General features: G+C 31.8%; 7 protein-coding genes and 1 long non-coding RNA gene across 11 annotated transcripts; 6 read left to right on the top strand and 2 right to left on the bottom strand.

The window, feature by feature from the left end:
* Window positions 1–3,445: 3,445 nt before the first annotated feature.
* LOC130453205 (U5 small nuclear ribonucleoprotein 200 kDa helicase) lies at window positions 3,446–45,355 on the top strand. Its single transcript, XM_056792828.1, has 18 exons — window positions 3,446–3,645; window positions 3,789–3,952; window positions 4,013–4,287; window positions 5,980–6,227; window positions 10,126–10,372; window positions 10,447–10,779; window positions 16,041–17,140; window positions 19,665–20,698; window positions 25,885–26,431; window positions 26,533–26,799; window positions 29,631–29,785; window positions 32,040–32,436; window positions 34,301–34,654; window positions 35,712–36,024; window positions 37,084–37,298; window positions 41,570–41,812; window positions 43,591–43,833; window positions 45,065–45,355. Exons 1-18 carry the CDS (start codon window positions 3,601–3,603, stop codon window positions 45,302–45,304), a joined length of 6,420 nt encoding a protein of 2,139 aa, XP_056648806.1. The 5' UTR covers window positions 3,446–3,600; the 3' UTR covers window positions 45,305–45,355.
* Window positions 45,356–53,910: 8,555 nt separating this feature from the next.
* On the bottom strand, window positions 53,911–55,337 carry LOC130453378 (diphthine methyl ester synthase). The gene has a single exon (XM_056793087.1). The coding sequence runs from the start codon at window positions 55,193–55,195 to the stop codon at window positions 54,353–54,355; it is 843 nt and encodes a 280-aa protein (XP_056649065.1). The 5' UTR covers window positions 55,196–55,337; the 3' UTR covers window positions 53,911–54,352.
* Window positions 55,338–56,253: 916 nt separating this feature from the next.
* LOC130453393 (TBC1 domain family member 31) lies at window positions 56,254–116,210 on the top strand. Of its 4 annotated transcripts, none has more exons than XR_008911047.1 (10): window positions 56,254–56,696; window positions 56,753–57,176; window positions 57,668–57,816; window positions 65,722–65,900; window positions 75,949–76,208; window positions 81,293–81,647; window positions 84,918–85,550; window positions 92,315–92,466; window positions 100,458–100,552; window positions 100,645–100,697. XR_008911047.1 is itself a non-coding variant. In XM_056793104.1 (10 exons), the coding sequence occupies exons 1-10, from the start codon at window positions 56,626–56,628 to the stop codon at window positions 116,038–116,040; spliced, it is 2,493 nt and encodes an 830-aa protein (XP_056649082.1). In that variant the 5' UTR covers window positions 56,254–56,625; the 3' UTR covers window positions 116,041–116,210. The 4 variants fall into 4 exon arrangements, 3 of the variants coding, with proteins under 3 accessions (XP_056649082.1, XP_056649084.1, XP_056649083.1); XM_056793104.1 differs by lacking the exons at window positions 100,458–100,552; window positions 100,645–100,697 and adding exons at window positions 112,567–112,689; window positions 115,894–116,210; XM_056793106.1 differs by lacking the exon at window positions 100,458–100,552 and having other exon boundaries at window positions 100,645–100,767.
* Window positions 116,211–122,023: 5,813 nt separating this feature from the next.
* LOC130453470 (adenine phosphoribosyltransferase) lies at window positions 122,024–148,213 on the bottom strand. The gene is made up of 3 exons (XM_056793248.1): window positions 147,849–148,213; window positions 133,308–133,545; window positions 122,024–122,329 (listed from the first exon to the last, which is right to left on the bottom strand). Exons 1-3 carry the CDS (start codon window positions 147,944–147,946, stop codon window positions 122,114–122,116), a joined length of 552 nt encoding a protein of 183 aa, XP_056649226.1. The 5' UTR covers window positions 147,947–148,213; the 3' UTR covers window positions 122,024–122,113.
* Window positions 148,094–152,685, top strand: LOC130453471 (uncharacterized). The gene is made up of 3 exons (XR_008911054.1): window positions 148,094–148,261; window positions 148,335–148,546; window positions 151,684–152,685. It is a non-coding gene; the product is annotated as an uncharacterized LOC130453471 (long non-coding RNA).
* Window positions 152,686–154,841: 2,156 nt separating this feature from the next.
* LOC130453295 (hematopoietic prostaglandin D synthase-like) lies at window positions 154,842–165,448 on the top strand. The gene is made up of 5 exons (XM_056792951.1): window positions 154,842–154,935; window positions 155,158–155,298; window positions 157,971–158,138; window positions 161,996–162,138; window positions 165,066–165,448. The coding sequence occupies exons 2-5, from the start codon at window positions 155,163–155,165 to the stop codon at window positions 165,273–165,275; spliced, it is 657 nt and encodes a 218-aa protein (XP_056648929.1). The 5' UTR covers window positions 154,842–154,935; window positions 155,158–155,162; the 3' UTR covers window positions 165,276–165,448.
* Window positions 165,449–175,675: 10,227 nt separating this feature from the next.
* Window positions 175,676–188,013, top strand: LOC130452878 (glutathione S-transferase-like). Its single transcript, XM_056792367.1, has 4 exons — window positions 175,676–175,943; window positions 183,348–183,515; window positions 183,769–183,908; window positions 187,480–188,013. Exons 1-4 carry the CDS (start codon window positions 175,805–175,807, stop codon window positions 187,672–187,674), a joined length of 642 nt encoding a protein of 213 aa, XP_056648345.1. The 5' UTR covers window positions 175,676–175,804; the 3' UTR covers window positions 187,675–188,013.
* Window positions 188,014–205,589: 17,576 nt separating this feature from the next.
* Window positions 205,590–223,878, top strand: LOC130440500 (hydroxylysine kinase). The gene is made up of 4 exons (XM_056773689.1): window positions 205,590–205,869; window positions 211,979–212,178; window positions 220,245–220,661; window positions 222,688–223,878. The coding sequence occupies exons 1-4, from the start codon at window positions 205,617–205,619 to the stop codon at window positions 222,874–222,876; spliced, it is 1,059 nt and encodes a 352-aa protein (XP_056629667.1). The 5' UTR covers window positions 205,590–205,616; the 3' UTR covers window positions 222,877–223,878.
* Window positions 223,879–228,727: the final 4,849 nt, after the last annotated feature.

Below are 228,727 nucleotides of genomic sequence, written 5' to 3'. Positions count from 1 at the left end.
CAACCCTTTTGAATAGCTTCCAAAGAATGAAGTATAGCTGATGGCTATTTGAGGCATCATTTAATTTATCCATTATTTCTATAAAATCAACTGTATCCACAGTAGACTTCTTAATCTCTTTATGTTTTACCGCTGCTTTAATAACTGCTGACATGATGTTACTTAAAAGTGTAGCCAATTTACAATTTAGTTTTCAATGTATTTTATTTTAGGTTAATATCGAGCAGTAATGATATATCTACTTCAACTATTTCTTTAATAATATTTTGAATACAAGCTACTCTATTCCGAAATAAAAAAATTCTTTTCAATAAATTATTCCTCGCTTATTAATAAAGACGAGGTATATAAAACAAGCTATAATATTTTTTGTTATTCAATTAAAAATTAGAATTTATTATTGAAATATTTGATAATATATATTTTCTTTTTTGTTGTGGATCGATATCAAACCAGAGCATTGGATTGTATCATATTTTCTGTAATTTTTTTGGTGCCATTAATATTATATTTTTTATATATTATCACTGATGGGATTTTTAAAAAACGTCATATGCGATTGGTAATTTCCAAAGAGTAGTTTTGAGTTTTTCAATTACTTCAGAAAGATATTCAGACTAGTGTTTTTGGATGGTGTGAATTATAATTTAGCTATCGTCCATACCATGTTTCTTTTGTAAATAATTTAGATTCAAATTTATTATCCTTAGTTTTAATGAGTGTCATATCTAGAAAATTTATATAGTTATTGTTTTCTATTTCTATTGTGAATTGGATTTTAGGGTTTCCACTTTTGTCCACAAGTAATTTTATATAGATGATGGATCTGCAGATGGCTTGTCTGCATATATAGTTTGTCCACGTAAGTTGGTGGCATATGGCGGCATACTTTTTTATTATTAATTTTACGAAAAAAAGTTATTCTTTATAAAAAGTTTTGCATGGTCCGAAACCTAAAATTCAATCATCAGATGTTAAATTTTTTCAGTCGTATACGAGGTTTGTCAAAAAATGTGATTTTTGCTCTAGAGTAAAGTACCTATCTTTTTGACAATATCGAAAATTGTTATAAAGAAAAGATGTTTAGAATTAAAAATAGCTTACAAATATTCAACATTGTTTATTTACATTGAAAAAATATTTTTTCTACATTTTCTCTGCGATTACGTTGGAAATTTAAGTTTGCACATTAATGCATTGCATTTATCAATTATAAATTTGATTAAACAATTCTAAATAAACTTTTAAAAACAATTATCTCTTAATTTTTATCGCACACTGATAACCTTTAAGTTGCTTAATCCCTAGTTTGTAACGTTCTAACGATGCAATTTAAATGAAGTTTGTATGCATAATTTACTTTATTACAATAAATACTAATGAATAATCACTATCTTGTGCCTCCACATATCCTCCATTTCTGTTTATACATGTACCAGTTCTATTACAAAATTCTCTTAAACATTGCTAACCATATGGGGAGTTATATTACGAACCGCTTCTGCAATTATTTTCTCTAAATGGTAAACATCTTGAAATGGCTTTTGAAGGTAAACTTTTTGCTTTAAGTAGCCCCCACATGAAAAAATCGAGTGGGGTTAAATCTGGAGAGGTCAAGGAATTTCCGAAAAACAATGAAAAAACCTTCCATTGAAAATATTTTCAATGTATCGTCGTACATCTAATCTGCTGTGACATGTGACACCCTCCTGCTGGAACCATATCTGCTGACGTTCAAGTAAGGGAAGGTTGTCAAAAAAAGCATTTATTTTATTGTTTAAAAAGCACAAATAAAGATCAGCATTCAAGGTTTCTCAGATAAAAAAAGGTCCAATAATTTGATTTTTATACATTCCGCACCACACGTTTGTTTTGAACGAATATTGGTCCCGAGATTTCAACGTAAAATGTGGATTTGTATCAATTCACCAACGACAGTTTTGGCTACAAGTTGTCCCGTTTGATGAGAATGCTTCTTTATCCGTAAAAATAATACACCTTGACATAAATGGTTATCTACTAAGATTCCCTGTATGTCACAACAGAATTCAAATCGTCTATCATTATCTCCTGATCTTAAAGTATGAATTTTTTGAGGTTTGTAAGGGTGATATTTGTATTTATTTAGAATCTTTGAAACTGTTTTTTTTTAAAATCCATTGGCAATGAAGATGCCCCTTTTTGCAAAGGATATTTAGGATACTCAACTGCAGAGAGCATTACTTGCAACGCAACGTAATTATTGTCTACCATGCTTTGAGGTTTTTTGCTAAATATATTATGTACATCTCCATAAGTCTTAAATTTATTAAATATTTTTCTAACAGTTTTATTGTGAATACTTTTATCTGGATGTCGGAAATTAAAAATGTTTGCCGCTTCTCTAAATGTTTTATATATAGAGGGTAAGAAGCATGCAGTGTTAAAAAATTTTATATTTCAATTGACTGAGTCGTTAATTAAATATTGGTATAGAAAAATTATTCACGTAGTACAAAATAATTTTGTAAATATAACCTAGAAAAGCTGCTTTGAAATAATGCTGAATGTTAATTATTTATTGTGAATTTCTAGAAAGAAAGTGTCAATTATCACTTCTTTCTTTCTCTGTCCTTATTCTTAAATTTCTAGTGGTTTATTTAAAATTTACACTCATGCGATAGTAGCGCCTCCCTAACGTAAAGAATTTGATGGACACTTTCTGTAGCACAGAGATGGCTCTCCTTACCTCTACCCCCCTCTATAGTTTTATATTTATCACCCACCATTAGCACAATCTCAATTTTCTCTTCCAGACTTAATGTTGGTGGCATGTCTAACTTTTCATAAACAAACACGTCTGTCAAACATAAAACTGTACAATACGGATCTTTAAAAACTATGAAAAACACTGTTAGACTGCCTAAAAAAGTGTTTATACCGTGGCACTTTTTGAAATAGGATTGTTGACATTTTTTGGAATGTTCGATTAATCGCAGAGAAAATGTGGAAAAAAATATTTTTTTAATGTAAATAAACAGTGTTGAATATTTGAAAGCTATTTTTAATTCTAAATATCTTTTCTAAATACAATACATGTTGTAAACCATATATGTTATACTACTAAATGAACAGTTGGTATGGGAAAAAACGTCCCTACGTTACGGCGCCGACAATATTCATTTTCTCTCTCGTTCGAGACACTGCGTATGCTTGAGAATGCGTAGAACCGAGCTGGATCCTCGGAGGATAGAGAAATCGTTGCCATTATGTCCTCCTTAGTTGGGACTGCTTGCACTTATATAAACTGTCCATATAGAAGTATTACATATATGCTTGGCTGTTGTTTCATTAGCTCACGGAAGCTATCTAGCCCATAGATGAACCATAACTAATGTAGTCTTCGTGCATGAACTGATAGGAAGTGAATACCATACCTCAATCGAATAATTATATGTTTATCTATGAACATAAATGACGTTTGACATCGCAACTGTCTAAGAGCATTTCTTTTAGTCAGGAAAGATAAATAATGTGTATTGTGAATGTGAACACAATTCAAAATTTATGATTATTACATTGTTTTAATTTGATAATTTTATGGTAATATAAAAATCAGTCATGGCAGATGCTGCGGCCAGACAGCTTCAGTATGAATATAAAGCCGTAAGTAAATTTGTTGTACCGATTACAATTAATATAGGTATTGATAAACGTTACTTAACGTTGGAATATAATTTAAGATGTGGAACGTCTTGAGCTCTTTTAATGCACTTATAGACAAATTTTAACTAATGAAATTGTTCTAGAATTCAAACCTCGTGCTTCAAGCCGATGTTAGACTCATCGAACGTCGTAGTAGAGATGAAGCCACTGGAGAAGTTATGTCCCTTGTTGGAAAACTTATAGGAACAAAAATGGGAGATAGAGCACAAAGAACCCGTCCAGGAAAAGCTGAAGAACGTAAAGCTAAGTAAGTGTATTCATTACAAAGTGAACAAATGATAATTTTCAACTGAATATCTCTGAATAGGCGCCAAAAACGAGATGAAGCACAGTATGATTTTGCTAGAATGAAAGGTGCCACACTTCTTTCAGAAGGTGTAGATGAAATGGTAGGAATAATATATAGACCCAAAACACAAGAAACACGACAAACATACGAAGTTCTATTGAGTTTCTTACAAGAAGCTCTTGGTGATCAACCCAGAGATATTTTATGCGGTGCAGCTGATGAAGTATTGCAGGTTTTGAAAAATGATAAACTCAAAGAAAGAGAGAAAAAGAAAGAAACTGAAGCTTTACTAGGCAAGTGAACATCTCATTTTTTAAGACATTTTAGAAATGCATATTTCCTTACATTATTTAGCTATAATCATATTTCAAATGCTGAAATAAATTAAATGGCACTGGAATAAAGAAGTATATAAATTTTATACTTGTGGTAATGTGGCAATAAAACACTAAAGTATACTCTTTTTAAATATATTAATTAAAAATTATAGTGTATTGAAATTTTGTATAAGTAATTAAATTTATGAGACTTAAATACAACACAATGATACTTGAAATAAGTATGGAGTTTGTTAATTCTTGTTGTTATTACATTGTTTTTTGAAATTGAAATGTGTCAAATTTTGATATTGAATTTGTATAGGTTTGATGAATGGCATTGAAATTTTATATATTATATTATGAATGATATTAAATTTTTATAGGTTATATTAGGTTTGTTATGAATTAAGTTGAATTTTCACAAATTAGGTAAGGTTAGTTGGTTACTGAAGTCATTGAATTTTTTATTTAAATTGCTTATGTGAATTTGTTTTTTCAAAATCTAGAAGGTGTGTATATATTATACTAAGAGTAATACACTACAAAGGAATAGCAATATTTAGATTTATAAAGATAACTAATTGATAAAGAATCTAAAGAGAAATTAACAAACTATAATGGCATTTCTGCTAAATTCTATAGTTAACCAAAAATTCATAAACCTACATTATCAGCAAGACCAATTGTAGCATCAATAAATGCTCCAACTGCACCTCCTACTCTTTGGTTAACTCAAATTTTGACAAAATATTGTAACTATAACAATTATTATTTATTATTTTACTTCAATTGTTTCAATCCTCATATATACTTACCATTAAAAGAGATAATGCTGACTATTCATCACTTTTTCTTATTATGAAATTCATTAGAAATGAAGACAATAAGATTTTAATCAACTGGTATAGAAAATCTATAAGTTCTGGAAGATATATTAATTATTATCATCATTAATTAATTACATTTATTTTTAAAAATACATATGCTTCATATATTATTAATAAAAATTAACAACAAATCTTTGAAATACAATGAAAACTTCATATCTCCATTTGTTTTGATTGACAATCATTGACATCAGACGATGCTCACTGTCTAATACTAATTCTAATAATACTATCTTACTTATTCATACATCTTTACCATTTATAAAATCAGTTGCTTCTAAATTTTCCACAATCTTTAAACAATATAATATAAAAGTATTGCTTTTCATATTCCTTTCTGGTCTAATGTCGAAGTCAAGTATTACATAAAATTTGTTACAAAAGATATGAAGAATATGAGTTTTCATAAAAAAGTTTGTGAAGTATTTTATGTACTTTTCATGAAATATTGCATTAGAAATTTTAAGGACTCTATTTTTCACCTGTTTGATTAAATTGTTCTTAGTGTTAATGGAGTGATATAATTGATATATTACCCAGATCTTATTGGTTTCCTATACTAGTTGATTATAATTTTATCGTCTTCATTTCTAATACATTTAGTGTCAAGAAAAGGTAAGGATTGTTCAGCTTTCTCTCTATATTAACTTATACCTATATGCAGAATGCAAATACAGTGTCCAAAGTCCAAAATATAATCCATTACATACTTTGTTAATATAGGGAATATTGAAGATGATTTTTTATACTCACTGATTTGTTATAAATTTTACTTTAGGTCCAATAGCAGATGAGAGATTTGCACTTTTAGTGAATTTGGGGAAAAAAATCACAGACTTTGGAAATGAAGATCCTAAAGGAATTACAGGTGAAGATAATATTGATGAAACTTATGGAATCAATGTACAATTCCAAGAAGAATCAGAGGAAGAAGATGGAGAAGATCCTCACGGAGAAGTTCGTGAAGAAATTGATGAAGAAGAAGGAGAAGAAGCGAAAGAAGATAGTGCTATTCATGCTGAAAATGTAATATTTATTTTTCTATAATTGTATATGTATAATATTCACAAAGCTGTCAAAGTAAACGTATTCGAACAAATAATCGCCTAAGTGGAAGTGGCATCATCAAAATTTGTTCAAAGGAGAATGAGAGGTCAAATGAAACATGTTAAAAAAAACTAGATTCCCTAGAAATTGCTTTTTTATGTTCCAAATTATGTCTACTCATTGCGAATATAAGTATTATTTTATAGAGTATAATTCAGCATAAACTACCCAGGAATTGATATTCCACAATACACACGAAATATGCGTGACAAGTAGCCTCCTCAGCACCCGATTTACGTCACTTAATTGTTTCAAAAGGATACATATAAAGCAAAATTTATAATACTCAACTTGATCTCTGGGAGACTTATAAGAAAGAAGTAACACATGAAGTAATGTAGTATGTAATAATAATATAATGATAATTAATGATTTTTATGGAGAATTATGACCCCACATTTACAGTGAATTTTTAAGTGATTCCAATAGCTTTTGCATTTTGAAATTCCAAAGCTTTGTATCAAGTAGATGAAATTCTAAAAAGAAAAAAGCAATGTATAGGGGATTGAAAATCTTATAAATAGTATCAGTTGACTCCAATTAAACCACCAAGTATTGTGGTATTTAGACTTGGACCTTAGATTTAGGTCTCCTTTTGAAAGATTAACTTTTGACGTTTTGATGTATTTATCATCATCACCAAATTAACTAAGGGGCCGTTCATAAAATATGTCACGCTAAAATCAGTTTCTGACCCCCTCCTCCCCCATTGTCACGCTTTCTGTGACCCAACCTATAAATATCGTCACAAACTAACTAACCCTCCCTCCCCCCCTGTAAATTTCAATTTATTTCAAAACTACCCTCCACTTTATCGTCATCTATCCATTCTGCATTTTCCGTGCCATATTTTTCATCTCCTAATACGCATAATAGTTCTCGAGCTCGTCGAGCTGTGATGCGAGTTGGTTGCATGCGTCGAACTACTTCATCTTTTCTTTTTCGTTTTGGATGTAAATTTTTGAAATGCTGTAGTAGGGTTTTATTAGATGTGTGATATAGACTACATTCTTTGCATGTTCTGCTTGCTAATTTATCGTGAATTGACGGACAAAACCAATCGTAAGGAATTTGTTGAAAATCTTCAGTTTCAGGCTGAAGTTTCACTGCAAGTCGAGCAAATAAATTAAGATATTCAGAATTCACTTGCGATACCTTTAATCCGTTTTGAGTTTGTTGCAATTTAATTGGTGGAGGCAAAAATCCGGTTGGAAGTAAACTTCTCAAACTACCTCTAGTTTGGCCACAGCACTATTTGTCTGAGCATTTCAAAATTTGTAATAAGTATTGTGATTCACGAACATGTTTACAGTACCAATCATTAATTAATATTTGTGAATCATCACTATTATCTTCTTTTGGTGCAATGTACTCTGCATCTACATCATAACCATCGACTTTTAATGACTTCCAAACACTAGCTAAAGTTGTCCCATCATATTCAAAGTTTTTTTCTCCAAATCTTTATCTACAGTTTTACCGTAAGAATCTAAATGCGACCCATAAGGCAAAATCAAGCCAGCAAACTCATGACTTAATGGAGCCATTTTCCTTTCCACACGATTGTAATCGGACCCCCATCAGCAGAAATGATTACTACAGGTTTTGGCGATCCAATGTTGTTTTAGGCCAAACTTTTAAATGACTCCAGTTCAAAAAGTTTTTTGAAATCATCAGCATGTGTCTTGGCTGTCGAACTAGAATGTTTGCCATTTCGAATAGCTTTTGAAGGATTTCCAAAACCATTCGGTTCAATAACAATACCCACGTATACAGATGGTATCAATTTATGTATATTGCATATGCATCAATAATGGTGCTTGTTTTGAAGCTGCTGTAAGTCCGATCGGAACTCGGGCTTTATCATCCCGAGAAAAAAAAAATACTTCATTAGGTCCAAGAAAAGAAGCAAGACTCTCTAAATATCTAATTGAAGCTGTGGAATACTCGGTATCAATATGTTTTTCTTCAAGTCATTTTGAGCACGAATTAATTTCACTGGAACCGTAGAGACATGTCTCTTTCCTTCACGAGAAATTGAATTTCATGGTAAAAGTCATAAGTATGTAGCATTACTCAGTTGAAAACCTAAAGTTTCTAATTGCTCGTGTAACTGATCTAAATTTTTACAGCTTCTTACTGTCTCAGTTCTACGTCTTTCGTCAGCAGATGGCAATTTTTATGATCGTTTGCAATAAAGCTGGTTGATCCTTTTCTAACCTCGGCCGCATGCAATAAAGCTGGTTGATCCTCTTCTAACCTCGACCGAACTGGATTGCTTCTTATTTTTAATTTTTCTGCTACACTGAATTTTTTTGATCTCATCATGAGCGGATGTAGCTGTTTTTGAACTGCACATTTGTACTTGACAAGGCAAGATATTTTCAGTAGAGACTGTTTTTTGTGATGGAAGATCTTCTTCACTCGTTGACGCTTGAGGCCCATCTTTGACTGTATTTTGTGGCTAAAGAAACAAAAAATTGATTATAAATATGGATTGATAAAATTGATTCAATAAAATAGAGGTTTATACAGGCTAGTTTACACTATAAATCTACATATATAGAAATTATTCATGATAATGAAATAATATATACCGCGAATAATATTGATATAACCCCGATAATAGTAAATATATAAATTAGGTACAAAAAAAAGTTTTTGACTTGTGAAAAACGTTAAATTTCTTGCTTTGTTTAGAGTTATCTTTTGATTTAAAGATTCAATGATATTTTGAATATTCACTTCAAATTGCTTGCCATCACTTTTGTATTCTTGTTTCAGATCATTCCAAATCTTGTTAACATTTTCTTGAACGATCATTGATTTTTTATCCGGATAACACTTTTTATAAGTGTTAAATAATTTTTGATAAAGTTCACCTCTTATTGATGTCATTTTTTTTCTAATATATATATATATATATATATATATATATATATATATATATATATATATATATATATATATATATATATATATATACGTATATATAAATATTTCGACTATTGAATTCAAGAGTTATAAATTTTGGTGAAGTAGTTCACGTAATGAAAAGTATTAAATTAAGAAATATGAAAAAAGCGTCCGAATTAGTTCACCACTAAATGACGAATGAAGAAATTATATAATAATAAAACCATGAGAAACAGTACTTTCATATGTTACTACGGTGAGAGCGCAGAGTGCGTGGAAACGTTACTCTTACAAGTATCGGAAAAACAAAGAAACCAATTGTGACCGATCGCAATGCCGCTAGAGCCAAGCCAGCGCTCATGTCGAAAAATAAACAAAAATAAATATATTGAGTTGCAATTTTTAGTAACAAAACTGGATACGTTTGAAAGTCGATATATTTACTATAAAATAGAAAATAAATGACTTTTTGTCATGATGAAAATTTAAAAATAAAAACAGTCAAAAAAAATACTTTAATGAACAGCAAACGTCACATTGTCATACACCCCCCGTCCCTTTATCACACTCAGCAAGAGCCCTCCCTCCCTTAAGTGCGAACGTATTTTATGAACGGCTCCCTAACCAAGAATCGTGGTATTACAAATTTTCTATGAAATATTTAATTGATCTGATTCAAAAAACAACCTACAAAATGACAATGCTATATTTGAAGTTCAAATGATAAATCAACATTTTTCAGTATATTCACTATATGCTTATATCGACCAAAAAGTCGATGGACGTCACGTTCTTTGAACGATATGTAATTCAATATTCGTCGCAATATAATTATGTTTCATGTCATCTGGAGTTGTTTTTTGAGTATATGAATTTAATATTTCACTTAAAATTTTTGTAGTTGGGAGGCGTTGAAGAATCCAAAAAGGAAAAATCTTTACATCCTCTAGATATTGACGCTTATTGGCTGCAAAGAAAATTGTCAAAGATATATGATGATGCAATGATATCTCAAGCTAAAGCTGGAGAAGTTTTGAATGTTCTTAGAGATGCTGGCGACGAAAGAGAATGTGAAAATCAATTGGTATTATTATTAGGTTATGATTGCTTCGATTTTATTAAACAACTCAAAAAGCACAGACAAATGAGTAAGTAAAAGTATTCCATTTTTCACTATTTTCTTTGACTATCATTATTTAATAATAAACTTATTTGATTGTAGTTTTGTATTGTACATTATTGGCAAAATCTCAAAGCGAGTCTGAACGACAAAGGATTAAAGATAGAATGTCAGATGATCAATCCTTAAAACGCGTATTAAAACTTCTCGAAACGGGACGAGGGGATGATGATGACGACGACGAAAATAGCGAATCTATTTCCCATAATCGCAGAAGTAAAAATGAGATGGATGATACAGATTTGGGTACTACTCAAATAGCGGGTTCAAGACATGTAGTTGATTTTGAGGACTTGGTTTTTTCACAGGGCTCGCACTTCATGGCCAACAAGAGATGTCAGTTACCAGATGGTTCATTCAGAAAACAACGCAAAGGTAATTAATTCTATGAAATAGAAATGAAACTGCTACCAATGTCACACTCACAATTACATTGTCTGATGTGGGTTTTGATAACCAAGTTATCGTCTTCAGAGACTTAAGGTAAACTAAATCCTAATGAGTTGATTTACCTGTTTTATACTAATATCATCTGCTCCCGCATTTCGCAATAATTTGATGGCATATTTACTGGAAAATGCCTTCTACTCTGTAAACGATTTCTATTCTAATAATAATATTTAATTCCGGACATGCTGCATACTGGTTTAATTTTTGCTATGAACTTATATACTAATTATTACCTATTACTATTACCTATAATTTTATTACTCATTGTGATTTTATTTTATTATTTATTCCTTGACCATTAAGCTATTGAATGGCCCTCTATCTCTATTTAAGCTACGCTTATATTTAGCAATTTCAATGCTTTCAAAACCATCCAACAATTTATTATTGGATACATTTTTTAACAATGTTACATCATTAATCTTTTAGTTTGCCCAATATACTTACCGTACAACCACCACAGCTAACTGGACGTTTTTCCACTGGATTTAATTTTCGCGGGAGAAGGTTTATTGGTGGGAAAATTTAGTATAAAACAGCTAAGTCATGTCAATACACTTTAGTTTACCTTCAGTCTCTGAAGACGATAACTTGATTATCGAAACGTGCGTCAGTCAGTGTAATTGTGAGTGTTGGTGTAGTGGTGGTGCAAACGGTTGAATGAATATCGCCAACGGTTCCAGAAATTCCAATTTAGACGCTACCAATCTCTTTTTTATATTAATTCTCCCCCTCACCTTTATTTAACAACTTTTAAAAATGCCTTCTTCAATATTCCACAGATTTTCCTCATTTACTTTCTCAATTACCAATTAGTTGACATATGTTTTCTACTCCTCTTCTTTTTTCTATTTATTTCTTGACACTTATGCCATTGTCCTTTTACCACTATCAATTTAGAATTTCTTTATCCAAAGGCTATGTTCTAACATATAGAAATCAACAAAATTCATTTTATCTATAAAAGGTTAGTACATAAACTTTCTAATGCAACTGTAAAAAACAATAATCTAAGTTGAAAACAATCTTGAAATTTAAAAACAAAATAATCGATACAAATAATGAATTTACTCAATAAATTATTCCATCAAATTAAAAACAAACAAAATCATAAACTTAATAATTTTATTAATCAAAAATAACACATTTCTTGAAGCCTAAAATATTTCAAAGTGTTTCGTATAATTTTTGGCCATCGGACAACGATGCATTAGTGTCAACCGTCAAGAAGTAAAGAGTACACTTTGCAACAAGGTTCTTTTTATTATCCCGCGAGAAAACTATATAACGATAACACAATAACATAAAATGGTCCTTGGAAACGGATTTAGTAGAAAATAAAGTAAATAAAGTGCAATTACTATTTAATTATGATAGACTATTGAACAAGTGCAAATATCCATTGAAAATTCGAGCCAGTGGCAATACAGTAGCCCAAACCAATCATCGTCGATACTTCATGAAATTATTCAAGAATCAAGAACACATCTTGATAGGCAAACTATTCAAAGCACCTAAGAATCAAGAACAAATTGAATAAGGATGTTGTGTGATACAATATATACATTCGAAAAACTGTGTACTGTTTTGACGGAAATTGAGAGCATTTTAAATTCACGCCTCTTTCCTCCTCACCCTATTGGACGATCACTTACTTCACTACCCGATCCAGACATGACGAAATCACAGCAGAATTTGTTATCCAGATTTCAATATGTCCAACGACTGCAGAAGTCATTTTGGGCTCAATGGTCTAAGGCGGGGGTGCTCAAACTTGAACTGCTGGCGATCTACCTCAATATTTTTAGAATACTTACGATCGACTCTGAGAGGCTGTAAGTATGTGTGATGCAAGGTTGTCGTACCTAGGTAGGGTGTACCGTAGCATATATAGATATTAGCTTTCTGCACAATATAGGTACATTATTTTAGTCAAGGTTTGGGTTAGGTTTAGTTAGGTTCTTCTCTACAATATCAATGAAAAAACTCATAGTTATTCAAAATTGCGAGTTTATTGGTTGTAACAAAACAAAAGAGTTACATATGGTGTTAAACCTAACTAAAGAGTGGCTTTGGATGTTGAAGCGTGGCACTGCATGTCCTCAGCATACTTTTCATAAGATGGTACGTAACCACTGAGTGCTAATCACAAGCATGATGACATATGATCGTCAGTTAGTCGATGTCAGTCAAAAATGCCAAATCAGTCAGCCATTTTTCGTTTTTCAAAATCTGAGTGTCATCACCTCTTTCGTCTAGAAAAGCTGTTATTTCGGGCAATAATTCTTGAAACCTTTGTAGGAACTTTTTCGCGACTCAACCACCTGACGTCTGTGTGAAGAACTAAATCAGTGTGTTCAGCTGACTCCCTATCTTCCAACTGCAACTGAAAGAGCCGCCGTTGCAAGCTATGTGCACGGATGGAATTCACAATTTTTGTTGCAATGCCCATAATTTCCTCCGTGTTTAAAACTTTGGAACACAAAACTTATTGATGTATAATGCAATGGAATGAAAAAAATGAAGGGAATTCTTCATTAGCTCGACACAATGCCACAAAACCGTTTTTGTTTCCAGTCATTGCTGATGCTCCATCGGTTGTAATACACACTAATTTATATATTGGTAGCTCGTAGTTTTTTACAAAATTAAAGAAAACTTCATATATATCTTCGCCTCGGGTCTTCCCCTTCAGAGGAATGATTGTCAAAAATTCTTCCTTAGCCGACACGTCATTGAATACCATCCGAATAAAAATACACAGCTGGGCAGTGTCTGTCATATCGGTGGATTCGTCGAACTGTAAAGAAAAGTATGTACATTCCATGATATCATGTTTTAGTTTATCTGCGATGTCCTGACTCATGACTTCAATACGCCTTGTGACAGTCGGACGAGATAACTGAAGTTCTCTAATAGCAGACATGATTTCTGTTTTATTTTTAAAATCTCCAAATAAAGTCTCACCCGCTCCAATAAATGCTTCCTTCACCACCGATCCATCTTCGAATGGTTTCTTGTGTTTCGCCAATATATGAGATATTTTAAATGACGCGATCGTAGCAGCTTTTGATTGTTTGGCTGGTCTTGTGAACATGGTTTGTTCTTTTTTCAAACAAGATATAAAATCACTTACTTTTCGTTTTCTTAATTCACTCTGTGGCGGAAAATCCTTTTGAAAGTTTTCATGAACCGTTTTATGATGCCTCTCTAAGTTTTCACGCTTAGGTATTGCAACTGACGCACGACAAATAACACATATGCACTTATCCTTCACCATACAAAAGAAAAATTCTTCCTCCCAATCCTTATTAAAATGATACGTTTTAGATTTCTTCACTGCACTCATTTTCCACTATTTAATAATAAACTTTGTAGAATGACTCCAATTCATGCGGGCGCAACATTTATATCGGCGTGAAAGAAAGTCTCGAATGTTCCCGTCAAACGCGCCGCCTGAAACTAGACAGTACAGTCTAGTCTAGAAACAACGCTGCTTTTCTTTGACAAGTGCCGCGCGTTCCTTTGATAAAGTCGCCTTTTGTCGCAAGCAGTGTTATTTTATTACGTAATACATTTTTGTAGTTTAGTTTTCTACCTACTTATTAAAAATTTTTTTCTTCTCGAGATCTACTCAAAAAGCACTCGCGATCAACTGGTCGATCGCGATCGACCGTTTGAGCACCCCTGATGTAGACTCTCTCAACTGTTTTGTTTTTAGTCGTTTCCTTCACTCGGAACTAGATTTAAATGGAATTTCTGGGCGACCTTTTTTTCTCTTTAGGAGTCTCCACATATTCTCTTATTGTAAATAAACTCGATGTATCAAGCCACTCAGCATTATTCGACCGTTTGAGCACCACTGGTCTAAGGGATACATTTCGGAACTGCTATCACGTACAAAGTGGGTATCCAACCAAGGCTCCTTGACTAATTCACTAGCACTTTTGAAAGACGAAATAAATAAAATAGGGCGCCGTTCTTTTGCAAGACTATGCAAACTTCCAATAGAAGAGGAACCTAGTGGTTATGAAAGTGACAATACCTTTATCTGCAGAATTTGTTGATTTGTTTTATCATACTATTTAAGATATATTAATTTTAATTGAAAACTGAATCTTTCAAACAGAATAGTTGATGTAAATAACGGATTTATTAAGTAAATTATTTCATCAAATTGAAAACAAGCAAAATAATAAACATAATAACTTTATTAACTAAAAAATAAAACAGTTCTTGACACCCAAAACAATTGGATTTAAAATATTTCAAATACCTAAGTGCGGCAATGCTGCATAATTTTTTAAAGGTTCTCTTTATTATTTTAACCGGTGGGAAAAGTATATACCGATTACATAATAACACAAAGGGTTGATTAAATATTTTTTTTTGCGAAATGAACAAGAAAGAAGTATTATTATAGCTAAACCAACTAACATTCACCCTAGTTGAAGTGTGTTATACTTCCACTTTATTTTTTAATGACAGCAGTAGTCTTACTCAAAATTCCTTTATTATCCAACAGTAGATATGATAGATATGAAAATTATCAAAATCAAAGGATAATATAAAACTACTGATGCTTTTTTATATAATCAATAAAAACCAAAACGATTAAAAAAACACAATCACAATCTATGGAGGTTAAAAATTATTTGGAAAATAACGTTTTTATTGCGTTACTATATAAGTAATCATTGTTATTACTCATTTATTTACAACTTATGACCAGTACCAATAATAGTCAAAATTACAGATTGCAAATTAATTAATGTGCGTTTTTTTTTAGTTTCCATACAACGAAAAATATATTGATCACTAATGTAACCATTTCACATTACTAATTCTAATATTACAACTGTTCTTTAAAACAATTATTTCTTCGATCAACTGGGTTCCCAGATCACCTAATGTATGGTTGAATAATTTTTTTCTTTTCATTTCAATAGAATATCAGTTGAATATTCTCATTTTTTGGACTCTTCTTACAATTCTCCGCTATTTTTTGAACCTGATGAATTTTGATTTTACAAAAAACTGTGGTACTCAAAAAGGGAATCCAGTGTAGCGATTTTAGATTGATATTCATAAGTTTCTCAAAAGATTTTCTAATATCGTAGAGTATCTTGAAATATAAATGTAGCTACCCTAAGATGAAATAATTTCATTTCATTTATTATTTTCAGGTTATGAAGAAGTTCATGTCCCTGCACTGAAACCCAAACCATTTAGTGAAAATGAAAAATTGGTTACAATAGATCAACTACCCAAATACGTTCAGCCGGTTTTTGATGGCTTTAAATCCCTAAATAGAATACAAAGTAGGTTATGCAAGTCTGCTTTGGAATCTGACGAAAACTTACTACTGTGTGCGCCTACGGGGGCAGGTAAAACTAATGTGGCTCTACTTTGTATGATGCGAGAGATTGGTAAACATATAAATACTGATGGTACGATTAATGTAGATGATTTTAAAATTATTTACGTAGCTCCGATGAGATCTTTAGTACAAGAAATGGTTGGTAGCTTTGGAAAGAGATTGAGTAGTTACAATATAACAGTTTCTGAATTAACTGGAGATCATCAGTTGACTAGAGAACAGATTCAAGGTACTCAAATTATAGTATGTACCCCAGAAAAATGGGATATTATTACTAGAAAAGGAGGTGAAAAAACGTTTACATCTCTGGTTAGACTAATTATCATTGATGAAATTCATTTGCTTCATGATGAAAGAGGACCAGTACTGGAAGCTTTAGTAGCCAGAACAATTCGTATGATTGAATCAACACAAGAAGATGTTAGGCTAGTAGGCTTGTCAGCTACCCTTCCGAATTACCAAGATGTAGCTGCTTTTTTAAGAGTAAAACATGATACTGGTTTATTCCACTTTGATAACAGCTACAGACCGGTAGCTTTAGAACAACAATACATTGGTGTTACAGAAAAAAAAGCTCTCAAAAGATTCCAGGTTATGAATGAAATTGTGTATGAGAAAACAATGGAGCATGCTGGTAGAAATCAAGTGTTAATATTTGTTCATTCGAGAAAAGAAACTGGGAAAACTGCCAGAGCAATACGGGATATGTGCTTGGAAAAAGATACTTTGGGTCAGTTTTTACGAGAAGGATCTGCTTCTATGGAAGTTTTGAGAACCGAAGCTGAACAAGTGAAGAATCAAGAATTGAAGGATTTATTGCCATACGGTTTTGCTATACATCATGCTGGTATGACTAGAGTGGATAGGACTTTAGTTGAAGATTTATTTGCAGATAGGCACATACAAGTAAGTTTGTAATCAATCGCTTTAATTTTTGTTTATAAATATTTATAAATGTTGTACAACATATCTTGAAATGAAAAAAATATTATAATCAAAACTCTTGACGGTTGCATATACTCCAATTATTGTCAGTACTTAATCATATTTGATATTGTATATTGTTTTTGCAATGTGTTTATGCTGAGGTATTGAAAAATATTTTCATCAGATATGATGATGTTGAATTGACCTATTTTGTAGATAGATGTTACACGCAGATGACATTAGGTGAAGTAATTCTTTTCTGTTTAGGTGGTTATCAACATAAAAGGAATTAATGTTATCAAAAGTTATATTCGACAAATTTTATTCTCAATTTGAATTTTAATATTTTATTTATATATTTAGGTTATGATTATTCATACAATATGTTTGTCACACTAAACTTTTCACTATATGAATATATGTAAACTTTCTGATCTAGTATCAAGGAGAGATGTATAGTTCTTCTCTTAAAAACATTTTATGTAGTTTATTTTCTCTTCCTTGAACAAAATACAGAAAAATTGCAATTGTGGAAAAATAGCCAATGTTGAATACCAATTTATCAGCAATTTACAAAACAAGAGTGTTTGTCAGTTGATGAGAAACTCATACAGAGGGAAAACTAAATTCACTCAGTGTATACAATCGTTAACAAAGTAGGTAATTAAATTGTACTGGATATCCAACGTAGAAAATTCACATCCATTGAATTGTCAAATTTACATTGTCAAATCGACAAATAGCCGAGAATAAAGAGTAGTAAAAGATTGAGCCGCATAATATAAAGGAATATTTTTTTAGTTATTCTACCTTTATAATTAGGTAGCCAAAAAAATTGAATATAAATTTACTCAAGAAACAATTGGATTATGAAGATTAAATGTCAAAAAAAGAAAAACGTTGTAATGTATGTCCTTTCACTGGTGACGGTATACATATTTTTGAAAAAGTATAAAATACAGTCACCTCCCCATAGGTTTCTTACAATATTTACATGGTGAGGTAGAGTGGAGACGTTTCATCTTTGTGTCCTTATAATGACACCATAAACTGAAAATAATGTGGAGTAGTATAACTGTTGGACACAAATGTCAATTAATTGGCTCAATACGATATATTTATTCATATATTTTTATACAGATGAAATACTATATTGAATTAAAAAAAAGTCTAATGAGAAGAGAATGATATTTTAAAATATTTTTCCAGTATGCATCTTCTATATAAAGCTCAGTTCGTTTTGATCACTTTCATCAACGTCTTGAGTATATGCAACAAATAAATGATATATATGATGCTTAAACATCTTTTGTTTTAATTTTACCTGAATGTAGACTATCCCCTAGAATATCAAGTGACATAACATCCTTATAGAATACTCATAGTTGATTGAGTCGTTTCCAGACTCGTTTGTCCAACCAAAATGCACTGAAGTCAATTAACAATTTTTTAAACCCCAATAAGCAATAATGACGTATATGCGTGTGTTGTTGAGATCTACACAATTTCCTCAAAAATTTATAATGATTAACCGCGGTCGAGAATATCCAGATAACGTTGTTTGACAACTTTGTGACTGTCCTATTTCCTTATGTCGAGGTCAAATTGTCAGATTATTTTAATTTATACCTTTATGCTTGAAATTTACTTACTTTGCCATAGTCCCACGCTTTTGTTTAATAATATTCGACTACCCAAGATGTCTGTAAAGTGCTCCGATATCGTGAGACGGATCCAACGTTACCTCCCTTATGTTATTCTGCCGCTAGAGTAAATCCCAAAATCCCCTACTATTATCAAAGCATTCACTGTCGTGCAACCTTACTTTAAAAAATAAAATAATATGTTCCAGTAAACATCCTAGCATCTGAATATCTTGAAGAAGTGTTCTATTTAAAAACAACAAAAAATTGTTCTGATCATAACAACAACAAAAATTGGAGATACAATGAATCAGATTCGTATTTTTTTCTAATATTATGGATGTCGTTAGTATTGCAAGCTACATTAGCATGAAAATAGCAAAATGGCAAAAAAGCAAACAAGCGACAATTAAGTGAATTATACAAGCCATTTATTGAATCAGTGTCTAAAAGTAATATTTAAATTATGAGAAATTTTTCCACTATGCGATTACAATCGGAAGCATCTAAGGAAAATCGTTAAATTCTACAAGCAGAACAACAACGTCATGACAGGCATTTTATTCAAGAATAATCTTCCTCACCCGGGTATCGACAGAAATTAAATACTGGTCTTCAGAATTTTGCTCCTCTACATCAAAACCGATTCTAGTTAAGTTAGAACGTGGCTTCATCATTGAAATGGGAATATTTTGTGATCAATTTTCATTAGGTCATAATATACATTTAAAATAATGTTTAATTTATAGTGATGCGATAGTTGCTTAGCTTTGAAAAAATGTTTGAAAAAGTCACTTTACTGTAAAAAACAACTAACAGTAATTAGGGGGCGGCACATTTTATTTAATATTTTTTTACAGGTGTTAGTTTCAACAGCAACTTTGGCCTGGGGTGTCAATTTACCAGCTCACACTGTAATAATAAAAGGTACTCAAATTTATAATCCAGAAAAAGGTAGATGGGTGGAACTTGGTGCTCTAGATGTTCTTCAGATGTTGGGTAGAGCTGGTCGTCCACAGTATGACACAAAAGGTGAAGGCATTCTAATAACTAACCACAGTGAACTTCAATATTACCTGTCTCTATTGAACCAACAACTACCGATAGAATCGCAAATGATTTCAAAATTACCGGATATGCTCAATGCGGAAATAGTTTTAGGCACAATACAAAATATGAGGGATGCAGTTACATGGTTAGGTTACACTTATCTTTACATTAGGATGTTGAGACAACCAACACTTTATGGAATATCTCATGATCATCTTAAACACGATCAACTTTTAGAACAACACAGAGCCGATCTTATTCACACTGCAGCAATGCTTTTAGATAAAAGTAATCTTATCAAATATGATAGGAAAACTGGACAATTTCAAGTCACAGAAATTGGAAGAATAGCTTCGCATTATTATTGTACTCATGATACTATGCAAACTTACAATCAACTATTAAAACCTATGCTTAGTGAAATAGAACTGTTTAGAGTATTCTCTCTCTCTGGGGAATTTAAAAATTTGACAGTAAGAGAAGAAGAAAAACTCGAATTGCAAAAACTGATGGAACGAGTGCCAATTCCAATAAAAGAAGGCATAGAAGAACCTAGTGCAAAGGTAAACATTCTACTTCAAGCTTACATCTCTCAACTAAAACTAGAAGGTTTCGCTTTAATGTCGGATATGGTTTATGTAACTCAATCTGCTTCAAGATTAATGAGAGCAATATTCGAGATAGTATTACATAGAGGATGGGCTCAATTGGCCGATAAGTCTTTAGCGTTATGCAAAATGGTCGATAAAAGGATGTGGCAGTCGATGTCACCGTTAAGACAGTTTAGAAAGATGCCAGAAGAGATTGTCAAAAAAATTGAGAAGAAAAATTTTCCGTGGGAAAGGTAAGTTTTCAACTTTTAATATTTGAAATATGAGTATTTGATGAATTGATAGTCTAATATTCTGCCATATCTCACTAAACGGTATATATTTTTCACATTATCCAATAAATATTTCTCCTTCATTTTAGTACACATAATGATTATTTGTTCCACTTCACATTCTTCGAGCAATCATATTTCAATTGCCAGTATTGAATGTACTACGCATTTAATTCATTATATGAACTTCATAATTTCAACTTTTATTCTATGCTTTTACATTTATATCTCTTAATAATACCCCATCACCTTTCCCATTTTCGTTTGTTGTATTTCGTTCATCAAATACTATTAATTATACTATTAAGATGGAATTTAGGGAACTATTGGTGTTATTTATTATTCATTCTGAATACACTATTCAAGTTATAGAAGATTCAAAAGTAAACCAAAAAGTTCACATTTAGTTTCTGAAGATGATAAATCTGTAAATTGGCTTAGGATGATGAATTTGTTATAAAAACACGCATCAGACAGTGTAATTGTGAGTTTTGATATAGTGGTAGTAAATAGTGTGTGTCCGTACTTAGTGATTTGCCCTCGTAGTTTATACAAATACAGTCCACTCTTGGTTGCTTAATAGTAGGCGACGTATGATTTCAATGCCACTGAAAAATCTCTGTAGACACTCGTGAGATGGTAGAAGAAAAAAATGCGTCGAGAACGAACACGCGTGGGAAGAGACATTATGTTCTTTTTCTTTCATACATAACCGTATTTCATACCGTATTGTTTAGTTACATATAAATCAACGTTAAGTTGGATAAAGTATTTTGTTTTCTCAAACGGCGAATCACTGCAATCACACACCGTATTTTACAGTGTGTTTATCATAAAATGTAAATTTTATTACTGTGGTGTTTCTATATTTCATTATTTATTCAATCACTACTATTTTTTTCTATTCTTCGAGTTTCTCATTTTGGTCACATTATTAATTGAGATTTTCATTTGATTTGTATATTCTTTCTTTTCCCTTATGTTATTTTAATTTTTTTTTGCTTCATTCTGATGTCATATATTTGTTTTATTTTTGTGCTAGTGTGTGACAATAACCTTATAATATCCGCATTGGCTCCTCTACATAACCTTATTCTATTTTTTACTTTAATGTTTATAAATCATAATAAGTTGTCATATTTTTTTCACCGTTTATTCAGTTAAATTAGTTAAATAATTACCACAATTATTTTACTATAAACAAATTTTATTTTTATATTGTATAGGTAAAAAATATCCATTCATGTGTATTTTTACTGTAAATGCAACATTTTCACTCATTTTCACACTCTATAAGTGAATACAATTTATCACAGTGTTCCCAACTCTCAAAGATTCATCTCCCTCAAACCTCAATCAAAAACCCAAAATTACTAGAAATTCCCCCAAAAATATTTAATTATTAATAAAGTAATTGATAAAATAAATTATTTATAAAAAAATATTCAATTATTTATAAAATAAATAATTAAATATTTTTTAATAAATAACATTAAAAATAATAAAATATCATTAAACAAATAAAAAATTTCAAACAAACACTAAATAATTTCATAATTTTTTTAAATTCTAAAGTAATAAATAATTTTCCTGGGATTCTGAGTTTTTAAAATCATACATATTGACATTAAATAATTTTTGTGGATGGTTGAAATCATATTTCAATCAATATTATTTTATTCAACTTATTCTTTACAAAATTCCTGAAAATATAATACCTTTAAAAACATCCCATCCCACATCTTTTCCTCCTAAATTTGGGGGGAAAACCCCTAAGTTGGGAAACTTGATTCATCAACTACCTTCCTAGTAAAGCAGTATATTATTCACGAGTGTATAATGAAGGTTATTAATGAATCTTGTTATTTAAAATGGATCAACCCTGTATATTTTTCGTTTTCCGAAATCCTTAAGAAATACTGATTATTTTTCATGTAATATTCTCTATACCTAAATGTCATAATTTCGGAGTTATAGCTACATTTACAGTATCTCCATCAAAGTTACAATAAATATTATACATTTAGATGGCTACGATTGAATAAACTCGTTTAATTTCAATATTCTTTAATAATTTATGTGCTAATACAAATTTCGTAACAAGATCTAATGTCAGTGAGTTAGTAAAAAGTATAACGAAGCTGGTGCAGTAAAATATTTGTCCAAATCATGGCGCAGAAAACCTATAACAACTAAAGATAAATATCTAAATGATTGTGTCATATTAGAAGTGGATCCACATTTGCGAAGTAGAAAAATTACGAATTTTAGAAAACATACAGTAAAGGCGAAGATGCTCAAAATGTTGTCCTTTTGCAATACATTTTCAAATTCATCGACTGCTCAATTCTTCTTATCTCAGTGGTAATCCTATCTTTTAATTCCTGAATATTAGCAGGTTTTGTTTTATAAACGATGTTTTTTAAGTGGCCCCACAGGAAATAGTCTAAAGGTTTCATATCGGGTGGTCGCGGGGGCCATTCGATAAAACCACGTCTTCCAATCCCTCTTCTCAGAAACGCATTATTTAGGTATTGCTTCAACAACATACTCATAGGGAGGTGGGGCACCATCTTGTTGTAGCAAAATATTGTCGTTTGAGATATAGTTATTGTCAGAAAATTTCTAATAATGAAATTTTTTTAATGTAATTGAAAATACTTACTTGTTTTTGGAAATACGAGGCCAACTCAACTATAACACTATTTTCCGAGAAATGTAAATACGCTGGACCATTTAAGTTACCCTCAATGTAAAAGGGACCAATTATTTTGTCGCCTATCATTCCAGCCCATACAGTCAGGTTTTCGGGATATTTGGTATGGGATTCACGCATTCAAAGAGGATTGTTACGTGACCAGCATCAACAATTATGACGATTTACGTTCCCATTACTACAAAAACGATCCATTGTGACTTTCAATAAATTTCAACAATAATAATTTATTGAAACGTAAAATTTGTTATTGTAGTATCACCATAATACCGGCCGGCCGTATCACAAGACCCTTGCGTACAAAAATTTATAAAAATTATACAAGCCGTTTCCGGGATAATTGATGCGTTCCTTACATAAAAGCGAAGTCATATCCCAAATTATAAAGAGAGTTCAATCATACAAGTAATGTACTCAATATAAAAATTAAAGAGGCAAGATAATAGCTACTCCCAATCCTCAACAAACTTTAATCGGTAAGATTACACCATCTAGAAACCAATCAAATACTCAAGAAAGCCAATAAACTAACACCTCTAAAAATGGCCAAACAAACACTTGAGCTAGAAGCAGTAAAGAAAAAGCCGACCTGTTTGTTCAACATTTAAAAAAAGTTTTCACTCCAAACAATGACTTCCTTATACATAACAATCTATTTAATACTCCACTCAACAATCCAGATGAGAGCCAAACATCAATAAAATTCACAAACCCGAAAGAAATAAAAGAAAAAATTAAATCCTTAAAAAATAAAAGGACATCAGACATATATGATAACTCCGATAATGCTAAAGGAACTACCCACTAAAGCTTTAGTAATGTTAACATATTTATTTATTGCCATATTCAGATTACACTACTAGCCCAAGGAACTAAAAAAATCTGAAATTATCCTCATTCCAAAACCAGGGAAGCAGCCACAGGACGTCACATCATACAGACCAATCAGCATGCTATCAACATTATCTGAGGTCTTAGAAATGTTGGTATTACAGCGTTAAGACCCTATCCCAAATGTGATTTCAGATCACCAATTTGGATTCCACCACAAACATTCTACAGTTCAACAGTGTCATTGAATAGTGCATGCCATCAATACAGGTATAGACGAAAAAAAAAAAATACTGTTCCGCAGCCTTCCTGGATTTTAGCCAGGCTTTCGATTAAGACTGGCATGTAGGTCTGTTAAATAAAATCAAACTCTGTCTACCCGATTCATATTTCACTCTGCTTCAGTCATATCTATCAAACAGAACCTTCGGAACAAAAGTTAGTGATGAGACCTCGGAATTTCAACCTATTAAAGCTGGAGTTCCACAAGGTAGCGTCCTGGTGTCAGTACTGTACCTGATATATACTTCTGACATTACAACCTCAAACTAACAGGCACATTTGCTGATGACACAGGATACTGGCTATACATGAGGATCCGATATAGCTTCTGCCAATCTCCTACACCACTTATTCCAGATCGAATAATGGCTCGAAAGATGGAGACTAAAAATGAACGAAAACAAATTCCAGCACATAACATTTACATTACACTTTGACTCTAAACTCAATTGGAGGGAACTAGCTAAGAAACGAAATCAAATCAACCTAAAGTTTCGAGAACCATATTGGCTACTCGGAAGAAGAAGATCGTCAGTCTCATTACAAAATAAAATCTTATTATATAAGGCAGCCATCATACCCATCTGGTCCTACGCAATGTGCCAGCAAATCGTATTGTTCTCAGAACAATGTAAAATCCTTCGATCACTTGTCAATGCACTATAGTACGTCAATACAAGAGACAGTACAAGAAAGAAACCGTAACCACTAAGCTGGACAATAAAGTGCAAGAGACCTTCTCACTGGAGAAGTCTCATCAGGTCATTTCCACGACCAACCTATTGATCCATAGTCACTAGAATTTATAGCTCATAGAAAATATATTTCTGATTGCTGTTAATAGTACAAAAAAAAACGTTGTCCTTACAGAACTAAAAAACGTGAATATTTTAACGGTCGTAGAAAAATACTGTTTAATGAATATAAAAAAGATTGAATTGTAAAAATCATTTTTTAATAATTGATATATAATTAAAATAATTGTTTTAAAATAAAGAAGTTAAATGTGTAACGCATATTACTAAAAAAATTTTGATTACCGTACTGAGAAGACATTGAAATTTCAATTTATTTATATAAAAGTTAATAAAAAATAAACAAACGAAATTTGCAAAAAAAATTTATGTGAAAATATAGTTTCTATACCAACGAAGGTCTATCTGAATTTTTTTTCAATATTGAATCTCGGTTTTTCGTCTCTCTTCTTTTCGTATCGGAGTGCAACAAAACATCGAGCTAAAATCGAATACTTGTAATAAATAACCTTTACTTGAAATATCTTCTATAACTATTTAGTAAAAACAGTAATTTTTTTTAGGTTATATGATTTGGGGCCTAATGAAATTGGTGAATTAGTTCGTGCACCTAAGCTGGGGAAAACCATACATAAATATGTACATCAATTTCCAAAACTTGAGCTCTCCACCCATATTCAACCAATAACAAGATCTATGCTGAAAGTTGAACTCACTATTACCCCAGATTTTCAATGGGAAGAAAAATTACATGGAGCTTCTGAGGCTTTTTGGATATTGGTGGAAGACGTTGACTCGGAAGTCATATTACATCACGAATATTTTTTACTGAAATCTAAATATTCTCAAGATGAACATTCTGTGAAGTTCTTTGTTCCCATTTTTGAACCACTACCTCCTCAATATTTCCTTAGGATCGTCTCTGATCGATGGATCGGCGCAGAGACTCAATTGCCAGTATCTTTCAGACATTTAATTCTACCTGAAAAGAATTTTCCGCCTACAGAATTGTTAGATTTGCAACCTCTGCCGATTACTGCTCTCAGAAATGAACAATATGAATCGCTATATTCGGAAAAGTTTCCACAATTTAATCCAGTACAAACACAGGTAAATTTTTTGGGAAGCTTTCTTATTTACATTTATCAATATTGTAGTGTAAATTAAAAAATAATCTCTATTATTTATTTCAAGAATCATTTCTTCTTCAGGTGTTTAATTCAGTTTACAATGGAGATGACAATATATTTATTGGATCGCCAACAGGATCTGGAAAGACAACAATAGCAGAATTCGCCATACTTAGACTTTTCGATAGAAGTCCTGAAGGGAGATGCGTTTATCTTGTCCCCAAAGACGCACTAGCAGAACTAATTTTTGCCGACTGGCATAACAAGTTTGGGCAGAGCTTAGGAAAAAAAGTCGTACTGCTTACTGGGGAAACTGGTACTGATTTGAAGCTTCTAGCAAAAGGACAGGTACTTTTGTCTAGTTATATTATATATTAGAGCCTAGGGTCTTTTGGAAAATATTTAATCAATTCAACGAGAAAGTTATGAATAAATTTTTTCATTAATATAGCTGTGAGACTAAAACTAAATTTTGACCATAATAAATCAATCCTGCATATTATATAGGTAATTCTTATGAAATCTTGAAACTTCCGACCTAGCATTTTTTAGAATAAACCTAACCGATTTAGGATATTTTTTTTTGAAAGAACATTAAGGCTTAAAATGTTGGTAATAACTTTGATATCGTACAGGCATTTGTAAGGAATAAAAAAATATGTAGTACTCTGAAAATCATTCCCTCACTATGTCCCAATATCTGGATTCGAACATTGTCTAAAGTTTTTATTAAGAATTTTTTAAAAAATCGGTTTGGAACTGTGGTTTGTCTATTATAAATACAACAAACTTTCAAAATTTCTCAGAATTTAGGATCATAAGTCATTAAATACTTGTCTAATCTAACTCAATATTTGTCCCACAAAAAATAATCATTTCCTTACAGCATTACCAACGTCGTTAAATAGGTGTATTTTTGAGGACTTTGATAATACTCGCATTAGTTTTTGACAGTTGGTAGTACGGTTACTTGTTCGGAATGGCCAATTGACTAATTGTAACTAAGTTGGCATTTGAGGAACTGTTGGTGATATTCATACTGAATACACTTTCTACACAAATACTCACGATTGCACTGTCTGAGGCGCGTTTCGATAACCAAGTTATCGTCTTCAGAGACTGAAGGTAATTGTGAGTTTTGGTGTGGTGCTGGTGAACAATTATTCAGTAAGAGTAATTGTTGAAACAAGATTTCGTGGTAATTTTTTGAAGATGGCATTTTATTCAATAATTCCATCAGAATGAAGAATAAAAAAGGTAATTATAATATATATTTCAATTTGTTTTGTTATTCCCTCATCGCCATTTCCGTCATTTTGAATAAAAGTGAGAGGATGATGATTTATGGGATAATAATTCGACTACGAGTCTTAAGAGCTATTATATACTATAGGTTATAATTTTCTGAGCTTTGTTCAAGAATCTCACTGAGAGGAAGTGAAATATTTTTTGTAAATTCATATTGAAAGTATCGATATAAGTATTCTTTCACTCAAATTGCAATATAAGTTTTACTTCATAATTTGTAAGTTGATATAACCTAGTCGAATTTTGAATATATTTAAAAAATAACAATACGATAAAAAATAAATATAATCATCATTCCCTAGGATTTAAATCGTCAAAACTCATTTATTCTCGGGACCACAATATTTTTCACTTCTAGTAAGATGAATAGTACAAATTTAAGAGCAAATTAAGATGAATTAATTTAAATATTATTCATTAATTTGTTGATAGGAAATTTAGAGATTTCATGAGAACTACTCATATGTGAAATAACTAATAATGTAAAAAATTCAGGAACACCTGAAATTTATGTTACCTTTAAAGATAGAACACTAACCAATAAATTGACTAATATATTAGCTGAAATTCCTTATTTGAATTGTGAGAAAAATATATTAGTCAATCTAAGAGCCCACCATTCAATCGGATTACCTATAACAAACGTGGCAGCCTGACAGATGCCCGATTGGTGACTGCCCTCTTAGATTGATCAATTTTTTTTACAATTTGAATGAAACTGCCAAATTTCTAACAATTGAATATAACTACAAAAATCGCCTGATTCTAGAATAAAAAAACATCGGTGTATTAATAAAAACACTGGCTTAAATAACCTCAGAATAAAGTATACATATCTTTTAGATTTGATATAACAAATTTTATAAAAACTTCAATCAGTAACATTTGTGCATAACATGAAAATTCAATATCCTTTATAATCTAACCTATAACAATTCAATTTTATTCATAACAACTTAACCTGTCCTTACATATGATGTATTTCTATTTCAAAAACGAATAGTCTGCAAATTCAGAAACTCAATATTTATATCTACTACTGTCATTTTGATTGTTTTATTTTGCATCAATGAATTTATTACTGTATTCAAAATTAATATAACACAATTCTCGATCCATTAATATAATAATTTTAAATATGTATTCCTATATTTGTATACAATGTACATATAGTCCCCGATGATGAATATACACGTATTAGAGAGCTGGGAATATATAGAGTGTACTTTGCTTTATGTATTTATCATCTGGGATTGAAAATATGGTTAAAGTATAATGTAAATATAAAAAATATATTAATTAAACGAAAATTGTGATATCTTAACTTTGTTATAAAATATATTCATATGATTAAAAAAAAACTGTCAACAGTAGATATGAATTTTTATATCTCCCGCTATTTTGAATGAAAGTTTGACAGGTAAAAATAAATAATAATGGCATACCCCCTAAAATACAAAAACTACCAATAATACTTTCACCTAACATATATTTTTGGACATAATCTGGTATCTAATTAATTTTTCTATCGCTGTTTATTATTGGTATTTGTTTTTTATAGAAACTATTTTATTTCGAAGCCATTTTGTCCAAAATACCCAATAATTTTGTTAAATCGATGTCATCTATTAGTGAGTTATTCAAAGAGTTCAGTTGTAATACAGTGGAACATTTTTTTCATTTATCGCGGCGTTCTAGTGGAATTTATATTGGTAGATTGGAAATAATCGTTGGTTTAGATAATCTTATCTTCCACAAAATACTTCATATAAATAACCAATTTTTTATAAATAATGTATGTGTAGTCACCTTGTTGAAATGTATTTATTTATGATTTATTCAATAAAAATATTAACATTCAAATTTTATAGGTGATAATAACTACTGCTGAAAAATGGGATGTCCTCTCTAGACGCTGGAAACAAAGAAAAAATGTACAAAATATCAATTTATTTATAGTCGATGAATTGCATCTTATTGGGGGAGAAGATGGTCCTGTTATAGAAATTGTATGCTCCAGAATGAGGTATGTTTTTAATATTCTTTCATCACCCAATTAGGGTATTTTCCAGTTTTATAATCTGATCATGAAAATAAATAAACAATTTTTTCTAACCTAACTTAACTAACGTGGCAATTCTTAAATGCTAAGGTTATGTTTATTAGTATAACTTAGTGTCTAATTATTTTAGAAATGCCATAGTTTATGTGATATTCGCACAATACTCTGATTTAAATAACAGCGTCATTTAAACTAGTTCACCAACTCCAATGGCTTGCTTCTATTGATGGAATTGTCGACAAGTTGGATAACCTCAATGTTCCCATATTGCATGTATCCGTTGTTCATAGCTACTGACGAATTTAGTCTTGTCAAAATTGAGATCTTTTCGTCTTACCAACATGTTCTTTGATACTCTAGTGGAAACGGTGAATCACTTGAATGTTACTGTTACTAGCTCATCCTCAAAGCTGTTTATAGAGAAGCGGTTTGTTGTGCATGGAGGATTTAAAGTTCCTTCTTACGACCCAGTACAACTGTTTATTTTTTATACCAAACTTTTTGCGTTTCTTTACAACATTTGGTCTCCAACGAAGTATAATGTCTAATGTCATTCCCAAATATTTTGCATTGATAGTATAAGGAATTTAAGTATTGTTTGTATTAACTTAAGTGTTTTGTTTGTTGTTTGTAATTTTATATTAACTTCTTGTTGGTCTTTTCTAACGGTTAAAATGGCGGTATTATCAGCAATTGTTGCAATTGTATTGTGGTCAAGATTTGGTATATTGCACGTATACAATAAGTACAAATCTAATACATTACCATGAGTATGCTTCATCCAGTTTTACTCTATAATAGTGGTAGAAAAATAGTTAACTTGTAATTAAGACCCTTATGCCAAACTTTATCAAAAGTTTGGTACATCTTGTTACATCTTTTGATACATCTTATTTTCGATAAGAATTCATGACGTTCTTTTCATCTATTATATGTTTTAGTCTTTTGAAAACCAATTTTTCGAACAATTTCGAAATAACAGGCTACAAAGAGGTAGGCTAGTAGGATGTAACTTTCTGGAGAAGTTTACCTGGCTCACATATAATTAATAATTATAACCTCTGCTACTTTCCTTAGCTTTCAAAGAGATACATATCTCATTTTGAATGACACATTAAATAAGGTTAGGTTAGGTCATTTTCGTAGAAACTTTTTTTGGAGAAGTAGATCTAACAACTGAATTCTCTTGTTCTGGATCATTTCAGTCTTGTGTTTCTTCACCTTTCTCTGGTTTGCAATAATTTTTTTTTCCAAATGCTTTGGCATATTATCTTGGTATAACTTCCATATTCTTTTCTAATTGGATGATTATATAGAATGGACCTTGTTCTTTTGTATTAAAATTGTTTTTGGAAGAACATTTGCTTTGATTCTATTGCTTCATTCTACTACTTTTTAAAATGTTACAAAATAATTAAATGTAATAACCAATATTGTACTAGCCTGGTACAATTTTATACCACTAATTGCTTTTTTATCAAAGCCTGGTTTTTACTGTTACCAGACAGAGAGATGATACATGTTCACTGTTCAGATTTCAATTTAACAATTGCTATAAAAGAGTAAATTATATAGTAATTAGATTTTTCTAGATCATAATATAACAAAATAAAATTAATATTAATTTCAACTTGGACTGGTATATTGCAGTTGTTCTTTACAGGTGTCTTCTTTTCTTCTTCAGTCGTTTCATGTTGTGAAAATCTTACTTACTTGATCCTTATGACTATATGTATTTTATTCGGTCTTTTGTTTGTGGTAGCATCTGATGTAGTATTTTTGCTCTTTCCTTATTCCATTTCCAATAGGTTTGTTACATTTATATATTTCATATATAAGTCCTATTTTTACTATGTTATCTCATATTTCTTTCCTCTTTTGCTCTCTCTCTCCAGTTAGTTTCTGTATTTCTGAGATAGTTTTGTTTCCTAATTGATTTTAGATAAAATCAATCTCAAATATTTAAGAATATATTAGTTGTTCCACTGGTCAGGATATTCTTTTTTCTTCTCTAATTTGACCCATGTCTATGTAATTACGTAGTTATCCAATATTCCTGAGGATTCTTAAGAAAACTGTCATTGTTCAATAATACCTCAATATTTTGACTACAAAATTAATTTATGTTTAAATAAATAATTGACTTGGTACATAGCAGTACTAACATCATAAGATCTTTTTGGAGTAAATATTTTAACACAATTTATATTATTTTAAGGTACATATCATCTCAAATAGAAAGACCAATTCGCATTGTAGCTCTCAGCGCTTCTCTTGCCGATTATAAAGACATAGCTCAATGGTTGGGTTGCAATGCAAATGCTACTTTCAATTTTCATCCAAGCGTACGGCCAGTAACACTCGAACTTCACGTTCAAGGTATAAATATCACTCACAATGCATCCAGACTAATAGCCATGGCTAAACCAGTGTATAACTCTATTCTAAGACACAGTCCACATAAACCGGCAATTGTTTTTGTACCAACAAGGAAGCAAGCGAGATTAACTGCTATTGATTTATTAACGTATGCTGCCGCTGAAGGGCATCCTGACAAATTCTTCCATGCAGAAGAGGAAGATATTAAACCATTTTTGGACAGAATGTCTGATAAAGTGAGTATGCTACCCACAGAGGTGTGCCTTGGTTTGTAGATATATGATTGTTATAATTATATATGTGCGATTAGTTGAGTCGACATATGTATCCCATTGAAAAATTTTTCAATTGTCTACAACTTATTGAAACATTTTTTGCAAACAATAACATAAATTTGCCTCAATAATGCCTAAAGCTTTATTGTTCTTTGTGAATATACCATAACCAAATAATGTAATCACATATTCAGTTATGTCATTTCTTCAACTACATAAAGATATTTTATATCATGTATATTTTTAATAAGGAATTATTACAAAATATAATATTTCAATAATTACAGATATAGGAATTTCGGAAACAACAAGAAACGAATGCTGAAGTGTGGATAAACAATATTTCGTTTGATCATTTATAGATAATTTTAAATGTTTGCTAAAAGAATGTGAAACTTTCCATCTCTGATATCCCTATGACGTGGATACTTATACAAATGTAAAACACAGGCATTTTGTTGAACAAATTGAAAATATACCTGTCTTAGATAATGTTTCACTCTTTACATACTTCAAAGTGTATTCTGAAAATTACTTCAAGAAGATACAGAAAAAGATTTATGAATACTTGTAATGATATTCAGACGATTCAATAAAGTACCATCTTGATTCATGCTCAGCTGTGTAGTATTCAAGAGAGGGTAATGTCAACAAAGGAATGATTTTCACGATTTCATTTTTTTATTGAGATCGATAAAGCAAAATATATGAAAAATAGTATATTTAACCCCAATACTCATACCGAACTAATACTTATCCGCAGGTATTGTGAACAAAACAGTTTTAAGTTCACTATAATTTATATATTATGTAATAAAATAAATTTTATTACATAACAATCCAGATTAAAAACGAATACAAACAAAACTGAATATTAATAATTTGAGGTAGCAACTTTTTGATATAATTTAAAAAAAAAATCCTTTTTTTGGTTTTTCATAAACTGCATAATTGAACGATCTCCCGTACATAAGTAACTTAGCACTTTTGCAATATAATAGTAATAATAATAATAGCTTAACACCCCTAATGAGTTTGTGTCACCAACATGCTCTCATCTCACCGGGATCCTATTGGATCATATTGAATGGTATAGATTTTCTTCCTTTTCTCCATACATGCCCTAACCATTTTTTTTACAATATCTTCGCCTCTGAATTTCTCAAACTGCCAATAACCAAATTAAGTCTTTCATAAATTATTAAATCGACTTTTTTGTTGACACTTGAGCGTTTGCTTCATGTTAATTCTTCCCAAAAAGTCTACAAAAAATGATTTTTTTTAAAATAGCCTCACATGATGTATCTAATAAAATTATGTTCTAATTTATCATAGGTTTATAAAAGATTCCATAAAAAGCAGGTTGTTTCATAAAAAAAGTTATCCATTTGTGGTATAATTGTAAGTCGTAGGCAACTGACAATATTTTAAATTGAACGAACTCCTGAGAAAACTTTCGTATACAAATTTTCAGTACAATATTCGTAATTTCTTATACACATATCATCTCAATCCATTGTGATGTACATAAATACATACATATAAGAAAAAAATCTTGTCCTGAAACTCAACACAACTTATCAAACAAACGTTTTCCCTTATATAAGGACTCATTTTGCTTCACAAAACTCAGATCACCACTTCACATTATCCATTTTCAGTGATAACCGAGAGAGACTTTGAAACGAAAATTTATTTAACAATGTTTGAATATGAGGATTAATTTAATGTGTATATTATTGAATTTGATTGAATAATGCATATTTATTATTAATATAGATCACCACAAAACTTAATAAAGTATAATTAATTAATTTTTTTCTAGACATTAAAAGAAACATTATCTCAAGGAGTTGCCTACATGCACGAAGGTTTGACGGCCAGTGATCTTCGCTTAGTAGAACAACTTTTTGACTCTGGAGCAGTTCAAGTTGCTGTTGTTACTAGAGATCTCTGTTGGGCAGTTAATATATTCAGTCACTTGGTTGTTATTATGGATACGCAATATTACAATGGTAAAATACATGCCTATGAAGATTATCCGATTACTGACGTTCTACAAATGGTTGGAAGAGCCAACAGGCCTTTGGAAGACGATGATGCAAAATGTGTGTTGATGTGCCAGAGTTCCAAAAAAGACTTTTTCAAGAAGTTTTTGAGCGATCCTTTACCTGTTGAGGTAAGTTCTTTCTATTTTTTATAAATCATAATAACATATTTTAAATAAAAATCTAGACTTCCTCCTCTGACTATACTTCTGTTGAAATTAACATCAATATCTCTCATTTAATTATACAATTCTCACTTGTAACATCTGTGAATAACTTTTTCGTTAGTAATGATTGAGATCTAACCAGAGAGTGATTCTTGCCTTTGTGCATTTTTTATTATATTCTTAACACGATTCCAATTAATGCTGAATTACATACATTGATTAAATGAGATTAGATTGAAAATCTACATGCACTGCGACCTGAAAATATCTTTTGTGTCTCTTTTTGTTAGAATTGGGCATGTACACCACAAAACAGTTCTGGTCCCGGTTTTAAAATCCTTTTCTTCAAATTATCGACTTTCTATTTTTCTTTTCTAACCTTGTGTTGCTAACACCAACATTGGGTAAACTTTGTTGTAGTTTTAAAACCATCACTTGTATGGCTTTTGGTGAATGTAAACTAGTAAATAAACAATTGAGATATAGACAGATATTGTTGGGCGCATCGAAATAATAATAAGAAATATTCATCTCCAGGTCAGAGTAATGGATTAAGTGAATCCAGTTACCAGTTATATTTGCAGTTAAGACATGTGACAGTTATGTTTTTTAAAATCCATATCCGAATAATAGCTTATTGGGGGGTATAATTACCACTATTATAATCCTGAAAAGACTCTAGGTCTGTCTACTTCCATTTTTTGAACATTTTTTCTTTAAATTCCAAGTATAACCACTATATTTTCAGGATCTGTACATATTATAGGATATAACATTTTTAGACTGCTCATTTGGATTGATTATTTTTTTTCTGATAAAATTTGATGTCTGTGTTAATCATAACAACTAACTACAACATGGATGTAATTCAAGAGGAAATAGGTTATTGTCAGGTTTGAATTCAATTTAGGTTTCACTACATTTGAATTAATTCATTCCCTGAAGTTGTTCTAAAAGTTGCTGAGAAAATTTACAGAGTGAGATGCAAATAATTATTAATATGTTCTACTTTTATGTTCAGAGCCATTTGGACCACAGATTGCATGATCATTTTAATGCAGAAATAGTAACGAAAACCATTGAAAATAAACAAGATGCAGTGGATTATTTAACATGGACTTTCGTTTACCGTCGTTTGACCCAAAATCCCAATTACTACAATTTACAAGGTGTTACCCACAGACATTTATCAGATCATCTGTCAGAATTAGTAGAAAATACACTTTCTGATTTGGAACAATCCAAATGCATCAGTATAGAAGACGAAATTGATTGTGTACCTTTAAACTTGGGAATGATTGCTGCATACTATTACATCAATTACACCACTATAGGTAAGAAATTTTTTATATCGTTAAAAATTTTAATAAATCATGTTTATAGATTTAAACTACGTTTTTTTGAAATGTTTTGGTGTTTTATGAATTATAGAGTGATTGTCCTCAGAAATTCTTTCTAATTTATATTACTGCCAACTGACGAAGAAAAGTTTCCTTACAATTTGTAGACTTTGTTAAATTATCAGCTCCATATCTTCTAATTGCACTATTACCCAAACAAAGTTGAAAGTACTTTATTGCGGCATAGATTGTTGTTATTTAGTTATTAATTTAGCATATAATAAGTCAGGTTTTATAAAATTTTTCTTTATTATGAATTATTGTTTTATCTCAAGTCTTCTTCTTATGATCGCTTTATTTATTGAATAATCACAGAGATAGCTAATAAATCGTTTGTATATTATTATTATGTTGCATTTTTTTACATTTGATCTTTCTACTAATTTGTCGATCCTGTATTTATTCAGTTTATTGTGACAACTTTCTTATGTCTATTTCTATTTTCATTCTTTCATCGTCGATATTCCATTTATGTAACAAGTATTCGTCTTTTCCATACTAACAAAATGTACACTACGACTACACCAACATTCACAATTACACAGTTTACCTTCAGTTGATGGAAATAGTGTGAACAGTGTGTCAGTATGAATATCACCAACAGTTCCAGAAATTTCAATTTAATTCTTCTTTTTAATTTAGTAAACAGTACTTTACCAAACTCTGCAATACCAACGGAAAAATAAATTATTGTTTTATTTTTGGATTATTTTGGGTTGATTTTTGTCTGAAACTGTTTTCCAAACGATCACTTTTGTTGGTTCTGTGTTTGTTTAATTTTAGTTGTTGAAATTTTCGAAATTAATGAAAAAAAGCTTGATATTTATTTGATTTTAGTCTCTCTCAAAATGATAACTGTCTTACACACAATCATGAACAAGGGCGTCACACATTTTCGCTCAGGGTCGCAATTAAATTGATTAACATAATATGTTGACAAAAATAATATTCTGATCAAACAATTATAATTAATTAATATTTTACCCTTTCTAGAATTATTCAGCTTATCACTAAATAGCAAAACTAAGATAAGAGGACTATTAGAAATCATCTCGTCAGCTGCTGAATATGAAGAAGTTCCAGTTAGACATCGTGAAGACAATATTTTAAGGCAATTGGCACAAAAACTGCCAAACAAACTCACTTCACCATCTGGTGGACAACCGAAGTTCAATGATCCACATGTAAAAACAAATCTTCTTTTACAGGCAAGTACCATATGAGGTAAAAAAATTAGATTTATTAGTTGACGTTAATTTACAAAATATTACTATACCCCACACAGTAAATAATGTTCAATAAAGATCGCCTACAAAAGAACTTATAATCAGGAAATTTCTTTCATTATATAAGTAAAACAATTTATATTTATATCAGTCTGTGTTATTGATTCATCTTCATATCAGCCATTGTTTACAAAATTTGTATTTACGTTTTGTAAAAGTCAATATTTAAATATCTCTTGGAACAGATATGAGAATTTCCACGTTACTTATCACTGAATATATTTAAAGATATTTAAATTATAAGCAGTATATTTTGATTTTTCCAAAATATTATTTGGAGCGATACCACTAAGGAAACTTTAAAAATTATTGAGTGGTAGACTGTTACTCACGGTACCAAACCAGCACCATTTCTAACTATCAGATACTTGAGTCAAGTGAATTAACTTAAGAGAATCTATAAAACTCCTTTATGTTTCTAAGGGTTCAACAATAATATTACATTAGTGGCATTATGGGTGAAGCAAATTCTCAAGAAAAAGCAATTAGAATGTTTGTTGAGGTTGAAAGGTATTATATTACCTAAATTGTAATCAAATGGTATATCTATTTTAAAATCAGGGTTGTTGGGAAAATTAGAAAGTGAGACTGATGCTCATTATTGGAATGTTATCAATAAAGTGTTAGGGGTATTACATGTTGGTCATCTGAAGATGTATTAGAAATTTGGTTTTATCTAGGATCTCACAGATTGATTTTGTCTGGTCCAGTAGTAGCGGCTGCTAAGATTCTTATGAGAGGTGTAAAATTAGATAAATATAAAGAACTTACTATTATATATTAAAAAGACGTTAAGATTTTGAGAAGAATGGTGTACATTGTGTCCCTAAAGCACTGTTCTTAAGATTGGGCGCAAACTTTTTTAATAGAACACCCTGTATTATTTTTTTTTTCTCAATACGTCACAACCTAATCTTCAATAAATTTCAGCTTCAACAATCAGAAAAATCTATATTTATATGTTTATTCAATAGTAGGCCATGAATAATGCATAAAAGTTGAACATGCGTTAAAAAATGTTAGCTGAGGGTGAAAACAGAGCATTTCAAAATTTTTAAAAGTATGTTATTATAAAATATTTAAACCTAACGAAATAGTCGAGAAAGCGCTGCAATTATATTTAAATAGGTAAAGAATCAGCTTATTTTATTTTGTTACATAATTAAAAAATAAGAAAGATCTTATTAGGTTTCCAGAAAGACATCAGCCATCTCGGGCTACAGTATTCCGGTTAAAATCCAATCTTTCAAATTATGGCTGCTATTCAAAACCTGGGCAACCTCATGTTGAAAGAAATGGAACTGACGAAATTAATGTTTTAGCGTGTGTGGAAGTATGATCCCAAATAATCCTGGAGAAAAATAGAAGAGGTAGGAGTTTCAAAATCAAAAGTGCAAAAAATTTAAAAAAAGCATAAATTTAAACTGTATAAGGTAAATATTGATTAGATTTTTCAAAATGGTTTTGAACCAATACTAATGAAGATACGGATTTTGCAAAACATATAATATGGTCTGACGAATCCCATACAAGCAGGAACGGCATATTTAATAGGCAAAATACAAGACATTGGTATAAAGAAAGCCAACATTTACTTTTGAACGACAGCATCAAAGCCGATTTGGTTTTAGTGTGTCATGTTTTGTATGGGGCAGTAACTGCCCATCGATACCTTAATATATTACAAAATAATATGCCAGAGTTGCTGAAGGACATACCTTTGGCACAGCGACATCAGATTATTTCCATCAAGATGAAGCGCCCGCTCGTAATTCAAGGGTAGTTAGAGAATATTTAAGTGCTGATTTTGGTAGACGCTAAGCAAATTGGCATAATAATACATATGAACTCCGAGCCTCAACCGAAGAAGCATTCAGAAACTTACAAAGGCAACCTTGTATGATTTTAAATGCCTTAAGGAGAATTGAAACTGTATGTGGTTTATGTAGACAAAATCGACGACAATTAGAACAAGTTTATTTGATTTATATGTTTTTTTAGTTTTGTAACTCATTTTCTAATTTGATTTTTGTAATAACAGTTTTTAATGTTGAATCTGTACTGATATATATATTTTTTTTGTTTTCAACATTTTTAAGTTTATGTTAAAGAATGATATTTTGAGTGTCTGTTTAGAATATAATTAAATAAATAGGTTTAAATCACATAACGTTTTAAGAAAGTAATAATTAAATGCATTTGTGAAAGAATTCATGGCGTACTATTAAATGAACAAACCTAAATATGGGTTTTGCTGATTTTTAAAGCTGGAATTTATTGAAGATTAGGTTGTGATACATCAATGTATTTAGAAAAAAATTGCAAAAATTTTACGTTGAAATATACGGGGTATTCCATTTAAAAAATGCCAAGTTTGTGCCCGATCCTAAAAACAGTGCTCTAAAAAATTTTTAAATACGCCACTGAATTTTATGTAAAAATATCAGGAACAAAAGTAGTTGGAATATTTCTGTTCATGGCTTTAAAAGTTGTACAAAAAAGTGATACATGGTCGCGAAAACCGTATCACTGTATTTTTAATAATACAATACAGTCTCAACCAAAACGGAACACAGTGTACATTGACAGCGTGCAACTGATTTTGTCCTCTTTTCAATGATAAATGTTTGTTGCTCGAGTTTTGTTACAGAATGGAATTGATTTTGGTGGTCCCTTCCCTTCTCAATTAGACAATCTACACTTATGATCATCCACTCGTAAAGCTCACATTGATTGTTTGTTTGTGAAATCATGCTATTCGCCTAGAACTGGTTAGTAGTTTGAGTACAGAGATACATTCGTACTTACACTAGCCACGACTTAATAAAAAATAGCATCATTATTTTGAAAAAATAGAATATTACGGTTTTAATAATATTTTTAGCTCGCATTATGAGTATCATGTATAAATGAAAACTAGTATTTACTTGCGCAAATAGTTGAAGCTTTCTTTAGAAGGAGGAGAATATTACATTCTCTAATGTTGAATAAGAAAGCGTATATAATCGCTTTTATTTTAACTGTGATCCGTACGCGATTGTTTAGTCATTATAACATGAAACTATGGTCGTACCTTCCCTTAATTTCTTAAGTATCGCAAAAAACTGTTAGTTCTTTGAAAAAAGTTTTGTTTTATAGCAAAACAATATTATAATTAGTATTACATTATTTAGTATAGCGAAATACGCTGTTTGGTTTTGTAAATTCATCAATTTTTTTATTTTCTTGATATTAAATACCACATTAATAAATATTTTAGAAAGTTATAAATTGGTATTTGGAAACTATTTGGAAATATAAGAACCATTCGAACTATTATCAAATAATAATTTTGTCCATAAATTTAAAGTAAACTTGACATTCTTCCTTCATATCACTATATAACAGGTAAAAATTGACTACTAAATACATTCTACATGAAAACTTGAATCACAATTATTGTGACTATTATAAAAACAAAAAATAAAAATGTGGTTCTAGAGGAAAGGAATCATACTTATTTGGTGTTTATATTTTTCTTCTAAAATTTCAAGCAATGAAGTTTTATGTGCTCATTTTTTCGATGAGAGAAATAAGAGAAAAAAGTCGTGAAAGCTTTTCAACATTTTTAGGAATAAATTCGAAATGTTGACAAAAAAATTATCAATCAAAGTATCAATTCTTTTGTTTTGAGATGTTTAGTGTTATTTGAATCATGTGGTATATAAAAGGATTTTATATAGAGTGACAAACTAGGCTTTTGTAGACAATAATACAAACCATTATTTATATTCCTAATTCTGAAATCTTATCTGACAGTTTGACACTTTTGAAGAAAAACTAAGCATTTCTCTGTATTTTCCAAAATTAATAGCAACATTCATGCCAACTAATAAAAACCCAGTAACTACATCAGAATATCTTAAAAAGTCTTTTAACCCTGGCTTTAGTTAAACTCCAAAGTAATACCAAAAAATCAGGTGAAATATATGAAAATTGAAAACAAGTACACAAAAAGTTGCAAGTAATATAAAAATATTAATTAATTGAACTATTCTATAATTAATTTGTGTGTTGATATCAGAGCCAACCTTAAATTAAATTAATTTAATTTTTAGTCAAGTTATTTTTGGTCGAACTGTTGAATATCTATATTTTATGAATTATTCTCCCCACTGATTCTTTCTTATAGCTTACTCTACATATTTTTGCAGGCACATTTATGTCGATTACAACTTGGAGCAGAACTTCAAGGTGATACAGAAATGGTACTTTCTAAAGCTATAAGATTGATTCAAGCTTGTGTAGACGTACTCAGTTCAAATGGTTGGCTTTCTCCTGCTGTAGCTGCTATGGAATTGGCACAGATGGTGACACAAGCTATGTGGAGTAAAGACTCTTATCTTAAACAATTACCACACTTTAATCTTGACGTTATCAAGCGATGTACTGAAAAGGTGAGATCAAAATAGTCTTTGTAATTGAAATTCAAATTCTTTTCACATGTTAAAAAAAGGGGTCGGCATTGGATCTTGCATTCAATTGAAATAAGGCAGTTGTTAGTTATAAAAAATATATTAGTATGTATGTAAGTTTAATGTATGTAACTGTTACATACACACTTTGGTCTTCCAGCTGGATATGATCAGTGAAGGTTTGAAGTATTAACCAGTGTAATTATGAGTGTGGGTATAGTGTCAGTAAGCATTGTTATGTCATTCAATCAAAACAAATAATTTGAGTAATGTAATGTAAAACTTACTACCCAGATCTCTCATTTTAAAGGCGGTTCACGCAAATGATTCAAAATAAAGAGTAAATAGTCAGTCTAAAAGGTGTTATTACTATATAAACTGTGTTCTTAACATGTGTCAATTCCTTGTCGCAACTCTGATCTAACTCTCGCACTTTTCACTTTCTGAAGCGAGGGATAGGTATATCTCATTCCTGCTATACTCCCCCACAAGTGTTAACGATACAGAGAAGATACACTGATAACAATACGTTTTTCATGCATCCACCTCGATTTCGAATACGCAATCGGATATGCGTCAAGCTGCCTTGTGTAGACAGTGTAGGAGTTAGGACATTCCAACTCCTTTTTGCAGATGTTATGCAAAAATACATGTGTACAATCATGTAATTCTTTTTTCTGTTTTTCTAGACCATGACAACTGGTCGAAAGTGATACATGTTTTCCTGAATTCTTCAATAAGAAAAGTTGGCTTGCGTGTAATGTCTTCTGAGAGAAAAAATTCATCAGGAAGCCGTAATGTAGTTCCGAACAAGAATTATGACGAGAAAGTCCCAGTGTCGTAACGATTGGACTATTAGACCAAGTAATACTGTGGATAAAGTGCATACTCACTTTTTTCCTGTGATTCATTATAGCTGCCTTAAAAACACTATTCCAACGCTCGATTAAACCATTTAACGGGGAATGATACAGCGAATTCGATGCGTGCCGATTAGTTTTAAAATACCTGAAACAATCACGAATTGTGTGCCTGTGATCTGGTAAAGTCCTCACATGTTTAATTATCTTGATGCATGACAAATTAGTTTTTTTAAGTCAACGGACATCTATACTCGAAAATGTGTCAGCTACAATATTATGTAACCTGGTCAAAAGCGCAAATTTCGTGGTGAATTCAGCAATAAATGATAACTGATGAAGTTTGTCACTACGCTGTTTGAGCGCGAATATACTATATTTAATGTGTACAGGCGAGAATTTTTGAAAAAAGCTAGTGATTTCCAGTGACTAAGTTAGGATTGTTTCAACGCGGCTCCCTTACAGAGGTCTGATTGGATATTGGAGTCCATACGAGGGTGCACCAGCAAGGTCGTTTCTGCCAAATCGCGTTTTATTTTTTAGGAAGCTTGTATGTCCTTGGCTGTCCAGTTTAACATTTTTAGCATCGGTGGTAAAAGTTTAATACAACTGTTTTTGGTCTTTTGATTTTACGTATTACTTCTTTTCAAATGTGTGGCAAAAAACCTAGGTATCCCAAAAACACTAATTCCGGTACACCAAAGATCTAAAACTTGTTAAGTCTTTAGAATACTATTTTTAAATGATTCGAATGTTCTTTGGATAATGGTTCATTAATACAAAATAAATATGCAACTTTGATACATATTCCATACAAAAAATATGAATTTGAAAATTTATGATTCGTTATGAGGCAGTAATGTTGATTCAACTATTAAATAATTATTCAATTATTTTAAGGGAGTCGAAACTGTGTTTGATATTATGGAACTGGAAGACGAAGATAGAAGTAAACTTCTTCAAATGACTGAAAATCAAATGGCAGATGTAGCGAAGTTTTGTAACAGATATCCTAATATCGAGTTGACTTATGAAGTTATAGACAAAGATCAAATCCATTCAGGTTCCTCAGTACATGTAGCTGTACAATTAGAAAGAGAAGATGAAGTTAGTGGACCAGTTATAGCTCCATTCTTTCCACAGGTAATTTAATAAAATTGCTTTCTTCTTCATGAATAATTCTTGAAGTTGCTTTCAGAAAATGTTAATTATTATCAAATTACATGTGATTGTAACCAATTCAGTTTCATCTTAATATGTAAAAATATATTTCCTCAAGAAGATAGAAAAATATATTTTTGGGAACTTTTCAATTTTGGTTATACAAAATGGAAATGGACAGAAAAAGCACTGCTTTTCATTATAATATTGTAACACTGGGCTATGAAAACTTTCATTGTTACTGATAAAACTAACCATTTTACTAATCACTGTCATTTCTCTTCTATTGTGCGCTGTTTTTATAGACAATTAGATTCTTTTTTGATATTCTCGTAGGCTTTTTGAACACATTTAGAATAGTCTAGAACACTCCAGGTATTTGATAACTGTATAATCAAATAGGCAAAGGAAATAATCTGATATCCTACACTCCCTAGAGAGCTTTTGCTCAGTCTATCTAATATATTATAATGCCAAATTCTACTAGTTTTATGGGAATCGTTTGTCTCAAATTTATTTACAGAATTATGTAAATAACAAATTTTTTTTCTGATTTTGTCACATTAACGCATTCTTCTGTATGTGTGTATAATTTAGTAGAACAGCTCATAAATTTTGATTTTCTCATTGGACTAGGTCCCTCAAGTTTCCAACAAAAAGAATAATGAAAAATGTGTCAAACGAATTAATTAGGTTAATGCTAATAAGATGTAATTATTATGATGATAATTAATATAACAAATACCACGTCTGTTGAAACAGTTTCGAATGTTACAACACCTGAATGCATAGTTTGCAAACATAGGCTGACATAAATATGTAATGCTGAATCAATAATATTAGAATATCAAAATTAGAGAAAAACAATCTCCATAAAAATAATAGACTTCTTCAAAAATGTATAATTATATGTGGCATTATAATAAATTAGATCGACATAAAAAAACTATCTAGGGTGCTTTTAATTTGATATAACTGCAACAACTTGAGAATCATGAAGATAAATGGGTTCCTCAGGTTTGCGCAACTGATCTCCAGCTTTTAATATTTATCACTACTTTCTTATCTGTCTATAATTACTATATTGCTATTATACTATTCCTTAGTAGTTTTTGTATATTGTGATGACATAAAAAAAATAATTTTTTATTGTGTGCACTGCTAACTACTTATATATAACTTATTAACAGTTTTAATTTGGATTTTTTTATAGAAACGTGAAGAAGGTTGGTGGGTAGTAATTGGAGAACCCAAATCAAATTCTCTACTTTCAATCAAAAGATTGACACTCCAACAAAAAGCGAGAGTGAAATTGGACTTTGTGGCACCTAGTCCTGGTCATCATAACTACACACTCTATTTCATGAGCGATGCTTACTTAGGTTGTGATCAAGAATATAAGTTTTCTATTGAAGTGGGCGATTTTGAATCTAGTGCTAGTGACTCTGAGTAGTTTTATACAATTCAACTAAATTAAAATATAAATATATTTACTTTTAAGTAATTATGTTTTTCAATTCAATTCTAAACAGCATTCCAAAATCATGAGTTAGTATGGTAGTTCTAATATCAATTGCAGAAAGTTTTTGTAAAGGGAAATCAAAAACTCACTTTGTTGACAAAATCATCTAAGCAGTTATTTTATAAGGCGTAAATAGTTTTTATGACAAGTTTGAATTTCTGGAACCGTTGGTGGTACTCAACTAAAAGCACTTTACTAAGTAAACAACGAGTTTTTATCGTTAACAACATGGTCTCTCCCCAGACAGTAGTGTGTGTGTCCGAAAAGAAATACTACATATTGTTTAGTTATGTTGTGTTTTGTTGAAAACTATGATTTTTTAACCATGGAAAATTTATTACAAAAAGTAGTAATGAAATTGCACAGGTAACTAATAATTTAACTAGATAGATTTTGACATGTAGTAAGAAATTGTTTAACTTATATTTGATTATCTTAAAAAGAAAATAGTGCATAATATTATACTGCAATCAAGGGATTCCAGAATTAACAGAAATTAATCCCCTTTATTAAATAGAAAAATACAAAAGGAAAGAAAAAACTGACGAAAGTACGCCGTAAGTTTTATACAAACTATTTAATATTTTTATAAGAATGGGTTTGAGATACTGACAGATATAAAGCAAAAAATGACAGATTATTTACATTTATAACAGCGCTACGTGGAGATACTGAGTCGAATTATGAAAAGTTACCACATAATAGCGAGGATAGTATGATGGGTGCAATATTATTTGTTTAAGATAAAATACTTCAAACATTATTATCTTAACTAATAATTCGACAGTCGTAATGTGGACAATAGTAAAAATTGCCCTAAAAGGGAAATGTATTATTCTTCTCACTGGAAACAAAGACTGTTTTGTACCTAAAAATTTATTATAATCTTCTAAAAAATTTGAAGACTATGCAGCTAGTTATCATGAAAATATAAGAAATTTATTTGAAAATTGGTAGAAAACTTCTACTTATTATTCTACTACAGTTATTAATCGTTATGGACAATGTATTGTATCACTCGCGGTATCTCCTTAATTACAAATATTAATTGAAAAAATTGAAGAGAGTACAACATATGATCAATTCACGCCTAGTAGGGGAAGAAGGGGAGCATTCGGCCTCAAAGCATATTATACCTACATACAGAAATTTTCTTCTCTTTAACGAGCTTTTTTAAAAATTACTTAAATATTGATATTTTTCAGGATTTATTAACGAAAAACTACCATTTTTTTAACTTATTTTGTTAATAATAATTGCAATTTTTTACCTGCACGAAAATCCTTCAAAAACATTTTTCTAGAGGTGATTCCGAGTCGAATAAGCTATCGCTCATATTTTTAGGACCTTTATCTATATTTTTCACGTTTTTAAACTTATTGATTATAGTAACAGGTCTATTCTTGATTGTAAGGTGAGGAAAAAGCTTTTTGAATCTGTGTTACTATCTATTTTTACTCACTGTAATGTTGTAAACTATCCTCATTTTAACTTTGCATCGAAAAAACGTGTCCATATGTATACAATGTATGTTGTAGATTTGTTTTCTTAAGTATTGAAAAATACGACACCTTTTATTTGAGAGAAAAATTGTCTTTCGTGAAATAATACGTAATGTACATGTGAGACATAAAAATCTGCCTCAGCATTAATATGAATTTTTCCAAATAAATTTCACGTATGTAGCTGTTAGTGGTTAAATACTCTCCACAAAGACCTTAAATTGTGTAGTAGGTATAAATTCTATTAAATCTAAGTTCAGAACACTATTAGTCAATATCTAAACCGACTTTTTGAGTTTCTATACTCAATTTTGTGAATTTAAAGATAAGGGTATATAGTTCTCTTACATTGTAAAGCAGTTTGTGGTTTGGTGGAAGAATAACAAATACGTATGTTAAATCTCGCCGTTCCCGTTGTATGATGTGTGTATATTGTATACTTTGCAAACTGTATTTAGTACAAACATCAGACCAATTAAGAAGTTTTTTGAACCAATAAAGACGATTTATTATTATTATCTTATGTCGAACCTTCTCCCATATATGATCAAATGAGGACAAATCCGGTAATCTCGCGGGCCATGGAAGGATATGAAAGTGTCCTGACTCTAAAGGTGACTTTTAGTCAGGACAATGCTATCCCAATCCTATCTCTTCACCTTCTCACCATTATTATCATTCATGACTAAACAAATTCACTGAAGATGATAGTTTTCCACTCCTTATTCAAGGGTAGTTCTTTGACACTACCAAAGTCCATTTCTTCTAATTTCCATATCAGTCTATAAATACCTCGCACTCCAAAAATCCTTCTATGTTATGAAAACCCCTGAGAAGGGAAGAATGTTCTATTGCCTTATCTATGAGAAACAGTCTATTACATTAAGCAATGTCCTTAGCCGTCTGTTAACGTGCTATTTAGTACTGTGTACATTACTTGATAAGATCTGTTTACAGTATTCCATTTACCAACAATTCCTAGAAACAACAGCCCAGCTTTCTAAATATCGACAATTTGTGACTTTTGTTAACTCAGTTGCATACTGATAATTTGCATCTCTTCACATTTACATAATGAATAAGCCAGGATTCAATATTTTGACAATCTTATATGTGTTTAATGTTTTAAGTTGTCAATAATGGTATTCAAGAAACTGTGATACTGTCTTCCTTAATTATAGACGAACACTATTTTTTTTCTTCAATCACTATACTTAATTTTGTAAAATGGTGTTATACTGTGAATGAATAATGTTAAGAACTCGTTCACGACATGGACCGTGTAGTCGGCCGTGTTTGATTATAATAGAAGTCTGCAAGTTTTGCAAATGTGGCGTATTTGATATTGTTTTGTTTACATGTTTTTATCAAAGCGGAGATTTGTTTATATTTTTTTAACCAATTTCTAGGAAGTCCTTTTTATATATTTGTTTGTTAGTTTACTTTCTAGAGTCCTAGAAATTTCTTTCTTGTATAAATTCGTGCTTAGCAGCGAGTCAGTATATAATTCAAACTCATAGTAAACGGAACGAAATAGTAACTGGTGAATTTAAATAAATAATAAAAGTAGAGAATATTTAATTATATAAGTAATGATAAGTTAATTACAATAGTGAATAGTAGTGTAAATGTGTAGTTAAATTACGTGAGATACAGTATGTATAAATTCATCCCACCGCTAGGAAAAGTTTAAATAAATGAGAAAAACGTTACAATGAATAAAAATGTAAAATATAAAAGATTAAATATTAGTATCAACATAAAACACATGTAATGATACCAAAATAGTGCCTGTATTTATTAAATCCTGGTTTTATTTTAATAACTCCCTATTTATGATACAATGCAGGAGATAAACATAATCTTGACTTTTTCGTAGAAGGTAGTTGAGGCTGACCAGGTTCTCCAAATTTTGAAAGTGAGTAGAAGCCTCGCTTGTTAAATCGAAAGGAACCAAACTAGACAAAGTAACAAAAATAAAACATTCTATATGTTATAATTTTTGTGAATTCAAGAATTCAGTCCCGAGAAGAAGGACCACATTGCCCAGATCCATTCTATTCAAAGTAAAATTGATAAGGATTTAGCACTAAAAACTTTTATTAAAGAAATTCAACAGATAATTTAGAAGTAGCTATGCCTTTGGTTAGAATAGGAGAATTTTTTGTATAGCCATAATAGAAATACTCTAACTAAAAAATCTTATAAAACCAATTCTGAAATTGACTCTTTGACAACTTTTCCAAAATATCAAAAATTTTATTTGAATTCTTAAACTTCTATTTAATTATTTGTAATAATAGAAAGTTGCATAATCAATAACCAATCGCAGCAATACTTCTTAACAATCTCATGATGCCCAAAATCATAAATATTTCAATTCACATGAATCCGATCAAATATTCCACAATACAGTAACTCCAATCAATACAAACTCAATTTTCCTTTTCATGAGTTTCACGATCAAAATGAAAATTTCCAACATCCAGCCTCACACAACAATCTCACCTAATAAGATTAAATATATCTAGAGGAAATTTGTTGAAGCTAATGAGCCACCCCTATCCTTAAGACGACAATCTCTTCTCCTGTCATATGCTGCTAAAGTATCTTCCAATCCTTCTAATCCTGTCTATTCGCTACTTACCACCACTTCCGTACCTATCAACTCACGAACAACTGTAAATTCAATCCCTCAATTGCTTTCACCTCTACTCCTTTCCACTTTCTTTGCCTTCTTCTCCCCCTTGGATAAAAAATATTCCCATAGTAGATACCTCACTAACCATCTACAATAAACACGAATCCCCTACCGTTTTTGTAGAGAAAGCATTCTTGGAAATTCTGCACAAAAAATCCTTCGACCTAATTCTCTATACGGATGCCTCCAAAGCTGAATCCGGTGTGGGTTGCGCATTCACTACAAACCACGAACTCATAAGTTATTTCCTCTTACCCTCGACGTATAGTGTTTACACTGGTGAACTATACAGTATCCTTCAAGCTTTCAAATATATTTCTTCTCCCCATAAACATATCGCCATATGTACTGACTCTCTTTCATCCATACAGTCAAACACAACCATATTCACCGACCATCCAATAGTCCAAAACATGCATGACACCTACCAAACTCTCATTGCTTTTGATATAACAGTCTCTCTCATCTGGCTTCCATCGCACACTGGAATTGCTGGAAACGAATGTGCCGATCGCCATGCCAAAGAAGCCACAAAGAATCATCTTGAAATCCCAGTTCAGCTGGCCAATGATCTGAAGATTAATCTCAAACACCTCATTAAAAAATCTTGGCACGATACATGGAGCAAGAGTACTACAGCACTACATCAAATCCACCCAACTACTTCTCATATTTCCCTAAACTTTTTGAATAGGACAGAAGCTGTAACAATAAGAAGACTTCGCATCAACCACACGAAACTTACTCACGGCTATTTGATGTCGTCAGAAAGTCGTCCTGTCTGCGGAAGTTGTCAAGTTCCTGTGACTGTTAAGCACATCCTCACCGACTGCAGAAAATATTCTACCGTATATCAACAGTTTGATATGAAAACCCACCTAAAGGAGACACTTAACTGCCCGACGGAAATAAGGAAAATCGTAAAGTTTCTTAAAGCGGCCAAGCTGTATAAGAAAATATAATTCAATTTATGCATTGTAATAGATTTTGTAACACTCCTGTATTTAACTTGTGATTGTTTTTGTGTGCCAATGACCAGCGCTGTCGAGGCACGTTAAACTGAAATAAAAAAAATTACCATACATTTACTTCCCAGAACTAATGGCTAATTTTTTAATCAATACTCGTACTTTAATTGAACCTGATAAATAAATTTTCAAATACAAAGTGCTCAAAACGAAGTGATAAATATACATACCAATTTTAAAAATTTTTGAGGTTTCAGAATAGCACAAGTGAAAATTGATTGTTGCTCTCTTTGTTGAAATTCCAATAATTTACAAAATTGAAAATTAAATTTCAAATAATAATCACAATTCCGTATTTTCAAAGCAAAATGGACACTAGTAGTTTGAATGTATACCAATGGGATTACATTCATCCCCTTCTACAATACAAAGAGTCATGGATAACATATTACATTTATTAAATAACAAAATATGCTTAGTCTACTTAGACATTGCAATTTACTAGACGTTCTTATAAAAGCATGTAGAAACAATTAAATTGGTTTTTGACCGCTTACTACAATAAAAATTTCAAAATTCAACTTAACAAATCCGAAACTTGAAGAAAGTCTCTTAGGATACATTATTATACTAGACAGAATAAAGCCAAATCTTGCCAAGAGCAATAAAAGTTTTTAATACCTGTAAAAATATAATAATTAATTCACCTATACTTCAATATCCAGACTTTTCTAAACCGATTGTACTAACTACAGATTGTGTGGGCTTATAAGTCCTTAAGTACTTTAGACCTTATTTCTATGGTAAACGATTTAAAATTTAATGTAATCATCGTCCTTTAATTTGGCAATTCAACATAAGAGAGTCCATTTCAAAATTAATATGTTGGAAATTATGGTTAGAAGATTAATATTAAAGAATGGTACTTTAAATTCGAATTGTGTTGTACTATCAAGAGACTGACCTCAGTACGAACGAGCAAACTTCGGTGGATGAGATGTTATGTGTATGGAAGCATAAGATCCAATTCAGAGTAATCTACTTTCGGCTGGGACTAATTCCCGTCGACTGCGAAACACCGCAGTGGTTACGGCAAAAGGTTTCATAACTCGCGGACTGGACCGGACGAAAGTCTCTTTAGGGTAGGTATAGACGAACAATCCTACCTGACCATCAAGGCCAATGGTTACACCATTTATTATAGATTTAGGAAAATATCAGTTCAAGGCTTAAAGAAAAAGGAGGAAAACAAAAACACTTCCAGCACTTCTCAAGAAACGCTCTGAAGACGCAGGGAATATGTGGAGTGGACATATCACCTTCACATTGAACGTATGGACCAAAGAGAATTAACCTCCGAGGTCCTAACGGAAATAGAATGCGCAAGCAGCGAGACTGGCGCGGAAGAACACCAAGAGGAGCACACCCTCAGTGAGCTGGATGAACCTAAGGTTTGATGGCAAGCATCAAAATAGCCTAAGTGAATGCTCACCACGCAAAAGGGACATCAGTAGTCAGCTCCGAGCGTTCACTAAATAAAACCTTAGAGTAGTCCCAATCCAGGAACGATATAAATCACCTTTGTCTTCCAAAATTTCTGACCAGAGACCTCTTACCAATTCGAGCACACCTCGAATACGGGAAAAACGTCAAGAAATCGTCATAGTTTCCTGCTACTTCGATGGGAACGAGCCTGCACAACGACCAAAGCTGCAAAGACTAGTGAAGTACAGCGAGAAGAAACTTCTAATATTCCTAGTATGCGATGCAAATATAAACAACACTGTTTAAGGGAGCATTGACACCAACAGCAGAGGTGAGCAACAACAAGAGTAAAGTAAAAACATTAAGTATATCGAAACTAAAAGAACAGGTGAAAAAACTGGAGGGTATTAAATGAGCCCTCTCTCTTTGATCACAGAATAATCATGTTTAGACCGATTGGGAAACATACAATGCCAATCTACATTGTAACTTGATACGCATCTAGACCAAAAAGGCTAGGCACCAACTGAATCTAGAGAAAGATCTCAACGAAGTAAATCAAGTTGCCCCATACAAAAAAGGTAGAGATTCTCCCTAGTGGAATGATCATTTGTCCAAGTTAACCGAAACACAGCACCTCTTTAATAGAGCAAAGTGTTCCGTGCATTAGCTACACCAGAAAACTCACTGCCTACAATAACGAAATTAGAAAATCAAAGCGACAAAGCTTCAGAATATTTTGCAAGGATATATATGCGGCTACACCTGCGACTTCAAAAGGTCTTGGCGAAGGGCAAAGGCAATATAACTATGGCACTGACGAAATCGGATAGCAGCTTCACAGAGGACAAAGCACAGCTCTAATTTAAGACTCGTTTTCCGGGAAAAACAGAAAAGAAGGATACCACACATCCTAAATTGTTCAGACCAATCAGCCTCACCTCATTTCTAATTAAAACGATGAAAAAGTTGTTGACAACTACATAAGAACAGATTCTGAAGTGAAAACCTCTATATCTGTGTCAATTCGCATACCAAACAGGCAATCTATGGACACTGTAGTGGTACAATTAGAAACTGGAATTCAGCGCATCCCTCCCATTGAAACAAAAAATTATGGACTTTGTTAATTTCTGTGTAATCTTTTTAAGTTGACACTTCATTTATGTTTTAGATGATTTTAGAAAATTAGTTCTGTTTTCCTAATGTTTATTTCAAGTTTAATTTTTGTCAGTAAATCCTGTATTATTACAACTCTTCTAAATTGTTAAAGTTAAATGTTACTTCTTGGCCTCTGTAAGAACAAGGTAAACTTTGTCAGCAGCTGACCAATCTGTGAGAAATGTTAGAAATCTTGAATTGTGTTGTTATAGAAGTAGCAACAATCTTTTTTAATATGTTTGCTATGTAATAATATATTAACAATTAACTATGAGAGAAAATAAAAATATAATGTAATGCAGTGCAAAATGGGTAAATTATAAAAGGTTCGCCGCCATACCATGTTTGTACTGAAAGGGAGCCATGGATTAAGAAAGTTTGGGAACCTCTGGATTAGATAATCAATAATCCCGAGGAAATAACTTATCGCCAAGAATTATGCCAATTTTTGATTGACCTTATAGATTAAAAAATGGATGACAACAGTGATCAAGGCAAAATTAAAATTATTTCTGTCATAAAAACTATTCCCTCTAACACCAATAACAACAATTTGCAAACCCTTAACACAATTAACAATTCAAATACACAACAAATCACTTTTAATGAAACAACAAATGATGGTACAAAAATTTGCAACAAAGTAATAAAATCATCCATATTCCAAATTACTGGCTGAGCAACAAACCTACGAGAATTATAAAATAATAAATGTTAAAGTTCAAAGGCAAAATAATAAAAAGTTTTATTCTGAAATTTTTTTAGTCTATACAAGTACAAAACGTAACTGTACATATTTTCACAATGATTTTAATAAATTCATCTGGAATACTTGTTGGAAAAAGGTCCAAAATATATTTAATTATTATTGACACATTTACAAAATTCACATAAGTAAATCATTTTTAAAATAGTTTTGTTCTTTTGGTACAGGTACTATAAAAAATAATCCTTCATCATGGTTCTGAAGTTGATAAAGATGCAGTGAAATAAAGTTTAAATCTACACAAAAGAAAAATATATTTTGGAATGGTAGGACATTTTGAATTTAATAGTATAGCTAGAGTGGTCTCATTTTTTAATTGTAAATAAAATTTATTTTTAAGCCGTAGTTTCAATAGAATATAAAGTTAATAAAAAATGTGTAAAAATAACCGATTTATTATGACAAAAATGATCCAGAATTATTTAATGAAAATTGTGATAAGTATTCCATTTCAATTGGATGTATAACAGGTCCTATAATTATCAAAGAATGTAAAGGTGCACCTAAATCAACTGCAGACATCATTTCTAAATTGCATACAACAATTTTCTGAGTATCTGATCCAATCCTAGCTAATCCTACACATAACACTTCCTCTGCTACTATAGGCTTCTCTCCAGCTTCTCTTTTTCTTTTAATAATCTGTTTTAATTGTTGAGAAGCTTCACTAACTGTCATGAATTTTGGAGGCAAATACACTTTTCTTTTCATAGTTAAACTTTCTAAGGTTGGCTCTTTCACTTTTATATCCAATAAACATAATGTATGCAATTTATTTTTAAAATTATTCACTATTTTGTCATAAAAACTATCTGGTTGCCAGGTATCTGTCCAAAGTGGAATGGAAACAGTCTCCCCAAAACTATATAGTTGCAAACCACAACAACCTACAGCATTTAATACAGAAGCATTATGAACCACTTGAACTGGTATATTTTTTTCTTTGGCTCGTAGGATGATATCAGTATGTGTTGTAGCACCAAAAGGATCACCTACTACTAACAATGCCACATTTTCCTCTCTCGCTCCTTGTAGAATAACATTAGCTTCTAGCTCCACTAAGTCTCTGTCTGCAACAATTAAAGGTCTTCCGTAGAATTTCTGTAATTCCTCTGTTCCACAGGTTAATATAGATGTATAAGATTCTAAATATACTCTATCACATTTTCTCACAATTTCTAGACCTTTAACAGTAATATCTTGAGGATCTCCCAAACCTAATCCAATTATATAAAACATGTTTTATTATAAATAAATAACCTCACATTATATATAAACTGTCAATTTTGACTTTATGTAGAGGATATGAGATATTGGTGCGTTCTACCAAGCGTTCACAGCGCCTGAAATACTCTTTTCAGTGTTCCACATAGCGATTACGATCGTTATGGTCGCGGCGGAAGCGTCACGACAAACGTTCACTACGACCCTTGTCAAGAGGTGGATGGAAATGAGCGTTGAAAGAATTGGCCGAATTTCTAAAATTCAAGAAACGCAGATTGCAAATATGACAATATTTCTTATTATTTGATATGGTATGAGATGTTATAAATACTTTTGAAACATTCTTGTGACACACACATTTTAATATATCCGCAGAATATTTCGATTTTACTTTATTATAAATCAGTTAAACACTCCACTAAAAAATTCAATAGCTTGCAAATATAACATAACCTCTTAAGGATTTCGCTTTATATCTCAACGCTAAAACGCCTCGAAAGCCATTCTTCTTAAGCGATCGTGGTCGAGAACGTGATTATCATGAGTGCTTAGTGGAATACACAAATGTTATATGTGTACAAATCTACAAGTCTAGGATGCAGGATCTCCTCCGGTACCATGATTATATTCATATATTTCAGCCGATTTGGTTTTAGTCTTAGACTTCCAGTCTGCAAGTTTTTCAAGTGTCACCTTGGCTCAAATTATTCAATTTTGTGGTCAATCTAGCGAAACTACTCATCAGAATAGCAAATCTCGACTCATTTTGATTCTACTACACGTTTCTATTTATGAGAGCTCCAGCTCTGACGACAATTGATATTTTAATATAATTAGCAATCATTATTCAATACACAATTATTACACGGAACATCAAAATACAAACTGAACGATTATACGTTTGGCACTTTCATGACGCTTACATTCTGGCCTCACGCAAAGGATGCGGAATTCAATAATGCACGTGTCAAGGTGCTGATTGGCTCACTCTGTTCCGTAGTAATCGTGAAAACTCTTGCTCCCATTTTTCAAACTATACGATAAATATAAAGCGAAATCCAGATTGGCCAAGTACTATTAAAGTAAAGGCGAAAAAAAAAACTAAAAAAGAAGAATGTAAGCAGTGAAGTGTGATTTTTTGATAAAAAATTGTTTGAAATTGAATACAGTTTTGATAATGACCGATCAGCAATCAGTAAATCCTACGTGAGAGTTTCATCATGATTTGAGAACTTTTTTGAGGCATAATTTTCAATCTGGAAAGAGAAAATTGAGTTATGTGATAGGAGACAGGAATAATTTCATTATTCATTATAGTTGCATCCATAACTTTATATATGATTGTCATATCCGTTGTCATGAGTAACGTGAATCGAATGCAAACACAAAAATTATTCTATCTGAATAGATACTGACAAAAATTGAAATTAAATAAGTTAAATAATATGGAACTATGGCTAGAAATTCCCGAAATTAACAAAAAGATATTTAAGTCAAAACCAATGAAATCAAATGGGTAATTAAATTTTATGTGATACAAAGAAGTAGTAATGTGAAATTTTGAATTTTTAGCTTATTATTGCAAGTACAACATACTTTATACAATAAAAGAACTAGATTTACACATAGCTGCTTCAACCAGTTTCATAATATTCTGGGACTTGCTAATAATCAGGGCAATATTTATATCATTGATTATTCCATTAATAAATACTGGGGAATACAACAATCGCGCCCATGTACATTCATTGAATTTTCTCCTTTAAATGACTTTCATATACTGACAGGCATTCATATTGGTGATATAATAATTTACAATATACATTCTGGGCAGATTTGTGGAAAGTTGACAGGTCATAAATATAATGTTCAAAATGTTTCTTTCTCTAAAAATTATATGCTAACTGCCTCTACATATGAAGCAATTATTTGGAATTTGGAGTCCTTTACCAAAATGCAAGTTTTGAATTTGGAACAAGAGTGTACCTTAAAGTATGTATGTACATTTCATTAGTAGTAATATCTATCTTTCTCCTTTGAAAAAAAGTAACAATAAATTAAAAATATAAGTAATTTTGATGGTTTCAATATCATTTGTCAAGGAAGTGTTACATGAAGACCTAATAAGATGTAAACAGTGAATAAAAGTTCTACAATGAACTTTGACCTCACTATTGATGTATGGAATATCCTTTTTAAAAAATACCTTTCAGTTAACAACAGTTGAAAACATATTAAAATATTTAAACTTCTTACATACTTTTTGCCATTCTCTTAATTCTATAAAGATGATGCTAAAGCTTATGAAGATGGAATTTAATAATAAGTAATGTTGAGAACCTCTCATCTGTTACTGCTTGATATACCAGTGGACAATAAAAATTTTAATTTTTTATATAAATCTTTTATTATTTTTAATTCAATGATTATTTTAAATTTGATCTTTAAATATATGAATTTATATAATAACTTTGTGACTGTTTTCAGGTAGCATTCATACCTGTTTCTGGAAATGTTCTGGCATGTTATCAAGATGATTTGATACAAATTTGGTCTCATGATATATATAAAAATTTGAAACAATTCTCACCAACTAATTGGAAAAACTGCTCCATAAAATCCATCAGTTTTACAAAGTTAGTATGAAATTGTGATAATTTCAACATATAATATATATCATAAAAACTCACACTTTGGCTCCCACTTTGAAATAATTGATAATTGATGAAAATTATGCCATCAAATAAAAAATTAGCAAAAGAATAAACTTGACAATCTTATTAATAAAAAAAATTATTCAGTTCCCAAAACCAAAGATAATTGGATGAAAATATTTCAAGTATAGAGATACTTAAGGATATTTTACAATTTCAATCACTTGGCCCTAAATTTTGTATTAATTTTACTAAAATATAATTTGACATTGAAAATTTGCACCTGGTTTAACCACACCAAATTATTTTTAGTTGTCATATCATAATAAGTAGCAACCCTCAATTAAATTAACAACCCATGAAATGCCAAAAAAAAACACACATTTAATTATTATAACAATTCAATATTTCTTGAAAACGTCAAATGAAAGAAAAAATTAAGTTATCAATAATAAAGAAGAAAAATTCATAATTATTGAAGGTTACTACTTATTTTTAATATGACAGCTAATGGTAAGGTGATCTATTAATGAATATAATAATAGGCTTGTCACCAATAATAACGAATTTATGGGGATGTAGGTAAGAAAAAGTTTATTCCTCATAAAAATTAATGATTATCAATATTTTTAAATTTCGATAAAAATAGGCATTAAGTTTGTAGTACTTACATCGAAATGATCTTCACAAAAATACATTCTTCTATTTTTTGACATTGATAAATAATGAGTGTTAACCACTTTTCCCATGTGGGTTGATTGTTTGGAACAGAGTGAGTTTCATGTATGGAACGCCTCAATTATCTTGGAAACGGTTTGTATGATTTTTAAAAATTTTTGTGTATAAGGGTCTTGTGATAAGACTGGTATTATGGTCGTATCTACATTGTGGTTAGGTCTTTCCTTTTTCCGGGAAAATAATGAACTGTGTTATTTCAAATAGATCACCCTATATATTTTGTGTTTTTAGAAATCCTTAAGAAATACTGATCATTTTTCACATAATATTCTCTATACCTAGATGCAATCATTTCAGAGTTATAGCTACATTTACAGTATTTCCACCAAAGTTACAATAAATATTGTACATTTAGATGGCTACAATTGAATAAACTCGTTTAATCGAATATTCTTCAATAATTTATGTGCTAATACAAATCTCGTAACAAGGTCTAGTGTCAGTAGGTTAGTAAAAAGTTTAACACAAAACTGGTGAAGAAAAATATTTGTCCAAATCATGGCGCAGAAAACCTACAACAACTGAAGACAAATATTTAAATGTTAGTGTCATGTTAGAAGTAGATCCGCATTTGTGAAGTAGAAAAATTACAAATTTTAGAAAACATACAGTAAAGGCGAATACAGCAGATGCTCAAAATGTCCATTTATACTTATAATACAACAAGCCATGCGATTTTTAAAACTTTGCAATACATTTTGTAACATCCCTGACTGTTCAATTCTTCTTACCTATGTGGTAATCCTATCTTTTAATTCCTGAATATTGGTTGGTTTTGTTTTATAAATGATTTTTTATGTACCCCACAGTAACCAAGTAACCCTTCCAATCCACCTTCTGAGAAACACATTATTTAGGTATTGCTTAAACAACACACGCATAGTGAGGTGGGGCACTATCTTGTAGCCAAATATTGTCGTTTGGGATATAGTTATTGTCTGAAAATTTCTAATAATGAAGTTTTTTTAAGTAAAATACTTACTTGGATTTAGAAATATCCGAGCTCAGGTATAATACTATATTCCCATAAATCTAAATACGCCGGACCATTTAAGTTACCCTCAATGAAAAAGGGAGCAATTATTTTGTCGCCCATTATTCCAGCCCATACATTCAGTCTTTCGGGATATCGGTGTAAAGTTCACGCATACAAGAGGATTGTTACGTGAACAGTATCTACAGTTATGCTGATTTTCGTTTCCATTAATATGGAAAGTGGCTTTATCGCAAAACATAACATTAAAATTAACTTAAAAAATTTGGATCATATTGATTGTAACATTTTTCCATAATTCTTCACTTCACTTTTCATTTCTATCAACATCGTCATCCGACAACTCTTGAACCAACGTTACTTTGTGTGGATGGAATTTATTATCACGTAAAATTTTCATTACAGATGTTTGCAAAATATCAAATTCCCTGGAAATTTGTCTAGTACTCAAGTGTGGATCGCCTTCTAACAGGACACTAACATCTAAAGATTTGTTTTCAGTTGATGCAGTTTTTTTGCGCCCTTATTTAGATAAATTTTTTTTCTAAACCAGCTTCGTTAAACTTTTTTGCTAATTTACTGACAGTAGACATTTTTAGGGGATTTCGGTTAGGATATAAATTAATGAAGATATTACACGTTTCTCGTTGTCTTCTACGCCTACCACCACATCCCAATATCATTAAAATATCAATTCGTTCTTTTTGAGATAAACTATCCATTGTGACTTTCAATAAACTTCAATAATAATAATTTATCGAAACGTCATATTTGTTATTTTAGCAGTCATAGTGTATTATTTTAACTTCGGCGGAGATAACGCAATGTAGCTATAACTCAAAAATTTTGTCGATTAGGTTTAGGAAACATTAGATGAAAAATAAAAAGTATTTCTTAAGAATTTCGAAAAACACAAAATATATAGGATGATCCATTTGAAATAACAAAGATCTGACAACGATGTAAATACCATTTCCGAGATAATTACACCGAGGCACTAAACAGTGCTTGTAAAACGAAGAAAATAGTTGACACTTGACACAGATGTAGAAAGTGTTGTTTTGCATGCCGTGACGTCATTCAAGACGCCATGACAGCGTTTTCAAAGGAAATCTAAATTATTATTTCTAAATGAAAAAATATGTGAAGTAAATATTGCTTTTTCTTCAAAATATAGTTTTTATGGGATGAAATAGATATTAAAGAATATAATTAACCAAGTTTTCAAATTTAGTCAACAAGCCTATCATACAAATGGACAATGTGAAATTATAAAGATCGAAATAGGGCGAAAACATCAAAATTTTCATCTGTTTAAAAACCCATTTTCAATTCAAAGAGATGTATCACTTTCTTCTTCTTCTCTTTACGCCTTTTTGATCACAGAGTATTAATGTTTAGCTATCACTCTCCTTTAATCCATTTTTTCTATTCTTTCCGATTCTTTGTTACTTCATTAATTTGTCATATTGTTTTTCTTTCCAGTGCTACTTGTGCTAGCCATGTTTTTCTGTATCTTCTTTCCTTCATTTCTTATATCTTTCTGTTTCTGTCACTTTTCTTATTAGGCTTTTCACGTGTCCGTACCAGTATAAACATCTTTTTACTCTTGGTTGTTGTTTGAGCCGTTGTATGATTACCTCATTCCTTATCTTTCTCACCTTCGTTTTTCCTACTTTTTTACTTTTTTCATCTCTATTATTTTACTTTGTCTTTTTGTTCATTATCATCTAGGTTCCACTACCATATATTAAGCTAGGTACGTTTAACAAGTTGTATACTTTTATCTTCATGTCATTGCCTAGTTCTTTTTTCCGAAATAACGTTTGGTGTGGTATCCTAGGTGACCCCATTGTCGGACCTTTCTTCATCAACGGAAATTTAAATGGTGAATCATATCTTGAGTTACTCAGGGAAGGGGTTGACCCACGTATTACAACAATAATAGAAAATGATGATAACCTTTCCGAAGATTTACTGGTATTTCAACAAGACGGAGCTCCCCCACACTATGCTATGCCTGTCCGACAATTTTTAAACGAAACATTCCCCGCTCGTTGGATAGGTAGAAGGGGGCAGATGATGGAGTGGCCACCTAGGTCACCGGATTTAACACCCCTAGACTTCTTTTTATGGGGGTATTTAAAAACAAAAGTTTATGCTACCCAACCAGAATCTCTGGATGATTTACGAGAGAGGATAGAAAATGAATGTCGACAATTAAATCCAGCCGTATTAAGCAATGTCAGAGAGGCATTTCAAAATAGATTATACCATTGTATGGAAGTGAATGGTACTCATTTTGAATACTTATTGTAACTTCATAATAAATAGCACAGTTAAAAAGATTAAAGAGTTTGAACTGTTGTACAACCCATTTTAGTACAGGCAAATAAGGTGAAAGTAAATAATAAGTAAAATTTGTGCTCTTAAAAGAAAAATTGTTTATCTTATAAACTAACCACGTTAACCTACAAGTATTATACATTTTTGAAATCAGCTCAAAGAGGAGTATCCAAATTTTACATAAAAAATATGACAAGTAATTTAAAAAAATAATTGGGATGCTGCTAGGGGTGGCTTTTCCACTAAGTTTAAATAAGCCATAATGCTTGCCCCTTCCAACATAAATTGACGTGTTTTTGGATTTTTTCTAAATACCAGTATTACAAAAGTTATTAAAGGTGGATACTTTTATCTGAAAAGCACTGTATACATATTTTCTTCCTGAGGGCTAAATTGTCTAAATCGAAAATGTATTATTTAATTCTCCAATCTAATCTCTATTTTTTCGTATTAAGATCCTTAATATGTATATGTTTTCCTGTTCTATTTGCACTTTGTTCCTCCTCCATTCCCTTATTAATATATTTTCTCATCTCTGTCTCTATGATTCGCGTATATATTCTTAAACTAACCGAGGAAGAATATATTGTTCTGTAATTTTCACACAATACGTCATCTCCTTTTTTATGTAGGGTATCAATTGATTTTCTTCAAAATCTCCAAGTATTTTGTGTCCCATGCTAAATGAAATATCCTTAAAAGTCATCCCTTTTCTGTTTGTCCGTAATATTATATTATTTCCGCTTCTATGTTGTCACCTCTACAAGATTTTTCTATTTCGATTATCCTTATTTCTTCTTCCACTTCTTCTCTTTCCTTCTATCGTCGTATAAATCCACTTCGTCCTACCAGTCTTTCTTTCGTATCAAAATGTGGGAGCGATTTTCATAGTCAAATAAAAATTATATGAATTACTGGATATGTTTTTGAAGTTGTTTTCAGTTCTTCTGCTTCTGTTTTCAGGTTTAAATTTTCAATTATGGCTCTTAATTCTTTTTTTTTTAAATAATTTCTAAATTAGTTATTAATGAATAATCTGCAATATGATTTGCAAAAGATATGAATTTATCCACATTCATTAAAACGTTGTTTTGGATTCTAATTTACTATTAATGATTTCTAAATCCTTTTAGTCGAAGTTTCCAATTTCAAATCTTATTACTGATCTGCAGCGTATCTGCTTCTAGATTTAAATTTCTAAAGTTCGTTCTCGATTTCAAGGCAATTATCAATAAGAGAATTTTTTTTGTTATTGAAGCACGTCAGTATTAATCCATAAGTATGCGTCTACAAGTTGCGTCCTCTTGTGTGCAACTAGTAAACGAGACCGTAATTCTTTATTATAAGCATGAATATTACACTGTGGATCTATATGGGAACTTTACAAGAACTTGTTTAAGTTTGCTTTTTTACCAAATACCAATTCGTAAGGTGTAGAGTTATATGAGCTTGGTGTATTGTTATAACAATATAAGTTAAACAATAATCAATATACATTTCGAAGTACTCATTTAGAATCTGCGATTGCGTTCTCAACCCCTATAGTTTGGCCATGTAACACGGTAGAAACTTTATATTGAGTTTTCGGAATGTCCATTAAATTTTCAAAACTTCATTGTTATGTTCTGTACTCATGTCTACACCTCTTTAGTATACCATGATAAAGTTTTTAACAAATTTGATGCAATTGCTGAAGTTTCTTTATTGGAAATTGGAAGATTTCTATTGAGCTGTTAAATTTGCCAATAGTTGTCATTTCATATAATGTCAAATTGCTGTTGAGGAGTTTGCGTGACAACATGTTGTTTAATTTTGATCTTGTTTATTTGACATTTGTGACATTGTTTCACGAAATTTGGAACGTTATGATGTTTCAAGTTTTTTCAGTAACTAATCTTTTTTGTCCACAGTGACCACCCAACAGAGTCGTTATGGAAGTTGTCAATCAAGTCCAGCTGTTTAAATTTGTTTATAATTAGTTTGCGAAACAAATAACTATAGTGAGTTTATAAAAGATGTTTAGGTCTATTCCATTTTTCATGCATATCTGGAAAATATTATGGCATATCCTCAACTTTTCTATTTTTCTATCATCATCCAATTTTTCTAATTCAGATAACATCGGCCTTAAGGCAACGTTTCCATTGGTGAATGAAATTTTTTTTAACTAACACCTGTCTTTTATACCTAATGTTCATCTTAAAGAGATGTAGGTTAAATATGAAATTGCAAAGATGTTAACTTAGCACTTCAGAGTTGTCTGAAGTTTCGTAGACTTTAGGGCATGTTACTCCTCTGTGACATTAATAATTATTTATTAAGGTTAGAGGTAGCAATACTAATGACAAAAATTAACAGTTTGTCATAGCAACAGAATAAATAGTTCCTAGTTACGAGTGCAATTACGCACGAGAAATTTTTTCTTCCCGCTGTTATGGAGGACGTGCGTGTACTTTCTACAGGGAGTTAATGTTGAACTTTCGTCCCTGCTACTAGGGACGAAAGAACGAACTTTCGACCGAGGTATGAAGAAAAATCAGTTTCATTATTGTTAGAAGTCACTTCATCAGATTTCAATCCAAAAATATCAGAAAACTGCTCACACAATTCAATGATGTTATTTTTCTGGAATTCCCTGCATATTAAGCTGTTTTAGTAAGATCTTCTTTTTCGATATCAATATTTAAAATATAATAATTACTTCAATTGAGTATTTTCAGATAAATCCCCCCCAGAGTAACCGTTCTCTACTTTTTAGATCTTTTACAGTGAACATAATACAACGGAAATAGACTATTTCTGACGTTTTTCAAGTCAGTTTGTAAGTAAATTTTCAAGCAATTTACAAAATTTAGAACCCTTGTCTTTATTTTGTGCTTTCCATTATTGCGCTCAAGTTCATCAAACAAGAGTATTTAGTACTTAAGGTTGTAAAGTTATAATTCAGTGGCAGCTGAAAAGTACAAGGATAAACTTTAATTGGACTTAACCCCCTTTTATCATTCTCCAGAAGTTTCCAATATACTACCAAGATACCTGCACTAAGCATAATTCTGTCGAAAAAAGACACGTTTCTGGGAGGAGATTTGTTTATACTGCGGAGTTAGTTTTTAAATAGGCTTCAGCTGATTTTGACAATTTGATCGATTGCTCGTTTCTAACCTATAAAAATTTAATGTCATTTATAATCTAACCATTAAATATTCAGCTTCACTTATAACTACCTAATCTAATCTAACCAATAAAAATTTACATAAATTTGAATAGCAACCAGAATCAATAGATTTCGTAGTCACTAGTCAATTTGAATATTGATTTTTGAAACTTATTATTTTGATCGTTTTGTTAAAAGAGAATAAATTACAACAACCCATAATTCTTAATTAATGAATGAGTGATTTATGATATTTTCATACTTCTATACATATTTTTATATTTAACTTTGACGTAAGATATAAGTATTCGAAAGCTGATTGATTATTTTTTGTTATTGAGATTTTTTTATTGTCAAAATTGAAATTTCATTATTCGAAAAAAATCCATTTAAACCAAAAATAGAATAATTTGAATAAGCAAAAAATTTATATTCAATTATAAACATTCAATTACCCTCGAAACAAAGTACTAAAAACAGAATTTTTAGAAGTCGTTAACAATCTAAGTAAAATTTATAATTTTCTTGAATAAATTCCAATGAAACTGTAAATAATTCAAGTTTGTTAATTGCTCCTTCTTTATTTATTAAAAACTCCCAGAAACTCACTTTCTTTATAACATTACCTTGTTAATGTTTTATTGATTTACTTCAGGAATGGTCAGATTATGGTGGTAGCTGGACAATCACCTAAACTTTCACTTTTCCATTTAGAGACCTTCAAACATTTGAAAACAATATCTCTAGCTGATCATTTGCAGACAATTAGATGCACAGAATTTGTATCACGGCCATATGATGGAGGAAATAATAACATCTTGATTGTCTTGTCAGGTTGGTAGCAATTTCAAGAATTTCACTAAATTTGATAGTTGAAGTTGAAGATAAAAAGTATTTGTAACTATTACCTAATTGAAGTTTTAAACTTAGACTTAAACATAGATAGAGATCTAAATATGGAATTACAACTCCTCTGAAGAGCGTGATGTAAATCGACCTTTTGTAGATATTAACATCCCCAATGGCTCGCAATTGCAAGGAGAAATTGTAACTAATAGTTTCGACGTTATTACGTCTTATCAGAGCAGTTTAACACCCTTATTTCGGGCTTGAGACCCGAATTGGAGACAAGATCAAAGAGCGGCGCATTTGGTACATGAAGTTGAACATTTCCCACCGAACTCTAAGTGGCGTCATCCTCACTTCCAACTACGAACCATTGGCCAGGTAGAAATCTAACGTAGTCACCGATATTCCTATGGTGAATGAGGTGTGTAAAATGTATCAAAATAAAGGATTTCTACTATTCACCTCTGAAATAACTTCGAAATTCAATATTTCGAAAATGTATTTCGCCGTTCTTCAAAGGAGAAATCAACTACTTTCCTGGCTATATATTATATATATTTTTGAGAAGATTTCTGCGGTTAGGATTATGAACAAAAGAACTAAGCTAAGATCTATCGTTGGTTTTTTTAAAAAAATGACATACTACTGGGAAAAGATAGAGGAAGATATAAATTGAAAACAAAGTTGGGAAAGACTGTCTGTGGTGCCCTATAAATCAATTATTTTATTCTTTTATATCTCTATCTATGTTTACACCCTGTACACTAACTGTTAATTATTTATAACCAGATCACCTATGTTTTATTGTTGCAATTTACTGTCTACGTAGGTAAACTATATCGTAATTATGAACCAATATTATGTGTCATCATTCATTGTAAAAAGGTAATTCCAAACTATTAAGACAATAGAAATATGGTGAAGTTCAATTGCTGTTCAATTTCACCCCTCGTTATGGCCCAACATTACATGGCGATCCTACCAGAATCCAACGCATTTGAGATGCTCGTAGTGTACGCGCGTTCGGGAAAGTTCTCAGATGAAAGTTAAAAGTGAACTTAAGTGACTTTTTTTCCAATTCGAAATGGGTACTAAAAACTCTAAAGAAAGTGAAGTTGCGAGCAGCGGTGTAGCCAATTCTAACTTCATTGTGGAAGATGACCTTTTGCAAATGCCCACCGACATAAGGGTGCTTATGTACGTTATTACGTTCAGTTTGCTAGTTATAGTAGGACTACAGCTTAGAAAGGGTTACCTCAGAGGTTTAAAACGAGACATTTTGCGAAGTATGGTTTTAAGATCACAGGCCACTACCGCTGATGTTTAACGGAAGTGTCAGATGGAGAGTGTGGACTAGTAGCAACCGGGGTGGCAATACATCGTAAAAGGAGTAGTAGTTTACTTAGATAATAATCCCAGGCAAAAAAAAGAGATGCTACACAACACAACATTGGAGCTGGTACGTGATTCTAGTATTTTTTATGGAACGTTGACGGATGGACAATTTATCACATTTCAGAATTATTTTTGAACAAATATAGACTATATATAATTAATTAAAATTTATGATATAATATTAGTGGCTGAGCTACATATTTAATAAAATAAATTTAGGTATCTTTTAAAAATTAGTTACGTTTGTTAGTAGTGCTAGGTTATTTTATTGGGCTCTAGTAGTGTTTATATAATTATTTTAATTTATGCCTTCTGATTGGGAGTTGGTCTTTTCAAGGTTATCCGATATAAAAATAATCATAATTAATGAATCTAAGAGAATTTTAAAGACATTAGTCCCCAAATCAAGTAGAGTAAGAAACGAAGTTTTACAAATTTTAATTTATAATTATAATACATTCATTGAGATAGTAAAGAAAATATTCCCGCCATTGGATGATAAACAAAAACAGTTAGTATTGAAACTATTTACAACCGTTAGAGATAGGGTAGTTAGATCATTTCAAGTTTTACGTATAAATTATAAAATCAAGGCTCTTGCCTTGAATGTATAAACCCCGAAATAAAAGACGAAACTATTGAATTTGACTCAGAAGATAGTGACTCAGATCAAGACTTGGCGCCTGACAGAGACTTAAAAGACTTAAAAATGTCTACTTCAATTATCGATTTTTTGAACTTAGCTAGTAAACTAGTATCGTTGAATTTGACGGAAGTGCAGACAAGCTACAGACATTTTTAGATGCGCTATGCTCAATGCAAATTCGACAGGTCACGAGGCAAATGCAGTGGCTTACGTCAAAACAAAACTTAGCGGTAGAGCTAGAGACTTAATTACCGACAACGACGCGACCTTAAGCCAAATTATACAAAAACTTAAATACAATATAAAAACCGAAAGCTCGAAATCAGTTAACTCTAAACTTCTTAACCTAAAACAAACAAATAAATAAAGATAATGTTAAATACGCCAAAGAAATTGAAATCTTGATAGGCAGTTTAAGAAGAGCTTACATTAGTGAAGGAGTACCCGCTGATACAGCAGAAATATATTGCACTGATGCGGCCGTCAAAGCTATTAAATCTAATACTAGGTCCGAAAAAGTCAAATTAATAATGGACGCAGGCACTTTTTCTAACACTCGTGAAGTACTAACTAAATTCGTAGGAATAGATGTTCAAGATAACACTAGTGTTCTATACATGGAACGGCAAAATTTTAGGGGTCAGTTTTCAGGACACTACAACAATAATTGTAGGAGTTCAAGGGTTTCGCATGATAGTCGTTTTCGAGGCCATCAAAATAGACAATCTCATGATCAATCTTATACTAACAACAACCAATACCAATATAGCAGAAACTTTAGGAGTAATAGTAATAGATTTAACCGTAGTTATTCTAGAGCGAGAGGAACAGGCGGTAGATATATTAGAGCATATAAAGGAGAACCTGACGGTTCTAGGTTTCAGCAGGAAAATATAGAGTTTCCCCAACAGGGTCCCTTGGGGAATCAGTAAATATATTTAACGTGGACCTTTCACTTTCTAATTTCGTAGTTATTAAAATCCAAATGACAGGTACCCGCGATGTTACTTTGCTTATTGACACAGGGGCGGACATATCTATCTTCAAAAGAGACAAAATTAAACCTGAGCAAATAGTCAATAGGACAAATAACATCCGAATAAAAGGGGTTACCAAAGGCTATACAAGCTCCATCGCATCCACCAGTATAAAAGTTTTTCTTATATCATATTTTTCATGTAGTTGAAAATGATTCTCCAATCCCTGTAGATGGTATACTAGAAAGGGACTTCATTATTAAATATAAATGTATACTAGATTACGAAAATTGGACCATTTCGGTGCAGATTCATAATAACCAAATAATTTTGCCAATTTTTAATACCCCATATGACGATACTCTTTATTATTCCATCTCGTTGCGAAATTATAAGAAAAGCAGAGCAATTATGTAATCTAAAATCGGACGTAGTTATCTCAAACCAAGAATTGGCCCCTGGAGTTTTTATAGCCAGCAGTATTGCGTCCCCGAACAGCCCATTTGTTAAAGTCTTAAACACGACATTGGAAAGTTTGACAATTAAAAACTTTAAAATCGAAACTGAAAATTTGCAAAATTTTAACATATTACATGTATCACAGAAGTGTACCGATGACCAGCGTAATAAGTTATTATTGAAGGAATTACATTGTGAAATCTCTGACTTTGCAAAAGCCGAAACGGTAAATCTATGTCAGGAATATAACGATATTTTTTGTTTGGAGAATGATAGTCTAACAATTAATAATTTTTATAAACAGCAATTTTATTTAACTGACCAAAGTCCAGTTTATGTTAAAAATTATAGAATGCCTCACTCTCAAATTTCAGAGGTAAATAAACAAATATCAAAAATGTTAAAAGACTCGATTATCGAACCCTCTATTTCCAATTACAATAGTCCCATTTTACTAATGCCCAAAAAATCTGATAACGGAGATAAAAAATGGCGACTAGTTGTGGACTACAGGTTGCTCAATAAAAAATTAGTGGCTGATAAGTTTCCTTTACCAAGGATAGATGATATTCTAGATCAGTTAGGAAGAGCAACATATTTCAGCACTTTAGACCTAAAAGCCGGTTTTCATCAAGTTCCAATACAAGAAAATTCTCGCGACATCACTTCATTTAGTACAAATGCGGGATCATTCAGATTTACCAGGTTACCTTTCGGTCTAAAGGTTTCTCCCAACTCATTTGCTCGTATGATGAGCATAGCATTTTCGGGAATAACCCCAGAGAAAGCTTTCCTCTACATGGATGACCTCATTGTAATAGGCTGTTCTATAAGTCATCACCTTAGTAACTTAAAAAATTTTTTTGATTTATCCAAAAAATATTGTCTTAAGCTAAACCCAAACAAATGTAAATTATTTCAAAATAATGTTTCTTATCTAGGTCATACTATTACAAGCGATGGAATTTTACCTGACAAGTCAAAATTCGAAATTATAAACAAATACCTAGTACCTACAAACGCCGATGAGGTCAAAAGGTTCATTGCCTTCTTAAATTATTATCGTCGCTTTATTAAAAATTTTGCCGAGTTAGCAGTTCCACTTAACAAAGTAACAAAAAAGAATTGGAAATTTGTTTGGACCTAAGAGTGCCTAAACTCCTTTTTAAAGCTAAAAAGTTACCTTTTAAAACCTAAAAAGTTACCTTTTAAAACCTCAAATTCTGCAATATCCCGACTTTGGAAAACAATTTATCTTAACCACGGATGCCTCCAAACAGGCCTGTGGAGCAATTCTTTCACAAAATTTTAATGGAGTCGAACTACCAATCGCCTATGCATCGAGTTCTTTTACAAAAGGCGAAATTAACAAGGCCACAATTGAAAAAGAATTGGCTGCTATACACTAGGTAATTACGTATTTTAGGCCATATCTTTTTGGCTATAAATTTTTAGTAAGATCGGACTATAAACCACTCGTTTATTTATTTACTATGAAAGATCCCTCTTCCAAATTAACACGTATGCGTCTAGACTTAGAAGAGTACGACTTTGAGGTAGAATACATTAAAGGTAAGGATAACGTAGGCGCAGATGCCTTATCTCGTATTCACGTCGAAGATCTTAAAAACATCTTAAAAATTTTCGTTATAACTCATTCAATGACAAAGCGTACTCCAGATACAAATTCGACCATTACCGAAAAAACTAGCCCACAAAATAATAGACCAGTGTTTCAAACCACCGACAATTTAATAACGATTTATATCCCTTATTTAAAATTTACTGTTAAGCCAGATTATCTTAGATTAATTCTGGGTCAAAAGGATAAAATCAGCGCTATAGAAACAATACATTTTGCTAACGACAACTTTTCTTTTGGGAAATTGTTGTCTCAGCTTGAAATTCTAGCTAGCAAAAATAACATAAAAAAATTAAAATTAAAAATTAAGGATCCTATATTTACTATGTGCACAATTAATGATTTTAAAGAAAAGGGCTAAACTATGTTAAAAAATTTAAATATAGTACACAAATTAAGCCAAAAAAGAAAAAATTGTCGCAGAGTACCATGATCATCCACTCCTTGGTGGTCATTGCGGGCAGAAGCGAAGAAAATTAGGACTAAGTTTCGTTGGAATAATATATCTAAGGGCGTAGCCAACTTTGTCAAATCATGCCAAAAGTGTCACATGAATAAAAGTAAACTTGGCCATAGGGAACCGATGGTACTCACACCGACGCCCCAACGGCCATTCGATATTACGTGTATAGACACCATAGGACCATTTCCTAAGACATCGGACGGAAATTGTTACGCGGTTACAGTACAATAAAGATGCCTTAATTATCGCAAGGGCCATAGTTGAAAACTTGATTTTAATTTACGGTCCTTTGCTCGAGATAAGGACTGATATGGGAACGGAATAAAAAAACGAAGTGTTAGAATAAGTTTGCAGACTACTTATTATCGAACAAAAATTCTCCACCGCGTACCATCCCCAGAGTATATGGGGCTGTAAATAAATCATCGGGTACTCAACGAGTATGTTAGGATGTACGTTAACGATACACACACTGACTGGGACAAATGGATGAAATTTTATAGTTTCTGTTACAATACGACCTCCAGTATATATCATGACTATACACCCTTCGAACTTGTTTTCGGGAGGAGAGCTGAGCTGCCAAACGCCCTGACTGACAAAATTGACCCGTTGTACAACCCCGACAACTACTACCTAGAACTTAGACACCGCTTACAAATTTCTCATCAGAGAGCTAAAGATTTTCTAATTAGGGCAAAAGAGAAACGTAAAGTAGAGTACGATCAAAATTCAAAATATCTTAACCCAAACTCTGATGATTTGGTGACGATAACAAACGAAAATAGATCAAAATTCGATCCTTGGTATAAAGGCCCATTCTCAATCCTTAGCTGCGACAATGTGAACTGTGATCTAATAAACCTTAAAGACAATAAGATTATTACAGTGCATAAAAACAGAGTGCAGTTATATAGTGAAAAAATGAATATATAAATAGTGTGCGATTCGGACTACAAAAATAATTTAACATTAAGTACTATTTATTAAGTAGGAATAGGAAACATATTTTTGGGTAGCAATTATTTATGGGATTTAGTAGTTAGTTTAGAAAAAGGGATCTCTATATCATAAGTAAATATTTCAAAAAAAACGAGCTTTTCTTTTTGTTTTGTTGTTTTAGATATGGAATATGAATTGTATTTCTAATGTGATCAGCAACACATTTCTCTTATTTCTTTTTCCCGTGAGACTGAATGTTCTTCATTTACCGGCCGAAATGAAGTACCTTCTTCCAAATGGGGGACATGTGGTGCCCTTCAAGTCAATTATTTTATTCTTTTATATCTCTATCTATGTATACACCCTGTACACTAACTGTTTATAACCAGGTCACCTATGTTTTGGTGATATTGCAATTTACTGTCTACATTGGTAAACTATATCGTAATTATGAACCAATATTATGTGTCATCAATCATTGTAAAAAGGTAATTCCAAACTATTAAGACAATAGAAAAATGGTGAAGTTCAATTGCTGTTTAATTTCTACCCCTCGTTATGCTGTGCTATTTATTGAAAGCTCTTTTGTGTTGACTCTTTGGTTGTAGTTTATGAGGTTGCTCATGAGAAGTTTCGCTTTCTTGAAAAGTGTATAGGGGTCGAGAGGATAACGGTGTCTAGTTTTGGAGGAGAAAGTGAAGAATCATTGAATGTGGAAAAATCATAAATATAATAGAAAAGAATTCAACAAATAAAGTATCATTTGTATTTCGATTACCAACATAAATCTAGAACTCAAAGGGAAAAAGAGTCTCTCATGCTACGACTAAATTTAGAGCTAGCCATAGTTAAAATTAAATTATCAGTTTTTAATAAAATAATTTATACCAACTTGGGGTACAAAAATTTCAAATTAACGTGGGGCTTTAAACATTTCGAAGCATAGTATGATGGAGGCAAAAATTACTCTTAGGGATGGTAAACATGTAGAAGCAGGAGAAAGATCAGAAGAACAAAAAGAGAAGAGATATGGTATGAATGACTTTCAAATGCTTCAGGATAAAGGGGAGAATAAACAGGATCAAGAAGAGGATAAGGAAGCGAGTGATAGGGCTGAGTCAATTGAAGAATTCGAAGGAATTAGTAGAAGTAGGGAAGGGGTAGTCGAATTATATCAGGGAGAAGGATTGGAAGAACTTGGATATAGGGGTGAAACAGCACAGAGGGAAGGAGATCCGATAATAGAATTTTTCATAAATATGAGTTAGAGCTAGAATGAGTTAGAGAAGAAAACTAAGAGATGAAAATAGGAAATTTGAAGTTTGAGAATAATATAATAATAATTGAGGATAATGAAGAATTAAGAAATAAAGGTGCAGATGTCAAATAAAAGGTACAAGATCAAATTGAAAATTTGAGAGAAATGAGGTTAAAATCAACGATGAAGTAGAAACCCATGTAGTAGAAGAGCTTGAAGAACTGGAAAAGGATCTTGAGATTTGGATTCAAATGGAGGTAAATAATAAAAATGAAAATTTATCTAAGAAAGTAGAAGTCTGGAGATTGGAAGCTGAGTTACTTGCTTCCCCCGTCCTAAAGTGAATAGAAAAATTAGCCAATGTTAACATAAAGAATTAGAGGAAATTAATTGAATACTGTGGGATACTAAGGAATAGATGGAGAATAGTATAAGACGAAATAGGAAATGTGGAAATTGGGATCAATTTTGATGGCAATATAAATACATTTCAGTCAATCATTTCCAAGAAATTGATAAACAATGGTATGGAAGAAGTCGGGGACCTGATAGGAAGTAAATTGACAATTATGATCATGTTATCATATTTACACGGTAACCAATTCATTGAGTATTACAATGATATGCTTCTGGAAATTATCTAGAAAAATAAAGAAAAAATATTATGATTATTAGAATTAGGATAATAGAGTAGAGATATATAATTAAGATAAAAATAGGAATACAGAATATTATAAACAGTTAAAAAAGGTAACAAGTTCAGAATGTCTAATTAATAATCATACAACAAAAAAATTTAATAACATTTGAAATAATTATAATAAACAAAATTTATGTTCTCATATGCTACCAACTTACAATTTATAGTAATAAGAGATATGGTTATTGAAAGTACCTAAAATTAAAATTTAGTAAATGTAATGTAGTTGAAACAAGATTGAAGAGAACATCAAACATGAAATTTAACATAAACTGAAAATATTGAGGAGAGTTGGAGGTACAAAATTTTCATATATGTAAAGACACTAACAACAAAAAGAATACCTTAACTACTTAAACATGTGGTAAAAAGGACAGATGTGATAATATAATATTAGAAATAAGTAAAGAGACAAAGAAAATGTAGAAATTTATAAAGTTGAATTTAAATTAAGGTGAATATATTGAATGGTTATTTTTATTTATGTGAAGAAGAGTTATAGGATAGATTTATTGTTTGTTAGGATAAATATGATTTAATTGATATGGTATGAGATATTAGTTGTTGAAAGAATAAGAGAGGTGATATTACGAAAATAGAAGGTTAAGAAAAGAAATTTAAAATTTAATGTGGAAGATGTATCTAAAATAATAAGATGGGATCAAAGAAGAATATTACTCTTTGTTTCCGCGAGCTCTGAGAAGAAGGAGATAGGACCTTTCTTTTGTTTTTGTTCACTTCATTTTTGATACTAGTGCTATTTTTATCTTTGTTTACCATGCTTCCCTCCTTAAATCTGTTGCTATTGTCCCTATTACTCCTTTATGTTTCTAGTAAATTTGAGATCCGGCAACACCGTTATTGGCCAGCGCTTCGTTCTGATAAGAACAGCTGCTATCAGTTAACCTCACCGATGTGTAAAGTTTTTATCACTAAATTATATGAATCTGATTTTATTTTCGAATTTTTTCCTTATTTTCACGTTAAATATATACTTTCAATTCACGATCTTATGTCTTGTTGTGTATTTATTTTCACTGCAACCCTCGTTATACGAACTAAATGTAAACGAAAAAAAATAAATAAAACTCTATATCTGTGCCATATTAGTGTCATTTTGAACGAAAATTAATAAAACACCACCATTTTTGGTTCATTAATTCTCCTATGATATATGATTATTCGAAAACTCGGACTGCATTTCTTTGACGGACGTGTGATTGAATATTTGGCAAAGAATATGGTTTTCAGACAATGCTCCAGATTATTTCACTGTTGTCAAATGGACACAATTATTAATTGCATATATTTAAATTAATCAAGTGATATATGGCTATATTACAAATATCTGGACTCAAGCCCTGTGAATAGAAGTATGCTTTCAAAATGGAATAGAATAACTTTTATAGTTTAGCGGCAACGTTTGTAGAGAGATATATGTATATATTGTTTATTTTCATTTTGATAATGTTTTTACACTGTAACTTTGAAATATCGAATCAACGAAAACGCAATAAGGTGTATTTTCAAATGTATTTAATTATTTATTAGGTCAAGGAATTCTTTATTTTCTAAATATTGAAGAGAGTACTATTTTAAATGAACTACAATGTGAAATGGAGATTCACCGATTCGTTTGTTCATCCAATGGAAATTATATTGTATGTCAGTTAACTTCTGGGGAAGTACTTCTTTTCAACATCCAACAGTATCTTACATCAACCATTGAAATAAGAGTTCAAAAAGTTCCAAAAAAATTTAAACCCAATACAAAAAAGAGTTTAGGCGAGATAAGGTTAGTCAAAAATGAGGTGAGTAATTTATCTCGTAATCTTTATTTGAACAATGAAAAACTTGTAAAGTAATAAGAAAAAGTTAACTGCATTTAGGAACTGGCCATTATCAGAAGGTATTTGTCATTCCTACACTTGTTGGTGTAAGGAATTTAAATACTATCGTGTTTTAAATCATAAATAATGTGGCATTTATCACTTGGATTTTTTGTTTGTTCAATGAGTTTTAACAGCATGGTTGAGAATGCTACATATATAAGGAAAATACAGGGTGTTTCAGAAAAAGGTGATCCCGTCTCTAGGATAGATAGAAAACTGAGAAATATTTGGGGTTTGCTTGGTAAAAAAATTATTGTAACGCCATCCATATTCAAGATAAATGGTGTTGAAGAAAAAAAATTCTTTTTTCATAATTTTGCTGCAACTACTGGCAACATTGTATTGAAATTTTATACGAATATGTTTTGGAAGCAGATATACAACGATGAATTGGTTTTTATGTTTAACTCTAATAGAGGGCGGTTCGTATCAAGTAGTATTGAACATAACTTTTTCAATATTAGATTTATTAAACAAAATTTGAAGTGAACTTAGAGATCATTTAATATTACATAAAATTTGATTGGAGAATTATGAATAACCGATACTGATATGATGTAATGATGAATGTATTAATTAAACAAAAAATCACAAGATGAAAATTAAAGAAAAAGGGTAATAACATACTAGGATGTAAAGTTTGACGTCAAAAAAGTGAACCAGAGTACGCAATAAATTAAAAGAAATTGTGGACATCGAAAAATTGGAGTATCCAGCCATCATCAAGTACCTGTATTTAAAAGGGTTAAGAGGTTAGCAGATTTACGAAGATATGCTTAATAACCTTGATGACCGATGGGGAAGGCCAGTTTCTGTGTCAGTCTCCGAAAATATCGATGCAGTCATGACATGATTTTATCAGACCGTTGAATTGGGCTAAAACGGATATCTGAAGCACTGAATATTTCATAAGAAAACTTTGATAATATAGTTCACGTCAATTTGGACATGAGAAAAATTGCAAAATGGATCCCCAAATGTTTGAATGTTGACCAAAAGCGTGCAATGGTAGAAGCAGCGCGTTCCATCTGTTTGAAAACGATGTAGACTTCTTAAACCAAATTGTTACTATGGATGAGACTTGGGTACATTTCTACGATCCAGAAACAAAGCAACAATCGATGGAATGGCGATACTTTGCTTCTCCAAGGCCTAATTAGTTTCTTGTCTCTGTTTTTTGGGCTTGCCGTTGAGTAATCACGATTGATTTTTTGGGTAAGAGTAGAATAATAACTGGAGATTACTATTCGACATTATTGACCACTCTACGGAAAAAAATTAAAGAGAAAAGACAGAGAAGAAACATTTTTTTTTGAAAGATCTAGAGACGTTGCAGGTTCGCTGTAGTGAATGTATCCAATTGAGAGGAGAATATGTTGAGTAATAAAATATTTTGATATTGAAATTTTGTTTGGTTCCATAGTAGGGTAAGAATTTTTCAATATATCCTTGTAAATTAGAATTCAATTAGAGAAGGTGTTCAAAATATCTTCCGTTTTCACGAATACACAAGTCTATCCTTTTCTCTAAAGAATCCATTAATATGCAAGTCAGCAATGAGGTCATTAAAGTGACGTTGAATTCTGTCTTTCAATTCTTGAGGTAAATTTACCTCTGTAGTATACACTTTTTCTTTAATATACGACCAAACTGTGTAATCTAAGGGATTAAAATCGCATGACCGAGGAAGCCAATAACTCGGAGCTTCTGCACCTCTAGTTACTCTAGTTACTCGAATAGTTACTCAAGCAATTACGACACCTTCATTTATAGTGCGGTGGAGCTCCATCCTACATAAAAAATAGAGATTTTCGCTCGTTTATCGTTAAATCCTCTAATATCTCGACTAAGTGATTGCTTGAAAAATCCAGGTAAATATAACCATTTAAACTTCCAGTTAGAATCAACCCTATTAATTTGTTACCTAAAGTTACTGCCCAAACATTAACTTTAAATGAGTGTTGGTTATGTGATACCCTTTTGATATTTTCTCATCACTCCAGTAGTGTGCATTATGGGAGTTGCACATACTTTCTCGCGTAAAAGTGGGCTCGTCCGTAAAAAGAAAACATTTAAAAAAATTTGGATTGCGGGTGTTTGTATTGCTGACTCAAATAGTTAATAGGTGGAAGAATATAGATTTTGAAATAGGTTTACCGGACTGTATTTCTAGACTTGTTTCTCGTTCCAAGTACAAACTCGAACTCTCTTCTCCCAACGTCTCACTGTTATAGGCGACGTTGCTACAAATTTAATTTTTACAAGTATTTGCTGATAAAACATGAGATAATTTATATACAGTCAATAAAATTTATACAGAGGGCTGTCCTTTTTGTAATGTTTGACAAAAATACACTCTAAGCGGTACATCGTATTGCAAGAGCTCTTGGACTTGTCTGTAACCAGCTACTGCTCTTTAAGTATCCTTTAAGTACTTGAAAGAGCCATATTTGTTTGACTTGCCACATTCCTTACGTTAACTGTTGTTTGCCTGCCAGAATTTATTTTTTTAGGTCTCACATTCCCAGTTTTTCGACGTCGTTCAATGATTCTAAATGTATTTTTACTTGGTAAGTAAATGTATTCGTTTTATCGATGGGGTATCATTCACGCGACAAAATGTTTTCAAATCACATAATGCTTACTAATTAATAATAATAACTTTATCAATACTTTATATAGTTTTTCCAATACCAATTGCAGATTATAAAAACTTATATAAAAACCTTTGCCGACAATTTTGTTTGATCTACCATAGGCGTAGATAACTTAATTTATAAATTTATTATTTTTATAAATACTTTTAATACGTATATCATATGAGAGAAAGTATTCGTTAAAGGCAATCGAATCATTATAAATTAGACGCCATTATACGCCGTTATTTAGACAGATGCACCTGTAGTCTTACTTGGAAAAAAATCGTTACTATACCTCGTTAACTTCCTAGAGCTGAATATTAAATTATAAAACGTAAATAGATGAGTAAAATGTACCTGCCTGTAAGGGCGTTTGGTTTAAACACGCTACCAGACGCACTTTTTGTAACCCATTCCTTTTTTTTTTCAAGGAAACCACAGAGGAACATAAATTCTTTGAAAATAAAACTAAACAAGAAAAGATTTCAATTCCAAACTATTTGATTGAATTATGATGGGTTGTAAAAAAGGTGATACCAAATACTCATCTTCTTTGATTACATGTTCAACACAGTTTTTCCTTCGCGGTCTGCTGCTAGAACTTTCTTTGCGGGTTCTACAACCTCTTTACTCAGTTCTGGAGACATTTTCGTAATTCTGATTTCACGTTTGCCTATATTAACTCTATAGAGTTAAATATGCAATAGTAAAAAGGTAGTCTGAGAATAGTATGACCATGTTCCTTGCACAGCTTTCAATATAATAAATTTTCTCTAAGTTTAGACCTCTAATAACAGTAGGATATTCTTTGTTTGATGGATCTTTCATACGAACGCTGACAGGAATAAGAATATTTTTTTCAGACATAAATGCAAAAATTTGAGCTTTGTTACTACTAATATTTGGTATATTAAAGAGTTGCCGCGAGTGGTAGGATGCGTTGTCCATAACGATTACTGACTATGGTGGAATGTTAGGTAAACGCTGTCCATTGAACCACTTTTCAAATAATTCTGCTGTCATATCTTCATGATATTCAGCTGCACAGTTTTTATTTTTTTTTAGCAGATATTGATAATGCATTAGGCAAGAAACCGTCTTTATTTCCAGCGTGTACTATTATAATCCCTATGAAATATGACCCATTCAAACAGCAATTTTTACTATTGTGAACCCAACAGACACTTACTACATCGTTACCGTCAAATCATGTTTCATCTAGATAAATTATGTGTCTATTAGAACTTCGGTAGTTAATAATTTGTCAACTGATTTCAGTTTTTCATAACACGTTTTTCGGTTCTGTGAATGATCCACAGCAATCCCTTTCGTGACTACTCGATAAATGGAAAATTTATTCACTCTAGTTAATTCGGCAATTCTTATTATGATGCATTATAAGATTGCTGAATATTTTCCTTTTCCAAACATTCGTATATATTTAAAATAACTTGCTGTGTTTGTATATCCAAATCATTATTATTAAATTCCTACCTGTCTTTATTCTCACGACACTGTGCAATTCCATTGTCTTTATTCGCCTATGGTCTAAAAAACGCCATATTTTTATTTATTTAAAGAAATTTATTAATTAAATTGATCTCATCAAGCCACGCCAATGCTTATCGCAGACTTTCTAGCAGTAATATTTCGAAGAAATTGTGTACATACGGCTTCGGCCTTTACGATTTGATGTTTTCATTAGTAAAAAGTGGAGATGATGAGTCCACGTGGACTGACGGTTTGTTGGATGCTTACCGATTTTTATACGGGGAGTAAACATTATTTTTCATTTCTTAATTTCGTAAAAGTGACTAGCGTATTTATGAAATATTGATTGTTCCTCTCATAACTATCTTCTGCAATTGATATTGGAAGAACTATAACAGCATCGGTTATTACTTCATAATTTTCAAAACAAAATATTCTTAAAACCGTTGACAGTATAGAGTTTTATCAGGAGTACCTACCTTTTTGGTGTAAAATTAAATGATGTCTAAGTTCACTTAAAATATTCGTATAAAATTTCAATACAATGTTGCCAGTAGTTGCAGCAAAATCGTAAAAAATGTGTATAATTCTTTTTTCCACGCCCTTTATCTTGAATACTAGTAGCGCAGAATTATTATTGTGCCGGTTCAGGAATATTTAAATTACTTTGCCTTCTTGGTCGAGGAGAATTTTGCTCTGTCTGCCAATCTGGGTTCTGAACAGTATCGACAACAAAAATAAGATTTACTTGTCTGTCGGAAGGCAATAGGAAACGACCAACAGTAGATAACTAGTAGAACTTCTGAACATAGACTGATCTAATAATTGCTGTTCATATTTGTATACGTTTTTATATTGTTCAATTAATTTCAGATAGATAATTTATTAGATATAAAGAAATTGAGATCAATTTTGGAAGAATATGGAGAATTTCCAGATATCTACAGAACTATGATATGGGAACGCTTACTAGATCTTCCAAATAATTCATATGAATACAGTAGTATCATAAATCACGTAACGATTATTTCTTTTGAAAATTTGTATCAAAAGTATCCATTAGAAGATAAAATGTTCTTAAGAAGTTTGAAAAAGCTGCTAAATAATATTGTGACTTGGTGTCCATTTTTTGCCAACATCGAATATTTGCCAGTTTTTGCTTTTCCTTTCGTGAAAGTTTTCAATAATAAACCGTTGGTTTGCTTTGAAGCCGTTTGCACTGTAATAAGTAAGTAGATAAATATTCGAATACTATCATAATATCAGGATTTTTAATATCAGTTCTTTTTTGCTCCACACCCTTAGTTATTCTAAACATATGTCAATATTTTTTAAGTTAGAAAACACCGATAGTATACTTCCAATATAAGATTATGCGAGGATTGTTACTTAAGTTTTGAGATAGACAAATTAAAACAAATATTTATAATTGGATATGGCTTTCTGTTTTTCCAAATATTCTCAATTAAGATTAATACACGTTTGCATACGTTTGAACCATTATTGAAGCTTTTTTTTCCATTCCGATTCCAAAACATGTGATTCGATTCCATCAACCGATTCTTCAGGTCTAGAAGAACGTTGACTTCGCAATTAATTTTTGATCTGCGGGAATAAAAAGAAATCATTGCGTGCGAAACAAGGACTTTACGGCGGATGACCCATCAATTTGATGTTTTGACTGTTCAAAAAAGTTCTTGTTTTTACTGATTTGTGAGAGCTTGCATTGTCATGGTGGAGAATGATTCGTTTTCTACGAACACTTCTGGCAAACAAATGTTGATGTACCATTCAGAATTGACCGTTCTACGTTACTCTAATGGAACGGTGGCGACATGTCCAATGAATCCGAGTAAACATATCTTTTTGACAGCTGAATATTAATGAAATATTGAATCTATGCGAGGGGAGCTAATGCCCAAGTATGCTACAATCTCACGGTATGTCACATGAAAATCTTGCAATATCGTTTTACGCACACTTCAATGTTTTCCGGGCGACCTTCAAGAAATTCATCCTGTAGCGTGCGACCACGATTGAATTCAGAAAACCGGCGAAACACGGTGGCTCGAGATGATGCTTCATCACCACAAGCCTAAGGGAGTTATCGGCATACTACTGTTACTCCACGCCGAAAACCATAGAAAATCATTCCACGAAAATGTTAGCGATTTAATTCCATTTTTTGACAAATATGAATCTTTCAAGTTATCTTTAAACAACTCAAAAAGCACTAGTATGACAACACGTTCAAAGTTTATCATGGCAATGACAGATTTGACATATTCAAATCAGTGTTGCCATATCTCAAAACTTAGTAGAAACCCCCCGTACTAATTTTTATTTAAAAAAGAGCGATTGAAATCAAAATATTAGTCTTCAAATTAATATATTCACTTTACCAAAATCTGTGAGTAATTGGCTTTATCAAAATTTGTGGGTACTCATTCAGTCAAACATGGTAATGCAATAATAAACTGATACGAGAAAATAGAAAATGGATATTAGAATAAAAATAAAATAACATAAATAATTGATTTTTTAAATTGATGGTTGTAGGCCTCCAAACCAGGAAATGTTGGTATTGAGGGTAATTATCACAAATATTTTAAGACACTTCGATGTCTGGCTATTAAATAACGAGACTGCGCGCCTAGAGGACGCCCTAGACGGGTGGACAAAAACGAGTAGTACGTTGGGTGTCTAGATATTTTGTCAATTTACGTCCCAAAACACGTTTCCGTCACTATTATAGTATTTGTGCAGTAGTGGTTTGAAACGAACGTGTTTTTTTCTCGTGCCGAAAACCATGTGTGATGAAAAACAGGAGCAACGACAATTCTTCATCTCTTGTGCGTTTTTTTGAATGGTATAAGCGCTTTAGTGGAAGAGAGAGCAGATCAAAATTCTTGGCAATGTTGGTCGTTTTTTTTTGACATTAACGGTATCGTGGTAACTGAATGGGTTCCAGAGGGTCAGGCTGTCAACCAGACTTACTATTTGTCAGTTTTGGCAATACTGCGAGAACGAGTTCGTAAAAAACGGCCCGAGTTGTGGAAGAACAACTCATGGAATTTGCACCAGGACAACGCACCTGCCCACAATGCGCTATCTGTGAAGCAGTATTTGGCGGCTAAGCGCATTCCAGTGCTCGAAAACCCGCCATACTCACCAGCTTTGGCACCATGCGACTTTTTGTTTGTTTCCAGATATAAAATCTGCTTTGAAAGAGACCCGATTTGAGTCGATAGAAGCGGTAAAGCAAAAAACGGCAGAGCTCCTAAAGGCACTCACCAAAGAAGACTTCCAGCACTTCTTCGATCAATGGAAAAAACGTATGGAAAGGTTTGTGGCGAGGGGATGGGAGTATATTACTATAAAACCCTTTTTTGTAACCAGTCTTGTTATTTAATATCCAGACCTCGTATAAGAAGCTACTAGACTTTCCACTAGTATAATAAAACTTCTGGATTCAGAATATTTATGAATTGAACAATTTTTTTTTAAATTTCAGTTTAACGTGCCTCGACAGCACTGGTCATTGGCACACAAAAACAATCATAAGTTAAATACAGGACTATTACAATGCATAAATTAAATTATATTTTCTTATACACCTTGGTGGCTTTAAGGAACTGCACGATTTTCCTTATTTCCGTCGGGCAGTTAAGTGTCTCCTTTAGGTGGGTTTTCATATCAAACTGTTGATATACGGTAGAATATTCTCTGCAGTCGGTGAGGATGTGCTTAACAGTCACAGGAACTTGACAACTTCCGCAGACAGGACGACTTTCTGACGACATCAAATAGCCGTGAGTAAGTTTCGTGTGGTTGATGCGAAGTCTTCTTATTGTCCCAGCTTCTCCTATTGAAAAAGTTTAGTGCTGTAGTACTCTTGCTCCATGTATCGTGCCAAGATTTTTTAATGAGGTGTTTGAAGTTAATCTTCAGATCATTGGCCAGCTGTACTGGGATTTCAAGATGATTTTTTGTGGCTTCTTTGGCATGGCGATCGGCACATTCGTTTCCAGCAATTCCAGTGTGCGATGGAAGCCAGATGAGAGAGACTGTTATATCAAAAGCAATGAGAGTTTGGTAGATGTCATGAATGTTTTGGACTATTGGATGGTCGGTGAATATGGTTGTGATTGACCGTATGGATGAAAGAGAGTCAGTACATATGGCGATATGTTTATGGGGAGAAGAAATATATTTGAAAGCTTGAAGGATACTGTATAGTTCACCAGTGTAAACACTACCCGTCGAGGGTAAGAAAAAAATTAGATTGGCGCTTATCACTATTTTTACTGAGCAGTAGGCTATATATTTTTGCTATTTATTCAATTTTTTTCATTAAGAGATTCACATCAATATAAATAGCAAAGTGATTATTCATGATTAATATAAATCATCTACTTAGTAGCTCCAAACTGATGCAATTCCATTAGGAAATTATGTCCTGAACTAAATCAGGAAATTGATGTCAGTTTGTTTTTAGTGAATTGGTGTCAACATTGGTTCGAATATTTTCCCCTATTACCAATAAATGTCTTGGCTATAGCAGAAAATATATTACTTGAGCACGATCCCGAATTACTTCATCATTTTGTCACATTTAGAATAACATCAAATATTTATATATGGGCTTTATTGGAAACAATTTTTTCCGAAGTACTCACTTCCATGGAATGGCTCAGTCTTTGGGATCACATTTTAATAAACGAAGTATCTTTTTTACTGTGCGCCACAGTTGCTTACAACATTATCCAACGTCATAATATTTTGTCATTGAAAACGTTAGAAGATTTTGAAGATTTTTTCAAGAATCAGAATCCCATTGATTTAAAAAAACTGATAAAAGTAACTTACTGTATCTTAGAGAAAACTAGTGAACAATTCCATTCCAGACAATATTTCAAAAATTTTGTTAGTATTGAAAAGAGCAAATATCCAATTTTCATCGACTACCCAAGAAAAATTATAGAATATGAAAAGCAAGAAGAGAATGAATTAGATGAACATATACTAAAGTTATTAGCTGAACAAAAGATCCAAAATAATAAGAAAAAGATGATAATTTACGACGTTATTATTGACGAAATGAAAAAAGAGGAAGGAAGAAGATTAAAAGGTGAGTACAAAAAACTGCAAATTCAATATCTGCGTAATATCATTCTACGGAAGCATTATTTGTTAACATATATTTGTTGTTAAAATTCTACATTTTTCTAAGCCGGTCGATATTTTGCGCAATTTGGTAATATGGCCGAGAATTTTGTGAACTGAAGTAGTAGTAGATTAATGATAATTTCAAAACTTCTTGATAGTGATACGGAGAAGCTGAAAATTATAACAAAAGAATACATATTGGTGCCAGATATGTATTGTTATTTCAAGGCCACTTGACATGAATCAAGAGAACGTCCAAGAAATTGCACGCCTGTGGAATCAAAACAGAATCTGGCGATACTTAATGATGTGGCTTTGATCGTTGAATCTCCTATGACCCCCGAGCTGTCAATAGATATTTAAAAGATCTATCCAAAAGTTCTTTACCGATGAGCGGCAAATGTTGTTTATTAGGCAGCCTCTACCGGTAATTATAGGGGGCCATAAGGACATTCATGAATGCTTCTCTTAAATGGAGCGTACTTTGGTCTTCGTTTACTACTTTCCATCTAAGTATCAATATGAGAGCTAGACAATACGTTGAAAATTACGAAAAATTCGCCGATTTGGGAGACGGTAAAATTCAATACGTCATTTTACATTGCAATTCGAGAATTTGTGGCATTTTACCGGACGATCTTATCGACATTCCTCAAATGATTGATTGATTTCGTTTATGAAAACGATTTTAGTTCGATAGAAAATGGCACACGTGCTATTCTCTGTCCTATTAATGCCGCCGTTAATGGCATTAACGAAATGATCCTTTATAGGATATTGGAAAATTAAGTTTAAGTTTACAATAGCGTAGACGAATAAAAAAGACGATGATGATTTTCGAATTGAAATTAAAAATCGGCGCTATTGTTATGCTTCTTCTTAAAATTGATATCGAAGATTATGTAACGAAACTAGGTTACGAATTATGTATGCAACATTTTTTTTAAATATATTTTTCTTCAAGTTTTATTCTCACATTATTAATAAATAATAACACGTTTTCTTCAGCTTATTATTATATATATTAATATTTCTTCCAAAAGCCGATTTGTCTATATTTTACTTGAGTAAGTGTCAACAAACACATTAGTTCGGTTAGGTTCGTTAGGTTCGTATATTAGTTGTAAGGTTGTATTAGTAATTTGTCAGTATTTTATTAAGGATGTCATATTAGTAGTTCAAGTTGGTTAGAATAAATAATATTGTTGTGATCCATCTAAATACATATGATCTGTGATTAGAATCCTCCTCTATTTGGTAGATATTTGCAACATTCTCATTTAAAACTTTTATAACTATAAATCTTGCAAATTATAACTTTTTTGTTGATCTCTTGGTTAAAATCCACCAAATAAACAACTTAAAATTTTCTCCTTTGGTCTTTCAATGCACACAAAGCTTTTAATTATCCCTGTAAATCAACATGAATTTGTTTCAATCGTCACAACTCTGCAACAATCTCGTATAAACACTAATAACTGCGAATATCGGATCGTTTCGGTACGCTTTTATAAGCCCAACTTCATTCATTCCGACGAAAGTGACTCCTCTTGTCTTTATAATATTCAGTGAATATGGTGTTAGATTTGGTAGAACTTTTGCTCAAAATGCCAGATCAGTTTTCGACCACAGAATATGCCGACATAATTTTTTGTTATGGGTTCTGCAATTGTATATCTGGAGCTAGAGAATATTTGAAGAGATTTTCTGATCGTCGAACTCCTAGTCATTCAACATAAGAGTCAATTTTTAATTATTTGCTAGAAAATCCACTTTTTCTAGCAGAATGACAAAACGACATATAGATGGACTCTATGAACTCTACAAAAAGCACTAGACGGGTAGTCGAGAACTCATTTTTTTTAATCAAAATTAAGTAGAGTCTTCCAAAAACTAAAATCAGCGTCTATATCCTGGAGATGAAATCTATGGGTTGGAATTTTGTAGATGGATTAACAATCCTCGACAAACGCGGTACAGGACACTATTTATAGATAAAGCACAATTTACAAGAGAAGGAATACATGATCTCCGTAATGTGAGGGCAGAAAAAAATCCCCATGCTATTCGATGTATTTTCAGCATTAATATCTAAATAATGTTTATGGCAACAGGTGGATAGGACGTGCAGGTCCTATTCCATGGCGTTCAAGATTTCAGTTCCATTGATTAACATATTTTGGGACGATTAATGCAACTATTGTTTGCAACCAAATAATTTCGGTTTTCTAGTATAAAATCCATTTTACTCAATGACCTTTTGTCATCTTTCTTTCAGCTTCTTGATTCCGCGCTCTGGTCCTTGTCAGCAAAAAACTGAACCAGGTGCGTTTGAAGGTCATCGTTATTTGTGAAAGTTTGACCATTCAAAGAATTCTGCAAACTTCGAATCAGATGGTGCCAGATCACGTCTGTATGGGGGGTGTGGCATCACTTCCCAGCCAAGCTCCAATAGTTTCTCAAGAACTACCGAAGATGTGTGAAGCCTTGCATTATCATGGCGGAACACTAAACCCTTCGGATTTGACAATTCTGGCAGTTTTTCTTTGATTGCTTCATCCAGTTTCATGAATTGTTGACAGTAAACATCAGAATTTATGGTTTGATTCTTTGGAAACAGCTCAAAAGCCACAACACCTTTGTAATTCCGCCAAACTGAAAGCACGAGCTTTTTTGTTGTTTTTCAGCTTTCGATGTAGTTTGTGTTCGTACATCGTGTTTGTTCCATGACCGTTTTCGAACTTTGTTATTGTACTGGACCCATTTTTCATCACATATCATGCATATTCCAAATGTTGATTCTTTGTGTTGAATGAATTTCTTTCAATTCGTGACGTACCCAAATATCAAGCTTCTTAACTAACCCAAGACATTTTAAGTGTTTTTCAATTGTTGTGTGCGGTACATGTAGCCTCTTCGCAACTTCTCGAAAAGTTATATGACGATCCTCTTCAAATATGACTTTGATTTGGTCATCATCAGTAGGTCAACAAGAACGTTGCTCATATTTGAGGAAAAACTCTCGGAATTTTTTATACCAATTCTGACACGTGCGTTCTGCAATCATCACCGTAAATCTCACATATTTCTTTGTGAGCCGTATCAGCTTTCTTTCCTTTACGGAAATAAAAAAGTAAAATATTTAAAATTAACTCACAACTAATAGCTTTAATAAAAATATCGCACTACTTGCTTCTAAAGTAACGTCAATGTGACCAGTATCACGTGACAAACAGACGGCACTAACATAAGTTATTTATAAAACAAAGCAAAGCTCACAATTAATTAAAAGCGAAAGTACTTAGATGTCACCCTTATAGTTCACACAGAGAATATTAATAACCTTCAAAAATGTGTGGAGGCTGCTGGATTCCATTCCGAGAGCCCACTTCAAATTTATTTTACTTTGTGGTAATTATTGTATTTTTTTCAGTTCTTATTTACGTGTCTTAGCTACTTAAGGGGCACACCTAGTGTGAAATTTTCAAAAAATCGATTTTTTTTCATATTTCGATAGGTTTTACCTTTAAAAATAACATACATTAAATCGATATCTTAAAAAGTTTTTGAATTACAGCCATTTAAAAGAGTAGCCGCTCGGCAGTTAGATAGTTGCATTGGTTACGGGACATACCATCATTTTATCTTTAAACGCGTTTTTCTCGAAACAGCATGTTTCGAATTAGCTGGAGTGATTACTCGGAGACAAATGATCCGATCGGTATCAATTTTTTTTGCATCTTCTCTATATAGTTCTTCAAAAGATGACCCTCCAGTTTTTTGATCTGATCAAAAATCGAATTTTGGCAGGCCAAAAACGACCAAAATTTTGGGTAAAATTCAACTTTTTTTTCAACGTGCCGCCATTTTGTCAATTTTTGATTTTTTTGTTCGCCCGAGGGTCATCGTACAGACAATATGTTTTAGTTTAACGAGAATTTTTTTGTTAGGTTTTATCAACGAAGAAGGCTGCAATCACTCCAGCAGTGGAGATCACGTGTCATTTCAAAATATTTAATATTTTATTTCAAAAATTTCACTGTGTATTCTCAAAACATGTATACATATACCCTCAAAATTTTAAAACGAATATTTTACTTGTTTTTTTTATTCCCAAAAATTGCCTTTTTTAGGCTGCCACACTAGGTGTGCCCCATAATTTTAGTTATTGTTTTGAAATTGTTGCTCGTTAAATCAAATCTTCATTATGTGAAACGTCACTTTGGTTGTTCTTGTTTGGTAAGATTTGATCATTCATTAAAACTTGAAAATGAATGAATGAAAATGCGACTTTCTAGCATATGTCTTTTCTTTGGATATTTAGTAGTTTGAAATCACTTATTGCATTAAAAAAAATATTATACAGGTGGCAATATTCAATATGAATCCCTAAATTGATTTTTCCAAAGCGGGTGTTTGAATTTCTAGCTATTACCAGTCGAATGCTTGATAGTAGTTTACTGCCAAATGAAAAAAATTCAATAAATCGAATGAGCTGTGTAATTACTATAGCCAATTAAAATTTATGGTCAATTTCACAAATAAACTGTAAATTAATAAAGAAAAGGACTTGACATTTTTTAGTAGCCACATGATATTCTGTCTGAGGGACTCTACATTTGTTAGAAGTAAAGTTCCTGACTCACTTTGTATAAAGGATTTCAAGCTATTTTGCAAAATGCTTAAAAAATTCGAAGTTTTCAATAAAGTTATAAATGTTTCTGGTCTTGTGAACCTATATAGTAGGTACAGATTATTGTTTGAGATGCCAAGTGCCAAAATTAACAAGTTAACTGCCATACCCGGCTTCTAGGACCGCCATAAATATTTTTCACTCCGTCATGTCGGTCCCACGGGACCGGCATTTGTGAACGCTTTTAAATGAATATAACGCCGTCGGATATACAGGTATTCAGTACGTATTTGTTACTGGCGATGGATCGACACGGCCTGTGCTGATATAATGCACAATGTAATCATAAGAATAAAGTTACATTTAAGAGTTGTAATGGGAAAATAAAATTTCGTAAAAATTCGAGAGAACAGTTTTATTTTATATTATTCTTACATATGTAAGATGGTGTTTCCAAATAATAGACACGTTTTAATCTTGAAAAATATTTATTTATGTATTCTGTTAAAACAGTCTAAAAATAAAGAAGGTTGGCCCTCGAAATCTTTACAAATTGTGTTCACTTTTTTGTTTTTTTCTTTGCTCTCTGGCGACCTTCTCTTCTACTAATATCTTCGTAACACTTCTTACAATATATATATACTCCAAGAACAGTATATAGACGTTTACCATAGATGTATTCAACAGTAGCTCGATTGCTAATTTTCTGTAACATTTGACAGTGTTTCGTAGGGGTCAAGAATAGGCTTTCATTACATTTGACAAATCTACCCCAGCTTTCGCTTTATTATAATTCACAACCATCACTGGTTTTGTGTTAGGTGTTCCACGTTTTGTATTTACAATTTCGGTTTAGCTAGAATGTTGCGTTGACAGCATATATACATTACGCTTATCTTTCCAGTTGAGAAAAGTTATCCCTCGGCTGTTTTCGGCAGCTGCAATTTCTGCGACTTTTATTTTCTTTGTAACAATTTCATTCGGAATCCTCTTCCGATTACTATTATTGTACCAATTAGATGAGTATTTCTATCCAACAACTTGTTAGCTAACTCTACGCTAATGTTCTAATGTACCAGTTATCTGTACAGACTGTCCGGTTTTGGTCTAGTATGGGTTCGCATAATTAGTTTTCTCCAATGTTTTTCCAGCATAAATCTGCAAATTGTATATATAGCCATTTTCACAACATAACTTGAAAACTTTTATGCCATATTTATACCTTTTTTCCTTATTATACTGTTTCATCTGTAAACTTTATTAAGAATTCTCCTGGTTTGTCTACAGCTAACATGCCAGCTACATCACAACCGTGTTCACCTGAAAACAGGGCTAATATTACTTGTAAACCTTTGGGATTAAGTCACTAAATTGTTAATTTATCCATGTATAATAATACCATCTAGTTGGTGTTCTTCTGAATTATCCATAGGTTTAGTAATTTCACTCAACTTCATTTGCGAATCAATATCTTCAAGTTCATTTTCATCTACAATACATAGAGTAAAAGAAACAGTCCCCAAGTAAAATTAAAAAATTGACTTACTTTTTATGCTACTCAGGTCATCTGAAACATCGGAATCCAATTCGAAATTTGGGTCTACTTTTGAATCATCACCATAGTCACTAAATTCGTGAAACTCATCTTCATCCGACATATTTATTAGTAGTTCAAGATCTTTTTCTGATAGTGGTTAATTTTTACGAGAAAAAATTCTGTACTACAACGTAACTACTGAATAATTACTATTGTACTAACACGAATCAGCAGGTTTAATAGCGTGCGTTGACTGAATGACAATAGTAGGGGGGGGGACCGTCGGCTCCTTGAAGGAGACTCCTGCCGCGTCGGGCACATTTGCCCGACATTAAAAATATGTCAAATTGTGTTTAAATATATGTCACTTATCATAATTGAAGGTAAGAAGTTAATTGGCACATAATACCAAGTTTCATGATCGTCTTGGCCTGTCTGGATCTAACTAAAAATTGGCTATGGCAGTTAACTTGTTAAACACATCTTATTCCACTGCTACTCTTTACTACATTAACTGTGATACTTTTTTATTAACTTTTTATTAACTCCATTATAGAAATGGAAAAAATATATTCAAACCAGATAAAACTAAAGCAACAAATATTTACCAAGGAAAAGCTCAAGTTACAAAATACGAAAAAAATATGTGAAGCAAATACGGAAGATGCTTCGGAGCAGTGTGATAAACGAAGAGGAAGCGATAAAATGGTATTATTATTAATATTATTTTCCATATATTATTGTCAGGATCATTAGCACAAGGTTATTCTGGTCTAGAAATTTGAAAAAATCGATTTTTTGCATATTTTCAAACCTTAGACCCCTAAGAATATGTCCTTTCCGAAGATACAGTAGATTTTGTGACGTAGCGTCTAATCCGGCCGAGTGGAACGAGTTACACTACGGAAATTGTTTCTCAAACCCGTTTTTCCCGAAACTACTTTTTTTTAAGTGGTTGACATGATATCTCAAGTTCTCGACCGATTCCTTTGAAATTTGGAGGAAATCTTTTTTTATATATATATAGCGGCTTCCTTGGATTTTTTTATTTCAGTTTAACGTGCCTCCACAGCGCTGGTCATTGGCACACAAAAACAATCACATGATACATATGAATTGATATAAATACTATTACAACACAAATTAATTATATTTTCTCATACAGCTTGGTGGCTTTAAGGAACTGCACGATTTTCCTTATTTCCGTCGGGCAGTTAAGTGTCTCCTTGAGGTTGGTTTCCATATCAAACTGTTGATATGCGGTAGAATATTCTCTGCAGTCGGTAAGAATGTGTTTAACAGTCAAAGGAACTTGACAACTTCGGCAGACAGAACGACTTTCTGACGATATCAAATAGCCGTAAGTAAGTTTCGTGTAGTTGATGCGAAGTCTTCTTATTGTCACAGCTTCTCTCCTATTCAAAAAGTTTAGGGAAATGTGTGAAGTAGTTGGGAGGATTTGATGTAGTGCTGTAGTACTCTTGCTCCATGTATCGTGCCAAGATTTTTTATTGAGGTGTTTGAAATTAATCTTCAGATCATTGGCCAGATGTACTGGGATTTCAGGATGATTTTTTGTGGCTTCTGTGACTATTGGATGGTCGGTGAATATGGTTGTGATTGACTGTATGGATGAAAGAGTCAGTACATATGGCGATATGTTTATAGGGAGAAGAAATATATTTGAAAGTTTGAAGGATACTGTATAGTTCACCAGTGTAAACACTACACGTCGAGGGTAAGCGGAAGGAACTTATGAGTTCGTGGTTTGTAGTAACTGCGAATCCCACACCGGATTCAGCTTTGGAGGCATCCGTATAGAGAATTAGGTCGAAGGATTTTTTATGCAGAATTTCCAAGAATGCTTTCTCTACAAGAACGCTAGGGGATTCGTGTTTATTGTAGATGGTTAGTGAGGTATCTACTATGGGAATATTTTTTAATCCTAGGGGGAAAAGAAGGCAAAGAAAGTGGAAAGGTCAACGAGAGGTTGGTATTTTGGAGTAGAGGTGTGAGCAATTGAGGGATTGAATTTACAGTTGTTCGTGAGTTGTTAGGTACGGAAGTGGTGGTAAGTAGCAAATGGACACGATTAGAAGGATTGGAAGATACTTTAGCAGCATATGACAGGAGAAGAGATTGTCGTCTTAAGAATAGTGGTGGCTCATTAGCTTTAACATTGACACTAGCGGCGGGGCTTGAGCGAAAGGCACCAAGATAAACGCGAAGAGTGGTGTTGTGTACAGAGTTCAACAAGTCAGTTTTAGACTTGGAAGGGGACATATAGATAAAACAACCATAGTCAAGCTTTGAGCGTATGAAAGCTCTGTAAACTCTTAGCAGTATAGCTTCATTGGAGCCCCATTGAAGGTGGCTAAGGGTTTTAATTATGTTCAGCCTCTTTAGGCAAATGCCTTTTACAACATGAATATGGTGATTCCAGTTGAGTCGAGAATCAAAAGTCATACCAAGGATTTTGCACTGATTCACAATAGGTAGAGGGGAGTTATCAAGGAAAATTTGGGGTGAGTGAATAGATGTTCTTCGAGAGAATTTTATCAGCATGGATTTGTTTCGGGAAAAGGATAATCCTAGGTAGGGGGATCTCTCTTGTAGTAGATTTATTGCGTTATGGAGCAGTTGGCATGTAGAGGGAACGTATTTGCCATGGCAATAAATGATTAGGTCATCAGCGTATTAGAAATATTTTACGGGAGATGGGAAGTTGTCACATAGCTCATTTATTGTGAAGATAAATAAAGTAGAGCTTAATACTGAACCTTGAGGGATGCCAGTATTTTGTAGATGAGGAAGGGAGAGCTTACCGTTTGCGGAAACCCTGAAAATTCTATCAGTTAGGAAATTATAGATGAATGATAATATGTTACCAGGTAGATTGTATTGAGTGAGTTTATTCAGTATTGCACTTCTGGATATAGAGTCAAAAGCGCCTTCAATGTCGAAAATAGTTGCAATGACGTCCTGATGGTTATTTAATGCAGAGGAGATATTTGTTTGCAAGAGAACAAGGTTGTCGTATGTCGATCGATTACGTCGAAAACCCGATGGAGCGTCGGGAATAAGTTTATATTTTTCAAGGAACCATAGGAGTCTTCTATTGATTATTTTGTAAGGAGTTTGTAAGTAGTGCAAGTGAGTGAGATTGGATGGAATGACTTAGGGGATGATGTGGATTTACCTGCTTTTTTTAATTGGAATGATAATAGAGTTGCGCCATGCATCAGGGAACTGGTGACTATTCGAAATAATGTTATATATGTCAGGGAGCTTGGAGAGGGACGAGTAGAATAGTTTTTTGAGAACTATATACAGGACATCATCAGGACCGGCAGTAGAATTTTTGCAAGATGAGAGCGCGAATTTTAGTTCATTTAAATTAATAGGACCATTGACAGACGCAATATCAAGAGGATTTAGCTGTAGTGTGGAGGAAGGCTGAATATGTGAGTTATGAAAATCGGATGCCGGATTATGGATGCTGAAATTTTCTTTAAAATGTTGTGCGAGTGTGTCAGAGATTTTTTGGCTGTCGGTGATAAACAGATCGTTAGATAATAAAGAAGGAATTTTGATATTAGTTTTTTTTGCCTTGAATTTGAGCAATTTTTTTCCAAACTTGACTGGGGTCTGTATTGTAGATAAGGTATGAAGTATAACTTTGCCAAGCAGGTTTCTTACTTTGCTTGACAATAAATTTAGCTTTAGCTTTAAGCCTTTTATGTAAAATAAGGTTTTCTTGTGTTTTGTGACGTCTAAACCTATTAAGAGCATGTTTTGATTGACGTATGGCATTCGCACCATCTGGACTCCACCATGGAACAGCCTTACATGCCGAGGAAAAGACCGTTTTACCAATGTGAGCTTCGGCAGCCGCAAGTATGAACATATCTAGCGTATCGTTTATATTCGTAGAATTGATCAAAGATGATAAGTATGCTTCGGGGAGAGGGGTAAACTCAGGCCAGTTTGCATTTTTTATTTGCCAGAAGCTTTTGGCAACAGTTTCTTTATTATAGGGATTGGATATAATAATAGGAAAGTGGTCACTATCATGTAGGTCATCGGAATCTTGCCAAGAAAGAGAAAGTGCAGTTTTAGGGTCACAGAAGCTGAGGTCAATAGCAGAAAAGGAACCTGAGGAGATGTTAAAGTGAGTTTTGGATCCAGTATTTAATAGACAGATACCAGTTGAGTTTAAGGCTTTTTCTATTATGTTGCCTCTAGTGCGAGTTTGGGTGGCGTCCCACATAGTGTAATGTGCATTAAAATCTCCAACAAGAATGTATGGTTGGGGAAGCTGACGAATTAGGTCTGTTAACTCTTTTTCAAGGGGGTGGTCCGGTGGAATGTATATACTGCAAATGGTAAGTTTATTGGGGCACCAAGAAGTTATAGCTACTACTTCAAGGTTTGTTGATAATGGGAGGTGGGATGAGTATAGTCGCTGGATACAAATTTTGAAGTACCGCCACTGGCTCTTATGCAGTTGGTACGGATGTAATGATATCCTTCAAATTTTTTCAAATTGCGTTTATGATCAATTTTGAAGTTGGTTTCTGGGAGAAAAGGGAAGTCAGGTTTATGGGAGGAAATGATTTTCTGAATTCTTTCTAGTCTAGGATAAAAGTGAAGTTTAAAGTTAATTCTATTAATTAGACGTGTAATACGGTTTTTTAAAGATCTTTATTTTATATTAGGATAAATTAGGGACAAATCCTTCAGAAGAATGGTTGTGTCGGAAATAAATTTGTTGGTTTCGGGGAGGGGGTCATTGATGCCATACGTGTTTTCAAGAAACGCAATAAATTGGGTGCCTCTAAGGGAAAATGATTCAGGAGAATCGTTGAATTGTTTATGTATAACGGAGCGTGATTCAGGGGTTATGAAGTGACAATCGTTTTTAGTCAGTTTAGATTCTTTGGTCTTCTTTTCGCAGGGTTTCTGGAGCTGGATGTTGAAAATTCGGGGGGAAGCATTGGATCTAGATGAAGATCAGTAGGTGAGTCAGGGCTGCTGTCATTTCAATGGGGATGTTTTTCGCTAGTTTTTGATAAGGAAATTAGAGAGGGAAAATGAGAAAGTATTAGTAGTGGCAGGGATGGAAGTGTTGGAGCATGAATCAGCAGTGTGCCCAGCCTGTTTGCAGAGAAAGCATTCAAGTTTGTCGGTAGAAATGAATAATCTGTGTGTTGTATTTTCATGACTAATGACAGTCGAAGTTTGAAGAGAAAAATCATTATTGGTTGGTAATACGTAAGTTACTCGGCGGAAGCTGAGCACATGTACGTATTCGTCATCAGGTGAGCCACATTTGACGTATGATATAGGAGAGGTGAGTGATAACCCTAGGTCTTGCAGTACTTTATCAATGACGGAATGGGGAATGGATGGACAAACATTGGAAATGAGTATTCTTTTGTTTGGAGATATAAGCCGACGTATTAGGGATTAAATTGGAATTAACTAGGATACTTTGGTTGGTTTTTAGAAGTTCATCGACTTGAGTCGTCGATGATAAATAAATGCATATGCGTCCGTGTGATATTCTGGATGCGAAAATGATATTTTTAGGAGAGACGATGCTACCTATTGTTTTAATGTAGTCAAATAGTACAGTGTTGGGGATAGAAGGCCTGATTTCGTGAGGGCACATAAGGGGGTGGGGATTTTGTTGAGGTAGCTGCAGCATATGATAAAGGTGGAGAGTTAATATTTGGATTGGTTTTTGGTAGTGAGGGAAGGTTAGACATATTGCTGTGATCTTGGTTGCCAAAATCACAGTCAATAGTTGAAAAAAAAAATAAGAAAAACGGATCAAATATATAAATAAATCTCAGTTTGAGAAAAACCAAACAGTCTGTGTCTTAGTGATTGGCCTAATGATATCCGGATACGTAAATAATTTTAAAGTATATTTACCAAATTCTCTGATAAAAACGCTGCTTCAACAATTTGTGGTATCACATTTTAATTATAACAAAAAGCGAAGAATTTATTATTGTTGGGATTTAACTTAACGATCTGAACCTAACGAGGTATACAGAAAGAATGCCTTGGATTTTAAATAGGTCAAAAAAGGACAAAAAAATTGATATTCCATGTCGGCGCCATTTTGTTGATTTTTTTTGGCTAAGGCCAATGCGATAGCGACATCTTTACAAATTAAGCATTTTTCAAATTTTTTAAATTTCAGATCACTACAAGGGCTGGGTTAGGTTAGGCCATAACTTTACCGGCCTGTAATGGGACGTCCATTAATTACGTGAGGCGTTTTTAGATATTTCGTATCCCTCCCTCAATCCTGGTGAGATTTCGTGAGGTTTGGCTCAACTCTCTGCCCCATCCCCCAATCTCACGCGAGACTTTTCAAAATGCGTGTTTCTAGTGCAAATGCTTCGGATTTATTCTAAAAAAAAGAAAATAATTTGGTCAATATTTCTATTTGGGACTAATCAAGATTATTATATAAGATTGAAGATAAAGAAGACTAGATTTACAGTGAAAATTAAACAATAAAATATTTAAATCGTAACTACTAAGATTCAAAAAAGTAAATTTATTTCAATTCACTCTATTCGATTGTTGGAACCAACATGTCCATATGCTTTTCAGTAAAATCATCTGCTCCCTCAACTTCGTCCTGATTTAGCCACTTTCGTAATAAATTTAGATCATTTATAAAGTACTATAAATTTATTTTTAGATTGAGTTCTCCCTCAATGCGAATATTAAACATTGCACTCACGTCAATTTTTTTTATGTACTTGTTGGCCATATTTTAGTCAAGAAATATGTTTTAATTAATTTAATAATATTTTCTCGCAATTTACTCTGTTTTATCACGGAAAAAATTATATATTATCCGAGACCCGCCTCTCCTCAAAGTAAGATTAGATGGGATTCATCTCTCACCTTCTCCCTCTTCTTTTCCTCCCCTTGAACCCCCACATTTTTTTTATATTAAAAAGTCAATCATCATACAAAAAAAGGATAATAAAAATGTTTTTCATTTTTTTACGTTAGTTAGTAAGTAAAAATGTAGGCTTCTAGACCAGAATACCTCCATAAACAATATAAGCACAAAATATTCTCTATTTACTATTTTTATTGTATTCAAGGTACCGACTTTCTGCAAATTATATTTTCGTTTTTTATAATCAAATTTTTGAATAAGGAATTTATTTAAAAAAAAGTCCCAATCTGACAATATAGAAACTTTAAATTAAACTCTACATCTACAGCTCCGCAAGCGAGCGCTTTTCTATGAATTCACATTCGAAGTAACCCTTCCTCGGGTTTCAGATCGAAAAATGGCGTATCTAAAATAATTCCTCGGAACAATTTCAACGTTTCTACAGAAAGCCGTAGAAAATGTTAACAAAACGCACTATTCTAGAAATTATTGTAATCATTTTTGTCACCTCGGTGAAACATGCGCACTTTATTTTGTACTTATAAGCGCAAGATTCATAGATTCAAACGTACAATTCAAAAATGCTTTCTCCGAGATTAATTTCAGTATGTCTTTGAAGTTAGAGCTGTTAAAAAGACTATTTCAAAAATGTTGCACCTTCATTCAATTCTGAATGTTTTTGTCTTTAATTTGTACTATGATATTGTGTTTTATAAAATCACAAAAGATTCTCATAATCTAAAATTTCAACACTTTTAAAATCTTTTTCCACTATTATATTATTTCCATATTTTGATCTATAACATAAACTAAAAATGGAAAAATTAGATTTGAATACCTTGTCAACTTTATAAAACGGAGAGGAAAAAGTGAAGTGAACATACAGTTTAATGAATAACAATTTTCATTTATCTTCTCTGTCTCAACTTTTCTGAAACTAAAGTTTTATCAAATAAATATACTGCCTTTTTTATTAAATAACACCACCATTGACGTCGTTGAATCTATAAAATTATTAGCTTGTTGTGGAAAAATATTTGAAATGGGAGTTACATATTGACGCCTTATCTAAAAAATTAAGTTCCTCCTGTTTTGCGCTGAGCTCACCTCCTTAACAGCTTATTTTCCCCTTAATCAGTCGCATCTCCTTCCATCTTCTGGGGTACGTGTGGTGCGACTCAATTTGAGCGAATCTTTAAAGTACAAATAAGATATTTACTCGTACTAAACAACGGGGCTCGCTGTGGTGACTTTTTTAAAAGATTTAAAATTCTGACTCTTCCTTCCTTATTCATCTTTGAATCCGTTTGCCTAATTCTTAAGCAGCTTTTCTAATTTCAGAAAAGTCGTTGCACGGCTATTCACTTAGGAACGCAGAGCACGACATTTACCTACCTACTCCACGTTCTGAATTTGTTTAGGGCTCAATATTTTACAATGCAAAAAAATGTACAATCACTTGCCAATTGAAATCAAATCGATAATCTTTTCCCGCATTACGCAATAATTTGAGGGCATATTTACTGGAAAGTGCCTTCTACTCTGTAAACTACTTCTATTCTATATTCTATATATATATATATATATATATATATATATATATATATATATATATATATATATTCTATAATTTAATAATTTTGTTATGGACTTATATACTTATTATTACCTATTACTATTACGTAAATTTTGTGGTATTTTTCTGTATATTGAAATTTTATTTTATTTGTATCTTTGTTTAGTTATTTTTCTGTTTGTTTTTTAGTTTTCACAAGCTTCTGTCTACAAATTGTAACATTTTTTTGACAATAAAGCATTTGTCTCTGATTAAAAATTTATAGTGTTCGAATGTATAATTTGGTAAATATACTTAAATATAAATTCTAATTACGCAAATTTAAATGCCTATAACTCAGAAGCGAAGGGTCGTATGAGTTTTTTTTATGTTTCAGCATTATTTTCTCGTCATCTACTCATTCCCAAATTTTGCATCAAATCCCCGAACATCCTGTATATAAATGAATGTACGTATGGAGAAAATGAGTTATTACGAATCAATATTAAATATCAGAGGCCAATAATGAGAATAATGAAAATATTGGTGACATAATTATTTATATTTTGAACTGTCGAATAGGAATATGAATTTTTTAAAAATAAAACCAAAAATTGTAATTATAAAATACATAATTAATTGAAAATATTATATAAATCATATTTTCATCTTTATTTTCACTTCATACTTCAGTATCATCGTCCTCGTCATGAAAGTGAATTTCATCATCTGCTTTTCAGTTTCTGTTAAGTAAAATTGAAGTCAGCAACTTGAATTTCTCATTCTCTTAAATATTGAGTGAATTTTATAAACATTTAAACATGTAGAAGTTTTCTCCCTCCACCCAACTATACTCAAAGACAATACAATAGAATGAATAAACGTTTATTCTATTATATAATTCATATTAATAGATATAGACAAAGTTGAAAAATGAAGAATGACCTTCACATTTCCGAATACCGCTCCGAGTTCACGGTAAAAAAATGCTCTTTTATTTTCGAAAAAAAAAAAATAGGCCCATGATTCCCTATGAACACTTAGCACACCTAACTATTTCCTTGGGTGACTGGACAGGCTGTTGATGAGGGTTTTTGATCACTCCACTACCTGAAGTTTTGTTCACAAATCCCGAGAGATGCAAAAGTAACTCGCCACTTCCTTCATCCATGTCTAAACAATCAAGATCCTTCGGATAGACCTGTTGAAAATTTCAAGAGCTGCACTCTGCAGATGCGCTGACCTCTGACCTTCGCAGACATCTTCCTACAGCAACCCTCAGCACTCAACGTTCTCAGGAATTCGAACGGATCACATATTCCCATCTCCTTTGTTCATTGTTCCACTGAAGTTTTCAAAATTTGTCACCCATAACTTTATTACGAAAACGACTCTGAGCTATTTTATAGGTACCGGTTTGGTAAAACGATTTTACAGCAAACGCTTGGTGTTGTTTTGACCACTGTTCCATAGTGACTGATATGCTTTGAGGTGGGGAACATAACGGTAACCTTGAAAATTAGCCGTGTTTTGCGTTTTCTAATTTAATATATATTATTTGTTCTAATATGGCTACTTACAAATATACTTGTAATCGTAATGTTTTTAATACTCCAAATTCGAAGTTTAATACATAATTGGCGGAGTCAGTAAGATTCGCACAAGTTCAGATATGAATGGTTTATACACCTTATATGCGTATTACGAACCTATAAACTATTAGCTATTAGAAACATTAGTTTATATCGAAGATAATATTAACATTAAACAGAAAATTTTGATAAACAATTTAGCAGTAAATATAGAAATCAAATCAGGTATGAATATCTCATTACCACCAATTATTACCAGCAATTCAATGATGGCTAATTATCTAAATACGCTTAGAAATAAAGCAAAAATATTAGTACATAATCGTGCTGAGTTAACCCAGATTAAAAGAAGTTTTTGTATAATGTTTCACTCATCTTGGAAATATTGATAGTCCAAGAACCCATATGAATGAGACCATTTAAGAGCTAACAATGATGAATTTTATACGTCGAATTCAGTTATTAGTGAAGAAGTACAGCCTAGAATATTAGCGATAATCATAATGTAACGCTGAAAAATTGTGACAGTTGATTCATTCGGTTTAGCAGTTAATAGTGGTCCCTTAAGAAATCTGAAAAATCCAGCCTCACCGTAAGATGCAATGGCCTATTTGAACGAATTCGAAAATATTGAAAACTTATAAGGCAGTCTACATAACACAGTAGCAGAGCAACGGCTTCTAGATTTAGTAAAAATAAATAACTGACAATTGTACTCGCAACCAAGATTTTATCCCTAAAACCAAATGGAACCTTCTAACCAATAACTTATCAATTCTTTGATAATAAACCAGCTAACCAATTCACTAGTCAACCTATCAATATCCAATCTAGACAAATTTCTCCCATATAACGTTTTTAAACCAAATCAAAAACCTATGAATTAACTACCTAAGCCATTTCCTATGTCAACAATTTTCTTATTATCACAAATATAAAGGTGGTCGGATAATAAGAAATGTAATCAAATCAACCACTTCGAAATTATAGGTAAAATCCAAATTTTATATTTCAAGAAATATACACAACTACTATAATCAATCCGGTTCATACCAAGATGAATAATATTACTATCAGACTTTCAATAGAGATAATAATGATCGAGATGAAACGTACTATGCCGAAATTAATAATAATCAATTTTATAAGGCTTCGGTTTGTTATGATTTCGATAAGGCCTTCTAAGGATTGTTGATCATGAAATTCTGATTAACTAATTATGACCTCCGAGGTGTTCCTTTAAAATGGTTGTTATCTTATTTTGAATGTAGAAAATCAGTGGTGCGAGATAATGGTGAAGTTTCGAGTAATTTACCAATTGGCAGTGCTGTACCTCAGAGTTCAGTTTTAGGTCCGATTTTTTTGCTAGTACTCATTAATGATGTCATAGACCTCGAATAAATGGTAGATTCACTTTATTCGCGAATTACACCAATGTAACTTGGAATGGTCCAGGTATACAAACTTTACATTACAGGATCTGTTTAAACACTGAGAAAACTTTATCCCACAAAGAAGTTTTATAACCTCTAAAATTATCAATGACTTAAAACGATCCTCAAATTCGATCAATTTTCTTGGTTTACATATTGCCGGATCCCTTCAATGGTCTGTACATATAGAGACCTTAGCAAAAAATTATTCTCTACTTGTTTTGCCCTTAAATCTGTCTAAACACCTCGATTCTTGTATCTTCTTTAACAACTAACTAATCGCTGTTCGAATCGCATCTTAGTTTGCACCTCTTCGAATCTCTCTTCAAATTACAAAAAAGGGCTACATTTATGGTTTGAGTAGTAGAGCGCATTCTGAATTCTATTTTAAAAAATACAAAATATTAACTCTCCCACTCTCCCCGCTCTTTTCATTGTAGAATCCATTTGTTTAGTTCGTAAACACTTTCACAACTCAACTGAGAGACCCATTCATATTTACCTTACTAGAAGAAAAAAATTAACTTAACAATACCCACGTCTGATATGGTAAAAAATACATTTAATAAGTTCTGGAGATTCCGGAGATAGGCATTTCTGGTTGGAAGACCCTAATCTTTGGCAGAATTCTACAATTTATCACAAACTGGCATAATTCAATAAAAAGTATGGAGTAAGATATCAATATTGTATTATATAGAGTGAGTTTTATGTATAGAATGCCTCAATTATTTCGGAAATGGCTTGTATGATTTTTGTTTTATTTATTGTTTTTGTTATTTCAAATGGATCATCCTATATACACTCTTGGTCAAAAATAACGCACCACCCCGATTTCTGCAAATATTTTTTTATTTAATAAATTTAAATGAATATTGCTATTGTTTAATTTCTTTTCAATCATTTTGGACGCAATAATAAAATATGTGTAGTAATTTAGAGTGATTTTTAATGAATAAAAAAATAAGAATAAAAACATTGCAATAAAACCAAATTTTCTTAAAAATAAAACTTGCATTCTAAACAATAATGTTCTTTTTTTTAAACGCTACTATCGTGTATTTCCGCCTCTGGATGTAATGTTGCTAACATTCTCCTGGGCGTGCTTTCAATTAGGTGCTGTTTAACGATTTTGCCTGCTTAGCAAAGGTGCCTGGACAGTTCTTCTGCTGTGTAGACCAGCATTCTGAAGGTGTCGTCTTATTGATCTATCAGAGATATTTACATTTCGGACTTCTCGTAGAAGGCTGTTGAGTTCGACACTTATCATTGACAGATTTCTGAATGAATTTAATTGCAAAAATGGTCATCTCGAGGAGTTAACACTGAAATACGTCCTTGTCCAGGCCTCCTAGAATGTAAACCGGTCTCTGGAAACCTTTGCATTAATCTGCCAATGGTTGTGTGGTGTACGAAAAACAGATTTGTCACTTCACGATAACTTTGTCCCTGTCTAACTAACTCGGCTATTCTTTCAGCTTCGCGTTCACTTAACTGCCAACTCTATTCATTTTTTGTTAACTAGTCTCCAAACACCTTGATTGACTTAAATTACTGCTGTCCACAAGTTGGTACAACAATAGAATGAAAGAAAAATTAAAATATGCATAAAATGAAAACAACAGCTATTTGCTGACAAGAAATTTTGCTACATTTTATCGCTAACATTTAAAATACTTCAACTTTTTGTGATAGAAAAATAAAGAAGTCCAAAAGATTAACATTTTAGATTTTGATATTGAAATAAAGGGTCGTGCGTTATTTATGGGAGTTTATTTTGTGTTTTTAGAAATCCTTAAGAAATACTGATTATTTTTCATTATTAAATATTGTACATTTAGAGGCTACCATTGAATAAACTCGTTTTATTTGGATATTCAATATTAATGTCCCGAGTGCATGTCAAATTGTCGATAATTTAATTTCGATCATTTGGTAATATAGATTCCTTTATTATAATTGCGCTTCCTTCTTTTGAAGCATTTTTTGGGTGCATAGTATGATACACGTTATATCCACTAACTTTGATACTTGATACACTAACTTTTATAAAATGTGTTTCGGCAATGAGGTAAAATCAATTTTTTGTAGCTCTAGAATTATTTGTCTCTCAAAGTTAATTTAGATTTAAAAAAAAATATATTACACAGACTTCAGTGACCTAATCCTTCAAATATTCCAAATTTTTTTTTATGAAATTATTCTATAATTCAGTCGTTCACTATTTATTATGATATATTTTCAATATTAATGTCCCGAGTGCATGTCAAATTGTCGATAATTTAATTTTCTCGAGTGCGCGAATGTGCACGAGAGGAAATTATGAGACAATTTGACATGCACGAGAGGGCATTTTGGCAGACTATTTCCTGAGAAAAATTTAATTTAAAATAAACAATAATTGTTCCTTTCCTTAAAATATAAAATTAAAACCAAATGATGTTTATTAATCCTAGACGAAAATTTGGCACTAGTGCAAATTATCGATAATTTGCACTAGTGCAGTATTATCGCTGAAATTTGATTGTTGCTAGGTAAACATAAAATATTACAGCTTTTTGGTTGGCTTAAATTTTTCGAAGGAAATAGTCTCTAATATTTTATGTGCTAATACAAATGTCGTGACAAGGTCTAGTAGGTTAGTAAAAAGTTGAACGAAACTGATGCAGTAAAATACTTATCCAAATCATGGTGCAGAAAACCTACAATAACTGAAGACAAATTACGAATTTTAGAAAACACACAGTAAAGGCGATTTGAGCAGATGCTCAAAATTTTGTCCATTTACTTGAATACAACAAGTCATGCGATTCGTAAAAATTTGCAATACATTTTGCAACATCCCCGACTGGTCAATTCTTTTTATCTCTGTGGTAATCCTATCTTTGATTTCCTGAATATTGGCAAGTTTTGTTTTTTAAATGGCCCCACATGAAATAGTATAAAGGATCGCGGAGGCGATTCCATAAAACCACGCCTACCAATCAATCTTCTTGGAAACATAATTTAGGTGTTGCCTCACCACAGACGCATAGTGAGGTGGGACACCATCTTGTTGTAGCCAAATATTGTTGTTTGGAATATTGTTATTATCTGAAAATTACTAATAATAAAATGTTTTTTTAATGTAATTGAAAATACTTACTTGGATTTGAAAATACCCAAGCCAACTCAGGTATAATACTGTTTTTCAATAAATCTAATTACGCCGGATCATTTAAGTCACCCTCAATGAAAAAGGGACCAATTATTTTGACGCCTTTTTTCGGTATATTGGGTGTGCTATTCACACATCCAGCGACATGACCAGTATCTACAATTGTGCCGATTTACGTTTCCATTAATACTAAATACTCATCACAAAACATAGAACTACTTAAAAAATTTGGATCGTTTTGATTGTAACATTTATCCATCATTAGGTCTGCAATCTCTACGTCTATCAAAATCGTTATCTGACAACTCTTGAACCAACGTTACTTTGTATGGATGGAATTTATCATCACGTAAAATTTTCATTGCGGATGTTTGCGAAATATCAAGTTCCCTGAATGTTTGTCTAGTACTTAAGTCTGGATAGACAGGACACAAACATCTAAAGATTTGTTTTCAGTTGGTGAACTTTTTATACGCCCTGATTTGGATAAATCTCTTACTGAACCAGTTTCGTTAAACTTTTTTACTAATTTACTGACAGTAGATCTTTTTAGAGGATTTCGGTTAGGATATAAATTATTAAAGATATTACACGTTTCTGGTTGACTTCTACGCTTATTACCATATCCTAATATCATTAATTCGTTCTTCTTCAGATAAACGATTCATTGTGACTTTCAATAAACTTCATCAATAATAATTTATTGAAACGTCATATGTAGCCATAACTTCGAAATTATGGCATTTAGGTGTATGGAACATTAGATGAAAAATAATAAGTATTTTTTAAGGATTTCGAAAAGCGAAATACCAGCGATATAACAAGACCCTTGTACACAATAATTTATAAAAATCGTACAAGCCATTTCCTAGATAATTGAAGCATTCAATACATAAAACTCACGTATAATTATTATTAAACCAAATTGGTATTTTATATTATCTAATATAAAATTGTGTCTCTATGCCAATAAAAAAAAATTTCTTATGACAATAAAGATTATATCTAAAAAAAGGAAGATACCCAAAATTAGGAAAAAAAGAAACCAAACATTGAACATAACTCTTATCTTAGAAGTGAGAATTTACATATGAAGGTAGAGCTGACGGCTTTAATTAAAATGGACCGGTATGGTAATAAAAACCTGTAATTCTTTCAATATTCATTCTTTGTTCTAACGTTATCTAATAAAAATATACGTATTATGGTAAGTTTTAAACATCAAATTCAAGTTTTATCACATAACTACTGTCATATAAGTAGATATGTCGAAGATAAAACTGCATCTCATGTGAGTAAAGCATTAATAAACTACATCAATTTTTTTGGTGTGCCTGATCAAATAATTTCTGACCCTGTATCGAATATCATAATGATACGAAATTTTGAATTTACACAAAATAAAAACACACTTTAGAACTGTAGGATATCACGAAACTAAATATTGCATAACGATTTTATTCCCGTCTAATCTTTAACATTTAAAAGAAATGCACCTTAATGACGAATAAATTGATTTCTTAATTTTAGGCTACATTATTTCAAATTTGCATGTAAAATACTGAAATTCCTAGATGAAACCCCCGAGAGTATGAATTAATGATAACTTACGCAATACTCAAAACAGAATTTATGTTTTATTTTTTATTCAAAATTTTGTTATTTCAAGTATTGTAAATTGTAATCCAATTCGAAACTACATATAATCAATTTAAAAGAATTCAAAGAATTTCAAAGTATATGTATACAACGGGATGGTTTTTTCAACTATTTCAATAATTTAAACTTCTGTTCCATCGTGTAATTTTGTTGAAAGTTTAAAAAAAAATTCCCTGGGCCCTTAATATTAATATTAAGTCCTCGAAAAAGTTGAAATTACAAAAATTTTATCATTAAATATCACCGGAAATATTGATTTCAGCCTCCAGTCCTCCTTAGAACTTACGAAAAAATCATGAAACTGAATATTAATTTATAAAACGTAAGTACGCGAGTAAAATGTACCTACCTATAAGGGAATTTGGTTTAAACAGGGTACCAGACGTGAACTGAGCTTTTTTGTACCCCATTCGTTTATTTTTTTGGAGCACGAAATTTCAAAACAAAAACCATAAAGGAAAGTAAATTATTTGCAAATAAAATAGAAGAAAAAAAACATTTCAATTCCAAAGTATCGTTATAAATAGTCATGGTAGTCAGAATCGAATAAACTAACCTAATATTGAATGTAAAACAAAGAATACACAATCAGTTAAACCTTTCAGTTAATTCACAAACACTTATTCGACATAATATTATGAATTTTAAAAATAATACAATAACATTGGTCGACAACCAACTGCATAGAGGAACTTTAACAAAAATGCTAATAATGACATATTTCGTATCATGGCTATACTTTTTCCTCAAATCGCTCTTACCTCTGAAATAATGTAGAATATTTGAGTAAAAATTCAAGTATTACAATTTATAATTCCATTATTGAAACTATAGAACCCATTCGATGAAAAATGTTTTATCGTGGTATGCCACAATTACTGATTTAAAAAATTAAAAATAAAACCTTAGAATCCTAATATATCCGGACATAGTGTAGTTAATCAAAAGTTTAAGTCTCACAAAGACAAAGCTCAATTCAAGGAACTTTTATTCATGATTCGAAGTTCGAAGTGGACATTTATGGTAAAAAAATTCAAACAAATCATTTCTTACCAAATCAAACTCAATAATCTCCCCAAATTTAAGATTTCCATACTAAATACCCATATATCCCATATTTCAAATTTTCAATTAAAATATTCTCTATGAAGACGAATAAATGCATGGACATCAAAAACAAAAAATTACTAAAATTTCGTCCTCAATTGTATTCCAAAAAGAAATCAAAACAAAATTTCAATGTTGAAATATTTTATTACTCAACATATTCTCCTCTTAATTGGATACATTTATTACAGCGAACCTGCAACGTCTCTAGACCTTTCAAAAAAATGTTTCTTGTTCTGCAAACCAGACCTCCACAGCTTTTATTACCACCCCGTTGGAAGAAAATTTACGCCTTTTCAAACTCTTTTTCAGTTTAGGAAAGAGATGATAGTCGAACGGAACCAAATCTGGTGAATAAGGGGGGTGCTCCAGTAATTCAAACCCTAAATCACGAATTTTTTGCATGGCAACATAAGATTTGTGTGCAGTGGCGTTGTCCTGCAAAAACAAAATACCTTTGGATATATTTCCGCGTCTTTTCTCTATAATTTTTTCCGTAGAGTGGTCAATAATGTCGAATAGTAATCTCCGGCTATTGTTCTACTCCTACCCAAAAAATCAATCGTGATTACTCAACGGCAATCCCAATAAACTGAGGCAAGAACTTTTCCAGCAGATTTTTGGACACGAAACTTCTTAGGTCTTGGAGAAACAGAGTGTCGCCATTTCCTAGATTGTTGCTTTGTTTTTGGATCGTAGAAATGTACCCAAGCTTCATCCATAGTAATAATTCGGTTTAAGAAGTATAAATCGTTTTTAAATCGAGCACAGATCGAATGCGACGCTTCTACCCTTGCACGCTTTTGTCCAAATTGGCGTGAACTATATGTTGAACGCGTTCGTATGAAATATTCAGTGCTTCAGATATTCGTTTTAGCCCAATTCAACGGTCTGATAAAATCATGTCATGAACTGCATCGATATTTTCGGGGACTGACACAGAAACTGGCCTTCCCGATCGGTCATCATTTTTAATGGCAAATTTACCTCTTTTGAAGCTTGCAGTCCAATTTTTTACGGTCGCATTTAAAGGACATTGATCACCAAGGGTATTAAGCATATCTTCCTGAATCTGCTTACCTCTTAACCCTTTTAAATACAGGTACTTGATGATGGCTCGATACTCCAATTTTTCGTTTTTCAAAATTTCGGTGAATATCATTTTTCTTTTAATTTATTGCATAATTCTGGTTTACTTTTTGACGTCAAATTTTACACTGACACTTCTATTAAGTTATTAATCGTTGCTGTTGTAACGCAATAGTTTGTTTATGCATGGAACTGGTCTAGGCTAACTATATATCGATACATCGTATTTTATATTGCCATGGTAGTAACTTACTTACTTACTTGTAATTTATGCCCCTATGCCAAACGTAGAGTAGAGCACATTTTGTTCTCCTCCAAGAACTTTTCGATTACGTCTATGATTCTATGAACTTGGTCGATGGTTGATTGCTTTTCTCGAAAACCAAAGTGATGGAATGGAATTATGTTCTTTTCGTCTATTATATGTTTTAGTCCTTTAAGGACAATATTTCGTACAATTTTGAAATAACAGGCAACAAAGGGATGGGCGGGCAGGATATAACATCCTAGGAAGGTTTACTTGGCCTAGGTAGAACCTCTGCTTCTTTCCATAGCTTAGGTAGTCCGGATGACGCATTAATAAGGTTGGTTAATTTCACTAGTTTTGATTGGAAGTTGCTTCAGTACTTCCCCAGTTATAAGGTCAAATCTAGGGGCTGCAATTCTACTGTTCTGGTCCATTCCAGTCTTGGGTTTCTTCACCCTCGTTGGTCTGGAAAATTTTTTACAAATGTTCTGGGAAACTATTTGCTTTTTGCTTATTTTCTTCCATCTTATATTCTCATTGGTGGGTTATGTAGAATGGGCATTTTCAATAGTTTTGTTACTTTCCAATCCGTACTGTTATCATAAATTAATTCACTCAGGTATTCGGCAACCGATTCTTTTTTAATGCACTGCAGTTCACGTTTTAAGTTGTTGTCTTTCTAAATATTTTTTACAAGACGTTCTACTTCTTGATCTAACTGTTCTTCCGTTTACAGTGGAACTGAGAGATCAATTGCCTGCTGAAGACTGATTTTAAAATTTCGCTTATCCTTTCTAATATTTACTAATTTGGGTGCATTCTCTTTGTATTATACTATAACTTAGTGTAAGAGAATTTGAGAATACATTCTTGATTAAAGAAAATAAGATAAGTGATCTTATTCTGCTCTGTGGGCCAATATGCCGGGTTTCTAGTTGACATTATTATTATATGCTGCAAAATTCTTTTTCTCCAATTTTTGTCAATGTTCCCCAGTAGGTGTGTTTTGCAATAATATCCCATTCACTATAAATCTGTATCCTTATCTATACAGGAAGTCAATGTATTGTCCTTTCTTTATAGCATTTTTCGGTGGGCTGTATAAAACTGTGATTATCACTTCGTAAGGTTTTGTGACATGTATTTCGATCATTTGGTAATATAGATTCCTTTATTATAATTGCGCTTCCTTCTTTTGAAGCATTTTTTGGGTGTATAGTATGATACACGTTATATCCACTAACTTTGATACTTGATACACTAACTTTTATAAAATGTGTTTCTGCAATGAGGCAAACACCAATTTTTTGTAGCTCTAGAATTATTTGTCTCTCAAAGTTAATTTAGATTTAAAAAAAATATATTACACAAACTTCAGTGACCTAATCCTTCAAATATTCCAAATTTTTTTTTATGAAATTATTCTATAATTCAGTCGTTCACTATTTATTATGATATATTTTCAATATTAATGTCCCGAGTGCATGTCAAATTGTCGATAATTTAATTTTCTCGAGTGCGCGAATGTGCACGAGAGGAAATTATGAGACAATTTGACATGCACGAGAGGGCATTTTGGCAGACTATTTCCTGTGAAAAATTTAAGTTAAAAAAACAATATTTGTTCCTTTTCTTAAAATATAAAATTAAAACCAAATGATGTTTATTAATCCTAGACATAAATTTGGCACTAGTGCAAATTATCGATAATTTGCACTAGTGCAGTATTATCGCTGAAATTTGATCGTTGCTAGGTAAATATAAAATATTACAGTTTTTGGTTGGCTTAAATTTTTCGAAGGAAATAGTCTGTGTAATTGAACTGAAAACTTTTAATATTTCGCAATTGTTTAGGCCGCTGTCATATTGATAAGTTGAATATAAAATTTTTAATGTACAACTGAAACACGAAATAATGAATAAAAAACTTACATCGTTAAACAATGACTGAAATGTTATTAAACTGTGCTACTGCCAAATGAATAATTGTTATAAATAAACATTCAAAAATTGAAATATGCCTATACTGTTTTAGCACAATGATCATCAGAAAAAACTGGAGATATTAATTGATGCTGAAATTCTAGATAAATTGATAAATAAAGTAGAAAACGAGTTACAGAACAGGAATCAACCAATAGAATATGTAGAAAATAAGGTAAGCTCATTGCATAAAGATATAACAATAATAATTTTACTGTCACATTCTACTCTACAACAATAGTTGTTTTTGTCACATTCTTATATTGTACATACATAATTCAATCCCCAGACGATAATAAATTAGTATTCGAAAGCTCGGAAATATATTACGAGTTTGATCTTCAATTTTGCCACAATCCTACTAAGAAAACGATTATATATATTAATAGTCATATAATCCGACAAAGGTAATGTCACAATCATTATGGAGAAACAACAGTATTTAGATTTATCCAAAGAACTTATCTACAATAATACATCATACAAAGAACTTAATAATTATCCAACTCTAAAAACAACTAATAAGATGTAACAAATTAATGGAAAAAGTTTTAAACAAAAAACAAATTGACAAGGTAACCCAGAAGAAATTAACAAAATTCTGGAAGATATATCAATTATCATTCATATCACCCACATAACACTAAAATTAATTTAATCAAACAGATGAAACATAGAGTCCTCAAAAGTTCTGATCCAATTTTTCATGAAAAAAACATTAAAAAACTTAAACATGAATCATCATTTTCAAACGTCATTTCTAACATTTCTATTCCAAATATTTATACACCTTTACCATATATAAAATCAGTTACTCCTAAACTTTCTGAAATCTTTAAACAACACAATGGTCAAATAGCATACAGTCAAACAGTTGATATTTCATCCATTTTTACTAAAGTAAAAGATAAAACACCAATCAATAAATTGCCTAACATAGTATAAGAAATACCTTGTTTAAATTGTGACAAAAATTACATTGGTCAGTCGAAAAGGTCACTGATCAGACGGATAACTTCCCACAAGTGATATCAGATTATATCCTGATAGATGTTCATTAGCGAGTCATGTCTATCATGGAGAACACAATATAATTTATAAATCTACCAAAGTTTTGACAACTGAAAAAAACTACAAAAAACTTTTATTTTTAGTAACAATATATATTGCCCAAAATGAACAATGCATCAATAAGAACCTGAAACTGATTTAAATAAACTTAGTGTAATTTATACATATCGTTTAGATTTTGAAAAAACAAATTCTATAAAAATTCAACGCCTTTAACACGCAACTAACCTCACCTAACCTATAAAATTTATTGTCATTTATATTCTAGCCAATGAATATTTAACTACATTCGTAACGACCTAACCTATTGAAATATAAATTTTTTGACCTAAACTGAGAAAGGTATACAAATAGATTGAGGTATCTTTAGGAATAAAGCTGCTTGTTCAAAAAAAAATAAAATGATCTATATTTGAAGTTTGAAATTACAAAAAAAACTCAGGATAAAAAAAATTACCCGCAAAATTCATCAGTTTGTTGGTTTATAGAAAATAATGAAGTAAATTTTACAACAAAAGGAACTAATATGAGTGGATCTGACCTTTAGCAACACATAAGGCTACTTGTCAGGAGAATACAAATAGGACCAAATCTCTTCAATAAATTGTCGGAATTGTCGGTGATTCAGCCCCGTCATTTTCTACAGCCGTTGATACAAGAGCCAACACTCCTTTATCTTTCCCACTCATGTTTTTGTCTCCATCAGTTGTAATACATTTCAAGTTTCTCCATCGAAGGTTCTTTTGATTAATGAACATTTCAACTCCTTTAAAAATATCTGTACCAGTAGTTGTGCCATGAATACTAAACATATCAAGAAGTTCTTCATGCACTTCATAGCTTTTATCTACTCCTTGGATATAAATCAACACCTGAGCAGTATCTGACACATCCGTTGACTCATCCAAGGCCAAAGAAAACCACTCAACATGTCCATTTTTGTCGAACAGTTGAGAGGATGTAGTTTCAGCGATGTTTTCTACCCTTCGAGCCATAGTGTTTGCTGACATACAGACAGTTCTTAATAAATTTACCTTTTCAGGGCACATTATGCATTTCTCCATCGGTGAATGGTTTTCCACTTTTTGCAATTTCCAGGGCCATACGAAAGCTGGCACGAGTTGCAGCCTCTTGTTCAGTTTTGACTTTTGTAAATAAAGATTGCTGCGATTTCAATCCGCGCTTCATAGCTTCTATTGTTCTGTCCGCAAACTTCCTGTATATTTTGAGTAATTTTGAAAATGTTTGGTTTCATAATGACGTTTAATGTTATATTCTTTGAGAACAGCTATGCTTTCATTGCAAATCAAACATAGCGCTTTGTTACTGGACTCAATTACGAAATGCTGAATGTTCCACTGATCTTTGAATTTTCTGCATTCACTATCATTTTTTCGCTTCTTTTCCATACTTCTAAATCACACACAAACGCAACAATTCAAATCAAAATCAAATCACATTTTATTTCACAATAGTGTCATAGGAACTGACTTGTGTTGCGCCACTAGCCTTCTTATATATTCCAATTACTGCCATCTAGAAGTGAGTGGAAGACACCAGAACTTTCTCGAACCAACGAGATTATTCTGTACGTGCTATTAGCGCCATCTGTTAGCGATAGAAGGTACTATCTATGATGTCGTGTCACGTTACTCCTCATGGCTCGTACTCCAAGATTAATCTATAAATTAGAGATAATGACAGGAAAATTAATAATATGCAGTGTTGCCGTTTTGTGGACTTTAGTCCGATTTGCAGTCGTTTTTAAACGTTGCGTACTTTTTCGGACTTATTTTTTCATCAGTGGACTATTTCACTTTTTACCACCGGCAACAATGATAATATGGTTTTGGCCTCGTAACTTACTGGAGTAATCAGTATGGCACTAAGACTGAAAAGTTTTGAGACCCCTGTTCTAACCAATAAATATTCAGCTACATTCATAACGACCTAGCCTATTGAAATTTAATGTTATCTATAAATTAACCAATCAATATTAAACGTCTTTCATAATCTAACTAATTAAAAATCAATAAAAATTCAAAATTCCTATCAGTCCCAGACGATGAATACATAAGTATTCCAAAGCTTGGAAAATATATTAAAATTAGTCTTAAAATTAGACTTCGTTACGATATATATATATATATATATATATATATATATATATATATATATATATATATTCATGATAATTTATCATGATTTCGGGTTCTCTTCATATAAAATCAGTTTAAAATAACAGATAAAAATTTGATATTATAATAACGCATTACTTGTATTTAAAATAATTATATTTTTATTTTAGCACAAGCGGTTTAAAAAGAAGGAAATAAATAACTCAAAGTTAAGGACGTCTGGTATACGATATGATGCGCAAGATTGCCTATGCGAAGTTGTCTGTCCTAAAACTGTGAGATTTGGCGAATCTACCACTGGGAGTAGTGTATACTGATTTCTAGGCACTATAAAATTGTGAAAACAAAAACAATTTCTTGATATTTGCATTTGATATAAAAATGTTGAGCTACTAATACTTTTCCTTTATTCAAATAATACTTTGAAATTGAAGATGTTGAATCTGACAGAGTTTCATTCTGAAATTAAATACTTACTTTTATCCTTGTTTATATATATCGCTACCTTGTATTTGTTCAATGTTGGCATCTATCGCAGTTTTGAAGTGCGAATGGATGTGCTGAGAAAGCTAGACGTGTAGTACACTATAGAAAAGATTATTGCATATTCCGGAAGATTATTCATTGCCACACCATATTCCCGCCGGTATCAAGAACGCACGAGGGCTGGCAACCATCTTCCAAAAGAAATTTGGGCAATAAGAAAAACTTGAAGATCAGATTCAAGCCCTCGGACGACACAGACTCAAATCAAGTCGCGGTACTATAAACTGTGGGAAGCGCTCCAAAGCCTTGGAGACCATGTGATGGAATCTAACGCACGACTAAGATATCGTGCAACTAATTGGACTCAGGAATAGGGTAGAGGTGATATTCCAAGATATCGGTATCCACATATTGATTTGCAGCTATACCTCCTGGCTTCAGCACCTAATGAAAACACGAACTATTATTTTTAGCTGCAATTCTTTATGATAAATATGATCATTGCCTAGATTTTTTTATTCCATTTAACTCTAGAATCCAATACACCAGAGAAATAGAAAACAATAACCATAAAATAGCCTAATTATAGGATTAGAATATAGAGCTATAAACTAAGCTCACCCAAATATCATTCTAAAGAATTTGATAGCTTGAAATTATCTCAATAAATAATAATTATCCTTCAAATCAAATTAGTAGAAAACAGAACAGAAACTCTTGTACAAAATTAACGCACCACTCTTTTTCTCGATAGTCTTTATTTTTTGATAACTTCTTGTACGACAAGTAGGCCATGGACACGGACAGTTGTTATTGTTTTTAACTATAGAATCACATAATCTTGTTTTGACAGTAATTCGTATTAAACCTCGTTTTAGACTAAAACTGTTAACATGTTATTGCATGTTTGAAAGTTCATTTGGGAATGAATCAAGCGAAAAAGTGAACCGATTTAACTTGCTCTCCTCGATTAGTAACCTGGGTACTTGCTGCTGGTGTTCCTTACGACGTTTTTGGGGAACGGCTCGAGCGAGAGAAAGAGGAACAACGGTTAAATACAACTTCTCTATCAAAAACTAAAAAGTTAACTGTATATGAGGACATATCAAAATAACTGAAAATAGCTTGAAAAACAATGATACGTGAACTCTACGGCTAACGCATAATAAATGCCAAGTAAGGCAGAAACGACTGCTAAGCGTTGGAACAAAGCGATGGCAAATACGTGCAACAAGCAGGCTTAAGCGGCGTGCAAATCTAAGTTCTTGGACAGTCAAACCACTACGGTTATGGCTGCGCTTCTCAAATTTAGCGTAGCAATTACCGCATGCACGTTATATGTGTCCCGGTAAAAATATTTCAAAGTGTATTTCTACTCGGTTGATTGAAGGCACAAACACGATCACCACTGAGATGTGAATACTTAGCTCTCCCAATGGCAGTTTCACGACTCCTACTGCACACGACTCAGCTCCTCCAGTAGTAGACCGGCAAGCTAGGTTCCTTGCCGTAGCGGCGTATTCTTGATTGGCTGCCCTAGCGTTTACGATGACAGCCGCTGAGTGCAGTGGATTGCGAATAGAATCAATAGACGGTACTTGGGCTTGCTCGATCTCGATTCGTAGTAGTTCATATTCCTGGGCAACCTTCGCAACCTCCTGTTCGTCAGAAAAGTCTGTTCAGTGAATTTGATGCCGAAACTCTGGATGGAGATTCCGGTAGAGCCATTTCAATTCCAGCTCTAGGGTGATGCTTCTATGACGGCAGATAAGGGTGTGCATGTCGCTAAATTACGTGACGGTACTTTCTTGTATGTGGTGAACTCTCCTTCTAAATGCTACCTCAAAGTCGAAGTTGTAGTTGCCGGAAAGAAGAATCCCGGAATGAGGAGAAGAAAACTTGCCAACTGGCCAAATATTTGCGGGTGTTCCGGAACCAAAGCACAGGTATTCCTTGTGAATGTTTCGGCATAGCTTGCAACATCCAGTGCTGCAGGAAAGCAGCGAGGTCACTCGATCCATCATAGCTTATTTGCCAGTCCTTGGTCCTAAATGGCGTCATCAATGATTCAGTGCTTGGGCATAACCTAAACAAAAGTACTCCTCAACCAAACGTGAGACTGGGGAATATTTTTAAAGTGAGCACGATAAGCATTAATTGCAGCATAGCCACTGTGCATATTATCTATCTATTTTCCAACAATGGCTAAAGATTATAAAATAGTCACCACAAAATATCTTGTATTACCCTGTTATTATTAAAACGATAAAAAACAATGAAGTAAAAATTATTAATCCATAGGGAAATCTCATTAGTTTTCAAGGTAAAGAAATTGCTTATACTTTACACATAAGAAAATTAAAATTCAATTGACCCCATTCTACAAAAAACTATAGAAAACCTTCCATTTCTGGTAGGGGCATTAGTTTGATGAAAACAAAGAGACTACTCTGAACTGAAATTAAACAATTTTTGAAGTCTCTTGGATTCAAATCACTAATATAATGGAAATCCTACAACTTGCTGGTGACACCACTAAAGAGTAATTACAATTTCCCACATATCAGCCATTCATACCCTATAAATTGAATTATAACGATGAAAATGGAATCCCATATAGTAACTGGAAGCATATACACTAACTTCAAACAGTTATTTATATACATTGACAGAAAACTGCAATCTTCTATGGGGACTGTACCAACTAAAGTAAAATTTTTAAACAACGCAGTCGCATTCCTATTTCTTGAGCTTAGATATGAGCTAAATGGTGTCGTAGTAGATTCTGTTCGTGATGATTCTTACAATTTACAAGTAATATTAATCAGAGTTTTATTTATATAAATTGAAATTAACTATATTCTGTAGATCCAATAAACGAAGTGTTCAAAAATATTATCATGCATTGTTCACGTGATCTTCAAGACGAGGCTACTTGTACAGAGTCGCACCAACCATTTGTATATTAACATTAATTTTTTTGTTTGTTAAAGAAAACACCCAGGTATGGTATTTTTCTGTTAGAACAATCTGACTATAAAGATCAATAAGCAATTTTTTTTAGCCTAACTTAACGTGGAAATTTTTCAATCCTAAGGTCCTACTCATTGGTATACATTAGTGTCTAGTATTTTAGCAACACTACCGTTTACGTGTTACACGATATTTGCACTCAAACGGCTTAAGCCTTCTCAATAAATTGGCATTGTCAGTGTGTTGGATAACCTCAAAGTTTTCATGTTGTAGTATCCTTTGTTCATGGCTACTGCCTGTTGCCAGTTTGTACATTTAGGTCCTTATGGAGATATTACGGCATTAACGATATTCCTTAATACTTTAATTGGAAACGTTGTATCACTTTAATATCACTTTTACTGGCAGCCCCAAAGATGTATGCCATGTGTCCAGACAGGTTCCAATATCTGTTTATAGAGAAACAGTTTGTTGTGTTCGGACAATTTGGAGCTCCTCCATAGAGGCCAGTACATCTTTTTATATTTTATAACGTTTTTGTAACGTGGACTCTCCAGCGAAGTCTAGGATCAAGTGTCGTTCCCAAATACTTTGCATTGATAGTATAAGGAATTCGAGCATTGCTAATCACGTCTATGGATGTTGGTAATATCATATTAGCTTCTTCGTGGTCTTTTCCGACAGCCAAAGTACCGTATCATCTGCAAAGTTTGAAACTATCTGGTATTCAAGAGGTAAGTAGAGCGTAGGGCCTAGTATCCTGAGGTACCCAGATTTTATTTCTGTTATATGAGAGTATGCTTCTTCCTGTTTTACTCTGGAATATTTGTCCGAATTTATGCCAAACGTTATCAAAGCCCTGGGCCACGTCTAGGAAGGCCGTAGAGTAGAACACACTTTGTTCTCCTCCAAAGACTTTTCGATTACGTCTATGATTCTATGAACTGAACAATTTTTCGTACAATTTCGAAATAATAGGCAACAAAGGGATGGACCGGCAAGATGTAACATCCTAGGAATGTTTATCTGGCTTAGGTAACATAATACCTTCTTCTTTCCATAGCTTAGGTACGTATCTCAGTCTGAATGACGCATCAATAGTAGAAGTAGAAAGCTAGGCGAGGTTAGGAGAGAATACATGCATAGTCGGATTGTCCAATCAAGAAAAAAAAAGTGATGATAAACAAACAAAAATTGAGGTCTAAAAAGGAGAAAAAGTGTACATACAAGATGGTCTGTCACATAAAGATAAGAAAAATGAGAATAAGAGCACAGGAAAAAAAGGAGGGAAATGGGTAAAAATTGGATATACGAATAGAACCACAAGAATGGACATGGAATATAGAGGAGAACAAGCTGGGAAAAAAGGAGTCAAAACATATAACCAAAAAACTAAACAGGCCCATAAGGACAAAGGACAGGGAATCAGGCCAGGCAATGGAAAAGGAAATGAAATCAAGGAACAAAGAAGAGAAAGTAACACTAAGGATAGGAACGTGGAATGTGAGGAATACATTAACATGTACCTACACTGTTTTTGAGATTGAATCAAGTTTCATTTCTTGGAATTTAACCACATGTAGTTTAGTATTTACTAAAAACTGATTTGTCTAATATTTGTCATATTTTGAATTAAATAGCACAACCTTTTTTCGTTATTATTCTCATATCTACAATTCTGTCAATTACTTATTTCTATAGGATCAACTTTACATGCAGAAACCACAAAATTACCAAATATCGACGACCTGCTACTCGTAACATATGAGACCAGATCTGAATAATTATATTGAGATGAGGTTTTGTGAATATACACTTGTAAATGAGATAGTCTCAGCAAACCGTTCATATAAATAAAACAATGTCATTGATAAATCATTTAGCTAGTAAAATGAAGTCTGTGTATTATCCTGTCAAACATTTTTCCATGGTCAAATTGACGTTCTTTGAGAAATAAAAACTTTTTTTAACAGCATCTCTGAAAAATAAGGTAAAATCATGAAGAAAAAGTAACAAAATACTTAATAACTTTGTAAATTGTGGGCACTCCCTCTACACACTTTTATTAACTTTAATAAAAGAAAATACCTAAACTAATTGAGGTGTATTGTAAGGATAGCATCAGTAATCTACTTGGGAATGATAAAAGCAAAGTTAATACAAATGGTTGCAGTCCACCAAAAATGTTTTGGTATGTAAATGGTGAGATATAAGAATCTGGGAGAAAATGACATGTCTGATTATCCTCTGATACACAATACATTAAGGTCATATTAGAAGCATGGCATCCTTCTCAATATTCTCAAAATGTTCACATTCTTGGTATTAAAACATCAGTGAAAATAGAGAAATCATCAGTGTGACAATTGGAATATTTTCGTACAAACTTAGATCATCAGATACAGGGAAAAAGTGTCGTGTCATGTCAAAAACTAACAACAAAACTGATAATACTAATTTTCTTTAACCACATTTAAAATATTAACTAAAAATTTCATAGTTTTGATAGTATAATGGTAACAATAACATTATGTCTACCTTCCGGCTTAATTTGAGAAGCTATTAGCATTCAATGTATGTGAAAAAATAATATGTATTAAATTCTCACCATATTGACTACATAAATATCATAGATATGTAATACTAAGAAAATTGTTTTAAGGCTATTAGTATCTTAATTTCCTTGATAGTTCTATTGTTGAGATTAAAAATTTAAGTGCATTGAAGAAATTTCCTGAAGTCTTTGTAAGTCAATCATCGAATGAAATTCAAGTACAAAATTCCATATTTTCATAAATGCCTGTTTTGATATTAAAAGGAATGTAAGTAAAACTTAATATATGAAAAAATATACACTTGTTTATTCGGATTTTACAAATAAAATATTAAATACAAATGGAATGTATTTTATTACTTCTTACACATCACACATTAAAATTCAATAAGTGACAAAATGTTGCCATTTATCAATTTCCGACCATTCAGTTTTGGTAATTCAATAATTACAAGGCATGCCACTACTTCACCTCCGATCTTATCTATCAATTCTGTAGCGCAACTTAAAGTTCCACCAGTTGCCAAGAGATCGTCTACCAGCAACACTCTTTGACCTTGTTTTATACTCCCTACTTGTAATTCTAGAGCATCCTGTAATAAAAATACAAAGTAAGTAACAGAGTGATTTTTGACAAATATATATTGTTATGGTATAAATATATCCAAAATAAATTATTAAATAATAAGATATAAATAAAGCAATAAGTTCAGTTCTGTTATTCGGTTACTTAGAGCAGAACAATGAAGAAAAGAATCAACAACGGGAGAAATTTTTGGCAAGAAAAAAAAGAGTAAAATAATTTTAATTGAAATTTAAAAACTTAAAATCTTGATAAAAAAGGCATAAAATATTCAAAGGATTGATAATTAATAATTGTATAAGTGTAGTAATAAGAAATTAGTGAAAACAATTAAATAAAGTGAAATAAGTGAGAATACTCACAAAGGGACAATTTCCAAGATAAAGAAGTTGGGAAAAGGAAAAGAACAGGAGTGGAACTACAGCGGAGTATCTGTTTATTCTGTAAGGCCGTAACAATTCCCAATTTAAAAAAAAAAATTAAAAATACAACATAACAAACACTTAAGGTACTGTTCTATTTAGTTTAAGTATTTCTTTTAGTATATAATATTATATATATATATATATATATATATATATATATATATATATATATAATATGAATGTTTGTAAAATAAAATAATTGTAATAGCTAGTTAAGAAATTGTATATTTTGAATATTTTATTCATTATAAAGAACAGACCCGTGTGTGTGTATATATATATATATATATATATATATATATATATATATACTGGCGAGCAAAAAATTAAGGTCACCTTAAAATTTTCATGTTCTTTTATTTTTATTTTACGTTTTGGTAGTTTTCGCAAACTGTACATCATTGCATGTGCTTTTGTAAGCCGAATGTGATACTCGATACTAAGGAAACATGCATTTTTTCCTTGGATTTAATGATTTATTCTGAAAAAGCAACAAATTAACATTTTCGGCGAAATTCAAAATTTTGTTGTCAGGGAAGACACGTAACGAACAAAATAAAAAAACTTGACACTAATAACGTGTATTCTCTCTTCTTGCATTGATGACTGATTGAAGTCGACGCGGCATACTTTGAATTAAGTTTCGGATCACATTTTGGTCGATGTTATCCCATTCCTGTAACAACAATCTTCTCAACTCCTGGGCAGTTCTTGGTGCTGGTGTGCGGATCAGTCGTCCCAACTCGTCCCAGACATTTTCTATGGGATTCATGTCTGGGCTGCGGGCTGGCCATTAAAACCGCCTAATTTCTACCTCATCCACATACTCCCTGACAATTCTGGCTGTATGTGGTCTCGCATTATCTCGCGTAGAAATGCCACGTTCCCCCATAGTTACCATGAAAGGCATAATACGGTCTTCTAGCACCTCCGTAATGTACCTGTGAGAGGTTAGAGAGCCATTTTCTATGAAGACCAACTCTGTACGAGCTTGTGCATTGATTCCCGCCCAAACCATAACTGACCAACCGCCAAATGGGAGACGCTCGTCAATGCAAACTTCAGCATATCTTGCCCCAGTTCTTCTCCACACTCGTCGACGTCTATCTGACCCAGTGAGGCAAAAACGCGACTCATCTGAGAACAATACCTACCCAGCTCCAGTCATCATCATTCCAACGAACGTGATCTCTGGCAAATGTCAATTAATTTTGCAATCCGATGTTGGCGTTGCAATGGGGGACCTGTAGCCATTCTTCTGCATCACAGTCCAGCAGCATGAAGTCTTCTTCTAACGGTCCATTCACTAACTTTGACATTTCTGACTTCTTCCAACTGATTTCGCAGTGAAACTGCAGTAGCTGTCCTATTCCGCAAACATGGGGACACCAAAAAACGGTCATCTCGTTGAGTGGTAACTCTTTTTCGCCCAGACCCTGGTCTTCTAGTGATCAGGTCAGTCTCCAGAAAGCGCTGGTACACCCTTTGCACATCACAAAGACTAGCACCAACAATTCTCGCAGTTTCACTTTGCCCACGACCATCTTGTAGCGCAACAATTCTTGCCGCAATAATCGGATCTAAAGGCATTATGGGCCTGTTAAATCACTACACTTTGGAATCGTTAGGTTTTACACGAAGAATCAACAGTAAACTGGAAAAGGAAGGCAAGGGAAATGTGAATGTTCAATTAGCGCAAAGGCACATTTTTCATCAAAGTAGTACTCAATACATCGAATGACAGCTGTCAAGTCTCGGAAAAAATTTGCTTTAACGCCTACTAATCCTTATCAATATTGACGCTAAAATTATTCGCAATTTTTTACTCGCCAGTGTATATTCAGACAAATTGTAACTTTATATTTTTTACTTAAATAAAAGATAAAACAACAAACTAAATTGCCTAACATAATTCATGAAATTCCTTCACTGACCATCAGATAACCTCTCACAAAAGTGATGGCAAATTATACCCAGATTGGTGCTCTTTTGCCTATCATGTTTTCTACGAGGTTCGATCTATGGATTATAAAACTTTGAAAAACAAATTGTATAAAAGAAATTCAATGCAATCGGTAACCAACTAACCTTACCTAACCTATGAAATTCAGCTTTCATAATCAAATCAATAAATATGAAGCTCCATTCAATTCAATGTCATTCATAATATATCTATGAAAATCAACAATTATTTCTAATAACCAGACTCTATAACTTTAATATTTCTATATTACAGAAAACACTTTTTCAATCAGGGAGAGTTTTTTTATTTTGGTGAAATTTTTTCGTATTATACCAAGTTTTTGAACGATTTTGCATTCACTTTCAAGGTTGTAATAAATACCAAAAGAAATTGGTTCATCAAATAAAATTTTCTAAATCATTAAAACTTACTTGTATATTAACATTATATGACGAAATTTTTTTGTGAACTATATTATTGTAGCAATATTGAATTTTGGATTTGGAATGAAAAAATTTTTCTTTGGAGGAATTTTACAAAAACTAATCTTACTAGTTCCTGTCGATTTGTTACTAATTTATTTTGAGTTTATTTTTAACTCGTATAGGAGGGGTAATCAGAATTTAATAAAAAGGAGTGGAAGTTTGATGAAAAATTGCTTTCTCATTCTTTTTTTAAAATTATTGAAGATTTGAACTGAAGGAATAATATAAACGCTAATTCAATATAAACAGAAGGCTTGATAAATTACTATATTATAATTCATATTTTATTATCTACAGCTGCCACCTGTCATTTTTTAAAAATTGAAAAAAGAGGTATGATGAAATGAGTTAAGAGTCCGCGAATTTTGTAACCTCTCACATCCGTCATTCTCGGGCTATAAACCCATCCCATCATGATTATTGTAATGGAAGCAAACAAGTGTCCAAATTTCAGCAACTGATTCTGAGGATGTCCAAATGGTTTGGAATTGATTATTATTGTGAATATATGATAAAAACCAAAAATTGTGAACATTAAAACCAAACTTTATCTCTCACCTTAAGACCGGAGCAATTTTAACGTTTGTTTCCCCTTTAAATTCCTTACTAATTTTTTAAGAAACGGTTTTAATGTATGAAATAGAACCAAAAACTATCCTTAGGGTATCAGGGATGTTTTTTTCATTTTCATCACTACCTTCCTCCTCAGTGGTTTTTGGTTCTATTCCATACATTAAAACCAGCAATTTTTCAAAAATTACAGGTGGCGACATAGCTGAAAAATTTGATTAAGTTATAATAAATTTTTTTCATGTCTTGTTTATTATTAGCTAACAATTTATTTTGTTGCATAAAGGCCGCTTGACATGATGCAATACAACGTGCAATGCAATACAATACGCAATATTTCTTGATCAAAAGCATGCGCAGATGAAGTTAATCTGATTGTTTCATGCAAGATCATGACATTATCGGTTTTGTGCCATTTTTATTGCATTTAAGTTGCAATCTAGTTACTTTTGACTTAACAGATTAGCTGACTTTAGTAAAACTTGGCTTCGATATTTTCATTGTTAAACTAGGTGCAAAATATTAGATAAAATTTGAGGTTGGGAATTTGTTTACTTTTACCGCTTACAGAGACTTGCATGCAATTTCTTGTATGTTATATTGCATTATGTCAAGCGGCCCTAAAGATTTCTTTGATTATTAATTTTTCATAATTTTTATCTTGAGTTAAAATTGTGGTGTTTTAGAAACTAAATTCGTGTTTTTCATTTTGTTAATACTTGTATGATGTAATTTATATATTTTTAGTATATTTATGACCATTTATCCTATTTTCTAGATATTGTCACTGAATATTAACAATACAATAAGAAGCTCTTCCCTTTTAAGACTAACTCTCTTGAATATCGGCACCTGTATATATTTTATGAAGGTATGTATCATTTGTTAAATGATGGTAATTAGAATACTTCTTTAGTTGGTATTTGCAACAATCGGCACGCTTTTGTCAGACTTCTTCTGGTTTTGTTAATATTCGGTGATATTGCATACTCATTCCTGGACAATTAAAACATGATATATATGCGATTTTTTTTAAATTTTGTAAATAACGAGGGAAGCGAATTTTTCAATTTATTACATACATTGATGTTGTACTAAGATAAAATATATTTTAGTTTTTTCTTCTTGGTTTGGATTTGTTTGTAAATTTGGATTTAAGTTATTATTATGAAATATATACGAAAGATCTTTAATGATTCTATTGATTTAGTTTAAAGAATATTGATTATTTATTAAGATAGTTTCAAGTTTTTTGATTACTTCAGACTGATATTGGGGTGAATTTAGTTTTATAGCTCTATCTGCTAATCTTATAATGACGCTATTTTTATTGTGTTTTCGGATGGTGTGAATTGTAATTTATGTCCATACCATGTTTCTTTTGTATATAATTTAGTTGTAATTTTATTATTGTTGGTTTTAACGAGTGTCAAATATAGAAAAAATTTATGGTTATTACTTTCTATTCCCATAGTGGATTGAATATATTAAGAGAATTTCGGAAATCATTAAAAACATATGAGTGTTTTGATAACGTTATCTCTCTGAGTTGAAATACTGAAAAATAATTACAAATTGAAATAATCATTAGTACGGTGGTTTACATCAAAAATTTGTTTCGGATATCCTGGGTAAAATAAAAACAATAAGTGCGTGCGAAACACTAAAATGGAGTACGTTGACACACCATTACAGCCAGCAATGGTTCTTCCAGTATCCTCTACACAACAAGCCTGTTACCTTCAATAACCTACAGCGATTTATCAGCAAGGAAATTCCGTAGTGCAACCAGTAGCGTACACTCAAAATGTTCAAATGTAAAAAGAACACCGAATGCAAGGTAATCTTTTATTCATTTCTCAATCCTCTTCTTACTTCTTACCTACCCTATCCGTCTTCACAACCACAGCTATAAAACATGCACCCTCCTCCACAAAATTTAGCTGAAATCGAGAAATGGGAAACTGTCAATAAATAAAAAAAAGAAACCGTGGTAGACTTGACACCTGTACTGTGAAAATCAACGCTTACTGGCTTAGCTCGCCTATATCTAGATCAAATCGATTCGACAGCTTAGAGAAGAATCCTGAATTGGACACTGAAACTAAAACAGTTTCAGATGAGGATAAAAATGAAAAAACCAACAAACCACCCCCAATATTTGTGAAAAGTGTTAAAATATATCACCACTACTCAACTATTAAATGGAATAGCAGAAAATGAATATGAAATCAGAATATTAAACTTTGATCAAATCAAAATTTAACCTAAAACAATATATGGCAACAACGATAACAAAAGCATTAATAGAAAAAATACCGAATTTCACACTTACAAGCTAAAAGAAGAACGTAATTTTAGAGTAGTCCTCAAAAATATACACCATTCAGTCAATACGAGTGAATTGAAAAATACTATTGAAGAACATCGTCTCTACGGTCACATAAAACATTTTAAAAGCAAGGCACCTTTGTCTATGTTCTATATAGACATAAAACCAGCTGCCAATAACAAAGAAATATACAATCTGGAACATTTATTATACTGTAGAATAAAGATCGAACCTCCAAAACAAGAGAGAAATAGTACAATGTGCAAGATGTCAACAATACGATCATACAAAAAAATACTGCTACCAAAGACCGAAATAGTTCAAATGTACAAGGAACCATCCAACCGAACAATGTTTACGCAAAGAAAGGTCATCAAAGTTTAATGTATACTATGTGCGGGCAACCACCAAGCAAACTATAAAGGCTGCTCAGTCTACACAGAACTACAGCAAAAACGATACCCCATCCTTAGACCAAAACAGATTCCACCTACAACACACATAATTACTGGACAAAACCTACAGCCCGGTGTTAGCTATGCCCAAATAACAATGAACCAGTCACGAGGCATACCAAATAATGCCGCATATCCAACAAACACAACTAAAGCTCAAAACACGAATGATTTGGCTGAACAAACCTCATGGGATAGATGGATATGAAGTTCTTACCACTGTCGTGTCAAAAATGGCAAAATGATCAAGTTTCTAAAAAAAAGCCATATGTAATACCAACAAGCTAGAGCAACATGCAGAAGAACTAAAAACCTTTATTATGTACCATGATATAGATATTATGATTATCATAGGAACACACTTCACACGTTGGAGTTATTTTAAACATCTAAATTACACTAGCTTTTTCATAAAGCATCCAGATCGGACGGCACACGAATGAACGCCTATTATCATTAAGTGTACAATCAAGCATCACGAATTAGGGCCGTACTCAACAAATTATATACAAGCAACTAATATTAGTATAGAAGACTGGCAAAGCTCTCTAACAACCACTGCAATATACAGTCCACCACGACATACAATAAGTAGTGCAGGAGCAGCTGTTTACCAAACTTGGCAACAGATTCCTTGCCGCCGGTGATTACAACGTCAAACGTACACAATGAGGCACTAGATTAATAACTCCAAAAGGCAGACAGCCACTAAAAGCTATGGAAAGAAGAAGAAGAAGATCCATATCAACTGGTGAACCGACCTATTGGTCAACTGATAGGAATACAATTCCTGATCTACTAGACTTCGGAGTCTACAAGGGCATTCCAGAAGAATGTGTAGTTGCACAATCTAGTTCTGAACTATCTTCTGATCACACTCCCGTCCTAATCACAGTCAGCACCCAAATAATAGTTCAAGAAATACCACCAAGATTAGGCAACAAATATACCAATTGGAATGACTTTCGTGCTTATTTGTATAGCTTGCTGAATCTCCAAGTTCCTTTAAAAACTAAAGAAAACATTGATAATATGGTTGAACATCTTATAAAATCAATCCATCAGTAACCTATGACTCAACACCAATCTATATATATAAAAGAAAGTCGTGTTAGTTACTCCACTTATAACTCAAGAACGGCTGAACCGATTTAGTTGAAAATTGGCAGGGAGGTAGTTTAGAGCCAGGAGAAGGACATAGGATACGTTTTATCCCGTTCGACAGCATTCCCGTGTGACTTGACATGAAATTTATCCCGTGTGACTTGACATGAAACGTCAGTCACTATAAAACGTGGTATAACATAAACGAATCAGACTTGGAATAACAAAACGCAAATGACAGCTATGTAATGACGTATGGATGACAATTTGATATTTGTAAGAAATCAATAATAAAACTATTTCTATTAAATAAATAATTAACAATTATAATGTTCGATAAGTCTGGAACAGATGGCGCCTTAAGCTAATTTCTTTACAGAGAACTGTAAAATTTCGTCCTTTACACCTCATAGATGGCGCCACACTTTAATGTGATATATTTTCTGAGACTACACACTATATATGTCTTATTTTGCCTATGTCAGTTAACGTCGCGTCTTTCAAATCATTTTTCATTTTGTCTTCGTTGCGTACACTACTTCTAATATTTTTTTACTTCTAACTTACAGAGAACAGCGAAATTTATTCACATTAAAAATTCAATTACTATTTTTAGTAAAATGCCATCTAAAAAATCCAACCTTAATGCAAGCAAGAAGCAAGAAGACTCGACGTGCACGTGTTGAAAGAGCTAATGAATCAGTCGAACAGAGAGCAGAAAGAAATGCAGCTCAAAGAATTCGTGCACGAGAACACCGTGATAATCGTCGACAATAAAATGCATTGAGAACCAGGGTGGCACGTCATCAACACATAGATTCTTATATAGAACAAACCCGAGAAAATCATCGAACCAACCGCGCAGTAACACGTGGATCATTTGTTCGTCATTTAATTATGAACCAAACATCAATCACTCGGTTGATTCCAAAGTTACTATTGGTGCGATGGACAAAATGTGCAATTATTGTCAGGCGTTAACATTTCGCAACGAAGCACCCGGCATGTGTTGCGCATCAGGAAAAGATGTATTGTCGCCACTCCGTACTCCACCTATACCTTTGAAATCCCTTCTTTCTGCATTTCGAATGAATCAAAATTATTTTTGCGTAAGACACGAAAATTTAGTTCTTGCTTCCAAATGACGTCGTTTGTAGCATCCAAAGTTTGTTATTTGTCATCAAATGGTCGTAATTTTGAGACAACAATCAAAATTCAAGGCCAGGTATATTATAAAAATGGATCATTGATGCCAATGTCAAATGAAGATCCAAAATTTCTGCAGATCTATTTTATGGGCAATTGTGACGAACGTGAACAACTCGATGCCAGTATAATTTCATTGAACAAGCAGAAGAGAGAGCAATTGTATTGTCATTAGAATTATTTCAATCAAATCACTCAGCCACAGCAACGCGTGGCCGGGTCTACTAGTTAAAGATAAAATTTACCATACCCAAAACTCTCTAGAGGATAATTAAATAAAAAAAATGGACAAACGGTAATTAAGGAAAATTTGGCGAATACCACACGTTCTCGCTAACAAGACTAAGTTGAATCAGGCAACCTTAGGACTGAAAACCCTACTCATCAATAATAAAAATGATGAAATATAGAACTACCTTAGGAATTTAACCGCAACAGAAGCAAATGATTACGACTTGTGGAAAACAACGAAAGAACTAAATAGACCCCAACCAACAAATCCGCACTCTTGAAGATCAATGGGCAAAAAACAGCCAAGATAAAGCCAACGGGTTTGCAAAACACTTAGAACAAGTCTTCAGTTCCAACCCCATAGAGAACAACTTCAATGTGGAGACCGAGTTAACGATTTTCTGGAATCTCCATATCAACTAGAACCTCCCCTCGAAAAATTTACCGTAAACCAGGTCAAAAAATCGATTCAACAGAATTTAAAATCTCCCGGATAAAACCTAATTTGTGCCAAAATCCTGAAGGAACTATCTAATAAGGGGCTAAAGTTTTCAACACAATTGTACAATGCAGTATTAAGGCCGGGTTAGTCTCCAATTTTGTGGACGGTAGCCCAAATTATACTAATCTCTAAGCCAAGGAAGCCTCTTGAAGACACTACATCTTACAGACCAATAAGCCTATTACCAGTTATATCAAAACTTCTTGAAAAACTACTGATTGAGAAAATAGAACCGACTCTAAAAGCTAGTCTAATACCTAATCACCATTTTGGATTTAGAGAGCATTATAAAATAAGTGTTTGTTTCGAAATTTTTATCTGTCTTTCAAAAATTATAAGAAAACTAATTTTTTAACAGAAGAGACCTAAAATCAAGTAGTGCGTGATTTTTATTAAAGCTACTAGTTGTGGGTAAATTTAAAATGAAGTGCAGAAACTAACATTTTAGGCATATATTACATTTTTATTTTCGTAAAGCAAAGAAACCTGCTACGGCTCACAAAGAAATATGTGAAGTTTATGGTGATGATTGCTTAACAGAGCGCACGTGTCAGAATTGGTATAAAAAATTCTGTTCTGGAGATTTTTTCCTCCAATATAAGCAACGTTCTTGTCGGCCTACTGAAGTTGATGATGACCAAATCAAAGTCATAACTGAAAAGGATCGTCATATAACTGTTCGAAAGGTTGCGAAGAGGCTACATGTATCGCAAATAACAATTGAAAAATACTTAAAATGTCTTCGGCTGGTTAATAAGCTTGATATTTGGGTACCACACGAATTGAAATAAATTCATTTTACACAAAGAATCAACATTTGAGAATCATCACTTTTGATGGTGATGAAAATAGTACAGTAACACAGTTTGGAAACGATCATGGAGCAAACACGATGTACCAGCACAAACCACATCGAAGGCCGAAAAACAATAAAAAAATCCCATGCTGTCAGTTTGGTGGGATTACAAAGGAGTTGTGTTTTTTGAGCTGCTTTTAAGGAACCAAACGATCAATTTTAATGTTTAATGTCAACAATTAATGAATCTGAATGCAGCAATCGAAGAAAAACGGTCAGAATTGTCAAATCGGAAAGGTTTAGTGTTCCACCATAATAATGCAAGACCTCACACATCTTTGGCAACTCGTGGGAAACTATTGGAGCTTGGCTGGAAAGTGATCCCCCGTACAGCCCTGATCTGGCACCATCTGATAACCATTTCAAAGTGCAGAATTCTTTAAATGGACAAAACTTTCACAAATGACGATGACCTTCAATCGCACCTGGTTCAGTTTTTTGCTGATAAGGACTAGAAATTTTATGAGCGCGAAATTATGTAGCTGAAAGAAAGATGGCAGAAGGTCATTGAGTAAAAATATAGAATTGATTAAAAACTATTTTTTGATATTTTTTTATTTTAAACCACAAAATCAAAATTACTTTGTCGCCAACCAATATGTAACAAAAAGGCGCTGTTTATATCTTAAATATTTATGAATATATTCGTCGTGACTTTATTGGAATAATTTTAATATTGTAGATTCCTATTTATATATAAATATCTTCAAGGTATAGGTGCAGAGTGGCTATAAAGCCAAAACGACTCGCCAAAATAACCTACAATCTTCGACTACTTCTAGGCGTTCATTACAGTTCTTGAACAAGAAAATACTGTTAACAAATAAAATTATGACTTGAAAAATAATGTAAGACTCACTTCTCCATATTCTTTACTATATGTACTGGTAACAACTTCGCCAGGGAGTTTTCCCTTTTTTCTAATAGGCACAAAAGGGAAATCGAACTCCAGTGATATTAAGGGGCCAAATAAAAATCCTCTGGAATCAAGACTTACTACACAATCTGGAGGCGGATGAATATTCTTTACAGCTTCTATGAGTACATCCTTTAATATTTTAAATATTTTAGGTTTTTGTAGAACAGAAAAAATGTCCCTGAAAATTAGTAATGACAGTTAAGATGTAGTATGTAGTATAGCACTGAGCTGATTATTCATGATAATCTTTTCATTTTATGACATAAAAACTAAATGTAATATTGAACAAATATGTCCATAATGAATCCATTTTATTTATCTATGTATTATAATTCTAGATATATGATGAAAACCAAACAAAGTAGTATTTTCTGCAAGTATTTTACTTTCTGATGGGAGAAATCAAAAGATTTCTTCCATATATTTTACTACTCGCAAGTGGGTTATTGTTAGTTGATAGGTAGTTATTTAGCTTGTTGGGTTTTTTGGATCAATTGCAAATATTCCATTCAGTAATTATTAATAATAAAAATGCTTATTATTAGAATAAGTACAGAAAAACTCCATAAATTGAAACAATTTTATTGGAACGGAAGATAATAATGATAAAGATCATATACCAACCAAAAGCTTGAAACTAATTAGGATAGAAATAAAGTTATTGAAATTTCTGACAACAATTTTATTGAGTTACAAAACATACAGAAAAATGGGTAGTTGAAAAAAGTAATTGTTACTATTTTACTTAAAATTAAAGAATTTATAAGTATTACAGCAAAAAGGCAACAATTTATTTCGTGGATGCAATGCAACGTACTGCCGTTTTCATGAAAATGCTGAAGTCGTTATTGTATTAATATTAAAACTTCAATATCAGTTTTGATATCAATAAAATGTGGCTCACCACAAAATTTAAATTATGCGTTTCCCTGTGAAATTTTCGTTTTCGTCTGGGATTGAAATTATTTGTATTAGGTAGTGATAATTTCTTCTATAATTTCGTCAGCAAAAAGAAATATTAAAGTGCTACTGAGAACATTTGCAGAAGCTGAGACTTTTAAAGTAGCTGTCTTATTTTCTTTGGTGGCTACTACACTCTAAATCACTTGTTCAGTTGTGGTTGTTGCTTTTATCCTAGTCCCTCTCTTCTACACTATTTATAATTTCTGTAATAGTATTCTTTCTCTAAAAGTATATGAATTCTTAAATTTCCAGTCTTCAAACTATTTTTCAATATAAAGTACAATATAAAAAAGTATAGCAATACTAAAAATTACATTAGTTGAGGATTGTGGAGTGTTGACTCTAATAATCATTTAACAAAATCATCAAATTCATATATTCCAAAAATCAACATTCAAATAACTAGAGACATAAATATTAAACTATCGATTCTGATTGTTATACAAATTTATGTGAATTTTTATTGGTTAAATTATGAATGACATTGATTTTTTTGAGGTTAGAATAGGTTAGGGCGTTATGAGTGAAGCTGAATTTTATAGGTTATGTAAGGTTAGTTCGTTCCTCATGGCGTTGATTTCTTTTATAGAATTTGTTTTCTCAAAATTTAAAAGATGTGCATAGATTACACTAAGGTTATTCAACTCAGTTTTTTTATTAATACATTGAACAATATATGTTGTTTCTAAAAATAGAATTCTTTTTAATTGTTCTCAGTTGTCAAAACTTTGACATATTCATAATTCATAGAATCACCTTCATTCAACACGTGATGCTGTGGTGAAGAACATCTAATGGGATATAATTTTCACTTTTGTGAGAGATTATCCGATTGGTGAATGACCTTTTGGACTCACGAATGTACTTCTTGTCACAATTCAAACATAAACTATGTTAGGCGATTTATTGGTTGGTGTTTTATTTCAGTAAAAATAGATTGAATATTAATAGGTAAGATAGTAATGTCGAAATTGACGTTCGAATACGATGTCAAAGTAAGTGTTTCCAAATCCATAAACAAGAGGTGAAAGATAAAATCGATAAAATCAATAAAATCATCCAGAATCGAATGTTTCCTCACACCACGAATAAAGAAGAAATCAAATCCTTTTTGGGACTGGCTACTACAAAATTTCTACAATAAGGTCTTCCAGTTCAAGAATTCGCAGATGCATAACTACTATTCCGATTTTAATATATTCCAACTTTGAAGAACCTTTCCTTTCCCTATAGGAAAAGATTTACCTGAAGCCTATGGACATTATCTAATGCCGAAACAAAATACTGTACGATAGAGAGTTTTTGGCAATAGGTAATATGCATGTACTTTTTCTATATTTTTAATTCACACTTTAGATAGGTAAAACTCAATAAAATATATATATATATATATATATATATATATATATATATATATATATATATTCTGTCTAAACGTCAAATATTTAAAGATAATATTTAAAGTATAGGTTAAATTTGGCTTGTTTTGAACGCCGCTAATTTTCGCGGGCTTGAATGACGTCAATTGCCAAGTCCAGTATTTGTTTACCTCAAGTGTGACATTTACTTTATAGGTTATAATATCGATAAGTCATGGAAAAACTTTAAATCTATCTATAGGTATTGTATTGTATCTGAATGCGAAAACTCTACTAGAAGGAAACCCGATAGAGTTCAGAGATATGAGAAAACAAGAATGAAATATTTGTATTGTTGCAAAAATCATTTTAATACTTTTACTCCTTTAACATTAGTCAAAGTAAAATCTTGAAGAGATACAAAATAAGCAGTCATCATGAATGCCAAAATGTCAGAAGAATAATCAAAATCTGAAAACGCTTCAGGAACACAAAAATACAGAAGATTTTTATTACAAACACAACCAATAGCGTGTTTGGACCCCAATAAATCCAAGATATGTCATTTGACGTCATGACAAATAATAACTTTATAATAATCTTGGAAAAAATAAACAAGTGAATTCGAATTACATGCATTTCCCTATTGTCTGGGCAGTGAATCACTTTAGATTTTATTTATATGAACGAAAATTTACTTTGTTGGCCATCCATTAACTGAGTTATTATTAAGAAAAAGCGCTGGTTGTCGTCTTACACGATGGCGCCTCAAATTAGAAGAATATTATTATCAAATCCAGCAAATCTAATAAAAATTCCGATGCTCTTTCTCGAATAAAAATCAACCACGCATTAGATTTTTATTCCTTACTTCCAAAACTAGGAATTCTAGGAAAAAGAATTCTTCTTTTCTGTCAAACTTCATAGAACGTAATCATGACTGATCATTCTAAAATAGACTATTCTAATAACCATTTACTAGACAAGCAAAACCCCTTTAGTATTTTACCTCTCGCAATTATTACTTATAACATTTATACAAAAATTGTATAATGAACAAGAATTACTCACCAAATATATTAAAGATCTAAATAACTACATATCTTATTACTACATAGTAGCAAAGGAAAAAACCTTAAGACAAAAAGAAAAAGCTGAAATTGGATTTGACAAACATGTTTTTGAGAGTGACAAAGTTTATGTAAAACAAACCCTAATCAAAAACAAATTAGAAAGTTTATTGGCCCTTTTGAAATATTAGAAATAAACAAAAATTCCACAAAAGTACTAAATTTAGAGACGAACTATAAATCCAAACTAAAGTTTAATCTTATAAAGCCCTACTACCTCATTTATGCATAAAAATATAGAGGGTGTCTCATAGATAATATTAATTTCCAATGTTCTGTTTGTTTATTAAATAATCATATAAAAAGAAGTATAACCCAACGTTCTGCAAATTCTTTGAGACTTTGGTAAAAGCATTTTTTTTGATTTAGATACAATTCTCGCACTGCATTTTCAACATCTCCTTTGGATTCAAATTTTTTCCGACGCAAAAATTTCGCTATGGATATGAATACATAGTACTCTGACAGTGTTAGGCTACGAGTGTTCAATAGCACCAAGTTATTTGATCTTATTCTGCGTAACTTTCGCAATATTTGGTTTAGCATTATCTTCATATGAGAGAAACCGGTTTCGGTTAACGAAATCTGGATATTCCTCCGATCAAACCTCCTGTATTCCCATCCGCTGTCCAATATATACCTTGGCATTGATAGTTCGATCATCAATGATTTGGAAGTACACTAAACCTTCCACCAGATACACAATAAGACTTTACGCTCGAATTATTTCGGCAGGACAAGAAGTTATTTACACACCTATACTTGAATATCGGTTAAATCGACCATTTTTATAGATCTCACTTAATGATTTTAAATGGCGATGAATGGTATCTTTAGAAGGTCCAACGGAATCCGATAATCGGTAAGTGCTGGTACTGAATTGGTTTTCTACTACTTTCCTTGTTACCTCAACCACGCAGGTGCGAACGATATTCAAGCGTCAAATCTCCGCTATTAAAACGATTAATCCAACACCGTGCTGTTCGCTTATTGAATGTATTTTACACTTAATTTTCACATATTCTACTTGCTGCTACGACTGCTTTGAATTTTTATTTCCAATAATGTCTTAACAATACACGAATGTCATATTTACCGCGTTTCATACTATTTATTCTTATAAATGTCAAGACCCAACAGATGGCGAATACTACACAGACTGATTTAATAATAATTGAGAACCGATCTAAATCAAATGAAAACTTATTGAAAAAAAATCGGTCACAGGTTCAGTTATAACATACCTCAATAGTACTATAAAACAATTAAAATTTAACGAAAAATATGTAATTCAGATATAGAAAAAAATTAAACTACTATTCGACAATCAACTAACGCATTTGCGCTTGTTTAAGCCAAATTGAACTTTGAAATTTGCGTAAAACTAATCGAGAGTTACGCGTATCTCGAAAATACTATAAACGATATTTTAAATTGCTGCGTATAAAATATTCCGTAATTTCACAATATTTCAAAATATTCGAGTATATCTAGCAAATTCAGACTTAAAGGACAAGGTTATAATATATAATGTTTATTGTACAACCCTCAAGTTAGGCAATAATGACGACGACTTCCGAATACATACATATATATTATATTAGAAGCATTAATATATCAAAAGATCTAAGAAATAAGATAATATATATAATATATAAGAAATATGTATAAATGTATGACAATTTGAGATTTGTGTTGGCTTTGAGTTATATTAATTATTATAAAACTTTTAAATTCATAGGATTCAAAATTTAATATGTAGTGCAGTGGCAAACATTGAATTTTAAAGAAAAAGTGGCAATTAATGCTAGAAGTATAAAAATTGGTATGTCGGGCAGTGATGCAAACAAAAAATTTTAGAGATCGGGAGCCCCTTGAAATTCGCCATAGGAGGGGCAGGGGGTCGATTTTTGATTTTACACCCTACCCCCCGTGAAAAAGTGGGATGAACAATTATGACGTTCTTAGTGTCAATTTCACATATTGTGACCCTCCTGAACATGAATATCTTATTACTTTCAAGATGCGACCTCGAGAAGTGCCCCAAATTTCATATTGAAGATTTCCCCCTTTTTCGATTTTTGTGAAAAATACGTCCAAATTGCGATTTTTCTTCAATAGATCGAATACCGCAAGTTGTCTAGTTTCGAAGATTTTTCATGTTTTTTATACTTTTTTGAATATTTTCTTTTCTGTACAAAATGTGAGGAATTTTGAAGCATTACAAATAGTAGATATGGTATGGTATTTACTATATTTTGTTTAGCATTAAGGAGCCACAATTTTTGTTTTTTTTAGAGCATATTCGACGAATCTTCAGTATTGGGATCGATTTCAAAATTTTCATCGTAATAACCTGTTCTTAAAACAATCATTCATTGTGGAGGTGTAGTATTATACTGAAGCGAAATCCCTTTGACCACTTTGCAGGGGCGTCGGGAAAATTTGGGAATAAAATTTGAATTTTTTCTAGTTGAAAAGAACTTAACTCCTTTCTTTCGAATTTTGATCTATTTTTTCTTATGCATTTTTTTAAGTGGAGAGGAGATACTAACGTTTATTCAAATTTATTCCCCTCCATTCCAGAAAATTGACCACTGCGTCCTTCCCAAGTTTAAAAGTTTCACACTGGCAAATTGCACAAAGAGTGGTACAATACAGATTATTCTTAGCGCAACCGCATCTATTTGTAGAATATCCTTGACGGCACTGACAAGAAATTAACTCCCGCAACGTTTCAGAAATTTCACCAATTTTCGTCCATAATGGCACAAATTATGAGTCTTCAAATTTCTATCACCCCAAGCATAATGCGTAAAACTCCCGAAACGTTACAGGAGTTCATTTCTTGACTTGAATAAGGAATGATGGAAGAGGGGGGGCAACTCCTAAGCCTCATGATAAGAATTGTTTGTTCGGTATCCAATTAAGAGGAGAATATGTTGAGTAATAAAATACTTTGACAATGAAATTTTGTTTGGTTCTATAATAGGCTAAGAATTTTTCAATAGTAAAAATAATGTAGTAAAAGGCTTAATAACCAATAGGCTCATTGTTCGAAGTCTCTAGTCACCATATCTACTATTTATAGTGCTTCAAAATTTCTCACATTTTGTACAGAGAAGAAAATATTCAAAAAAACGTATAAGAAACCATGAAAAATCCTCGAAACTAGGCAACTTGCGGTATTCGGTCTATTGAAGAACAACCGCAACCTTGACGTATTTTTCACAAAAATCGAAAAACGGGGAAATTTTCAATTTGAAATTTGCGGCACTTTTCAAGGTCGCATCTTGAAAGTAATGACATATTCATGTTCAGGAGGGTCAAAATATGTGGAATTGACACTAAAAACGTCATAATTGTTCACCCCACTTTTTCACGGGGGGCGAAACTTCAAAAATCGAACCCCTGCCCCTCCAAGGCGAATTTCCAGGGGCTCCCGATCTTTAAAATTTTGTTTTGACATCATTGCCCAACATACCAATTTTCAGTCTTCTATCTTTAATTGCCATTTTTTTTCAGTTTGCCTCTGCACTAATATTCAAAGTGACGGGATTCAAATATTGAATCTGGTTACTATAGGAATTTTTACTAATTTTTAATTGGTTAGATTATGAATGACGTTGAATTTTTATAGGTTAGATAAGGATAAGTTGTAGTAAATGATGTTCAATATTTATTTGTTAATTTATGGATAATATGAAATTGTAATAGCTAGGTCGTTATGAATATAGCTGACTATTTCCTTCGAAAAATTTAAGCCAACCAAAAAGCTGTAATATTTTATGTTTACCTAGCAACGATCAAATTTCAGCGATAATACTGCACTAGTGCAAATTATCGATAATACTGCACTAGTGCAAATTATCGATAATTTGCACTAGTGCCAAATTTTCGTCTAGGATTAATAAACATCATTTGGTTTTAATTTTATATTTTAAGAAAAGGAACAATTATTGTTTATTTTAAATTAAATTTTTCTCAGAAAATAGTCTGCCAAAATGCCCTCTCGTGCATGTCAAATTGTCTCATAATTTCCTCTCGTGCGCATTCGCGCACTCGTGAAAATTAAATTATCGACAATTTGACATGCACTCGGGACATTAATATTGAATATTTATTGGTTTGAATATAAATGACAATAAATTTTATAGGTTAGGTCGTTATAAATTACACTAAGATTTAAATCAGTTTTCTTTTTTCTTATTGATGCATGCATTGATCATTTATATATGTATATATATATATATATATATATATATATATATATATATATATATATACATATATATATATACATGATTGATACATTAATGCATCTAAATGTTCTTGATTTTAGGTCTCTTCTGTTTTAAAATTAGTGTTCTTAATAAATTTTTAAAGATAAAATTATTTAAAAACCTAATTTTAAAACAGAAGAGTCCTAAAATCAAGGACATATATACATATATAGGAACGAAGTCTTTGCCAGCTAGATTATGAAACAGTTTTCGCAGTGGAATTGTGGCATCAAAATGTACTAAACTCTAATATATCCGAGCTTTCGAATACTTATGTATTCATTGTCTGAGAATTAATTAGTTAAGAATAAACCTATAAAATCGATAACCTTAATATTCAGTTTATTTTTTTTACAATAATTAAGTAAAATTTTATTATTGTTATTCATACATATTTTTTATATTGTATTTGACCATAATTTCAGTCCCAGACGATGAAGACATAAGTATTCAAGAGCTCGGAAAATATAGTTAGTCTACTTTGGTGTTTAATTGCCATGTTCCCAATAAGAAAACGCTCGTAATATAGCTGGCAAAAACTTCTTTCTTTACAATTTATATATATATATATATATATATATATATATATATATATATATATATTGCTCACATATCCTTTTTTATAAAAAATGAACAAGAAAGAAATATAGCTAAGACATCGGGCATTTTTACCAACCATATTCATGAATCTAAATAATCTTCTCTATTTACAGAACTGTTTATTCTTTTTAAAAAAATTAAATGCATCGATTTCAAAAAGCAATATTCAAATTGATGCTTAGTAGAAATATCAAGTTTATTGATTATTCATTATTAACCTACTAATCGATAACCTTAATATTAAGTTTATTTTACTTACAATAATTAAGTAAAATTTTATTATTGTTATTCATACATATTTTTTATATTGTATTTGACCATAATTTCAGTCCCAGACGATGAAGACATAAGTATTCAAAAGCTCGGAAAATATCGTTAGTCCACTTTGGTGTTTAATTGCCACGTTCCCAATAAGAAAACGCTCGTAATATAGCTGGCAAAAACTTCTTTTTTTAAAATTTATATATATATATATATATATATATATATATATATATATATACAGTGCTTTTCAGATAAAAGTATCCACCTTTAATAACTTTTGTAATACTGGTATTTAGAAAAAATCCAAAAACACGTCAATTTATGTTGGAAGGGGCAAGCATTATGGCTTATTTAAACTTACTGGAAAAGCCACCCCCTCACCCCTAGCAGCATCCCCTTTATTTTTTTAAATTACTTTTCATATTTTTTATGTAAAATTTGGATACTCCTCTTTGAGCTGATTTCAAAAATGTATAATACTTGTAGGTTAAAGTGATTAGTTTATGAGATAAACAATTTTTCTTTTAAGAGCACAAATTTTACTTATTATTTACTTTCACCTTATTTGCCTGTACTAAAATGGGTTGTACAACAGTTCAAACTCTTTAATCTTTTTACTGTGCTATTTATTATGAAGTTACAATAAGTGTTCAAAATGAGTACCATTCACTTCCATACAATGGTATAATCTATTTTGAAATGCCTCTCTGACATTGCTTAATACGGCTGAATTTAATTGTCGACATTCATTTTCTATCCTCTCTCGTAAATCATCCAGAGATTCTGGTTGGGTAGCATAAACTTTTGTTTTTAAATACCCCCATAAAAAAGTCTAGGGGTGTTAAATCCGGTGACCTAGGTGGCCACTCCATCATCTGCCCCCTTCTACCTATCCAACGAGCGGGGAATGTTTCGTTTAAAAATTGTCGGACAGGCATAGCATAGTGTGGGGGAGCTCCGTCTTGTTGAAATACCGGTAAATCTTCGGAAAGGTTATCATCATTTTCTATTATTGTTGTAATACGTGGGTCAACCACTTCCCTGAGTAACTCAAGATATGATTCACCATTTAAATTTCCGTTGATGAAGAAAGGTCCGACAATGTGGTCACCTAGGATACCACACCAAACGTTTAACTTTTGGGGATGTTGTGTATGGAATTCACGCATAATATGTGGATCACTTTCAGCCCAATATCTACAATTATGCCTACTTACTAAGCCATTTAATGACCATGAGCATTCATCAGAAAAGCAAATATTGTTTAACAATTGTGGATTGTTATTGATAATTTGCGTCATTGATTTGCAAAACTCTAAACGACGATCAAAATCATCTTCATTCAACTCGTGCACCAACTTAACTTTGTATGGGTGGTACTTGAATTTATGTAGAACTCGGAAAACTGTAGAAGATGAAACACCGATCGCTCTACTTATTGTTGACAACGATTGGGGTTGTTGAGCCTCTAAGCTGACTTGCCCTAAAATTGCCACTTGGATTGCTTCGTTATTTACGAGTCCCTCTCGCTTATGCACTTTATTGCAAACAGACCCTGTTGTGGTAAATTTCTCCATCAGTTGAATTACATACTTATGAGTTGCATGTCTTCCGTCATGTAATTCGTTAAATATTCTAGCAGCAGCTCTTGCACAATTATTATTTTGGTAGTATAAACCTACAATTTCAATTCTTTCTTGCAAAGAGTAAACCATTTCAGAGAAACAAAATAAATAATGTATCAAATTACACTATCAATAGTGACTACAAATTCTAGTTGACAATGTCAAACTTTAATAAAAAGTAGAGTTTTTTATTGTTTGGATTTTTTAAGTAGAATAAATAGCACAGTTAAAAAGATTAAAGAGTTTGAACTGTTGTACAACCCATTTTAATACAGGCAAATAAGGTGAAAGTAAATAATAAGTAAAATTTGTGCTCTTAAAAGAAAAATTGTTTATCTCATAAACTAACCACTTTAACCTACAAGTATTATACATTTTTGAAATCAGCTCAAAGAGGAGTATCGAAATTTTACATAAAAAATATGAAAAGTAATGTAAAAAAATAAAGGGGATGCTGCTAGGGGTGAGGGGGTGGCTTTTCCAGTAAGTTTAAATAAGCCATAATGCTTGCCCCTTCCAACATAAATTGACGTGTTTTTGGATTTTTTCTAAATACCAGTATTACAAAAGTTATTAAAGGTGGATACTTTTATCTGAAAAGCACTGTATATATATATATATATATATATATATATATATATATATATATATACAGGGTGCGGCAGCATAACTTCCTTTTTTAAAAAGTTCGCCATTTAGTCGGTAGATGTCGTAACGGAGTGCTAGTGGTCTCGTTCGAGAGGGGGGACTATAAAGTTTTGTCCCGGCACAGTTCAGTCGCCATCATGCGTTGGAACAGTGAGGAGCGTGCGTTTGCCGTTGAGGTTTACTTTTCGAGCGGATGTTCTGTGATCGCAACCCAGCGCGCCTTTCGGAATCGCTTTAATTTAGCCCCCTTGGCCCCTGTCCCGGACCGGAAATCAATTGTTACGTGGGTCACTACGTTCAGACAAACTGCAAGTGTGACAAGACGAAGAACTGGAGTCCCTCGGCCCATTAGATCACCGGAGAACATTGAGTTAGTTAGAACTTCAGTGTGCGATCACCACGGCGTTCTGCGCGCAAACATGCGTCTGCCCTTGGACTTTCCGATCGTTCTGTGAGGAGAATACTTCATGATGATCTTCATTTTCATCCATACAAGATGGCAATTGTGCAGGAACTTTCTGAACGTGACTTCAATTCTCGGAGGAACGCGTGTGAGGTTTTTCTGGAAGTCGTTCCTGAGGACGCTATTGTTTTTTTTAGTGATGAAGCCCATTTTCATTTGTGTGGATCCGTAAACAAACAAAACATGCGCTACTGGGCTGATACCAATCCTCGACAATTGCATCAACGGCCTTTGCATTCACCTAAAGTCACAGTGTGGTGTGCAATTTACTCACGTGGAATTATTGGTCCCTGGTTCTTTGAGGAAAATGAAGTCACAGTGACAGTGAATTCGCACCGGTATGTAAACATGTTACAGGAATTTTTTTTCCCACGGCTAGATGAGTTGGACTTAGGGGACACTTGGTTCCAACAAAACGGAGCAACGGCACACACTTCAAGAACATCGATGGCTGTTTTGAGGGAACACTTCCCAGAGCGCCTTATCTCAATTAGGGGCGATTTGGAGTGGCCAGCCCGCTCTCCCGATTTGACCCCTTGTGATTATTTCCTATGGGGTTTTTTGAAATCCCGTGTGTATGTGAACCGTCCAAGGACCCTACAAGATTTGAAGACGAACATCCAGGAAGAAATTGCCAACATAACGCCTGCTATGCTGGCAAGAGTCATGACAAACGCCAGAAATCGGTTTACTCAGTGTATGGAGAATGGGGGACGTCACCTAACTGATTTGATCTTCAAAACTCAGTAAAACAAAACTTTATGTATGTGCCTGTATTATAAAAAACGAATAAAAATTTTCTGATTCATACAATAAGTTTTATTAACTTTTGAAAAAAGGAAGTTATGCTGCCGCACCCTGTATATATATATATATATATATATATATATATATATATTGCTCACATATCCTTTTTTATAAAAAATGAACAAGAAGGAAATATAGCTAAGACATCGGGCATTTTTACCAACCATATTCACCATATTCATGAATCTAAATAATCTTCTGTATTTACAGAACTGTTATATAAAACCAAAAAGTCTGACAAAGATATTGATAATAAAGAGACATCCATACTTAGATTTATCCTGGAACTGTTTGCAGTAATACATCATATAAATAATTTATTGATGGTTCTACTCATAATAATAATTGTGAGAAATTAATAAAAGAAGTTTCAAACAAAAAACAAATTCGACGAAAAAACTGAAGACAGAAACCAAAAGTTCACAAACCTACATTATCAAACAGACTAATTTTTCAATAAACACTCTAACTGGATCTCTTACTTTTTGCTTAACTGAAATTTTGACAACTACCTTAATATTATATTGAAGACCGCTCATTTATAAATTGATAAAACTTTTTATATGATGGTATTTCCAAAAAATAATGTGCTCCTAGGATTTAAGTCCTTTTAAAAACAATTATAATGAAGAGTTATGGATAGACTCAAACAGAATGTTAAGATATCTTAAGTACTATGCATAAACCTAACTTACACAAAAGGTCATTATGATAATGTAATAGTTGTGATATGCTGATTCTGATTGGACAGGCTGTGAAATTGATGGATACAACAGGATACCTATTCAAAACATTTAGTTATTGCACTGTTTTCTGGAATACCAAGAACAATCAGTAGTTGTATCTTTAGCTGAAAATGAATACAAGGTTATTTTGAAAGCCAAGTGAGAAGCAAAGTGGTTGAGAGCATTAACAAATAGTATAAAATTAGTAAAACCTCATTCGACAATAATATTCAAGAATAATAATGCATGTATCAGCCTAGTATTCAGTATTCATTGAATCATTTCATGAATTCATGATTCAATGAATCATGAAATGGATAAACACATTGATATTAAGAACTATTATACAAGGGAAAACATTCAAAAAACGTTTATAAGTTTGAAATTATGATCCACAGATTTGATGTCCAAGCTATTAGCAAAAAGGTAATTTGCAGAATGTTTAAGGCCCCAAATTGCGGTAGAGGCAGTATGACACCTTTTATCTAAAATATGGTCCGAGATATATTTCATTTTCCTGTTAGTCTACTAAAATACAGGGAAGATTCACCAACTACTAAAGTGTTTAATTTTATAACCCTAACTTAATGGATCTCCAATATCAACCCCACCCAAGTGTGATAAAGTTGGCCTGTTACTCTTATCTTTCACAATTGATTGTAATGAAATATTCAATGGTATTTTTAACATCTAGTAATCTACTCTTAAATTAAACATATATTATCTTATATACATAAACTTTCATTTTCATTACCGAGTCCATATATTTCATACATGAAATGAGTTATATTTGTCATCTCATTGTTTCATTCCATATGGTAGTATTTCTAAAAATGGGAAGCACACTTTCCGCTTGGAATTGTAGTTTAATAAAGGGTTCTCATTTCCAAATTTAAACATGGGATGAAGTATAGTTATGGCATACATTGATGTTGTGTTTAAGATATGTTTCAGTTTTTCAGATGATTGATTAGTACAAGTCATAGTATAGATATAGTAGTATATTCTTATTGTTTTTGTTTTGTATTTGTTTGTTAAGTTGGTTTTATTTGATTATTTATTAAAAGAGTTCCAGTTTTCACAAATTACTTCAAAATTATATTTGGGTGAAGATACCAATAGAAAACAACAACCATATAAACACTAATTAAAACAAATATTAAAATTACAACTAAATTATGTATAAATGAAACATGATCAAGAGGATATATAAATTATAAATCCTACTATCCCATATCACAAAAAATAGCATAATTATAGGATTAACAGATGAATGAAACTAACTTCGCTTGAGTGAAAAGCTTAGAACTGTTTAACAAATAATGAATATCCTTCAAAATGAATGAAATGAGTCATTAAAACAATACACATATAAATTTCATAATAAGAACAATTAAAAAACCAAATCCAAACCAAAAACAATTACTTGAAAAATCTATCTTAATAAAATATACAGGTATATAGTCAAGAATAATCGTTTTTATTATTCTTTGTTAAACTGGTATATAACAAATTAATGAATATTAGTAAGATTTTAGAAAAAGTGGAGCACGTGGTGCGCTATTGTTGAATTCACTTAACCTCAACTTTTGATTATAAATCATAGTGTACATACCAAAATAAAATTCCTTTCTCTGGAAAATCAGGAAAACTTGCAATGTGCTTCTTTATAATATCTAATTTAGCATTTGTTTCCTTACTCTGGAACTTCATTTTAAGACAAACTTTTAAACACTATGTCATGTCTGACAATATTAATAATTGCAAACTCTGATACGATTATGACATGACACTTTTTCTCTGGTCATAAGGTCAAGTTCATTTTATAATTATTTAAACAATCTAACAAAAATCTACTTCGTTTTAGAAATTTCTCTCAATACTCATAAATAAAGAATATATTTATTTTATTCACTTTAATAATTATCTAATTTACCTACTAATACATCTCAGCCATGAAGGTTTCTGTATTTTAACGACAGATGGTGTCAAATTTGTTTCTTAAGGGTGAATTAAAAAGATGTTAGGGTGAGTTTAAAGGTTAATTAAAAATAATTGTATGTTCGAAGATAACGCAAAGAATATCATTGGAATTTTTTAGGGTAGATAGGGGAATTTTTCTGTTGGGTCAAGGTCGGTGAATTTTGCATTGAAAGCACTAGAAATGTAATCAGGAATTATGTCGAGCCAGCAGCTTCTTTTCGATCTGGAGTCTGAATTTGAGGATGACAAAAGATTTATTATGTTGCAACTACCATCAAAAAAAAAAAAAAAAGAAAAAGAAGTAAAACAAATGAATATTTGCGAAAAAGAGTGAGTAACATTGGATTCTTTTGCTATGTTCTCCCACAAATCATCCTTCAGTTTTGCTTTCATATAATTTTCATGAGTAGAATCATAGAATACAGGAAAGGATCTCACAATTTCAATTAATTTTTCCATTTTTGAGTCAAAAGAAAAATTGTTTAGTAATGGATGGTTTATTTAAAAGTAGCTACCCGCGACCTACGAAACTGTGTTGCAAGTACAACTCGGTACCCCGCGAGCCAGGTTGGGTCGGAACTGGCCGTGGGATGGGCTCAATACGCGCCACTCCATTTGAAACAACGTTCTACAAAATAATGCACGCGTGTGCTGTGCGTGGGCTGGGTTCAATTTGCGGCGGGCCTAATTCCCAGTTTTTCAATAGCCAGACTTGAGTCATTGTTAATCAATACGAGTAAATCTCTCTGCGTGTGCATCAGGATAAATGCTTCTTAATTGTCATCAGTTACTGTTGCCATCAATCTGATCTCTATTAACTTTCTAACTAGTTTTTGCTTTATTTACTAAATTATTCCAACCTCAAGCAACTCTGTTTGAATGACCAGTATTTCCGACAACCTGAGAAGCTACTAGTAATTTTAAACTTTTTACTATTTTATTGTAATCATCAAAGTATTTTCGTCAATGAGTCTGTTAGTATATTTCACCCTATCAAGTTTATTTCCTGTTTCCGGTTGTTACTTCCTTTAATAATGAAGATGGTATGGAACTAGTTCCTTCTCTCACTCGTTGCTTTTTCTTTTCTTATACTGGTCGCATAAAATAATTATATTTGGTTTCGATAGTGCACTTCTTTGTTTGATAATATTCACGTACTCATGAAAATTTAATGTCATTCACAATTTAAACAATAAATATTCAGCTTCAATAATAACGAACTAACTTAATCTAACCCATAAAAATTCAGTGTCATTCATAATTTAACCAATAAAAATTCAGACAAATTTGGATAGCAATCAGAATCAATATTTTAATTCTTCTATCACGAGTCAATTTGAATATTGATTTGTGAAACTTAGAAATTTAATATTTTTGTCAAACGCTAATAAAATTTAAGAACATGCCACAATCTTAAACTAATTAATTTGAGTATTTTTAAATATTGTTATATATATTTTTATATTGTGCTTGACGATAATTTTAATCCCTGACGATGAATCCTTAAGTATACGTAAGCGCCAAAATATATTAGAGACAGTACACTTGGTGTTTAATTTTCTAAATTCCCACTAAAAAAACGATCATATACTAAATGACAAAGACAGGTAAAAATTTGACGTTTCAACTTGTTGTGGTCTGTTTCAAAATATCACTTGACATTGACATCTTGCCAAATATCACCTCAACATGATTATTAAAATAGAAATCTGTTTTAACCACAATAATTTTTTCCTTATTTTCAGTCGTTGTTTCTAAAAACAAGTGAAAACTATAAATTGAATTTTTGTAGTAGCATTGATATTTATAGAATAGTACTAAATATTTTACTTAAATTGTTAGATCTCTTTTATCATTGACAGCTTTCTCGTTCATATGTATATGAATCAATTCTAAAAATTCTCTTTTTCTTGTTTGATTTATGGAAATAATTGATTGTATGTGATATTTCATGATTTGTTAATGCAGTTTCGTTTTTTTATCGTATTGTGGCCTTATAATTTATTTTCTAAATATTGAGATGTTCGTCCTAGGTCACCGTCACAATTATTACAAGGCACTTGATGAATAATATTTCTTCTTTTGTTTTTGAGTGTTTCCGATTTTAGTTTAATAAACATACTTCAAATATGAGAAAAACATATATGAACAAATTGATGGTTCTGCTATAGGATCAAGTGTTTTAGCAGAATTAGTAATGAATGATCTTGACGAAACTATCTTAAAACAAATATTCCATTCTTTTTCCGTTATGTAGATGACAGCATTATTGCTGTACCAAAGAATGAAATTGCACACAATAATCAAAAATTTAATTTTTATCATGAAAAACTTCAATTCACAATCGAAATCGAACAAAATAATAAAATTGTATAAAAATCCCAATCACGTGAAAACAGAATGATATACAAAACCAAATTGGTCCTCAAGATATTTAAACTTGAATTCATGTCACAAAAAAGATCAATGATGATACGTTTGACTGATTGAGCTATTCAAATACCAGATCCTGAATTTAGATGCATAGCTATTAAAAAAGCAAAAACTGCTTGGAAGAAAATAATCATCCAGAAAAATGATGAACAATATATTCAAGAAAAGGATAAATAGATAAGTACTGATAAATAATATATTCAAAAAAAGAATACAAAAATACTGCAATCAAATAATTAACAAAACAAAAACTAAGCATTAAAACGTTAAACACGTTTCTTGACATATGTACAAGGACTTTCTCAACAACGATTGAAATAGTTCAATAAATATGATATTAGTATAAGTTATGAGGGATATAATACATTGTTCAAATATTTCACTCAATTAAAATCTAAAACACCAAAAAACAAAAGATGTAATATTATACATCAAGAACTTTGTAATGATTGCGACGCTTTTTACAGAACAGTATCAAGAAAATGACTTAAAAGGCCATCAATACGATAAAAATAAAACTATATTAACAAACCATGAGATATCATGGAAACATACAAATAATTTTTTTTCTTGAATTATTTATATTAAATTTCCATTTTTCCCAAAACAAAGAAACAATAAACACCGTAATTGATAATTTTTTTTAATTAATTGAGTAGGAAACAGTAGAGATGTAAAATGTAATACAATTCATAATAAATGCTGAAAGTGACCACATCTACCTCGTTTTAATATTTTCAAATAAAACAACAATTTCAAGTTATAGTTTCACCTCCGTATAATGTAACAAGAATATTGAAAAAATACCAGTGGTTAGTCCCTTGCAGATGCACGAAAATTGCAGAATTTCATGTTTCTAACATTACTGAAATTTAAAAAGGAAAATAAAAACTCAAATAAGTGTCTTTATCAAAAAAAAAACTTGAAGAAAAGTTTAATTTTTCTTTTAATAATTATCAAAAAGAAACTAATTTTAAAACAGAAGAGACCTATAATGGTTACCGTTTTGAGCTACATCCATTTAATGCTTCTAGGGTCCAGGAATTAAACTATCTCAAAGATTAGTTCGAGTCGATCGACCAATTAACCGCTACGCGGGAATACGATATTGCATACTCTAGAAGTAGTAAGTTAGCCGATAGACACGTTGATGATAAATTTTTAGAAAACAAGACCTGGGAACGAGACCAAGGACGCAAAGTTAGGCGTGAAAGTAAATTCTTGGCCTACAAATCAAATATAAAAGGCAAACGTAAAATTGCGGTTAGGTTAGGTTTACATTACACAGATTTACAAATAGTGCGGGGCACTCACTGGAATGCTTGTGTGGAAACTGGAAGACAAATTATTTACTTCGACAGTTATATTCATATACCCCTGCCAATTGAATAATTTATCAATTATTTCAATTTACCTTCATCACACATATATGTCCTTCAGTTTCACTCTTTGCGGTAATTCAACAGAATAAAGCTACAACCTTAACCCCCCTATATATTTGGATGATGCTACAGACTATGAAAAAGGTATCACCAATGTCAGCATATTCAATTTTATACCAGATATCAATGGAACGAACAATGTATTAGCGTGGAGGGAGCAAGGATAACAATTTTTCACAATATACTGTGATGAACTCGTCCCCGACATTAAGCTGACCCTGTTCGGTTATAATGGCATTCAAAGTTTTGGCGAAGTCGCGGCCCGTTTGATGTCGAAAGAAAAGTCGAAACGTCAAAATTAATCTTTCTTAAAAATTATCAAAAAAAACTTATTTTTTTAACAGAAGAGACTTTTTTATTTCTTAGTGCTTGTATGAACGTGTCAAAATAAAATTTAGACTACACCTGCATGTCTAAAAATTTACAGAAAACATTTAATATCTGGATAACGGTAAGCTTTAGGTATAGGAAATTATACATGAATTTGCCTTATTTTTCACCCCTGAATGCATTAAAATAGAAAAAACCGGAGTTTAACCTTGAACTTGTTATTGTTACATATTTAAGGAATAATAAAATTTTTTTATAAAAAAATTAAAATTTATTGAACTTTTCAGAAGCAAATAACTCGATAACCGATTGAGTTACACGAATCAAAGAAGAGTAACTTTTTTTTGTAGAATTTAACGCTTTTTAATATTTTTTATTATTTTAGTTGTAAGTTTCGCCCAAAAAAATTTACTTTGTTTTAATTAACACAAACAAGTGTAACTAGCGCCCTCTATTAGCAATGTTAAATTAGAGTGCAAATTATGATTCCTCATGTTAAAAAACATAAAATTGCCAATTTTCATAGAGTAATTGTGAAAACATAAAAAATTATTGCGAAAATCTAAATTTAAATTCAACTTTGAACACCCCGTATCTCGGAAACTAGCAATATTTGCTTAAGGCATGTTGAGCAGAATCATCATATTTTGAGGTCTAGAATCTACAGTTCAGAGATTGGACATTCTTAATGAATCACCCTGTTATATATATATATATATATATATATATATATATATATATATATATATATATATATATATATATGTATATATATTTTTCCGCGGTCAGAATTATGAAAAAAAAGACTGGGTTCACGGGCTAGACTGTGATGGAATTTTGAAAATTCTTGACATTTAGACTCCCACTTTAGAGCCATCATCAAGAGAAGAGGTTATTCGTTCATTGGTAAGAAGTCATCCGATTCCATGGTTTCAATCTACCTACTCCACGAAACGAATCACCCCTTTTTTTGGTTGATTCCAAGGCCTAAATCTGCCTACTCATTGGAATTTCACCGAGGAAATGAAAAGCTGAAACAAAAAAATATAAAATGATTAAAATAGAAAATAAAAATGATGAGTATAATAGATTTGTAAATTAAACATCTAAATAAGTTGATCCAATTGAATAGAACTTCGTTCCCAATCGCCAAGTTGTGATAACAGTGGCTAAATCATATTTATTGTTGGTCTATCCTAAGTTTTTTTTTTAATTTGTGATCAATAAATGATAACTATTGTCTTTAGCTACTCATTTCCGTCGATGAATGTATTTGACGAACAATGTAATTTTTCAATTGAATTCTGCGATATTCCTTTAACCTGACTGACATTATAAATTATTCAAATCAACTAGTTAAAAAATATCTACAATAGAAATTTGATCGAAGTTATGTCATTGTAACTGTTGGGAACAATATAAATTGTGCAGGATCGGCATTTAAATCTGCGTCAGGATTATTGTCATTGTAATGTAGAATTGGGGAACGTTATAGATCCACTATTCAAATTTCATTCATCAACGAAATTCCAAAATATAAAAATAACGCTGATAAACGGATGAAAATGTAACAATAATATGAAACATTGCAAATGTATCCAATTGTTATGATTATTAGATAGCTGGACTACATACAAGTTAGCAGAAATTAAGCATTTAAAAAGCCGTAATAAATGAATTGCTAGAAGTAATTTATCACTTAGTTCATTCTTACGTGGAATTTGAAGATTTTTAAGTTGATTTTCATGTGAGCTTTCTGCAAATAAAATTTCTTATATATTAGGACTCAAAATATTACATAAGCGAAGTAGACTATTAAAAATATGTGACTATTGGCACAGTACATACGAAAGTAATGGAGGTGAAGTGTGAAATTTATCTTCATTCAAATTGAATTTTGACTGAAGAAAATTTTTGGTAAGTAAACAATTAAATTTTCCATGATGCGTCAAAATTGTTTTGTATAAATTATTTTTAACACGATGTATTATTTCTGAAGAGGTCTACATTGAAGACCATACGATATGTTCGGATGCATAATAACTAAATACAGTTCGTGTTCCATTGGAAGGTGCCCTATAAGATGGTGAGGTAAGAATTGTGGAAGGGAATTTTTTAAAATGAGACAAAGATGTATTATAGGCTGTTACCACAATTATTTCTTGAAATACAAAGTATATATTTCAAAAATATTTCAGATAGTGTATTCAATTTTATTTCACATTCAACAAATATTCTCATTAGCTGCATTTCTATTGTGAAAAAAATATTGCTGGAGAATGTAGTAGGTCAATGTTGAAATTATTGAATAGTTGAATTTTCTAAAATGAAATGCATGAACTTCTTTAATCATTAATTTGAGTGCGATTCTGTTGCTAATGTATAAGTTTAATCTTTAGTAACCTTTGTTTTACAAAATACATCTCATTATGGTATATAAATTCCAAACCATATTTATACGATTCTCAAAGAAGAGTTGTAACCGAAATAATTTCTAGATCGTCAAATTAACTAGTGAGTATCCTCCATAACAAACAGTACTTTATCCATTTGCTTTTGGTAACTATTGATAAATAGCCTAGATTAGTTTCGCCTAGATAGCTTTTCATACTATTGAATACAAATGCATCAGAAAGGGTTAAATTATAATAGATTCTGAATTTTCAACAATACTGCTTCGAAATCAATCTAAACAGATTGTACCGATTTTATCAAATAACCTAAATTTGTTTCAAGGTATAATGGCACCAAATTACAAATTGATTTATTTCGACAATACAGGCAAGGCGGAAGCTATTAGAATGATCTTTGCTTATGCAGGAATCCCATTTCAAGATGAAAGAATTTTACGTGCAGAATGGGATAAGTTTAAATCGAGTAAGTTATAAGAAAAAACATCAATGTATTATACTCATAATATATCGTTTTCCATTAATTTGATTTTTATTTGAATTATTTCGAAAAACAAATAATCATCATAATAATGTTTTGTTCACGTGTATATTTTGAAAACCATATATTTTAATTCATAAAAGCACATCAAATCATCACTACCACTGGTATTGCATCAACTTTTAGTAGAGCAAGATGACATTATACTTACATATTATTGAATTTCAAATATGGGACCTTACATTGCTAGTCACAGATTTTTGGGAACCCAATAGATATGGGATATTCATCAGAAAAATTGAGAAGAAAAAGGGAACAAGTTTATTCCATATATGTAAATAATATCAAAATACATAAAATAGAGGCCATAAACGCATTAACGGTCACCAGGATAAATAATTTTAAAAAGCAAAAAAAAAATTATTTATTGGATGGAACCCATTGGAAAAGGAAAGAAATAAGATAAGAATTAATGAAAAAATAATTGACCGTCAATCTGTGGTCGGGAAAAGGAAGAGGTTCAGTTTTTAAGCGTAAATAACAGTTTATTTCAATGCAAAACTACAAGGGTTATGAGTTGAAGTTAAATAGCAAAGTTGTAGGTAATAAAAAGATTTACAACTTTTTACATATGAATATTGAGTTTAAGAATTAATAAAACCAAGCCTTTGGTTTTTTATTTTTATCTTTTACATAAATTTTTTTCCATGAAATATGGTGAGAGCGTACTGTTTCATGTCCCAAATAAGCACCCTAATATTCGAACGAAAAATCGATTAGATTTTTGTTCTTTTAAATATTTACTTTCTAATGGCGTGAAAGAATTTTTTTCATCACCATGGTGAATTGTCTTAGAAACGGCAAAAAAGACGAAAAAAATTCTCATCCGAAAAATTTTTTTAATCATAATGTATAATTTTTAGTTATTGAAAGAATATCGCGTAGTTGTAGTATGTAAATTAAACAAACGTACTTTTTATTATCACAAAAGTTTTCATTTAATTTGAAAGGTGGCTACAACCTGACAGTTCGCAAAACGTAGGACGCGACACATACGCATTTAAAAAGAAACTAATTTCGTTGCGTTCCGATTAACTACCACCCTCCCATAGGACGCAACCCCATCTTCATTGTACAATATAAATGTTTAACGGCAGTAATACCTTTAGTTAAATTATCAGCAATCATTTCCTCACCCTTAATATATCTTAATATTAAATATGACGAATGGATTGCTTTGTTCTTGGCCGAGTTCAGCATGCAGTTGTTGGAGCCACAGTGCCTCTGATGGCATCAACATGTATTCAGCTTCAGTTGTAGATAGTGCCACAGTCTGCTGCTTATGTGGCCGCCAAGATAAAGCACCACCCAGTAACAAAAAAAATGTAACCCGTGCACGATTTCCGTGCACGCACATGGCCCGCCCAATCAACATCACAATATCCTGTGATTTTCTCATTACCTTCTTAAGAATATACTAGCTTCAAGTCTTTAGTGCAGATATCTAAAAATTATTTTCACCGCAGTCCAGTTGCAGCTGTAGGGCTTTGGTTGAATCTGTGTATTTACTGCAAATGATATATGCAGTCGGGTTCCTTGAGCCACATACAGTGAGGAGCCAATAGCTTGTTGGTATGGACAGTCAGCAATTGTTTCCTCTTCCGTTTTACCACTAAATTTCATTCCAATTTCAAAGTGAGTTTTCACTGATTTACAATCTGACATTCTAAACCTTGCTAATATTTCATTTATATATTTTTCTTGATCTAATACTACTTTGTCCCCATCTCTAGTAATATGTATACCAACACATTGCTTATCGGACCAATATCTTTCACTTCAAAAGTGTTCTTTTAGTTTTTATTTGAATATAATCTCTGCATTTTCTTCAGAAGTAAATAAAATTAAGCCATCCACCCAAAAAAATAATGTTTTTTGTTACCGATAAAAATAAAATTTTTTTCAAATAATATTCATTATCTCTCCATTATCTACAAGTATGCTATCCGACTTTTTCCCATAAGACTTGTAGTTTTGCCGGAAATTTGGAAAAACCGTTTTAAAAACTCACCCTCTCCCCCTTCCCTACCGTAGATCGCCTTATTTTTGCTTATATATTTATTAAATTCTCCACTTTTTCCAATGTGTCTACTACTAAAAGCTTCTACTCTGGTCTAATAACTGACCTGAAACGGTGAAATGTTAAATTTTATTTTAAAAAGCTACCAATCCTCGAGGAAGATCAGACTGTGACTAAGAGTGTCAAAGAAATGAATATATTTTAAAAAAATTATGATGGGTCTTTCCCATAACAAAATTTCTTTACATTCTCATTATAGAGTGGTGAAATTAGTAACCTTTTTTCGATAATCAGAGATTAAATTAAATTAAATCAAGTATAGTGATCATGATTGTTTCATCCAATTTTTTGGTTGTGGAAAAAACTATTAATCTTGAATTTGATTTCAAAAACGTAAAAATTCACTTTTGCTTACTGTGAAACACCCTGTATATAAATTTTGAGCCACCGTTGCATAAATAATCATATGAATTTATTTCTAATAATAATAAAATTTGACGGTTTTCATTGAAAAAATCTTTGCTGCAGTAGTGTACAAAGTTGAAGATTTTTTATAGGAAGAATCCATTTTTTACAGCGACACCTTTGGGACAACTTCCTGTTTTGGAAATAGATGGTAGGAAAATAACGCAGTCAACGCCAATAAGCAGATATCTAGCAAATCTCACAAACCTTGCAGGTAAAACAAATGAAGAAAATTATGAGATTGATGCCGCTGCTGAAATTCTTTACGATTTATTAAGAGGTGAATATTCTAATTCTTATTAATTGACACTACATTGTTGTGATAATGATAATTTCTTATTACTAGCTACCATTATTACATATAAATAATAAGTCCTTATCATTTTATGTGTTTAGCTACTGCTATGGCTACTTTATTTGGATACAGAGTCATCTCTAGATATTTTATCGTTCTGAAAGGTCACGTCTGCCTATGTGGCGCCTTCTGGTGGAGAGATGGTGCTCGGTTTTTAGATCAATACTTATCCCTTCATATTGGCACCACCGATCCATACGTCGTAAGGGTGTTTACAAGGAATCTCGTATAAAAGCAGTTACAGGTGTAATGTAAAGACAGTCTTGATTGACGCAATTCAAATCAAAAAATTTTTTTCTTCCGGTACACTAGTTTTTTCCACGTCTAAAGACGAAACTGCGAAAAATCGTTCAAAGGTTCTTTAAATCTTATTTTAAACTCACAGCCCCTATGAAAGCGAAGCCAACGAATCTTTAGCCAATTAAAAGGCAAGTTATCTGTGTCTTTTTTTCTATTTGTAATATCATCCCACAATGCCGATATTCTTAAAAATTCATTCCGGAGAATCTGAATCGTGTTGAAACGAGGGTCTTTTCTTTTTGCATTCTCCATAACGTCCAACCAATCTTCTGAAACGAAAATGTTTTGGCATTTTGTACTTGTTGATTCTATAATGCCATAATGTGAGTCGTTGGAAAGGAACGAATGCCCAGAAACTAAAAATTTCAGGCCAATCGTCTCCGCAGCAATTATAGGATCCTAGACAAGTTTAAGGAGCATAAGAGATAACTTAATGTTGCGATTCTGAACAGTGCAAGAATCTGAGAACAAAATTATATTCCTATGTTTAGAGGCGTTTTCTTTAAGATGCTTGCAGGTATACGAAGCTACATCTTGAGAACCTCTACCACCCTCGGTTCCGTCCCAAACATACATAAACCCTGTTTTGGTATTGAAACGGTGTATTTCAAAATTATAGACATACAAATTCCTTTTATAGTAGGCAAGAGATGTCGAAAGTTTGGGAAACGGAAGCGGTTTTTGGAGGTCAAATATGCAGACTTAAAAATCGTCAGAGGCCTTCTGTTGATCGGTTTTAAGAACACTTCTTGCTTGATCAGCACAAGCTAAGCGCAGTTTTTTTGCAACTCAAGCTCCTTTTTCTTTTCATCTTGCATTTCAACACGCATCTTGAGGAATAACTCTACTAATAATTTATAATATATAATAATAACTTTAAAGTTAAAATTAAATTTTGTTGAGAAATCCTTGTAACAATATTTTTCTTTTACTGTCTGTTTATTTTCCTGAGAACATTTTTGAACATAGAGATTGTACATTTTCCTTATGTTCAAATTTAGATCAAGGTATCGTCTTTTTTCGTTATCCTTCCTGCTGTAGTAACTCTGATAAGATGGAAATGATTTTATGTGTGCGACAACATCCGAATCATAAATTTTATTTATTGGGACATTCTTTTCCCAAGAGTGCATGACTGCAAAAACCTCTTCTTTAGTCAAACAACGATACAGCCGTCCCTAAACAATCTGTAGTATATGGAGGAAAATTTTTTTGCATACAGTTTTATCGCCTTCTTTGATACGCATCGAGTAAACAAAAGTAGAATTTTTTTCACGCCTTGAACCATCCCTTGGTCGCTTTCTCGCGATTCTCGACATTTTTACCAAGCCACGTAAAAATATATTCTGTTTACTAAAGCCAGCTAATTTCCAAAACGATTCGAAAAACTTGGATAAATCTTCCGGGTTGAAGCGGCTTCGTTTTGCATTTGCAATTTGGATCAAACATTTTAGCAGGAATACATTTTCCTTTCTCTGTTTTATAGGTTTTTCCACTATTTCTCAAGAACTTTCATTTATTTTTTGTCCAGCTGGCCTCGTTTCTAGATCTTTTTCTACCTGGTTTGTCATTTTCTATAACTGTTAAAGATTTTTATAAAAAGTTATGTTGAGCGACATCTCACTATTTAAGTTAGCTACTACATCGTTCGAACGCACCAACTGGTCTAATAATAATTCGTCTTCAGATTTCCAATCTGAAAAGAGATAATATTAATTGTTTTATTACGTAGATAATCCTAAACATACTTATTTTAGAATTCATTTTAACACTCAAAAATCATTCTACGTATGCAAAAAAAAAGCAAAACAATTAAAATCCTGGCGATAAGGCACGCTGAAATATTGTCAAAATAAAACTAATGGACTTGGTTTACTATGTCACCGAATAAATTGTCGCAGTGATGGTATTATCGCCATCTATCGATAAAATGGTGATACTGGACTTTGTCTAATGCAGTACAGAAAATTTATATGAATAACACATATTTTGTGTTATAAGGTGAAAAAATCCAATTTATGGACTTGGTCCACTTCAGCATTGAGCCCCTCATTTATGTATTCATCGTCTGGGAATGAAATTATGGTCAAATACTATATAAAAATATGTATAAAAATATAACAATAATAAACTTTACTCACAATAATTGGTGAAGACTTGTAACGGTTTTAAATTGCGTTATTTCTTAAAAAAAAAACATTAAATTCTGGTTACTTCAGAAATCGTTATTGAATTTTATTGACTATATTCTGAATGATGCATTTGACAAGTCTTCGCCATCGAAATTTTGAGAAAGTACTGCTCCCATGGTTCATTTTAGTATAAGTAGTAAGAAAGAATTGCTGTGAAAATCCAGGATATTGCACAATTTGTGTACTAATTAAAGCTTTTTTTAAGAACTGACGCATGTTGGTATTTTGTTGACCAAACAAGCTCAGCATTGCTTCTAGAAAGTTTGGAATATGCTTTGTATATTGTTTAAATGATGCTTTTCTAAGCAGCAGGTTGTCCATGTGGAAGAATACTTTTTTATAATTTTCTGAAAACTATTTGCATCCACTGAAGTCGATAACTAAGAACCATCCTTTACCTAACTGATCCAGAATGTGGTCTATTCTTGAGAGAGGGAAAAGTGTCTACGCTTTTTATCCATTTAATGATTTTTTGAGTACTAACGAAAAAGGGCTATTATATTCCGAGGTTGATGGTTATATGATATCATTATCTAACATTTTTCCTATTTGCTAATTTATTTGGTTTTTTAAAATTTGAGAGTTCGATAATTTTTAATCTAAGCGGATTTGTTATCTAAAAGTTCGAGATTTTGTTTATAAGAACAATTTTCGGTAGGTTTATCTGTTTTTAACGCTAAAATATTGGAAAATTTTAAGCGAAGACTAATAGCATAATTTTTAAAATATTCGGTACATCTAAATTTGTTTTAACAAATGGTAACAACGATCGGTCGAAGCAAAATTGTTTTGTATATTGCGGAAAATTGTCGCTATATTCTGCCCAAATCGCTCAAATTTTTTTTTTCACTTTTTATATGTGAAACGTGCATTAAAAAATTTTAGTCTTCGAATAACTTAAGTGTTATTGTAGGTTAGTAAAGTTTCAGTTTGTTGTTCTTTGAAACAAAGAACGTAATTGGTTGTCCATGAAATAAGATCTTAATATTTTCATCATCTAATTTCGTCTATATATTCATTACACTGATAAAAAAGCAGATATGAGACAAATAACTTTTTTTATTGAAATTAAATCAAAGTATTTTTCTCTAACCTTAGATATAATAACCATAACGTGAATATCAAGAAACTGGGAAAACAAGAGAAACTGACAATAAATTAAAGTTGAATGACTTTTAAAAATAACATATTCGACAGATTAGCTAGAATTTCATTATAATATTCTCAAGTGATGTTCTAATTAAAAAACAAATGATCAAAACATCAATGTATTTAATTGATACATTCCAGGTGCATACGAATCTTCACATCTCGAATTAAACGAGGAACGAAGAAATATTATGAGAATGAAATTCGAGAGCATGTGTTCTATGGCTTTACCACATCTTGAAACAAATGCAAAGAAAAATAGTGGTTACATCGCTATAAAGAGTGTAAGCAAATAATATTAATTTTATTCTACATATTTTCTCAATAATTCGATTCACGATCATATTATTAAGAAAAAAATGAGCACATGTGATTCATTCTAAATGACGTTCTCAAAAAGACCGAAACAGTTCTTAACATCAAAATTTTTATCTATCTATCTGTTTAAATAATATATATATATATATATATATATATATATATATATATATATATATATATATATACATATTTCATATTGGAAATGAGGCAAAATTGAACACAAAGTGTACTAACTTTAATATATTCCGAGCTTTCGAATACTTATGTATTCATCGTCTAGGATTAACATTATGGTCAAGCTACAATATAAAAATATGTATAAATGTATGTAATCAAATATACTTACAATAACTAGTTAAGATTCGGCATTTTATAGGGTAGGTCGTTATGAATGGAGCTGATTATTTATTGGTTCGATTATGAATGACATTAAATTTTATAGATTAGGTCGTTATGAGTCGAGTTGAATTTCATAAAAAAACCTTGGAATGCTTTACAAACTTTTTTATGAAAACTCATATCATTGAAATCTTTTGAAACGAATTCTATATAACACATCTGACACTGACTTAAACATTGAAGTGATATCCTCTTCAAGCGTCCATCCCGACATTTTTATGTCACATATTTATACACATTAACCATATAAAAAATCAGTTACTCCTAAAATTTCTGAAATCTTTGAACATCTCAATATAAGGATAGTGTACAGTCAAATTCCCAATATTTAATCTATTCTTACTAAAATAAAAGATAAAACACATCAATAAATTGTTTAACATAGTATATGGCATACCTTGTTTAAATTGTTGCAAGAATTACATTGAATAGTCGAAGAGGTCACGCACTAATCGGATAACCTCCTACAAGAGTGATAGCAAATTATATCCTAACAGGTATTTATTAGAGACATGTGTCAACCATGAAGGACATAATATGAATTATGAATCGGTCAGTCTTTTCACAATTAAGAAAAACTACAAAACATATTTTTAGAAACATATATTACTTAAAATGATGCATACATAAGAATGGACTGGCAATCACTCAATGACTTTACTACACCTAAATTTTATAAAATTCAAAATATCATAATTCGCGCAGAAAACAACAATTGGTATTAGTAACGTTGGCAAGTATGTTTATTAACAACAAAAATAAATTTAAAAATCACTCAAAAACAACCAGTCTGATGGGAAAAATTAGTTGAACTTGAATAGAAATAAGAGAAATAGAGTACTATAGGTACTATAAGTAAAAAAATGTCCACTCATTTTCAAGGAAAAATGGAAAATTGAACGAATCAAATAATCTTAAGCTTATTCTATAAAAAATGTTGAGAAACTGTATTGCCTATTAATTATTTCACGATTCCTTGGTTAGTTTTGAATTGACATTGCATTGATTGAAATAAAAAATAATTTGACTGCCGTTTAAGTATAGAATTGTGCTTATACGGCAAAATTCAGAAAACAAGGTACACATTTACTGTTATTTGAGAAGCTAGGCGCTTCTTATTATTAAAAATGACCGATATTTGAATTCATTATTCTTGTTGATGGGTTCTTCATCATTCAGATTATTACGTGAGTAATTATATTTATTTTATGTCAGTAAAATTATTTCTTTCGATTACCATTACACACGGGCGCGTTCACTACAAGACCGTAAATTATACTAAATACGGGTTTCACACGCTTCAAGTGATTGTAGAGATGTTGATTATTAAGGTTTTCATATTTGAAACGTCTTATGCGTTAATTGAACATGTAAATTGTTAAGGCCAGTCTCTAATTCTATGAAAAATACAATTGCTTCATTCTATTTTGATCATTCTTTCTTTGTTGACGATGCAGTACGTTTTATTTATAATAAAAAATATGGAGTATGATAAACATGAAAATCATTATTGTTGGTACATTATTCAAGCAGCCTTGGCAGTAAGTAGAAAATGTGAAATTGAAAGAAAAGACATAGTTAATGTGCGAACAGCACTACTTTGATCTAATCTTTTTAATAGTGGAGTTGCCCAGTTGTCCGTTGATGCTCAGGTGGTCCACCTATGTGGGACAATGTAACTTACAAGGGAAGATATAGAAAACCAAATGTCGAATAGTAGAGTTATGTGTCGATGAAAAATGTCTTTATCCAAACAACCGTGACAAAGGAAAATTACTAGAGCCCGTTGGAAAGAGAAGTCGATTGGAGCGGTCTTGTTGTGTGTCTAGTGGAATTATGAAGATGTAGTATAGTTGGAAATCAAAGCGGAGGTATATAGTGGACAGCTGATGCGAATGTAGAAGGTTTTATTAGAGAAATATTCAGGATTTCTTAACTGAGAGCGGGTTCTGCTGCAATAAGACAATGCTTCACCAGATACTGCGTTTAGTGGAATAAGATCGAGAAACTTGGTTGTATTGAACTCCTATCGCTTCTAGCATTTAGTCTGGATTTTGCACGTCAGATTACTATTTGTTCAGATACACGGCGAAATTCTGGATTAAAAAATCAGAATCCAAAGGACAAGTTGAATATGCAGCCTAAGAAATGGTTTTATCACGGAAGAGTTTGCTAAACGTTGGGCTGAAGCCATAGAATACGATGGTGTTTCCTTCAAATGATTTCCTTTTTTGTATGTTCATTTAGGTACAAAATGAACATTGGAAAACGAAATTATTTATGAGACACCCTCTATATTTTGGTTTATAACATTTATCTCAATAATGTATAGTATCCCAAGGTCTTATTAAGTAATATAACTACGTATCAAATCAAATGTATCATTGACTTAAAATGACAAGAGAGAGCTGAAATCATCAGCTATATCAAGTGTAAAGGTGGTGGAGTTATTATTTTTAGATGGATTGATTTTAATTGAAAAAAGTTTTAGGTTTCTTGGGCGGATTTTGTTTTCATTACTGCATACGAAAATATAAGAAGTTTGCTTAATGGAAAAGATATTTTTGCTAGTTATCCAAATCTTCTGAAAGTGAAAGAAAATGTTATGAAAATACCAAGTATAAAGAATTATATCAAGAAGAGACCAAGAATAAGTGCAACAAGGCCATGGTTTGTTTATGATTTGAGAGATGAATTGTGATGTTTTTCAAAGAAAACATATTAGAAAGAAAAATATTTATTATCTATATTACCTATTTCAAACTCAAATTAATAATTACTCGCAAATATCGCATCGGAGGCGACATCTCTTTAAATATTTTTGATTTCTGATTCTGTTAACCATATATTTAAATAGATAGATGTCCTCATTAACTTTTTATTGTATTTCTTTGAATCAATGAATTTAGAAAAAGAATATTTTCTACGGTACACATATAATGATTTGAAAATATTTTGTTTCACAAAATTTCATTTACAATATTATCAACTAAAATTATTACAAATATCAAAAGATATCTATGATGCGACCTAGAATTTCATCATTTTTATTTAAAAATCAATAGACAGATGACAGTAATGAATTAAATATATGCTAACAGAACTAATAGAATATAAGGCGCGTGAGAATTTGAACGACACGAGAAATTATGGTAAGAATTAGTAGAATTCGTACATATTGGGGGGTAGGGAAATTGATTAAATAAATCAAAACCCAAAGAATTGAATAAAACACTCACTCGATTGAGGGAAGAGGAGCTAATTAGACCATAGGATGGATGTTATCCTGATTAGCGACTTTTACAAGCGTACTTTACCATCTTTACCACTAACTTGATTTTTCTTCCAAGTGGCCAGTTTAATAAAGTCTAGGGATATCACCAGAATATGTTGGTTAGTAGACCAGGGTCGATCATTTTTGATATGATAAAACCAGAGGACGAGAAAGGAAAGGGGGGAGTTTTCAGGAGTAAAAACCGATTTATCACAAGTTTCGGCGAAACTACAAGTCTTATGGGAAAAAATCCAATATCAATACAACTTTTTTCACATAACCTCAAAATGTATGTGTAGAATAAAAAACCAAGCTTTTGGTTCCTTATTTTTACCTTTTACAAAAAACAATTTTTGTCAGGAAAATTTATGTGTGTTTTATGTCTTATATATTCTGTGATTCATTTGATTTGAAATATTTATTATATTTAATTTTTTTTCCGTTATTTTGACATAATATTGGAAAAGTACTATAATTTTCGAACGAAAATTCTCGCGTCAGAATATTAGTTTTTCTTAAAAAATCGGTTAAATTTTTCTTCGTTGAAATATCTCCTTTCTATTGGTGTGAAAGAATATTATCATCACCGAGGTGAATTTTCTCAGAAACGGCAAAAAGACGAAAAAAATTCGCATCCGAAAATTTACACGAAACACGTGAAATTTCATGTTACATTGATAAACATAAGTAATTGGAGTCTAAAATTTCATTAAATATTTAAAAATTGTACATAATGATAGAGCAAAATTTTCAGATGCGAATTTTTTTTGGTATTTTCGCCTTTTCTGTGAGTTTATCATGGCCATAGTCTCAATGAATTTTTAAAAAAAGCTGATATGTTGACAGGAGAATTTGCGATCGAAAATTAGGGTGGTTTTCAGATCTTATGTCAATATAAAATGAAAAAATAAATATTCTAAACCAAATAAATCACAGTGTATATTCAACAATCAAAGGTGAGTTTCCACAAAATTTCGTGAAAAAATTTTTTTTTGTAAAAGAAAAAAATTAATTTATTTTTCACATAAAATTTGAGGTTATGCGAAAAAAGTGACAATACAAAAGCTGTAGATGTTTTATTATGTGACTTTTTTCACAACTTGTAGTTTGCCGAAAATGGAGATAAATCGTTTTTACCCTTAAAAACTCGCCCTGTTTCCCTTCCAGACGTCAGATCGTCCCTAAAATATTTTTTCTTTTATTTTTATCATATTTTCCTTCTTTTTCAATGAGTTTCATCCTACTTTTATTTTTTTTCACTTCTTATTATTTTTAAAAGCTTCTAGACTAGTATATAGGGGCTAGATTTTGAAAAGCTGCTGCCATTTGAAGGACTTCTACAGCGATGTAATTAAACTATCCTAAACAGAAATTTGTTGCAACTGTGAATATTTCTTTCAAAACGGAAGGCTATGAATAGTAATTCAATGAAAATCTCAATCAGAGTTTGCTCTAAGAAGTGTTCCTGTATGAAAATGCTGTTATTATTTGGCGATCTCCACAACTTCACGTTAATATATTATGAAAGTGAAACTTGGATAATGAACAAAACGATACAGATTAAAATAGTAGCAGAGAAGATGAAGCAACTGAGGAAAATAGCAGGAAATACGAGGATGGATAGGATAAGAAATGAGGTAATTTGAAAAAAGCTCAAACAGGAACTAACAGAAAAACAGTTGAATGATGCTGAAGCCTAATAAGAAGAGTGACAAAATGAAAAAGATATAAAAAATAGAATATAAAGAAAAACTTTGCTTCAAAAAGTATCACAGGAAGAGAGAATAGTACAGCTGTTGAATTAAGAAGCAAAGAATCGTTGTAGTTCTGGAATCTGCTGATAAAACCTCAACTATATAGAGATGATGTTCATTTTAATTTACAGGATTAAATTGAAAAGATTGCGTCAATGTTATTGATTTTGTTTTATTACATCATTAATTAATTTGGTCCATGCCACTTCTGTTTTTGCTTCGGTTGATTTTTCTCGTAAGTATGCATCATTTTTTTATTAGAAAAAGCATAGTTCCTTTATTAATTTCAACAGATAGGCAAATGGGTTCTAATTAATGTGTATATAACTGAATAATATAAAATCGAATTTTTGAAGTAATTAAGTAGGATAACTTGTGCGATATTTATGATGCTTTAAGCATGTCATTTCCTAAACCTCCAAAGAAATACAATGAACCATATAATTATGATGTAAAGCGAGCCAGTGCCTGCTTGATATTTTGAAGAGGAGGTCACAGCCTCAACAAAGACAACTGCTTAGATCTCGTTTGTGGCCTCATTTTTCTCAAAGGTTTACTGAATGAACTTGACTTTTCCTATACACTTGCCTACCGAGTGGTGATTATTATTTGACTCTTCGAACACAGGTCTTGAGGCAATTTTGTAGTTCAATGGAAACGAACGGCTATCAGTTTCCGCTGATTACGCTATACTCGTAATTGCTATAAAGCATAAAATAAGGAGATCATAAGTGGAATATCTGTGTTGATCTCAAAGTTACTAAACTGCTCTTGGATTTGCAGAGTAGCTTTACAAAATATTATTTTTTATACGAATGGGATGATAGAGCCAAAAATCAACATTATTCAGCTGACCATTACGTGGAACATTGTGCCCGGTCTGAAAAACGTCCTTAATTGATCATTAGCAGATCAGCAGGAAGTTTATTCACCTCCTTTTGTACATGAAAATGGAGCTTATAAAAGTTTTTGTTAAAGCCTCAGATAGAGAAGGAAATGCGTTCCCTTATTAAAGCAAAACTTGAAGGAATCTCAAATATAAAAACTTTTAAAGGATCAAAATTTTTCAAACTACAATTTTTAAAATGTAGAAAAGAGCATGGGATGCCTTCAAAAAAGTCGAACAACCAAAAACATCCAGGAGAACTTATTCAATCTTTTAATGCCTTAGGCTGCTATATGTCACTTAAACTGCATTTTATTTATCCCTATTCTTAGATTTTTTTCCCGACAATTTGGGTGCAGTTTCAGACAAATAAGGAGAGAGATTTCACCAGTAAATTGCTGAGCAGTGGAAATTGGATCCCAAATGTCCTGGCGGCCAACAAGGGGAAAAAGACCATCATATGTATTGTTTGATTGTATTTATGTATTCTTTTAAATAATAAAAAGTATAGTTTGTGAAAGTCGTTTTGATTTTTTTCTTAAAATTCACCACTAGATCGCTTATAAATTGGAATTTACATATTTTATATTTTCTCTTCTCTTGAAACTTGTGTGAGGAAGAAACCGCGTACATAATAGAATTTAATACAAACAATAGACGCAAAGACCCGTAAACAATTTAGAGAACGACAATTAAAGAAGTTTCAAAATACACAGTGACAATGAATTACAAAGTAACTCAAGTGATACACGATGCAGCTTGGCAAGTTTTGTTATGAAAAACTACCTCTACTTTTTTTAAGTAAGTTTTTCTGAATGTAATAAACAACATAGTCTTGTAAAGGAGTTGATTGATTTAGCTATGATAGCCACAGTGCTATCTGAGGAAAATAAATATATAAGAAGCGGATATTGGTGCCAATTTCAATAGTTACCGTAGAAAAGTTTAATACTATCAAATATTTTATAGCATTCAATAATAGATCACAAAACAACGATAAAATTCAAATCGATAAAAAAAGGAAGATGAATCGTGGACTACATTATAAATTTATATTTTGGGTAGTCAACCAGAAAGGTACAAAAACGTTGCACTAATATAATGGGTGAGAGGGATTTATACATAGGAAACCTCCAAAGTGTCTAGTACGTGACTTAGAAGGGGACGTAACGATTTACTCTTAAATACTTACTTTTTTCGAGAAAAAAAAACAAAAACTTCACTCCTGACCAGCTCATAAAACATTCTATTTTTTCCTATAATAATTCCATCCATATCAATAGCCCAGACCCTTTTGATCTAAATGATCACCTAGTTGTATCTCACTATATACAAAACCATAAGAAAGCTACCAAATACCTTTACGAAAAAATTCAAGAAAGAAATGCAAAAACTAAAGAAGAAATTATTAATAAACGAAATGTAGAAAGATCTGACCCACCTGATTCATCATACCAACAAATCGCTTATGTACAAACTAAATTTCGAGATAAAAAGCTACCAAAATTTAAAAAGGCAGTGATTATTATAGACCCTGGCATAATTTTAGAAACTGATAAAGACAACTATCACAAAAGTATTATTAGAAAACCAAAAGGTAATTCTCCACTATTGTTACAGATTAATAAAAATCAAGCTGACAACGATTACAGTGATATTCCTAATTCTTCAAATGAAACGCCACGCAGAAGATATACAAGTAAATATATTAAACAATGTTTTATTGCTAGATCCATGTAAAATAATCAACCCCAAACACACATTTATATATCATATAGACAGAAGAAATAGTTTATCAAGTAGAAACCGTAAGACAATATTTTTATACTATAAAGAATAATATAATAGTAAGTAATGCTACTAATCCCATTTCATATCATATGTCAGCTGAACAAATGTTAGAAAGAACTAAAATTTTATTGCATACATTAGACATGAAGGCAGAAAATATTTATCCACATTTAGATCAAAAAAGGGCCTTATAAACGGCATATAAAAGGTAAACAAATGGCTTTTTGGCAACCTTGATTCTTATGATGAGGAGAGCAATGATAAAGCAATCTCTATTTTAAAACAGAATCAGAAACAAATTATTCGTGAAACCAATTTACAAATATCGTTAAAGAAAAAATTAATCGATCACTATAATTGATCACTATCAATATTATGACAAAATCAATAGAAATTCAAGAAAAATTTCACTACCAATAGAAAACAAAATCCTAACTTTGAATAACTTCATAACCTTCTATAGCACGATTTCACAAATTAATTTAGATTGTCCAAATTTAATCGCATTTATTGACGACATTGAAAATTCAATAACTTTTTCTAGATCACACTCTATTCATAGTTCAGTAATCTCTAGTCAAGATATAATAGAAATGATAAAATATTTACACACAATCTATAATGATAACCAAATTCCAAAATTCGAAACTTTCTTGGCGTATTATCTCTTTTTGGGTGTATAAGTAACCTTCTCCGATTCCAAAATCATTTTTGCAATCCATATACCTATATTAAAACCTGGACAGCAAAATTTTATCACCTATACCCAGTTATCCAAAATCATAAAATGTTTATTTCCGTACAACCATACTTGGCAAAAGCTATCTCCAATATTAGAAGACAAATATTACTGTCGACTAGAAATCGGATCAGGAGATAATGGTACATTAGAATTATTAGACTGTCACTCGCCTACACACTGTTACACCACTGAAGCAAATCTACAAGGGCCAATAATAGAGCAGATAACCAACAATAAATTTCTTGTTCCAAATCCTACAATAAAAGTTTTATCTAAATGCATTAGACCAATACTTCGAAATAACTCAACCATCGAAAATTAGAATTTCTAAAGACTACAGAGCTCAGAAAAAACAAGAAACGTTTTCAAACAACATTCAAATTCGCAAAGGCAAATCTATAATACTACCAAAACTAGAATATAAATTTTTAGAAGCTCATTCACCAATTTTGAACCAGATTGACTATACTATATTGGTAATGTAGCAAGAAACCGATTGAATAATTAGAAATTCCAAAAACAAAGACAATATTTGGTAAACTTTTAGCCATAATAATCATCATCATCATTGCATTAATAATCCGTATTTTCGAAGATATAGAAAGAACTTGAAGAAGATGAAACCAAACAAGATGGAAGAAATTGAATTGGATCCGAAGAACAGCTTCATTATTTTTTTTATCCTTAGGAGGGAGGAGTTACGGACCTGGAAATTGTAAATCTTTCATAAAATAATCATTTGTAAACTCATCATTTATTTTATTATATATACTTGTATTTTATACTCAGATTTTGATGTTTGGTCAAGATTTTGTTTTATCATTGTATTAATATTTTGTAACTTTTGTTCAGTTAATATTTTATTGTATTTTTGTGCTAATAAAGTTGATATTTGTTTTTCAAAAAAGTGTTTCATAGGGAAAACACGTAATTCTCATGTAAACTATTACGAATAAAGTAACTCTATCAGTATTTCTGCTAATTTCTATTATTGATTAAAAATTCATAATAATAAATGTTCCATTACACGATATAAGGTTTGAACAATATCATATAAAATTATTACAATTTTTTGTAAATTATTGTTATCTTCTTTGTTTCAAATATATTCTTCTCAAAATCTGTATTATTTCTATAATTTTGCGGTGTTGTAGCGTTAGTAACGGCCACATCGAATTTTTCAAATTACCCTATATACAGGGTGATTGATTAATGTGCTGAAGTTCAGTAGCTCTTTTTATATATCAATATCAATCAAGTCTTCATATTTTAACATTATTCACAATTCTGCCGGGTGTTTCAGAATGTTGTGCCACGTCTACGTTACATTTTTTTAAATGAAACACCCTTTATTTCATTTGAGTCGACTCGACAATAATATGGGGTTGTGATGTACTTCACGAGGTATTTGAAAAGTTATAATATATTTTTTATAAAGATCGTAACAAATTCAGTATCTTGTAGAATGTAAGAGAAATTCCAGAATGGTGATCTGTTGCGGTTAAAGTATTCGAATGGTAGTAAAAAATCTGCAAAATTATTAATTTTGCTAGTATCGAATCTGATACCGGGTGAACCAAAATACTGATACATTATTTTCTTGGATTCTCCAAATGAATCACTCTGTATTTTATGTAACTATCGAAAAGTACCATCAACATACTTTTTTTATGGAACATTTCCTATACCTAACATTATTAGCTTTTGAGATATTTCGACTTATTGTGCAAAATAATGATTATGTACCTATATCCAATCATTCAATTGTGAGTTGACTATGAATTATTTGTCAAAAAAAAAATTTGAAAATAACATGACATGACAATAGGTACATTATTGTTTTTTGATTTAGCGAATTGCTATTTTTTTGATGTCTGAATTTGAACTAGGTCAAAAATTTATTTTACTGGTGATGGAATAATTGATCTGATTTGGATATTGCAAGAATGCAATTAAAGCGCTTTACTAACAGCGTTCTCCTGAAAGGGAGCAACCTACAAAAGCAAGCTTGGAGAGATTGATAGAACAGTTTGATTTAAAAGCTTCAGCCAATTATCAAATACATGGTCAATTCAAAACTACTGTGACAAAAGAAAATGAAGTTAATATTTGGCTGGTAGATACTGAAAACTCAACAAAAGTGTAAGGTATTTCCAGCGGACAACTGAGATACTTTGGTGTGCAAAGAATCCTTGACAAAAACAAAATACACCATAACCACATTTATTTGCAATAGAAATAAGTTGATTTTGAATAAAGACTAGCATTTTGTTGGTGAACTTTACGAAAAGATTATCAACAGAGAGATTTCTTCGAGTCTCTTTTATTTGGATCTATTTGGAGATGGAGCCACGATTAATAAAAAGTAAACCAATTACTACTTTTATTAAAAGAAGTCCTACTTCGCACACGTCAACGGATGTGGTTTTTGCATGATAGTGCGCCTGTTGACGCTAATCAATTAATTAATGGTGAACTGAATGAAGTATTTTCTGGAAGATGGATCGGAAGAAATGGTCCAGTACAGTGGCCACCAAGGTGACAAGATTCCTTCTCTAGGGTTACATTAAGAATGAAGTGTAAATAATATTTCCAACAACAAGGGATTGAGAGTATATGGAAAGAATTTCGGAATTTTCCTCGTAATGTAACTCATCCAATTATCGCTTTCAAGCATACATATATGTCTTTGGAGGTCATTTCGAAGACGTGTAGGTATACTGTAGTAGAGCATATTTTACTTATAATACTAAGTCTAACGATGATATTGTACCCACTTATATAGGTTTACCATATAAAGAATCAGTTACCCCAAACATCTTGGAATCTATAATATTATGATATAAAAATTTTAAACACAACAACTGACATCTATTTTCAGAGAAATTCATCAACTAAATAAAAGTGAAATTTTTTGTATAAACTGTAACAAAGAATACATTGTTCAATCTAAAAGGTGACTTACCATCGTATATTTTGAATTCTCCATAAATCGACAAAACAATCGATTTATATATTGTTTGTATTTATAGACCACCTAAATCTAATATTCTTTCTTGTTTCGAAAATCGTCTAAATTAACTCGATGCTCTGCTTATTAAGAGCAGAAGAGTTATATGCGATGCTTTTAACATTGACTTTACTAATGTTCGTGCCATTCGGAAGTCTCTAGTAAATATTTTTGAGTCACTCCAGCTAAATAAGCACGTGGATTCACCAACTCGACTTACTAAAAAAATTCTAGATTATATAGCGTCAGACTCTCTACCCCATTATGTGAATCATGGAATTAATTCAGGTCTCTCTGACCATGAAACACACTCAGTTGATGAGGATTTTCTCTAAAAAAACTTCACCAAATTTCATAACTTATGTTTAGCTAATGATTTGGATTAATTTTTTTAACGACATAGATACTAAATTTTCAGACTTTCTCGATAAAATTATCAGGTGCTACAATACAACATTTCCTTTTCGCCCTCATCAAACTCATCTTCACTGTCATGGACTACGAAAGGAACACGCACTTCATCCAAGTGTATGAGATCACTCTTTTATATTAAAAAGTTCACAGACAATCCTCATATCCTCAATTATATTAATAACTATAGATAATTGTATTGGAAAACTATCAAAACTATTAGGCAAAACTATTACAACAATCTAGAGACCTAAAAGTTTCTCGAATGAAATTTGGTCTGTTATCAGTTATTTGAGAAACAAACCCATTCATTAAAGACTATTCACCTCGACCCAGACGAATGTAACAATTATTTTGTCAACGTGAGTAAGAATATTAGTTCTAAAATATCTACAAGTCGTGTTGCTCTTTCTTTCCTAGTTCCTTCTAAAAGAATCAGTGACAGTTTCTTCGTCAGACCTGTAGATAGATTTGAGCTAGAGCAAACCATACTCAGTATTCAAAAAAAAACTTTCTGCGACAATGATGGGTTATCAGCTAAGTTATTTTTGAATTTCCCAGAAGTTATGATTAACGTTTCATGTTCTCTAATGAAGGAATCCTTTAAAAACAGGCTTTTCCCTAGCTGTCTAAAAACAGCTATAATTGTTCCCCTGCACAAGGGTGGTGAGAAAAATAGCACTAGTAACTATCGTCCTATCGCATGATTACCAATCCTATCGAAGATTATTAAACGACTAATGAAAAATCGTCTATTACCCTTAAATATAAGTATAAATCAACGTAGAATTTAAAAACAAGACTTCTAGTACAATCAGTCCACATCTACAGCAAGAATGTATAATGAGACTCATCATCAACATTTATAATATTTATTGATATAAAACCCCTATCCAGAAATCAATCATTTAACAAACAGTTTCTCTAAGAAATGAAGGGATTAATAATTCAATTGAATATATTACTCATTTACTAATATTCTAATACGAATAAATAGCGAAATGAGTAATGAAATTAAACCTACTACTGAAGAAACCCTGTATTCATATAATTAACAACGGCAGGTATTATTTTCAGAAAGAAGGAATAACTTAACAAGAAAATTATTCAACGATTTTATTATATACTTGTAATGTTGATCTTGAAACATCAAGGTTCGAGAAATGTAATTTACTTTCGCAATGAAAAAAGTTATCTGGTTTTATACCGGATACCACGTTATCACAGCAGACCTGTTTTTATCTCCAAATCAATTAGTTTATATGTCCCAAACATTAGTTGTTTCTTATTTCTCTACATTAACAACGGAACAAATTATTTTTATCAAGAAATCATTCTACCAACTTCTTTTTGGAAAGAAAAATGAATTCATCCTACAAAGTATATTATTTTGATGTTCCTGGTAAAGCTGAGCCAATACGCATGCTTTTAAGTTACGGAGGATATCCATTCGAAGATGTGAGATTTGAGAAGTTAGTTGAATGGCCCAAACATAAAAAGAGTGAGTTAATTAATTAAATAATTATAATTTTTATTCCATTTTATTATTGTATTATTTCTTGCTAAGTAAGAATATACGATGCGGTCCATATGTATGGGATAAATTCTATTTTTGTGAAGAAAACCTGAAACAGGTTGATTTTTATTCTTCAATTGACAATTTACAGTATGAAAATATTACCTCCCTCCAGCACACTCTCTGATTTATAAGCACCCCCTCGAAAATTTTGAATGAGAAAGGGAGTCGTGTGGCACCTTGTTTCGAAAAGGATTTTGATCCTCTATTCAGCAATATAATGAAGTTTTTCAACTTTGATGCAATAATAACTGAGAAAATTGATTTTCAAGATGTGAAATTTTGATAATGTTTCTATCACAAAACTTTACGTAGAATGAAGATAATAATGGCGCATAATATTTAGAATGTATTTTTCAATGAACTTTACAATTAAATTAAATGTTCACTTTTCACTTCTTGACAATAACCGAGGTGATTTTGGCATTTTCGTACCTCAAGAGTTATTTTCTTAATTTCCTCCATTATCCTAAATTTTAAATCAGCAATATTGTCTGGTCTATCAAAATATACTTTAGATTTTAAATAACCCCTTAAGAAGTTATTGAGAGAAGTCAAATCGGGAGATCTAGCCGGCCATTCTATCGTTCCACATCTTCCAATCCCCCTATTGAGAAAAACCTTGTTCAAGTAATTTCTAGCCGTACGTGCAAAATGCGGTGGAGCTCTGTTGGTAGTAAATAGATCGATCTATCTCACCTGGGTGATCAACATCAGGAAAAAGTCTTTGTAATGTTACGTCAATCAAAATATCTATATAATGATACCAGCCCAAACGTCCATATTTTTAGGATATTGAGTGTGAGCCTCACACACCCAGTGAGGATTTTTTCTGCTCCAGTATTTATAGTTCTGTTTGTTAACCGTTTCGTTTGAATGAAATCAACAAAAACTATTTTGTTTGTAAACTGCAAATCTGCATTCTCCTGAACCAACTGAAATTTGTGAGGGTGGTATTTCTCTTTATGCAAAACTCTCAAAATAGTCGGCGGCAAGATCTCGAGTTGTCTTATGCAGATTTTCCTCAATCTCTAGAAGTACCAATCTCTAACTTTTTTTATCAAGGAAATGAGAATTTCTCCTTGGGTTTGCAATATTTTTCAGTTTCATGAAGCTTTTTTCAATTTTGCTAACTGTAGACTGCGAGATGTGTTGACCAGGGTATTTATTATCAAAAATTTCACAAACCTTCTTTTAAGCTCTTGTTTTACAACCACAACCAATAATAAATATTAATGAAGTGTCTATTCTTCAAGTCCCGGACAAAATGAGCCATAATTAAATTTAATACGTACACAAATATTATACTGACATCTTAGCAACTATAAATATCCAAATACCAGCAGTCTACTAGATTCATATCAATTGTTTATTTGGCTTTTTGACTAATATTTTAGTATCTTCAAAGATTTTTTCTTCATGTTTAGCAGAAAAGATACAAAAAATCTGATTATTTCTAAAGTAATTAATAAAGTAAGAAATTAACAAAATAACGCTTGAGGTCATACAAAATGTATGTACGAGACTTTTCAAATCACCTTAGTCATTGCCAAGAACTGAGTGGTAATTTTGAACATTCAAATTAACTGTAAAGTACATTGAAAAATACATACAATACAAATATTATGAGACATTATTATCTTCATTATATGTCAAATTTTGGGATAGAGACATTATCAAAATTTTAATCATAAAAATTAATTTTCTCAGTTATGATCGCACCAAGTTTAAAAAAAGCTTATATTGCTGAACAAACGACTAAAATCCTCCTAAGAATCTTATTTAAAATTTTTGAGGGGGTGTTGCAGGGGGATAATGATAATATTTTCATAGTGTAAGTTGTCAATTCAAGAATAAAAATCGCCCTGTTTTAGGTTTTTTCCACATAGTAACGCTAAAATTGAATTTATTCCATGGACCGCAATTTATATATATATATATATATATATATATATATATATATATATAAATATATATATATATATATATATATAAATAATGCGGCGTCACGTCAATTTGGACATGAGAAAAATTGTTGCAAAATGGATCCCCAAATGTTTGAATGTTGACCAAAAGCGTGCAAGGATAGAAGCATTGCGTTCGATCTGTGCTCGATTTGAAAACGATGTAGACTTCTTAAACTGAGTTGTTACTATGGATGAGACTTGGGTTAATTTCTACGATCCAGAAACAAAGCAACAATCGATGGAATGGCGACACTCTGGTTCTCCAAGACCTAAAAAGTTTCGTGTCCAAAAATCTGCTGGAAAAATTCATAGTTCAGTTTTTTGGAATTGCCATGGAAAATCATGATTGATTTTTTGGAAAAGGGTAGAACAATAGCTGGATATTACTATTCGACATTACTGACCACTCTATGAGAAAAAAATTAAAGAGAAAAGACGCGACAAGCTATCCAAAGGTGTTTTTTTTGCAGGACAACGCCCCCGCACACATAAATCTCATGTTGCCATGCAAAAAATTCGTGATTTAGGGATGAATAACTAGAACACCTCCCTTCACCAGATTTGGCTCCATCTGACTATCATTTCTTTCCTTGCCTGAAAAAAAGGTTAAAAGGTCATAAATTTTCTTCCAGCGAGGAGGTAATAAAAGCTGTCGAGGTCTGGTTTGCAGAGAAAGAAGAAAATTTTTTTTGTAAGGTCTAGAGATATTGCAGATTCGCTGTAATAAATGTATTCAATTGAGAGGAGAATATGTTCTTCTTCTTCTTCCTGCTGTGTATAGGCATCATTGCCTATTTTTCTTCATCTCATTGCCTCTGCTCAGTCACCTGGGAGGTTGTCACTCCATCTTTTCCTAGGTCTTCCAAGGCTTCTTTGTCCTGCTGGTGATTTGTCCCTTGATATTTTCACAATTCGTTCTTCCGTCATGCGGTCAATGTGCTCATTCCATTTTATCTTTCTATCCAGTACCCAGTCATTGATATTATCTATCCCGCATGTCGTCTTATGTTTTCACTCCTTTCTCTGTCCATTAGTGTTCTACCCGCTATTCTTCGAACTATTTTCATTTCTGTAGTCTCCAATATCCGTTTCGTTTTAGAGGTCTCAGGTCGGGTCTCTGCTGCATAGGATAATATAGGTCTGATTGCGGTCTTGTATATGCGGGCTTTTGTTTCAGTTCGAATGTATTTATTTCGCCAGATTGTCATTTAAGTATGCTGCTGCTCTTGAGGCTCTTGTAGCTTGATTTCTTACTTCCGTCTCCACGTCTCCGTGTCCAGATATTTCGATTCCCAGATATTTAAATTTCATTTCCTGGTGTATTATTTTGTTATCCACCACAAGCTTACATCTGATCGGGGTCTTGGAAGTAACCATTGATTTTGTCTTTGCCGCTGATATTATCATATTGAACTTTTTTGCTGTTTTGTTAAATTGGTACAGTAGCCTTTGCAGATCGTCCTCGTTCTCCGCCAACAGTACCGCATCGTCTGCATAGCACAGGATTTTGACTTCTTTATTTACCATTTTGTATCCTCTTAGTTTGCGTACTTGTTTTATGATTTCATCCATCATATGTTAAATAGGAGCGGACTGAGAGAGTCCTCTTGCCTAATGCCCCTATTTGCAGGTATCTGTTCAGTTAGGTCATCATTTATTTTTGCTTGGATCGTATTTTTTGAGTATATATTTTCGATTATTTTAATGACATTATATGGTATCTGTCTATCATAGAGAAGGTGTATTATGTCTTTTAATTGTATTCGATCGAAGGCCTTCTGCAAGTCAATGAAACACATGAAGGCCGGTCGATTATATTCAATCGATTTTTCCGTTATTTGTCTTATGACAAATATTGCGTCCGTGCAGGATCTTCCCGATCTGAAACCCTGTTGTTCATCTGCTAGTGAGATACATTCATTTATTTTATTTGTTATTATCTTTGTGGTTAATTTCAGCGTTGTGCATAGTAGATTTATTCCTCTATAGTTCTCGGGCATTTTTTTATCTCTCTTTTTAAATAGTGGAATCGTAATGCTATTTCTCCACTCATCTGGTATTCTGTGTTGGGCAAATATTTTTTTGATTAGGGTTGTTAGTTGTTGGTTTAGCTTCTCTCCTCCATATTTAAGTAATTCGTTGGCGATGTTATCCGGACCTGGGCTCTTTCTGCTTTTTAGTTTTTGGAGTGCTGTTTCTATATCTTCCTTTTTTATATTAGTTTCATCACTTATTATTATCTCTGGTGTATTTGGCTCGGTTTCGGTCTCTTCTTCCTTGTATAGTTTCTCTAAATATTTTACCCAAGTATCTCTTTCTACGTATCTGGTTCTGATGAGTTCATTTGCTTCTGTTCTCTGATTTCTTATTAATCGCCAGATTTGTTTTTGTAACCCATAGAAGTCGCTTTCCATTCTTTTGGAGAAGGTTTCCCAGTAGTTGTCTTTCATTTGTCTCACTAGTGTTTTTGTATCGTTACGGATTCTCTTGTATTCTTTAAATGCTTCTGCCATTTGTGACGACATGTAGTTTAAGTACGCTTTCTTTTTCTTTTTGCACTGTTCTTTGACCTTGCTGGAGAACCATAATGTTTTGTTCGTTCCTTGTTTTTGTGGTCTTATAGTCCGAGTTCCAAGCGATTCACTTGCTGCTTCTATGATATTTTCTTTTAATCTCTTCCAACTGTTGTTAATATCATCATTTTCTTCTATCGGATTTTTATCGATTTTCCCTTTTAAACGGTTTTTATATAGTTCTTTTATGGTTGTGTCCCATATGGATTCGATGTTTATTTTTTCTGTGTGTGCTCTTGGTTCTCTATTCCTTCCCAGGTTAAGTTTCATTTTGATTTTTCCCAGAAGCAAACTGTGGTCACTTCCTGCATTCGCGGAGTTTAATGTCCTTACTTCTTGTATCTGTGCGGGGTGTATATGTCTATTGGTCTATTGGTCATTTTTTCAATGAAGGAAAGTTTGCAGGGTAAAACAGATATTATTGAGTCCAAAATATAAATCAATCATAATCTGATAAGCCTATTGGTATTCTAAAGATTTGTTGGTAATTTTTGTTATTATTAGAAATGTATTGAAAAATGAATGTTGATATTTTTAATAGAGTTTCTTTGTTTAGTTTACTGCTGATTATGTAATAGATTATATTTTGGACTTGGTAATTCTATGAATTAAAACTCTGTCAAAAATTGTATTTGAGAATAACTACAGAAACATCTATTTGTTAAACAACATAAATTACTCAAAATGTTAAATTGTTGGCTGATGTATCATATTTTTCCGGCTTGTTTATGATAACTGGTGCAGGTTTGCGTTTTGTTTGGATATCTTCTAATTTACGTTTCTCTTTATGAAGAGACTGTGATTTTTTTTGGGTAATTGCTTGCCTTCCTTTTTTCTGTTTGTTACTCTAATTCACTCGATTTTTCATCCAATTCTTCCTTGTCTGTGAATTATTCTATGTCGTTTGCCAAGCCTTGTACTTAGTTTTGTTGTTGATACAATTTCCCTATTTTGTTTGGTAGTGAATCTATTTGAATTTTCATTTGTTGTATATCTATTTTTTGTCCTTCTCGTTTCTTGTGTGCCCATTATACAGTGCCCGTTCTTTTTTACTTCTGACCTATTTCTTGTTAAACAGTGCTTGATTTTGTTGAGTAAGTATGGCCTCATTTGGTAATGACAGTTGTACAAACACATTTATCTTATCTATTTACTTTCTATTATTCCTTACCATGGGACGTCACTATGAATAACATTCCACAATACCTGATGCTTAATATATCAATAATTAATTTATTCAAGTTTCTTTGTCCCACCAATCCAAGGCAAACGTATCAATCATTTGGGTCCCATCACACATAGGCATCCCAGGAAACGGAAAAGCAGACAAATGTGCCAAAGAAGCAGCAGATAACAACGAAGCAACAATTGTACGGGAAGTAATAGCAAACGATAATGAAGGGACAATCAAAACAAAAGTGGCAAAGTGAGTGGATCGCAGTGGATATTAAAATTAATAAAACCATCCGTCCAACCATGGAAAAACAGTTTTAAAAATCGTACGGACCAAATAAAAATCAATCGTTTAAGGTTTAAGGGCACAATAAAGTGACACACTCATATTTATTGAAACTTGTAACGCTAATATTAACGTGAAACACTTATTGTTGAACTGTCAAAAACGAAAGACTAACTAACTAACTTTCAAAACACCATAATTTCTTTACTTAACAATAGGCAACTGTATCATAAATTGTGAACAACTGACATGTCGCTAATAACCTTTGAGGTTGATGCGACAATAAATATAAAAAAAAATTTCTTTATCACTAAATGTTTATATTTAAATTTATTTTCGGATTTTTATATTATCATAATCACTTTCGAAGATCGAAAACATACATCCGTAATTTAGAAATATCGAAATAATACTACTTTGATTCAAAATGCTGTTTTTTCCTCGTAGTTGATCCAGAACATTTTTTCCTCTTGATGATCACCGACAATTGCCCCATCGCATGGCCTTTTATTCTCGGAAATATTTCTTCTGATCTGTCTTCTTCGGTTAGTTGTTACTAGTTTTGTAGGCATATGTTTGTGATTTATTGTGATATATATTAAGCATAAAAAGCGTCAAATTGAATATTGATTTTCGAATCCTAAGAATTTGATAATTATTTGGAAAAACAGAATTCAAGATATCAAAATTCTCAAATAATTAATGAAAGTGGTATTATGAATTTTTATACTTTTATACATATTTTATCATTGTCGGATTTTTTTAAATCGATTCATAACCTGGATCCGCCACGCTTCTGAAACGAGAAAACTGTTCAGACAGTGGATAGCAAAAAGCAAACGTTCTTTTAAAAAAGGCAAAGACGATTTCATCAGCTTAAAAAGTAATAGCGACCGTTTTTTTTGGTCACAGAATTGTGTTGATCAACTATCTTTGAAAAAATAAAATAATCACAGGAGAGTAGTTCACCAGCGAATTTTTTCTGTTTCCTTCATTTGTTATCACATACGTAAAAACCTATTTAGGGGAAAAGTACAACAACTATTATTTGGAAGGGATAAGAACTTCAAGCTTCACTCGAAAAAGTTTATGGGTTAAAAAGGAGACTATTTGAAAGTAGGAATGATTATAGGAAAAATATACATCCTATTTGTTTTGTCGAAATCTTTTCAGGCAACTCTCGTAGGTGTAAAATAAATACTATTTTCACATGTAACACAAAATTACCATTCATTTATCACCAAGAAACAATATTGTAGATATGAAAAATATATGATTACATATTTTCTAATACAAGATGAATATTTGTACGCAACATTTGAAATTATAGATATGCCCTTTGAACAAGTACCTGTTTTGGAAATTGATGGCAAAAAACTAACACAAACCGTACCACTTACTAGATTCTTAGCGAACCTTGTGAATCTTGCAGGAAAAGATTATGAAGAAAATTATGAAATTGATTCTACTGCTGAAATTATTGGAGACATCTATAATAGTGAGTATATTAAAAAATAATTCTCAGTTAGTAATATCACTAGAAGGCATTTGATTATTTTTAAATGTAATAGGTCACTGCATCATTCTTATAAGTGAAAAGTATCTTCTATCTCACTTTTACACATATAGATGAAATGCAATGACATATGAATTGAGTCAAACGTTGTTTCCTCATCTATGTTCAACAAAATAACAATATAGTTATTTCCAATTTTGTTAATTGATAATAAAGTGCTGAATCTGCCTTCTAGGTGCCTTGGACTTTTTTTTTGAACGCGACGAACATAAAAAAAGAAATTTTGAGATTAAAATGCAATCAACATTGTCTCTATTTTTGCCAAGTCTAGAAGAACGTGCAAAAAAAAATGGAGGTTTCATCGCACTAAACAGGGTGAGTATCATAATGCTGCAAAGATTCTTCGGTCTCTGGAGACGAAACTTGGTTTGTATTTTCCTTTAGATTTCTCAGTACATTCTAAATCATTTTCTTCACACTGCAAAATTTCACAGAAATCGCTCATAAATGTGAGTAATAGGGTTCAGTGGGGCAAGAAATAAACAATTTCAAATAATCAATAAATTGATATAATTTTACACGTGATTGAAATTAGAAAAACTATGCAGCATATAACACGAACAATAATTGAATTAAATTGTAATTAAATTCTTAAGGTGTTCCTAAATGTCTTTCTAATACCTCGATGTCGTCCAAAAAAACCAGGCATGTTTTCAAAGATAACCCTCTCAAGACATTTGAAATCTCGCAGGCGCGTTACAAACCTAGAAAGGCATGACATTGAATTATCATTATCATAGTCCAGATTCGGTAGTAAAAGTGGTCTTCTCCTTAGTAAGTGAATATGGGGGCCATCTTTTATCTCCTGTTTGGTCTCAATCTCAATTATTATCTATTTCTTATACCTCAGCTATATTGTGTTTCCATTGCCTCTCTCTTTTATTTCAATTTCTTTTAGCTGTCTTTGCGTTTCTTATTATTTTTGGCTTGTAGTTCATATCCTACTATTAGGTTATTTCTCTTCTTTCCTCTCCAACTCCAGTATCAAAATTGTCAGTTGTCAATATGTTTCAGTTCTTTTGTAAGTTCCTCGTTTTCATTAATAATTCTCATTCTCATTTTTTGTTGTTCTCTTTGGTTTTTTTGTTTGCTTTATTTCTCCCTTTAAATGTACCAAACATGTCTTTAACTTCATCCAATTTCACTTCTTTTGTTTTCTCTTTGTTCATTATTGGTGTTCTGCTAATTTTATTTCTGCTTTTGAAAATGTTCTCTAGACTATCCTCCTCTCTTTTTCTTTTAATGTTTTCACTGCCAGACTTGTATCCCCCTCTGCCATAAGTTATTCCTTGTATTTAGTTAGTGGTAGTTTCTACAATAATGTCACTCTTTTCAGCCGATACCTCATTCATGTTCATCATAAAATGAACACACAACTAACACCATCGAGTTTGGGCTCATTCCATTTTTCTTGACTACTTTGTTACTAGATGGTAACCATGGTCTGATGATGAGGAAGATGGCCATAGGAATTCCGTAGTTAAATAAACGACGCAACCTCATCGAGTTTGGGCTCGTTTGATTCGTCTTGACGAGTATTTTGGTTGGCGTGAATATTTAACTCCAACAAATTTTAGAAAAAAGTTCGTTTCGTTTGTTATGAATGTGGTTTATGTCTAATTAATGAGAGGGATAACCCAATGCCAAGGGCAGCACCTTCCGAGTGTTGAATGGTATGAGGTTGTATAAACATTTCATATCAGCAACGTTGCGCCTAAGGATACCAGGACGAACCCTGATGTATTGAAGCCCTTATCCGTCTACAATGGACTTCTGGGAGAATGGACCGTGGGAACAACATGAACACAGGACAGGACATGAGAAGATTGCTAATGAAAGCGATGTCCAAAAGCAGCAACGATTATAAAAAATAGTAAATCTCCAATTAAAAATACTAAAAAGCTAAAAATAAAATTGAAGAAAAAATCCTTTTTTTACAACAAGCTTTTATTATTTGTTGGTAAAATGTTCTTAAAAGTTAAAAATAAACTAACTCTAATGAGAAATATAACAATATAAGTTCATAATTATATATTTTTAACACTAAAACTTTGCACCTTAATTATTGATTCTTTCCGTTTTCATCATAGTCCCAATTTTATAAATAAAATAGTGTTATATTTTGATGGTATAATTGAGAACATTTAACACCCTCTTTTTCCTCTTGCTATCACAATGTAACTATAATACCGATGTTTTATTAGTTAAAGTGATTAAGTTTTGTTCAGTTCGTTATCGAGTGACAGAAAAAATAATAAAAAAAATGTTGTACGTTCTCTTCAGATAAAGTTGATAATTATACACTCTGATAATTCCAAGGTATACCTTAATCATACTAAATAGGCTATCTCCCAAAAATGTTAAGGAACTTTCCTTTCTGCAAAACCTGTTCTTGGTTCCGCCGATTTATAAATAAGTTTGCTCACATATCAAAACGTTTATCCTCGATGACAAAGAATAATGCAAGATGAGAATAGGTTGACACAAAATTTGCAGCTTTTCATCAGCTAAGAACTGTAATAAGTACCGCTTCGATTCTCAGACAAGCTGATCCACATTTACCTTATATATTGCACACAGATGCAAGTAGTTATGCTCTGGGAGCTTGCTTACTCCAGAGGGAGGGTAAGATGAGAGACCTATTAAATATGCGTTAAGATTTTTGACGTGTGTAGAGTAGAATAAAACTACAGCACCACAGAACGCGAAGCTCTAGCTATTAATTGGGCAGTACAGAAATTTAGAGGATTTGTCGTTTTCGAGAGGACGATTCTGTCGCTGAGGAAAGAAAGCAACGAAGAAAACTTACTGCTAAGAGGTGTCTATGTTTTCCTTAACTTTTGTGTTGTCCTTCACACGAGGACGTTAGTGTGGTGCAGAGGGGAAGATTGTAACAGAACAATTTTATTCTTGCCGCCACTGATAAAAGCAGAATATTATAACATATATTAATGGTTGCATACTAGTAGATATCTCAGATAATCTACAATACCGATGTTTATTAGTAACTTTTAAGTTTTGAACGTTCAGTTCGTTGTTAAGTAAGAAAAAACAATAAAAAAACTTTTGTACGTTTTCTTTGGATAAAGTATTTTCCGCATTAACTAAGTTTTTTTCGACGACAACTCCACTCAATTAAATAGCAAAAATTCACTTTTTTGAAGACATAAATATAATATGAATGTTGTTTTCACATAGGAAGACATACAAGGTTTGGAGAAGTTGTTATAAAATTTTGATCAAATATACAATAAATGAGAGACTAAATTGTCGTTGAATAAAATTATGAATTTTGTTATCTTTTATCAATTTGGTTTTTTTTTTTGAGAATGAAATATGTTTGCCAAAAAATAAATATTGTGTGGCTCAATTTTTTTAAGTTTTTTCTTCAGAATTTATTATAGATATCACAGATACATAAAGGTTATTTAAACCAATTTTTTCATAAATACAATGATCATTTAAGTTATATATGTCGTCAAAAGCCGACGTTTTATATTATATTGCTAAAAGTAATAATTAAAGGTGTCTGACTCGATCGATATTCCAACACACCTGCTCCTTTTTTCCACAATAGATTTCACTGTAACTAGTCTGGTTGCGGCCTTTTTGTCACTTACGGATTGTCTACGATTGATTTAAAAAAAACTGCCTGCGTCTCTAAGAACGACAACTCATTTTTAATTACAATTTTATTACTAAAAATTAAAATTTCAGTAATTATTCAAAAAATATTCACTTCCTATGATTATAAGCATTCCTCATATTTTTTGGAACATCCCAGAACTTTCTTTAGTCAATTTTCTTCCACAATCATTATTTTTACATTTAACATAAGATTTAAATTCCATCCTTTCTGATAATTAATTGTGTAATATTGTTTCAGTTAACTTGGCCTGACCTTTGTTTCACAACTTATTACCAAGATATCAGAAATATATTGGGAAAAGACTTTTTGCATGATTATCCAAATCTTCAACACGTCAAAAAACATGTATTAGCTGTAGAGAACATAAGAAATTGGATAAAGAGAAGACCATTGGATCCAGCATTTGCATACACATTGAAAGATGATTTATAATTCTTTTTGTAAATGTCTATAGACATATGATGAATTGAAAAAGGAACATAATGTAAATCGCCATCACCAATGTTTACAAATAATTTCCATTAATAAAGGGTTGATATAAATAATGTGAATGTCCCGTCACCTTTTAAACCCTTTAAACTATAATCCAGAATTGTTGGAATCATATTTTGATTATTGTTTTATATACCTTCAATGATTATTTGAGGAAAATCTGAATAAAAATTTGATTGTTACTCGTATATAGGATAACATCATTTATCGATTTAGTCATTTAAGTTGGCTGGCTCTGAAATAGTTCTTTTGGATTTCTTTAGAACTTTTTTCTCGGTGTTGCTAGTTGATGTTACTAATGAGTTTTCCTATTATTTTGATGATCAAAAATTACTAATAAATTATTTCCATTATTTCTATTTTCAACGATTACTGAGAAGTTGGTATTAACACGATTGTTTTCTAGATATTCTTCATTAGTTATTAACATTAAAATTCCTAGCGAAATACCTATCTATTCTAAATCATACATATATCCTGATATTCATTGAGTAGAAATCCAATAACCAATTAAAAAAATGTTAAGCCAAAATATTATTAGACTCTCCAATTCTCTATGGTCCAGTAACATTTGGGTGATACCAAAAACGTTGGATGCTTCTCAAAAGCTAAAATCCCGACATCTTGTGGACTTTAGGAAATTAAATGGAATCACAAATGAAAATCGTTATCCATTACCAGATATTACAATGTTAATAGATCAGCTTGGATTTGCCCATGCCTATGAGTTTCAAAAGGACACCCGCAAACTTTCAAAGAGTTATGGACTAAATATCAAGAGGTGTACAAAACGAGAAATCTTCAGTACATTTTAATGGTATCATTTTGTTCAGTACCAACCTACAGGAGCACCTTAATAGCTGATAGGGAATTTTCTATAGACTAAGGGAATCTAGCTCCAAAAAGAGAACTTCTTGCAATTGTCTGTGCAGTTGAATACTACACCCATATCTTTTTGGAAGAACATTTATAATAGTTACCGACCATGAACCAGTCCAATGGTTGTTCTCACTCAAAGATCCAAGTTGCAAGCTAGGTAGATGGCGCTTGAAACTTAAAGAATATGATACAAAATATTTTATACAAAAGGAACTCTACATACTAAGTGATTTGTATTCCGAATTCATATAAGTATTACCGGAGCAGGACCACGGGAACCTCAATGTTCTAATAATTTATTAGTTTATTAATTTATATGGATAAATGAATCTCTAATAGTTGAAACAGATAACGATATGTAGATAATGATGAGGACCTTATTGTTGATCAAAATAATATGGTAATAGGTATACCAATTTCAGATTCCTCGATAAATTATGATAGAGATAAATAAATATTTTCAGAACAAGAATTATCGTACAACTATGAAAAAACAATTTTGAGCACTAAGTCATTAATTCACTGGCGGATTTACCAGTAGGCTGAATAGGCTGGAGCCTAGGGCGGTAAATTTTATTCCATAAATTTTTTATCTCGATTTACAAATTAAAACAAATATACGCAGACAAAATACGAATTTCGAAAATTGGAGAGAGCCCAAAATATCTAACAAAAATTGAAATATAGTCCTATATTTAGTGGTAAATAATAAATCATTCTTTCTGTATACCTCGTTAGGTTCAGATCGTTAAGTTAAATCCCAACAATAATAAATTCTTCGCTTTTTGTTATAATTAAAATGTGATACCACAAATTGTTGAAGCAGCGTTTTTATCAGAGAATTTGGTAAATATACTTTAAAATTATTTACGTATCCGGATATCAATAGGCCAATCACTGAGACACAGATTGTTTGGTTTTTCTCGAGCTGAGATTTATTTATATATTTGATCCGTTTTTCTTATTTTTTATTTCAACTATTGACTGTGATTTTGGTAACCAAGATCACAGCAAAATGTCTAACCTCCCCTCACTAAAAAAACCAATCCAAATATTAATTCTCCACCTTTATCATATGCTGCAGCTACCTCAGCAAAATCCCCACCCCCTTTTGTGCCCTCACGAAATCAGGCCTTCTATCCCCAACACTGTACTATTTGACTACATTAAATCAATAGGTAGCATCGTCTCTCCTAAAAATGTCATTTTAGCATCCAGAATATCACACGGACGCATATGCATTTATTTATATTCGACGACTCAAGTCGACGAACTTCTAAAAATCAACCAAAGTATCCTAGTTAATTCCAATTTAATCCCTATACGTCGGCTTACATCTCCAACCAAAAGAATAGTCATTTCCAATGTTTGTCCATCCACTCCCCATTCCGTCATTGAGAAAGCACTGCAAGACCTAGGGTTATCACTCACCTCTCCTATATCATACGTCAAATGTGGCTCACCTGATGACGAATACGCACATGTGCTCAGCTTCCGCCGAGTAACTTACGTATTACCAACCAATAATGATTTTTCTCTTCAAACTTCGACTGTCATTAATCATAAAAATACAACACACAGAATATTCATTTCTACCGACAAACTTGAATGATTTCTCTGCAAACAGGTTGGACACACTGCTGATTCATGTCCCAACACTTCCATCCCTCAAGATCTCTCTCCCAAATCAAATGATTCGGTCAATCTGATCCCCACTTCCTGTGCTGACTCTACTGCCACTACTAATATTTATTATACCCTACTAGTTATTCCCGTAGTATCCTCGGAGGACCCTTTCTCATTTTCCCTCTCTAATTTCCTTATCAAAAACTAGCGAAAAACGTCCCCGTTCAAATGACAGCAGTTTTGACTCACCACAGTCTATATCTCCTACTGATCTTCATCCAGATCCAATGCCTCCCCCCGAATTTTCAACTTCCAGCTCTAGAAACCCTGCGAAAAAGAAGACCAAAAAATCTAAACTGACTAAAAACGATTGTCACTTCATAACCCCTGAATCACGCTCCGTTATACATAAACAATTCAACGATTCTCCTGAATCATTTATTGCGTTTCTTGAAAACACGTATGGCATCGATGACCCCCTCACTGAAGCCAACAAATTTATTTCCTTCTTCTGAAGGATTTGTTCCTAATTTATCATAATATAAAAGAAATATCTTTAAAAAACCGTATTACACGTCTAATTAATAGAATTCAGCCTGAACAAAAAACTCCTCCCGAAATGTCTATTACTGATGATGGAAATACTACTGACTCCTCGACATTATCTCAGTAAATACTCTCTCCCTTCTTCCTAAACAAGCACATTCTTTCTGATACAGTGGAGCTGCGATGGATTTTATCCTAGACTAGAAAGAATTCAGAAAATCATTTCCTCCCATAAACCTGACTTCCTTTGTCTCCAAAAAACCAACTTCAAAATTGATGATAAACGCAATTTGAGAAATTTTGACGTATATCATTATATCCGTACCAACTGCATAAGAGCCAGTGGCGGTACTTCAATATTTGTATACAGCGCCATATACTCATGCCACCTCCCATTATCAACAAACCTTGAAGTAGTAGCTATAACTACTTGGTGCCCCAATAAACTTACCATTTGCAGTATATACATTCCACCGGACCACCGCCTTAATGAAAAAGAGTTAACAGACCTAAGCTTCCCCAACCATACATTCTTGTTGGAGACTTTAATGCACATTACACTATGTGAGGTGCCACCCAAACTCGCACTAGAGGCAACACAATAGAAAAAGTCATAAATTCAACTGGTATCTGTCTGTTAAATACTGGATCCAAAACTCACTTTAACATCTCCTCAGGTTCCTTTTCTGCTATTGACCTCAGCTTCTCTGACCCTAAAACTGCACTTTCTCTTTCTTGGCAAGTTTCCGATGATCTACATGACAGCGACCACTTCCCTATTATTATATCCAATCCCTATATAAAGAAAATGTTGCCAAAATCTTCTGGTAAATAAAAAATGCAAACTGGCCTGAGTTTACCCCTCTCCCCGAAGCATACTTATCATCTTTTATCATTTCTACGAATATAAACGATACGCTAGATATGTTCACTAAGAGCATACTTGCGGCTGCCGAAGTTCATATTGGAAAAACGGTCTTTTCCTCGGCATGTAGGGCTGTTCCATGGTGGAGTCCGGATTGTGCGAATGCCATACGTGAATCAAAACATGCTCTTAATAGGTTTAGACGTCACAAAACACAAGAAAACCTTATTGTACATAAAAGGCTTAAAGCTAAAGCTAAATTTATTGTCAAGCAAAGTAAGAAATCTGCTTGGGAAAGTTATAGTGCATCCCTTACCCACAATACAGACCCCAGTCAAGTTTAGAAAAAAATTGCACAAATTCAAGGCAAAAAAACTAATATCAAAATTCCTTCTTTATTATCTAACGATCTGCTTATCACCGACAGCCAAAAAATCTCTGACACACTCGCCCAACATTTTAAAGAAAATTTCAGCATCCATAATCCGGCATCCGATTTTCATAACTCACATATTCAGCCCTCCTCCACACTACAGCTAAATCCTCTTGATATTGCGTCTGTCAATGCTCCTATTAATTTAAATGAACTAAAATTCGCGCTATCGTCCTGCAAAAATTCTGCTGCTGGTCCTGATGATGTCCTGTACATGTCCTCGTCCCTCTCCAAGCTCCTTGACATCTATAACATTATTTGGAATACTCACCAGTTCCCTGATGCATGGCGTAACTCTATAATCATTCCAATTAAAAAAGCATGTAAATCAACATCATCCCCTAAGTCTTTCCGTCCAATCTCACTCACTTGCACTACTTGCAAACTAGTTGAAAAAATTATCAATAGAAGACTCCTCTGGTTCCTTGAAAAATACAAACTTATTCCCGACGCACAATCGGGTTTTCGACGTAATCGATCGACATACTACAACCTTGTTCTCTTGCAAACAAATATCTCCTCTGCATTAAATAACCATCAGGACATCATTGCAACTATTCTCGACATTGAAGGCGCTTTTGACTCTATATCCAGAAGTGCAATACTGAATAAACTCACTCAATACAATCTACCTGGTAACATATTATCATTCATCCATAATTTCCTAACTGATAGAATTTTCAGGGTTTCCGCAAACGGTAAGCTCTCCCTTCCTCATCTACAAAATACTGGCATCCCTCAAGGTTCAGTATTAAGCTCTACTTTATTTATCCTCACAATAAATGAGCTATGTGACAACTTCCCATCTCCCGTAAAATATGTCTAATACGCTGATGACCTAATCATTTATTGCCATGGCAAATACGTTCCCTCTACATGCCAACTGCTCCATAACGCAATAAATCTACTACAAGAGAGATCAGTTCTTATGTATCATGTGATTGTTTTTGTGTGCCAATGGCCAGCGCTGTCGAGGCACGTTAAACTGAAATAAAAAAAAATAATAATAAATATTCCAACATCTTCACATACACAATTGTTAAACGATTTATTATTTATACATTAATGATAATGAATGTTTAGACTATCGCGATATTTTCTTCACTAGGAATTGTTATAACTTTTTCTCCATGCACCTTATAGTTATGAGATCTCCTACACAATATAATATTAATGCTATATATCATGATTGCTGCAACAAATTGTCAATTTCTTTTTCAGAAAGTTATTTCTTTATGCGTGGAAGAAATTTGACTGAAATTTACTTATTTTTATTGAATAAAAAAATATATTTACAGATATAGTCCTTTGGTAATCGAATAATTGATATTTGCACGACTGCGACTTGACGAAAAACATTCACTCCATAAAATATGAAGTTAGATAATTTGCTGAATAGAAAACCTAATTATGTTATTTGTAGTAAGAAAAAGTTTGTAAAATCGAAATGAGTATGCCTCAAGTGCTCATGTCTTACACGAATTATTTCAATAGAATGCTTACATCGATACATTTGTTCACTTTTTCACATAGCCAACTTTTTCAAGTAAATGCCAATCGGAATGAATTAATTATAATAAGATAAAACTATACGAAGCTCCAATTTTTTATTCAACAGTGTCTCTTCAGTCAAATGAGTATATTAGGAAAAATGGAGCGAAAAAGTCATTTTTTAGAAAGTTATCGTGAACACAAATTCAAAAATTCATACGATATAGCATTAAGAATATTATTAATTGTTAATCATAACTAAAAAAAAAATAATTTTGATGTGTTCAGAGATCATGTTTCTGGTTGGTTTTTGAATAATATACATGTACATTTATACAAATATACATGTATATTTGTTAGGTACGGTTTAATGTAGGAAAACATTGGGTTTAGAGCATACCTACACGCTTTGTGCTTAAGGCATGCAATTGCGTAGTTGCATTTGTGTTGTAACGCCATAACAAACGACTTGACCATCCGGTGAGAGTGACTGGCTGAATGAGTAGCAAATATTATATGTATATGTTACAGGAAAAGTGGATTCTACAGTAAAGTACGAATCAACTAAGAAAACGCCACAGGCGTCATCGACTAGTTATCGTCTGCCTCACTTTAGAATATTCCCTCTTTGTCACTTCAGACTGATTTACCAGTGGCGTAGATTCTTATTTAAATAAAAATTAATGGAGTTGCAACAAAACATTTATTAGATTAAAAAATACAAAAAAAATATATTTTAAAGATTTAAACATATATTACAGTAGGATATTACTTAGTAAATTATATATATATATATATATATATATATATATATATATATATATATATATATATATATATGTACAGTATCTTATAGAAATAGCAACTGTTTATTGCATAGAGGTTTGGTGTGCATGGTATGTTTATAATAAACGCAGTTGCACATGTTGAGTGTAATATTTTATCTATGTCGTTAATTAAAAAAAAACCTTATTCGCTATCAGAAACTAGAAACGAAAATCTGGATGATAAGGAGATAAACGTAGTACACGGTGCCCATGTTGTTGTAACAGTTCGTCTAGTTTGTATTTTATGGGGAAGCGAAATTTATTGACTGCTGTGTATGTAAGGAAATTATTGCGGACTTTATCAGTTATGACGCGTCTGGCCTTTTCTTAGCTGATTTGTACTTTAAGAGTTGACTTTTCCTAGGTAAAGTCGACTCTTACTGGACTTTTTAGTAAAAGTTGATTAAAAGGGAAAAATGATAAATTTTGAACAACATTTACTAGACAGAGTTGACTAGACCTAGGGAAAGTATATTCTTACTGCCTTGAGTTAGTAAAAGTTGACTTTTTGCAAGAGGAAAACCTATTTGGCCTTTGTGAAGTCGCCTCTTACTGATATTTTCAGGAAAAGTTGATTAAATGGAAACAGTGATATTTTAATCAACAAGAAAGTCAGAGTTGACTATATCTAATAAAATTATACTCTTACTACCTTTAATTAGTGAAAGTTGACTTTCCATAAGGAAAAACAGTCTTCCTAATAAATAAATAAAAAAAGATAAAATAAAAAAAATGAACAAAAAACAAATAAAAAGCATAAACTCCAAAATAGAAAATTTTATTGGACAATGTTTATTATTTATTACAACAAGGTAAAGATTTGTGACATGTTGAGTTGCAGAGTACATCTTTCTTTTTACACATGCACTTATTAGATGTGCATTTATTGTGGCAAGAACATTTGAAAAATCCTTGTCCATTTCCAAGCGATTGTGAAGTTGGAACAGTTCTCAAAGCAATAATTTTATCCATAGGGACTTCATTCAATTTAATATTAGGGACTAGGAGAGAAAGGAAAATCAGAGAGAAAGAGAGAGAAGTTACCTTGAAAAAAGCTGCTTCAGAACTCCATTTCTTGTTCCGATTCGATAGAATCCATCATCGTTGACCTCCAGTATCATGCCAAGGATAGATCGAGCATCTCCTCTTCCGCGGTCAACATCTGGGGCAGGAATACGGACTGATGATCCTTTTGCTAGTGGCGGATGAATCTGAGATTTACTTTCGTAACTCAGTGTTGAACTATAGTGAAACAGCTCTGGATGCGTCTTTCAGTAATATATATTTCGAAATTAAACGACATGAATAGTCAATTCGACTAGAGATTGAGTGAATTAATATCACTTAAAAGACAAAATACTCAGTATTTCACCAACGAAAGCTATTAGTCTAAGATCCCACCGCTTGATTTTGCAGGTATCTGTTTTTTTGATAAAATTAATTTTAAGGGCTGCTATTAATAATAGTATAATGTTGAGAGAATTGAGTTTTATTATATTTTCACTTATTATTTATTAAACATAAATTTTTGGGCATAATGAAATGAAACTACGAAATGTCTAAATTACACATAAACTGTATAAGTGTCGCAGCTGCCAAGCTTTGTCCTTATTCATCACACGTAACAATGCGTGCATCTTCTCTCTTGCGCTTCCACTTACCTGGAGCGAGAGTCGTTCACAAAAATCATGGCAACCTATGTTTGCGGCCATTGTGCAACTGGCAACCATGGATTTTCATGTTCAATATATATAAAACTTTAATTTTGCATAAAAATTAACAAAAACGGTGAACGTAGTTAATTAACATTAATATACCTGTTTAAACCTGGTAACCCTAATGCTGCAGCCAATTGAGAGCTTCTCAATATTTGAGAAGATTCGACGTTATGAAGAAATAGAGAAATTGTGGGAGAAACCAGATGGAGAAGGTGGTAAACGTTCGGTATAAAAACATTAAGAAAGAAATGATTGCTATTTATTTAAATCTATATGAGAGCTGTCAAACGAAACGCAGCGTTCCAAAAAAGGATTAGTTGTTAAACCTATTCTTAGCAGTGGAATGAATGCAAGATGCACTCAGTACGCTCGAGACCAAAACTATTGAAAAGCACCTTATATGTACCAAGTGATATTTTTATAATATTTGGTGCACCGAGCATTCTTCACAGTGATGAAATGTGGTCCGAATTGAAAATTGTACAAAATAACTCCAGACATTCTCGAAGTCAAGGATCAGTAGAGGGAGCAAACCGAAATATAGAGAATACGTGTTTCGATACACTAAGAAATGTTCGGAAGGGTCTTGTACAATTAATGAAAAATGGAGCTCATCACATGGGCATTAACTGTACTTCATATTCGGATCGAAGTTGAAAGTATGACTTGGAAGTTCTTCTATACCACAAGAGGTTCTGGTTGATATTGATTTGGAAGAAGACTTGCTCGAAATTTTATCTACTGAGAGTACCGAAAGCAATCTAGTGGATTTTACCAAAAATTATTATGAAGAGTCCAAAAAAATAATCAAGTAGAGTTCGCCACAAATTACCAAGTAGAGTTCGCCATAAATGATCAAGTAAGGTCCGCCGAAAATGATCAAGTAGGGTTCGCCGTAAATAATCAAGTTGAATCCCTCAAAAATATTTAAGTAGGGTCCGCTTAAAACGATGTAGTAGAGTCCGCCAAAAATACTCTACTAGATCCTATCGAATCTGATCAATGGATCTAGTCTAACCTAGAATAATTTCAAAATGCTTCAGCTTCAGCTAGCTCAAATCAACTTTCACCTTAGATGAGGAGTATGGGAAACTTGAGAAAGTAATTAAAAGATACAAGTTAAATGTTGTATATATCAATCGCTAAATTTCCTATAGCTGCAATTGGTCACACTGTATGAGTCAGAGTTCCAGATGTTGATCGACCTTGTAGCGATGAAAAAATTATACTTGCTACCGTGATTGAAGTAACGGCCTCAAGCCTTTATATATTGGGAACAAAAAAGGTTTTATCGATCAACTATATTCAAGAAACCCATTCACAGTGTGCTAAGATTTATTTTGCCTAAAGATGTTCCAGAGACAGAAATTTCGGCGAAAGTGTGTTGAAGAATATTCTCTAGATACGTAGGGTAGGGTTATATGTAGTAGATGTGGTTGTAAAAGTGGTTGCAACTCTGATAAAGGTAGTTGTTGGAAAGGCATAAAATTATGTACCTCAAAATGCCATTATAGTGGCAGTTGTTCTAATAAAAAAGTCTGTTACTTCTATTTTTATTTGATTCTTAGACTAGGGGAATCTAAATGAAAATACTAATTGTGCCAATAATGAATGCCATTCTTAGTTTATTTTGTTTTATAATGATATATCAAAACTTCTATAAAACAAAGATATGTTGTGAAATTTTTGTTCTAAATTTCATGTTACCTATATTTTTAATATTACTTCTTTTATATTTTATATTTTGGTAAACACAAACTAAGCAATTTTACAATAAAATAAGTTCTTAATCAGCACAATATACTGTCCACCTAAGGGCAATGGCGTAGGTGACACCTCCCCCTTTAGAAGGAAGCTTCTCCTGGAAGCTGGATCCCATCTTCTGTTGACTGCGGGTGATTCTTACTTGTCCTTCCTGAATGTTTCCTCTTATACAAAATCCACAAGAAGGCCAATATCAATGCTATATAAAGATGAATAGTCCAAATACTGGGTATGTGAAAATTAGTGTTATCCGTGAATATTGGCGTTACCAGTTGATTTGGAATATCCTTTAATTTTAATTTTTTTAAACCAATCTTCATTGGAGAAACGTGTAATTGATTTAATTTCAAATTTAATTCATTTAGTACAAAAGGTTGTCCAAACGTTTTTTGTTGAAATATTAACTCTTGGTTAATTGGTCTTTTTGTATATTGACAATATGTAGAATTTCCTGCTAGCAATATGTTTTCTTCGCATCCATAATTATTATTGTCTTGCAAATGGTTAGGACATTGAAATATATTGCCGCGAGTACAAATGTCATTTAGAAGTTTAATGACATTATTTGATTTAAGTAAAAATTTTGAATTAGGTATTAATGTTACGTATTCTGATTCAATTTCTGTAGGTATAGGTAACATATAAAAAGATTAAATAAAATATCATAGTTAATGGGTATAAAAAATAATGAATTTGATTATTTTCTACTTTACAAACTACGTCTATGACGGCTTCAAATTCTAAAATATTTTTATGTTTTAATTCAAAGGGTAATTCCGCTTGATAGTAATAATGCACTTTTTGCAACTCTATAAATAAATCGTGAGATTTTATAATACTTGGATGTAATGTTCTAAGTTTACAGAAGGTCAAGGAATTTTCAACCGTTTCTAAAATGTCTTGAATTACATTGAATGTGATAAGAAGTTCGTTGAATAACTCTTTCCAATATTTAATATTTTCCGCATTTGCTTGAAAATCTAGAATATCTCTTATCTCAAATATTTTCGTTTTTAATATTTTTTCATTATACTGAATGTCCTGAATTGTCTTATTAAAATTATCAATTATTTGGCGACTAACAGAATATTGCATTCTTATTTGATTTTGCAAGTTTTCTTGGTTTTGTTTTAAATGTTCCATAATTGAATTAATTCTTTCTCCATCTTCAGAGTCCAATTGTAATTGTTTTTACTATTGATCCAAGACCGTTAATTAACCCTCTCTTTGGTCTATCTAAGGTAGAATGAATATTAATGTTATCAAATTTTTCTTCTACGCTATTCCTAGTGTACTCTATTATATTTATAATATTTTCTGTTTCAGAATGAAAAAATGTATTATTAGAAATATTATATTTAACGTGATTATATTGTATACTTAACTTATTATATTCTACGAGTAGTTCATTATAAAAATGAACAAAAGTATGACTGGATTTCTGCCGCTTGGCATATCCAAGATTTATGGGAAGTATTCCCAAGTTATAAGTAACATCTTTTATATTGACTGTTGCGTCTCCGGCGGTGACGAACCTAAAATAAATTTATAAGGAGGCTTTTTAGGACGTTTTATGTTTGAAAGATGAATATTTTCTGAAGTATTTTTGTGTCTAGTACCGATTTTAGCTGTTTTTAGTCGGGTATTTTTGCTTTTGATTTCTTCACTTTTATATTTATTTTTGGTTTTACCTTGTGCCTGTTTATTACGTACATACACTTTAGTGGGTGTTGTATCTGGTAATTCTTCACGGCTTTTATTTGCTTTAGAGATTGCTTTTGATTTATTTTCCTGTAATTTTTTATTTAAATTCGAGTATAAAATTTTCATTTTATCTTTATGATTTTGTATATAATTATTAACTACTTGTTGATCAATTTCTATATCGAAAGGTGTGTTACTGTTTATGTGTCCGGTAATTATTTCGTTTGGTTTCAATTTTGTTGCAGAATGAACGCTATTATTATAGGCTAATAATGCGTAAAGTAATCGTAGAGTGAAATCTTTCAGCAATTCCATTCGATTCTGGATGTTGAGAACTTATGAAGTGAATTTTGATTTTATGCGTTTCTAATAGTTCTTTTACAACAGAATTTTTTAACTCAGTTCCATTGTCCGAAATTATTTGTTCTGGTATACAGTGGTGTGTAAAATATTTAATTAGACTATGAGCTACCTCTATTCCTTGTCTAGATTTTAATTCATACATTTGACCATATTTGGAAAATGAATCTATTATCGTAAGAAATTTACTATTTTCTAAGGTTATCGTGTCTAAATGCAAAATTTGGAAAGGTTTAGTAGCTGTGGGGGTAATATTTAAAAATGGTTTTATTGGTTTTCTATCATATTTGCTTACTGGCAAACTTCACATTCGTTTATAAAGTTTGTATAGATGCTCTTTGATTTGACCAGTAATACAAAGCTTTTAATTGATTTTCAGTTTCATCTAGTCCTCTATGATTAGTCTTACCTTCTTGGTAATTTTGAATCACTTCTTTAATTTCATTTAAAGGAACATCTATTAATTTTTTAGTACATTTAACAAAGTCAATTTGAGAATCTTGAAAGTGATTTTGTAGAACGACACTGAATTTTTCATAAATTGGGTCTTCGAAATAAATAAAATATTTAGTTTTTGGTACTATGTATTCTTTCACGAAATTAATGACATCTTGCTCAAAATTGTTTTTAGATAATTGAACAACAATTCTTTGTTTGTTTTCATATAGTTTCATAATAGTAGGTACGGCTGGTTCGAAATTTACTTCCGAAAATATTAATTGATTTTTACCAACATTTATCGCTGACTCCGAAATTGGTATACCAATTACAGGATTTTCCTCATTTGTATGAAGAGTTATATCTTCGTCGTCATTCTCATTATTATTACTTTCGTTAACTGTTTCAACTATTAGCGATACATTATCGTCGGCAGTTTTTTATTAAATTTGTCCATATAAACTAGTAATTTTTTAGGACATTGAGGTTCTTGTAATTCAGTTTCATTGATATTTATTTGAAATCGGGATAAACAATCGCTATTGGTATTTAAAGCACTCTTTTTGTATACGATATCATAATCATATTCCTCAAGTTTCAAGCGCCATCTAACAAGTTTTGAACTTGGATCTTTAAGTGAGAATAACCACTGGAGTGGTTTATGATCGGTAACTATTGTAAATTTTCTGCCAAAAAGATAGGGGCGGAAGTATTTGGTTGCCCAAACTATGGCAAGAAGTTCTTTCTTAATTACAGAATAGTTGCATTCTGATTCATTTAGGGTTCTGCTGGCGTAAGCCACAGGTAAATCAGAGCCTATTTTGCCTTGACTTAGAACAGCACCTAAAGCATAATTGCTGGCATCTGTGGTAAGGTTAAAGGGTTTTGTAAAATCTGGATATTGAAGTATTGGTTCAGTCATCAACAGATTTTTACACGTTTCAAAGCATTCGACGTAATCTGAATCGTTTACATTAATAATTGCTAATAATTGCATCTTTTTTCAGTCTAATAGTTAATGGTTTAGTTAATTTTGAAAAATCTTTTATAAATTTTCGGTAATATCCTAGGAGTCCAAGGAAACCTTTTAATTGTTTTGAATTTTTTGGTATTGGAAATTTTTGAATTGCTAAAATTTTATCTGGGTTCGGTTTTACACCTTCTGGCGTGACAATATATCCCAGATATGCTACTTCTTTTCGCAAGAATTCGTATTTATCAATTTGTAATTTAAAATTAGATTCTCTTAATCTATTGAATACTTCTTTTAAATTTGTGATGTGTTCTTGTAAACTAGTACTGAACACAATTATATCATCAAGGTACACCAAACATTTTTCGTTCTGTATACCCATTAGGATATTGTCCATGACCCTTTGAAAGGTTGCAGGAGCTCCTTTCAGACCCATAGGCATGCGCACATATTCATAGTGCCCAATATCCTCCTCAGCCATTTCGATCTGATGGAAGCCAGAAGCGAGATCTAATGTTGTAAAATATTGACAACGTCCAAGCTTATCTAGTAACGTTGTAATATCTGGCAATGGATATCGATCTCCAATTGTGATCTCATTCAGTTTTCGATAGTCAACAACGAGTCGAAACTTCGGCTTTTGAGAAGCATCTAGCTTCTTTGGGACTATCCAAATGTTGCTAGACCATGGAGAATTGGATGGTCTAATAATATTATTACTTAACATTTTTCGTATTTGATTTTGAATTTCCGTTCGGTGAATCTCAGGATACCTGTATGATTTTGTATTTCATTAGAAGTTTTAATGTGATGTTTTATTTTACTTGTGAAGGTGAGCTGATTTCCTTCAACATGAAAAATATCACTATACTCTTGAATTAATTTTAATACAGATTGTTTCTCTTCGGAATTCATGTGTTCAGTTCTAACTTTCGAAACATCAAATTTAACATTTTCACAATGAATTTCATTAAAATTTGGGTTGAGGGTTTGTTCGTATTCATCGAATGTCTCAGCACTAATAGAAGGGCTTAAATCTACTCGAAAGTTGGATTCTGAAGGATTTAAAATTGTACATAAAGCTATATTATTTTCAACTTTTGTTAAACATTCAGGGATTTCTAATTTCCCAATTCGTGTATATGGTATAATTACATTACCATTTTTTACATTTTCAATATTTAATTTAATTACTTGTTCACAACGTGGAGGCACTACTATACAATTCGTGGATCCAGTTTTAATATCAAAGTAATTCAATTTAATTTGACTATAAGGAGTCATAAGCAAATTATTATTTAAATCGATAATTGCATTAAGTATTTTTAAATTATCCAATCCTAACAAACAATCAAAATGATCGTGAAATTTGAAAACGCAATATTCTAAATTGAGCGGTTTCCTATAATTAAACATTTTAGGGATTGGAATGAGTGTGCAGAAATTTTGTTGACTGCTACCAAAGGCAGATTTTACATGGAAGGGTTTTTTGACATAAGATTTTTTGAAATATTTCTCAGCAACTGCTGGTGTCACAAAGGATCTTGTGCTACCAGTATCAATTAAAACCTTGAGATTTTGTTCTGGAAAAATTATAAAATTATATAGGGTAACACGCTCTCTGAATTATTTAAGTTTAACAATTCGATAATGTTTGGTTTGGTTCCGAGGCTGGTGTCTCTAAAAAATTATCGGATTCATCATTAGTGCAATCAGAATCGTCTATATTATGGAGTTCTTCCGAGATAAAATTTCTAGGTTGATTCGGATTGTGTTGGAACCTATTTTGATAATTTTGAGGGGGTCTAGATGTATTTCTTGTAGACATACTCATTGGAGTTGGATTTGAAAATCTTTGGTTCTGATTGGGTTTAAAGACGTTTTGACCATTATTAGAAAAGTTTGTATTATTCTTATTAGAAGGAGTGTAAGAAGTTGATGGACGATTTTGCGGGTTTTGTGCGGAATTTCGATTAGTATATTGATAATTCGGCATAGAATTTTGCCTAGGAGGTGGCTGCTTATTTGCCACATTATTTTGTAAATTGGTTTTATTTTTATGTGAATTATTTTGCGTATTCAAGGATGAAAAAACATTTTTCGAATGATTATTCTGGGTCATATAAACTTGAAAATCATTTGTAAGTACATTTAATACAATATTCAAATTTTCTGGATTTTTTGTACGCATTAATGTGCCTAAAGATTCTTTTAAACCGCGTAGCAATACTCTGAGAGCCAAATTTTTAAAGTAATTACCCAAAATTAAATGTTCACTAACATTAGAATGTGTCGTGAGATAAGAAATTTGAAGATTTAATAAATGTTGAATTCTATTATAAAATTCGAAAGGCGTTTCATTACCTTGTTTCATTTCTGAAAGTTCTATATTTAAAGTGTAAATATCTCTTTTGTCAGCGTAAGTATTAAGAAGTGCATCTTTTAGATTTTCCCAAGTTCTTATCGTACAAGAAGAAATGTTTATGGCTGCTTCACCTTTTATTTTTGCTAAAATGCTGGACATCAAATATTCATTTTGAAAATCCCCTACATCCACAGTATTATAAACCTTACTTACTAATTTCTCTGAAATATCTATAAACCTAGGAAGTAATGCATTGTTTCTATCAAATTCTGGTATCATATCAAGATACTCTTTTTTTAAAATAGGTAATTGTGGAGTAGCCATTTTATTAAAATTATTCGTAGAAAAAAGTTTTGGTGATGCTAAGTTAAATTTTATTTTAGTATTAACAGAGTTTGAGCCTGAATTTGAGTTATTTGAACCAGTATTTGAGTCAGAATCGTCAGATGTGTCAAGTAAATAATTAATATTTCCTCTATATGACATTAAAAACACTTACAGCAATAGAATGAAGATCCTTTTCATTGACTCGGACTGCACAGGAACAACCAATATCCTCTTGATTCTTCCGGTTTCTAGCACAACACAGATCTTCTAGTTGAGTTACTCAGTTCGCCCAACTAAGAGTTCCAATAATTAAACTTTATTTGTTCGAATAGTCAACAAATCGTAGAAACGAACCGAATGTTACATGCTTTAACTTCCGATTGACTATCCTACTGACTGCGCCACTTAACTTTTAATTTACTGGAACCGTGTTTTTAAAAACTAACTTTATTTCTAACATAAATTCTACCAACAACTTCAATTACAAGACTAATATTTTTTATTACAAACGTGAATTAAATAATCTTTTGGTAAACACAAACTAAGCAATTTTACAATAAAATAAGTTCTTAATCAGCACAATATACTGTCCACCTAAAGGCAATGGCGTAGGTGACATATATATATATATATATATATATATATATATATATATATATATATATATATATATATATATATATACATATATATATATATATATTTCTTCTTAGTCCCGTTTTTGTTGACCTCCATTGGATGACATCTCCTCATCCTTAATCTCCGTGTCCTCTACCTTCGCAAGAAGAATAATTCAACTACCTCCAGTAACAAGGGTGCAACCATATTAAACATCTCTCATCTCTTGAATAAACAAGCACTTTCTGGGATATACGTTAATTCTTGTGGTAAAATCAACGAGTCTCATTTATTATCTCCATTCGACTATATTTGACATCAATCTTAATACAAACAATTCTATTTTTAGATACTACACATATATAGCGTGTAGCAAATTAACTTAATATTAATGAAATATACAATTGTAAATCAATAGAAATAGTTGAGCAATTGCATAAGCTCTAGTAAACCGATGTCAAGTAACCACAGAAAATCATTCAGATTGTTTTGGAAAACTTACGCCAGAACAAGTTAACAGTTACGTAGTACTATTACTATCGTTATTTAGTCTACTATATCAATTATTCATATTTCATTTTTGGTGTTGAGTGTTTATCATGAAGTTTATTTCCTGTTGGTAGTTGAGGCGCCAGTAGGAAATCTGCCAACTATTCAAGCCTATCATTTAGGGAATGATCTATTCCTTTATCAACCACTTGTTTCAAGCCAAAATTTGTATGACGTTTTTGCATCCATCTTTTATAAGATATTTGATCATTTTCACAACTATCTATAATCTCAGGAACATCAGAATCAAACCAAATCGTAGTAATATTCCAAATTTTCATTCTCATTTGTTATTATCATATAAGAGTTAGACACGCACTCTGTATAAACAGCTTGAGATAATAAATAATCTTAACAATATGTTCAAAAATTATTCCATTTAAGTTAGTTTAAATAAGAATGGAGTCGCGTGTACATGTTTTGGAACATATACCAATTAAAGCCAATTTGAGTGAAGATGAAGTAAAACAAATTGCTTGGCAATTGTATGGTGAAAAAGTGATTTCAGTTAAGGAATTAAATGGTTACGATGATAAAAATTTCCATATAAAAAACGAAGAGGGGAATGAGATTATTATGAAATTCATTAATTCAATCGATTCGAATAATCCTGAAATATTTGAAGCACAGTCACTTTTGTTAGTACATTTGAGTAAGTATTGATATTTAACATCACTATAAAAGTTAACATTGTACTTTTAAATGTTAAGTTCTTTGAACTTCAAAGAATGTATAATCACGAATTCTATATACCGGATGTAAATGATACATAAGCCACCAATAAGATTTTTGGATAAATTTTGAATTTTTGATTAAAAAAGTTGTCATATTGAGTATGATAACTAAGTGGATATGAGAATATTTTACTTAATTAAACTATTTTATAGAAATAGCTACCTCACACTTGTAATTTCATTTATGTACATTGGTAAGTATCAATTAAGACTTGGAAAAATAATAATTATAAACGAATGAAATAATAATAAAAAGAAGCCCGCGTGGATTCACGGACCTCCCACCTGGAGCGAATCCTGCGAATGTAGAATTCCCTCTCACTGTATTGGTAGCGGGGCAATATAATATATGTAGTGGAACAGAACCGACTCATTCATGAAATGAACAAAGCCTCAGGATTCAACGAAATAAACGGGACCAGTTAAACTGAGAACGTGTCTGGTAGGAAAATGGAGGTGTCTCTGACCGTCATCCAGTGATTTCCTTAACATATAACCAGTACTCAGAACCAAATCACAGCTATCAATTTCACCTGAATTATTTAGGTCTTTTTTATCATTAGTAGCTTTTTCGTTTTTATGAACGTAAACCATTTAAAAAAATTCTCTTTCCCATATATTTGGAGATGTAAAAATTCTTGACGAATATGTATTCATTTCGAAGATGTAGATTCTTTATACAAATATTCCTATTGCAATTGTAAAAGATACATTCATGAAAAAATGGAACAAAATTAAAAAATACAAGACATAAACCTCAAAACGAATTCATAAAAGTTATAGAGCTTCACTACAGCATTCTCTATACTTGTGCTACGGGGGCTTCCATTTCAAGTGTTATAGCATAATTGGTCATGGAAGATCTTGAAGAAACTGCCCTAAGCAAACTTGATATAAATATTCCATTCTTTTTTCGATATGTAGATGATTGCATTACTGCTGTACTAAAGAATCAAATTGAAAACATATATAAAAAATTCAATTCTTATCAAAAAAAACTTCAATTTGCAATCGAGGTTGAGCAAAATAATAAAATCAATTTTCTTGATGTCACATTATATAAAATTAACAATAACATAAGAACGGAATGGTATACAAAACCAACCTGGTCCTCAAGATATTTAAACTTCAATTCGTGTCATCCTATGTCACAAAAAAGATCAGTGATTATAAGTTTGGCTGATAGATCGTTGGACACATCTATTAGATCCTGAATTTAGATGCTTAGCTATTCAAAAAGCAAAAACTGCATTGAAAGAAAATAATTATCCGGAAAAAATGATAAATAACATATTCAAGAAAAGTATTTAGATAATTGGCGCTGTATTTATTTCATAAGATATTTGTTACTGGTTTTTCTAGAAATGTTTTGTGCAAAATTGAAACCTAAAGTTGAACTTTATTCACTTTTTTGGTATTTAAGTATCAGTTAAATTTTCGATCCATTTTGATTTTATTTTTTCTGCTTTTGCATATTTGTAAAAAGTTATTCTGATCTTCTCCACATTTTTCTTAAAATTTTTGTACACTGTTATTTGAAATTAGTTTACATATTTTAATTGATATATATATTTCAATTCTTTTTCTAGTTTTTCTTATTAGAGTACTGAGTACTAAATTCAAAAAAGAATGAAGTTATCTTTTTCGCATCTGAGTAAAAACATTTTCACGTTTTTTTTTATTCAGCAATTTTTTGAAGGATATTCCAAATTTTTTTTATTTATTTTAATAAATATTAAGACAAATAATGAAGAATATAATACATTATCAAAATATTTCACTGAATTAAAATTTTAAAACATCCCAAAACAAAAGAGTACAAGTACCTTGCAATAGGACCGACATGTCATTTGGAAAATAGATAGAAGAGCCATCAATACCATACCAATACATTACCAATTATGAAATATCAAAAAAAAAAACAAAAAAACGTACATTCAATTATAAAAATTCAAAAATTCTTGAAATAGACTTGCATACAAAAAGAAAAGGATTCTTACTAATAGTTCACATATATAACAACAAAAGAGTTATCAATTATAAAGACCCAATAAATTCAAGTAAAATATAATTCTATATTATACATTTCAATGTAGCTATGAATAATTCAATTGGATATTGCTACTTATTTAAAGATATAACATCTTACAATAACAATACAATCTATTGGTTAATATAACTATGAAAATTTTCAACGTCAAATTATAATTTGATAAAAACCGATATATGTCGAAACACCAGGATTTTATGTTTTTAAAAGAATTTCAATTAGAGAATACCAAAAATCAAGCTATTTTATCAATAGAACCATTAGAAAAAGGTCGAAGAAATGAGAAATATAATGTATTAGGTGAGAAAAACATTTGGAGCCAATCGTCATGTAATAATATACACGATATGAAATAACAACGAAACATAATGTTTTATCCTCGTAATTAATTTTGACTTCGAAATGTTAGAGTAAATACTTTTAGTTTGCTACATGTATTCCTGTTCGCATGTATTTATTTTGTCAAGTTATTAAAAACTCTGTAAAACCATGTGTCGGTCTGAATTTATATATTTATATTAAAACATGAAAATCACATCAGGTTATGGGCGCCAGTTCGACTAACTGCGTTGTGTTGTGTTCTGATCTTCATGGTAGTTTTGACAAATATCGTGCAAGATTGGTTATAAAAGGTTGTGCAACGACCTGGCATTGACTATGCAGACAACTTCAGTCCAGTTGCTTGGCTGGAAGTGATTCGAAAATGATTGTCAATAACAGCTGTTGAGAGGATGGCTCTGCGGCAGTTTGATGTGACGACCGCATTCTTATACGGTAATGTCGAAGACATATCTTTATGAAACAAACTGAGAACATGTTTGCCATCTCAAAGAAAGTTTATATGGTCCAAAGCAGGCTCCGCGCTACTGGAATAAGACTTTCGATAATTACATGCCCGGTTTGAGTTTCAGCAAAGCCATGAGGATCCTTATGTATCTATTCTGCATACTGAGAGTATCGAAATCATCATTGTGCTGTACGTTGATGATAGGCTGGTGGCTGCAACAAGCTAGTCAGTATTAGACTCAATTATTAGACAACTGCGCTTTCGATTTGATATGAGAGGAAATTTATTTTTTTCTTGGGCTTAAAAATTACCCAACGTGAGCACGGTCAACCAATCAAGAAAATGCTCGCCCAAATTCTTATCGAAATGAAAATAATAATATTATGGGATTTTGGGGAGAACAACTTTTTATTTCACCAACAGATGCAAAGAAATTGAGAATTCATACTGAAATACCCTCTAAAATGTATAGTCTACAAAAACTACACAAACCTGACATACCTCTGGGACTATAGTATGGCCGCTCATTACAGAGAGTAATCACGTGCATAGTGCGTAAGAGAGAAATTGTAAGCCTGAATCACACCATACACAACGTTATAAATAATAATAATAATAATAATAATAATAATAATAATAATAATAATAATAATAATAATAATAATAATAATAATAATAATAATAATAATAATAATAATAATAATAATAATAATAATAATAATAATAATAATAATAATAATAATAATAATAATAATAATAATAATAATAATAATAATCTTTATAAACAACACAAGGTCCTTTCCTGAATAAATTCTTTGTTTTCAAAAAAGGAGGTTGAGAGGGATATAAGGGCGGATGAATTTTTATTTTAATCTAAATCGGAATCTGATTCCGACGAGGACGAATCAGCTCTTAAATTTATTATTAGAGGTTTATTATTTATTATTATTTAAAGCTTTAGTAAATAAAGTTTGGACATCACTAATTTTAAATGTTGTGTTTTTCCTTGCCAGCTCACCCTTGATTTGTGCCCATATGAGTTCAATCGGGTTGAATTCACAATGGTAAAGTGGCAATCGTAAAACAATTTTATTTTTCTCGTTGGCCATCTCATCAACGACATATCTTTGGACTAATAAGAACTAGTTCTCGCAGCTATTACATGAACGACCTTGATAAATCAGAAGAATAATTTTCCCCGAAGATAGTGCAAGATCGTGATGTGAAGGAACTTATCGGTATTTTTAGGGATGGAAATGACCTAACCGTAATTGTTTTGTGACTCTTGTCGTCTTAGCGTTTTATTGGTGGAATTTAAAAACAGTGCCACTTTTATCCAATTTGTAAACATTATAGTCTTGGAATATTTTTTTTACCCACACTAACCAAAAGATTGCAACTACAATAAAAACAATAACTTGGATGCAATGAGGAAAATCGCTCCAGTTCTTATAAATAATAAATATTTATTATGCTTTGTATCCTCAGATGCATTTTGTCAAAATTCTAAAAGTATTAAAGTAATGACGCGTTTAGAATTGATTGTTCTTCAGTATAACATAACTATAATACCACATATTAAAGAATAATAAAAACTAAAGTACATGTTTAATATGCGCTATTATACAGTCACATAATTCTTACTGTAAAAGCGCATGTTAGAAATGTAGTTTGATTTTTAATTTTTATCAAAGTAAATAAATAACATAATAAAACAAAAGCTTAAAATAATTATTGATATAAAATTTTTAGAATATAATAATAATACATTAATGTAAGGTGCAGCTGTGTGAACTTGACTTTCTCAGACATTGCTTCAGCCAATACGAATCGTTATAAAAGGTACCACTAGCATCCCATGCTCCGATCACGCGTTTTTATTGCTCTCACTACCGACCGGCCAGATTATAATTGTATCAAGTATTCAAACTCCTGTCATGTTATACCGGACACATATTGGGCTAGGGTGGAGTGAATATGTAAAAGACTAAGTGTTCCTTTGCCCTAACGGAAATGTGTAGATTGTTTGGCCTATGTAGGAATTCTATATACTCAATGGTGTTCATAAGGAATTGTATCTTTGACAGATTTGATTAGGTAGGAGAACTTAAGTATCTGAAATTTCGCCCATGAGAATGTTCAGTGGAATCAATTTAATGAAGAAATTTTTACTTAGAATTAAGATTGTTCAGCAATTGGTTTGACTTACATAGGACACTGACAATGGGTCGTAGTGGATTATCGGAATATCGTAGATATGAGAAATTTGGGAAGTTTGTATATGTTCCTGTGAGTTTTTGTTGTATTCTGTAGATATGTGATGGGGCCAACGGGGACAATTCCATAATTGATAGCTTTAAAAAGGTTATTCATCTTATGACTATATGAAGAGGTATTGACAACCATTTTGAAAATAAAGCACTATCCTCCCTCTACGGCCAAGCTGTTAGCTATGATATGTTGATGGCATTCACGTAATCTGGTCTTATCAGCTTTAGATTCCTTCCTAAGCCATCTGTACGGCGAATACCCCATACAGTTCAATGGAAATGGTTGAAAAGTAATCACTATCACTTCGTGATGTCATGATAGAAAAACTTTCGCGGAACGATTTCTCCCACTTCATTTATCACACCCACTCACAACAAGAAATTCCTTGCTTGAATTACACATATAAAAAATTTCGAAAAATGTTCAAACTGTTTTATAGCAAGAACGTGACTAGAGTTTACCAAAAAACTGGAACCACCTCGCTCTGTACTAGTGTTAGCAGTGTCAATAGTAATAACATTTCCTTTAAAATCCTCCAAGATAAACCCTAAACATTCGTTACCCATCTCGCCAATATTATACTTTTCTCACACACAGTTAAGTCATAACCCGCCAAAAGTTAAAGGTCCAGGCGGTTAGCTTATCAGTTGACGCAAAATTAGCATTGATCAGTTTAGTGTTCACAGTGTTCTCGATGGTGAACATATGAAGTAACAAAGATGTATAGAGTATGATAATTCGACTTGATATGTAATTATAACTTCAATTTAATACATAAATGATAATCCAAGTTGATTTAAATTCCAACGAAAACAACTTTATTCGAGATAAAATTAAAACAAAAATTGTGCAAACTTATTTGAGAAAGTGTCCCAAATTTCTATGCATAGTTACAGTTATCATATTTCCAAACTTTCAGAGAAAAATGGAATTCCATGCCCAACTCCCATTAAAACAAAAAGCGGCCAGTATTATGAAAAATACCAATTGAAGAGTGGCAGTCACATAGTGAGAGCTCTGAAATTCATGGAAGGTATTGTGTTAGCTGAAATCACATGGAATAATAACCTATTTTACGAGATTGGTAGATCTGCCGCAAACATGGATAATGCTATGGCGGTAAGAGCTTCGGAATTAATTGGCCAATGTGTGCTAATTTTCTGTTTTTATATGTCAAACCTATTAGCTGAATTTATAAAGAGCTTAGCAGTATAATTGTGATACTTTTGGATTAAATTTTAGTTCTCAAAATAACTGTGACAAAAATCATCGTCCATAATTTTTGAACATTATACAAAACGAGAAGTTATAATTTTCCTTTTCACTTGAATCTGCTAATATCTCATCCTTTTTTTGCATTTAGTATATCCTTAAAACTCTAATACATGATTTAGCGAAATATCATAATCATAAATGTTTTCTTGAAATAATGATCAGATCTAACTTCACTATTTAGAGGAAGTTAGAAAAAATGTGTACTTGCATCTAAAAAATATGAACAGTAGTATAAACAGAGTTAACCAAATACATGAGTGTTTGAAATATTGATGAATCACTTTGTTCGTACTGTAATGGTCGTATATAAAATACTCGAATGGCAAAAACTATTGCAACGAAGAAAAAGTTATCAAAAATCGACTGTGAATATTCTTCAATACTTCACGAGTATAAAATAGACCCATACCATATTGAACTACACCAAGAATTGATAGACATCTATTATCCTCGCATATTAGCTTTCTGTTAATGGGGTTAACAATGCGATCAAATCTATATCAATACTACTTTTCACAAAAATGGACCGGTGAACAGATATTGTTATTATTACTCCACAAGCAATGGTAAATTGGAAAAATTCATAGACAAATTAAGTTGTCTATAAATATTTTGTCTGGTACCGTTAGAAACCACGTAATTGTGAAAAAATTCTTTTTTTCCTTTGATTTGAATTGTGTTGTATATCTCAATTTTCTTGAGAACTATTTGTCACTTCAACTTCAAAATTCAATATTCGGCAACGAATATGATGAATATGAAAAAGGTGCTCCAGTTCATCACTCGTACCTTATTCGCACGCAACATAAATAATACTTTTTCTGGAATGTGGCTAGCTTGACTGCGGAGATTATCAAAGATAGATATTTTATGTGTCCCCTTAAAGTTCTGTAGTTGCAAATAAAATTAAAGAGAGGATAAGAGAACATTTTATTAGTATTGATATACAAAAGTTGAGAAACTGTAATAAATCCATTTAAAAATCGAATACACTCTTACACAGGTGTTAAATATGGTTGATTTGGTTGATTTTTTGTCTGGTACTGTTTACCAAAAGAAACTGATTTTGTTGGTCCTATGTTAATTTCTGACAATTGATATGATTGAATCAATGAATCAATGAAAAACTGCTTCAAATTCCATTTTAGTTTTATTTCCAATTGAGAATTGTAATATATATGATCATCGATAAGGGTACAGTTACATATATTGGCACAGGACCGCAATTGAACAGAGTGACATAGTTCCACAAAAATTAAATTAACATTGCGATCAAACATGCCACCGCCTTTGAAATGCAGTATTTAAAAAAATAGATGAAACCACATAAATATTTTTACGCGGACTTTTCATAAAAATCAAAATCTCGCATCAGCTTCGGCATCTAAATCACACGACACACATAGGAGTGCTACCTTGCCACTTGCACACTTGAAAATCCCATCTTTGGATTTTATGGAAAAAAACTCGCTATAGATTGTCTGTTCGTGAATGTGGACCTATCATGCACCCTAACTGCCAATTGGTCGATGGTTTAGCATCGGATTGAAGAAAGAACATTGCTCCCATCTTTACGTTTTGTTGCGGAAGGACTACTTAGATCTTTGCAAAAAGGAGTATAGATAATCGGAGCTTCAAGCAAGCAAGAGCTATTTAAGATAGTGTAGACGATTTGCAATAGAATTACTAAGGTGTTCCTAAGGACATGCAACTTAACTTCGGCTAATCAAGAAATGTCCAGCTATCAGTGCTCAAAGATTCATAGGATCATCGGTTAGAATCGGATAAATGGTCGTAAGCTGAGGATTGCCTCTACCTGTGTGAGAATGGTGCAGAAACTTTCAAAATCGAGATTTGTATTCCCTAGGACACACATGAATTCACCGCGGCTCCCAAAGACCACCAAAGTGGGGGAAGCGAGAGAGGGGGTATAAAATGCCATATTACTTTATTCTCGTTGAAATAAACCCGATAATTATCTGCACAGTCATGAACCAAAGAGCACAATCTGTTAAGATAATTCCTTGATTCTTTGAAGTAGGTAACGTTATGACCAGCAATGCCTCAGCTATCAAACTAGTAATGAGATCTACACATGTAACATGTAATCACTTTCTAAGTACATAATCTAACTTCGTACCGTTGAGAATCCAGAATTTGTGTTTCATAATGTTTCTTTTATTTCTTTATACAGTATTTCTATCGGTGGGGTGAATTTATAAACTATGTCATTCACTCAATTTATGTAAACACTAGACTTTCCAACTATCTATATAATTTATTTAAATTCTTTGGTTACTTTTCTAGAATTCTAATAAGTGAACAAACAAAAATAAATGAATTCCAAGACCTTTTCAATTTTCCATGAATTTCGCGGTTTATAGAGAAGTATATCGAACTGAACCGGCTCCATGCTGGGAACGAGTTAGAAACATATTTGAAATTATACTGTCTTTTAAATATGGTGGTGGATGGTTCTGAAATAATGAGATATTTACAATTAAAGCTCAGTTGTTAATGCTTTAATCTGCCATTAATTCGGATTAAACCTATTTCATTTAACATTGGAGATAATCTAAAATGCTTACTAGATATAAAATAGTTATTTTCCTAGCAAATGCGGAAAGTGATACTTTCCCGCACGCGACTGCAGTTATCCCGAACGACACGGAGCGGAGTTCGGGCAAGCGGTCAAGTGCGGGAAAGACACTTTACGCAAGAGTTAGGAACATTATTTTTTCTACGACCGTATATACAAACCCATTTTTCAAAAATTATTTCATTCCAACAAACATAATAATATACAAAACTTTAACAAAAAACCACTAATTATTATAAAAATTAATATTGAAAACACAATTTGTTGCATTCTGTAGACTAGTAAGAATTGCCGGTCCAGTGGAGTTATTTGGTTTCAACTGGAAGGTAGATGACGTCGATAAGAATGGCATCGGTTGCAGGTCGCATAAAGATGACAATGACGGTGACGGCAATGGTTTTAAGTCATTTGGCAGGTAACAGCTCGGAATTAGTTTTATTTGCAGCCTTCAAAATGGCTTCGGGAAGTCCTTCGTCGGATGAATCCATTAATATTATTTTATCGGATTCGGTTTAATGTGGTTTAATTTAGAAGAAGATTGTACTTATTCGGTCACTTCCAAGAAGTTTTGAACAGCTTTGACGTTTTAGTAACAATTACACGCCTGGGTTATAGCAACTGCTATCAAACCCGGGTGGTTTGATAGTTGTTTTGTGACACTCCTCTGAAGAATGTACAAGGTTATATAAAAAATATCTTTATTATTTTATATTTTCAAAAAATTAAAAATGCTACAAAAAGGTAGAAAAGGTTTAAATTTTATTTGATGGACTATTTCGAAAATATTTATTTACCTGTAGTAACAAGTTTTAACCTCCGAAGTAAAAAACTATCTAAAAGATCAAAATTTGCTTAATTTTACTTTCCCGCACTAGTGCGGGAAAGTGACACTTTCAAAACTAAAATGCGTGCGGGAAAGTGGGTTAAAACGCACGGTCGTAGAAAAACGCTTTTTCCAGCTTTTAAATAATGTATTCCATACTCAAAACATTCATGCTGAACTAAAGAACACAAAGCAACCTCAGCTTTGTACAACTCTTATAAAGTAGGATACTTCGATAACTCCTTGATGCAGTTCTTGAGCATTTAGATTCTTCTAAAATATTAGAAGATTGGCGATTATTATAATTAGCTTACTATAGCTAGAAAATAAATCAAAAATATAGCTATTCTTCCATAAATCTCGATTAAAAGTATATGTCAATGTAATAAATTCTTTAAGAACTTTAGGAATAGGGTCAATATTTGAGGTGTAACGTTTTGTAACAAGTAACTGTGTTTTACAAACCTGGTATGAATAGCTCAAAGTGTCCTCTGTGGGGCTCCAGAAAATACCTAGAGTTTCCATTTCCTTTTCCCTTTTCATTGTAAATGGTTCTAAGAAAATTTTATATAAAAGAAAATCTGGATCATTTGACATACATTTACGCAGATTAAATCCAGCTTAATTCAAGATTTCAGACATGTCATTTTTTAACTGGATAGCTGAGTTTAGATGGTTACAACACTGGTTCTGAATAAAAGACTAAGTCGAAAATGTCAACTCGTTTATTCAATGTACAGATAAGGAATGAATTACAACGTGGTACAATTGCCTATCTGCCTATCTGCCTAACGGAAATAGTAATAAATCAAATTTTTACATATATTAATATGTATTAAATTTAATGCGGGATATTTAAATATCATTATTTCTATACTATACTACAATACCCCCCTTCTATAATTGATTACTATAATAACAAATTAATATACCAAAAAATTTTTTTATAAAATTAAGCAATTCTAAAATTCTAACTATTTCCTTCGTATCTAAGTCTAACAATAGGTTTTATGATCCTTCTTTGTCTTCTCTCTTCTGCAACAATTTCATTACTCTTCAAATTTTCATTACCCTTAGATTTTGGTGTATATACTGTTTGTTCGTTTTTATTTCCATTTCCTAATTCTACCCCACCATTACTAACTTTATTATCTATATTTACACTTTGTACATTGAATTCTGGTTTATTATTATTTTGAGCTTGTTCCACCCTTTTACTTAACATTTAGGTATTCTTTCGAAATTGCATGCTTATCAGCAGGTAAAATGGTAGACAATCTAGTTGGAGTCGCAGGGCTGACCCTAGTTGTACCATGTGGAGTGACTCTATAATCTAAGAGGAGCCTGCACAATACTAGATTAGTATTTTCAGCATTTAAAGCTAAAGCCTTTTTAAGAGATGATTTTATGGTTTGGACAGCGTTTTATTCTATTTATCATTCAATGTTGGAGAGTAAGGAGGATTCGTTACGTGTTTGATATCGTTTTTTGCTAAAAAGTTTTTGAACTCGTCTGACACTAACTGTCTACCATTATCTGAAACTAAAGTAATTAACAACCCAAAAGTAGAGAAAACCTTTCGAAGAACTTAAATTGAGGTTAAGGAAGTTGAGATAGAGCTAATGCTGGACATTTCTAAAACTTCTAATCATTTTGTATAAGCGTCAAGATAACTTTTTTTTAAATCAAAAAAATCTATATGAATGCGCTCCAAAGGTCCTTTTGATCATAGCCATAGAGATGTTTGCGCCTTTGGAGCATTACTTGAATGTAAAACATATGCGTCACATTTTTATGTTAAATTTTCAATTTCCAAATCTTAAGTTGGAAGCCATACGTATCCTCTAGCTAAACTTTCTAACAGCTCCCATGTGGGATTTATGTGAATCTTGTAATACTTGTTGCCTATCGAGCTTGGAATTAAATATTCTGTGAATCCACATCGTACAATTTTGAACTATGTCAAATTCAAATCTTTTCACGAAATATGCCTTTACGGATATATCATCGACTTTTCGATAAAAAACATTACCTTTTGAGGAATTTTATTAGCTGCTCCTATTTTTGTATAGTTTCAAAATTTAAACAAATATCTTTATTTTTTGATAAGAGATAACAATAGTTTATTTCAGTCTTGTCTTCATCAAATTATTATTTTTATTTGATAGCCTAATGGGATTACAAACATAATGTGATAAAATACATAATTGTACCCCGATAGGATTACCGCCCCGCTGTAAATTACAGTATGCTTTTATGTTCATAAAAATTGTTAATAAAGGCTTATGATCTGTTATAAATTTGAAATGTTTTAAATGTAGGTACTGATTACTGATAGGTACCTTTTTTCGGTTTACGACAATGATCTGGAAGCAAAAGCTATGGGCTTTTCCTCACCAGAAGAAAAAGATGGCTAAGCACAGCTCCTATGCCCCGAGGTGAAGCGCCCATCGATAGCCTTAGCTCTAAATCTGGATTAAAGTGACTTAAAACTAGAAGATTTCAACATTTCTTTTATTTCTTTAAAAGTCTGTTCTTGTCTTGAACCCCATTTATATTTAACAGTTTGTTTTAGAAGATCGTAGACGATATAATAATGTCAACATATTCCTTATAAGCCTGCCATAATAATTTATAGTACCTATAAATGATTGTAATTCTTCAACATTTTTTGGTGGTGTAGCATTATCATGGCAACGATATTTTCTTTTGATGGATGCAAACGCTCTTCGTCTATGATTTGCCCTAAATATTTTATGCTTTTGTGAAAGAAAGTACACTTCTTAATGTGTACATATTGTTAATAATTCCTTACTCTCATTATCAATTACAGGGCTTGTGAAAGTTCAAGTGTCGAGTACTCCTTTCCTCCCTGTAGCTTACTAAAAAGGTCATCAATTCTCGGGAGAGGGTGCTGGTTTACTTCGATTATAGGGTTAATTGTGACTTTGAGGTCTCCGCATATTCTTGTGTCTCCATATTTCTTAAAAACTGACAGAATTGGAGTTGCCCCCTCGCTGTACTTAACTGGAGATAGTATTCCTAAAAATACCAAACGTTCAATTTATCTTTCTACTTTATTTTCAATAGCGAAGGAGACTAGGCGAGCTTTCAAGGGACAACACCTAGAGTAAGTAGAAAAATAATGTATACAACAAATCCTTTTTTTGGAATCATTTGATTGTCGCATTCGGGTTCGGTTCTTGGAATACATTGGTAATAAGAATTAATTTCAATTTAAATTTCGTTAACAATTTTAATTATGATTTAAAGATAAAATTTTTATATTTTCACTAATATTTATTTTACGTATATTTAAATAGTGTAATAACAGTTTATCGCGGCTGTAATAAGCTTTCAATGCTTTTCAGGTAAGAGATAAATCTATTAAAAAAATTATAATGTAATTTTTAACCCACTTCTCCTCGGCTAAATGATGCAAACCCAAGTACCAGCAAACTTTTTCAGGTCTCACTTCAATAATTCTGTACAACGTTGCCATTTAGAACTGCGTAGCTATTTTTAAGGTCATAGCTGAGGACCTTCTTCACAACCTCCACACACAAACCCAATTCAGAATAAAATTATCAAATAATTAAATGGAAATTATCAGAGTCATCAATTTCAGAAACTAACTCCAATGATTGAGATCAACTTTGATTACATGAAATTAATCTGAATTTAGATAATTGCCAAAATCTCAATCATATTCTGTTCTAAGAAGAATGTGATTTCAGAAGAATTGGTATGGACAATATTAAATTCCCATTGAAATTGGATATCGTTTTTAGAGAAAATTATCCTAAATTTTATTACATTTTGTTTGAAATAATATATCTTTTATTAATTTGTTTTTTTTTTGGTTTCACTCAGCGCAATAATATTAATATTCATTTTCTCAATTTTTGAGAGTATTTCTGTTTCAGCTCTATTACCTGCACATTAAAAGTTTTGATTCTTATAGTTTCCTGCCTTTGTATTTCATATAATCTAGAATTTGATTGTTGGCTCGTTTAACGAGTAGAAGGCCTGACCCCTCTCTCCTTAGATAGATAGATTTTTCTGTGACTTTTCCATATCTATTGCAATAATATAAACCAAGTTCACATTTTCCAGCTTCATCTTCCCTACAAAGTCTGTTAGCTTAGAGACTTACTTCAGCTCTTTTACTGGGTTTTACTAAAGCTATTGCCCCAGAACGCCGTGAAACTATCAGAGTAACATATTATGTTGCTCTGGTCGAGAAAATTCACACTCCTCTGGCAACCCTCTCATATTTAGATGTCTACTGAGCTTATAAGGCTGACACCACAGTTTTGACTGTTTTCCTGTCTTCAATTATTAGATCTACCTTGAATGTTGACGTTAGAGCACACACAAAATCCTATACCGGCTAATAGTTAACCTCTACAGACTCTTTCTATTTCGATAATTCTAAGAAGTGGATTTGTTCATAGTCGGATTTCACAATGAGCTTTTTGTTTTCAGAGTTTCCAACATCCAGCATACGAAAATTATAAATCGCTGTGGATGCTGGAATCAGTACCAGAAATATTACATCTATTGTCTGCAGTGAATGATTCCAACAAACAGCAATTAATAACAACAATAGTGCATGAATTCAAAGAAAAGTTATTGCTTTGCTCAAAAAACTTTCAAAGGGGATTGATACATGGAGATTTTAATGAACAAAATATTATAGTCGACAAAACTGATAAAGGACAATATGAAGTAAAAGCAATCATTGATTATGGTGATTGTCATATAGGATTTTATGTATATGAATTGGCTATAACAATGACATATATGATACTATTAGCTAAGGATATTGGGGCAGGTGGATATGTTTTCATGGGTTACGTTTCAGTTAGACCTATGAGCAAAGAGGAATGTTCATTCATAAAGGTTGGGTATTGTATCTTATCGTAATCAAATCACAAATAGTCTATTACAACCAATAAATATATAGAAAATATTCAAATAAAACAATAATAAACCCTACAATTCTTAATAGTAAATTTATTCCAGAATTAAAATAATTTTCTTCTATATTTCCATAATCATAATTAAGAAATGCTCTGTATCTATTTAATTTTATTATTTCTACATTATTATTTTCTCTGTTAAGCCATTGTTTGTTATTGCAGAATGGATTCTTCTTATTGTATTGATTGTGACGATCTTAGAAACTCGAAATGCTAATGATTTCGTTTGTACCTCCGAAGTCGGATTCTTTATGTTGGGACCGAAGCCCAGCAGGTTCTACTGTTAGGGAAATTAACAAGGAAATAAAGCATTTTATAATGACCAATATGATAGTTGTACCACTCACTATCACTAGGTTTCCCCGGTGGTTATGGTGAAGAAGAATACTTGGTGATGTTACTGAAGAAGACGACAGTTACCACCTGCCACGAATTGATACTTCCCATGATGATTTTGACATCACATATAGAGATGATAATAGGCGTTAATTGAATCTATAGAAGAAAATTCACCGAAATAAGAAAAAGGCAAACATAAAATATAAAGGCAAACAATTACAAAATACCAATACCGCAGTAAACAACTTTGAAAATTCGATCTCAAACGCAGATACCAGAGCAGATTCGTCTATCCAAAAAAATTGCAAGCCATGTTCTCTTATCTCCCCTCGACCTATCAGCAACTATACTCGATATGTTCGTTGTCAAGAGCGACTGTCTTACATTCAAACAAGTGCTCTTGTTTAGTGATATTCCACTATAAAAATCTGTCCGGAGCCATATTATTCTCCATGTTAGTTTTGAAGAGTGAATATTGATAACTATAAATGGATACCTGCGATAGAGAAAAGACGGCCTTTACACTATATAAAAAATTCTTACACTGTCAAACCTTTGACACAGTGTCTGGCGAATTATAAGCTTCTTTCAGATTTACAGTGTCAAGGGGCATTCGACTCTTTAAATAGTAACATCAACTATTCGTTATTAGTTTTGGAAAAAGGTACAAATAATACATAGCTAAATATTGTAAAAACGAGGATTACACAAATTGAAATATAACGAAATACATGTATATGTTTGATAATTCAAGCAAATATCGGTTTATTTAACAGGTGAGGAATATGTCGTTGTGAAATTTTTTGTTTACTTTTTCTAGATAATTTCTATAATTACGGAGTTATCGACCGTTGTCAAACTTTTAATCATTTTTTTTTATTAAAAAAAAATAATTTCAATGATATGAGTAAATTCATATTCGCCACAAAAATTTATATGGCTATGATTTTAACCAGAATTCTTTGAAGGTTTAATGAGCTCTATATTGAATGCAAAAATTTTTCGTTCACTAAGAATAACCAAGTTCTCACTACACTTCAAATTATACATTTTAGCATAAAAATGTTCTAGCTGCTGTTATGCATCTTATTTTAATATCATTGCGACATGTATCTTAAGAAGGGTAACTTAGAATGATCACAGAGTTCTATCTACCATAATTCAGTAGTTCCTATTTTTTAATTAAATATAGGTTAGACAGCTACGAATGACGTTGAATTTTTATAGGTTCAATCAGAAAAATATAATATTAGTGGATGTTGCCAAAGGAAACCATAAATATTTGAATGAAAATTATTTTCCCTTCTCATCGCATCAATGAAATACAGAAAGTGCTCCAACAAAATATTGTACTGTATTAATACTAATACAATTACAAACAACCAGCGATTTAACTCAATATTTTGATAAGCTCCAAAAAATGTCATGAAACTTTAGAGCTAACGAGGATAAATGAGTTTATTGAAAATTGAGTTAATTCATTAATCAATTTCCATAGGGTTTCATCCTAAAAATAAAATAAAGTGAAATTGAATTAATTCTTAATATAAAAAAAATTTACATCCTATTAAACAGAAAATGATTATAATTCACGTTTTCTATTATAGTTGTGCATAGCTGCAAGATTATGTCAGTCGCTAGTTATGGGAGCTTATACAAATCAGCAGGATCCAACAAATACATATGTTTTGATTACAGCAGTGTATGGGTGGCAATTACTTGAGGAACTATGGAATGAGGATGATGAGAACTTGTTGCAATTATGGAATATTGCTTCAAACAACAAAATTACATAGCATGCATAGAAAAAAAAATGAATAAATTCTTTTTAAAAGCTCATTGTTTATTGAGAATAATTGAAATTTATAGTTGCTTATGTTTTTTCAGTTCCAGTTTTCAGTGAAATTTGACAATTTGGGATAGAAAATTCTTTTCGGTTGAGACAGAGTATTTTTATACTATTTTTATGGGTGATCTACTGATTCATACAATTAACAGAGTTATAAATATTAAGTTATATATCAAAGGTGACCACAAACCTTGCTTTTGAGAACCGCAAACTTCGAAACTACACTCAAGGCCAGTGCGTCATCAAATCAAGAAATCTGTCATTGGTTTCATGAGAAAAGCTAGATATTCAATTCTTCTATTAGCTTTTGAGTAATGAAATCATTTGTAATCAAAAAACTATTTAAACTTATTTTTTTAAATAATATATAAACTATTTATTCAGAGAACAAATAAATAACAATACGACTGATTCAGCTCTTTGTAATAAACACGAACCTTTTAGAGATTATGTGAAAAAAAAAAGAAAATAATATGAAGTATTTCAATTTTAGAACACCCTGTAACTAAGAAACACTTTCAAGTACTCACAAATATTATAAAACCTTACAATTAAACAAAACAAACGATGTTTTGGTTATTGCTGAAACGACCTATTTTCATCTAAATAGACTCAGGTGACACAACAAAGGGATCATTCATAAAATGGAGATTTCCCACGATTGCGGGAAAGTTAGTTTAGCGACCTCAAGTGGAAGCGGACCCGAGGTTGGGGCAAAGCAAACGAAAGCCTTGAAAACATTGACAGTACTTATTTCGGGTGAAGTAGAGCATTTAGTGTACAGGAAAACTTGCATGTGAATGGAAACTTGATTATTAGACAAATAATTATGATTCGTGCTGATACGAATTTCTCACTTCCAAGGTAAAAAGTGCCTGCAATGCTGCTTCGTTGAAAATTTGACCATGTTATTGTAAAATATACAGGGAGGTGTTTCCATAAGTTAGAGTAATTTTTTTGTTAAGTATTGTTTTCTCATTAAAGTATTCGAGTAAGATCTATTATTTGGATGTTCACATTCTCAAATTCCCCTCCAGTCTAGGCGCACTTTTCGTTTAAGGGAAAACGGCCCAGCTACTAAGAGTGAAGTAGGTGCTAGTAGAGCAGAAAACTCGTCAAAGAATCAGAAGTTACGTTAATGAATATTGCTTATTAAGCTCTCGTGCATAACGCCAACGAATCACATTGTAAAACATATTAATATTAAACATATTAATATTGTTAAACTTGTAATAATATTCTGTATTGTGAAGTATTAAACAAATTGTTCTCAGCGTGTAATTCATTTTTTAAAAAAACGGCTTATCGAAGTGTCGTAATTGGCGCAGTCAGTAGGATATCGCACAGGAAATTTTTTTGCTTCAACGATTAACCGGAAAATTTAAATTTGTATTCGGAAACTCTGAATTCGAGAGCATATTGAAGAGCTGCAGATAGTTCGAGTGGACATCGAGCGATTCTAGCTGTTCCAGTGGACAACACCAGTAAAAACTTCAGGAGAGCTAGAAAAAGGAAGACCACAGTTTTCCTGGGAACTAACATCGTTCTAACCTTTAGGACTCCTAGAATATGATAGCTTCAGTTCTAACGTAAGTGCTCATTATTTCCTTTTCCACATTAATTAATTTAGGAGTTAAACAGTATAGTTATACAAATGAATGAAAATTGTCAATATATTTTGATGAGCGAATTTGAAGTAGGAAATATCAGTATATTTATTATTTGAAAACATTTCAAATTTACTACTAAGTGGAGATAATAATTTCGGAAATAGTTCAAGTTGAGATAATTTAGAAGATATACTTACAAACTATCCACTACTTGGATTATATTTAGAATTTAAAATTTTGATGGAAACCCACATACACTTATTATATTCATAGGTAATTGTGAAAGTTTCATTTCTGCGTTTGCTAGTAATTTAGATAATACATTAAACACATTTATAATTGGAGCTATTATATGAAAATTAATAGGTAGAGCACAAATATTACTTGTTTGACGCACAGAATTGAAAATATGGGATGGAATCAGACAGGCTTAAGATATGAGTTTTGGAGACCAACGAGATATTGGTTGTTCAGTATAGTTCTTCCAATATCAATTACAAATTATGAAAACCCTTGCCGACAATTTTGTTCGGTATACAATAGACGTAAATACCTCATTTTATGAAATTATTGTTTTTATAAATAATTTTAAAAATATGTATATCTTATGCGAGAGGTAATCGAATCATTATAAATTGGACGGCATTATACGCCATTATTTAGACAGATGCACTAAATTGTAGTCCTACTTGGAACTTAGGGATAAATCATTATTATAACTCGTTAACTTGCTACAACTGAAAATTAAATTATAAAATCTAAATAGAAGAGTAAAATGTATCTGACTATGAGGGAGTATGGTTTAAACAAGGTACCAGACGTTATCTGAGACCTTTTTGTACTCCATTTGTCCCTTAGAACTTTGGTAGTCTTTTATCTGACGCAAATAATCTTGTCGCCATCGAACTATCCTTAACGACATCAAGTTTGACATCAAATTAGAAATCAAACTTGATGTCTTACAGTTTGACATTAGATTTGATATCTAACTTGATGTCAAACTATTTGACATCATGATTGATGATTTCGGACTTGATGTAATTTATATTAGAATAGCTTTTAAAATTTATGTCGAATTTTATGTGAAAATTGGTGTCAAAGCTTATAGCAAAATAAAGGGCTAAGGTGATGTCAAACTTGATTTAAAAGTGATGTCGAACTTGCTGTCAAGCTTGATGTTAAACTTAATACTAAACTTGATCAATTTAGGCATCAATTCTGATACCAATATTGACATAAGTTTTAAAATCAATTCCGACATGAATTTTGACATAAGTTTTAAAATCAATTCCGACATGAATTTTGACATAAGTTTTAAAATCAATTCCGACATGAATTTTGACATAAATTTGACATCAATTCTAGCATCAAAGATGGAGTCAAGTTTGACATCAAGCTGTTTGACATGAAGTTTGACACCAAATCTTACTTGAAATTATACATTCATTTAGCCATCAATTCTGACATCAAGTTTGACATCAAGTTTGACATCAAGTTTGACATCAAGTTCGACATGTCAAAATTGATGTTGGAATTGATGTAAGAATTGATGGCAGAATTAATTCTAGAAATATTGGCACAATTTATGGATAGCAGAATTGATGTCTACATTGATAGCAAATTTGATGTCAAATATGACGTTAAACTTGATGTTAAAACTTATATTAAACTTGAATTGATATCAGAATTCATATCAGAGTTGACATCAGAATTGACATCAGGATTGACATCAGAATTGACATCAGAATTGACATCAGAATTGACATCAGAATTGACATCAGAATTGACATCAGGATTGACATCAGAATTGACATCAGAATTGACATCAGAATTGACATCAGGATTGACATCAGAATTGACATCAGAATTGACATCAGAATTGACATCAGAATTGACATCAGAATTGACATCAGAATTGATATGTAGATGATTGCATTACTACCGTACCAAAGAATCAAATTGAAAACATAAATTAAATATTCAATTTTTATCAAAAAAAACTTCATTTCATAATCGAGGTCGAGTAATATAGTAGAATCAATTTTATTGATGTCAAATTCTGTAAAATTAACAATAACATAAGAACACAATGGTATACGAAACCAACTTGGGCCTCAAGATATTTAAATTTCAATTCATGTTATGTCACATAAAAGATCAGTGATAATAATTTTGGCTGATAAGTCTATCCAACTATCACATCCTGAATAGTTGCTTAGCTATTTAAAAAGCAGAAACTGCATTGAAAGATAATAATTGTCCGGAAAAAATTATGAATAATATATTCAATAAAAGGATAAATATATACTACAATCAATTTAAAAACAAAACAGACAGAAACATCAAAACAAAAAACATTATATATATATATATATATATATATATATATATATATATATATATATATATATATATATGAATATATATATATATATATATATATATATATATACAATATAAAATAATTTATAAGAAAAAAAAAAGGAATATTACCTATACTTACGTTGACAAGGGATAAAATTCCTTATTTGTGAGGTTAAGATTCCTTTTCCGTAGAAATAATATGAATTGTGTAGTATAATTAAATTTTGTTCAATGTATCATATGTAATCCTTCCACAGAAATAGAACTTCTTGATTATATCATATAAAATTGACATAAATTTTTAGTATTTTCCTTATATTGTACATCTAAATAATAGAATATTCATCTGAGTCGATTTATAACAGAGAACTGTGTAGAATTATCAAATTAGAGGAACGGCTAACTTCAAGTTAGACTCATAGGCGTACTCAACTACATTTTATTAAACTTTATTTGAATTAAAAATAATACAATTAACTTTTAACATAAAACTTTTATTGATTTGTTAAAAGGAAAAACATCCATAAGTTATATATTTATGCCAGAACTCAAAGAGAGAATGAGTTTCATGCCCGGCAAATAACGTGCTAGCGACAACAATAGAAAAATAAAAACCATAATAGAAATAAATAATTACAGTATATATATATATATATATATATATATATATATATATATATATATATATATATATATTAGAGGATTAGGAATCTGCTACCAGACATTCAAGCTTGGCACATGGCGGTCTTATTTGCTCGAATAGTGTCGGGTTGGTGCTGCCTCCAGCATTCACCTACCGACTAAACCCTTCCCTCTTTCCTGCCTGCTGGCATCGCGATGGAACCACCTAAAGGTATTACTTCGTCGTGATGCCCTGCCTCTTATCCTTTTTTTTATTGTCTAATAGTTTCTAATTGCTCTTGTTCTTTCGTCTCTTTCCTTTTGTGTTATAATGTTCGACGCCATAGTAGATATCACGTTCCACATTGTAAGAGACTGTAGCATGGTTTGGACTATGTTTTCTGGGATTATGATGGTATTTGCTTCTGTTTCAGCTCGTCTTCTTTCATTTTGCCACCTAGGGCACGCAAAAAAGGTATGATAAACATCGTCCTGTTCATTGCCACAATACTGGCAAAGTGGCGAGTCTTTTATTTTGAATCTGCAGAAGTATGCTGCAAAGCATCCATGTCCACATAATAGCTGGGACAAGGCGTACGTTATCTCCCCATGTCCTCTCTTGTGCCAAGGTTTAAGTTCCGGTATGAGTCTTTTGGTCCAAGCGCCCAAGTGGTGTGTTGCTTCCCATTTTCTTTGCCATTTAGTTAGCGTGTTTTCTTTTTCTGTTGTTTTAACTGCTTGCTCTTTTCCATGTGTGGCGGTTCTCTCGTTCACCAATAGGTCTATGGGTATTATACCCGCCAATACTAATATTGCCTCGGTGGATACAGTACGGAACGCACTGCATATTCGGATAGCTAGTTTTCTCTGTATCTTGAGGAACATAGATCTATACTTCAGATGTTTCAGAGATTCTTGCCATACTGGTGCAGCGTATAGCATAATCGAGTGGGCTACCGCCGACAGCAGTTTGCGCTTACTTGACGATGGTCCCTCTCTTTTCGGCATCAGGCGGCTAAGAGCCATTATCGTCGCTTCAGCCTTACGGCTTGTGTTTACAATATGAGCCTTCATCTTAGCGCCCTGATCGAAAAATACCCCTAGGTATTTAGTTTGTGGTTGAGTGAAGACCGGTGTGTCTATTATATCGATAGTCACCTGTTTAACAATCTTTCTATCCACCAGCAGCGTTGCCTCTGTTTT

This window comes from Diorhabda sublineata, chromosome 2, assembly GCF_026230105.1.
Source record: "Diorhabda sublineata isolate icDioSubl1.1 chromosome 2, icDioSubl1.1, whole genome shotgun sequence".
Classification (NCBI taxonomy): Eukaryota; Metazoa; Arthropoda; class Insecta; order Coleoptera; family Chrysomelidae; genus Diorhabda; species Diorhabda sublineata.
Note: the sequence above shows the minus strand (reverse complement) of the source record. Positions and strands in the feature narration are given on the sequence as shown.

Bases quoted from the DNA above. Each gene is read 5' to 3' on its own strand.
- LOC130453378 (XM_056793087.1), bottom strand. From the start codon at position 55,195: ATGTTTTATATAATTGGATTAGGTTTGGGAGATCCTCAAGATATTACT.
- LOC130440500 (XM_056773689.1), top strand. From the start codon at position 205,617: ATGGAGTCGCGTGTACATGTTTTGGAACATATACCAATTAAAGCCAAT. The intron at 205,870-211,978 runs GTAAGTATTGAT...CCAAACTTTCAG, and splicing joins ACTTTTGTTAGTACATTTGA to AGAAAAATGGAATTCCATGC. The intron at 220,662-222,687 runs GTTGGGTATTGT...TTTCTATTATAG, and splicing joins AGGAATGTTCATTCATAAAG to TTGTGCATAGCTGCAAGATT.
- LOC130453205 (XM_056792828.1), top strand. From the start codon at position 3,601: ATGGCAGATGCTGCGGCCAGACAGCTTCAGTATGAATATAAAGCC. The intron at 10,780-16,040 runs GTAATTAATTCT...TATTATTTTCAG, and splicing joins ATTCAGAAAACAACGCAAAG to GTTATGAAGAAGTTCATGTC. The intron at 17,141-19,664 runs GTAAGTTTGTAA...ATTTTTTTACAG, and splicing joins TTGCAGATAGGCACATACAA to GTGTTAGTTTCAACAGCAAC.
- LOC130453470 (XM_056793248.1), bottom strand. From the start codon at position 147,946: ATGAAGTTCCAGAGTAAGGAAACAAATGCTAAATTAGATATTATAAAG. The intron at 133,546-147,848 runs GTATGTACACTA...ACTAATTTTCAG, and splicing joins GAGAAAGGAATTTTATTTTG to GGACATTTTTTCTGTTCTAC. The intron at 122,330-133,307 runs GTGAGTCTTACA...TTTTTATTACAG, and splicing joins ATAGTAAAGAATATGGAGAA to GATGCTCTAGAATTACAAGT.
- LOC130453393 (XM_056793104.1), top strand. From the start codon at position 56,626: ATGGAACTATGGCTAGAAATTCCCGAAATTAACAAAAAGATATTTAAG. The intron at 57,817-65,721 runs GTTAGTATGAAA...GATTTACTTCAG, and splicing joins AAATCCATCAGTTTTACAAA to GAATGGTCAGATTATGGTGG. The intron at 92,467-112,566 runs GTATTATTATTA...ATACTGTTTTAG, and splicing joins GAAGAGGAAGCGATAAAATG to CACAATGATCATCAGAAAAA.
- LOC130453295 (XM_056792951.1), top strand. From the start codon at position 155,163: ATGGCACCAAATTACAAATTGATTTATTTCGACAATACAGGCAAGGCG. The intron at 155,299-157,970 runs GTAAGTTATAAG...CATTTTTTACAG, and splicing joins ATGGGATAAGTTTAAATCGA to CGACACCTTTGGGACAACTT. The intron at 158,139-161,995 runs GTGAATATTCTA...GATACATTCCAG, and splicing joins TCTTTACGATTTATTAAGAG to GTGCATACGAATCTTCACAT.
- LOC130452878 (XM_056792367.1), top strand. From the start codon at position 175,805: ATGAATTCATCCTACAAAGTATATTATTTTGATGTTCCTGGTAAAGCT. The intron at 183,516-183,768 runs GTGAGTATATTA...TCTGCCTTCTAG, and splicing joins TATTGGAGACATCTATAATA to GTGCCTTGGACTTTTTTTTT. The intron at 183,909-187,479 runs GTGAGTATCATA...ATATTGTTTCAG, and splicing joins GTTTCATCGCACTAAACAGG to TTAACTTGGCCTGACCTTTG.